Raw genomic sequence first — 217,500 nt, forward strand, 5'->3', positions numbered from 1 at the left:
ATATATATATATATATATATATATATATATATATACATATATATATATCTATCCATCCATCCATTTTCTACCGCTTATTCCCTTTGGGGTTGCGGGGGGTGCTGGTGCCTATCTCAGCTACAATCGGGTGGAAGGCGGTGTACACCCTGGACTATGTATATATATATATGTATATATATATATACAGTATATATGTGTGTGTGTGTGTGTGGGAAAAATCCCAAGACTACTTCATCTCTACAGAACTGTTTCATGAGGAGTTCCCTCAATCGTCAGAAGATTTCATAAATATATATATCAATTAATCAGGGCTTCACGGTGGCAGAGGGGTTAGTGCGTCTGCCTCACAATACGAAGGTCCTGCAGTCCTGGGTTCAAATCCAGGCTCGGGATCTTTCTGTGTGGAGTTTGCATGTTCTCCCCGTGAATGCGTGGGTTCCCTCCGGGTACTCCGGCTTCCTCCCACTTCCAAAGACATGCACCTGGGGATAGGTTGATTGGCAACACTAAATTGGCCCTAGTGTGTGAATGTGAGTGTGAGTGTTGTCTGTCTATCTGTGTTGGCCCTGCGATGAGGTAGCGACTTGTCCAGGGTGTACGCCGCCTTCCGCCCGATTGTAGCTGAGATAGGCGCCAGCGCCCCCCGCGACCCCGAAAGGGAATAAGCGGTAGAAAATGGATGGATGGATATATCAATCAATCAATCAATCAATCAATCAATCAATGTTTACTTATATAGCCCTAAATCACTAGTGTCTCAAAGGGCTACACAAACCACAACACAAACAACTACGACATCCTCGGTAGGCCCACATGTTTATATATCTATGTTTATATATATATATGTGTGTATATATACTGTATATATATGTTTGTGTGTGTGTATACATATATGTGTATATATGTATATATATAATCTTCATATATATACAGTATATAGATATATATATATATATATATATATATATATATATATATATATATATATATATATATACACAGTATATGATCATGTTATGAACAAGTATTACACTGTTATTGTTTTGCATCCCCTGTCATCCTAGTACCCCCACTCTCCCTAATGGCGTGTGGGACAAAGGAGTTTTTGAGTCTATTATCATTTATATGTATATAATATATATTGTTGATATCGCACTGTGCCGATGATGTCATGTTATTGATTGGTAAATGTATTTTTAGACGATACGATTTTCCTGAGCGGCTTGGAGACACGAAGTGACAAGCGGTAGACAATGGATTAGAAAGGATAGATTAAAATAATGTATGAAAATGGAAAAAAATTAGGAAAAATATATATTTTTTGTTTTAATATGGTTTCTGTAGGACAAACATGACAAACCTTCCTCTTTGTTAGAAATCCTACTGTTTGCATTAACCATGTTTCACTGATGAGAGTATTTGACGCGTGCCATTTTGTCCTACTAATTTCGAAGGTCCTTGAACGCACCATAGTTTGTTTACATGTACAACTTTCCTTGATGCCACTCTTTCTTTGTCCCTATTTGTCCATCATACGTCTTATGCTGTGCGTGAATGCACAAAGGTGAGCTTTGTTGATGTTATTGACTTGTGTGCAAGTGCTAGTCAGGCATATTTGGTCACCGCATGACTGCAATCTAATCGATGCTAACATGCTATTTATGCTGGCTGTATGTACATAATGCATCATTATGCCTCATATTTTAGGGATATTTGAGGTTATTTTATTTGTAGTTTCCATTTTCTTCAACTTGGACACACACATCTTTACCTTTGGCCATTCTAAGCCAGTAATTTGCAGGAGTTATCACACCCTCTGAAAAGTCTCTGTTTTAGTCATGATTTCCAGTGTTGTAAAAATGTGGGGAATAAATATTACATTTCAGCATTTCTGTCAAAGAAGATTTGCATCAGCCTACAACACATAGTCATTTTGATAGTAGGCTAATATAGTTAATATAGACATCATGTGTTGCCTTCATTATAACACTCATATAAGACTTTTAAAGTCATTTTGACAGTAGGCTAATATAGTTGATATAGACACTTACATCATGTGTTGTCTTTATTATAACACTTATATAAGACTTTTAAAGTCAGTTTGACAGTGGGCTAATATAACTACTATAGACACATCATGTGTTGTCTTAATTGTAACACTTATATAAGACTTTTAAAGTCATTTTGATAGTAGGCTAATATAACTAATATAGACACTTACATCATGTATTGTCTTCATTATAACACATATAAGTCTTTTAAAGTCATTTTGACAGTTGGCTAATATAATTACTATAGACACTTATATCATGTGTTGTCTTCATTATAACTCTTGTATAAGGCTTTACATTTTTTATAGCTCCAGACAGATTTTGTTTTTGTATTTTTGGTCCAGTATGGCTCTTTCAACATTTTGGGTTTCCGACCCCTGCTATAGAAGAAAAAACACAGCAATTTTATTTAGGCCCTAGCGGTGCTCTGCATTGCCCCTACAGGGTTTGCTCTACTTCTCGGGCCCTAATTAAAAAACTAAAAAACACAAATTATATTAAAAGTGCAAACCTAGCATTTAGCGCCAACTGGAGAAGCTAGCGTAGTAGTCAACAATTTTTCATGATCAAACAATCTGGACTCAAACTTTAGTCTCAGAAGTCTTTTGTGCACAAAAAAACTGCTTCATAATGTCTAAGAGTCCTGTTATGATTTAATCAAAGAGTTGACCCCATGATGCAGAGACGGGAGGCGAGGTTGAATTACAAAATTTAAACAATTTAATGAGTCCAAAAAGTTAAACCAAAGGCGATGGGGCAGAAGTGCACACCATGAAAAAACGTAACAAAAGTGGGTCCCTCAGTGGTCGGCAGGGGAGATGGCCAGGACGCACTGAGCTAAAGCAAAGGGTCCAACGCAAAAGTCCTCTTTACCTCAGGGGGGCTAGGGAGCAAACACAAGAGGTGAGGAATTATAAGAATAAGGAGAAACAACGTATCAGGCAAGACGAAGAGGATCAAGCATGTGCACGTGGGAGGGGCAGGAGACAATAACTGGCATGGACCAGCTGGCGGTGACGAGCTTAAATACTACCGGGAAGCGATTAGTTGCAGGTGTGCCTCGCTGGGGACTAATAGACTGAAGAAAAAACTGACGCAAAAAAATAGAGAAGACAGGGAAATGACAAAAACACAACAAGTCCTTTCAAGCTGTGCTCAAACAGAAAGGTAACTTTAAAAAAAACAGAAGGTAGAAAAGTTTAGTACGGTGTCTAAATCTTGTATGACGTAAGACGTATTTTTGGGCAAATGATGCAAGCTTGAAGGTGTTGTGCTGTGCTGTGCCGTGACGGCGCTAACGAGCAGCCGGGTTACATTCTTCCAAGAACAGATGTTTACCTTTCTTGGAAGTTCCAGCCAACGGGTGGGCATGCTTATGAGTGAACTTCCAAGATGTGTGTGTATGTGTGTGTGTGTGCGTGTGTGTGTGTGTGTGTGTGTGTGTGTTTGCGCGCGCGGGTGTGTGTGTTCTCTTCTCATATTCCGGCCGTGCTGTGGGAGGCTGACGGTGACTTAGATGTTCTGATTCACGAATGTGAGCAAACTCAGCTCCCTCACTTTTTTGTGTGTATTAAAGTAGATTAAAAAAAAATTTTTTTTTTACTTCTTATCTTTTAATAGAGAAGGACTTTAGACGAGAGCTCGACGGCACGCTGAGCCACAGCTACGTGAGGCCGGCGTTTGGTGTTCAACCCTGGCTCGCAGGTCCAAAGGTAAGCCGCCGTGGCCTTTTGGTGTTGCTTCAGCTTGAATGAGGGGATTCTTTAATCGGTTATTGGAGCCATTGTTGACATGTGAGTTAGTGTCATTTTTCTCCTCATTGCTGGGTTACCATGGAGTCAACACCATGCAGAATAGTTTTTTTTTAAAACAGGCGCATTAGGTCTGTGACTTATAGGCCTACTGAAATGAGATTTTCTTATTTAAACGGGGACAGCAGGTCCATTCTATGTGTCATACTTGATCATTTCGCGATATTGCCATATTTTTGCTGAGAGGATTTAGTAGAGAACATCCACAATAAAGTTCGCAACTTTCGGTCGCTAACAGAAAAGCCCTGTCGCAGACGATGACGTCACATGTTGATGGCTCCTCACATATTCACGTTGTTTTTAATGGGAGCCTCCAACAAAAACAGCTATTTGGACCGAGAAAAAGACAATTTCCCCATTAATTTGAGCAAGGATGAAAAATTCGTTTTTGAGGATATTGATAGCGACGGATTAGGAAAAAAAAAAAAGTTTAAAAAAAAACGTGATTGCATTGGGACGGATTCGGATGTTTTCAGACACATTTACTAGGATAATTCTGGAATATCCCTTATCTTTCTATTGTGTAGCTAGTGTTTTAGTGAATTTAACAGTACCTGATAGTCGGAGGTGTGTGTCCACGGGTGTCTTGACGCCAGTGTCTCAGGGAAGTCGACGGCAGCTTTATGGACGGCGCATGCTCAGCTGATCTCCGGTAAGAAGCGACTTTTTACCACAATTTTCTCACCGAAACCTGCTGGTTGACATTCGGTAGGGAACCATGTTCGCTTGACCGCGCTCTGATCCATAGTAAAGTTTCACCTCCAGGAATTTTAAACAAGGAATCACCGTGTGTTTGTGTGGCTAAAGGCTAAAGCTTCCCAACTCCATCTTTCTACTTTGACTCCTCCATTATTAATTGAACAAATTGCAAAAGATTCAGCAACACAGATGTCCAAAATACTGTGTAATTATGCCGTTAAAGCAGACGACTTTTAGCTGTGTGTGTGTGCAGCGCTCATATTTCATAACAGCTCGTGGCGTTACGCGTACACGTCATCATTACGCGACGTTTTCAAGAAGAAACTCCCGGGAAATTTAAAATTGCAATTTAGTAAACTAAAAAGGCCGTATTGGCATGTGTTGCAATGTTAATATTTCATCATTGATATATAAACTATCAGACTGCGTGGTCGGTAGTAGTGGGTTTCAGTAGGCCTTTATGTAACTTTTCGGATCACTTGTACTAGTCAAAGTAGTTTTAATGCCATATACTTTTTACTTGTGCTCTTATTTGTAGTATTTTTGTGAAGAACAAATGATGCTATTATTTATTTACATCATCATTGTATTTATTTAGAATACACTGATTGCTGCTTGCAAAGACCAATTCATTTTGCTCTTTCGAGAGACCTTGTCACGCCCCCGCATGTCAGCAGATGGCGTGATCCCAGGACGCAGAGACAGAAAGCGGCGTACAGGCTAAAGAATATATTCTCTGCTTATAGATAAAAAAATAGCAAAAATAAAAACTAGTGCAAGGTACGTAGCAGCAGTATATAGTACATGCACACTGGCAAAAGGGCAGACAGGAAATGGAAACGAAAAATGAAGGCACTGGCCAGGAAATAATACAGAATACAGGAGGCAAACAGTAAAGTCCAAACTGTCAAGTGGGATCATGACAGACTTTTTCCGGTCTGCACTGTCACATGACTCTGTTTCAGCAATACAATGTGAAAAGCACAATTGAAGCTTGACTCCATTTTACCAATTAAACGGAGCCTGGCAGGGAGTGACATGACCGTGCTCGTACGAGGCACTGAAAAAAGTGAGGCGACATCAGATGAGGCAGCACAACTCTTCAATGTTTACTTGCAGACTTGGAAAAATAATATTTATATCACGCGCTGTCATCTGTGTCAGTGGAAATGTTCACATTTCTGCCAACAAAAATTCCACTTCCAATGAGAGAAAACACGTTGCAGAAAGTTGCAGTTGTTTATTGATTTTTAAGGCGTCCCTATTTTTCTCCCTTAAACAAGACCCCCTCAAAATAGAAACAAACAATAAGATGGAAAATAAATACAAATTGAATTAAATAAAAAGGAATACATCAGTCAAATAAGCATCTTTGTAGTAGTGTCTCTCTGTCAAACACACACACACACACACGCACACACACCAACTGGACATGTAGTGAAGTGAAGTGAATTATATTTATATAGCGCTTTTCTCAAGTGACTCAAAGCGCTTTACATAGTGACACCCAACATCTAAGTTACATTTAAACCAGTGTGGGTGGCACTGGGAGCAGGTGGGTAAAGTGTCTTGCCCAAGGACACAACGACAGTAACTGGGATGGCACAAGCGAGAATCGAACCTGCAACCCTCAAGTTGCTGGCACGGCCACTCTACCAACCGAGCTATGCCGCCTGTAGTGCAACTACTATTAAAAATATTGCTACAAAATAAATCATGGGTTATTCATACTCAGTGGCCTAGTGGTTAGAATGTCCGCCCTGAGATCGGTAGGTTCGGAGTTCAACCCCCGGCCGAGTCATACCAAAGACTATAAAAAAATGTGACCCATTACCTCCCTGCTTGGCACTCAGCATCAAGGGTTGGAATTGGGGCTTAAATCATCATAAATGATTTCTGGGCGTGGCACCGCTGCTGCCCACTGCTCCCCTCACTTCCCTGGGAGTGATCAAGGGGAGGGGTCAAATTCAGTAGACAAATTTTACCACACCGAGTACCAATCATTGGTACTTTAACTTAACTTAAGTAATTATGTGGATTTACAAATATAAAAATGTTAACTGACTCATATTACTCCACCCAAACTATGGCTGGCGAGCCAGATTCGGTCCGATAGCATCCAAAATATGGCCCGCGGTAGTCCCAAGTAAAAAAATAAAAATCTATCCTTTCTTGCCCATCCATCAATCCATTTTCTACCGCTTGTTACTTTCGGGGTCTCCTATCCTCCTATCATATTTATAGGTATACATATATGGATATGTGTGTGTGTGTGTGTGTGTGTGTGTGTGTGTGTGTGTGTGTGTGTGTGTGTAAATGTATGTAAATATATATAGATATATATATATATGTGTGTGAGTATATATATGGGTATATATGTATGTATATATATATACATATATATACATACATATATAAAGTGTGTGTATGTATGTATATATATATATATATATATATATATATATGTGTATACTTATATAAAGTATGTATGTATATATAAAGTATGTATGTATATATATACATGTGTGTATGTATATATATATATATTTTTTGTGTCTATATATATATATATATATATATATATATATATATATATATATATATATATTTTGTGTCTATATATATATATATATATATATATATATATATATATATATGTATGTATGTATGTATGTATGTATGTATGTGTATATATATATATATATATATATATATATATATATATATATATATATATATATATATATATATATATATATATATATATATATATATATATATATATGATAGATAGCCCGGCCCCTGGCCAAATTTATTTTAACCCAATGCGGCCCCCGGGTCAAAAAGTTTGGGGACCCCTGCTCTAAAGTAACCGTACGCTTAAATTTTTTTTATCGTGTCCATCAGGAAGAAAGCTTTTCCTTCATGGAAGGAAAAACTTCCTAGTTACTGCCTTTGTGTCCTTGGGCAAGACACTTTACCCACCTGCTCCCAGTGCCACCCACACTGATTTAAATTAGATATTGGGTGTCACTATGTAAAGCGCTTTGAGTCACTTCAGAAAAGCGCTATATAAATATAATTCACTTCACTTGACTTCATGACGCCATGGAAAAGCTGGAACTTTGAGTGCCTCTTTTCTCAAAAAGTAGAGCAAACAAATACAATAAATTATTTATTTTCTATTTTTTTGTCCTTATAAACAGGCTCTAAGGATACATACCGTTATTAAATGGTCAGTTTTGCATGTTAGGGGAATCTGTGCTAATGTGCTGCAAAGTTTCCAACTCGTTTCTGATCATCTGGCTCTGGGTAGTCGTTCATAGGTCATATTTGCATCCAGAGAACGATTTCTTTTACGGCTCCACAGTCCATCCCCAATGTGTACTCTATGGCTGCTGGTCGTCCCTCTCAATTCTAGTGACCCACTTGGCAGCGGTATGGGCCCCCGGGTTGGATTCCTACCCAGCTGAGGCCAGCAAGCGTCGTGCGGCGCCTGCCAACCATCACCACCATCACCAGCACTGCTGCAAACACTGCTGCAAACATTCCTTTCTGCAGCCCGGGGAGGGGAAAAGGTGAAACAAAGAGTCTTTTTGTCCTAAAAAGTGGAGTGGAAGGTTTCAGTTTAGCAAATTAGGGTCATAGATTTTTTTCAATTTCTTACACAAACGAGTGAATGTTTTGGTTTGGAGGATCTTTGTGTGAAGCTTGTTTCTTGGATCTAATGATTACCATTTTGATCTAAAATTCCCATACAACTGAGATTGTTAACCACAAAAACACAGACTGTTGGATCTGCTCATATACTAGAGAAGCAACCTAGTGTGCTAGGTGTCCAGGGGTTTGAACTCACGCCCTGAGATCGGTCATGAGTTCAAACCCCGGCCGAGTCATACCAAAGACTATAAAAAAAAACGGTACCCATTGCCTGCCTGCTTGGCACTCAGCATCAAGGGTTGGAATTGGGGGTTAAATCACCATAAATGATTCCCGGGCGCGGCACCGCTGCTGCTCACTGCTCCCCTCACTTCCCAGGGGGTGATCAAGGGGATGGGTCAAATGCAGAGGACGAATCATTGGTACTTTAACTGTAACTTTAATGTCTAGCTTAATTGCTAAAATGAGCATAAGATACATTAACCATCTTTCCACATGAATACACAACTATAAACAAAGTTAAGCATGTTCTGGACCAAAAATCACTCAATATTATTCACTGCTCACTAGTGTTATCGTGCAGAAATAAGGGGAAATAACAACCAAAATACACTTCATTCATTAGCTGTGTTGCAAAAGAGGTTGGTTGCAGGGTATCCACGGGGTCTTAAAAATGTATTTTTTTTCACTGTATTTTTCACTTATTATGTTTTATTCCAACTGATATATATTTTGTAACATGCTAAGTTATTAAGTGTACTTATTTCCCATATTTCTGCACAATAACTCAGATACGGTGACACTGGCGAGCAGTAGAGAATATGTTTATTCAGTGTATATTCTTTATGAGATTTCCAGTTCATTTTCTCATCTATTATTACACCCAAAAAACTTGGTTTCTTTTACTCCTACAATGTCTACTCCAGGGGTGTCAAATTCATTCTAGATCGGGGGGCCACATGGAGAAAAATCTACTCCCCAGTGGGTTGGACTGGTAAAATCACGGCATGTTAACTTAAAAATAAAGACAACTTCAGATTGTTTTCTTTGTTTAAAAATAGAACAAGCACATTCTGAAAATGTATAAATCATAATGTTGTTGGAGAGGTTTTTTTTTACGCTTACATGTTTCGGTTTATAGTATTCTATCTTTCTTTATCGTTATTCATATCCATCCATTTTCTATTTATGAATAAATTATGTGATAATGTTCATGAGTAACTCATTGGTGTTCATTTTCAATCTATCAATATAATTTTTTTTCATCAAAATCAAATTACAGTATGTTATTTATGTAGTTTGATCATTTTCCTCGACTAACATTATGTTTATTTTGTACATATGTAGCATCATCTACAACATGGGTGTCAAACTCTTGCCCGTGGGCCAAATTTGGCCTGCCGTGTAATTTCCTTTGGCCTTTGAGGCAATATCAAATTAACATTAGAGCTGGCCCGCCGGTATTATACAGCGGCGGTGGCACTGTAACACCGCATTCACCGCTAATACTCATACTTGCCAACCCTCCCGGGAGACCCCCAAATTTCAGTGCCCCACCCAAAATCTCCAGGGGGCAACCATTTTCCCAAATCCCCACCGGACAACAATATTGGGGGCGTGCCTCAAAATCACTGCCTTTTGCGTCCTCTACAACCTTTCGTCACGTCCGCTTTTCCTACATAATATATGCGGCTTTTACACAAACACACACACAGGTGAATGCAAGGCATGGTTGGTAAACAGCCATACAGGTCACACTGAGGGTGGTCGTATAAACAATTTTAAGACTTTTAGAAATATGTGCCACACTGTGAAACCACACCAAACAGTAATGAAAAACACATTCCGGGAGAACATCCGCAAAATAACACAACATAAACACAACAGAAAAAATACAGAGAACCCCTTGCTGCACTAAATCTTCCGGGACGCTACAATATACACCCCCCGCTACAACCAAACCCCGCCCACCTCAGCTCAAAGCCTGAGCCCCGACAATAATGAACTAGCATCCAAGAAAAGATGCCAGGTATCTGGCTTGGGCACATCAGATTAGATCAGTGTGTTGCAAACTGAGGAGTAAAAAGGCCTGAATGGTTCATTTATTCATTGTTATTTTATTTTCAAAATTATTAGCCAGTGGAAAAAGTTCATGTTGATATTTACCTCACATGGCTGCAAATAGAAAATAGGCATTACATTTTTTATTTACATTTTAATATGCCATTGATGTTTTTTCGTTTGTTTTTTGAAAGTTGGTTGTGCACTATTAAGTTATATCAGTGTTGCTTGTTCCGTATTCATTGTTAAGGCGAATCAGTGTAGCAAACTGAGCAAAAATTAACATTTTATTCATGCACTTTCTCTTGCTACTTCAAGGCTTGAATGTTTGATTCATTCATTATTTTATTTTCAAATGTATTATTAGCCTGTGGGAAAAGTTTATTTTGATAGTCACCTCAGGAGGCTACAAATAGAAAAGAGGCATTCAATTTTTATTTAAATATCATTTGATATGCCATTGATATTTTATTATTATTATTATTTAAAATTGGATTTTGCAATGCACTATACAGTGATATAAGCCTTGCTTGTTCAAAATAAATGCAAAACTTATTTGTGTCCCTATTAAAAGGTTAATTTGTTCAACCTTGGCCCGCGGCTTTGTTCAGTTTTAAATTTTGGCCCACTCGGTATTTGAGTTTGACACCCCTGATCTACAAAGATACAAATAATTGCTATTGCGACATCCAGTGGACACATTTAGAAACAGCTGTTTCTTTCATTGAAAAATTTCAGGTAAATTTTTATACTTAGCAAACTCACCTCGCAAGCTGGATAAAACCTGTTTGCGGGCCTGATCCAGCCCTCGGACCGTACGTTTGACACCCCTTGTTTACTCGGTTTATTTGTATTTGACTTTATCTTCTACTGTTACCGAATTGCATTATTTTAGTCTTACTGAGATTCAAGAATATTCTGTTTTTGTCAAACCATCTTTTTAACTTGTTCATTGATCCATCCATCCATTTTTCTACCGCTTGTCTCTTTTGGGGTCGCTGGGGCCTATCTTAGCTACAATCGGGCGGAAGGCGGGGTACACCCTGGACAAGTCGCAATTGTTCATTTATTCTGTTATTATTATTCCAGGGCATTTTTACATGTCATCAATGTTGTTTTATATAGCCCTAGATCACAAGTTTCTCAAAGGGTTGCACAAAGTGCAGATCGGTTCAGATCCCAGATAAGGGCAAGGAAAAACTCACAACCCAGTGGGTTGTCAATGTGAATGACTATGAGAAACCTTGGAGAGGACCCCCCTCCCCAACATAAAGTGATTCCTGATATGTTGTACTGTGTTTCATCCTCAGTGGCATCACTTCCAGGGGACACTTGCTGCCGCTTAGGAGGAACTTTGGTCTATTTTTGCACCGTCGCTACGGCGCAGTGCCAGCTTCAGGCGTGGCAAGAGCTGCGGCGGCTCCACCTCGCGCTGACTCATATCCTCGGAGATTAGCTGGCCTACATCTTGGCGGTGCTGTGTAGCGATCATCTCAGTTCGGTTCAGTCCGTGCCACAGTTGCAAAGCATGGGAAAGCCTTCACTGGACCCGCCTGTGCTGATGGGGACTTCCTGTGCGAGGGCTTCAAGTTGTCAGGGCGGTGTGGGTGGCGTTGCTGGTCGGAGCGGGTGCCGTGTTGCCCGTGGAACAGTGACTAAGTTAGCAAGAGGAGTAGGAGGAAAGTAGGTCATTGGGCCAGCAGGTCAGTGAAGCACAGTTGACGTCACAGTTACACAACCTCTGCTCTGCTGGTTACAAAACGCTCGCTCTGCAGCTTCTGATTGCACAGATTGCTTGTAAATTGCTGCTCTTTTATGCACAAAGTCAGATCAAAAAGAATCTTGTTTGGGTCAGAAGTGGAAAGAGTCACATGCAGCGAATATATCAATGACTGCATACATATCCGAAAGTTGCCCAGTCATCATGACATTTGGTGAATTTTAGGCATAAGTGGTATGTCTAAGGCAGGGGTCACCAACGCGGAGCCCGCGGGCACCAGGTCACTCGTCAGGACCAGGTGAGTCGCCCGCTGGCCTGTTCTAAAAATAGCTCAAATAGGAGCACTTACCAGTGAGCTGCCTCTATTTTTTTAAATGTTATTTATTCACTAGCAAGCTGGTCTCGCTTTGCTCGACATTTTTAATTCTAAGAGAGACAAAACTCAAATAGAATTTGAAAATCCAAGAAAATATTTTAAAGACTTGGTCTTCACTTGTTTAAATAAATTCATTTATTTTTTTACTTTGCTTCTTATAACTTTCAGAAAGACAACTTTAGAGAAAAAAATACTACCTTAAAAATCATTTTAGGACTTTTAAACACATATACCTTTTTACCTTTTAAATTCCTTCCTCTTCTTTCCTGACAATTTTAAGCAATGGTTAGGTATTTGTTTTTTATTATTGTAAAGAATAATAAATACATTTTCATTTAGTTCTTCATTTTAGCTTCTGTTTTTTCGACGAAGAATATTTGTGAAATATTTCTTCAAACTTATTATGATTAAAAAAATATATATATATTCAAGCAAGTCTAGAAAATCTGTAGAATCAAATTTAAATCTTATTTCAAAGTATTTTGAATTTCTTTTAAAATGTTGGTTCTGGAAAATCTAGAAGAAATAATGATTCGTCTTTTTTAGAAATATAGCTTGGTCCAATGTGTTATATATTCTAACAAAGTGCTGATTGGATTTGAACCTATTTAAAACATGTCGACAAAGTTCTAAAATTAATCTTAATCAGGAAAAATTACTGATGATGTTCCATAAATTATATTTTAAATTTTTTCAAAAAGATTCGAATAAGCTAGTTTATCTCTTCATTTTTTTCGGTTGAATTTTGAATTTTAAAGAGTCAAAATTAAAGATAAACTTTGTTTCAAAATTTAATTTTAATTTTTTTTCGTGTTTTCTCCTTTTTTAAACCGTTCAATTAAGTATTTTTTTCATCATTTGTTCTCTACAAAAAATTTCTGTAAAAGGAAAAAAATGTATGGCGGAATGACAGACAGAAATAGCCATTTATTTTTAGATATATAGCTTTATTTATTAAAGGTAAATTGAGCAAATTGGCTATTTTTGGCAATTTATTTAAGTGCGTATCAAACTGGTAGCCCTTCGCATTAATCGGTACCCAAGAAGTAGCTCTTGGTTTCAAAAAGGTTGGTGACCACTGGTCTAAGGTCTTTAAAAGTCCAATATATTAGTATTTTTCCGACAATTTTGAAAAAGTCTAAGCGGTCCCAGTGCAGTGTACGAATGTTTCCCATTTTGCAACACTCTCCACCCCTGTCTACAACAGAGTGTGGGGCTCCAAGAAGCTCACTTTTGTCCAATCCAATCCACTTTATTTGTATAGCACATTTAAACAACAAAAATGTTTCCAAAGTGCTGCACAACATTTTCACAATATTATCCTTAGCTCCACCAATGACTGAATAAAAACAAACAAAAAAATATTTAAAACAATATAAGAACAATATAAAAATAAATATGATTAAAAACTATTTAAAAAGGGTAAAACCAATTAAAACAATAAATATAAATTAGCTGCAGCTGTTGCATATACTGTAATGTTGTACATGGTAATTGGGATTTGTTACATATTGTATAAATTATATAGGGGTGGCCGCGGGGTTGACTAGTTGACAGTCCGGACAAGCCGCGCATCATCGGCGCACATCTGCCCGAATGCCTGGCCTATAGAACCGGACCATTATCCGATTAAGTGTTTTATCATAACCCATGGGACCAAAATGTGCTGCCTATTTTAATTTGCCTGAAGGAAATCAATAAAGTACTATCTATCTATCTATACTGTATATATAATATGTAAGTATTGCATATGTTGTATTTTATATCACTACTATGGTACATTTTTAGTCTTCTTTATACCTTTTGTTTTTGCCCTCTTTTTGTGTCCTTGTGTGCATTATCCTTTCCATTCTTTTTAACTGAGCTGCTGTTTGGAACAATTTCCCTTGTGGATCAATAAATTTTGTCTAAATCTAAAAAGACACTTTTCAAAATAGGGTACTTTTTAACAGGGCATCAAAACCACTTTGTGAAGTGGGTATGAAAAGAGTAACAACCGGCGGATTTTCTGGCGACCACACAGGTACTGACTGTAAGTGGTTCACAAAATAAATGGGTCAAATATTTAGGCTTAAGACCCAGCGGGCTTCCTCTTTTAAATTGGTCAGTCGTTTGTGGGCCGGCCCACCTGCACATGGAGAGTAATAATATACAGTGGGGCAAAAAAGTATTTAGTCAGCCACTGATTGTGCAAGTTCTCCCACTTAAAATGAAGACAGAGGTCTGTAATTTTCATCATAGGTACACTTCAACTGTGAGAGACAGATGTGAAAAAAAAATCCAGGAATTCACATTGTAGGAATTTTAAAGAAGTTATTTGTAAATTATGGTGGAAAATAAGTATTTGGTCAACCATTCAAAGCTCTCACTGATGGAAGGAGGTTTTGGCTCAAAATCTCACGATACATGGCCCCATTCATTCTTTCTTTAACACGGATCAATCGTCCTGTCCCCTTAGCAGAAAAACAGCCCCGAAGCATAATGTTTCCACCCCCATGCTTCACAGTAGATATGGTGTTCTTGGGATGCAACTCAGTATTCTTCTTCCTCCAAACACGACGAGTTGAGTTTATACCAAAAAGTTGTATTTAGGTTTCATCTGACCATATGACAATCTCCCAATCCTCTGCTGTATCATCCATGTATCCATTTTGGTATAAACTCAACTCGTCGTGTTTGGAGGAAGAAGAATACTGAGTTGCATCCCAAGAACACCACACCTACTGTGAAGCATGGGGGTGGAAACATAATGCTTTGGTGCTGTTTTTCTGCTAAGGGGACAGGACGATTGATCCGTGTTAAGGAAAGAATGAATGGGGCCAGTCAAAATGAAAGGAAACTGTACAGTAGTACCTCAACTTACAAGTTAAATTGGTTCTATAATGAAGCCTTTAACTCAAAACGTGTGTCTCAAATCTATGTCTCCCATTGAAATTAATTTAATCGGTGGCTGCCCCCTTAAAACAGCACCATTTTAACATGCAACATGCCTTTTAAAAGAAAAACTAACTTTTGCCAAAAAAATATTGTATAAAAACAATACGATACAGTAGTTTTGTGAAGTAATTGGGGGGCTAAAATACCCCAATTCACATTCAAATTTCTTTTGATTCTTATTCAATTAATACTTTTTGAGAATTGATTTTATGTATTTTAGATTTTCCTTTTTTCTTAACTATTGTATTTTTTGTCCATCCATCCATCCATCTTCTTCCGCTTATCCGAGGTCGGGTCGCGGGGGCAGCAGCCTAAGCAGGGAACCCCAGACTTCCCTCTCCCCAGCCACTTCGTCTAGCTCTTCCCGGGGGATCCCGAGGCGTTCCCAGGCCAGCCGGGAGACATAGTCTTCCCAATGTGTCCTGGGTCTTCCCCGTGGCCTCCTACCGGTTGGACGTGCCCTAAGCACCTCCCTCGGGAGGCGTTCGGGTGGCATCCTGACCAGATGCCCGAACCACCTCATCTGGCTCCTCTCGATGTGGAGGAGCAGCGGCTTTACTTTGAGTTCCTCCCGGATGACAGAGCTTCTCACTCTATCTCTAAGGGAGAGACCCGCCACACGGCGGAGGAAACTCATTTCGGCCGCTTGTACCCGTGATCTCATCCTTTCGGTCATGACCCAAAGCTCATGACCATAGGTGAGGATGGGAACGTAGATCGACCGGTAAATTGAGAGCTTTGCTTTCTGGCTCAGCTCCTTCTTCACCACAACAGATCGGTACAACGTCCGCATTACTGAAGACGCCGCACCGATCCGCCTGTCGATCTCACGATCCACTCTTCCCTCACTCGTGAACAAGACTCCTAGGTACTTGAACTCCTCCACTTGGGGCAGGGTCTCCTCCCCAACCCGGAGATGGCACTCCACCCTTTTCCGGGAGAGAACCATGGACTCGGACTTGGAGGTGCTGATTCTCATTCCGGCCGCTTCACACTCGGCTGCGAACCGATCCAGTGAGAGCTGAAGATCCCGGCCAGATGAAGCCAACAGGACCACATCGTCTGCAAAAAGCAGAGACTTAATCCCGCGGCCACCAAACCGGAACCCCTCAATGCCTTGACTGCGCCTAGAAATTCTGTCCATAAAAGTTATGAACAGAATCGGTGACAAAGGTCAACCTTGGCGGAGTCCAACCCTCACTGGAAACGTGTCCGACTTACTGCCAGCAATGCGGACCAAGCTCTGACACTGATCATACAGGGATCGGACTGCCATAATAAGACAGTCCGATACCCAATACTCTCTGAGCACTCCCCACAGAACTTCCCAAGGGACACGGTCGAATGCCTTCTCCAAGTCCACAAAGCACATGTAGATTGGTTGGGCAAACTCCCATGCACCCTCAAGAACCCTGCCGAGAGTATAGAGCTGGTCCACAGTTCCACGACCAGGACGAAAACCACACTGTTCCTCCTGAATCCGAGGTTCGACTATCCGGCGTAGCCTCCTCTCCAGTACACCTGAATAAACCTTACCGGGAAGGCTGAGGAGTGTGATCCCACGATAGTTGGAACACACCCTCCGGTCCCCCTTCTTAAAGAGAGGGACCACCACCCCGGTCTGCCAATCCAGAGGTACCGCCCCCGATGTCCACGTGATGCTGCAGAGTCTTGTCAACCAAGACAGCCCCACAGCATCCAGAGCCTTAAGGAACTCCGGGCGGATCTCATCCACCCCGGGGCCTTGCCACCGAGGAGCTTTTTAACTACCTCAGCAACCTCAGCCCCAGAAATAGGAGAGTCCACCACAGATTCCCCAGGCACTGCTTCCTCATAGGAAGACGTGTTGGTGGGATTGAGGAGGTCTTCAAAGTATTCCTTCCACCTATCCACAACATCCGCAGTTGAGGTCAGCAGAACACCATCCGCACCATACACGGTGTTGACAGTGCACTGCTTCCCCTTCCTGAGGCGCCGTATGGTGGTCCAGAATCGCTTCGAAGCCTTCCGGAAGTCATTTTCCATGGCTTCCCCAAACTCTTCCCATGTCCGAATTTTGGCCTCTGTGACCGCTGAAGCTGCACACCGCTTGGCCTGTCGGTACCTGTCCACTGCCTCTGGAGTCCAATGAGCCAAAAGAACCCGATAGGACTCCTTCTTCAGCTTGACGGCATCCCTCACCGCTGGTGTCCACCAGCGGGTTCTAGGATTACCGCCACGACAAGCACCAACTACCTTGCGGCCACAGCTCCGATCAGCCGCCTCGACAATAGAGGTGCGGAACATGGTCCACTCGGACTTAATGTCCAGCACCTCCCTCGTGGCATGTTCAAAGTTCCTCCGGAGGTGGGAATTGAAACTTTCTCTGACAGGAGACTCTGCCAGATGTTCCCAGCAGACCCTCAGAATGCGTTTGGGCCTGCCAGGTCTGTCCGGCATCCTCCCCCACCATCGCAGCCAACTCACCACCAGGTGGTGATCGGTAGAAAGCTCCGCCCCTCTCTTTACCCGAGTGTCCAAAACATGAGGCCGCAAATCCGATGACACAACTACAAAGTCGATCATGGAACTGCGGCCTAGGGTGTCCTGGTGCCAAGTGCACATATGGACACCCTTATGTTTGAACATGGTGTTTGTTATTTTTTGTATTTATTTTTATTTTATTTATTTGTATGTATTTGTATTTATTTGTATATATTTTTATTCATTCATTTTTATTTTATTTTATTTATTTATATATTTTAGATTTTCATTTTTTCTTTATAATTGCATTTTTTTGTTTGTTTTATTTTTATTTTTTTATTTTTTTTTATTTTTTTTTATTTTTTCATTTTTATTTATTTGTACTAATTTTTTATTTATTTTTATTTTATTTTATTTGTATATTTGCATGTTTTCACAATTGCTTTATTATAGATGTCTGTGTCTAAGTATTGGGTTGGAGTTGGGGTTGCTAAAATGTTTTTATTTGATTGATTAAAATTTGTGTTTTTGTAATTATATATATTTCTTAATATATATATAATATGATATATTTAATATATTTATTTTTGTAACTTTTAATTTAATCCAGGCTAACATATGAGTCATGTGTCAGCAGCCAAGAGGAGCCTTTGTAACCTGTAACCTGTTTTGAAAAGGTTTTATTATAATTTAGAGTATCTACCAAATTATATATTATAAGACTCGTGTTGAGCCAATTCTGAATCTGAAAGACTCCCACCTCTAAATGTTCAGCATTTACCTTGGAGAGTGGACTTCTGTTGTATTTCCTTCCAACTGCCAAACACACCATCACCATGGCATCATATTTTCATGAATACATTTTCATTGTTTTGATATTATTTTAACATCCTTGGCGGGCCTTAGACTCATTCTGCTTCAGCAGTTGGCAACACACTCGGTCATGTTTTTGAGGCGGTTTAGCTCGGTCGGTAGAGTGGCCGTGCCAGCAACTTGAGGGTTGCAGGTTCGATTCCCGCTTCTGCCAACCTAGTCACTGCCGTTGTGTCCTTGGGCAAGACACTTTACCCACCTGCTTCCAGTGCCACCCACACTGGTTTGAATGTAACTTAGATATTGGGCTTCACTATGTAAAGCGATTTGAGTCACTTGAGAAAAAGCGCTATATAAATATAATTCACTGATGATTTCTTTCTTTAATACAATGAATTTCCATTTTTCCAGTACTGTCATTCACACTCACTTTCTTCCTTCCCATGGTTGGAAAGGCAAAGTTATGTCGATCTTGAGCTAAAGGCTATCTACCCATCTTCTTCCGCTTATCCGAGGTCGGGTCGCAGGGGCAGCAGCCTAAGCAGGGAAGCCCAGATTTCCCTCTCCCCAGCCACTTCGTCCAGCTCTTCCCGGGGATCCTAAGGCATTCCCAGGCCAGCCAGGAGACATAGTCTTCCCAACGTGTCCTGGATCTTCCCTGTGGCCTCCTACCGGTTGGATGTGCCCTAAACACCACCCTTGGGAGGCGTTCGGGTGGCATCCATAAAAGTTTCAATCAAAAAAAAAACAAATGTTTTGGTGGGATCTTACAGGGTTTATTGTGGCATTCGTTACGCCATCGAATTTTAGGGATGCGTGTAGTGTTGTCCTGATACCAACATTTTTCTACCGGTACCAAAATGTATTTCGATACGTTTCTACATAAAGGGGACCACAAAAAAATGGCATCATTATTAAAATATATATATTTTTTTAATCCCAATGCGGTCCCCCAGTCAAAAAAATTGGACATTCTCGATTAATGAACAACATCATCATTTTTATCTAAATAAAAACCTATAAAGTATTAAATTTATTCATCCATCTTCTTCTGCCTATCCAAAGTCGGGTCGCGGGGGCAGCAGCCCAAGCAAAGAAGACCAGGCTTCCCTCTCCGCAGCTACTTCGTCCAGCTCTCGCGTCCAAATATTCTTTTTTTTGTAAAATACAAAATTGACTAAATGTAGAAATACATGCTTTTTTTTTTTAAAAGTGCCACTTTTTTGCCAAAAGTGCCACACACAAAAAAGTGCCAATTAAATTAAATTATGCTGTTGGTGATCTGTACTAGGGATGTCCTGATCCAGGTTTTTCCACTTCCGATCCGGTAACGATATTGTTTTTGCACTTCCGATCCGATACCGGCCGATACTGGCCGATACTGGCCGATCCAAGCATGTATTAAAGTTTAAAGTTATTTAGCCTACTTAGTTGTCAGATTTATGTTGAGAAGGGTTTTAGTACTCTTGATAACAACTAGCCAGCTGAATTAGGTGAGTTTGAATACTACACAATGGTTGGTATTCAAGGATAAACACAAAATAGAAAAAAATTATACATGACAAACAGAAATGGTATCATTAAACAGTAAAAAAGTGAACAGTATAAAGTGCAAATAATGCTGTAAACATTATTTAAAAAAGCAAAACACAAACAACCTGAGTGGGATAAAATGTCTATAACTCAGCATCAATGCCAGCTCTTGAACAAGTATAAACTCCATCCATCCATCCATCCATCCATCCATCCATCCATCCATCCATCTTCTTCCGCTTATCCGAGGTCGGGTCGCGGGGGCAACAGCCTAAGCAGGGAATCCCAGACTTCCCTCTCCCCAGCCACTTCGTCTAGCTCTTCCCGGGGGATCCCGAGGCGTTCCCAGGCCAGTCGGGAGACATAGTCTTCCCAACGTGTCCTGGGTCTTCCCCGTGGCCTCCTACCGGTTGGACGTGCCCTAAACACCTCCCTAGGGAGGCGTTCGGGTGGCATCCTGACCAGATGCCCGAACCACCTCATCTGGCTCCTCTCGATGTGAAGGAGCAGCGGCTTTACTTTGAGTTCCTCCCGGATGGCAGTGCTTTTTACCCTATCGCTAAGGGAGAGCCCCTCCACCCGGCGGAGGAAACTCATTTCGGCCGCTTGTACCCGTGATCTTATCCTTTCGGTCATGACCCAAAGCTCATGACCATAGGTGAGGATGGGAACGTAGATCGACCGGTAAATTGAGAGCTTTGCCTTCCGGCTCAGCTCCTTCTTCACCACAACGGATCGGTACAACGTCCGCATTACTGAAGACGCCGCACCAATCCGCCTGTCGATCTCATGATCCACTCTTCCCCCACTCGTGAACAAGACTCCTAGGTACTTGAACTCCTTCACTTGGGGCAGGGTCTCCTCCCCAACCCGGAGATGGCATTCCACCCTTTTCCGGGCGAGAACCATGGACTCGGACTTGGAGGTGCTGATTCTCGTTCCGGTCGCTTCACACTCGGCTGAGAACCGATCCAGTGAGAGCTGAAGATCCTTGTCAGATGAAGCCATCAGGACCACATCATCTGCAAAAAGCAGAGACCTAATCCTGCGGTCACCAAACCGGAACCCCTCAACGCCTTGACTGCGCCTAGAAATTCTGTCCATAAAAGTTACGAACGGAATCGGTGACAAAGGACAGCGTTGGCGGAGTCCAACCCTCACTGGAAATGTGTTCGACTTACTGCCGGCAATGCAGACCAAGCTCTGGCACTGATCGTACAGGGAGCGGACCGCCACAATAAGACAGTCCGATACCCCATACTCTCTGAGCACTCCCCACAGGACTTCCCGAGGGACACGGTCGAATGCCTTCTCCAAGTCCACGAAGCACATGTAGACTGGTTGGGCAAACTCCCATGCACCCTCAAGAACCCTGCCGAGAGTATAGAGCTGGTCCACAGTTCCACGACCAGGACGAAAACCACACTGTTCTTCCTGAATCCGAGGTTCGACTATCCGGCGTAGCCTCCTCTCCAGTACACCTGAATAAACCTTACCGAGAAGGCTGAGGAGTGTGATCCCACGATAGTTGGAACACACCCTCCGGTCCCCTTCTTAAAGTATAAACTTTAAAAATAAAAATAAAAAACTATCTACACACTCCTTTCAATTGTTTGCCCCAATCAGGTGGGGCAAACAATTGAAGTCCGAGCATAATGGGGAGATTCTTTCTAACAAAGACGAGCACTTCAAGATGCTCAGGTGTCAGCCTGCTCCTGTGTTCATCAATGATGAGTGAGGCTGTGCTAAAAAGCCTCTCGCTTTCAAGAGTCATTAAAATGTCTTACAACTTTACCACCACGCTTGACTTTATTGTGGCATGTTTTGCACTCCACCTCTTCATCTTTTTCGTTTTGTAGGGTAAAATAATCCCACACAGTTTACATTTTTACCGGTAACTTTTAATTCACATGGCCGTTTTAATGGTTAGAACACAGACCTGTGGATGTGTTGAAGGTTTGCTGGAAAAGGTGGAACGGAAATTAGGGAGCGGCAGAAAAGTGGAATGTATTATTTAAATCGGTGGGTTGGAAAACACGGACCGGATTTAAAAAATAAAAAAAGGATCTGGATCAGCATTTTCCCACGCCTTGCCGATACGTATTTTTTGGCAAATATCGGCAGCCGATCCGATCCAAATATCGGATCGGGACAAACCTAATCTGTACTGTACTTGCTTGCAGACATGGTATCTGTAAAAGTGTGAAATTGAATTTTATCATCAATAAACACCATTTTGGTGAATTTTTTTTTTTGTCTTGCAGGGATGACAACAGCATTTTTGTGTTAATGGACGAAGATGACAAGGACAAAGCAAAACGGTGAGAAAAGTATTTATTTGACACGTGGTTGTATTGAATCTTTTTTACGAAGATGACATGTTTGCGTGGTCTAGTGTGTTGCGCAACAAGTCCGAGAAGAAGCGGCGAGATCACTTCAACATCCTCATCAAAGAGCTGGGCACCATGTTGCCAGGCAACACGCGCAAGATGGACAAGTCCACTATTTTGCAGGAGAGCATCAACTTCCTGCAAAAACACAAAGGTAGAGCGAAGCAGCCGAGCTGTTGCGCACTCACAACTCATTTTTGACATCTTTGCCGTCATCAGAAGTCGCTGCCCAGTCCGGGTCGACGGAGATCCGGCAGGATTGGAAGCCGGCGTTTCTTAGCAATGAGGAGTTTACTCAGCTGATGTTAGAGGTTCGGTTTTTGTAGATGCCGTTAAACTTGTGACTAAACTTGATCATCTGCTGGCGTTCTCTCCCAGGCCTTAGACGGGTTCTTCCTGGCGATCACGACGGACGGGAACATCATCTACGCCTCTGAGAGCGTCACGTCGCTGCTGGAGCACCTTCCTGTGAGTCCCTTTTAGAAATAAAAGTTGTTAGCAGCAGCTGTGAAAAGACACGGCCGCGTGTTTCAGTCGGATCTGGTGGATCAGAACCTGCTGAACTTCCTGCCCCGGAGGGAACATTCAGACGTCTACAAGGTGCTGTCATCTCATGTCCAGGAGGGGGAGACACTGACCCCCGACTTTCTGAAGAGTAAGTCCTTGTCCACACTTTTACTGCGAGATCGTGCAAGTGGCGTATAGTTTCTCAAATTAACACCATAATGTTCAGTGAGTGACCTACATAATGTATAATATATTGTCACTTTGTCGTACAAATTATTATTTTCTTTTCGTATTACATTTTGTGAGTTTTTTTTAGGTTTTTATTGTATCCAAAACATAATTATGGGCCTGCTGGAATGCAAGCAACCCATATTTTTATTGCTCATATATATATTTTTTAATTATAGTTCTTCCATCTTATTCTACCGCGAATAACACTAATGAACCCCCACATATGTTATACTGTAGGAAACGTCTCGTTCACGCCAATGTGTATACTCTAAATTAGGAACTTTTATTTATTTATTTTTTTTATTTTTTAAATTGACATACAGCATCAAACATTTCTATCCATTACATCATATTCACATACATCATGTAGCTGTTTTGTTTTTATCCCAATCATACCGCCCCCCCCCAAAAAAACAGCAAAAAACCAAACAAAAAAAACTAAACCAAAAAAAACAAAGTAGTATTTACAAGTACATCAAAATAACAAAAAATAAATAATAATACATTGATAATAAAAATAAACAGAAATAAAATAAAATAAATATAAACAGATACAAATATATACAGTATATATATATATATATATATATATATATATATATATATATATATATATATATATATATATATATATATATATATATATATATATATATACATATATATACATACATACATACATATACACATATAGGGAGTAATCTTTTTTTTTTTTTTATCTTTTTTTTTTTTTAATCCAGTGCACTAATTCGAAAAATTTAAATCAGGTTTATGGGGCGTGACATAATTGACCCAGTTTTCCCAGTATGAAGTAAATTTCTCCAAAAATTGGGAACATTTTGTGTTACCATTGTAAAGCTATTCACAATTTTTTTTTTTTTAAATAAGCCAATTAGATGGGTACATTAATTTTATTGGACCGGATTGCTCTGAGACAAACGCCAAAAAGACCAGATTAGATGGACCAGTGGTAAAAATGGATGGATGGATGGATCTTAGCATGGAAGCATGCTAACATTAAAGTGCTAGCTTTTGGAGCTAATTTTGCAACCGTTTAACCTAGAGTCATATACCTTGGTATGTGACCGCTGTTAACTGTCAGTGTGCTAACGTTAGCATGCCAGCAAGCTAACTTAAGCATGCTAACCGTTTCATCTAATTTTGCACTTTTTGCTCTTATTTCCACAGGCATACACCTTATCATGTTACTTGAAATGGGAGACATGCTAAATGCTGTCGTTAGCACACATACTAAGTGTTGGCATTTTAATGAATGCATGTTTACGTTTTAGGCTAGCTCTGTAGCTATTTTTGTACAGTTACACCTAAAACTCACAGTTTAGGACAATAGAAGAGTGGCCGTGCGCAACCCGAGGGTCCCTGGTTCAATCCCCACCGAGTACCAACCTCGTCGCGTCCGTTGTGTTCTGAGCAAGACACTTCACCCTTGCTCCTGATGGGTGCTGGTTAGCGCATTGCATGGCGGCTCTCTCCATCAGTGTGTGAATGTGTGTGTGAAAGGGTAAATGTGGAAGTAGTGTCAAAGCGCTTTGAGTACCTTGAAGGTAGAAAAGCGCTATACAAGTACAACCCATTAAACATTTATCATTTAAATGTCCCTCAATTTTCGAGTTTTTTAATGCTGTTACTATTAAAAATAGAGATTTGAAATCAAAATATTTGTACAAATTAATATAAAATATGACATTACTGCCCAATAAAAAGCACACATTTCCACATTTTCTAATTATTATTTATTTTTTCCAAAACATCAAGAAAAATTATTTCAAGTTGTTTTTCAGATGAAAAAAACAACAACCTCTAAACATTTGGTGATTGAACAGCAGAAATGTATTATGTTAAAGATATTAACATAATGACCATTTAAGACATGTATATTTACATTTTATTTTGTATTTCTATCTAAGACATAAACAAAAAAGTAAGTATTAGTTTATTTTCCGATTCAAAAAAATAAAATAAAAAATGTGTGACGGGAAATCAATTATTTATTACAATATTATTTTATAAGTCATTGCTGCACAATAAAAAGCATTTATCTCTACATTTAGTCAATGTTTGTATTTTACAAAAATATTTCGGCACGAGAGTTAGACGAAGTAGCTGGGGAGACGGAAGCCAGGGCTTTTTTGCTTGGGCTGCCGCCCCCGCGACCCGACTTTGGATAAACATAAGAAGATGGATGGATAAATTGAATATTTTATAAGTTTCTATTTAGATAAAAATTATGCTGATTTTTATGTTTTGTTTAATTGTGATTTGTTTCTATAATGTAGTATTTTAACAAACAGTTTTTTTAACAAAAAAAAAATCTTAAAATGTGTAGGTATGCAACATATTGTTTAATTCTCATGATTTAATTCCATCCATCCATCCATTTTCTACCGCTTATTCCCTTTCGGGGTCGCGGGGGGCGCTGGCGCCTATCTCAGCTACAATCGGGCGGAAGGCGGGGTACACCCTGGACAAGTCGCCACCTCATCGCAGGGCCAACACAGATAGACAGACAACATTCACACTCACATTCACACACTAGGGCCAATTTAGTGTCGCCAATCAACCTATCCCCAGGTGCATGTCTTTGGAAGTGGGAGGAAGCCAGAGTACCCGGAGGGAACCCACGCATTCACGGGGAGAACATGCAAACTCCACACAGAAAGATCCCGAGCCTGGATTTGAACCCAGGACTGCAGGACCTTCATATTGTGGGGCAGACGCACTAACCCCTCTGCCACCGTGAAGCCCATGATTTAATTGTGTTATATTTAATTATACCGGTATATCTAATACTATTAAAAATGCAACTAAATACAGACAAGGCCCCGCCCCCCTCAATAAATGTATTTTGTCTAATTGATACCAGGTACAGTTAAATGTATCATAATGGTATGTTTTGTGCCGGAGCTTAAACAAATCCTTAATTTTTTCCACCACCACACGCAGCAAAAAAACAGCTGGAGTTCTGTTGCCACATGCTCAGAGGGACGATGGACCACAAAGAGTCACCCGTGTATGAATACGTCAAATTCATTGGAAACTTCAAGTCCCTCAACAATGGCAAGTACTGGAGAAACGCAGGGCCATAGTTATTACAATTTACTATTTGGAATTCTAACTTGCCTCTTTGTATTGTTTTTATCCTGCCATTTTCAACCCTTCAGTGCCTGATTGCGCCCACCATGGATTCACAGAGATCGTCATTCAGCGATCGCTCCACTCGGCCTTTACGGAGCAAATGTGTCTCGTTGCAACTGTGAGACTTGCCAAACCCAAATTCATTAAGGTGAGCGACACGCTTCAATATTTCAGTCAAATATGTTGGGATTAGGTCGAAAGTCCTATGACTGTACTTTTCACTCGAGTAACAAAAATTACAGTATTTGATGGTATTGATTGTTTTTGCTTATTTTTTCTCCACAGGAGATGTGCACTGTAGAGGAGCCTGATGAAGAATTTACCTCCAGACACAGTTTAGAATGGAAGTTCCTCTTTTTAGACCACAGGTAGGCTTGTAAAATTGTATTGTATTAGATCAGGGGTCGCCAACCCAAAATGTTGAAAGAACCATATTGGACCAAATTTACAAAAACAAATCCGTCTGGAGCCGCAAAAAATTAAAATCCATATTACATACAGATAGTGTCATGAGATATAAATTGAATTATGAGAACTTAAAGGAAACTAAATGAGCTCAAATATAACTACAAATGATGCAATACGTACATACAGGTAGCCTAAATAGCATGTTAGAATCGATTAGCTTGCAGTCATGCAGTGACCAAATATGTCTGATTAGCACACTCCACAATAAGTCAATAACATCAACAAAACTCACCTTTGTGCATTCATGCACAACGTTACAGGTTTGGTGGACAAAATAAGACGTCTTAGAAAGTCGGAGAAAGTTATGCATGTAGGGTGAGTTCAAGGACCGACAAAATTAGTAGGAAAAAACGGCGCTCGCCAAATACTCGAGTCAGTGAAGAATGTTTAATATAAACAGCCTGCTTTATAGCAATTAGGGAGGTTTGTGTCATGTGTGTCCTCCTACAGAAACTAAATTAAAACAAAAAATATGTTATTTTTCCCCTCATCATTTCTAGTTTTCATATATTTTTGAAAAAGCTCCAGAAAGCCACTAGGGCGGCGCTAAAGAGCCGCATGCGGCGTTTTCGGAGCCGCGGGTTGCCGACCCCTGTATTAGATGGATGGATGGATGGATGGATGGACAGATAGATAGATAGATAGATAGTACTTAACTGATTCCTTCAGGAGAGTTCCCTCAGTAAATAAATTAAATACAACTAAATTAAATTTAATTACATTTATTCAAATTTAATTAAATGTAATTGAATCAAATTAAATTACATTTTATTAAATTTTATTTATTTTAATTCAATTTATTCAATCTAATCAAAATTTTTTCCATTGTATTTTATTTTATTTTACTTTATTTTTCTAATATGATTGATTTTAATTAAGATTTTTGTCATTTATTATGATTTGATTTGAAGTGTCAACAATCCGACAATCCCGATAAGACTCGTCACTATTTGTTGCTTCCAGAGCTCCGCCCATTATTGGCTACCTGCCGTTTGAGGTCCTGGGCACATCAGGTTATGACTACTACCATGTGGACGACCTGGACACGTTGGCCAAATGTCACGAGCACCGTGAGCGCCACACCTCCGTTAATAACTGTGTCGGTGTGGTGTGATGATTTATTTCATCATTTCCCCCATATGTTTTTTTTTTGTCTGCAGTGATGCAGTACGGAAAAGGAAAATCCTGCTACTACCGATTCCTCACAAAAGGGCAGCAGTGGATTTGGCTCCAGACGCACTATTTCATCACCTACCACCAGTGGAACTCCCGACCTGAGTTTGTTGTCTGCACGCACACTGTGGTCAGGTACAAGACCCGTATGTCTTATTACTGTAAATAATCTAATTATGTTATATTATAATTATGTTTTATTTAACGTTAAGTGAAAAAAGGCTACGTCATAAAACCTGTATTAACTGTACAGGCAATGTGAATTGTAAACATAATTAGGCGTCATAGAAGTGTAAAAAGAAGTTAACCACAGTTAGGAGTAGGGATGGTTATTAAAATTGGTACCAATGTCGATCTTATCGGGTACAAAATAATGTAAAATCCAACAATAACATATTTCCATATCTATGTTGCACATAACTCTAAATCGGCATAAGCACTTGGCAGGGAAACAAGCACTCAAAGTGGACTCTTCCAAAATAGTGGGGGTTTGCGGCGTAATGTTACCCATGTCATAGGCTTTATCAGTATCATCAAGTGTCACGCTGCAAACCCCGTTTCGAAAAGTTGTGCACTGCAGAACGTGCTCACTGTAACCATTAATCCTGACTTCCTCATTCTGATAAATAAAAAAGTCTGCACGTATTGTTTCATTTATTTTTGTTTTGCAGGTTAAAGTGTTTTTATATGCTGTGCTTCTAAGTTATATTTGCTGATCAATTTTAATGTATTATTATTTAGTGTGTTTGTATAATTTTAGTTATATAAATAATAATAATAGTTCAAAAAAGGGTTTATTGTTTATACAAGCGGTAGAAAATGGATGAGTGGATGGATAAAATTGATCAGCAAAGTTAACTGAGAAGCACAACATATACAACACTTTAAAGTCTTACTGAAATGAGATGTTCTTATTTAAACGGGGATAGCAGGTCCATTCTATGTGTCATACTTGATCATTTCGCGATATTGCCATATTTTTGCTGAAAGGATTTAGTAGAGAACATCGACGATAAAGTTTGCAACTTTGTTCCTCACATCCTCACATTGTTTACAATCATAGCCACCAGCAGCGAGAGTGATTCAGACCGAGAAAGCGACGATTTGCTCATTAATTTGAGCCAGGATGAAAGATTCGTGGATGAGGAAAGCAAGAGTGAAGGACTAGAAGAAAAAAAAAAACGAAGGGCAGTGGGAGCGATTCAGATGTTATTAGACACATTTACTAGGATAATTCTGGAAAATCCCTAATCTTCTTATTGTGTTACTAGTGTATTAGTGAGATTATATGGTCGTACTTGAAAGTCGGAGGGGTGTGGCCAGAGGTGTGGTGACCGCCAGTGTCTCTGAGGGAAGCCACGTTTCTTGACGAGGCAAGGCAGCTGGGCTGAGATTTTTTTCCCCCCCTCCTCCATGGTGTAAGCATCAGAGGGTCGGGGGCGGCCGGTGGGAGGAGGCAAGAGAGTACGCAGCTGCAGGAGGAAACGACGCAAGCTCTCATGTCTATGGTGAGAGATGACTTATTACCACCATTTTCTCACCGAAACCTGCCGGTTGACATGTGGTAGGGAACCATGTTCGCTTGACCGCTCTGTTCCATAGTAAAGCTTCACCGTCATCTTTCGGGAATGGAAACAAGGAAACACCGGCTGTGTTTGTGTTGCTAAAGGCGGCCACAATACACCGCTTCCCATCTACATCTTTCTTCTTTGACGTCTCCATTATTAATTGAACAAATTGCAAAAGATTCAGCAACAAAGATGTCCAGAATACTGTGTAATTATGCGATTAAAGCAGACGACTCATAGCTGGGATCGGTGCTGGATCAAAATGTCCGCTACAATCCGAGCCGTCACGCGCACGCGTCATCATTCCGCCCCGTTTTCAACAGGATACTTCTCGCGAAATTTAAAATTGCATTTTAGTAAACTAAACCGGCCGTATTGGCATGTGTTGCTATGTTAATATTTCATCATTGATATATAAACTATCAGACTGCATGGTCGGTAGTAGTGGGTTTCAGTAGGCCTTTAAATGCTTCTACTTCATCAAAACTACAACTAAGACACACGTTACAATGGAACAGCAGGTTTGTATTAATTACAATACTTAAAGTACGAACACTTTTGTTGGGCTCAACAAAAGACAAAAATGGCACATTCAGCTGGAAGGAATAGACTACTTCCTGACTATGGCAACACACCGAGGACAAACTGAATTTAATGCATACTTGCAAGTCAGAGTCTGATATGTAGGAGTACAGTTATTATTTTAATGTCAGTGTTAAATTGAATAAGTAGATATTCTTATTAAACAATTAACATTTATTGATACATGAACACACACAAAAGTACTGAAAATGTTTACCATTGAGTACGGGTATTGATTCCGTCCCACCAGGACTGGTACCAGATGTGAAAGGTACCCATCCCTAGTTACTATGGATACAGTTTTTGAAGTCTCAAATGCATTACGCACAGTTGTACTTGTCGTTAAAGTGTAAAAAGAAGTTAACCACACAGAGAACGTTGAAGGTTCCTGTCAGCTTCAAACACTGATGACATCTATTAAACAAGACAAAAGGCAAAGAATCAAACAGAGACATAATTAAATTTTGACTCAGATCTGAGGAGAGACATAGCCACTGTACACTTTGTACAGTCCTCAACCACGCTCTGCCCCAAGATTGTACTCATCCTTCTTTATTTGCCCCCCCCCCCCCCTCCCACAGCTGCTTCCTCAGGGAAGTGGGTCGTAAATAGCGTAGCCTTCAGTTCCCGAACAGTTCAAAAGAGTTCCATAAAATCGTTCAAAGAGAGTCACATCAAATACTTCAAAGAGAGTCCCATAAAATAGTTGAGAGTTCATAAAAATACTTCAAAAATAGTTCTTCTGGAAGTTGGGCAGATCCTGCCATCTGTCCGCTTCGAAGTCCGAGTGGAGTTTTAGGAGCATTCTTCTTGGACGGTTTCAGCCTTTTGTCTTCTTGTCCGGAACACAGTGTATACAAAGTTTTTGGTGATAATTTAGAAATAATTATTTTAACAGTTCCATTGTGTGTCGTTCTTTCATAAGCTACAGCGACGTGAGAGCAGAACAGCGGCGACAGCTGGGACTCAAAGTGCCGACGCCTGAGATGACGCCAGACAAGGTAAGATTTTTTTTTTTTTAAAAGTAGAGGTGCTTCGTGTGATGTCACAAAGTCAGGTCGACGAACGCTTCCGTCCTTCTTTGCATCCTAGAAGTCGCACGCCTGCAGCTCAGCGCCGCCACCGGACGCGTACAACCTGAAGGAGGCGCCGGAGCACTTCCTCCACAGCAGGACGCCTTCGCCGTCGTCCCGCTGTTCGCGTAAATCCTCTCACACGGCAATGTCGGACCCCTGTAAGGACCACTCCCTCACGCGGGGTGAGATGAGCACGCCAGGTCGCCAGTCTGGGTCCGAGGTGGCATCGCGGAGATCATCAGCTGGCAGTCAGGTTGGTGTTACCGCGGGCAAAACATTGGAGTTAGAACACATCATCAAGGCTCAATTCTGGTGAAGTTTTATGTCATCAATTCACGCAAAATCAACAGTTGGCCCCGTGGAGTACGTAGGCATACTTGCCAACCTTGAGACCTCCGATTTCGGGAGGTGGGGGGTGGGGAGCGTGGTCGGGGGTGGGGCGGAGGTGTGTTTGGGGGTGTGTTTGGGGCGGGGGTATGGTTAAGAGGGGAGGAGTATAATTCACCAACCTGAGTATTTCATATATATTTCATATATATATGTAAATATATATATGTATGAAATACTTGACTTTCAGTGAATTTTAGCTATATATATTCATTTTATATATATATATATATATATATATATATAAATAAATAAAATAAATAGTTGAATTTCCGACGGCACCTATCAAATACACAGTAATAAAAACACAGTTGTTCTACTAACTGTACTGTGCTTGCTGGTTACTAAAAAAAACCCAACAACAACACTTACCTTTCACTATTTAAGTAACCTTTGTTCTGCGAGCGATCTCCGAATCCGGGAACATATCCTTCACGGATTTGTTGTAGACATCCGCATATGAGAACAAGATGTTGCTTCCAGCTATCAGCATAGCCATCTTTGTCTCAGCATAAGTTACACCATCGGGTCTCCATTTTGCGAGGTGGCCCATAATACTGGGTTGTGAACGATGCTGCGCTGCGGACGCTTTGTGCTTCGCTAACCGTTCATGACTGAGTATATCCGTTCGGCCGCCGTGTTCAATGGAGAAGTCTGTTCTACAAAATTTACAGGCAACATACCCCTTCCCTTTCGAACTCTCCTGGATAAACTGAAATTCTTGTTTCCAATCGTTCTGGAACTTGCAAGCGTATTTTTTCATTTTGCTCGTTGACGGTGTAATATATTGGGTTGGAGTCAATAACCAGGCGACGTGATGAAGTTATGTCTCTTTACTGTGGGTTTCAGAACAGACTCCCTAATGCATGTTCCTTGACTGCACTTAAATGTAGAATAAATGTAGAATATATTTACATTGTATTCTATTCCATGTAAAGTAGATGGCAGTATTGTCCTGTTTAAGAGGGTCACAACATTGCTAGGTCAGGTTCTCATGGAGCTGGAGGGGGCGTGGCCTCCAGCTCCGCCTGAATTTCGGGAGATTTTCGGGGGAAAATTTGTCCCGGGAGGTTTTCGGGAGAGGCGCTGAATTTCAAGAGTCTCCCGGAAAATCCGGGAGGGTTGGCAAGTATGTACGGAGGGGTCGTCTACAGTTACTAGAAATACAGTAAACCCCGGCCTACTCGAGCCTCAACATGCTCCGTTTCTTTTTCCTCTGCTTTAAATTGTAAATGTTAAATGTATTTATACCACTTTATTACTTTTTGATACGATACCGATGTTGGAGCCTTGGCCAATACCGATACTGAGCCGTTACGATATTGGCTGGGGCGATATAACTCGGTTGGTAGAATGGCCGGGCCAGCAACTTGAGGTTTCCAGGTTCAATCCCCGCTTCCGTTGTGTCCTTGGGCAAGACACTTTACCCACCTGCTCCCAGTGCCTCCCACACTGGTTTAAATGTAACTTGGATATTGGGTTTCACTATGTAAAAGTGCTTTGAGTCACTAGAGAAAAGCGCTATATAAATATAATTCACTTGCCTTCACTTCATCAGTAAATACTTTTAGTATTTTGGCATGTGGAATGTTTTAAAAGTCTTGTTCAAGCGAAATTAGTCAAACAGAGAACAATGGTAGGTATGAAAAACACTAACCTATTTATTATCCATTGTCTGGAAGGGACTTATGTTGTCTGTAAGTTAAAGTGGAGTGGTTATTGTTTTTGCGGCACCGAGGGGTCACACTAGTTCATGGCGAATGAATGCGGACACATTTATTACTTTTGAATACAACTTTATATGTGTAAGTAATATGCAAGTATAATTTTTGATACTTCTTTATATTGACAAATGTGCTGTTTTGGACTTCATCCATCCATCCATTTTCTACCGTATGCTCCTTTCGGGGTCACGGGGGGCGGGTGCTGGAGCCTATCTCAGCTGCATTCAGACGGAAGGCGGGGTACACCTGTCAGGCTTTCCCCTGACAGTTTGTCTAAGTTTTAGTTTTTTTCCTCTGCATTTGTCTGTTTCCTCTGTGTTTATTTTGTCAGCTTCCTGTCTTGTTCCCTGAGTGCTGTGTTCCTCCTCAGCTGCGGCTGATTGGCACCTGGCCACACCTATTGCCAATCAGCCCGCACATAATTGTACCTGCTTTGTCTTGTGTCAGTGGCTGCATCATTGTATTGTCTTGTCGATGTCACATCTAGTCGCTCTTGTGATGTGTTATCGCTCCTGTCGTGTCGTACCCTGTCTTAGCAGCGTATCGGTAAGCTATATTCAGTTGATGTTTGTAGCTTACTGTTTTTTGTTTTCTGCTTTCGTTTTATTTTTCATTATACAACTACGACTTCTGTTTGCCAGTTCGCTACCCGCTAGCTTCCACGCTAACCTCCTGTTCGTTATTTTCTAGCTCCCAGGCTAGCTCCTTTTGTTTGATTATCCGCCTCGTGCGCGCTTTGTGTTTGTACCCTTTTGGTTTTGTTTTTGTCTTAGTATTTAATTAAATCATGTTTTCTCATTCCATGCCTGCCTCCATCTTTGCATCTTGGGGTTCGTCACCAAATAACTCTGACAACACCGTGGACAAGTCGCCACCTCTTTGCAGGTTTTGGACTGCAGTATTGTTTCATTAGGAACATTTAATGACATTTGTGATATTGTGTGCCTAGTTGTTGTGTAGCTGCTTGCATCAGTGATTTTAGATGCGAGGTGTTATAATCCGCTGGTATCGGACTGACATCCACCCCGAGTAAATACATTCTGTATATATTCCGAATGCAGCTGAGATAGGCTTTAGCTACCCCAGAAGGGACAAGCGGTAGGAAATGGATGGATGGATTTTTTTCTTCTTCTGTCACTTAAATGAAAATGGCTTTGATGGCTACAATCGGGCAGAAGGCGGTTTACACCCTGGACAAGTCGCTACCTCATCACAGGGCCAACACAGATAGACAGACAACATTCACACTCACATTCACACACTAGGGCCAACTTAGTGTTGCCAATCAACCTATCCCCAGGTGCATGTCTTTGGAATGTAGCTGAGATAGGCACCAGCGCCCCCCGCAACCCCAAAGGGAATAAGCGGTAAAAGATGGATGGATGGATGGATGGGTTTGATGGCTCGAAGTGGGGTGTGCTGCAGCTATAAATCCAGCAGAGGGCGCCATTTCACAGGTCAATATATGTGATGTTTGCCAGCAGCAAGATGCTTGGGGAAAAATGTTGTGAAAAAATATTTATATATTTTTTTATAAATAAGTGATGTTGGGCAACTGTTCACTAATGTGTAAAACTGACTTTAAAAACGGTAAAAGGCTTTTTTTTTTTTTTTTACTTTAGTAAAAATAGGCTTTTTTTTTTAGGGGTTTTGTCTTAACCTCTTAAGGCCCAAGCTATTTTTTTACATGCTTTTTTAAAATTTATTTCTCTGTGCTATTTGGGCTTATTGGACCCTAATTAGAATAAAAACTAAGAATCGTCTTTTGATATGATGTACTCAGTCCATAAGCACACAAACGTGTACTTCATGTTTAGTGACACGCTAATTATTTTTTTGGGCTTCACGGTGGCAGAGGGGTTAGTGCGTCTGCCTCACAATACGAAGTTCCTGCAGTCCTGGGTTCAAATCCAGGCTTGGGATCTTTCTGTGTGGAGTTTGCATGTTCTCCCCGTGAATGCGTGGGTTCCCTCCGGGTACTCCGGCTTCCTCCCACTTCCAAAGACATGCACCTGGGGATAGGTTGATTGGCAACACTAAATTGGCCCTAGTGTGTGAATGTTGTCTGTCTATCTGTGTTGGCCCTGCGATGAGGTGGCGACTTGTCCAGTGTGTACCCTGCCTTCCGCCCGATTGTAGCTGAGATAGGCGCCAGCGCCCCCCGCGACCCCGAAAGGGAATAAGCGGTAGAAAATGGATGGGTAATTATTTTTTTTTACTTTTTTTGCAAAAATTCCATTGTATGTTATACTCTTCTGACACCACTAGATGGCAGTATAAGTGTCCTAATAAGCGGCCATAAGACCCCAATTAGGTAGTGTACACAATTTTGGAAAGAATAGCTAAAAGGTGCCGTCCACACATGTGGCCACTAAGCCTTTAGTGTCACCGCGGTGAGGGATGTCTTGTCTTGTTTTTTTCTGTCTTGTGATTTGCATGTTTTATTCTGAAAAGCAACTCCTCTTGTTTCAAATCACGGGCCCTTCCTCTTGTGTCACCAGTCTGACGTCATCCCTGACCCTTGATTGTTTCCACCTGTTTCCCATTACCCTCATGTTTCACATAAGCCCATGCCTCCCCTTGTTCTGTGCCAGATTGTCTCGAGCTTTCGTGCCTCTCTACGTCCATGTCCATGCCTTGCCTCATCCCACGTCCACTTCCTTGGATCCAGAATTCCCACACTGTAATTTTGAGTTAACTTTTTCTCCTCCTCAGAGCGACTTTTGTTATCCAGCCTTTGTTCAACCGAAGTGGTTAGTTAAGATTTTTTTCTAACAATCTTTCCTTCCTCAAAGTTTTTGAGTGATTTTTCGTTTACCTTTATTAGATTAAGATTAGAGTAGAAATTTTAATAGTCATTGTTTTTCTTCCTCCTGTTGGAGCGTTTTATGTTAAGTTTTCATAGCAGATACGGCGCTAATTATAGTTTGTCTTTATTTTGGCATTTTCCTCCTTTTTAGGAGTGATTTTCGGTTGTTCCCCTTTTTGAACATTTTCCGCTGATCGTGTTTTGTTACTTAAAGATTGTGTATAACTCTAGCTCTGGAGGTTAAAGAGTTGTCAAAATAAAAGCTTTACTAAGAATCCCATCTCTGCATCTTAGTCCATTCCTTAGTCCAAGCCTGACATTTTAGAGGGGAATTACTGTAGTTGCAGCTCTGTTTTTTCTTCATGGGATGTTTAATATGTATTGGATCTGTTTTAGCCTAGAAGCACAACACAGATGTCGTCACAACAGGAACAACAACAAGTTCCAACAAATGCTCAAGTAAGACATATACTGATTATTATTGTGTCTGCAGTTTGCTGTACTGATACTGTGATATCATTCTGAGATGCTCCTGATAAACTGTGTCTCTGCGGGTCAGACTACAAGCACACTAATAACCAAATTGATCAATGAATGCCTATCAAAATTTTAGAAAGACAATTTTTGTTTGTTTGCTTGGGCTCTTCAGGTAGCCGTCCAGCTGGAATCCATGCAGCAGATGAAGACGCAGCTGGAGCAGCGCACACAAGAGATCGAGGCCAACATCCAGCGGCAGCTCGATGAGCTGTGGAGGATCCAGCAAGAGCTGCAGAGGGTCCAGGAGCAGGGTTGGCAGGTAAGGGATGGTCACACATCAACGCATCCATTTTTTTTTTCGAGTTTTTCTATCAATTACATTAGAATGCAAGGTACGCCGGATAGTCGATGTCAGGTTCAAACACTGATGACATCTATTAAACAAGACAAGAAGCAAGGAATCAAACAGAGACAGAATTCAATTTGGACTCAATATTGAGGAGAGTCGCCTCTACACTGTACCCTTGTACAGTATCTCAGCATGCTCTGGTGAAGGATTGTACTCCTCCTTCTTTATTTGACTTTCTCCGACCACATGACCACAGCTGCTTCCAGAAGGAAGTGGGTCGTAAACAGCATTGCCTTTGGTTACAGAACAGTTCAAAAGAAAAGGTCGTAAACACTTCATAGAAAAGGTTGTAAACGAGTTCAAAAAGAGGTTTGTAAATGAGTTCAAAAAGACGTTTGTAAAACAGTTGAAAAAGGGGTCGCCTGGAGGGGACTCCGGTCCTGCCTCCTCCTCGCTTCCGCAGTCCTTGGGAAAGACAATATCTTTCTGTTTGATTCTAATACATTAAAGACACAGGATCACCTGCATCTTGCAGCTCCCCTACACAGTGGAGTTTTACGAGGCTTCTTCTTGGTAGGTTTCAAAGACGGCTTTTGGTCTTCTTGCTGGGAACACTTTTCAACACAAAGTTGAAAACAAGTAAGTGCAAAAGTTGTGTGCTCATAGGAGTGCAACATTAGTGCATAAGTTGTGCGCCCACATATAAGTCCATCCATCCATCCATTTTCTACCGCTTATTCCCTTTCGGGGTCGCGGGGGGTGCTGGCGCCTATCTCAGCTACAACCTGGCGGAAGGCGGGGTACACCCTGGACAAGTCGCCACCTCATCGCAGGGCCAACACAGATAGACAGACAACATTCACACTCACATTCACACACTAGGGCCAATTTAGTGTTGCCAATCAACCTATCCCCAGGTGCATGTCTTTGGAGGTGGGAGGAAGCCGGAGTACCCGGAGGGAACCCACGCATTCACGGGGAGGACATGCAAACTCCACACAGAAAGATCCCGAGCCTGGACTTGAACCCAGGACTGCAGGACCTTCGTATTGTGAGGCAGACGCACTAACCCCTCTGCCACCGTGAAGCCCCAGTGCCTTGACACAACATACTTTTTGAAAACATTTAATCAGTGTTGGGTTCTGACGTTGATTTGACCTTTGAATGTTGGGTATTTCCCAACCAATATTCTACAACTCAAGTACAGCGTTGGATGAACATGCTTTTTGAGAACGTTTCATCAATGTTGGGTTCTGATGTCGATCTGATCATTGAATTTTTGGTCATTTCCCAACCAGTATTCTACAACTCAAATATAACTTAGGAACAACATACTTTTTGAGAAAATTGAATCAATGTTGGGTTCTGACGTTGATTTGACCTTGAATTTTTGGTCCTTTCCCAACCAATTTTCTACAACACAAAAACAACATTGAAACAACATGCTTTTTGACAACATTCAATCAATGTTGGGTTCTGACGTTGATTTGACCTTGGATTTTTGGTCATTTCCCAACCAATATTCTACAACACAACAACAACATTGAATAAACAAACTTTTTGACGTTTCATCAATGTTGGGTTCTGACGTTGATTTGACCGTTGAATGTTGGTCATTTCCCAACCAGTATTCTACAACTCAAATGTAACGTTGGAACAACGTGCTTTTTGACAACGTTTATTCAATGTTGGGTTCTGACATTGATTTGACCATTGAATGTAAGTCATTTCCCAACCAATATTCTACAACACAAAAACAATGTTGAAACAACACACTTTTTGAGAACGTTTAATCAATGTTGGGTTCTGACGTTGATTTGACCATTGAATGTTGGTCATTTCCCAACCAATATTCTACAACTCAAATGTAACGTAGGAAAAACATACTTTTTGAGAACGTTTAATCAGTGTTGGGTTCTGACGTTGATTATTACATATAAGTATGTAAAAAAAAAAAAGTGCACAAGTGCTAAAACTCCTCGCTCTGAGATTTTTAGGATAAGTTAGGAGCTCTTTGAGAGGATTCTCATTATCTTTCATTTTGTTTTGTTTTATTTTGTAGTTTATTGTCAAAATATACGTTCCCATTGTCCACTTAAATATTTCTAAGATATTTTCTTTATTCATAGACAAGGGATTCCCTTCTGGTTTGAATGTAACTTAGATATTGGGTTTCACTATGTAAAGCGCTTTGAGTCACTAGAGAAAAAAGCGCTATATAAATATAATTCACTTCACTTCACTTCTGTGATTGGTCATTTCTATGGACACAGAAATGACGTCACCTAAAACTCCATTTACGGCACATAGTAATGTCGTAATTCAGCTCTGAGTGTGACACTTAAGATTCCGTCCTACACTTCGCTGAAAGTGTGAGTAAGACGTTTGATAACTAACTTTTAAGTGCAGCTTTCAGCGAAGAATTTCTTTACTCATAAGTCAACTCTTAGCAGACTTCTTATGAGTAATTCTAATACGGATATTATTGATAAATACGGCCCCAGGTCTGATCTACATCTACTGTTGTGAGCAAAATTATTCAACCCCCACACAATTTTGGTGTTTTAGCAAGTTGGACATTTATTCCGTATTTTGTTAATAGTCATATCAAATAAAGATGTGTCAAATAGACAAATGCAACTTAAATTGTAACACTGTATTTTACAAAATACCAAAAAAGGACATTTTTCTCAATATCTCATTGACAAAATGATTCAACCCCCTCGTTACATGCATCCTTAGTACTTAGTAGAACACCCTTTAGCAGTAATGACATCCTTCAAACGTGATACATAACCGGACACAAGCTTCTTGCAACCATCTACAGGTATTTTAGCCCATTCCTCTTGGGCAAAGGCCTCCAGTTCATTAAAATTCTTGGGCTTGCGTGCTGCAACTGCCTTCTTCAAGTCCCACCACAGGTTTTCTATAGGATTTAGGTCTGGCGACTGTGAAGGCCACTCCAGAGTCTTCCAGCCCTTCTTCTGCAACCACTCTGATGTTGATTTGGAGGTATGCTTGGGATCGTTGTCCTGTTGGAAGGTCCAACGTCTCCCAAGCCTCAGCTTCGTCACTGACTTCATGACATTTGCAGCTAATATATCCTGGTAGGAAATAGAATTCATAATGCCTTGAACGCGCTGGAGATTCCCGGTACCTGAGGCAGAGAAACAGCCCCAGAGCATGATTGACCCCCCACCATGCTTAACAGTAGGCAAGGTGTTCTTCTCTTTGTAAGCCTTATTTTTTCTCCTCCAGACATAACGTTGATTCATAGGCCCAAAGAGTTCCACTTTTGTCTCAGCACTCCATAGAACAGTTTCCCAAAACCTTTGGGGTTTGTCCAGATGATTTTTGGCATACTGGAGTATATTTTACTTGTGCCTGGTAGTCAGAAGTGGGGTGCGCCTGGGAGTTCTGGCATGGAGGCCTTCATCTCGTAGTGCGCGCCTTAATGTCTGGGACGAAACTTGCGTTCCCCCCTCTAAATGTCCTGTTGTAGTTCCTCAGCTATTACCCGGGGTTTTTTTTAACCACTGAACGCTTCAAATACCGGACAGCAGTTGCACACAGCATCCTCTTTCTACCACGCCCAGGCAGTGTTTCCACTGTGCCTTTAGCTTTAAACTGGCAGGCTTGTCCCTGGCAGTTTTGGTCTATGTCTTAGTTTTTCCTCTGCATTTGTCTTTAGTTCCTGTCAGCACTCTTATTTTGGTTCTGTTTCCTGTTTGTCTCCCTGAGTGCTGTGTAACCCTCAGCTGTGGCTGATTGGCACCTGGCCACACCTGGGATCAATCAGCCAGCCACTATTTAAGACCTGTTTTCTCCTCCAGTCAGGGCTGGATTATTATCGTGTCAATGTCATTTTCTACTTGTCATTCCTACTGGTCGTGTGAATGCAGCGTAGCGGTAAGCTATATTTGGTAGATGTTTTGTAGCTTATTGTTTTTTTTTTCCCTGCTTCCGATTAGTTTGTTCATAGCCCTTAGTTTGTTATATCTGCCCATGTGCGTGCTTTTTGTTTGTACCCTTTTGGTTTTGTTTTTGTCTTAGTATCTTTATTAAATCATGTTTACTTACCAAATACCTGCCTCCTTCTCTACATCTTGGGGTTCGACACCAAATAACCCTGACATAAACTTGCAAACTATGCTCCCAACTGTGTCTCTTGGAATGTGTAATGTCTTTGCTATTTTCTTATATCCATATCCTTTCTTACGAAGAGAAATTACCTCCTCTCTTGACTTCTTTGACCACTCCCTGGACTTCACCATGTTGCAAATACACCATTGACCATCTACAAGAAGCTGAACGTCTCAGTCTTTTTCAATCAGTTTAATTGTTGCTCGTTATGGTTCTAATCACATCTACAAGTGTTTTCAACACCTGATTGAAAAGACCTTATTCAAATTATGTTCGTAAGAGTTATGATCTTCAAGGGGTTGAATAATTTTGTCAATGAGATATTAAGAGAAATGACACTGTTTGGTATGTTACATATAATGTTGTAATTCATGTTGCATTTGTCTATTTAATTAATCTTTATTTGATATGACTATAAACAATATACGGAATAAATGTCCAACTTGCTAAAACACCAACATTGTGTGGGGGTTGAATAATTTTGATCACAACTGTATAAGCTATAGCGAATAAGATTGCAGGTTTTGGGTGGATTTACATGGTTCACTGTGACCAACTCATGGTTCTCCAACTCAAAATGTTTGCTCGCAACTTCGCTCTTATCTCAAAACACCCTCAAGTCGAAGCACTCTTCCTCTGTGACGTCACACAACTGTTTGTCGTGTGTTGTGTGGCAGGTGCTGGTGCAGAAAGCAGCCGCGGGACTGAACGCCAGTACGGCGCAGCAGGGGCCTACGCTCAGCATGCAGGGCCCGGCGGTCTCTGCGGGGCCAATGCAGAGCGCCACCCAACAGCAGAACACGGCACAGGTGAGACACACCTAACGCGCTGCACACAAATAACACATGTTTCGTACTGGCCAAACTTAGCCAGGTGTTTTTTTTTTTTTTTAATGCACTTTGCGTTCAGTCTATGACAGTGGTATTCAACCTTTTTTGAGCCAAGGCACATGTTTTTCGTTGAAAAAATCCGGAGGCACACCTCCAGCAGAAATCATTAAAAAACGAAACTCAGTTGACAGTAAAAAGTCGTTGTGGCAATTGTTGGATATGACTTTAAACCAGGGGTCGGGAACCTTTTTGGCTGAGAGCCATCAAAGCCAAAAATGTTAAAGTGTATTACCGTGAGAGCCATATAATATTTTTTAACACTGAATACAACTAAATGCATGCATGTTTTAAAGGCTAACTGTAATGAGATTTTCTTATTTAAACGGGGATAGCGGGTCCATTCTATGTGTCATACTTGATCATTTTGCGATATTGCCATATTTTTGCTGAAAGGATTTAGTAGAGAACATCGACGATAAAGTTCGCAACTTTTGGTCGCTAATAAAAAAGCCTTGCCTGTGCCGGAAGTAGCAGACGATGTGCGCGTGACGTCACGGGTTGTGGAGCTCCTCACATCTGAACATTGTTTACAATCATGGCCACCAGCAGCGAGAGCGATTCGGGCCGAGAAAGCAACGATTTCCCCATTAATTTGAGCCATGATCAAAGATTCGTGGATGAGGAAAGTGAGCGTGAAGGACTAAAAAAAAAAAAAAACTAGACGGCAGAGCGATTCAGATGTTATTAGACAAATTTACTAGGATAATTCTGGAAAATCCCTTATCTGCTCAGTGTGTTACAAGTGTTTTAGTGAGATTATATGGTCGTACATGTACAACCTGAAAGTCGGAGGGGTGTGGCCACGGGTGTGGTGACCGCCAGTGTCTCCGAGGAAATCCACGTTTCCCGACGAGAAGAAGGCGGCCGGGCTGAGATTATTTTTTTCCCTGCTCCACGGTGGAAGCATCCGACAGTCGGGGGCGGCCGGTGGGAGGAGGCAAGAGAGTCCGCAGCTGCCTCTTTGACAGGTGCAGGAGGAACGACGCAAGCTCTCTGCTCATGTCTACGGTAAGAGCCGACTTATTACCACCATTTTCTCATCAAAACCTGCCATTCGACATTCGGTAGTGAACCATGTTTGCTTGACCCTCTCTTCCACAGTAAAGCTTCACCGTCATCTTTCGGGAATGTAAACAATGAAACACCGGCTGTGTTCGTGTTGCTAAAGGCGGCGGCAATATACCGCTTCCCACCTACAGCTTTCTTCTTTGACGTCTCCATTTTTCGTTGAACAAATTGCAAAAGATTCAGCAACACAGAGTCCAGAATACTGTGGAATTATGCGATGAAAAGAGACGACTTATAGCTGTGAACGGTGCTGGAACAAAATGTCCTCTACAATGCGTGACGTCACGCGCACGCGTCATCATACCGCAAAGTTTTAGCATGATACTGCCGCGGGAAATTTAAAATTGTAATTTAGTAAACTAAAAAGGCCGTATTGGCATGTGTTGCAATGTTAATATTTCATCATTGATATATAAACTATCAGACTGTGTGGTCGGTAGTAGTGGGTTTCAGTAGACCTTTAAGTAAGACCAACATTTTTAGAGTATAATAAGTCTTATTTTTTTTATAACATTTTTATTCTGACGCTAACCATCCATCCATCCATCCATTTTCTACCGGTTATTCCATTTGGGGTCACAGGGGGCACTGGTGCCTATCTCAGCTACAATCGGGCGGAAGGCGGGTACACCCTGGACAAGTCGAGACGCTAACCAATAATAAAAATAAAATACTTCTTGAACACGGATGGATGGATTAAAATGCTTAAGAATGGTTTATATTTAATATATTTTACATTGTATTTTTAGAGAAAAAATACAACCTTAAAAATGATTTTAGGATTTTTAAACACATGTACCTTTTTACCTTTTAAATTATTTCCTCTTCTTTCCTGACAATTTAAATCAATGTTCAAGTATATATATTTTTTTTATTATTGTAAAGAATAATAAATACATTTTATTGAATTCTTCATTTGGGTTTTTTTTTTTTCGATGAATATTTGTGAAATATTTCTTCAAACTTATGACTAAAATAAAAAAAAATATTCTGGCAAATCTAGAAAATCTTTAGAATCAAATTTAAATATTATTTCAAAGTCTTTTGAATTTCTTTTAACATTTTTCTTCTGGAAAATCTAGAAGAAATAATGATTTGTCTTTGTTAGAAATATAGCTTGGTCCAATTTGTTATATATTCTAACAAAGTGCAGAGTGGATTTTAACTTTTTTAAAACATGTCATCAAAATTCTAAAATTATTTTTTAATCAGGAAAAATTAGTAATGATGTTCCATAAATTATTTTATTTTTTCAAAAAGATTCGAATTAGCTAGTTTTTCTCCATTTTTTTCAGTTGAATTTTGAATTTTAAACAGTTGAAATTGAAGATAAACTGTTTCAAAGTTTTATTTTCATTTTTTTTTCCTGTTTTCTCCTCTTTTAAACCATTCAATTAAGTGTTTTTTCTCATAACTTATTCTCTACAAAAAACGTTCCGTAAAAGAAAAAAAAATCGTACGACGGAATGACAGACAGAAATACCCATTTTTTTTACATATATATAGAATTATTTATTAAAGGTAAATTGAGCAAATTGGCTATTTCTGGCAATTTATTTAAGTGTGTATCAAACTGGTAGCCCTTCGCATTAATCAGTACCCAGGAAGTAGCTCTTGGTTTCAAAAAGGTTGGTGACCCCTGTCCTAGAAGAAGAAATACAAGTGGTGTAGGAGTGAAGCGGTACTAGCAAAAAAAAATTCTTCAAAGTTATCAGGTTTGTATTTGAACACTGATATGTGTTCTTCTGCAGCCTCCACAGGGTACGCTGTCGGCTTCGAGTCTCTACAACACCGTGATGATCCAGCAACAAAACCCGGCAAACGTGCAGCAGATTGCGTCAAACGCTCCTGCTATGTTCACGCAGGATGCCCATATTAGGTCTGCATCTTCTTCCTGTTATGGTAAACCCGCCTCGATGCTGGAAATGAGACTCTTAACCATATTTTTTGCAACAGCAAATAACTGCTAGTCTCAAGAAACGGCTGTGGCTGTAGGCAACCTCCTGACGTGTTTATTTTATTGAACCCTAAAAATAGCTTTATTTATGTATTGCGAGTGTCTTTTTGCTATATTTACAGTATGCATCTATTTGATATGCTGGTTTCCCAGCGCTCGGCAGCTGCTCACCAAATGGGTCACGGGACACATGGCGTGCGGCGCCGTCATGGTCCCGTCCACCATGTTCATGGGCCAGGTGGTGACCGCTTTCACTCCGCAACCGGGACGGACGCAGAGCATCAGCATTTCCCATCAGCCACCAGCAGCACCTCAGCAGGAGCAGGTACACAGGAAGTCCGGTCTCACACACTGTTTAAAGGCCTACTGAAAGGAGATTTTCTTATTCAAACGGGGATAGCAGGTCCATTCTGTGTGTCATACTTGATCATTTTGCGATATTGCCATATTTTCGCTGAAAGGATTTAGTAGAGAACATCCACGATAAAGTTTGCAACTTTTGGTCGCTAATAAAAAAGCCTTGCCTGTACCGGAAGTAGCAGATGATGTGCGCGTGACGTCACGGGTTGTGAAGCTCCTCACATCTGAACATTGTTTACAATTATGGCCACCAGCAGCGAGAGCGATTCAGACCGAGGAACCGACGATTTCCCCATTAATTTGAGCGAGGATGACAGATTCGTGGATAAGGAAAGTGAGAGTGAAGGACTAGGAAGAAAAAAAAGATGAGGGCAGTGGGAGCGATTCAGATGTTGTTAGACACATTTACTAGGATAATTCTGGAAAATCCCTTATCTGCCTATTGTGTTACTAGTGTTTTAGTGAGATTATATGGTCGCACCTGAAAGTCGGGGGGGTGTGGTGACCGCCAGTGTCTCCGAGGGAAGCCACGTTTCTCAACGAGGCAAGGCAGCCGGGCTGAGATTGTTTTTTTTTCCCCCTCCTCCACGGTGTAAACATCCGACGGTCGGGGGCGGCCGGTGGGAGGAGGCAAGAGAGTACGCAGCTGCAGGAGGAACGACGCAAGCTCTCCACACATCTCTACGGTAAGAGCCGACTTATTACCACCATTTTCTCACCGAAACCTGCTGGTTGACATGTGGTAGGGAACCATGTTCGCTTGACCGCTCTGTTCCATAGTAAAGTTTCACGATCATCTTTCGGGAACGTAAACAAGGAAACACCGGTTGTGTTTGTGTTGCTAAAGGCGGCCGCAATACACCACTTTTCACCTACATCTTTCTTCTTTGACGTCTCCACTATTAATTGAACAAATTGCAAAAGATTCAGCAACACAGATGTCCAGAATACTGTGTAATTATGCGATTAAAGCAGACTACTTATAGCTGGGATCGGGGTGAATCAAAGTGTCCGCTACAATCCGTGACGTCACGCGTCATCATACCGCGACGTTTTCAACAGGATACTTTGCACCGAAATTTAAAATTGCAATTTAGTAAACTAAAAAGGCCGTATTGGCATGTGTTGCAATGTTAATATTTCATCATTGATATATAAACTATCAGACTGCGTGGTTGGGAGTAGTGGGTTTCAGTAGGCCTTTAAGTTAGCATGTTCAAATAATTCTCACCAAAGCACTTTTACTTTAAGACTAATTTTTTTAAAGCTATGTTTCAACCTCACACACTTTAAAAAAAAAAATTCATTAATGCAAAAAAGTACCTTAATTTGTGGCTTTTTCTTTCCTAATATCTGAAACATGAAAGAAAATATTTTTGCGGGGGAAAAAAAATCACAAAAGGTCAAAAAATTTGTATTTTTTTTTGTGGCGCTTTTTGTCAATTTGTTTTTGTAACATAAAACTCTTTAAAAAAAAAAAAAAAAAAAAAAAGTTTTTTATCAAATATTTTATATGTATTTTTTATAGATAATGAATAAAACATTTTTATAGATTATAAATGTAAAAATAATAGTTCTTACTGTGATTCAATAAATCACAACTTTTTGTTGATGAAGTGAATTATATTTATATAGCGCTTTTCTCTAGTGACTCAAAGCGCTTTACATAGTGAAACCCAATATCTAAGTTACATTTAAACCAGTGTGGGTGGCACCAGGAGCAGGTGGGTAAAGTGTCTTGCCCAAAGACACAACGGCAGTGACTAGGATGGCGGAAGCGGGGATCGAACCCGCTCTACCAACCGAGCTACACCGAGAAAAAACTACGGGCGGTTACCGTATTTCCTTGAATTGCCGCCGGGGCGCTAATTAATTCAAAACCTCTCCTCACCCCTGCTCTTACCAAAAGCATGCGCTAATTATTTTAAAACTTCTTCTCACTCCGGCACTTACCAAAGGCATGCAGTAGAAATTTGAGTGTGATGTAAGCTTGGACCTTAAATCCTACTGAATAGCTCTTAATCTTCTTCCCTTTATGCGATTTCAAATTACCGTTATTGAAATCAGCCTCCTCCATTTTGAAAATGATGACAGGGGAAGTGTCACTTGTGACGTCACGAGTTTGAGCAGGCAGTAATACTAAGCATGCGCTAATTATTTTGGGAAGCAAGTTTGACCCGGCAGTAATATACATATATAGAGAGGCATGTATGCCATTAAACTGCCATCAATAATACAAAATAAAAGTTTGTCTTAACAAATTAAACAATATCGCTTTATACTGAATTTAGAGCAATACGATTTTTTTGGGGGGATGAATGATTATTTTTCTTGTGTCTTAAAAAAAAAAAAAAGTCTCACCTGGTGCTCAAGGCTCTGCAAATGGTCCATGGAGGTCAGCCCGCACAGCTCATCATGCCGGAGGCGTTCCCTTTGCAGCAGGCTGGAGCCTACTCAAGCACGATCAACAACAACCACAACAATCTCTCTTAACATAACACAAACAAACTGCAACAACAGCCCCCCAACACTTTGCCCAATCATTCAGTGTCGCAGCTGCAGTAGCAGTTTACAGCCACCAGAGGGCAGACCGGACACTGCACTAAAAGAGTCGCGTTTGGACTATTCAACGCCAAAAAGGCTGCGATGGCGCCCTCGTGTGGCAGGAAGAAGAGAACGGCAAGAATACAAAGCCGCGCCCCCTCTTTTTGTGCGTTTGCGCTTGTTTACTTTTAACGCAGTTATGCAAAAAATCAGCTTCATCATTGTTAAATATGCTGATTGGAGTCCTTTCGTGGTCCAGATTTACTGTACACATCATGTAAATACATATTGGAGCTATAACTACTATTTTATATTGAGAGGAATGCTCTTTTTCTAGTATTGGAAGACGAAAAAAAAAAACCCGTTTCATTTCCACCGATTGTCTGAAAGCGTGAAAGTTGAGTGAATGACAGCATTTCAACATATTTATGCTCCTGCAGTATTCATAAAATAAATCAGTGTTTACATTGTTCTGTTTTATATATGTAGTGAGGTCACCAAGTCCCAGGGGTCAGATATATATATATATATATATATATATATATATATATATATATATATATATATATATATATATATATATATATATATATATATATATATATATATATATATATATATATATATATATATATATATATATATATATATATATATATATATATATATATATATATATATATATATATATATATATATATAGTTTCAATTCCCACCTCCGGAAGAACTTTGAACATGTCACGAGGGAGGTGCTGGACATTGAGTCCGAGTGGACCATGTTCCGCACCTCTATTGTCGAGGCGGCAGATCGGAGCTGTGGCCGCAAGGTAGTTGGTGCCTGTCGGGGCGGCAATCCTAAAACCCCTTGGTGGACACCAGCGGTGAGGGATGCCGTCAAGCTGAAGAAGGAGTCCTATCGGGTCCTTTTGGCTCATAGGACTCCGGAGGCAGTGGACAGGTACCGACAGGCCAAGCGGTGTGCAGCTTCAGCGGTCGCGGAGGCAAAAACTCGGACATGGGAAGAGTTCGGGGAAGCCATGGAAAACGACTTCCGGACAGCTTCGAAGCGATTCTGGACCACCGTCCGCCGCCTCAGGAAGGGGAAGCAGTGCACTATCAACACCGTGTATGGTGCGGATGGTGTTCTGCTGACCTCGACTGCGGATGTTGTGGATAGGTGGAAGGAATACTTCGAAGACCTCCTCAATCCCACCAACACGTCTTCCTATGAGGAAGCAGTGCCTGGGGAATCTGTGGTGGACTCACCTATTTCTGGGGCTGAGGTCGCTGAGGTAGTTAAAAAGCTCCTCGGTGGCAAGGCCCCAGGGGTGGACGAGATCCGCCCGGAGTTCCTTAAGGCTCTGGATGCTGTGGGGCTGTCTTGGTTGACAAGACTTTGCAGCATCGCGTGGACATCGGGGGCGGTACCTCTGGATTGGCAGACCGGGGTGGTGGTTCCTCTCTTTAAGAAGGGGGACCGGAGGGTGTGTTCCAACTATCGTGGGATCACACTCCTCAGCCTTCCCGGTAAGGTTTATTCAGGTGTACTGGAGAGGAGGCTACGTCGGATAGTCGAACCTCGGATTCAGGAGGAACAGTGTGGTTTTCGTCCTGGTCGTGGAACTGTGGACCAGCTCTATACTCTCGGCAGGGTTCTTGAGGGTGCATGGGAGTTTGCCCAACCAGTCTACATGTGCTTTGTGGACTTGGAGAAGGCATTCGACCGTGTCCCTCGGGAAGTCCTGTGGGGAGTGCTCAGAGAGTATGGGGTATCGGACTGTCTTATTGCGGCGGTCCGTTCCCTGTACGATCAGTGCCAGAGCTTGGTCCGCATTGCTGGCAGTAAGTCGAACACATTTCCAGTGAGGGTTGGACTCCGCCAAGGCTGTCCTTTGTCACCGATTCTGTTCATAACTTTTATGGACAGAATTTCTAGGCGCAGTCAAGGCGTTGAGGGGTTCCGGTTTGGTAACCGCAGGATTAGGTCTCTGCTTTTTGCAGATGATGTGGTCCTGATGGCTTCATCTGACCGGGATCTTCAGCTCTCGCTGGATCGGTTCGCAGCCGAGTGTGAAGCGACCGGAATGAGAATCAGCACCTCCAAGTCCGAGTCCATGGTTCTCGCCCGGAAAAGGGTGGAGTGCCATCTCCGGGTTGGGGAGGAGACCATGCCCCAAGTGGAGGAGTTCAAGTACCTAGGAGTCTTGTTCACGAGTGAGGGAAGAGTGGATCGGGAGATCGACAGGCGGATCGGTGCGGCGTCTTCAGTAATGCGGACGTTGTACCGGTCCGTTGTGGTGAAGAAGGAGCTGAGCCGGAAGGCAAAGCTCTCAATTTACCGGTCGATCTACGTTCCCATCCTCACCTATGGTCATGAGCTTTGGGTCATGACCGAAAGGATAAGATCACGGGTACAAGCGGCCAAAATGAGTTTCCTCCGCCGTGTGGCGGGGCTCTCCCTTAGAGATAGGGTGAGAAGCTCTGCCATCCGGGAGGAACTCAAAGTAAAGCCGCTGCTCCTTCACATCGAGAGGAGCCAGATGAGGTGGTTCGGGCATCTGGTCAGGATGCCACCCGAACGCCTCCCTAGGGAGGTGTTTAGGGCACGTCCAACCGGTAGGAGGCCACGGGGAAGACCCAGGACACGTTGGGAAGACTATGTCTCCCGGCTGGCCTGGGAACGCCTCGGGATCCCCCGGGAAGAGCTAGACGAAGTGGCTGGGGAGAGGGAAGTCTGGGTTTCCCTGCTTAGGCTGTTGCCCCCGCGACCCGACCTCGGATAAGCGGAAGATGATGGATGGATGGATGGATATATATATATATATGACTCCAGTTGTTATATGTATGTTTTATTATGTGGCAAACTTCCATCCATCCATCCTTTTTCTACCGCTTGTCCATTTTGGGGTCGCTGAAACCCAGGGGTCACCACCAGGTCGCCCGTAAGGACCAGATGAGTAGCCCGCTGGCCTGTTCTAAAAATAGCTCAAATAGCAGCACTTACCTGTGAGCTGCCTCTATTTTTTACATTGTATTTATTTACTAGCAAGCTGGTCTCGCTTTGCTCGACATTTTCAATTCTAAGAGAGACAAAACTCAAATAGAATTGAAAAATCCATGTAACTATTTTAAAGACTTGCTCTTTACTTGTTTGAATACATTTATTTTATTTTTTAGTTTGCTTCTCATAACTTTCAGAAAGACAATTTTAGAGAAAAAATACAACCTTAAAAATGATTTTAGGATTTTTACCTTTTAAATTCCTTCCTCTTCTTTCCTGACAATTTAAATCAACGTTCAAGTGAAAAAATAGTTATTGTAAGGAATAACACATTTCATTTTAATTCTTCACTTTAGCTTGTTTTTTCAACTAAAAATATTTGTGAAATATTTCTTCAAATTTATAATTAAAATAAAAAAAAAAATTCTGGCAAATCTAGAAAATCTTTAGAATCAAATTTAAACCTTATTTCAAAGTCTTTTGAATTCATTTTTTAAAAAAATTTCTGGAAAATCTAGAAGAAATAATGATTTGTCTTTGTTAGAAATATAGTTTGGTCCAATTTGTTATATATTCTAACGAAATGCAGATTGGATTTTAACCTATTTAAAATGATGTTCCATAAGTTCTTTTTTAAATTTTTTCAAAAAGATTCGAATTACCTAGTTTTTCTCTTCTTTTTTTTTCAGTTGAATTTTGAATTTTAAAGAGTCGAAATTGAAGATAAACTATGTTACAAAATCACATTTTAATTTTTTTTCCTGTTTTCTCCTCTTTTAAACCATTCAATGAAGTGTTTTTTTTTATCATTTATTCTCTACAAAAAACCTTCCATTAAAGGAAAAAAAAATGTTAGACGGAATGACAGATATAAATACCCATTTTATATATATATATATATATATATATCTCCTCTCTGAGCTGCAACCTTATCGTGGTAGAGGAGTTTGCGTGTCCCAATGATCCTAGGAGCTATGTTGTCCGGGGGCATAAAGCCCCCTGGTAGGGTCTCCCAAGGCAAACAGGTTCTAGGTGAGGGATCAGACAAAGAGCAGCTCGAAGACCTTTATGAAGAAGAAACATCATGGACCCAGATTTCCCTCGCCCGGACGCGGGTCACCGGGGCCCCCCTCTGGAGCCTGGCCCGGAGTTGGGGCACGATGGCGAGCGCCTGGTGGTCGGGCCTGTTCCCATGGGGCCCGGCCGGGCACAGCCCGAAGAGGCAACGTGGGTCCCCCCTCCAATGGGCTCACCGCCCATAGCAGGGGCCATAGAGGTCGGGTGCAATGTGAGCTGGGCGACAGCCGATGGCAGGGCACTTGGCGGTCCGATCCTCGGCTACAGAAGCTAGCTCTTGGGACGTGGAACGTCACCTCACTGGGGGGGAAGGAGCCTGAGCTAGTCCGCGAGGTAGAGAAGTTCCGGCTGGATATAGTCGGACTCACCTCGACGCACAGCAAGGGCTCTGGAACCAGTTCTCTCGAGAGGGACTGGACCCTCTTCCACTCTGGCGTTGCCGGCAGTGAGAGGCGACGGGCTGGGGTGGCAATTCTTGTTTCCCCCCGGCTTAAAGCCTGCACGTTGGAGTTCAACCCAGTGGACGAAAGGGTAGCCTCCCTCCGCCTTCGGGTGGGGGGACGGGTCCTGACTGTTGTTTGTGCTTATGCACCAAACAGCAGTTCAGAGTACCCACCCTTTTTGGGAACACTCGAGGGAGTACTGGAAAGTGCTCCCCCGGGTGATTCCCTTGTCCTACTGGGAGACTTCAACGCTCATGTTGGCAACGACAGTGAAACCTGGAGAGGCGTGATTGGGAAGAATGGCCGCCCGGGTCTGAACCCGAGTGGTGTTTTGTTATTGGACTTTTGTGCTCGTCACAGTTTGTCCATAACAAACACCATGTTCAAACATAAGGGTGTCCATATGTGCACTTGGCACCAGGACACCCTAGGCCGCAGTTCCATGATCGACTTTGTAGTTGTGTCATCGGATTTGCGGCCTCATGTTTTGGACACTCGGATGAAGAGAGGGGCGGAGCTTTCTACCGATCACCACCTGGTGGTGAGTTGGCTGCGATGGTGCGGGAGGATGCCGGACAGACCTGGGAGGCCCAAACGCATTGTGAGGGTCTGCTGGGAACGTCTGGCAAAGTCTCCTGTCAGACAAAGTTTCAATTCCCACCTCCGGAAGAACTTTGAACATGTCACGAGGGAGGTGCTGGACATTAAGTCCGAGTGGACCATGTTCCGCACCTCTATTGTCGAGGCGGCAGATCGGAGCTGTGGCCGCAAGGTAGTTGGTGCCTGTCGGGGCGGCAATCCTAAAACCCCTTAGTGGACACCAGCGGTGAGGGATGCCGTCAAGCTGAAGAAGGAGTCCTATCGGGTCCTTTTGGCTCATAGGACTCCGGAGGCAGTGGACAGGTACCGACAGGCCAAGCGGTGTGCAGCTTCAGCGGTCGCAAAAACTCGGACATGGGAAGAGTTCGGGGAAGCCATGGAAAACGACTTCCGGACGGCTTCGAAGCGATTCTGGACCACCATCCGCCGCCTCAGGAATGGGAAGCAGTGCACTGTCAACACCGTGTATGGTGCGGATGGTGTTCTGCTGACCTCGGCTGCGGATGTTGTGGATAGGTGGAAGGAATACTTCGAAGACCTCCTCAATCCCACCAACACGTCTTCCTATGAGGAAGCAGTGCCTGGGGAATCTGTGGTGGACTCTCCTATTTCTGGGGCTGAGGTCGCTGAGGTAGTTAAAAAGCTCCTCGGTGGCAAGGCCCCAGGGGTGGACGAGATCCGCCCGGAGTTCCTTAAGGCTCTGGATGCTGTGGGGCTGTCTTGGTTGACAAGACTTTGCAGCATCGCGTGGACATCGGGGGCGGTACCTCTGGATTGGCAGACCGGGGTGGTGGTTCCTCTCTTTAAGAAGGGGGACCGGAGGGTGTGTTCCAACTATCGTGGGATCACACTCCTCAGCCTTCCCGGTAAGGTTTATTCGGGTGTACTGGAGAGGAGGCTACGCCGGATAGTCGAACCTCGGATTCAGGAGGAACAGTGTGGTTTTCGTCCTGGTCGTGGAACTGTGGACTAGCTCTATACTCTCGGCAGGGTTCTTGAGGGTGCATGGGAGTTTGCCCAACCAGTCTACATATGCTTTGTGGACTTGGAGAAGGCATTCGACCGTGTCCCTCGGGAAGTCCTGTGGGGAGTGCTCAGAGAGTATGGGGTATCGGACTGTCTTATTGTGGCGGTCCGTTCCCTGTACAATCAGTGCCAGAGCTTGGTCCGCATTGCCGGCAGTAAGTCGAACACATTTCCAGTGAGGGTTGGACTCCGCCAAGGCTGTCCTTTGTCACCGATTCTGTTCATAACTTTTATGGACAGAATTTCTAGGCGCAGTCAAGGCGTTGAAGGGTTCCGGTTTGGTAACCGCAGGATTAGGTCTCTGCTTTTTGCAGATGATGTGGTCCTGATGGCTTCATCTGACCGGGATCTTCAGCTCTCGCTGGATCGGTTCGCAGCCGAGTGTGAAGCGACCGGAATGAGAATCAGCACCTCCAAGTCCGAGTCCATGGTTCTCGCCCGGAAAAGGGTGGAGTGCCATCTCCGGGTTGGGGAGGAGACCCTGCCCCAAGTGGAGGAGTTCAAGTACCTAGGAGTCTTGTTCACGAGTGAGGGAAGAGTGGATCGTAAGATCGACAGGCGGATCGGTGCGGCGTCTTCAGTAATGCGGACGTTGTACCGATCCGTTGTGGTGAAGAAGGAGCTGAGCCGGAAGGCAAAGCTCTCAATTTACCGGTCGATCTACGTTCCCATCCTCACCTATGGTCATGAGCTTTGGGTCATGACCGAAAGGATAAGATCACGGGTACAAGCGGCCGAAATGAGTTTCCTCCGCCGTGTGGCGGGGCTCTCCCTTAGAGATAGAGTGAGAAGCTCTGCCATCCGGGAGGAGCTCAAAGTAAAGCCGCTGCTCCTTCACATCGAGAGGAGCCAGATGAGGTGGTTCGGGCATCTGGTCAGGGTGCCACCCGAACGCCTCCCTAGGGAGGTGTTTAGGGCACGTCCAACCGGTAGGAGGCCACGGGGAAGACCCAGGAAACGTTGGGAAGACTATGTCTCCCGGCTGGCCTGGGAACGCCTCGGGATCCCCCGGGAAGAGCTAGACGAAGTGGCTGGGGAGAGGGAAGTCTGGGTTTCCCTGCTTAGGCTGTTGCCCCCGCGACCCGACCTCGGATAAGCGGAAGATGATGGATGGATGGATGGATATATATATATATATATATATTAAAGGTGAATTGAGCAAATCGGCTATTTCTGACAATTTATTTAAGTGTGTATCAAACTGGTAGCCCTTCACATTAATCAGTACCCAAGAAGTAGCTCTTGGTTTCAAAAAGGTTGGTGACCCCTGCTGAAGCCTATATCAGCTGCATTCAGGCGGAAGGCGGTGTACACCCAGGACAAGTAGCCCTCATCGCAGGGCCAACACAGATAGACAACATTCAGACACTAGAGCCAATTTAGTGTTGCCAATCAACCTATCTGCAGGTGCATGTTTTGGAGGTGGGAGGAAGCCAGAGTACCCGGAACACAGGGAGAACACGCAAACTCCACACAGAAACAACCTGAGCCCGGAAAATACATTAAATGAAATTTAATGATAAATGTTATTTAAATTCAGATATATATATATATATATATATACAATGAAATAATACTATTTACCGTTTTATGTAATTCATCCATCCATCCATTTCCTACCGCTTATTCCCTTTGGGGTCGCTAGTGCCTATCTCAGCTACAATCGGGCGGAAGGCAGTTTACACCCTGGACAAGTCGCCACCTCATCGCAGGGCCAACACAGATATCATACGTAATTCATTCAGTTGCCTTCGGTATTTCTGGTCTAACTCACTGCTGCCATCTGGTGTTCACATATGGTTAAAGTTCTACAGTGTGTAAACGTCAACAAAGTACAGTAATATTTTGAAGTGTTTTAATAGTAATAAGAAAAACAAGTGATTTGGGAATTTTAGTGATTTGATCGTCATTTTTATATCAATATTTAAACAAATATTTTGGGGTGATATAAACTAATGTTTTAATAAATGAACTTGATACCTTACAATTAATGAAATGTAAAAGACAGGAAACATTTTATTAAGCAATTCCACTTAAAGGTCAATGATTTTTTTTATTGCAGGATTGAAGTTTTTTTTTAATTGTGCGCACCATCTCCAACCTTTAGAAAAATATTTCCTTATGATCTCTTTCAACCTCCACTTTCCAAACTTCAATGACACTGAATAAATAGATCATTTTTTAAATTAAAACTGGAGTGAGGTGAGCTTTATGTACACTACAGTAAGTTAGCAAAACAATGCAGAAATATCAACTTACTGTTCTGTTTCCAAAAAAAAGCATAAAATAACAGACATTATTTATAATTTGACTTTGATGAATGAATTAATAGATCACCGAAAAAGCCAAGCATGTTTAAAATGAAGAAAAATAAGGACTGTGTCTAACATGTGGAAAAAGCACTCAGTAACAAAACAAACAAAGTACCTTTCTGGTTGTATCTCAACACTACATTTCCCATGATTCTTTGAGCTCCAAGAGGCCGCAGTCTCCACACTGCAGTCCACAGCAGTTGATAATCTCTCGACAGCGACGAATGCAAACTATGGACAATTATGTACACGCTAAAGAGTCTTTTCAGGACGCCGGCTCTCACAGTCCTCCCTCTGGTTTGATGAAAAGGGCGGAGAAGGCGAAGGCCAAGAACATGATCCCTCCGATGATTGTGACTGTGTCAGGAAAAGACAACAAGACGGGTTACATTCTGGTATAATTTGTTTCCAAGTTTCATGTGTGTTGGATGTGTTCGGTTAATAACTAAGCGGTGGAGCATATTATCATGTTGATGAAAATTAAATTAAATAATCTTTGGAGAATTGGGTATTTTTCAAATCAAATTAAAATAAATAGTAATGTAATTTAATGGTATTGAATATAGTTTAAAAAACATGCTCTTTTTTTAAAATATTTACTTACATTTAATTAATTAGATTTAACTTGAATATTATTGAATAAATGTCATTTCTATTTTAATATGTGGTTTTATTTTTTCAACCTAATAAAAAAGTAAAAAAAAAAAAGTTAAATGTCAGCTTTTAAAAATACCAACAATGAATTAATCTTTTTTTTTTGTTAAGTTAAAATTAAAATATCTGGTTTATTGTAGTTTAAAGTAATTTTAAATACCCCCAAAAATCGTAGTTTTTTTGTGGGCTATTATTTTTACTTCTATTAATTACAACAAATTAAAATCACACGGTACTTCACAATACGATAGAAAAAAAATTGTCTGCTTATGTTTTGCAGCATAATTTTAAGACAAAACAATAGCAGTGTTTTGGTAAATAAATAGAAGTATGAATGCTGTAGTGCATGTATGTGATCCAAGATGGCTGGCAATAAACACAACGTGTCAAAGCGTTAAAATACAAAAAAGAGCAATTCTTTTTTCACACCCCTATCTAAAACTGATAAATTTCTGGTTTAATGTAGGCTTTTAAAATATACATTTTTTTAATTGTTTTTTTTTTCCAAATAAAAACACGTTTGGTTTAAGGTAGGTTATTATTAAATGAAATTATTTCATGAATCCCTGCCTTAACTGGAGGAGTTCAAGTATCTCGGAGTCTTGTTCACAAGTGAGGGAAGAGTGGATCGGTACGGCGTCTTCAGATCTGTTGTGGTGAAGAAGGAGCTGAGCCGGAAGGCAAAGCTCTCAAATTTACAGGTCGATCTACGTTCCCATCCTCACCTATGGTCATGAGCTTTGGGTTATGACCGAAAGGACAAGATCACGGGTACAAGCGGCCAAAATGAGTTTCCTCCGCCGGGTGGCGGGGCTCTCCCTTAGAGATAGGGTGAGATGCTCTGTCATCTGGTTGGAGCTCAAAGTAAAGCCGCTGCTCCTCCACATTGAGAGGAGCCAGATGAGGTGGTTCGGGCATCTGGTCGGGATGCCACCGGAACGCCTCCCTAGAGAGGTGTTTAGGGCACGTCCGACCGGTAGGAGGCCACGGGGAAGACCCAGGATACGTTGGGAAGACTATGTCTCCCAGCTGGCTTGGGAACGCCTCGGGATCCCCCGGGAAGAGCTAGACGAAGTGGCTGGGGAGAGGGAAGTCCGGGCTTCCCTGCTTAGGCTGCTGCCCCCGCGAACCGACCTCAGATAAGCGGAAGAAGATGGATGGATGGAGAATTCAATAAATTAGGTTAATTAAATTGTTCACTGTTTAAAGGCCTACTGAAATGAGATTTTCTTGTTTAAACGGGGATAGCAGGTCCATTCTATGTGTCATATTTGATAATTTCGCGATATTGCCATATTTTTGCTGAAAGGATTTAGTTAAGAACATCGACGATAAAGTTCACAACTTTTGGTCGCTAATAAAAAAGCCTTGCCTGTAACGGAAGTAGCAGATGATGTGCGCGTGACGTCATGGGTTGTAAAGCTCCTCACATCCTCACATTGTTTACAATCATGGCCACCAGCAGCTAGAGCGATTCGGACCGAGAAAGCGACAATTTCCCCATTAATTTGAGCGAGGATGAAAGATTTGTGGATGAGGATAATGAGAGTGAAGGACTAGAAATAAAAAAGGTGAGGGCAGTGAAAGCGATTCAGATGTTATTAGACACATTTGCTAGGATCATTCTGGAAAATCCCTTATCTGCCTATTTTGTTACTAGTGTTTTAGTGAGATTATATGGTACCTGAAAGTTGGAGGGGTGTGGCCATGGGTGTGGTGACCGCCAGTGTCCCTGAGGGAAGACACGCAGCTGCAGCAGGACGCAAACTCCGCTGATGTCTACGTTAAGAGCCGACTTATTACCACAATTTTCTCACCGAAACCTGCCGGTTGACCTGTGGTCGGGATCCATGTTCGCTTGACCGTTCTGATCCATAGTAAAGCTTCACCTTTGGGAATTTTAAAACAAGGAAACACCGGCTGTGTTTGTAATGCTAAGGCAGCTGCAGTCCACCGCTTTCCACCTACATCTTTCTACTTCTAGTTCTCCATTATTAATTCAACAAATTGCAAAAGATTCAGCAACACAGATGTCCAGAATGCTGTGGAATTATGCGATTAAAGCAGACTACTTATAGGTTGGATCAGGCTGGAAAAAAATGTCTGCTACAACCCGAGACGTCACGCGCACGCGTCATCATACGCGTCATCATTCCGCGACGTTTTCAACAGGATACCTCGCGGGAAATTTAAAATTGGCATGTGTTTCAATATTAAGATTTCATCGTTGATATATAAACTATCAGACTGCGTGGTCGGTAGTAGTGGCTTTCAGTAGGCCTTTAATTACTGGTTGATGAATTATAATCTCTAATTGATTCAATAAATCTTATTTTCTGGCTTAACGGGCATTTAATTGTTAATTTGATTACCTGCATCAATATGTTAGTTTTTGGTTCACCTCTTTTTTAAAACACTCCTAAAATTCTCTTTTAATGTGGTCTATTTTCCCAATAAAGTCCAATAACATTTCAGGTTTAACGTAGGTTTTAAAAACAATTCTGGTTAAAACAAAGTGTTTTTAAATGCTGTAATGCAGGGGTCACCAACCTTTTTGAAACCAAGAGCTACTTCTTGGGTACTGATTAATGCGTAGGGCTACCAGTTTGATACACACTTAAATAAATTGCCAGAAATAGCCAATTTGCTCAATTTATCTTTAATAAATAAATCTATACATATATATATTAAAAAAATGGGTATTTCTGTCCGTCATTCGTCGTACATTTTTTTTCCTTTTACTGAAGATTTTTTGTAGAGAATAAATGATGAAAAAACACTTAATTGAATGTTTTAAAAGAGGAAAAAAAGAAAAAAAAATTAAAATTAAATTAAATTTTGAAACATAGTTTATCTTCAATTGCGACTCTTAAAAATTCAAAATTTTACCGAAAAAATAAGAGAAAAACTAGCTAATTCGAATCTTTTTGAAAAAATCAAAAAAAGAATTTATGGAACGTCATTAGTAATTTTTCCTGATTAAGATTAATTTTAGAATTTTGATGACATGTTTTAAATAGGTTGAAATCCAATCTGCACTTTGTTACAATATATAACAAATGGGACCAAGCTATATTTCTAACAAAGACAAATCATTATTTCTTCTAGATTTTCTAAAAAACAAATATTTTTTAAGAAATTCAAAAGACTTTGAAATAAGATTTAAATTTGATTCTAAAGATTTTCTAGATTTGCCGGAATATTTTGGGGGGAATTTTAATCATAATTAGTTTGAAAAAATATTTCACAAATATTCTTTGTCAAAAAAACAGAAGTTAAAATGAAGAATTAAATTAAAATGTATTTATTATTCTTTACAATAAAAAAAATTACTTTACTTGAACATTGATTTAAATTGACAGGAAAGAAGAGGAAGGAATTTAAAAGGTAAAAAAGGTATATGAGTTTAAAAATAATTTTTAATGTTGTAGTTTTTCTCTAAAATCGTCTTTCTGAAAGTTATAAGAAGCAAAGTAAAAAAATAAATACATTTATTTTAAAAAGTGAAGACCAAGTCTTTAAAATATTTTCTTGGATTTTCAAATTCTAATTGAGTTTTGTCTCTCTTAAAATTAAAAATGTCGAGCAAAGAGAGACCAGCTTGCTGGTAAATAAATACAATTTTAAAAACAGAGGCAGCTCACTGGTAAGTGCTGCTATTTGAGCTATTTTTAGAACAGGCCAGCGGGCGACTCATCTGGTCCTTACGGGCTACCTGGTGCCCGCGGGCACCTCGTTGGTGACCCCTGCTGTAATGTTTCTGAATATTGCCTGGGCTTCTACATGTATAGGAGACATGGTGTGTTGCAATGCGGTGGCCTCACCTGTCCTGACAGATATCTTCTGTGCGATCATCCTCCCTCCCACCACAGCCAGGCCGGTGCACATGCAGTGACCCAGCGTGCCTCCGACAGCCACGCCAAACGGATCCTGGTTGGGAATTTTAAAAGCTTTGAAAGCAAACAGAATCAAAGAATGAAACATGGGGTCATGTGACGCACCTCTCGGGCGGCCAGGATGATGGTGGTCAGCTGTGAGCGGTCCCCCCACTCCGCCAGGAAGGTGAGGGTGAGCGCCTGGATGAAGATGGGCGAGATGACGCTGTGCCACCTGGACGGTGGCGGCGAGGTGGCAGCGGCCCCCGCCTCCACGTCTGGATTCCCATTGATGAGCTTGGTGCGCTGAAGCTGGGAGGACAAGATTAGGACATTTAAAAAGGCCGTTAAGAGGACCTTTGCTTTGTCTCCTACCTCTTCGTCCTTCTTCTTGATCTCCGCCTGCACTTCCTCCAGCTCCTCTTGGCCCTCGTCAGGACTCATGCGGAGCCCCTCCCTCAGCATGCGTACGCCGAAGATGGCGAACAGGGCGGTGGACACGTAGTAGGTGTAGATCCTAGGGATGATGGTGGTGGCGTAGCCAAACAACACTGGAGTGGACAAAAACCAGAAGGATGGAATTAGTATTTTTTTCCATTTCAAAAGCCAGTTTCACCCTGGAACAGACTATTTTAGTTTATATTTGACTCACCAGACAGGCAGGTCATGAGTCCCAGGGCCAGCATGGCGCCTGCCAGCACGGTGAGCCGGTTGTAGCGCATTGCCATGATGGCGGCGATGAAGAAAGTCTTATCTCCCAACTCTGACACGATGATGACGGAGATGGAGGCCACGAAGGCGTGGATGAAACCCAGGTTTGCTTTGCCGGAGTCATCGTCTTTCACCACCGGGACCAAATGTTGGGAACTGGAGGCCTTCTGGAAGAACACAAGGAAGTGTTTTTTGTTCCGTGTTCTCTGGGCCACCATTCCACGGTGTGGACAGTTATGGCCGCTCGTTTTATTTAACTGGGGACCAAAAATACAGAGCATCGACGTTCCTGTTTTACGTGATTGATTTTTTATTTCAACTCATGTTTTTTTGCAATAGGTCCTTAAAAACTACAGATTGACCGATGTGATTTTTTAATATTATATTTGGAGCTGATTTTCATTTGCAGTAAAAGTAAGGTAAACATAAATAGTATACATCAGTAAACAGCTGTATATTTAAGTTTTTTTTTTAAGGAAACTTTGGACCAGTAGTGACATACTGTTTTATGCTGTGCTAATGTTGTGGTTCAATTAGCACCGAAAACCATCATGGGATTTCTCAACATCACAAAAACTCGCCATCTACTCATTTTTAAAGCAGTTTCTAAATTGGATACATTTTTAAGTCTCCTCAAGAGCAACCCTGAAATATTGCAAACATTTCATTTTAAAAATTCTGGGCTCCTTGAGACATTTTTCAAGCTGTCTGACATTTTTTCATGCATGTTACAGAAAGTATTCAAGATTCAAGAGATTCAAGATTGTTTTATTGTCATATGCACAGTTAGACAGTTTGCCCGTACAATGAAAATCTTACTTTGCTAGTCCACCCTTCAACAAGTCACACGGTACTTAGCTAAAAAAAAAAAGTAAAAATACAAATGTTATATACAAGGCAAAGTAAGTAACATAACATTATTGCACATTCTGATTGACAGTCAACAGTATAAATATGGAGGTGACCTTGGGTCACAACAGCAGTTAAAAATGTCTTTAGTGAACAGAGGTGAAAAGTGTCTACAGTGATGGTTCACAGTTTGGGAGTGGTCATGGTGGCTGTATTTTGTACAAAAGACAAAAGTAAGACAGGGGTGGGCGTAGCTAGCATTCACAAGCCTGATAGCCTGTGGGTAGAAACTGTCAGTCAGTCTCATAGTCCTGGATTTCAGGGTCCTGTATCGTCTGCCTGATGGTAAGAGGCTCAAAAGACTGTACTGGGGGGGTGTACTGTCATTTATGATGTTGTGTGCTCTCCTGGCGGCCCTGGTAGAGTACATGTCCTGTAGTGAGGGGAAGGCTGCTCCTGATATGTACTGAGCAATTTTAATCACTCGCTGGAGTGCCTTCCTGTCCTTAGCAGTGCAGTTTCCATACCAGACCATGATTGAATTGGTAAGGACACTCAACCGTACTTCTAAAGAAGTTGCAGAGAATTTTGGTATGAGAATGTGTGAGCTGCTGCCTAAAAAGTATCCTATTTTTCAAGGAATTTAAACAAAGTTTGTATTTTTGGCAGATATATATTTTTTCTGCCACGTTAATATCCACTTGTCTCTGTCATGTTGATTGGTTCATGCAACATGAAACTCTGCGCGCTTATTTGATAAGCCTATGTTTCGACTGTTGCGGATGGAGGCCTGTTGAGCAACTCGATCGCCGGGGAAACTAAGAATAGATTAAAGAACCGACAAAAAAACGAATTGTTCAGTAGATTTGAAAGGGGAAAAATCTTATCGATTTCCCATCCATAGCTGTGATGAATTGTACTCAGGGCTCCATTGATCACTACTTTTTGTTGTGGTCTTAACTCAAGAGTAAACATACTCAGAATTGATTGAACTAAATCACATCAGCTGCTCTGGAACTCAACTCTCAGGGCCTGATTTACCAAAGGTTTTGGTGTACTAAAACACGTGCAGACCTGATAGCGCACGCAAAACTGATCTACTAAACGTGTACAAAGTGGACTGCGTCTGTTAAGTGAGCAGAATGAGGCGTGCAATCCATTTTGCGTCTCTGTCTTCATTACTATGCAAAATATATGCGGATAATCAAAACATTCATTAAGAGACAAGTACAATTTATTTAGCATGCGCGATGTGATTTATCGACACTCATTACCCGTTTTGCAAAACAAATTCAATTAATGCGTTTTGGTGTCATTTAATATTTTTAATGAGAATGTGAGTTTACTGTCTCTGTGTTGGCCCTGTGATGAGGTGGCGACTTGTCCAGAGTGTACCCTGCCATCTGCCCACATGCAGCTGGGATAGGCTCCAGCACCCCCATGACCCCATAATGGGTAGAAAATGGATGGATGTTTATTTCACATATAATATATATCAAAATATTTCTTATATGAAAACAACTTTTTAAGTAAGCTCAACATTAATAATAAAAAGACGCATCAAAATGGGCTTTGCGACACTCCCGCCGGCTGAACGGTGTCGAACTTCCACCTGATGGGACAACTTTGACAAGCAAGACTTTTTGCCCGGTGTCATAAGAAAGGTGCAACATTATCTTATGTTTTTAATCCTTATCTAACGACAAATTATGAAGTTAACCTACATGTCTTGTTTCAATTTTTGTAGATGGATGCGTAAAAAGCAACCAAGCAACTAAAAAAAGAATGTAGCATCCTCCTTGTAGTGTGTATTGATGTTAAAGACAATATACACTTCATTACACATATACTTTATCATTATATCGATGATTAAATGCTTTATGATTACCTTAAGCATACAAAATGGTTTCCTTAGCTCGTTAGTGCATGCTGATTTTACAAATGTACACTTCACTGCACATCACCATGTTGCTGAGCACGTAATGATTAATTATTGTTAATTAATACTTGTTGGGTTTCAGCAGCATAGGTGTGCATTCGCTCTTTAATATTATTCCCAGGGTTTTGTGTATGTGCAGGCTGGTTTTAAAAATAATGTACATGTCATTGTATATCTAAAGTCGATCAAAATAAACATAACAGCAGGTGTAATGCCCCCAAGTCAGATATTGCTGCTTTTTTCAGACTTTTGATTGGGCTAAGTGTGCATGACAGCAGTTGTATGAGTTTGTGTGTAGACAGACCGTTTTCAAAGTACGATTGTGTGGATGGAGATTGTTTTAACCCCAAATACGTTTTTTTGAAACTCTCTGTGTACGTGTGGACATGGCCTTAGTTTCCCCCAAATAAATCCAAAATTTAAGGTATAAACTCAGTTTGCTAAACCTCCAACCAGGAAAAACTTTGTCATTGATATTTTGAATGGCGTTTTGGCAATAAACAGCAGCGCAAGCATGACACAATGATGATATTTGACTGTTTTGCTTTTAGCACTAGTTTCTTCAAAATGGCAAGGATATCCTGTTAAATATTTGAATAAGACGGATGTCAACAAAAGTGACAGTAGCTTCCAGCGTATCAGTTAGAAATATTTTCCTCCATGTCAACTCATCTCTATAATGAAAAAAAGGAAAGTTTGTTTTGTTACGAACATGGATGAATGAAAATGTAATTTAGGCTATGTCTACACTAAGCTGGATAACCCCTAAACGAATAATTTAGCCAAAGCCCTGTTTCAGCCACACTAAACCAGCGTTTAAGGTTCCCCTACTCGGATACATTTTTACACGGGTAAGTGCGCCATGTATTTCTTCAATCTCCGGCTCTTAGCTTTGTATGGACTCATTGATCGTTTACAAACTGAGTTCAGAGTGGAAATTCCTTCAACATTTGCTAAAAAGTCTTGTGGACGTACTACCAGTCTGTGGTTGCAAGTTTTCTGTTCTACATCGTACTGTGCTCGGGGGGCAGTACATCTAAGAAGGACAGCTCCAAACTGGAGAAACTGATCAGGCGGGCCGGCGATACGATCGGAATAAAACTGGACTCACTGGTGACGGTGGCAGGGAAGAGGACTGTGGAAAAACTACTGAGCATCATGGATGATGCCAGTCACCCTTTGTATACCATTGTCAGTAGCCAGAGGAGCCTGTTCAGTGTTAGACTGCTTCATCCCAAGTGCAGGACTAAGACTAAAAAACTTCTTTGTCCCACAAGCCGTCAGACTGTACAACTCCTCTCTGGGGGGCAGGAGGGTACTAGGATGACAGGGGAGGCAAAACAATAACAATACTTAAATTAATTGAAACAAAAAAACAGTGCAATACATTTTCATAACATGGTCACTACTTCCTAGTTTCTCTTGTTATAATCCTATTTTTACTGTTATATTTTGATTCTTACTGTTCTTTATTTTCAAGACTATTTACATTGTATGAACACATGTGGCGTTATGTACTTAACAAAAAAAAGGTGAAAGAACTCAAAACATGTTTTATATTTTAGTTTCTTCAAAATAGCCACTCTTTGCTCTGATTACTGCTTTGCACACTCTTGGCATTCTCACGATGAACTTAAAGAGGTAGTCACCTGAAATGGTTTTCACTTCACAGGTGTGCTTGGCCTGTACTGTGTGTGTGTGTGTGTGTGTGCGTGCGTGCGTGTATATATATATATATATATATATATATATATATATATATATATATATATATATATATATATATATATATATATATATATATATATATATATATATATATATATATATATATATATATATATATATCTCCCGGCTGGCCTGGGAACGCCTCGGGATCCCCCGGGAAGAGCTAAACGAAGTGGCTAGGGAGAGGGAAGTCTGGGTTTCCCTGCTTAGGCTGTTGCCCCCGCGACCCGACCTCGGATAAGCGGAAGAAGATGGATGGAAGGACCTAGCATAATATTGTGAGAGTCCAGTTCATAGTGGATCTAACATTATAGTGAGAGTCCAGTCCATAATGAGGCCAGTAGGGGGACCATCCCGAGCGGAGACAGGTCAGCAACTCAGAGACGTCCCCAACCGATGCACAGACAAGCGGTCCACCCCGGGTCCCGGTCAGACGGCAAGAGAACATTTGAATGTCAAGCTCAGATAAGATTGTACTTACCGAAAAACTTTGTCCATTTGTCAAAGGAGAGTCAACGAGATGGCGGACTCCCGTGGATGTGATAAAAAAGGTAGCGAGTGCTTTGCATTACAGAGTCGACGATGGAAGACTAACTACGGAAAACAACGAATGCTTTTGGACTGGTAAAGCAGACTGTATCAGTTATTGTCCGCCAGGTATGTCGCGGACTCAACGTCTAGGTCCAGAGTATATAAAGTCCCCAAAGACGAATGGACAATGAAGGTAAAGGCTAAAGAGTGAGGAGTGTCCTGACCAGATATCCACATCCCTAGATTGATTGTTGTCGAATTTTCTTTGACGCGGTGAGTACTTTTGTGTCTGCCAGTGTCTCTGAGGGAAGCCACGGAGGAGGCAAGAGAGTCGCAGCTGCCTCTTTTTACACGAGGAACGACGCAAGCTCCGCCCATGTCTACGGTAAGAGCCGACTTATTACCACAATTTTCTCACCGAAACCTGCCTGTTGACATGTGGTCGGGAACCATGTTCGCTGGACCGCTCTGTTCCATAGTAAAGCTTCACCTTCACACAGGCTGTGTTTTTGTTGCTAAAGGCAGTTGCAATATACCGCTTCCCACCTACATCGTTCTTCTTTGATGTCTCCATTATTAATTGAACAAATTGCAAAGGATTCCGCAACACAAATGTCCATAATACTGTGGAATTATGCGATGAAAAGAGACGACTCATAGCTGAGAACGGCGCTGGAAAAAAATGTCCTTTACAATGCGTGACGTCACGCGCACGCGTCATCATACCGCAACGTTTTAGCATGATACTTCCGCGCGAAATTTAAATTTGCAATTTAGTAAACTAAACTGGCCGTAATGGCATGTGTTGCAATGTTAAAATTTCATCATTGATATATAAACAGACTGCATGGTTGGTAGTAGTGGGTTTCAGTAGGCCTTTAAGATTTGATTAATTTATGATGGATCAGGTGTGTTTCACTACAATAGGGGCCCACAGCACACTGGATTCCAGTTAATTGAAATACCACAACACTGGATATTGTTCAGATAAGTTACATTTTAATTTAAGAACTTGGACGTAAAACAACACTGGAGGTGACTATGACGTGCGCATTTTCCGCGTATGCATAGTAGGTCGCATTGCGCCGGTTGACGGAGGGGGTCTTAAAGGCCTACTGAAACCCACTACTACCGACCACGCAGTCTGATGGTTTATATATCAATGATGAAATCTTAACATTGCAATACATGCCTATACAGCCGGTTTAGTTTACTAAATTGCAATTTTAAATTTCCCGAGAAGTGTCCTGTTGAAAACATCGCTGAATGATGACGCTTATGTTGACGCGTGCTTGTGACGTTATTGGTTGGAGGGGACATTTTATCCCGGCACCACTCACGGCTAAAAGTCGTCCGATTTAATCGCATAATTACACAGTATTATGGATATCTGTGTTGCTGAATCTTTTGCAATTCCTTTAATTAATAATGTAAATGTCAAAGAAGAAAGATGTAGGTGGGAAGCGGTGTATTGCAGCTGCCTTTAGCAACATAAACACAGCCGGTGTTTCCTTGTTTACATTCCCGAAGGTGAAGCTTTACTATGGAACAGAGCGGTCAAGCGAACATGGTTACCGACCACATGTCAATCGGCAGGTTTCGGTGAGAAAATTGTGGTAATAAGTCGGCTCTTACCGGAGACATGAGCGGAGCTTGCGTCCTTCCTCGTGCACCTGTCAAACAGGCAGCTGCGTGGCTTCCCTCAGAGACACTGGCGGTCACCAAACCCGTGGCCACACCCCTCCGACTTTCAGGTACGACAGTATAATCTCACTACAACACTAGTAACACAATAAGCAGATAGGGGATTTTCCAGAATTATCCTAGTAAATGTGTCTAATAACGTCTGAATCGCTCCTACTGCCCTATCTTTTTTTTCTAGTCCTTCACTCTCACTATCCTCATCCACTAATCTTTCATCCTCGCTCAAATTAATGGGGGAATCGTCGCTTTCTCGGTCTGAATCGCTCTCGCTGCTGGTGGCCATGATTGTAAACAATGTGAGGAGCTCCACAACCCATGACGTCACGCGCACATCGTCTGCTACTTCCGGTACAGGCACGGCTTTTTTTATTGGCGACCAAAAGTTGCTAACTTTATCGTCGATGTTCTCTACTAAATCATTTCAGCCCAAATATGGCAATATCGTGAAATTATCAAATATGACATAGAATGGACCTGCTATCCCCGTTTAAATAAGAAAATCTCATTTCAGTAGGCCTTTAAGAACTTGTTCGTAAAACAACACTGGAGGTGACTGTGACGTGGGGATTTTCCGCGCATGCGTATTAGGTCGCGTTGCGCCGGTTGACGGAAGGGGTCTTAAACGATTATTGTGTGTTTGTGTGTATGGACAAGGATAAAGTTAGGTGGGATTCACCCTGGATAACCTTAGCCGGCTTAGGTTAGCCAAGGGCCTTAACGCGCTTGGCTAACAAGTCGTGTGATGACACGTCTCAGTTAGCATGTAGCAGCTAGCTTAAATGCTACAAGAAGACGCGTCGATAAAAAAACAAAAACGATTCGCACCGATAATTACACGATAAATGTGTGATAATAAGATAGTTATACATACCACTATCGGGGCCGGTTCTTGGACAGGATTTTGCTCCTCCGGAATGGCAGCGGCTCCAACCACAAAAAACAAGACGAGCGGAAGAAAGAAGCTCACGTTTCTCCCGCCGACCCTGAGAGGCATTATTGGTTCTTCTAAGCCAACTATGGAGCACTTTTACCCTCCGGCGAGTCACTTCAAACCGCCGACAGCAGCGAAAAAAGCCGACTTCATGATAACATTCCGTTTATAATGAAATAACTTAACACACACACAAACAAACACGTCGCTAACAGACGGAGGGGGAGAGAGAGAGAGAGAGAGAACTCCATAGGAAGTTGTGCTCCTGCCGCATTGGGGACTGACGGCTGCTCTGATTGGTCAGTGTGACTGTGACGCAGCATAGTAGGTCAGTTAAAACCTCGCTGATTGGACGGGATGGATGCCAATCACTAATTTTTTTAATTGCAAATAACGATAGAAGCAGAGCAAGCGGTTACTTTGGAAGTTCCAGAACTGTTTACAGCATGGGTCACCAACCTTTTTGAAACCAAGAGCTACTTATTGGGTACTGATTAATGCAAAGGGCTACCAGTTTGATACACACTTAAATAAATTGCCAGAAATAGCCAATTTGCTCAATTTACCTTTAATATATACATACATACATATATATATATATATATATATATATATTAATATATATATATATATGTATATATATATATATATATATACATATATATGTATATATATATATATATATATATATATATATATATATATATATATATATATCTCTGTGTTGGCCCTGCGATGAGGTAGCGACTTGTCCAGGGTGTACCCCGCCTTCCGCCCGATTGTAGCTGAGATAGGCGCCAGCGCCCCCCGCGACCCCAAAAGGGAATAAGCGGTAGAAAATGGATGGATGGATGGATATATATATGTGTGTGTATACAGTATATATATGTATATATATATGTATATATATATGTATATATATATGTATATATATATATATATATATATATATATATATATATATATATATATTTGAATGGGTATTTCTGTCCGTCATTCCGTCGTACATTTTTTTTCCTTTTACGGAAAGTTTTTTGTAGAGAATAAATGATGAAAAAAAAACCACTTAATTGAACGGTTTAAAAGAGGAGAAAACAGGAAAAAAATTTAAATTACATTTTGAAACATAGTTTATCTTCAATTTCAACTCTTTAAAATTCAAAATTCACCAAAAGAAAGGAAGAGAAAAACTAACTAATTCGAATCTTTTTGAAAAAATGTAAAAGATAATTTATGGAACATCGTTAGTAGTTTTTCCTGATTATATAAATTTTAGAATTTTGATGACATGTTTTAAATAGGTTAAAATCCAATCTGCACTTTATTAGAAAATATAACAAATTGGACCAAGCTTTGTTTCTAACAAAGATAAATCATTATTTCTTCTAAATTTTCCAGAGCAAAAATTTTAATATGAATTCAAAAGACTTTGAAATAAAATTTAAATTTGATTTTAAATAATTTCTAGATTTGCCAGAATATTTTTTTTTAATTTTAATCATAAGTATAAATATTTCACAAATATTCTTCGTCGAAAAAACAGAAGCTAAAATGAAGAATTAAATTAAAATGTATTTATTATTCTTTACAATAAAAAAAAAAAATACTTGAACATTGATTTAAATTGTCAGGAAAGAAGAGGAAGGAATTTAAAAGGTAAAAAGGTATATATGTTTGAAAATACTAAAATCGTTTTTAAGGTTGTATTTTTTCTCTAAAATTGTCTTTCTGAAAGTAATAAGAAGCAAAGTAAAAAAAAAAAAGAATGTATTTAAACAAGTGAAGACCATGTCTCTAAAATATTTTCTGGGATTTTCAAATTCTATTGGAGTTTTGTCTCTCTTAGAATGAAAAATGTCAAGCAAAGGGAGACCAGCTTGCTAGTAAATAAATAAAAATTAAAAAATAGAGGCAGCTCACTGGTAAGTGCTGCTATTTGAGCCATTTTTAGAACAGGCCAGCGGGCTACTTATGTGGTCCTTACGGGCTACCTGGTGCCAGTGGGCACCGCGTTAGTGACCCCTGGTTTAAAGGGACACTTTATTAGGCACATTATCCGAAGAAATAACAGCATGTTGTATGTATATTAATACATGTATCATCCACATGTATTTGTCATAGTAATAGGAATTTTACCGTAAATTAAGCATTTTGAAGCATAAAACGCCTAAAAATATCAATACTTCAGGGGCCCTGGTTCAAATCCCACCTAGTACCAACCTCGTCACGTCCGTTGTGTCCTGAGCAAGACACTTCACCCTTGCTCCTGATGGGTGCTGGTTGGCGCCTTGCATGGCAGCTCCCTCCATCAGTGTGTGAATGTGTGTGTGAATGGGTAAATGTGGAAGTAGTGTCAAAGCGCTTTGAATACCTTGAAGGTGGAAAAGCGCTATACAAGTACAACCCATTTATCATTTATTTATAAAGGCCTTGCGGATAGAGCAGGGGTGTCCAAACTTTTTCCACTTAGGGCCGCACACTGAAAAATCAAAGCGAGCGGGGGCCATTTTGACATTTTTTTATTTTAAAAACCAATATAATATACGTATAACCAATTTACATTTAGGTTTCCACTCAAGCTTAATCCCGGGGACCCCAAAGGGTTTTGGTCAAAAAAATATTAAAAATGTTTCATTAATCAGTATTATTTTGTTTTATTATTATTCATGTATTAAATCTCCAAATCAACAGTAGGTAAATCTCTCAATATAATAATTGTAAAGATTTAAGTTGTATGCTCTTTTTGTCAAAGAAAACCCTGTTTTTTGATGGAAAAAAACAAAAAATATGCAATACTATCACCCAATATTTGTTTTAAGTGGAAAATTTGAGGTTATATAATAATTGGAGCATTATAAAGGTCAATAACTCAAAACACCATTGATTTTCTTTCATTATTATTTTTTGAGCAATGACACTTAAAAACAAATCACACTAAAATTATCGGGGATCCAAAAGGGTCCTACCCATTAAAGTGTTAAAAAATAAATTATACATTTTTTTACTCTTTACTTTTAACACAATAATCTCGAGATCAAATTCAGATCCATCCGTCAATTATAAGTTTTATTGTTTTTTACGTTTTTTTGTTTGTTCATTTTAGGCCCTTCTTTAAAAACACAGCTCATTTATTTTATATGGCAAACACAAAATATACAACATCTTCCCCCAAAAATATCTTTAAGTGGAAAATTTTACGTGACGTAATTGGAGCCTTGAATAGGTCAATAATTCATAATGACATTGATTTTGATTCATTATTATTTTTCAAAGAAAGAAACAACCTGCATGGCAGCTTTGTGTTATTAGTGTAAACATTGCAACATTTTCTTGTTACATTTCACCCATTTGGCCCTAATTTTTACGTTTGAAAATGTTTTCAATCGTATTTTTTCAATCGTATTTTTAAAATGTGCCGAGGAGCCGTTAAAAAATTACCTGCGGGCCGCACTTTGGACACCCCTGGGTTAGAGTGTCCGCCCTGAGATTGGTAAGTCGTGAGTTCAAACCCCGGCCGAGTTAGACCAAAGACTATAAAAATGGGACCCATTACCTCCCTGCTTGGCACTCAGGATCAAGGGTTGGAATTGGGGGTGTGTGGCACTGAGAGCAGGTGGGTAAAGTGACACAGCGGTAGTGATTAGGACGCAGCGGTAGTGATTATGATGGTGGAAGCAGGTATCGAACCTGGAACCCTCAATTTGCTGGTACATCCACTCCACTAGTGTGTGTGTGACTATCAGTGGTACTTTTTAAATGGCCACTAAATCACCTTGACGTATCCCGAGGCGTTCCCAGGCCAGCCGGAAGACATAGTCTTTCCAACGTGTCTTGGGTCTTCTCCGTGGCCTCCTACCGGTCGGACGTGCCCGAAACACCTCCATAGGGAGGCGTTCGGGTGGCATCCTGACGCCCGAAACATGTTGGATATATAGTACATATTTATTTATTAAATCACAATTTTTGAAATTCAACGATTTGGTGCATTTGCAAACAGCTAAAAGTATGTACAAAGCAAACTATAACCTGCTACCCAAGAATGTACAACAATTCTTCTCAACAAAAGAGACTTAGAGGAAAATCTAATTTAAAACATTTGTATGATAGTACAACACTTAAAACCTTTAGCATATCAGTATGTGGAATTACATTATGGAAATGAAACAAAGCATCGATATGATTCAGTTTAAGGGACTTTTTAAACTACAAGTGTTCACAAAGAACACAGAACAAGAATTATGATGAACATATTGAACCCTTGTTTTATTATTATTGAGACAAAGATTATTTATGTATTTATTTTTGTATGCTTACTATGGTATTTGTTCGCTGTTCTGTTACAGAAGACAAGGACATTGGATAACATGGCTATGGTATGAAAAGGGGTAGGATTAAGCTCTGCTTCTTCCTAATCCTTTTTGGCCGTACTGTAATGAAACAACTGGGTTTGTGTGATGCATTTCATTCTATCGTATGCATGTTTAAAATAAACTAAAACAAAACTTAACTGAACATTATCCGAATAAATAACAGCATGTAGTATGTATATTTATACATGTATTATCCACTGCCCATATATATTTGCGATAGTATTACAAATTTTATCTTAAATTAAGCATTTTGAAGCATGAAAACTTACAAATATCAATACTACAGTAAAAATGGCAGCTAAATGAGACCAAAACCAGAGCAGGCTGTTCAGTATTGATGTGTATTTCTGGTCTTGACAACCTCTTCCAGGCAGAATGGCAACATGGCTGTGCAGCTGGATCAAAGTGGCCTTGTGGTTAGAGTGTCCGCCCTGAGATCGGTAGGTCGTGAGTCATACCAAAGACTATAGAAATGGGACCCATTACCTCCCCTGGTAATGGGTCCAATTTCCACCCATCAAGGGTTGAAATTGGGGGTTAAATCACCAAATTATTCTCGGGCGTGGCCACCGTTGCTGCCCACTGCTCCCCTGTGGAGATGGGTCAAATGCAGTGCATAATTTCACCGCACCTAGTGTGTGTGTGCCAATCATTGGCACTTTAACTTTTTAACTTTTATAAGAGACGTCGGAGATGTTGTACTGAACAAAACGTTGCTTTATTACAAGCGAGTGTCCTTATACGGGACTGCAGTTCCTGGAGGAGGTCAGGTAAAAAATTAAAAAACATCAGTTTTATATTCCTCCTTCAATCAATCAATGTTTATTTATCCAGCCCTAAATCACTAGTGTCTCAAAGGTCTGCACAAACCCCAACGACATCCTCGGTACAGAGCCCACATAAGGGCAAGGAAAAACTCCCACCCAGTGGGACGTCGGTGACAGTGACAATGATGACTATGAGAAACCTTGGAGAGGACCGCATATGTGGGCAAACCCCCCCCTCGGGGACCGAAAGCAATGGATGTTGAGCGGGTCTAATATGATATTGTGAAAGCCCAATCCATAATAGAGAAGTTAAGTCCCTACCTTTAGTCAAAAGTGATTTATGACCCCCCATAAAACAATGATTTATGACCCTCAAGGTCAAAGGTCAATGATTTATGAGGGGTCAAGTTCAAAGGTTAATGATTTATGAGGGGGTCAAGGTTAAAGGTCAAAGTCAAAGGTCAGGTTCAAATGTCAAGGTCAAGTGGGTGTGGCTTACCCGGAAGAGGGTGGAGTTAAGACCTGCGGTGGGAGTGGTTAAACCAGGAAGAGGGTGGAGTTTTAAACAGAAAGAGGGCAGAGTTAAGACCTGCGGTGGGAGTGGTTAAACCAGGAAGAGGGTGGAGTTAAGACCTGACAGGGAACAGAGGAGGGTTCAGTTTTTTTTAAGAAAGCAATGTCATCTGAGCAGCATGTGACCATATATTTGATAGTTTAAATGTTTACGATCGTTTGAAACAACTTCCAGATTTCGATGTATTGATGGCTGGGAATGTTACGTGTGGAGATGTGGACACGCACGCACTTCACACACACACACACACACACACACACACACACACACACACACACACACACACACACACACACACACACACACACACATTCGTACGCACTGTTATTACCATGTTATTAGACATTGTCTTAGTCATTATTTGGAGCTTTATACGTTAGCGTAAAGACTTTGTTCGATTCGGTCATGATTTGTGAAACGCCTGTTTCGATTGATAAAAATAATAAAACTTACATTGACGCTCCGCAAAAAAGTCGAGTGTTTCTAAATCGTATTCAGTTTTCAGCTAAAAGAAAGAAGAGACGGAAGCCCTTTCTCGATATTTTCATCGTTATCTACCGTGGATTGGGAAGTTTTTGGTGGACACGCACACACGCACACACACGCACACACACACACACTTCACACACACACACACACACACACACACACACACACACACACACACACACACACACACACACACACACACACACACACACACACACACACACACACACACACACACACACACACACACACACATTCGTACGCACTGAAACAACTTCCGTACCTCACGAAAACATATTTAAACAGATGGAAAAAACTATCGCAGAACACAGTGTCACGTAGCAACTGGTCTTTACGGTCGTTTGAATCAACAGGTCAGTTTGGGGGACAAAAGGAGGGTTCAGTTTTTACTGACTTCCCATCTGACAGTTTAAATGTTTATGACCGTTTGAATCAACAGGACACGCACGCACACACACACACACGCACGCACACACACACACACACACACATACACACACACACGCACACACACACACACACACACACACACACACACACACCATTACCTCTGCTTTACCATGTTATTAGACATTGGTTTAACTCCATTTAAGCATTTAAACGTTAAAAGCATTGCACTTGTACGACGTTGTAATACTTTTTTTTTACCAGCCGATGACGACGAAGTGAAAGACGATGAACTTTGCTTAAACAGTCTTACAAAGTTGGAAGATGATTATCGAGGTGTGTTTAAACCTTCGAATTATTTAATATTGTGTGTATTCATTATTTTGTTTTATAGAGGATTTGCCGTAAGATCCTAACGCGATCGTTTTAACACAATCGCAGTCTGGTGAGTCAAATGATTCTCATTTTACAAGAAAAAAAACATGCGGTATACAATACATATATACATATATTTACTTACATCTCCGGCTCGCTGGTCTCCCTTAAAGCTGGCGGGTCCGTCAACGGCCGTTCCAGGCAGAGGAGAAGGCTTGATTGTGCCAAAGACTCCAGACATCGAATCCTTGCTCCGAGGGGAAATCATCGAAAACGACGGTGAATGTCCAACAGGCACCCGCTGTAAGTTTTTCTCGTTTTCTGTAAGCTTTTTTAAGATTCTCAGGAGCTTTAAAGAGCTCCTCTCATTCCAATGTCTTTCGCTCAAATGAATTTCGCGCCTAAGGGGAATGGGCGGGGACTGATTCCGGAGGTGGGCGGTTGTTTCCGCCAAGCAACCTTCTGGTTGAAATGGAGTGTGGATCAAGATGGATCCCTACTCTATATTCTTTTATTTAACCCAATGTTTTTTAAATACGTGTATAATGCTTTATATCCTATGTGTTGTGAATTCCATCCTACAATATCTTCCAAGGAACCCAAAGAAATGTTACCACACCTCCCGCTTTATTTATTCTATAGATTGCCTGAACTATTTCATAAACTAAATCTTGTCTTGTTTCTGATGCTATGTTTTTTATGCTCATCAATGCACTGTTGGACTGCGAAGTTAAGTCCCTACCTTTAGTCAAAAGTGATTTATGACCCCCCATAAAACAATGATTTATGACCCTCAAGGTCAAAGGTCAATGATTTATGAGGGGTCAAGTTCAAAGGTTAATGATTTATGAGGGGGTCAAGGTTAAAGGTCAAAGTCAAAGGTCAGGTTCAAATGTCAGGTTCAAATGTCAAGGTCAAGTGGGTGTGGCTTACCCGGAAGAGGGTGGAGTTAAGACCTGCGGTGGGAGTGGTTAAACCAGGAAGAGGGTGGAGTTTTAAACAGAAAGAGGGCAGAGTTAAGACCTGCGGTGGGAGTGGTTAAACCAGGAAGAGGGTGGAGTTAAGACCTGACAGGGAACAGAGGAGGGTTCAGTTTTTTTTAAGAAAGCAATGTCATCTGAGCAGCATGTGACCATATATTTGATAGTTTAAATGTTTACGATCGTTTGAAACAACTTCCAGATTTCGATGTATTGATGGCTGGGAATGTTACGTGTGGAGATGTGGACACGCACGCACTTCACACACACACACACACACACACACACACACACACACACACACACACACACACACACACACACACACACACACATTCGTACGCACTGTTATTACCATGTTATTAGACATTGTCTTAGTCATTATTTGGAGCTTTATACGTTAGCGTAAAGACTTTGTTCGATTCGGTCATGATTTGTGAAACGCCTGTTTCGATTGATAAAAATAATAAAACTTACATTGACGCTCCGCAAAAAAGTCGAGTGTTTCTAAATCGTATTCAGTTTTCAGCTAAAAGAAAGAAGAGACGGAAGCCCTTTCTCGATATTTTCATCGTTATCTACCGTGGATTGGGAAGTTTTTGGTGGACACGCACACACGCACACACACGCACACACACACACACTTCACACACACACACACACACACACACACACACACACACACACACACACACACACACACACACACACACACACACACACACACACACACACACACACACACACACACACACACACACACATTCGTACGCACTGAAACAACTTCCGTACCTCACGAAAACATATTTAAACAGATGGAAAAAACTATCGCAGAACACAGTGTCACGTAGCAACTGGTCTTTACGGTCGTTTGAATCAACAGGTCAGTTTGGGGGACAAAAGGAGGGTTCAGTTTTTACTGACTTCCCATCTGACAGTTTAAATGTTTATGACCGTTTGAATCAACAGGACACGCACGCACACACACACACACGCACGCACACACACACACACACACACATACACACACACACGCACACACACACACACACACACACACACACACACACACCATTACCTCTGCTTTACCATGTTATTAGACATTGGTTTAACTCCATTTAAGCATTTAAACGTTAAAAGCATTGCACTTGTACGACGTTGTAATACTTTTTTTTTACCAGCCGATGACGACGAAGTGAAAGACGATGAACTTTGCTTAAACAGTCTTACAAAGTTGGAAGATGATTATCGAGGTGTGTTTAAACCTTCGAATTATTTAATATTGTGTGTATTCATTATTTTGTTTTATAGAGGATTTGCCGTAAGATCCTAACGCGATCGTTTTAACACAATCGCAGTCTGGTGAGTCAAATGATTCTCATTTTACAAGAAAAAAAACATGCGGTATACAATACATATATACATATATTTACTTACATCTCCGGCTCGCTGGTCTCCCTTAAAGCTGGCGGGTCCGTCAACGGCCGTTCCAGGCAGAGGAGAAGGCTTGATTGTGCCAAAGACTCCAGACATCGAATCCTTGCTCCGAGGGGAAATCATCGAAAACGACGGTGAATGTCCAACAGGCACCCGCTGTAAGTTTTTCTCGTTTTCTGTAAGCTTTTTTAAGATTCTCAGGAGCTTTAAAGAGCTCCTCTCATTCCAATGTCTTTCGCTCAAATGAATTTCGCGCCTAAGGGGAATGGGCGGGGACTGATTCCGGAGGTGGGCGGTTGTTTCCGCCAAGCAACCTTCTGGTTGAAATGGAGTGTGGATCAAGATGGATCCCTACTCTATATTCTTTTATTTAACCCAATGTTTTTTAAATACGTGTATAATGCTTTATATCCTATGTGTTGTGAATTCCATCCTACAATATCTTCCAAGGAACCCAAAGAAATGTTACCACACCTCCCGCTTTATTTATTCTATAGATTGCCTGAACTATTTCATAAACTAAATCTTGTCTTGTTTCTGATGCTATGTTTTTTATGCTCATCAATGCACTGTTGGACTGCGAGCACACAACTACTTTCCTTGCTTTGTTTTCCTCTATCCAGTTAACTGCCATATAAATTGCTACCAATTCCTCCGTAAAAACAGATAGTTTATCACTGATTATTTTATTTAATACTATGTTTCCTTGTGGGATAACTGCTACAGCTCTTACCTTTATTTTTTTTTATATAGTTTTTGATGCATCCGTATATATCATATCTCAATCCATTTTTCTATCCGGTAACTATTTAAATTTCTATTCTTTAGTAATTGCATGTTTTCTTTTGGGTTATCAAACATCCACGGTGGTATTGCAGGCATTGGTACTGTAGGACTAACTTTAATATTGTCAATTTTAACTTTATTACATATGTCTCCTATAATCCACCCAAAACTATTCTTTTTTGTTTTCTCTTTTTCTTGGCAGATTGGTAACACTGGACAAGTCGGATATCCTTGCTTGGATCCTTTTAAAGTTGCCCGATAAACTGCTGAGAGTTGATCTCTCCTCTTGTCCAAAGGTTTTTCGTTCATTTTTACTTGTAATACTGGCACTAGGGTTGATGTAGTAGCTCCACAACATAACCTTAAAGCCTGTGACTGGATCCGGTCTATTTTCCCAAGTCATGTTTTTGAAGCAGATTGGTAAATAATGCATCCGTAATCAATAACAGATGGAATTAAAGTTATAAATATATACATGTATTGTTTTCAACGTTAACCTATCAGCCCCCCAATCATTACCCCTCAAAGACCTCATTATATTTAACACCTTTTTACTTTTTCCCCTATTTTTTTATTTTCCGGAAGGAACACTCCTGAAGGAATAAATAAAGTACTATCTAATCTAATCTAATCAAATCTATTTTGCTGATGTGGGTTGACTAGTTCATATTTTTATCAAACCATATTCCTAAATATTTAAATACTTGTACCTCTTCTATATTTTCACCTTAGAGTTTTTATTTGGAGCTTGTTTGGTACTTTTGTCTTTGTAAAATGTATGACTTTTGTCTTTCCAACAGAGAATCTTAAACCTCAAGCCGTTCCCCAGTCTTGAACATTATTTACCACTTTGTTAGTTTTTTGATTATTTCTTTTGACTCTAAATAATATACTAGTCTTTCATTAATCTTTTTTTTTTTCCATTACTTTTCCCCAAATTTATAATTTCCTGCCTCTTCCGGGTCTTACCCTGACTTGCATATTGGAATTGTTACCGCTAATTTTCCCCTCTGGCGGTCATTCTCCTTCTTCATATATCCTGTCATATCATTTCAAGACCACTTCTTTGACGATGCCACCTAAGTTTTTGATCATTTGATAACCCGCTAGGTCTTTCCCCGGTGACGTATTTTTAACCTTTTTCAAAATTCGAACCATTTCATTCAAAGAAAATGTCATATCCATAGTGTTGGTAAAGCTATTATCGTTGTCTTCCATCATTTCCCCAATATTTAAACTCATTGTTTTTTCTCTCTTTTGTTTTTCCACATTTCTCAAATTATCATTACTGTGCACTTTAACACATTTTTTTTGCTAAAGGTTCTGCTGTTTCTTTACCCGTGACTACATCTTCTTTAATAAATGTGGCACATCATCCTCTTTACCCTTCATTCCTATCTTTACGAATCGTTATATATCCTTTTATTATAAAGTTTAATTTTGGCTTCAGCCCTGTTTCTTGAATACAAATTATACATGGTTTAGTTTTCATATTTTTAATATATCCCTTTAATTCATGTTCGGTTGCTATCAAACTTCTGGCATTCCACCGGACCATTAACAGGGTGTTGGAATGTGGTGACATGACTCCGTCACGTCTACTCTCCGTAGTACAGCTTGCACCCGGTACCAAGATAGTTCTTTCAACAACTTTGATGCTGCTTTGACAATTATTTTGATCTTCTCAGTCTTATTTTTACTTTCATTTTGTATCAAAGCTGAGTTGTGCTCTCTGGTTTATTTTGCAAATGAACCGACAGAACATGATCATGTACAAGACTCGCCTACCCACAATGCACTGCAACCCAACGCTCCTGGTCGGATGTTTTTTTCGGGGTTCATGGAGAGATGCGGTAAAGAGTGGTAGCCAAGACACACGGTCACACACGGTCACACACGGTCACACACGGTCACACACGGTCACACACGGTCACACACGGTCACACTCGGCAATTATTTTGACCTGGGGAGCAGATATAGAGGAAAAAAAATTTGTCTGGGGGGCCGGGATATCTGATTTTCAGGTACAAAAAACTTCACAATGACACAAAATAAACACAACAGTTAAACCTCACACTAAAAACAAGACATTGACTTGTACGTTCAAAAGACAGAATAGAACAAGTCAAGACATGCAATGCCATCTACAAAATGTTATGTAAATGTTAGTCATTACACACGCGGCTATGGTTTTGATGTATTTGTTGCAGACATGTTTACGTCAAGTAACATCACATGGTTCCATTTGCACCTTTCAACAAATCTGAAAAGGAATATTAAGAAGTAAAACTTATATTTAATCCTACCTCTTCTCCGAGCACACGGTGACCGTACATACGGGTCGAAAAATGTTGACCTAATTCAGCATTTCTCAAAGTGTGGGGAATAGAGACATGACAGGTGGGGCGCGAGGAAAGGGAGGAAATTTTTTATTTTTGATTTTTTTTTTACTATGCTTTCATTTTCTATACACACTGTAAATCACTTTGTGATTCTGTCTGTGAAATCCGCCGTATAAATAAATGTAAATTACTTATTTTTCCTGTAGGCTTTAAATTTCTCGGCAGGAGCGAAAGTTTGACAGACATAGCAACAGTAACTTTTGCAGGCAGGTCTAAGAGGAACAAACTTTCGCGCGGATGGGTAGCAGGCTAATGTGCGAACCACAATTACACAAAATGGATACATTTGCAACTCGCACCTCAAAGGTCTGCGGAGAAACAAAAATATGATGGGTCTAATCAACCAAAAAGTCAACCTAAAAGAAAATATGGCGAAGGGTATCTTGCTCTTGGATTCACGGCAGCGGAGGTGGGGGCAGAGGAGAGACCCCTGTGTGTTCTTTGTCTAAAACGGCTAGCAGCAAACAGCATCAGGCCCAACAAAGTAAAGAGACAACTCGAGACCACACATGATGTCCAATAAATTGTTTTGTTGGGGCGATGGGGGTAGGTGGGCCTTGAGTCTAAAGTGGTGATGACAGAAAAAAAAAAAAGTTTGAGAAGCCCTGACCTAATTGTACGGATCTCACTTTAAACGGCAAACCGATCATTTAAATGTTTTCACTTTTGAATATGAAACGAGGAGTAAAATGTACAATGTACAATATTATCAATTATTTCACAAGGACATGTTTTAAGGATATTGTACAGTATCATTAAATCTAAAATGAATGTGATCACTTTCAGGATCATTTTATTTTTAGCCAGTAAACAACTGTTATGTACTTTTGAATCGGGTTTTCAAAAAAAAAAAAAGGGAGGGACAATCAAGGATCAACAATGGCATGACTTTCACTAACTTGCGTGAGGTCAAAAGACAAGAGATTTTAGACCAATGCTGCTTTGGATCTGTTCCTGCTAAACTAGTAAGTGACTTTCAATGCTCAAATCAGAATAATAATACTAATTTTAGCTACTGGAAATTTGTGTGGTAGCAATAAATACCCACCAGCGCGATACTTTGCAGTTCCACACTGACCAACCACGCAACAAACTCAAAAGAACTGTACAAGGAAAAAAACAATGCAGTGACTTCAAACTGCAAATATAAGGTTTGAGTAAAATATGTAGGTTGGTGTGAATGTTGTCCGTCTATCTATGTTGACCCTGCGATGAGATGGCGACTTGTCCAGGGTGTACACCTCCTTCCACCCGATTGTAGCTGAGATAGGCGCCAGCGACCCCCACGTCCCCAAAAGGGAATAAGTGGTAGAAAACGAATGTAGGTTCCTACTGTGGAAAGTTCAGTAATACAGAATCATTGTGGCATTATCGTGTCAGTTGGACGCTATATGCGCTAGTCCTCATGGTAAATGTGGTTTTGCTTTTGGGAAAACGCCATCGCTTTGGTTCACTGGTGCGGCCAATATAAACCAAAACTGAAAATTCTTAAGTGGGGCTTTAAGTAGAGTTTATAAATCTTGTATCTGTGCCACATATAGCCTTATTTCAGTGTCAACAGTCTCCAGCTTACTTGCTACACATGTTTTGGCTCTGCCCATCCCTGTGCAGTTATTGGACCGACATTTTTAATACTTTGTCTGATGTTGTAATTACCTACTAGGCCTTCTTTGCCTTTATTTGTTGTTGTATCTTTATGTTAGCAATTGGGACTTTTTGAATGAAATTGTCTGTGGCTCCATGTTAACGAAGTTGCCTGTACTATTTGACTGATGCATTTTATTGATTGATTTATTAGCAGTAATTGCACAAAGGCATTCTTCTTATTTTAGTTTTCTGACAGCACGTAGGCGTTCGCATCAACTTTCGTCTTTTTAACAAATGGGTAAAGGGGGAATGATGTATGCCGTAAAACTAGTTGGCACATTTAATATTTAATAATAATGAATATTGTAAAATTCTATAATTTTTGTTATTTAAAGGGGAAAACCCGATTCAAAAGTACATAACAGTTGTTTACTGGCTAAAAATAAAATGATCCTGAAAGTGATCACATTCATTTTAGATTTAATGATACTGTACAATATCCTTAAAACATGTCCTTGTGAAATAATTGATAATATTGTACATTGTACATTTTACTCCTCGTTTCATATTCAAAGTGAAAACATTTAAATGATCGGTTTGCCGTTTAAAGTGAGATCCGTACAATTAGGTCAGGGCTTCTCAAACTTTTTTTTTTTTTCTGTCATCACCACTTTAGACTCAAGGCCCACCTACCCCCATCGCCCCAACAAAACAATTTATTGGACATCATGTGTGGTCTCGAGTTGTCTCTTTACTTTGTTGGGCCTGATGCTGTTTGCTGCTAGCCGTTTTAGACAAAGAACACACAGGGGTCTCTCCTCTGCCCCCACCTCCGCTGCCGTGAATCCAAGAGCAAGATACCCTTCGCCATATTTTCTTTTAGGTTGACTTTTTGGTTGATTAGACCCGTCATATTTTTGTTTCTCCGCAGACCTTTGAGGTGCGAGTTGCAAATGTATCCATTTTGTGTAATTGTGGTCCGCACATTAGCCTGCTACCCATCCGCGCGAAAGTTTGTTCCTCTTAGCCCTGCCTGCAAAAGTTACTGTTGCTATGTCTGTCAAACTTTCGCTCCTGCCGAGAAATTTAAAGCCTACAGGAAAAATAAGTAATTTACATTTATTTATACGGCGGATTTCACAGACAGAATCACAAAGTGATTTACAGTGTGTATAGAAAATGAAAGCATAGTAAAAAAAAATCAAAAATAAAAAATGTCCTCCCTTTCCTCGCGCCCCACCTGTCATGTCTCTATTCCCCACACTTTGAGAAATGCTGAATTAGGTCAACATTTTTCGACCCGTATGTACAGTCACCGTGTGCTCGGAGAAGAGGTAGGATTAAATATAAGTTTTACTTCTTAATATTCCTTTTCAGATTTGTTGAAAGGTGCAAATGGAACCATGTGATGTTACTTGACGTAAACATGTCTGTAACAAATACATCAAAACCATAGCCGCGTGTGTAATGACTAACATTTACATAACATTTTGTAGATGGCATTGCATGTCTTGACTTGTTCTATTCTGTCTTTTGAACGTACAAGTCAATGTCTTGATTTTAGTGTGAGGTTTAACTGTTGTGTTTATTTTGTGTCATTGTGAAGTTTTTTGTACCTGAAAATCAGATATCCCGGCCCCCCAGACACATTTTTTCCTCTATATCTGCTCCCCAGGTCAAAATAATTGCCGAGTGTGAACGTGTGTGACCGTGTGTGACCGTGTGTGACCGTGTGTCTTGGCTACCACTCTTTACCGCATCTCTCCATGAACCCCGAAAAAAACATCCGACCAGGAGCGTTGGGCTGCAGTGCATTGTGGGTAGGCGAGTCTTGTACATGATCATGTTCTGTCGGTTCATTTGCAAAATAAACCAGAGAGCACAACTCAGCTTTGATACAAAATGAAAGTAAAAATAAGACTGAGAAGATCAAAATAATTGTCAAAGCAGCATCAAAGTTGTTGAAAGAACTATCTTGGTACCGGGTGCAAGCTGTACTACGGAGAGTAGACGTGACGGAGTCATGTTACCACATTCCAACACCCTGTTAATGGTCCGGTGGAATGCCAGAAGTTTGATAGCAACCGAACATGAATTAAAGGGATATATTAAAAATATGAAAACTAAACCACGTATAATTTGTATTCAAGAAACAGGGCTGAAGCCAAAATTAAACTTTATAATAAAAGGATATATAACGATTCGTAAAGATAGGAATGAAGGGTAAAGAGGATGATGTGCCACATTTATTAAAGAAGATGTAGTCACGGGTAAAGAAACAGCAGAACCTTTAGCAAAAAAAATGTGTTAAAGTGCACAGTAATGATAATTTGAGAAATGTGGAAAAACAAAAGAGAGAAAAAACAATGAGTTTAAATATTGGGGAAATGATGGAAGACAACGTTAATAGCTTTACCAACACTATGGATATGACATTTTCTTTGAATGAAATGGTTCGAATTTTGAAAAAGGTTAAAAATACGTCACCGGGGAAAGACCTAGCGGGTTATCAAATGATCAAAAACTTAGGTGGCATCGTCAAAGAAGTGGTCTTGAAATGATATGACAGGATATATGAAGAAGGAGAATGACCGGCAGAGGGGAAAATTAGCGGTAACAATTCCAATATGCAAGTCAGGGTAAGACCCAGAAGAGGCAGGAAATTATAAATTTGGGGAAAAGTAATGGAAAAAAAAAAAAAGATTAATGAAAGACTAGTATATTATTTAGAGTCAAAAGAAATAATCAAAAAACTAACAAAGTGGTAAATAATGTTCAAGACTGGGGAACGGCTTGAGGTTTAAGATTCTCTGTTGGAAAGACAAAAGTCATACATTTTACAAAGACAAAAGTACAAAACAAGCTCCAAATAAAAACTCTAAGGTGAAAATATAGAAGAGGTACAAGTATTTAAATATTTAGGAATATGGTTTGATAAAAATATGAACTAGTCAACCCACATCAGCAAAATAGATTTGATTAGATTAGATTAGATAGTACTTTATTTATTCCTTCAGGAGTGTTCCTTCCGGAAAATAAAAAAATAGGGGAAAAAGTAAAAAGGTGTTAAATATAATGAGGTCTTTGAGGGGTAATGATTGGGGGGCTGATAGGTTAACGTTGAAAACAATACATGTATATATTTATAACTTTAATTCCATCTGTTATTGATTACGGATGCATTATTTACCAATCTGCTTCAAAAACATGACTTGGGAAAATAGACCGGATCCAGTCACAGGCTTTAAGGTTATGTTGTGGAGCTACTACATCAACCCTAGTGCCAGTATTACAAGTAAAAATGAACGAAAAACCTTTGGACAAGAGGAGAGATCAACTCTCAGCAGTTTATCGGGCAACTTTAAAAGGATCCAAGCAAGGATATCCGACTTGTCCAGTGCTACCAATCTGCCAAGAAAAAGAGAAAACAAAAAAGAATAGTTTTGGGTGGATTATAGGAGACATATGTAATAAAGTTAAAATTGACAATATTAAAGTTAGTCCTACAGTACCAATGCCTGCAATACCACCGTGGATGTTTGATAACCCAAAAGAAAACATGCAATTACTAAAGAATAGAAATTTAAATAGTTACCGGATAGAAAAATGGATTGAGATATGATATATACGGATGCATCAAAAACTATATAAAAAAAAATAAAGGTAAGAGCTGTAGCAGTTATCCCACAAGGAAACATAGTATTAAATAAAATAATCAGTGATAAACTATCTGTTTTTACGGGGGAATTGGTAGCAATTTATATGGCAGTTAACTGGATAGAGGAAAACAAAGCAAGGAAAGTAGTTGTGTGCTCGCAGTCCAACAGTGCATTGATGAGCATAAAAAACATAGCATCAGAAACAAGACAAGATTTAGTTTATGAAATAGTTCAGGCAATCTATAGAATAAATAAAGCGGGAGGTGTGGTAACATTTCTTTGGGTTCCTTGGAAGATATTGTAGGATGGAATTCACAACCCATAGGATATAAAGCATTATACACGTATTTAAAAAACATTGGGTTAAATAAAAGAATATAGAGTAGGGATCCATCTTGATCCACACTCCATTTCAACCAGAAGGTTGCTTGGCGGAAACAACCGCCCACCTCCGGAATCAGTCCCCGCCCATTCCCCTTAGGCGCGAAATTCATTTGAGCGAAAGACATTGGAATGAGAGGAGCTCTTTAAAGCTCCTGAGAATCTTAAAAAGCTTACAGAAAACGAGAAAAACTTACAGCGGGTGCCTGTCGGACATTCACCGTCGTTTTCGATGATTTCCCCTCGGAGCAAGGATTCGATGTCTGGAGTCTTTGGCACAATCAAGCCTTCTCCTCTGCCTGGAACGGCCGTTGACGGACCCGCCAGCTTTAAGGGAGACCAGTGAGCAAGAGATGTAAACGGAAAATCTGTAAGTAAATATATGTATATATGTATCGTATACCGCATGTTTTTTTTCTTGTAAAATGAGAATCATTTGACTCACCAGACTGCGATTGTGTTAAAACGATCGCGTTAGGATCTTACGGCAAATCCTCTATGAAACTAAATAATGAATACACATAATATTAAATAATTTGAAGGTTTAAACACACCTCGAAAATCATCTTCCAACTTTGTAAGACCGTTTAAGCAAAGTTCATCGTCTTTCACTTCGTCGTCATCGGCTGTTAAAAAAAAAAAAGGTATTACATCGTCGTACAAGTGTAATGCTTTTAACGTTTAAATGCTTAAATGGAGTTAAACCAATGTCTAATAACATGGTAAAGCAGAGGTAATGGTGTGTGTGTGTGTGTGTGTGTGTGTGTGTGTGTGTGTGCGTGTGTGTGTGTGTGTATGTGTGTGTGTGTGTGTGTGTGTGTGTGTGTGCGTGCGTGTGTGTGTGTGTGCGTGCGTGTCCTGTTGATTCAAACGGTCATAAACATTTAAACTGTCAGATGGGAAGTCAGTAAAAACTGAACCCTCCTTTTGTCCCCCAAACTGACCTGTTGATTCAAACGACCGTAAAGACCAGTTGCTACGTGACACTGTGTTCTGCGATAGTTTTTTCCATCTGTTTAAATATGTTTTCGTGAGGTACGGAAGTTGTTTCAGTGCGTACGAATGTGTGTGTGTGTGTGTGTGTGTGTGTGTGTGTGTGTGTGTGTGTGTGTGTGTGTGTGTGTGTGTGTGTGTGTGTGTGTGTGTGCGTGTGTGTGTGTGTGTGTGTGCGTGTGTGTGTGTGTGAAGTGTGTGTGTGTGTGCGTGTGTGTGCGTGTGTGCGTGTCCACCAAAAACTTCCCAATCCACGATAGATAACGATGAAAATATCGAGAAAGGGCTTCCGTCTCTTCTTTCTTTTAGCTGAAATAAGCAGATATCCCCCATTTCGTATCTGAATACAAATCCAAAAGATCCCTCCCCTTCCAAATCCCATTTCTCACGCAAAGATTCGGTCGGCGGCATCTGAATACGATTTAGAAACACTCGACTTTTTTGCGGAGCGTCAATGTAAGTTTTATTATTTTTATAAATCGAAACAGGCGTTTCACTAATCATGACCGAATCGAACAAAGTCTTTACGCTAACGTATAAAGCTCCACCTCCTCTGCGTGTGTGTGTGTGTGTGTGTGTGTGTGTGAAGTGCGTGCGTGTCCACATCTCCACACGTAACATTCCCAACCATCAATACATCGAAATCTGGAAGTTGTTTCAAACGATCGTAAACATTTAAACTATCAAATATATGGTCACATGCTGCTCAGATGACATTGCTTTCTTAAAAAAACTGATCCCTCCTCTGTTCCCTGTCAGGTCTTAACTCCACCCTCTTCCTGGTTTAACCACTCCCACCGCAGGTCTTAACTCTGCCCTCTTTCTGTTTAAAACTCCACCCTCTTCCTGGTTTAACCACTCCCACCGCAGGTCTTAACTCCACCCTCTTCCGGGTAAGCTACACCCACTTGACCTTGACATTTGAACCTGACCTTTGACTTTGACCTTTAACCTTGACCCCCTCATAAATCATTAACCTTTGAACTTGACCCCTCATAAATCATTGACCTTTGACCTTGAGGGTCATAAATCATTGTTTTATGGGGGGTCATAAATCACTTTTGACTAAAGGTAGGGACTTAACTTCTCTCATAATGGCTCCAACATAACGGTGAGAGTCCAGTCCAAATTGGATCCAATATAGTAGTGAGAGTCTCGTCCATAGTGGAGCCAGCAGGAAACCATCCCAAGCGGAGGCGGATCAGCAACGCAGAGATGTCCCCAACCGATGCATAGGCGAGCGGCCCATCCTGGGTCCCGACTCTGGACAGCCAGTACCACATCAATGAGTCCCCCCCGACAGATGAGAAAAAGAAAAGAAACGGCAGATCAACTGGTCTAAAAAGGGAGTCTGTTTAAAGGCTAGAGTATACAAATGAGTTTTAAGATGAGACTTAAATGCTTCTACTGAGGTAGCATCTCGAACTGTTACCGGGAGGGTATTCCAGAGTACTAGAGCCCGAATGGAAAACGCTCTATACCCCGCAGATTTTTTTGGGCTCTGGGAATCACTAATAGGCCGGAGTCCTTTGAACGCAGGTTTCTTGCCGGGACGTATGGTACAATACAATCAGCAAGATAGGCTGGAGCTAGACCATGTAGTATTTTATACGTAAGTAGTAAACCCTTAAAGTCACATCTTAAGTGCACCGGAAGCCAGTGCAGGTGAGCCAGTATAGGCCTAATATGATCAAACTTCCTTGTTCTTGTCAAAAGTCTAGCAGCCGCATTTTGTACCAACTGTAATCTTTTAATGCTCCTTCCTGTCTCGGGGTGTGTGCTAAGTCAGGACAGCACACCCTGACCATAAAATTAGATTTTTGTGTGTGTAAGTGTCTGGAAAGACAACAGAGGCAGGTCGTATCTTAGATGCTGGCATTAAGCTAAACATGTAGTCTTTTCTCATGGGTAGGGCCATCACCTTTGCAAACCAAGGTCCAATTTTATTGGCTTTTCTTTCGTGAGAACTAATCCAATCCACACACAAATGTCAATACTAAAGGGCCCTATGTTATTATGTCCCCAAACTGAAATACCTACTATTAAAACTGGTGTTTTTCTTTCTCCCAGATGACTATAAGCATTCACCATATGCAAAACATAATTTGAGTTGATTCATTCCCTTTAGTATCATATCCAAATACTGCATGCAGCTTTTCTTTACACTAACTATCATTTATATATTACCTTTTTTCTTTTTGCTCTTGCACCGTTACATATTGTGTTTAAAATGAATCAACTTCCCCCATAAGATTAAAACAGTACACCATATTGATCCATCAGTAACTATTAAATGAAGTGAATTATATTTACATAGCGCTTTTCTCAAGTGACTCAAAGCGCTTTACATAGTGACACCCAATATCTAAGTTACATTTAAACCAGTGTGGGTGGCTCTAGGAGCAGTTGGGTAAAGTGTCTTGCCCAAGGACACAACGGCAATGACTGAGATGGCGGAAGCGGGAATCGAACCTGCAACCCTCAAGTTGCTGGCACGGCCACTCTACCAACCGAGCTATGCCGCCCCAATTGCAGGCATGTTTGTCTGTTCATTTTTTTTTAAATCTAAAAACAAGTATCGAAAAGCATAAACTAATGTTTTCCACGTAAAAATAGAAGGATGCAGGAATTGTTTTGACCCTTCAAGCACTTCAAAGAAATACAATCAAATTTGATAAACAAAAACAATTCAATTTAGGTCACGATATGTAAAGCAGAAAAAATAGCTTAGTATTATCCATAACAAAGGAAATTGTGTAGTACAGTATGATACAGTAGCTTAATAGTATTTTTTCCATTACATATACTTTTTTTTTTTATTTCAGTGGAGCCCTATTCCTCGTTTATAATATGGCAATGCAGGTTGTGTTACACATATTTGTGTTTCTATCATGCTGCGTACCAAGAAGAAACGAGTTGGGGGTCATTGAAGAGCCCCAGGTCGCACTTTAGACCTCTGCTTTACAGGGTACTCGTTGAAATACGCATTCAATTAAAAAAAAGACACACTTCCAACAGTACATGAAACATCATTTTACTTCACATCAAAAACGGTATAAAAGCTTTTCTTTGCTTTGGGTAGGACTCGTACTTGCTGACGTAGAGATCGTGACAAAGCAGTGCTGCCAGCGCCTGGTTGAAGAGCACGTACAGGACCACCAGCCACCAGGTGAGAGACCGGCCTCCCAAAACTAAACTCATGGAAACGTAGATGAGCAACTCTGCTAAGTAATGAGGGCAGGACACCAGTTCAAAGCAGCCTCCCTTTGGCACCCTGTGACCCAGCGTCTCCACCTTTCCTGCAGGCAAGAGTAAAAGACATTAACTTATTCAGCAATGTGCTAACCCACGTTTTGTAATACTCAATCTTAAAGCCTAAATCTGTGGAAGAGTCATGCACATAACTAAAGGAGTACAAGGTCTTGGCAGTTTCATATTTTAGGCCACCAGCAACTTGGATCCATGTCAAGTGTCTGCTGGTTGCTGGCAAATTGCTAACATTCCACTCATCTATAAAATGCCAGTGGTTCACCACATTAAAAAAAACTAATCATAGTATAATTGGGGACACTTGACATTAATAATAGACACTTCGAGGCCAAATCTAGTGAGAGCCAAAACAAAGGTAGTAATACTCGGTTTAACATGATTATTGTTGTCGTTTTTAGTGCATTGTCAGAGCTTTTTTTTAATATAGACAATCATCTTAAACCAGGGCTAGGGAACCTATGGCTCCAGAGCCAGATGCGGCTCTTTTGATGACTGAGTCTGGCTCTTAGATAAATCTTAGCTGACATTGCTTTACACCAGGGGTGCCCACACTTTTTCTGCAGGCGAGCTACTTTTCAATTGACCAACTCGAGGGGATCTACCTCATTTATATATATCATTTATATTTATTTATTTATGAAAGAGACATTTTTGTAAACAAGTTAAATGTGTTTAATGATAATACAAGCATGTGTAACACATATAGATGTCTTTCTTTCACGAAGACAAGAATATAAGTTGGTGTATTACCTGATTCTGATGACTTGCATTGATTGGAATCAGACAGTAATGATGATAACGCCCACATTTTCAAATGGAGGAGAAAAAAAGTTGTCCTTTCCGTACAATACCACATGAAAGTGGTTGGTTTTTGGCATCTAATTCATCCAGCTTCCATACACTTTACAAGAAAAACATTGGCGGCAAATTCCGTAGCTTGCTTGATTGACATTCACGGCACCCGAGGGGTCTTGTGAGATGACGCTGGTTGCTGCCAGTTCATTATTATGAAAAAATAACAGAGAGGAAGGCGAGAAACACTTTTTATTTCAACAGACTTCCGCGCCGTCCCTTCCGTCAAAACTCTAAAGGCCGACTGCACATTTCCTATCTTCACAATAAAAGCCCTGCTTCATGCTGCCTGCGCTAACAAAATAATAGTCTCGGAAAGCTGGCGTGCACAAGTGATGTGCACGCCAGCTTTCTGAGGGATCGCTTGTGCACGCCAGTTTTCCTAGACTCTGTATTTAGTTAGCGCAGGCAGCATGAAGCAGGGCTTTTATTGTGAAGATAGGAAATGTGCAATCGGCCTTTAGAGTTTTGACGGAAGGTACGGCGCGAGAGTCTGTTGATATAAAAAAGTGTTTCTCGCCTTCCTCTCGGTCATATCTTAATAATAATGATCTTGCAGCAGCCAGCGTCATCTCACAAGACCCTCCGGTACCATGAATGTCATTTAAGTGACGTCTTGGGGAAGATTGATGATCACTAATTTTTAGGTCTATTTTTTTAAAAAGCCTGGCTCGAGATCGACCAACACACCCCCCGCGGTCGACTGGTAGCTCGCGATCGACGTAATGGGCACCCCTGCTTTACACGATAAGTAATTAATAATTCCGCCGGTAATCACAGTGTTAAAAATAACGTTCAAATTAAAAAAAATTCTCATGCATTTTTGTCCAACCATCCATTTTCTATCGCACCTGTTCAAGAAGTCGCTTTAATTGTAAGAAGTATCATATTTATTATTGGTTAGCTTTAGAATAACAATGTTATTATCTTGGGAACTGCGTGGCGAAGTTGGGACAGTGGCTGTGCCAGCAATCTGAGGGTTACTGGTTCAATCCCCACCTTCTACCATCTTAGTCAAATCCGTTGTGTTCTTGAGCAAGACACTTCACCCTTGCTCCTGATGGGTCCTGGTTAGCGCCTTACATGGCAGCTCCCGCCATCAGTGTGTGAATGTGTGTGTGAATGGGTGAATGTGGAAATACTGTCAAAGCGCTTTGGGCTCCTTAAAAAGGGGTAGAAAAGCGCGATACAAGTACAACCATTACCATTTTTAAAAAGAACAAGAGACTTATTATACTGTAAAAATGTTGGTCTCAAAAATGCACGCATTTAGTTGTATTCAGTGTTAAAAAAAGATTATATGGCTCTCACGGAAATGCATTGTCAAATATTTGGCTTTCATGGCTCTCTCAGCCAAAAAGGTTCCCGACCCCTGTCTTAAACAGTGGTTCTCAACCTTTTTTCAGTGATGTACCCCCTGTGAACATGTTTTTAATCCAAGTACCCCCCTAATCAGAGCAAAGCATTTTTGGTTGAAAAAAAGAGATAAAGAAGTAAAATACAGCACTTTGTCATCAGTTTCGGATTTATTAAATTGTATAACAGCGCAAAATATTGCTCATTGGTAGTGGTCTTTCTTGAACTATTTGGAAAAAAAGAAATACAAATAACTGAAAAACTTGTTGAAAAATAAACAAGTGATTAAATTATAACGATTTCTACACATAGAAGTAATCATCGACTTAAAGTGCCCTCTTTGGGGATTGTAATAGAGATCCATCTGGATTCATGAACTTAATTTTAAACATTTCTTCACAAAAAAATGTATCTTTAAAATCAATATTTACGGAACATGTCCACAAAAAATGTAGCTGTCAACACTGAATATTGCATTGCTGTATTTCTTTTCACAGTTTATGAACTTACATTCATATTTTGTTGAAGTATTATTCAATAAATATATTTATAAAGGATTTTTGAATTGTTGCTATTTTTAGAATATTTTTTTAAAATCTCACGTACCCCTTGGCATACCTTCAAGTACCCCCAGGGGTACACGTACCCCCATTTGAGAACCACTGATCTAAAACACAGGTGTCAAACTCAAGGCCCGGGGGCCATATCTGACCCGCCACCTCATTTTATGTGGCCCCCAAAGGACTGGAATTACCATGCATCTATTTGTTTCTAAATTTAGTCAACTTTCTATTTTGACAGAGAAAAATACTCGTACTATATGTAATTTCTTATATTTGAAACTTTATCTAAAATTACAACAAATATTATATTATCGCACATTCCAAACATCAAAATAAGTACTTCAATATCTGCTTGACTTATGAATTTGAAGCAACTTATCTACCAAATTGTACAATGTAAAAATAAATTTTCGGTAAAAACTGGTAGCTCAGTTGCTATAATTTCAACGCAAAAACACAAAAGAAAACAATTTGTGATATTGATTTTCCATTTACAGTAATACACCGTAAAAACGACAGCAGATTTGACAGTAAAACAGTGGTACTGTTTTGCCGTTTACATATACGGTATAGATTGTAAATTTTATGGTAAAATTTCAGCAGATAAACTTTACTATAAAATCTACATATTTTTCTTACAGTGTACGTAAAAATATATAACAATAAACAAGTGTGTATTGAAGCAATTTAAAATGTATATATATTATACCACTGTTACAAGTGGCCCCTTAGGGCAGCCATAACCGTGATGTGGCCCCCAATGAAAACGAGTGTGATGTAATTCACACAATTTTTGTGGACCAAAAAAAAAAAATCTAAACTCAGAATGCTTGTTCTTGTACTTTTGTGGGATTTTTTTTTCAATTCATATTCTAACAATGGGTGTTAACGGAAGAAGGAATACAATTGTAGGATACCATGAATTGATTAAACAAGTTGAAAAACTTATTCGGGTGTTACCATTTAGTGGTCGATTGTACGGAATATGTACTGTACTATGCAATCTACTAATAAAAGTTTCAATCAATCAATCAATCAATCAAAAAACATAAAGTAGGTAGAATCGCATTCAATAAAGTGAGTTACTGTAAGCCTGACCATTTCATTGTTTACATATCTGATCAGCATTAGAAGTGAACATAGTTTAACACTTGTACTAGTTAGAAATGTTAAAATGTGTCTAAAAAAAGATCTAACGATAGCGCTAGTTTGACCCTAAAACTTAAATTTTTAAAATGTTGTAGAAGTAAAAATACAAATTAGAGGCAGACCAGCATCTTAGACCCTGGAATCATCTACATGTGAGAGACGTTGGTCAGGATGAGCTCTTATTTCATAAATGTCACCACATACATGAATTGATTAACGTGGACCCCGACTTAAACAAGTTGAAAAACTTATTCGGGTGTTACCATTTAGTGGTCAATTGTACGGAATATGTACTGTACTGTGTAATCTACTAATAAAAGTATCAATCAATCAATCAATCAATCAATCAATCAATCAATCAATCAATCAATCAATCAAATATCATCTAATGTGGCCTCGCCATTTCATTTTTTGTGGTCCGCTGCATTTTTTTAAGTGGTCCGCCACTGAATTTTAATTAGCCACCCATGTTTTTTATGTGGCCCTCCACATATTTTTTATGTGGGGGGCCACATATTTTAGGAGGCCTGCCACGTCATTTATGTGTTCTGCCGCATCATTTAACGTGACCCGCGACATTATTTTTATTTGGCCCGCAACATAATTTTGTGTGGTCTGCCAATTCATTTTAAGTCTTGTAAGTGGCACGCCATCCCATTTACGTAGTCAGCCACATTGTTTTATTTGGCCTGTGAAAGACTAGAAATTATACATTACCTTCTGGCTATTTGATAGAAAAATGCACTGCATGCAATTGCAAATGTTCTTCACTTTATTATTACCTGCTCTTGCAACGAGGCGTTCCAAGCATTTTTGCTTGGCTATCAAAAACAAAACTTAAATATCTGCTCGTTGCTTGGACTTACGATTTCAAAGCAAGTTATCCCTCAATAAAAATTAAAATTTGCCAATGTTAATTGTATGATGAGGCTATTATACATTTATATTCATATATTATGTTGTCAACAAATGCAGTATTATTTGAATGGCAAGTTGGTCACTTTAATCATTGATTTGTTGTTCAACGTTTCTTCCAATCCCTCGTAGTTACCAGCGCGCAGTGCATTTTGTGTCGAGTTTTAAGGTGGTGAAAAAAACATTGTCTCTTACTGACCAGTCTCTCCTAATGAGACTTGGTTTCTTGCGTGTTAAAAGACTGACTGTATGAGCTAGTGGTTCCAGCCCCGCTCCTCTGTGCGCATGGCACAGGACGGAGGCACACACAGTTTTCAGCGTGCACAGAGTGATCAGTGACACTTCCGCGTCAATCACTTGTCAATTTCATTATGGTTTAAGTTTATTTCGAACATGAATGTTGTCTGTCTATCTGTGTTTGTTATGATCCGCTCCCCGGATCATATTTTTATTTAGATTTTTGAGTCTTTTTGTGTTTTCTGTTTGTTTTGGACTCATTCGGTTCCGGTTTGTGCGCCTCTCTGTTTGTTTCCATGGTTGCTCATTGTTTTCACCTGCCGTTTGTTTCCGGACGCACACCTGTTTTTGTGATTACTGTCATTATTTAGCCTGCCTTCTCCCGTCAGTCTGTCTTGCTTCCTGATTTGTCTTTGCACAACAAGTGACGACTTTGGTTCCTGGTTCTGCTTATGCTAGCTTCCATGCTAAGCCCCTTTTGTTTTTCTAGCTCCCATGCTAGCTCTTTAAGTTTTGTCAAAGTCTGATTTATATTTTAAATAAATAATTTCCTGCCTGCACGCTGTGTCCAAAGCCCGTCTGCATACTTGGGAGAACGAAACTCGCATCACGATGCGACCGACTCGTCACAGTGTTGGTCCTCCGATAAGAGGCGTCTTGTCCACGGTCAACGCTCCCTCTAAGGTACGCGCCTGTGCAATTGCACACTGCGCACGGCAAATCTAGGCCGCACACAAAATCGAATAAAAAGATAAGCGCATAACAGTGTGCACGTCTGCCGTCGCTCACATGTGCGCTACTGAATGCTCAAGGAGTTTTGGCGTTTGCTCACACATATGAAAAATTGGAGAGAAAATTGTCCATGGTGTACACCGCCTTCCGCCCGATTGTAGCTGAGATAGGCTCCAGCACCCCCCGCGACCACAAAGGGAATAAGCGGTAGAAAAAAAGGATGGATGGATATTATTCACTCCTACAAGCGGCCCTCCGAGGGCTTTTTTAAATAACATAATATTTGACACCCCACCTGAATTGGATCTCCGGAGTTTGTGCAGATGTACCTAATGTTGTGGAGAAGACACAAGCCGCTCACCTGACTTCCCAGTGCGAAGTCTAGCCAGAAGGACCATGGTCTGATGCTGCAGCACAGAAGCCAGAATAAAAAGAACAATTCCTGCAACGGGAAACCACTCCAACTGGAATACGAAAGTTCTGTTCCCTTAAAAACCAGAACAACCTACATGAGTCTCATGCAGAGCAACAATCAGGGCATTAATTACAGATGAATAATAATGGATTATTTTCTAGACACTCAAAACACATTACAGTGAGAACTGAGAACCCATAATTCAGTCACTCCACATTCACACGTTGATTGTGGTAAGCTACAAACATTCATTCACATCCATACACATGTGTGAGCTGCATTGGGAGCAAGGTGGGTGAAGTCTCTTGTCCAAGGACACAAAGGCACTGACTATGATGGCAGAACCTGGATTTCTACCATGAGCCCTTAAGCTTAAAAGGCTCTAACCTTTCGTTAGACGGTCCGAGCAGACCACGGTCAGCCCCAGCAGGACGTAGTAGCCTAGTCCGAAGACGTACTGTGCCACATGGATGACGCCATCAGAGAAGACGCTGACGTAGAGACACTCCAGAAGTCTCCTGAGGGAATGGAACCACAGCAGCATCTGCACCAGGACTGTGCCAGGTTGAAGAGCTGTGCAAAATGGCGAGACGATCAATATTGTTGTCAATAGAAACTACTAAATGCAAATAAGAGCCTAAACAAACACAGCAAATAAGCTGATTTGAAGACATTAGGAACAAATCTAAGTATCTGAACATAGTTGCATTTGTTTTGCGACAAAACTGAATTACACTCGCATAAACATTTTATTTTAATTTGATAAAATCCATTCATATTAATACAATTTATCATAAATATTGTTTTCTTCTGTATCGTTTCCTTTTTACATTTCAATCGCACACAACTGAGATACGTTTGAAATATACATAATGACAATAATGTCACGCCCACGGTGACATGACGGCGTTTTAAAGTTTTTGTTTTGTCCGGTAGGAGTGTCCGAGCGGTGTGGTGAACCAAGACAACTTTAAGAACATCTACTCCCAGTTCTCCCCTCAGGGAGGTGAGTCTCTTCCACTCTCATGTCTTCCTATTTGGAAACCATTTTCTACCAAAAATAATCTAACTACCGTATTTTTCGGACTAAAAGGCGCACTTAAAATCCTTTCGTTTTCTCAAAACTCGACAGTGCGCCTTATAACCCGATATGCCTGATGTACGGAATAATTTTGGTTGACCGACCTCAAAGCTATTTCATTTGGTACATGGTGAAATGATAGTTGTGAGCGGTAGATGGCATTCACACATAAGAGATACGTGTAGACTGCAATATGATGGCAGTCACACACAAGAGATACGTGTAGACTGCAATATGACGGCAGTCACACATAAGAGGTAAGTGTAGACTGCAATATGATGGCAGTCACATATAAGCGATACATGTAATCTGCAATATGATGGCAGTCACAAAAAAGAGATACGTGTAAACTGCAATTTGACGGCGGTAAACAACACCAACATTTTCTATCTTCCATTGAAAATATAGAACATTACACGCAGCACTCAAAAATACGGTAAGTCTTTCATTATTATCTACATTCTGTTCTACATGGTAGTGTGCTGGGGGGGCAGTACATCTAAGAAGGACAGCTCCAGACTTGAGAAACTGATCAGGCGGGCCGGTTCTACAATCGGAATGAAACTGGACTCACTGGTGACGGTGGCAGAGAAGAGGACTGTGGACAAACTAGTGAGCATCCTGGATGATGCCAGTCACCCTCTGCATAGCGTTATCAGTAGCCAGAGGAGCCTGTTCAGTGCTAGACTGCTTCATCCCAAGTGCAGGACTAATAGACTCAAGAACTCCTTTGTCCCACACGCCATTAGACTGTACAACTCCTCTCTGGGACAGGGGACGGGGGGTATTAGGATGACAGGGGATGCAAAACATTAACAGTGCAATACGTTTTCATAACATGGTCACTACTGCCTACTTTGTCTTGTTATATTCTTATTTTACTGTTGTTATTCCCATTGTTTTTATTCTTTTTGTAATATTTCTCTATTTTGTTTCCTTTTAAACCCCCATTATTTACTTTTTTATTTATTTATTTATTTTTTAAATTAATCTCAACTCTGTACACTGCTGCTGGAATTTTAATTTTCCTGAAGGAACTCTCCTGAAGGAATCAATAAAGTACTATCTATCTATCTATCTATCTATCTATCTATCTATCTATCTATCTATCTATCTATCTATCCATCTATCTATCTATCTACACTACATTACATGCTGTATGCCTTAGTGGTCCTCAAATACCTGCTCTTTTGCCCTGTGTGAGAAAGGAGCCCAATTGTTTTTTTCCATTATCTTAAGAATAAAAAAAAGTCTCTTTCATTAATTACCCCTATTATGTTTTTTTAATACCCGACAGAGCATATATTTGAGTTTTTCTGAGCATTCGCTCCCTACTTCTAATGCTAACCGCAAGAGCAAACAGCTGCAGTCGATACTACGTCTCCTCTGAGACACAGCATCAGACATAAAGTTAATGACAGAGTTAGTGAAATCCCCTTTTGTGCGTAATTAACCACATTTGCATGGCTGTCGCTACTAGTCTGATGTGTCCTAAACAAAATACAAAAATTACTCAAAGCCTTGTCCAACGCTTTACTGACGTTGGTCATGTTTAATTAAGGTAGAGTGAGCATACCGTAGCGTTCTGTATTTTTGAGTGGTCAGCTTGAAGCGTCCCTCTGTCTCCGACTACCTCGTCGTCATGTGACTGTTATGATTTTGCTGATTAGTTTCGATGACACACCTTATCTTGACTCCAATTGGCCAGTCCGTAATGTTTTGCACTAACCATAGCCAAATGTGACTCATCACACGAACACCAACCCAATAATCATGGATTTTCTCAATATGTATGGATGTTTTTATTTGTCCATGTTGTTGTATTTTCTCCATATTTTTTGGGCCTGGATTAGCAGTCTATTTTCTCTCTTTGTAGCGTGTAACTTTGATGTAAGATACCTAGCTACATGGGTCTAAAAGTGGATCGATAGATGGTACTTTATTGCACTAATACACCCCCATACCATCACAGATGCTGGCTTTTGAACTTTGCGCCTATAACAATCCGGATGGTTATTTTCCTCTTTGTTCCGGAGAACACCACGTCCACAGTTTCCAAATATAATTTGAAATGTGGACTCGTCAGACCACTGAACACTTTTCCACTTTGCATCAGTCCATCTTAGATGAGCTCGGGCCCAACGAAGCCAGCGGCGTTCCTTGGTGTTGTTGATAAACGGGTTTTGTTTTGCATAGCAGAGTTTTAACTTGCACTTACAGATGTAGCAACCAACTGTAGTTACTGACAGTGGTTTTATGAAGAGTTCCTGAGCCCACATGGTGATATCCTTTACACACTGATGTCAGTTTTTGATATAGTACCGCCTGAGGGATCAAAGGTCCGTAAAATAATTGCTTACTTGCAGTGATTTCTCCAAATTCTCTTAACCTTTTGATGATTGTATGGACCGTAGATGGTAAAATCCCTAAATTCCTTACAATAGCTCGTTGAGAAATGTTGTTCTAAAACTGTTCGACAATTTGCTTACAAAGTGGTGACCCTCGCCCCATCCTCGTTTGTGAATGACTTAGCATTTCATGGAAGCTGTTTTTATACCCAATCATGGCACCCACATGTTCCCAATTAGCCTGTACACCATTGGGATGTTCCAAATAAGTGTTTGATGAGCATTCCTCAACTTTATCAGTATTTATTGCCACCTTTCCCAAGTTGCAAAAAAACATGTTTATCAGTATTAACATCAAATATGTTGTCGTTGTAGCATATTCAACTGAATATGGGTTGAAAATGATTTGCAAATCATTGTATTCCGTTTATATTTACATCTAACACAATTTCCAAACTCATATGGAAACGGGGTTTGTACTTCTGTATCTCTTTTTTTCAACCAAAAATGCTTTGCTCTGATTAGGGGGTACTTGAATTAAAAAATTTTTTCACAGGGAGTACATCACTGAAAAAAGGTTGAGAACCACTGCACCATATGGTAGTGTACCTAGCATTAGGATATAGAGCATTGGTGTCAAACTCTGGCCCGCGGGTCAAATCTGGCCCGCCGTGTAATTTAATTTGGCCCTTAAGGCAATATTAAATTAACATTAGAATTGGCCCGTCGGTATTATACAGCGGCGGTGCTGCTGTAAGACCGCATTCACCGCTAATACTCACACTTGCCAACCCTCCCGATTTTCCCGGGAGACTCCCAAAGTTCAGTGCCCCTCCTGAAAATCTACCATGGCAACCGAATTTCTCCCGATTCCCACTTGGACAACAACACTGGGCGCGTGCCTCAAAGGCACTGCCTTTAGCGTCCTCTACAACCTGTCGTCACATCCGCTTTTCCTACATACAAACAGCGTGCCGGCCAAGTCACATAATATATGTGGCTTGCTTGCACACTTACACACACACACACACACACACACACACACACACACACACACACACACACACACACACACACACACACACACACACACACACACACACACACACACACACACACACACAAAAGTGAATACAAGCATACTTGGTAAACAGCCATACAGGTCACACTAAGGGTGGCCGTATAAACTTTAACAGAGTTTGCAAATATGCGCCAAACTGTGAACCCACACCAAACAAGAATGACAAACACATCTCGGGAGAACATCCGCACCGTAACTCAACATAAACAGAACAGAAAAAATACCCAGAACCCCTTGCAGCACTAACAGCCCCCGTTACCCTCTCCCCACTTCAACCCCGCCCACTTCATTGTTATTTTATTTTCAAATATTTTAGCCTGTGGAAAAAGTTAATGTTGATATTTACCTCAGAAGGCTGCAAATAGAAAAGAGGCATTACATGTTTTATTTAAATTGTATTTAACATACCATTGATGTTTTTTCGTTTGTTTTGTGAAAGTTGATTTTGCACTATTAAGTTATATAAGTGTTGCTTGTTCCATATTCAGTGTTAAAGCAAATCAGTGTAGCAAATGAGACATAATTAACGTTTTATTCACACACTTTCTCTTGCTCCTTCAAGGCTTGAATATTTGATTCATTCATTATTGTTATTTTATTTCCAAATTTATTATTAGCCTGTGGAAAATGTTCGTTTTGATATTTGCCTCAGAAGGCCGAAAATACAAAAGAGGCATTCAATGTTTATTTAAATTGTATTTGATATGCCATTGATCTTTTTTAATTATTATTATTATCATTTGAAACTTGATTTTGCATATCACTATATATATAAGCCTTGCTTGTTCAATATTTAATGCAAAACTTGTTTGGGTCTCTATTAAAAGGTTCATTTGTTCAACTTTGGCCCGCAGCTTTGTTCAATTTTAAATTTTGGCCCGCTCTGTATTTGAGTTTGACACCCCTGTTATAGAGTACATATAAAAAGGATGATCTAGCTAATTACCTTCATTTTCTGTGTCTGTAGACCCAGACAGAATATGTATTAAGCTTGTGAGCCACATTGGACATAATTGTTGTCGTAAAGTGATGTTCAGGCTGACAGACAACAGAAGACCATTCCAAACGAGGGAGGTTGCGTAAAAATGCCAGAACCACCTGTGGGAAAGGATACAACCATCTAAATTAGCATATGCATGCATTTTAATAAGGATTTTAATTTTTTGTGCAAATAATTACCTCTTCGGCACGTCAAACACACACAACCAGTCGTCGCGTTTGAAATTCTGTTTAGTCTTTCCATATCGGATCAGATCCTGGAAAAACATGTAAGGACGACATGTTTTGTATTTTGGGGGCAACCGTTTTAAGATTACGTGAGCTCCAAGAGCCACAAAGAAAGAAAAAGATAAAAGTAACCAGACAAAATCTACGAGGCGTAAACCGACACGGCTCCAAGTCATGTTTTCAATGGTAGTGTTGTGTGCAACACCGGAAACGGTCCGTTGGAGAACCGGTCGTAGTAAGTTCCGGCGTTGCAATGGGGCACGCTTGTTCCAGGTGGAAATAATTGAGCAAGATTTTGCGACTCATTTTTATTTAATTCAACGGTGATAAAACATCAACAAGGTAATGTTTCATTCTCTTAGAGTTTAAAAATGCAAATCACATGGGGCAGCAGTGGAACCGAGCTGTTTAAACGACATACCACAAAACATTAACAAGAAGTAAAGTATGTCTAATTTTTTTCGAAGGCTTAAAGGCCTGCTGAAATGAGATTTTCTTATTTAAACGGGGATATCAGGTCCATTCCATGTGTCATACTTGATCATTTCGCGATATTGCCATATTTTTGCTGAAAGGATTTAGTAGAGAACATCGACAATAAAGTTCACAACTTTTGGTCGCTAATAAAAAAAGCCTTGTCTGTACCGGAAGTAGCAGACGATGTGCGCGTGACGTGACGGGTTGTAGGGCTCCTCACATCCTCACATTATTTATAATCATAGCCTCCAGCAGCAAGATCAATTCGGACCGAGAAAGCGACGATTTCCGCATTAATTTGAGCGAGGATGAAAGATTCGTGGATGAGGAAAGTTAGAGTGAAGCAATAAAAAAAAAATAAAAAGCAACGGCTCCGGGCGGCGGCTGTGGGAGCGTTTCCGATGTAATTAGACACATTTACTAGGATGATTCTGGAGAATCCCTTATCTGCTTATTGTGTTAATAGTATTTTAGTGAGATTATGCTGTCATACCTGAAAGTCGGATGGCTGCGGTGAACACCAGTCTGAGAGAAGCCGAGGAGCCAAGATCACAGCTGCCTTTTTGACAGCTACAGGAGGAGGTCCAATAATCAACTCAAGTCTCCGGTAAGAGCCGACTTAATATCACAATTTTCCCATCCCAAAACTTGCTGTTTGACGTAGAGAAACATGTTCGCTTGACAGCTCTGTGTTAAAGCTTCACAACAAACAAAGAAACACCGGCTGTGTTTCGGTGCTAAAGGCAGCTGCAATCCACCGCTTTCCACCAACAGCATTCTTCTTTATAGTCTCCATTATTAATTGAAGAAATTGCAAAAGATTCAGCAACACAGATGTCCAAATTACTGTGTAATTATGCGATGAAAAGAGACTACTTTTAGCCGTAAGTGGTGCTGGGCTAATATGTCCGCTACAACCCGAGACGTCACAAACACGCGTCATCATTCCGCGACGTTTTCAACAACAAACTCCGCAGGAAATTTAAAATTGTAATTTAGTAAACTAAAACGGCCGTATTTGCATGTGTTGCAATGTTGAGATTTCATCATTGATATATAAACTATCAGACTGCGTGGTCGGTAGTAGTGGGTTTCAGTAGGCCTTTAATCGTGTCACACCGTTTCTTTTTTCAGTTACCTAGTACCTGATTAATTGATTGATTGATTTATTGACACTTTTATTAGTAGATTGCACAGTACAGTATACATATTCCGTACAATTGACCACTAAAAGGTAACACCGGAATACATTTTTCAACTTGTTTTAATCGAGTTCCACATGAATCAATTTATGGTACCTAACAGGAAGTTGGAGTGACTTCAACATAAAAGCGGTCAAATTCTCTATTAATGGGAAACTACGTGAGGGTTAAGCTAAATTGTTGAGTTTATTGTAAAACATATATATTTGGTTGTAAAAATACATAGTTTTTCACAGAGCTAAACGAGCCATTTTTGTGTAAGTGTCCATTATACTTTACTTTGAAAGCAATATCAAACTACAACATGTTTAAAGATGGCGGTGAACTTTATCTTAAAGGCCTACTGAAATGAGATTTTCTTATTTAAACGGGGATAGCAGGTCCATTCTATGTGTCATACTTGATCATTTTGCGATATTGCCATATTTTGGCTGAAAGGATTTAGTAGAGAACATCCACGATAAAGTTTGCAACTTTTGGTTGCTAATAAAAAAGCCTAGCCTGTACCCGAAGTAGCAGACGATGTGCGCGTGACGTCACTGGTTGTAGGTCTCCTCACATCCTCACATTGTTTACAATCATGGCCACCAGCAGCTAGAGCGATTCGGACCGAGAAAGCGACAATTTCCCTTTTAATTTGAGCGAGGATGAAAGATTCGTGGATGAGGATTGTGAGAGTGAAGGACTAGAAGAAAATAAAAAAAAGACGAGTGCAGTGGGAGCGATTCAGATGTTATTAGACACTTTGCTAGGATAATTCTGGAAAATCCCTTATCTGCTTATTGTGTTACTAGTGTTTTAGTGAGATTATATAGTCATACCTGAAAGTCGGAGGGGTGTGGTGACCGCCAGTGTCTCTGAGGGAAGCCACGGAGGATCCAAGAGAGTCGCAGCTGCCTCTTTGACAGCTGCAGGAGGAACGACACAAGCTCCGCTCATGTCTACGGTAAGAGCGGACTTTTTACCACCATTTTCTCACCGAAACCTGCTGGTTGACATGTGGTAGAGAACCATGTTAGCTTGACCGCTCTGTTCCATATTAAAGCTTCACCGTCATCTTTAGGGAATGTAAACAAAGAAACACCGTCTGTGTTTGTTTCGCTACAGCCGACCGCAATACACCGCTTTACACCAACATCTTTCTTCTTTGTAGTCCACCCATCCATTTTCTACTGCTTATTCCCTTTTGGGGTTGCGGGGGGCGCTGGCGCTACAATTGGGCGGAAGGCGGGGTACACCCTGGACAAGTCGCCACCTCATCGCAGGGCCAACACAGATAGACAAACAACATTCACACTCACATTCACACACTAGGGCCAATTTAGTGTTGCCAATCAACCTATCCCCAGGTGCATGTCTTTGGAAGTGGTAGGAAGCCGGAGTACCCGGAGGGAACCCACGCATTCACGGGAATGACATGCAAACTCCACACAGAAAGATCCAGAGCCTGGATTTGAACCCAGGACTGCAGGACCTTCGTATTGTGAGGCAGACGCACTAACCCCTCTGCCACCGTGAAGCCCCCTTATTAATTGAACAAATTGCAAAAGATTCAGCAACACAGATTTCCAGAATACTGTGTAATTATGTGATTAAAGCAGACTTCTTATAGCTTGGATCAGGCTGGAAGAACATGTCCGCTACAACCGGTGACATGTTCATGCGCGTCATCATTCCGCGACGTTTTCAACACGATACTTTGTGGGAAATTTAAAATTGCAATTTAGTAAACTAACCCGGCCGTATTGGCATGTGTTGCAATGTTAATATTTCATCATTGATATATAAACTATCAGACTGCGTGGTCCGTAGTAGTGGGTTTCAGTAGGCCTTTAATGGTGATTGTTGATTGAAAAAAATACATGTTTTATAAACCTTTATTTATAATATGCGTTTCTTTCTGCTGAGCTCGCCGAGTCACTGTCACAAAAATGTGTCAACTTTTAAACCACTGCATGCCAGCAAGGCCTTTGAGGTGATAGATTCCAGGATGCATCTTAAGAGGAATGCCAGCATCCTGTCCGTCTGTCTGAGGAAGTGTGGACTGCTTCCTGCTTCCTGGTATGTCTTTTTCTCTTTGTGCCAGGCAGAGTTATACTGTAGCTATGGAGATCTAGACCAGGGGGTCCCCAAACTTTTTTCACTGAGGTCAACATACTGAAAAATCAAAGCATGAAGGGGCCATTTTTAAATTTAAAATTTTCAAAAGCATTACAGTGTATATATACAGTGATGTGGCAAGCTACAAATCCAGTCGTGAAATGTCCTCGCTCCTAAATATTAAAGAGACAATTGTTGGCTTTCTTATAAGAAAATGGAAGAGTTTGGGAACAACAGCAACTCAGCCACATACAAGCCAAATGTTTTATTTAACAAGTATATTCAATATTGTTGACCTCTACACAGTTTGAACAGTAACACTGTGTTTGAATATAGAAGAATAAAACACAGTATTTTAAAGGCCTACTGAAACCCACTACTACTGACCACGCAGTCTGATAGTTTATATATCAATGATGAAATATTAACATTGCAACACATAGTTTACTAAATTGCAATTTGAAATTTTGCGCGAGGTATCCTGTTGAAAACGTTGCGGTATGATGACACGTATGATGATGCGTGCGCGTGACGTCACGGACCAGCTATAAGTCGTCTGCTTTAATCGCATAATTCCACAGTATTCTGGACATCTGTGTTGCTGAATCTTTTGCAATTTGTTAAATTAATAATGGAGACGTCAAAGAACAAAGATGTAGGTGGGAAGCGGTGTATTGCGGCCGCCTTTAGCCACACAAACACAGCCGATGTTTCCTTGTTTACATTCCCGAAAGCTGACAGTGAAGCTTTACTATGGAACAGAGCGGTCAAGCGAACATGGTTCTCTACCACTTGTCAACCGGCAGATTTTGGTGAGAAAATGGTGGGATCAAGTCGGCTCTTACCGTAGTTACGAGCGGAGACCTTGCGTCGTGCCTCGCCTCCTGCAGGTGCGGACTCTCTTACCTCCTCCCAAAGGCCGCCCCCGACTGTCGGATGCTTACACCGTGGAGGAGGGGAAAAAAGAAAAAATCTCAGCCCGACTGCCTTGCCTCGTCGAGAAACGTGGCTTCCATCGAAGACACTGGCGGTCACCACACCCCTCCGACTTTCAGGTACGACCATATAATCTCACTAAAACACTAGTAACACAATAAGCAGATAGGGGATTTTCCAGAATCATCCCAGTAAATGTGTCTAATAACATCTGAATCGCTCCCACTGCCCTTGCCTTTTTTTTTCTTTCTAGTCCTTCACTCTCACTATCCTCATCCACAAATCTTTCATCCTCGCTCAAATTAATGGGGAAATCGTCGCTTTCTCGGTCCGAATCGCTCTAGCTGCTGGTGGCCATGATTGTAAACAATGTGAGGATGTGAGGACATCCACAACCCATAAAGTTACGCGCACATCGTCTGCTACTTCCGGTACAGGCAAGGCTTTTTTATTAGCGACCAAAAGTTGCAAACTTTATCGTCGATGTTCTCTACTAAATCCTTTCAGCAAAAATATGGCAATATCGCGAAATGATCAAGTATGACACATAGAATGGACCTGCTATCCCCGTTTGAATAAGAACATCTTATTTCAGTAGGCTTTTAATCAAATGATTATTTGATGTACAACCAGATGGAGCCCACGTACCACCAGTGGTACACATACCACAGTTTGAGAATCACTAGTTTAGGGTGAAATATTTATGTACCTTTCTGTTGGTTCCACATTCGTGGTCAACTTGATTCCTTAACTCGGGGGTCTGCAACCCGCGGCTTTAGCGCCACCCTGGTGGCTCCCTGGAGAGTTTTCAAAAATGTATGAAAATGAAAAAAGGTAGGGGAAAAACATATTTTTTGTTTTAATATGGTATCTGTAAGAGGACAAACATGACACAAACGTTCCTAATAATGAGAAATCCCACTGTTTAACTCAATCAACAACATTTTATTCTACTAATTACTGGAGTCCTTGAACTCACCGTAGTTTGTTTACATGTACAACTTTCTCCAACGCTGCCACAGAAAGACGTGTATTTTGCCACGCCTTCTTTGTCTCATTTTGTCCACCAAACGTTTTATACTGTGCGTGAATGCATAAAGGTGAGCTTTGTTGATGTTATTGACTTGCTGGAGTGCTAATCTGGCATACTTGCTAATCAATGTATTTTGGCTAGCTGTATCTCATGACACATCTGTATGTAATATTGGCTGCATTTCTTTTAGTTCTTTGTGTGCCATGTTGTTCCAGACCACAGCAAATGTTACACAGCTTGCAAAGATTGTAAGAAAATCCATTAGAAGCCTTCCATTTTTTTTTACCTTGGACACACACATTTATACCTTTTGCCATTCTGAGCCAGCCAATTCCGGGAGTTATCTCACCCCCTGAGAAGCCTCCGTTTTACAAATGTTTTCTAATGTTGTAGAAATGTGTAGAATAAATATTAAATGTCAACATTTCTGTCAACAAAGATTTGCATGAGCATGCGACAATTAGTCATTTTGATAGTAGGGTAATATAGACACTCATGTGTTGCCTTCATTATAACACTTATATAAGACTTTTAATGTCATTTTGATAGTCGGCTTATATAGCTAATTTAGACACTTACATCATGTGTTGCCTTCATTATAACACTTATATAAGACTTTCAATGCCATTTTGATAGTAGGCTAATATAGATCATTTAGACACATCATGTGTTTCCTTCATTATAACATTAATATAAGTGTTAGAATTGTGTTATATTTTTTTCCAAGATGGCGCCGCTGTAGTGGCTGCTGTTGGCAGGAGCTCTGTGCGCTTGTGTTCCAGATGTGTGAGTGTGTGTGTGCGTGTGTGTGTGTGTGTGTGTGTGTGTGTGTGTGTGTGTATGTATATATATATGTATATATATATATATATATATATATATATATATATATATATATATATATATATATATATATATATATATATATATATATATATATACGAATGTATGTATGTATGTATGTATGTATATATATGTATGTATATATATATATATATATATATATATATATATATATATATATATATATATATACATATACATACACCCAGCAGACGATGGTGTGGAACACCATAGAGGCCACCACAGTGTATATGTCTCTTTTATTTTTTTATTCATAGCTGTAGCTCTGTTCTTTTAATGTCTTTAATGTTCTTTGTGTTCTTTGATGTTTCCCCCTTACACACAAGTGTACGTGTGCTTTGGCTATGAGTTGTTTTTTCCTTGGCCTCAGTTGGGCCCTGGTTTAGACCGTTTAGTTTTTCTGTTTACCTGTTTCTCACCTTTTTTGTAAGGGGTGCCGGAAGTTGGCAGACCCGTCAGCGATCCTGTTCTGTCTCCCTGTAATGTTTGTCTGATCTTCAATGGGATTGTGCTGAACATTTTAATTTCCCCTCAGGGATTAACAAAGTATTTCTGATTCTGATTATAAGGCTTTTAATTTTTTGCTGCTCCAGACCGATTGTTTTTATTTATTTTTGTTCCACTATGGTTCTTTCAACATTTTGGGTTGCAGACCCTTGGCTTAACCGAAGCTAATTATTCAGGTTTAATAATATTCCCTTTGAGCTAAATATGAATCCATGAGTGAAAGAGTGCAGTCCAGTGTTGGTCCAGCCTCCAGCCAGCAAGTGGATGGTGTCCACTCACCCCAGGATGCTCCTCCCCCCTTCAGGCTGTCCAGCTCTGGTGTTCCTCTCTGCCCTCAGAATCTTTAGATCTGGTTCCATGGGGAACCACTTCACACGCTACTGAGCGCTGCCCACTGGCGTTCCACATCGACGGAATTAAAAGAAAAGTGGAATTGATGGATCAGTGCTGAGCCTTTGGGAGTCTTCTTACCTTAATCAATTTTTTTGAATGCATTTTTGATGTTTCTGTCCGTGGAATGATGGTTCTGGTGGTGTTTGTGGTTCCCCTGCTTGTTGTTGGACTGGAAGTTGTCGCTGGTAGGAGACAACTTTTACCTATCATTCTTTGCACGTGATGACCTTGTGCCATCCTCACTTGGGATGCTGACCTTATTTAGTGTTTGACATGTTGAGCCGATGTGTACAAAACATATTTGTCGTTCAGCTGTTACAATACGCTTCTTTTGTGTTTTTGCACAACTTAGTTTTTTTCCACTTAATGTCTGATCCAGTGGGAGGAGGGAGTAGGGGAGGGGGGCATGCCTGTATCCTCCGAAACAGGAACCCCACCTAGGCCGCGCTATTCAGCCTGACCCGGCCCATCTTTTCCCGGCTTCCTGTTTTGACACAGCGCCCGCCATTTTGCTGCCGCTCTGGGAACATTTGGCAAGCCCAAAAACATGGCGCTAAAAGCAAAACATTTTCAGATATTTTTGGACAATTGTATCCTTCCAAATAGGGATGGGGGCTTTGGCCTATAATGCGATATAAATTGCATACTTTGGTGATAACGATATATACACGATACAATATTTGGTTTGTAAATGATAATACAATCGAGTTACAAAGGCTCTTAATTGGTTTCTGACGTATTCAGTACAATATTGTGCCCTATTATTTTATTCATCTTCTATTGTTTTGGATGATACTAGAAATGTGGGTATCAATCCAAAACCAAGTAGTTACAGAGGCAGTATTGGTCACAGCAATACTGGTACTGAAATTTAAACATTTCAAGATTATTGAATGATTACATTTTTGATGACAATTATATTTTGACAAAAGGATGACAATGTAACAATATCTATTGCATATTTAAATCATTTAGTACTACTGGCTGTGATTGAAATATTTTGGTTTTTGCCCTCAAAGCCCTGCTGTGCTCTGGGACCTATTTCCTGAGTTTGTAAACAATAATAAAAATGACAAAAGTTGGTAATAAAAACGATTAATTTATCCACTGTACTACCGACCATATACTGATACTTTACTCATTATCGTTTCTATCGATATTTGTATTAATCCGCCCATCACACCACATTGGAGAGAACTAGTGTAACAAGTTACATGTAGAAAAGCTACGTAGCCTAAATACATTTTCCAGTAGCTTCACTACTTTTTGAACGAGTAGCGATTCCTGTAGCTTAGCTATTTTTAGACCCAAGGAACTCGGTAGCTCACATCAAAGCTACAAGCTACAAAGAGAGAAAAATAACTTTGAATCAAGGCCAAACATTTATTTAAGGGAGAATACAATGACCTGGATGAATGAGAACATCCATACATACGGAGGAAATCCATGACGATGAGTTGGTGTTCCTATGATGAGTCACAATTGGCTTAGGTTAGGACGAATCAGAAACTGGCCAATCAGAGGCTAGATAAGATTATAACAGACATGCACTCAGGTCACATGACGACGAGGAGATCGGAGACATAGAGACGCTTCAAGCTGACTACTCAGAAAAATAAAATGGAAGAGGAATTATCTCCTGCAGATTAGATTTTCCCTTTATAGTCCATCCATCCATTTTCTACCGCTTATTCCCTTTGGGGTCGCGGAGGGCGCTGGTGCCTATCTCGGCTACAATCGGGCGGAAGGCGGTGTACGACCTGGACAAGTCTCCACCTCATCGCAGTCCCATTATAGTAATGAACAAAACAATGCGTGTCCTTAGCCATATTTAGACAAATGTATTCGTTTAGAGAAAACAATGTCAAAAACCTTAGTTTTTAGTTGTTTACTCTGTAAACCAAAGTCATACCACAAATCCAACACACATTTAAGAACATACATTAAGGTGTATTGAGTTCATGAAAGGTTTTACTGCACATAACCGTTACCAACTGTTCCTAAACAACACAAAAGTCATTGTTTTTGTTTTTTGTCGAAATATAGATAATGCTGTTTTTTTTTTTTTTTTACTGTAGGGATTGAAAAAGAATAACATTATAGGAGTGAGCCAAAGAAAAGGCAATTTAAAATAAAATAAAAAATACAGGAGTGCGGGGACCACTGGATGTAGTTGTAGGGTTGTAGTTAAATGACAGATACTGTAGTTAATATTAATGGACCCTGTTTAGTTCCCTTTGTAGACTCTCAGTTACATTACCATTGACATTATACATGTAGGCCCATAGATATAAATGCTGTTAAATGGGTGTCTATAGTATTGTACATGTATGTATATGTGTATGTGTATGTATATAAATGTGTGTGTGTATAAAATGTGAATGTGCATATATGTGTATATACATACTAAAATACCCTGAAGAGCAAGGAAAACTGCAAAACAGGCGTGTAGGGATGATATAGCCTCTTGTGTATTTTCCTGAGCTAACGTATATTCCGCGCTACCCCGGTATTGAGCACTGTAAAACGGATAAACCGCAGAAACCTCGACTATATATAAATGATAAATAAATAAATGGGTTGTACTTGTATAGCGCTTTTCTACCTTCAAGGTACTCAAAGCGCTTTGACACTACTTCCACATTTACCCATTCACACACTGATGGAGGAGGGAGCTGCCATGCAAGGCGCCAACCAGCACCCATCAGGAGCAAGGGCGTAGTGTCTTGCTCAGGACACAACGGACGTGACGAAGTTGGTACTAGGTGGGATTCGAACCAGGGACCCTCGGGTTGCGCACAGCCACTCTCCCACTGCGCCACGCCGTCCCCATACATATGTAGCTTTGCTATGTAGCTTGTAGTGGAGATTGCTACAATTCTCTGAGGATAGCTTCCCTTGTAGCTTAGCTCCATTTAATCGGGAGTAACTTGTAGCTTTGCTTACTACATTTTCAAATAATCTTGCCCATTACTGGTGGTTAGCATATCGTCCTGCAGTGTGTAGTGTAGTATTTGAGCTATTCCTAGTCCTCCAGTGATAATATTACCTGTAAAAAAAACTTATACTGTGGAGGGACATTAGCGGCTAGCAACGATACTACAGTACATGTCTGTTTGCTTGTTTATGAATAGTTGATTTATATAGGCTAGTAAGGTAAAGTGTTGTACTTGACAAGTTTCGGCTACTTTGCTTCTGCAGCCTTCATCAGAGGTGTCACGTGATGAAGGCTGCAGAAGCAAGGTAGCCGAAACTTGTCAGGTACAACACTTTACCTTACTAGCCTATATAAATCAACCATTTATAAATACAAGTCAGTAGGCTAAATGAACCTCTTCAACATGTTTGCTTGTTGCTGTCAAATTTGCACGACACAGCTAAAATGTGTCATCAAATTGCATGATCAGGATATAACGTTAGTATTAAAAGCTTAACTCTTCCAAATTGGGATTATTTATATCATATATTGTGCAACCCTACTTCCGAGTTTGAGGAAGGCACTTTTCTGCTTTTGGACGAAGCCCATCAAATACCCGAGCCACAAAATTAGCGACCTCTGACATGTCAAAATGAATGTTTTGTGTAGTTTTTTAATCATTTTGAGTCTTTGCAGTAATGCTTTAGCACTTTCTTCCCTTTAAAGCCACAGAGCTGCGCTTCATGCCCGACCCGCCGACGCTGAACATCCACGGCGTCCACAGGATTAACAAATCCGACAACCTGGAACTTACATGCAGGCACGTATATACACCATTGGGAATTTTGACCTTACCAAAGATCACCCTCTAACTGTTTCGCCACTCCGACAGAGGTCGTCAGTACCTTGGGTGGTCCACCCCTCCTACTAGCGCTCACTTGTCCACCAGCGACTGCAGCGGGTCGGGACTCTTCTGCACCACTTTGCGGATCTCCAACGCCACCGTCAACGAGACTGGGCAGTACCAGTGCTCCTACCGGGACCTCCAAGTGGAGGATGGCAAGACTTCAGTGGCGGTTTACGTGTTTGTTCAGGGTATAGATGGAGGAGATGTTGATGATATATTATACATAGGAACAGCATGGTGAATGGTAAATAAACACAGTAGACTAAAGCATGAATTTTCTCCCGGTTTCAGACTACAAGACACCATTTGTTCCTTCGGAGAAGGAATACGAGGTGGTGGTCATCCGTGAAGGCGAGCGAGTGGTCATTCCGTGTCGAGGATCTTTGGAGAATCTCAACGTGACGCTTCACACTGTAAGAAACATGGATTTGAACTATTTTGTTCTTTAGGTCAGTGTGGCGCTAAAACACACACTCGACGTACAAACGGCGTTTTGATCTACGTTACCAGTTACACACATTGCCGATACATAAAAAGAATTTAATGACTTTTTGTCAAGTAATTTTATAAAACGTACATGTTTTTTTAAAGTTATCACAGTAAATAGGGATATTCCTGACTGCTTATTCCAGTGGTTCTTAACCTCGGTTCGATCAAACTCTAGGGCAGTGGTCGGGAACCTTTTTTGTTGAGAGAGCCATACAAGCCAAGTATTTTAAAAAGTATTTCCTTTAGAGCCATATAATATTTTTTTTAAGACTGAATACAACTAAATGCATGCATTTTTAAGTAAGACCAATATTTTTACAGTATAAATAAGTCTCTTATTCCTTTTAATAACATTGTTATTCTGAAGCTAACCAACAATAAATAAAATACTTCTTACCATTAATGCGACTTCTTGAACAGGTGCGGTAGAAACCGGATGGATGGATTAAAGTGCACGAGAATGTTTTATATTTTGAAGGTTATTTTTAACACTGTTATTACCAGCGAAATTACTCACTTCTTACCGTGTTAAGCAATGTCAGCTAAGATTTATCTGAGAGCCAGGTGCAGTCATCAAAAGAGCCACATCTGGCTCTAGAGCCATAGGTTCCCTAGCCCTGCTCTAGGGGTTCGGTGAGTCGGCCTCAGGGGTTCGGCGGAGCCTCCACCGCGGAGGTCAAGACACACCCGACTAATTGTGTAAACAAAAACTTCTCCCTATCTGCATATTATGGATGCCCCCAAACAATGTTCCCTCTAATTTTCCATCTGATTTGCATTTGTGTGATTTTTTTGTGAGTTCATGCACTGTGTTAGTTTTGTTCTTCGAACAAGATAATGTTCATGCACGGTTCATTTTGTCCACCAGTAAAAAAAAAACCTAACTTTGTCTTGAATTTGAAAAAAACAACAACATTTTGGGGGCGATGCGGTTGGGAGTGCGGCCGTGCCAGCAACCTGAGGGTTCCTGGTTCGATCACCACCTTCTACCAACCTCGTCACATCCGTGTGTTATTGAGCAAGACACTTTACCCTTGCTCCTGATGGGTCGCGGTTAGCGCCTTGCATGGCAGCTCCCGCCATTAGTGTGTGAATATGTGTGTGAATGGGTGAAAGTGGAAATAGTGTCAAACAGCTTTGAGTACCTTGAAGGTAGAAAAGCGCTATACAAGTATAACCCATTTACCATTTACAGTGGGGCAAAAAAGTATTTAGTCAGCCACCAATTGTGCAAGTTCTCCCACTTAAAATGATGACAGAGGTCTGTAATTTTCATCATAGGTACACTTCAACTGTGAGAGACAAAATGTGAAAAAAAATCCAGGAATTCACACCAAAAAGTTCTATTTTGGTTTCATCTGACCACATGACATTCTCCCAAACCTCTGCTGTATCATCCATGTATCCATTTTGGTATAAACTCAACTTGTCGTGTTTGGAGGAAGAAGAATACTGAGTTGCATCCCAAGAGCACCATACCTACTGTGAAGCATGGGGTTTGAAACATCATGCTTTGGGGCTGTTTTTCTGCTAAGGGGACAGGACGATCGATCCGTGTTACGGAAAGAATGAATGGGGCCATGTATTGTGAGATTTTGAGCCAAAACCTCCTTCCATCAATGAGAGCTTTGAATGATTGCCCAAAACCTCCTTCCATCAATGAGAGCTTTGAATGGTTGCCCAAATACTTATTTTCCACCATAATTTACAAATAAATTATCTAAAATTCCTACAATGTGAATTCCTAGATTTTTTTCTCATTTAGTCTCTCACAGTTGAAGTGTACCTATGATGAAAATTACAGACTTCTGTCATCATTTTAAGTTGGAGAACTTGCACAATTGGTGGCTGACTAGATACTTTTTTGCCCCACTGTATTTTTAAGGGTTTGCTGAATGCGTATATGAAACTTTTGGGGTTCGGTACCTCCAACAAGGTTAAGAACCACTGGCCTTATTCATTGTAAATCTTATCGATCTTTGTTGTTGTTGTTGTTGTTTTTATCTAATGGATTTTATTGTTTTGATTTCGTACGGTGTCCTTGAGTGCCCAGAAAGGCGCCTCATAAGTAAAATGTATTGTTATTATTTATGGAAAAGAAAACATTTAATTGGGAGATATACGCTTTACTTGATGGTAACATACTATACATCAGGGGGCTTTACCTTTTTCAGGTCAAGGACCCCCAAATTGATGGACAGAAGGAGCGGGGATCCCCACTCATATATAATGTCCCTAAAATAATGTTTGTATTTTACATTAAATGTACCTGGATATTTTGCAATACTACCAATATTCAAATAATAATACTGTGCCGCTATTAGTTTGCTGGCAACTATCGCTCTAATCGCCAGCTAGCAACTAGCATGCTAATTGCTAGCTGACAAGTAGTGCGCTAATCAGTAACTGACAAGTAACACCCTAATCACTAGCTGGCACTTTTTTGTTAATTGCTAGTTGAAAACAAGAGTGTTAATCGCTAGCTGACAACTAAGGTGTTAATTGCAAACTGACAACTACAGTGCTAATAGTTAGTTGGCAACTAGATCGCTAATCGCTAGCGGACACTGGTTTGTTAATACCTAGTTGAAAGCTAGTTTTGCAATCGCTAGCTAACAACGAGCGTGCTATTCACTAGCTGGAAACGATGAGGCTAACGATGAGGGCTCTCATCCTTAGCTGGCAACTACAATGCTAATCGCTAGCTGGAAACTACAGCACAAATTGCTAGTTATCTTAAAGGGGAACATTATCACCAGACCTACGCAAGCGTCAATATATACCTTGATGGTGCAGAAAAAAGACCATCCATTTTTTTAACTGATTTCCGAACTCTTAATGGGTGAATTTTGGCGAATTAAACGCCTTTCTGTTTATCGCGCTGGAAGCGATGACGTCAGAATGTGACGTCGCCGAGGTAACACACCCGCCCTTTTCATTTTCAACACATTACAAACACCGGGTCTCAGCTCTGTTATTTTCCGTTTTTTTGACTATTTTTTGGAATCTTGGAGACATCATGCCTCGACGGTGTGTTGTCGGAGGGTGTAACAACATTAACAGGGAGGGATTCAAGTTACACCACTGGCCCGAAGATGCCAAAGTGTCTGCCGCCAGACCCCCATTGAATGTGCTGGAGTTTCTCCACATTTTACCGGCGGTGCTAAAGCAGACATGGCACAGAGATGTATAGATAACCTGCAAATGCATTTGCAACGCTAGTCAACGAAATCACAAAGGTGAGTTTTGTTGATGTTGACTGCCAGCTAATCGATGCTAACATGCTACGCTAATCGATGCTAACATGCTATTTACCGGCGGTGCTAAAGCAGACATGGTACAGAGATGTATGGATAACCTGCAGATGCATTTGGAACTATATTACGTTTCATTCCACCCACATTTAATGCGAAAAAAACAGTTACCAATCGACGGATTTAAATTGCTCCAATGTCAAAAGATGCGAAAGTCCTGATCGTTTGGTCCGCACATTTTACCGGCGATGCTAACGCAGCTATTCGGCCATGCTATGGCTATGAATAGCATCAATAGCTATTCGCTCAATAGCTTCAGTTTCTTCTTCAATATTTTCATACTCCAACCAGCTGTTTAAATACATGCGTAATCTGTTGAATCGCTTAAGTCGCTGAAATCCGAGTTTGAATCCGAGCTAATGACACTATATCTTGCTGTGGTATTCCCATTGTTTGTTTACATTGGCAGCACTGTGTGACGTCACAGGGAAATGGCCAGTGTCTTCGCAGAGAGCGAAAATAAGGCACTTTAAAGCTTTATTTAGGGATATTCCGAGACCGGTAAAATTTTGAAAAAAACTTCAAAAAATACAACAAGCCACTGAGAACTGATTTTTATTGTTTTTAACCCTTTTGAAATTGTGATAATGTTCCCCTTTAAATGCTAACCTGAGTATAATAATATAAGCATTCATTTATGTTATATGTTTTTATTTTTTCACGTTCGACTATATGACAATGTGTTGACTCAATGTGCATGTGTATTTTGTGTGGAAGAATTTCAAGGACATCTGCAGTACCTCTGTGGAGTCCTGACCTCTGCTGTACATATCAAGGCATAATAGTAACGAAAAGTGAATAATTGATTGTATTTTTAATAAATCACATAATTGAGAGATACTGGACTTTAAAAAACAACTACAATACCAGTAACAATTTATAGTACGTGTACAGCAAAAATTATACAACACGGTGGTTAAGAACGCAAAACACACTTTTTTCTCCGCAATAATTGCAAACAATAAAAATAAACCGAGAGTCCTTTTTGCAACAATTAACCATTTGTCTAACCCTGATTTTAATACTATACCTCGCACACCTACGGACTCCCTTTGTGAGCAGTTTGCAGACCAAGCATCTTTTTACTTTAATATAATTTCTATAATGGCCTTTTCTTTCACAAAATTCACAAAAAACTGTATCAAACCAAAATAATTACAAAATTGGGGCTTCCGTGTTTTTCAATGAAAAGCAATCCAAATTTAACATTAAAATTTTGATAAAGTAAAACATAGATTAAGTAAAATGTAAATGATGTGACTTAAAATACAATTACATTACTTTGTTAACATTATGTTTAGGTGGAAAAGTTATGATTGCATGTTAAGTTTCTCCATCCGACTCTGCACTTCCATCATTCCATGGACACAACATTTTGCTGTGGCTATAGGAAAAAAAAGCACAGAGCGTCATAATTTATGTTAGAGACCGGGAACCATATTTGGACACCAAAAACAAGGCATTCGAAGCAAAATATGCCATTATTTATATGATCTTGTCTTGTCTGCCTCTCTCCAAACTCTGCAAATCCCCTTCTCTGTCAGAAGTATCCAGACAAAGAATTTCAGCCTGACGGCAAAGATACCCTGTGGGACGCCAGGACCGGTTTCACCATCCCCAGTCACCTAATCAGCTACGCCGGCGTGGTGTCCTGCCAGACTCGAATTGAGAACGAGACCTTCAAGTCCCCGTTGTACATCGTCGCGGTCGTCGGTGAGTGAGTTGAGGGTAAAAAGGAAAATAACAAAAAAACGCAGAGGTTCGGACCGAAGAACAATGCCTGCGTCTTCCCCTCCCTCTTCCGCAGGATACAAGATCTATGACCTCACCCTGACCCCCACTCGAGTCAGGCTCTGTGTTGGAGAGCGGTTGATGCTGAGTTGTACTGCGCACACTGAACTCAACGTCGGCATTGCATTCAACTGGACGCACACCGGTCTAGCCTTGGACAGTACCACCGATACCCACACACAATTGGTAGTTATCTATATCTATCTATATGTTTGTCTGGCTAGACCAGGTGTCTCTAAGTTGCAAGCCAGGGGCCATTTGCGGCCCACAGCTTGTAGTGTGAGAGAAAAAATGAAAGACAACCCACTTTATAACATGATAAAGAATGTTTAAGGCTACTGTAATCCCTTGTTTATCGCTGTTAATTGGTTCTGGATATGACCGTGAACGTCGGAATCATTAATTATACATCAAATTTTTTCATAGCGTTTAAAAAAACAGTTTGTGACTTTTTAAATACATTTTTCAACATTATCAGAGCCCTCTATATATGAAATAACATCCTTTAGTGACTTTTACACTCTTTTAATGCATTATAGCAATGCTTTCTGAGGCTGAGCCAATCAGTGGTCACGATATCAATCAATCAATCAATCAATGTTTATTTATATAGCCCTAAATTACAAGTGCCTCAAAGGGGTGCACAAACCACGACGACATCCTCGGTATGGCCCACGTAAGGGCAAGGAAAAACTCACCTCAGTGGGACGTGGACCATGATGACTATGAGAAACCTTGGAGAGGACCACATGTGGGCAACCCCTCCACCCCCCAGCAATGGATGTACTCTGATTGGTTTGGTCTCCTTTCGTGGACAAGACTAAATTTTGTCTTGATATTTGTAGATTATTAAGTTATTTATATGCATAAAAATGCATAATTTACAACAAACTCATTGTATAATGTACTTTAAAAAAAATATAAAAATACGCCCCCAAAATCCACAATATGGTGAAGCCGCAATGTGACGGGAACAACTCTAAACTAATAAGAAAAATAAAGGTTACGAGAAAAAAAATTGTAATATCTTTGATAATTACCTCTATGCTACTTAACCTACAGTAGACTGATATATTCAATCCATCTGTCCACTTTAAAATTGTGTCCTTTTTATGTTTTTCTCCGAAGGCCCCAGAGAGCGTTTCAGGGTCCGCCCACACCACAGCTCACAAGAAGAAGCTGTGGAACTCGCTGGAGTTGTCCAACACGCTCATCGTGGACAACGTGACGGTGGAGCACTCTGGAAAATACGTCTGCACTGCCTCTAGTGGACAGATGGATATAAGCGCATCGTCTTTCCTCGTCGTTTACGGTACCTTGCCGTTTTAAAAACACAACAATAGACCTGAAAAGGTTTCTGAGTTTGTGACAATTCCTGTAATATATTTTTGATTTCTGCAGAGAAGCCTTTCATTGAAATGAAGGAGCCATGGACGAAGGTTTGGGAAGTCAATGTGGGGGATCAGTCTTCCACAGTCATACCTGTCAAGTATTCGGCATACCCTGAACCCAGCTTTAAATGGTAATCCTTGTTTATATACTTTACTGACACTTAACATTTTAGCGGGCAGTTTATTTTATTTTGTCAGGGGAGAAAATCATAGAAATGTATGCTGAAATATACTTTAGAGTAGTCGGGGGCTGATCCACTAAGGTTTGCGTGTACTAAAACGCGTGCAAACGTGATAGCGCACAGGATTGTGTTTCTCCAATGAGCAAATTGGCGAGCACATTCCATTTAGCGTGTCTGTTCATGAATATTCATAATATATGCTGATTATAAGAACACGCTTTAGTAGGAGGAGGAGATATAAATATAATCCTTTAGCACTCGCATTGAGATTTATCACACCTAAAAGTGTTCTCCAGCTGCTGATTTGGGTTTATATTTAGCATGTCTAAAATGTGCGTGCAAACTGGCACATTTAGGCACAAATGGCCTTGGTCAGAAGGAGAAGAGGGTCTTCTGTAATCATAGCTTTGTCAGAAATGACAAAATATGAGACATAACTGTGCATACATTTCATATTGGAGCTGATGAATGACAAACGAACACTAAAACCATGTGTGCTGGTGTTTTTTTTTAAATAGCGTTCGTTTTTTGTATATTGGTGACGTAACATTAATATATCTCCTATATGATAAAACATCTTACAACATTAATTTTCTTGCCTCTTGCTGTGGATCACAAAATCTAATTTTCTTTCGGGAATCGATGAAATAATATCTAATCTAATCTAATATAATTGCGGGTGTTGTGGCAAAAACACCAGGCTTGCAGTCTTCTAGAGTTCACCTTTGGGGTGCTGAAAATAGGTTCTGTTGTCTAGTTCTTCTTTCTCTCATGGCTCTTGGTGAAGGCAGTCACAGTCCATCCCTATCCGTATTTGCCCTGCTTGCCTCTGTCTGTGGGCTTCACGGTGGCAGAAGGGTTAGTGCGTCTGCCTCACAATACAAAGGTCCTGAGTAGTCAGTGTTCAATCCTGGGCTCGGGATCTTTCTGTGTGGAGTTTGCATGTTTTCCTGTGAATGCGTGGGTTCCCTCCGGGTACTCCGGCTTCCTCCCACTTCCAAAGACATGCACCTGGGGATAGGTTGATTGGCAACACTAAATTGGCCCTAGTGTGTGAATGTCAGTGTGAGTGTTGTCTGTCTATCTGTGTTGGCCCTGCGATGAGGTGGCGACTTGTCCAGGGTGTACACCGCCTTCTGCCCGATTGTAGCTGAGATTGGCACCAGCGCCCCCCGCGACCCCAAAGGGAATAAGCGGTAGAAAATGGATGGAAGGGCCTCTGTCTGTTCCTGTCTTGTCTAAATTTTAAGAGCGTCTCTTTCGGCGCATATCTCTGAAATCTAAACATCTAAACATGGAATTGATCAACTGGAATTTCAACTCAATTGAAAAGGTCTTCTTGATGAGGAGCAGAAGTTTTGGGGAACCTGCCTGTCCTGATGGAAAGTTTGCTGCTGGGTACATGAGGGACTTGTGGGAAAAATGGTGGGTCCTTTGCTTTCCGTCAAGGACGTAGAATATATCTATTTGTAACTCTGATCATAGGGCATCTGCTGATTGTGCTGAGCCTTCCTTTGGTGTAACAACGAATTTGTGAGACGATAGCTGCAGTTCAAAGGGCCTAAAAGCGTCTTGTCGCGATGGACGGTATGGGTAGGGCTGTGGGAGCACAGACTGTGGCGATATCGGAATTAAATCACAAACTCAATAACATTGTGGGGAGGCATTCTGGAATGCAAAAATTGATCAACTTGAGAGCCAGAATGGACGATTAAGATCAGACAAACCATTATAATGTGTCTGGCCGTCTAGAAAACAACAATAATTATCTACAATTCGACTCTCTGCAAATGGCCTTGTCGAGGCCATGCCGTAAACATGCCAGCGAGGAAAGCACAGTGATAGCTGCTCGGAATTCCTCCCTCCTTCAACAACACCTGAGAAGTGGAGCTCTGTTCATCATGCCTGCAGAGCTACTCCAGGCCTATAGACATTACACACACATACCATGGACTGCCATACATAAATATGCACACATACCCCCACCCCCACCCCCACTCCACCTCTTTGCCAACGCTTAACCCTTTGAGGTGCAACGGATGGCTGGAGCAGCGCCAGAAGGGTATCAGCTCCCCACCGTTTAAGAGGCACTGTAAGTGGCGACCCATCAGCGTTCCTGTTCCGTCAACATGTAGAATGTATGTCTGCTCTTCAACGGGTCTCTGCTGAAAATGTAATTTTGTTGTACTTTTTAAGTGCAATGACAATATATTTCTGTCCTATCCTGTGCTATCCTATCCTAGATTGCGATTACATATTGCAGAACGGGTAGTACAGATTATAATGGTGTGCTTCATGTTCAACAACATTGCAAAATAGCACCGGTTGGAGCAAGATAACATGAATGTGGAGGGAAATGAGTGTCTCCATATATAGTTCATGCAAAATCCTCCAACTTTTGCACTTTTTATCAATTGCACACACAATCTTAGTACATCACCTGCAAAACGCCCACTAATTGTACACTCATTGTTATCATTTTCTCACGCTATTGGCATATCAGGCCCTCAGTGTACAGTTTGTGTAGCAGTATAAATGTACTATTCATTTCAAATAGGGAGTCAACACAGCCATTGTTGGCTAAACATGGTAACACACATTTGTACTGTAGCAAGATCATCTTGTCTTATGTCTTTCCAGGTTGAAAAATAGCCTGCCGCTGAAGGATGACTACAGGATCAAGCAGAGAAGCGATGCCCTCATTTTCCGTGGAGTCACGGAAACCGACGCGGGAAACTATACCATGGTCCTGACCAACAAAATCACCAAAGAGGAGCACAAGAGATCTTTCCAGCTTCTGGTCAATGGCAAGTAGTTCTCTTCTTTAATGACTTTCTGTATCGTGGTAAGCGGTGCTCATTCTGATTCCTTCTTCAGTTCCTCCTTCTATCATTGAGAAGGAGGTGGCGGTGGACACGGATGTGTACCTGTATGCAAGCAGCCCGACGCTCAGGTGCACCGCCCGGGGCTTCCCTACACCAGCACACATCCAGTGGCAGTGGATGTCCAAAGACGACTGTCCCGAGGCCTTCGTGTGAGTAACGGCTGCTCTTTGTTAACAGGTTGTTTGTTTGGCATAGGCTCTTTGTGATGTTGACAAAACAAGGGAAGAGACAATGAGGGACACCGGTTTGCGGATATAACGCGTCCCTTTTTAGGACATGGAGTGTTATCACTGAGTCAGAACAGTTTGCTATAAGATACAAATTGTTACACAACAGCCTCCTTTGGTATTCAGTCCTTCTGCTTATCTTCTGTCCGCACATCCCGCAACATCCTTTTGTCAGTCTTGCACCGTGTTTCCTGTTGTTGCTGGTTTTACTCTTTTTTTTTTTTGTCTTGTTGCGTCTCCTGTCCCTGTTTAGCTGAATTACCCCGCTTTAGCTCAAAAATTAAACACAGAAAAACCACAACAAAAGAGGAAAGCACATGGTCATCAGGGAAATTTGGGAATTTTAAAACATTTTTATTTTTTTTATTTCAGTTTATTGAGCAGGATTACTCCACACCTCTACACCGTTGAGGTGGGGCATCAGGGAAGAATCCTTCGCATTTTTTAGTGAGGATCTAGAGCAGTGGTCCCCAACCAGTCGATTGGTACCGGGCCGCAGAATAATTTTTTACTATTTTATTTTATTTTTTCAAATTTTTTTTTTTAATCAACATAAAAACACAAGATACACTTACAATTATTGCACCAACTCAAAAAAACTCCCTTTTTCATGACATGCCAGGTCGCGGGACAAATTATCAAGCGTTGACCGGTCCGTAGCTACAAAAATGTTGGGGACCACTGATCTAGAGCTGTCTCAAACTCGTTTTAGTTCAGGGGCCGCATGGAGGAAAATCTATTCCCACCTTGCCTGGTTAAATCGTGGCATAATAACTTAAAAATAAAGACAACTTCAGATTGATTTGTTTGTTTTACTTTGGCCAAAAATAGAACATGCACATTGTGTAAATGTACACATTACAAATAATCCTCTTTGCAAAACACTTTAAGTTAGTTAACATTTTTGAGGAAAAAAAATGTTGCAGTTTCAAAAAGACCAGGAAGAACACAATGTGGCTTAGACTTTGTCTCAGTATATTTTTACAAAGCAATTAAACTGTAAGAACTTTTGTTTAGTTGGCGGTTCACCATGAAAAACGTGTTTGGAAAAGCAATTGAGTGTTTCCTCAAACCGCCGCATTGGGGACATCCACAACTGCCACAACACATTCATTTATCATCATTCAAATATTACACTTATGATATAAACAAAACAATGATCAAAATGACACCATAGCTGAAATCAATGTAACATAACTACAAACTTAACCAATGTTAATATGTTAGATTTAAGCATAAAATAAAATAGAACAAACAACAAATGTAGGAAAATAAATTTTTACAATGGAGTTCACTGTGGGCATCGCGACGTCAACCAATTGTGAGCGCTGCATGGAACTCTGATAAATAAGATGATGGTCATGTTGACTTAAATTTTTGCATCTTATCTTTTTGTTATGTTATCCGTCAAGTGGATAGTTTACAATGGAAGAAGGTATTATGCGTTGTTTGTGCTGCCATTCACAATAGGAGCAACTCATCGTTTGTACTTGCGCTGATTGGAGTACCGGCTGCCAATAAAGTGGGGCGCTTAAAGTCAGCTGACGCATCATCTTTGACCAGTGTCATGTGTGACCTGGGTTAAACTTGAATTGCGATTGAAACATCCATTAGACACATTGCAAAGCAGTTTCTTTCATTAAAAAATTGCAGCTCATTTTTATACAAACTTCGCGGACCTAATACGATGCACAGGCCTTACATTTGACACCCTTGATCTAGATAAATGTAATTTCACTGGTACAGGCCACTTGCATTGGGGACCGGCTGGTAAAGAATTTCTGTTCTTTTTAATGAACATTGAGGAACAGTATCATTTGTGTTTTAAAGTTAGATGGATATATTTGTAATTTTTTGGCCTTGGGGGAGGTCTCCGCTATACTTAGGGCCATCTGCACAAATGGTTTCAATGTCCTTCACCATTTTTTCTGGTCAATTAGACCTGGGCTGCCGAAGGCTGAGATGCCGTTACTGCATTGTAAAGCTTGGCGGGACATCAACAACGGCACTGGACACAACCCTGTGGAGCGGATCTCCACTGACGTCGATCACGACCACAAGGTAAACCCTTCAACAATGACGTCAGCAACATTACCCAGCACTCATTTTTTAAATTTTCCACAGAAAATTGTGAGCTCTTTAAAACTCCAGAAAGCTGAGGTCCACGCTCTTTACCGATGCATGGTGGCCAACAAAATTGGAGAAGATTCACGTGTCATTTTTTTCCACGTGACACGTGAGTATGCTCGTCGTATGATAACTAAATGTGTTAGTTATCAGTATAATAATACATCATGTTGGATGTAGACAACATACAAACTGTTAGTCATCAGTATAATAATACATCATGTTGGATGTAGACAACATACAAACTGTTAGTCATCAGTTATAATAATACATCATGTTGGATGTAGACAACATACAAACTAACTGTTTGTTATCAGTTATAATAATACATCATGTTGGATGTAGACAACATACAAACTAACTGTGTTTGTTATCAGTTATAATAATACATCATGTTGGATGTAGACAACATACAAACTAACTGTGTTTGTTATCAGTTATAATAATACATCATGTTGGATGTAGACAACATACAAACTAACTGTGTTGCGAATCAGTTATAATAAAACATGTTGGATGTAGGCAACATACAAACTAACTGTGTTTGTTATCATTTATAATAATACATCATGTTGGATGTAGACAACATACAAACTAACTGTGTTGCGAATCAGTTATAATAAAACATGTTGGATGTAGGCAACATACAAACTAACTGTGTTTGTTATCAGTTATAATAATACATTAAGTTGGATGTAGACAACATACAAACTGTTAGTCATCAGTTATAATAATACATCATGTTGGATGTAGACAACATACAAACTAACTGTGTTTGTTATCAGTTATAATAATACATCATGTTGGATGTAGACAACATACAAACTAACTGTGTTGCGAATCAATTATAATAAAACATCATGTTGGATGTAGGCAACACACAAACTAACTGTGTTTGTTACCAGTTATAATAATACATCATGTTGGATGTAGACAACATACAAACTAACTGTGTTGCTAATCAGTTATAATAATACATCATGTTGGATGTAGGCAACATACAAACTAACTGTGTGACAATAGGTTATCAATCAGGATGGCGCGGTAGGGGAGTGGCCATGCGTAACCCAAGGGTCCCTGGTTCAATCCCCACTTAGTACCAACCTCGTCACATCCGTTGTGTCCTGAGCAAGACACTTCACCCTTGCTCCTGATGGGTGCTGGTTAGCGCCTTGCATGGCAGCTCCCTCCATCAGTGTGTGAATGTGTGTGTGAATGGGTAAATGTGGAAGTAGTGTCAAAACACTTTGAGTACCTTGAAGGTTGAAAAGCGCTGTACAAGTACAACCCATTTTATTTTATTTATTTAATTATAATAATACATCATGTAGGATGTAGACAACATGCTGACAACTAATACTCTCATTGTGATGTTTACGTTGCGCACTCGCAGGAGGCCTCGAGCTTAGCGTGTACCCATCCAACGACCCTTTGGAGGAAGACCGCGTGGTCCTACGCTGCAAGGCGGACAAGTTGGTGTACAGCAACCTGACCTGGTTCCGCGTCGCCAACCAGTCCGAGTCGGCACGCGCGCCGTCGGTGCAGCCGTGCCGCTCGGTGCCACTGCAGCGGATGCCACTGTCGCCCGCCACGCAGTCCGATGAGCGCGGCGCCAACCTGACTTTGGAGCTGCTGCTGCCCAACGCCTCGCGCCAGGATGAGGGCATGTACGCCTGCCAGGTGGAAAACATCAAGACCAAGGAGAGAACCTGCCTGCTGCGTCATCTGTCTCTCAGAGGTGGAACATTTACGTCCTATAATAATCTGGCATCATTTTGATTAATTTCATGACTATGTCTCAGATTTTAGTGACCATATTACTTAAAATAAGTGGTCTAAAATAGAGGTATTCAAAGTGCTTGTTTTGTATTGGTTCTTGGCATATTCCAATATTATTATTGATATATATATTAGATATTACACAACAGTCGTCCCTTGTTTATCGTGATTAATTTGCTACAGACCCTGCCGAGGTAAATGAATTGCAGCAAAGTAGGAATCATTTTTTATAAATCAAATATTTTCATAGTTATAGCATCAAAAGCTGTTTATGCCCTTCTAAATCCCTTTTTTTTTTTTTTAATATTATCAAAGTCCTGTAGACATGATAAAACATGCCTACTCAAAACAACGCACACTCGTTTTACCCAATATAGTAGCACCGACTCTCCTCTTTTACTCATAAGAAATAAATAATACATACTGACAAAGCTTCGAACAATGGGAGACCGGGCTTTCTGCTCCGTTGCTCCCAGTCTGTGGAACGCTCTCCCTGACCACCTGAGGGCACCTCAGACTGTGGATGCCTTTAAAAAAGGCTTAAAAAACCCATCTTTTTAAAAAAAGCCTTTCTATAGATATGCATGCTGGTTGTAGCTATTGGGCTGTTTCTAGTTTCATATTTTATTTATTTTTATTATTACTATTTTTTACACTGTGGCTCTTTGAGGTTGTTTGCTCAACGTAAAGTGCTTTTTACAAATAAAATCTATTATTATTATTATTATTATTATTATTACTGTTAAGTAATATAGACTTATACGGACGTGCATATATAGTTGTTAACCACAACCACTGACCTGTGAAAAATAAGGCAACTTGTTCAATAATGATGATGCAATACAGTACAGTATCTTAGATTTATTATTTTAAGTTCATTCTGCAATTTCTATGCCATTAATATTTAATTTTTTGACTAATAATAGGCCGTAGTCAAATCTAAAAAAATTTAATAAAATTGTAGCATATTTTGAAAAAAACATGATAGAGTGAAGCCGCAAAATTGAAAGCACAAAGTGGGACGACTGTGATTGATGTTAAGAACCCCGTGTAGTAAAATGGCATCATTAGTTGTACTTTAAAAAATATTTACATTTTAAAATATGTACAATTGTACATTTGATGTGATTCATTAATTTTATTTTCTTGATTTATGATAATAATACACTGTATAATTATATTGTAGGTAATAGCTATTTCAGTGCTGCTTGTTGACACAAGATAAAATGTATTGGAATTGGGGGTTAAATCACCAAAAATGATTCCCGGGCGCAGCACCGCTGCTGCCCACTGCTCCCCTCACCTCCCAGGGGGTGAACAAGGGGCCTAGTGGTTAGAGTGTCCGCCCTGAGATCGGTAGGTCGTGAGTTCAACCCCTGGCCGAGTCATACCAAAGACTATAAAAATGGCACCCATTACCTCCCTGCTTGGCACTCGGCATCAAGGGGTTGCAATTGGGGTTTAAATCACCAAAAATGATTCCAGGGGCCAGCACCGCTGCTGCCCACTGCTCCCCTCACCTCCCAGGGGTTGATCAAGGGTGATGGGTCAGATGCAGAGAATAATTTCGCCACACCTAGTGTGTGTGTGTGATAATCATTGATACTTTAACTTTAATGTGTCATACAAAAGTAGCATGTAAAGATTTACCGTAGTATTCCGATTAATGTCATATTTGAATTTGAATTATTCATGAATAATCACAGGTTAATACTTGCTTTTAATTAACTTAAAAAAGACCCCAATATTTTGACACAAATGCAATTTTATTGTCAGAATGTCAAACATTTTTTTAAAGTTTTACTTGAATGCACAATTTTATTTGTTCAAAACTTGCTAACAGTTTTATATTATCAAGTCCAGCCAGAGGGTATTTTGAAGTGAAATTTGCCATTCAGATTCTCCTTCTGCACTGCCTTACATGTAGCCATCTGTGGCTAAAGTAAAGGAGCATGCGCTGTCAAAAATAATAATACAAAAAAAAAATAAAAAAAATAATAATCTGTGTATACATGATTAATGTAAAATTTTTTTGTGGTTAATCACATATGTTTTAACTTGTTATTTTTGACAGTCCTATTTTATCCATATCTTTTAGGTCTTGAGGCCCCAAGGATCCTCAATAACTTTACAGACCAAAAAGTCAATGTAAGCGCCACCGTCATGCTCCTGTGTGACGCAGCCGGGACGCCGGACCCGACGGTGGTGTGGACCAAAAACAACCAAACGGTGGTGGAGGGCTCCGGTAGGACATACTCTGCTAAGTCTGTTCAGTTGTTTTGTGGCTTTAGACGTCTCGACGTATTCCAGGTGTGATCCTGAGCCGTAGCAGTCACGTGCTGACCATCCAGCGAGTGAAGAAGGAGGACGCCGGCTTGTACAGCTGCTCTGCTTGTAACAGACGCGGATGTGACAGCTCTCAGGCCTTCTTGACAACTGAAGGTGAGTCTGGAGATGAACAAGAGCTAGAACCTTCACTGCAGATGCCCAACATCTGTGTGGTATGGAATGTCATTTCTCTCCCCCATGGCACCTCCATTCTTGCTTGGTTAGTTGGTAGGAGTGGCCAAGAAAGACAATTTTAGTGCAGATCCAGATAAAAGTTCAGGTTTGGGTCAACTTGAAGCAAAAACTGTGTTGTAATTTCGCATAACCACCATCTAAAGGACTGGAGTAGAGAACAATATCTAATTGGGATGTGAATCTTTGGGCGCCTAACAATTCAATCCGATTCGGATTCCTGGGTTGATAATTCAATTCAACAGGATTCTTGATTCAAATCGATTTTTATAATGTATTGTAATAATTATGATGAAAGTTTTTTTAAACAGGTCGTAAGTTAAACAAATGTATTCTGGTTGCATGGAAATGGCTTGATAACATATTTTTAAAATGTGTTCTTATTCAAAAAATTACATAAATGAATTAAAAATAACAAAATATGAAAAAAAAATTATACTTATACATTTTTTATCGATCTTTGAAAATTATGAATACAATTAGAGACGGGATGAGTAAAAATCGCAATATTTTTTGTGCACCTACCAAAAAAAAAAATGAAGTTGGTCATGGTCTGGGATAGGCCTGGGCGATATGACCTAAAAATAAAATCCCCGATTTTTTTCACAAAAAATTAGACTTACGATTTTTGCTGATTTTTTCCCGTAATTTTTAGAGAAACCATTATGACCACAAATAACAGAAATACTGTAATTCAAAACAAGTTTTTTCTTTTATTTAATCAAAAACTAGTAGTTTGAAATGACACTGCATACACTGCATCTTACTGTACCATACTTACTAAAAAATCAGATTTGTGTAATGTTGTTCTTTTTAGACCAGATATACATTTTATTTTATATGGAATAATTTTCAAATAATTCAATTAAGAACTCCCCTTGGAAAGCAATTCTTCCGCTTAAATTGAATACTTTTGTTAAACAAAAGTGTAGCATTGCACATTTTTGAATGCAAAATTCAAACTCTTTCTTGAATAACATACTTTTGTAAATAAAAATTTAGTATTATGCATTGTATCCAAATAATGAAATAAAACATTGAGAAGACTATTGTTTGTTTCAGTAAGTAGTTAAAATAAACGCAGGCTTTTTTATTTGCACATCTTAATGGTGTGCAGAGCAACTGCTTTAGTAGGTTTTTCTGTTGTATCTACGCGGTTATGTGGTAGTTGCTAGGTCCTGCCATGCGCGTAACAGCTTACTTACGGAACAAATTAATATATTGCATACACTAATGTAAAGCATATCACCTCGGAACTCCAAAACTATTATCAGCTCAGTTTTGACCAAAATTGAGTTACTGGGTTTTGCCTTTGGACAGGAGATTATCATGCTGCTCATATGTGTTTGCAGCTATTTCGATAACATCAGTGCGTTGAATCATTGGATCGCAATACAAGATGTACACTGACTACTCTAAAGCAGTGATTCTCAAACTAGTGGTTTGCAGACTTCATTTAGTGGTATGACAAATAATCACCTGATTAAAGTACAGTAAGAGTACTTTAATTTTCTGTACTACAGTGTTTTTTCCCCCTGTATCCAGTGGCCAAAAATATTAACACACAGCTGACAGATGATAGAGAATGTTTTTGTGGTTATATTTGACCTCAAGGCCTTGCAAAACTTTGACACATTCTGATTTGTTTTATTTTATATCAAAGATTTTGCAACAACTTCCTCATGACAGGAAGCTGGCTCTGCTGGGAGTTTCTAAATCCAAGACAATGGAAGTACAGGGAGGAGGGGGGGACCAAAACAAAACAAAACAAAAGGTCCAGTGCGGGTCTACGTGACGGTGTTTTTGCCAGCAGAATGGAGGCCCAGAAATACCTGTGTTGAGCATTTTTTATGACTGCATGAAATATTTCTGTACATGTTTTTTTCCTTACTGTTTTCAACACTTGTTTAAATAATTGTGTTTTTTTTTTCAGGTGCAGAGGAAAAGACCAATGTGGAGCTGATCGTTCCAATCGGCTCGGTGGTCATTGCCATGTTTTTCTGGCTGCTGATCGTCTTTGTCATCCGCGGGAGGAAAAGGGTAAGAACTCCCTGGTCGTTGTTCCCTTCTGGGCCGCACACGTTGGTGCGCACACTGAATACAGGTCCAGCACACGTACAAAGACCGTGACTGATTGAAAGTGACTGCTCCGGCTTTCATTGGCTCGTCTCTTTTGTGTCCAAGAACAACGGGGTCACTTTCTGCTCCCATAAGTCACGTACACCCACTTTTGTCCATCAATGTCCCACTGCTGCACTGTACAAAAGGGTAAGGAGGGCGGGAGTATGCAAATTAACAACTATGCAAATGTGTCCTCTTTCAGCCAAATGGTGGCGATTTAAAGACAGGCTACCTGTCTATGATCCTGGATTCGGAGGACGTTCCCATGGACGAGCAGTGCGATAGGCTCACCTATGACGCCAACAAATGGGAGTTCCCTCGGGACAGGCTGAAGCTCGGTAAAGCTCGGAAATGATCATATGTAAAGACCCCAAGGTGGCCAAATGGCGCCCGTGGGTTTTTAATGACAACTTTAGCTGTAGGAATTATGTGTATTGCAATATCATATCCCATATGAAATGCATGTGTATTTTTGTAGCACATTGAACAAACAATAGAACTAAAATACACAATAACACATTGACTATAATATAAAAAATATTGAAAGGGAATAAGCGGTAGAAAATGGTTGGATGGATGGATGTAATGAAACAATACGATACACAATAAGATTTAAAAAAAAAAAAAAACTGAGTTGTGATAAAGATTAAAATCACAGCAGCTAAAAAAATATTATTTTTTAAATGTTGAGAAATAAATACATAGGTAAAATATCAAAATGAGAAATAGTTTCTGAAGTGAAGTGAATTATATTTGTATAGCGCTTTTTCTCTAGTGACTCAAAGGGCTTTACATAGTCAAACCCAATATCTAATTTTTACATTTAAACCAGTGAGGGTGGCACTGGGAGCAGGTGGGTAAAGTGTCTTGCTTAAGGACACAACTGTAGTGACTAGGCTGGTGGAAGCGGGGATCGAACCTGCAACCCTCAAGTTGCTGACACGGCCGCTCTACCAACCGAGCTATACCACCCCAAATTAAACTTTTCATTGAAAATAATTTCAATGAAATCCTGAATAATATTGATGGTATTGATTAAGCAAAAAGCTATTCATGAATGAATTTATTTCATTACCTATTTCAATTAAAAAATGAAATATATTTATTGATTTGTTTTACTTATTCCTGATTATATTTATGACATTTTTATTGATTGAGGTTGTGGCTTTTTAATGTTACAAGCAGGTTTTTTGTACCAAAATAACACAAGAGATAATTAAGAATAATTAAAATGTGAAGTCTGCGATAAGGTGGCGACTTGTCCAGGGTGTAAACCGCCTTCCGCCCGATTGTAGCTGAAATAGGCACCAGCGCCCCCTGCAACCCCAAAGGAAATAAGCGGTAGGAAATGGATGGATGGATAAAATGTAAAGTGGTTTATTAAAATGTTCAATAATTATTCATTTGTGGAGAAATAAAATATAGAATATTAGAATTAGATTCAGATTTATTTATTTATCATTCAAATCTTTACATGATCAGGGAGGAATGGAAGAACAATGTTGTTGTGTTTCCAAGCCCCGATAAAAAGGTTGATTAAAAACGCCTTCAGGGAAATAAACTAGGTTTAAAATGTTGTTTTAAAGTTTTGAAAGGTCGGAAATGCTATAAATAAGACAGCACACCAGTAAAAAAGTTATACATAGCCTATGGATGAATGGTTATGGGTATGGTGTCATTTTATTTTGAACATCCATACAATTACAATGTAATTCATCACATAGTTCCAGTTTTTCATTACGACATGTCTGAAAAGGAGTGGGAGGAAGCAGAGCTTATTTAATCCTACCCCGTTTTGTTCCATAGCATTTTTTAACATGTTTTTTTGTACTCAATTTATAACACAACATCCATCCATCCATCCATCCATTTCCTACCGCTTGTCCCTTTTGGGTGACAGGGGGTCGCTGGAGCCTATCTCAGCTGCATAAGGGTGGAAGGCGTTGTACACCCTGGACAAGTCGCCACCTCATCGCAGTGTAACACAACAGTGAATAGATAAATAAATGAGCAAATTAACGTAAAACCTTAATAAAAATACTAATATTATTAATACAACTGTTTTTATGACATTTATATTGTTTAATTATTGACATTTCGTGTTTATGTTTATTGGACATTTTTTTAATCACATACGTATTGTTTATAAGTAAATTAAATAAATATAACGTCAATTAATTAATATAAGAATATTACCTTATTAGGGCCAGGGTTTCATACAGGATTGCTTGGGGTTGATGATGTCATCATATAATTTGCATAATTGGCTATTATGCATGCATATATAATTTTTATTAAAACATTTTATTTTGTAAAATGTTTGTAGTTTGAACCAAGTAACTCCTAATAATTATGTTTGGACATTTTACTGTTGCTTCTTTTAATGAATGTATTTTTAATGATCACAAGCAAAACGAAGCTGCCGTTGAGAAATGGGGCTTGTGTCTTTTGAGAAGAAGTTACATGCTTTCAAGTTAGCGTCTCAGAGTGTCCCATAACACTCGCTTTTTTGAAAAACAAAATCTAAAGGGGTCAGAATACTCGCTAAATGTTGCTTAATTGGCAACACCCTGCGTGTTACGATATCATTTACTTTATGGAGCTGTAACAACAAGATACATTTAACACAGTCCTATTATATTTGTATTTATGAGGTCGCGCCAAATCAATTAGTGGCAGTCCAAATGTACCTTTAGCGGGCTAGCACAAATAAATGAAGGTATGGGAAACACATTTTATTCACATTTCAGTGGAATGCTTTTAGATAAAACCATGCTAACCTCAACTTTTGATTTGTCTGACTTTCCAGCAATCTTAAATGCAACATAAGTTAAAAAAAAGAAAGAAAAAAAGACCAAAATATTCTTTTTCAAAGGCGATCCTCTGGGACGAGGGGCGTTCGGCCAAGTCGTAGAAGCGGCTGCCTTTGGTATCGAGAAAGCCGCCACCTGCACCACCGTGGCGGTCAAGATGCTGAAAGGTGAAGTATCAGCTCTCCTCCACCTACGTCTCCACACATGAGGTACTGTACATGAAGGTGTTGTTCTCCAATTATGTGATAGAGGGAGCCACGTCCAGCGAGTACCGAGCCTTGATGTCAGAATTGAAGATTCTCATCCACATTGGACATCATCTTAATGTGGTCAATTTGCTGGGAGCCTGCACCAAGCCTGGAGGTACACCATCGCGCCCACTGCCTTCAAGTATCAAAGTAGCACAGACCTTGGGCCAAATACGGCCCGCAGGGCCACATGGGCCCCATTAAGATTTTCCATCCGGCCCGCCGGACGTTATACATAATTTTTTTAGACCTTTAACTTAGACTTAGACAAACTTTAATGATCCACAAGGGAAATTGTTCAACACAGTAGCTCAGTTACAATGATGGAAAGTGTAAGGATGGAAATGACAATGCAGGTCTAAATAGACTAGATATAGCAATATAAAATATAACATATCTGCGAATATATACAATATATACTTAATATGTGTACAGCATGTTATATATATACAGATATATTATGTCAATAACATATATACAATATATACCAATTACCATGTACAATATTAATAATAATAATAATAATAATAATGGATTAGATTTATATCGCGCTTTTCTATTGTTATATACTCAAAGCGCTCACAGAGAAGTGGGAACCCATCATTCATTCACACCTGGTGGTGGTAAGCTACATCAGTAGCCACAGCTGCCCTGGGGTAGACTGATATTACAGTATATGTGGCAGCCCAAGCATAAAATAGAGAGTAGATCCAGCAGAAAATAGAATATAGACATTAAAAACAAAGAGAAGTAGCTGACATAGAGGGTGTCAGGTAATGGACGGATATCATCTATTGTTGCATGGGGAGTGATTACACAGCTGGATGGAGTGCGGAATGAAGGAGTTCTTGAATTGCACAGTGCGGGAAGGAAGCTGAAGGAGACTGTTGGAGTATGAACTCCGCTGTCCCTCAATTGTCTGGTGGAGTGGGTGGGCAGGATTGTCCATTATGGCCAGTAGTTTGTCCAGTGTCCTCCTGTCCCTCACTGACACAAACGCCTCCAACTGCGAGCCAATAGTTTGGCCGGCTTTCCGGATCAGTTTATCAATCCGGTTTGAGTCCCTTTTGCTGGTGCTGCTCCCCCAACAAACCACTGCAAAGTGCAGGGCACTGGCCACAACAGACTGATAAAAGATCTCCAACAGTTTGCTGCACACATTAAAGGACCTAAGCCTCCTCAGGAAAAAGAGTCTGCTCATTCCCTTCTTGTAAACAGCTTTGCAGTTGTCCTTCCATTCCAATCTGCTGTTCAAATGAACTCCCAGGTACTTATACTGCCCCACTACTGCCACCTCCCGGCCCTGGATCTTGATGGGCTCCACCGGGGTCATACTCTTCCTGAAGTCGATGACCAGCTCCTTGGTCTTGTCCACATTAAGGACCAGATGGTTCGCCTGAGACCACTCCTCAAAGTCAGCGATCAGTGTCATGTACTCCAATTCCTTTCCCTCTCTGACACACCCGACCACAGCAGAGTTGTCAGAGTATTTCTGCAGGTGGAAGTCTGAGGTGTACAGGGTGGACAGGAAAGGAGACAGGACAGTCCCCTGTGGAGCACCTACACCACTGACCACAGTATCCAACAGGGAGCTCCCCAGTCGCACAAACTGGGGCCTGTCAGACAAGTAATCAGTGATCCAGGAGACAATGGATGAACTGATACCCATCCTGAGCAACTTGTCACTCATCAGACAAGACATCAAAACTGTCGCCGCCATGACCATGTGCAGTGCTGTTTTTAAATTACCTTAAGTCTTGAACTATAGAAAGTATTTTAACAGTCACAGCAGCTCAGACGAGGAACAAAGCAGAGTGGGCGTGGTTTGTTTTCGGAGTAACCAGCCCGAAACGCATGTGTCAGATGCGGAAGCAAATTTTTACAACAAATTTCTGCATATAAGTGATAATTTATCATATTGTAGGTTGTTTATTAAAATTTGCATTCATATGTTGCTGTTTGTTACAATTTTGTTGTGTTTTTCTTGATTGTAAATGATGTCTATCGAGGAGCTAGTCTGAAAAGTAAAAGAGGAGCGACGTTCATATTTTTGATATTCAGTGCTTTATTGTTCATAGTTAATATTATAAATCCCACTTTCTTTATTTTGTGTACATTTTGGATTTCCCAATCAGTAAAAAACTGTAAAATTCATTTCGTGGTTTTTTTAGGTGGTCTGTCCTAATTTTTTTTAGAATTCTATCAGACATGACTTTTGGTACTAGTGTTCCTGAAAAAAAATGTAAAAGATACACAACTATGGAGGAGCTGGTCTGAGAAGTAAAATAGGAGCGACGTTCATATTGTTAATATTCAGTGTTTTATTGTTTATAGTTAATATTGTAAATCCTACTTTCTTTATTTTAGTGTACATTTTGGGTGTCCCAATCAGTAAAAAAATGTAAAATTCCTTTTGTTTTTTTTGTTTTTTTAGGTGGTCTGTCATAACTTTTTTTAGAATTCTATCAGACATGACTTTTGGTATTAGTGTTTCTGAAAAAAAGGGGACCCAAACACACATACTGTACGGCAGATTTTTACAGCTAAATGTGTATATATTATTTATACACACATACACATTGGCCTCCCAGACACATTTTTTCTCTCAATGTGGCCCTCGAGTCACAATATTTGCCCAGCTCTCAAGTAGCAGCTATGTGGTTTCTCCCTCCAGGTCCCCTCATGGTGATTGTAGAGTACTGCAAACATGGGAACCTCTCCAGCTACCTGAAGAGCAAGCGTGGAGAATACAGTCCATACAAGGTGCGAGCAGTTGAACTCACACAAGGTAGCATAGAAGATGTTCATTCTTCTGTGGTCGGCAGAGAAAGAGAACGGACAGCCGGAGGTGGACATCTGTCGGGGATGATGTCACCGAAGGCGATCTCGGTCTGGGGAAGATCGCCCGGTTGGACATCTGCACGGGAACGGCCGTCTGCTCCAGCAGTGACGCTTCAGGAAACAGTGTCAGTCCTCAGGACGGTATGGAAGGATTTCTTGTTTCTTTGACGTGTTTTTTTTCATCAGTCCTAAAAAGTGTAACGTGGGCTTTCAGAGAGCTCAGACGAGGACCACCTGACCATGGAGGACCTGATCTGCTACAGCTTCCAGGTGGCCAAAGGCATGGAGTTCCTTTCCTCCCGCAAGGTTGACATTTGCAAATTCAAGTTCTCTTGCTCCTCGTGAATCCCGTCCGATAATCTCTTCCGTTTGTCTTTAGTGCATCCACCGAGACCTGGCAGCCAGGAACATTCTGCTTTCCGAGAACAACGTGGTGAAGATCTGCGACTTTGGCCTGGCGAGAGATGTCTACAAAGACCCCGACTACGTTCGCAAGGGAGACGTGAGTTCCTGGTTTGATGGCTCTGGCTTCAAGGTAGAACAAAGCAAGCTGACAAGGTGGTTCTCTCGCTTTAGGCACGTCTACCTTTGAAGTGGATGGCTCCTGAGACCATCTTTGACAGAGTCTACACCACACAAAGCGACGTGTGGTCCTTTGGGGTCCTTCTCTGGGAGATCTTCTCCTTGGGTAACCATGATGATTATTGACTATCATATAACAAACCCTTAAAGGTCAAATCAATACCTCCCAGGACACCGATCGGCATCCGATATGTTGGAATTTTGAATAACTTCCTCATAGGAAACCCTAACAACACAAATATTCTGTTCCGGTGTCATCAAAAACCTGTATTAACTCTTCAGGCAATGTTTTAACTAGGGCTGTCCTGGCACAACCCTGTCACTTCCGGTACGATACTGATATTGGACCTTTGCGTATTGGCTGATCCCAATATTGATATGATATCACAAATCCTATATAATGTCATCCCTTATTTATCGATGTTACTTGGTTCTGAACGTGACATGATAAATTAATCACTACAAAGAAAGAATCATTAATTATAAATTAAGTATTTTCAAAGCTAGAGTATAAAAAAATGTTTACTACGTGCTAATTTTGTTTTTCAACATTGTGAGAGACATTTTGACATAAAATAACACCCTTTAGTTCCTTTTACACTCTTTTAAAGGCCTACTGAAATGAGATTTTCTTATTCAAACGGGGATAGCAGGTCCATTCTATGTGTCATACTTGATCATTTCGCGATATTGCCATATTTTTGCTGAAAGGATTTAGTAGAGAACATCGATGATAAAGTTTGCAACTTTTGGACGCTAATAAAAAAGCCCTGCCTTTACTGGAAGTAGCAGACGATGACGTCACCGGTGTGAGGGCTCCTCAGATCCTCACATTGTTTATAGATTGAGCCTCCAGCAGCAAGAGCTATTCGGATCGAGAAAGCGACAATTTCCCCGTTAATTTGAGCGAGGATGAAAGATTCGTGGATGAGGATATTGATAGTGAAGGACTTGAAAAAAATAAAATAAAGTTTAAAAAAAAGGCGATTGCATTGGGAGCGATTCAGATGTTTTTGGACACATTTACTAGGATAATTCTGGGAAATCCCTTATCTTTGTATTGTGTTGCTCGTATTTTAGTGAGCTAAATAGTACCTGATAGTCGGAGGGGTGTGTCCACGGGTGTGTTGACGCCAGTCTCTGAGGGAAGTCACTGCAGCTGCAGGGACGGCGCAAACTCTGCTGATCTCCAGTAAGAGGCGACTTTTTACCACAATTTTCTCACCGAAACCTGCCGGTTGACAAGTGGTCGGGAACCATGTTCGCTTGACCGCTCTGATCCACAGTAAAGCTTCACCGCCGGGAATTTTAAACAAGGAAACACTGTTTGTTTGTGTGGCTAAAGGCTAAAGCTTCCCACCTCCATCTTTCTGCTTTGACTTCTCCATTATTAATTGAACAAATTGCAAAATATTCAGCAACACAGATGTCCAGAATACTGTGTAATTTCCCGATGAAAAGAGACGACTTTTAGCCGCAAGTGGTGCTGCGCTAATATGTCCCCTCCAACCAATAACGTCACAAACACGCGTCATCATACACGTCATCATTTCGCGTCATCATTCCGTGACGTTTTCAACAGGAAACTCCGCGGGAAATTTAAAATTGTAATTTAGTAAACCAAACCGTATTGGCATGTGTTGCAATGTTAATATTTCATCATTGATATATAAACTATCAGACTGCGTGGTCGGTAATAGTGGCTTTCAGCAGGCCTTTAATCCTATATAGTAATGTTGCCTGAGGCTCAGCCAATCAGTGTACATGATACTGAACATCGTTCTGGGATTGATTTGGTGTCATGTAGTGGCTAATACTACTGTAGTATTCATATTTTTACTGCATTTAGCTATTGTTTTGCTACAAAATGCCCAATTTAGGACCAACAGATTGTAGAATATGCTTAAAAATGTTTTAAATATCCCAACTAAATTTAGCGATGTGTTGAAAGCCGCAATGTTTGAAGCATGATATGGCGAGGGACCACGGTGCTTTTGTAGTGTAGAATGTTAGAAAAGGCTTGATCAAGTGAAATTAGTCAGACAGAAAACAATCGTAGATATTAAAAACACACTAACCCGGTGGTTATCAAACTCTTTTTCACCAAGTACAACCTCAGTAAACACTTGACGCTCCAAGTACCACCATTTAAATGCAGTAGTGTAGTAGGCCTAAGCATTCATTAAAATCAAGGCAGAGGTTTTATTTAACAAGTATAATTACTATTTATAGTCGAACCTCGGATTCAGGAGGAACAGTATGGTTTTCGTCCTGGTCGTGGAACTGTGGACCAGCTCTATACTCTCGGCAGGGATCTTGAGGGTGCGTGGGAGTTTGCCCAACCAGTCTACATGTGCTTTGTGGACTTGGAGAAGGCATTCGACCGTGTCCCTCGGGAAGTCCTGTGGGGAGTGCTCGGAGAGTATGGGGTATCGGACTGTCTTATTGTGGCGCTCCCTGCACGATCAGTGTCAGCGCTTGGTCCGCATTGCCGGCAGTAAGTCGGACTGTTTCCGGTGAGGGTTGGACTCCGCCAAGGCTGCCCTTTGTCACCGATTCTGTTAATAACTTTTATGGATAGAATTTCTAGGCGCAGTCAAGGCGTTGAGGGGTTCCGGTTTGGTGGCCGCGGGATTAGGTCTTTGCTTTTTGCGGATGATGTGGTCCTGATGGCTTCATCTGGCCGGGATCTTCAGCTCTCACTGGATCGGTTCGCAGCGGAGTGTGAAGTGAACGGAATGAGAATCAGCACCTCCAACTCCGAGTCCATGGTTCTCTCCCGGAAAAGGGTGGAATGCCATCTCCGGGTTGGGGAGGAGACCCTGCCCCAAGTGGAGGAGTTCAAGTACCTAGGAGTCTTGTTCACGAGTGGGGGAAGAGTGAATTGTGAAGATCGACAGGCGGATCGGTGCGGCGTCTTCAGTAATGCGGACGTTGTACCGATCCGTTGTGGTGAAGAAGAAGCTGAGCCGGAAGGCAAAGCTCTCAATTTACCGGACGATCTACGTTCCCATCCTCACCTCTGGTCATGAGGGCTTCATCTGGCCGGGATCTTCAGCTCTCACTGGTTCGGTTCGCAGCGGAGTGTGAAGTGACTGGAATGAGAATCAGCACCTCCAAGTCCGAGTCCATGGTTCTCTCCCGGAAAAGGGTGGAGTGCCATCTCCGGGTTAGGGAGGAGACCCTGCCCCAAGTGGAGGAGCTCAAGTACCTCGGAGTCTTTGTTCCCGATCCGTTGTGGTGAAGAAGAAGCTGAGCCGGAAGGCAAAGCTCTCAATTTACCGGACGATCTACGTTCCCATCCTCACCTATGGTCATGAGCTTTGGATCATGACCGAAAGGACAAGATCACAGGTACAAGCGGCCGAAATGAGTTTCCTCACGCATGTGGCGGGGCTCTCCCTTAGAGATAGGGTGAGAAGCTCTGTCATCCAGGAGGAGCTCAAACTAAAGCTGCTGCTCCTCCATATTGAAAGGAGCCAGATGAGGTGGTTCGGGCATCTGGTCAGGATGCCACCCGAACGCCTCCTGAGGGAGCTTTTTAGGGCACGTCCAACCGGAAGAAGTCCACGGGGAAGACCCCGGACACGTTGGGAAGACTATGTCTCCCGCCTCGGGATCCCCCGGGAAAAGCGAGACGAAGTGGCTGGGGAGAGGGAAGTCTGGGCTTCCTTGCTTAGGCTGCTGCCCCCGTGACCTGACCTCGGATAAGCGGAAGAAGATGGATGGACTTACTATTTTTGTTTATATTTATTATTAACTGTAAAGAAGGATTTTTTTTCCTGTATATAAGATCAACTGTAGTGGTAATTTCTTTTTGGCGACACATAATGGCCACAATAATTAAATTACGCTCATGACGCAGTAAGTTGAATTATGCAGACACGTTTGTTACTAGATATTTCCTAAAATGCTTCTGACTTGGAGACCTTTTGTCTATAATAGGGGTGTAACGGTACGTGTATTTGTATTGAACCGTTTCGGTACGGGGGTTTCGGTTCGGAACGCTGCAGTACTGAACGAGTTTGGAAGCAGAAGTCTTCACAAGCTGCTCTGCTTTCTGCCTCTGTTGCTCTGTCTCAACAGCAAGCATTGTCCCGCCCACACAACCATCTGATTGGTTACATACAAAGCCAATCAGCAGTGCGTATTCAGAGCGCTGTAACAGCCAATCAGCAGTGCGTAATCAGACTTCAGAACGATGTTGTCAATGTTTCAGCATCGAGCACAGAGATATCCGTTTAGCAGGGGAGCAGCGCACTCTACCCAAATTTTACCAAACACTTCCCAGTCACAACTATTACTAACATCACTATGAGCCCGTTGACCTTCTAGAAACTTAAACTGCAGCTCAGCTAGCTCACAGTGTAGGCTTGAGGTGAGGGCTAATTAGCTTTTAGCGTAACGTTAGCTCATTTTGCTGTGTGGCGTGTGTGTGTGTGTGTGTGTGTGTGTGTGTGTGTGTGTTTGTGCGTGCGTGCGTGCGTGCGTGAATAGTCTCTCCTATTGCAATTGTACTATTTTTTCAGCTATAGTTACATGAATCATTAGTAATGTAGCAGCCTAGTTTTGAATAGCAGGGTCCCTGCTATCACATGTTGATAAAAATATAACATTTACATAATAAAAGTCAACTACAGGCTTCCCAAATGCTGTAATAAATTAAGCATGATGAGTTGACATTAAACAGTTTTAATGGAAACTGTTTAATGTTGCACTTTTTATTTGTAGAAGAAAGGTTTTGTCATTTTATTTATTCAAAGCAACAACTTGAGGCAGTTTAATGTGGATTAACGTGGGTAGAATTATTATAGTGTTCCCAATGTTAAAAGGATAAAGCCATTGTTTACAATTTTGGTAAATAAATAACCCAAAAAATTATATTTTGTTGTTTTCTTACTGTACTGAAAATGAACCGAACCGTGACCTCTAAACCGAGGTACGCACCGAACCGAAATTTTTCTGTACCGTTACACCCCTAGTCTATAACTATAATTATTTGATAATTGTCTAAATTGATAAATGTTGTGTTTTAGACTGCAATATTGTTCAATTAAGACACTTATTATGTATGTTTAGCTTGTGTGCTATTGTGTGCTTAGCAGCTGTTGTGTAGCTGCAAGCTTCTATTAGCCTACAGTTTGCCTTGGGCACTTATTGGAGGACATTTAGATGTTACGGGGCTGTCGGGTTTTGCACATGTGGGCTCTGTACCGAGGATGTCGTTGTAGTTTGTGCAGCCCTTTGAGACACTTGTGATTTAGGGCTATATAAATAAACATTGATTGATTGATTGACATGTTAACGTGCTGCAGGACTGCTTGTATGGGAGCTTTTAGATGCAAGACGATATTACCTTAGTATCCGATATACGGTACCAATGTCGTATCGACACAGATGGATTTTTAAGTAACATTTTAACATTTCCAAATGTCATGCAACTGTGGAAATAAGTCAGCTGCAGCGTCAAAGTACTAAAATGACATTTGAAAAATCTAATCGCTAATTGACGAGTGTAAAAAGAAGTGAACCGCTGGAAAAATAAAACAATTGTATGCAAGCATGCAGCGGGAGGATTTCAATGTGCCTGTGCGGTATGTCGCTTCACATTATGTTCTTCTTCATTTTGTGAATTTAACCTACTATTGTTGCCGTACATATGAGCAGCCAGGACAGTATGTTTTAATAAAACTGTCAACAGTTGTAAAATTACTTTTAAAAATAATAAAACATTTTAAGTTAAAAGATTGTGACGAGAGTAGAAATATTACTTGAAGGAAGATACAATTTAGGGAAAACAGTAAGACGAGTCACAACTTTTATAATCTTCTTCTTTAATTATTGATATTGACTAGTGTTGCTGTAGCCATGTTGTACTGAGCAGCCAGGACTTTACTGTTTTATTTGTGGCTCTATGGCTATCATCACAGTTTTCCTCTTGAGCATCACTGTACCTTCTCTCGCGGCATTGCAGACAAAAACACACACACACACACACACACACACACTTTCTACTGGAAGTCATCTTCCTGCAACAAAGCTTCCGTCTATTCTCCAGGAGCGTCTCCTTATCCCGGGGTCTGCATCGACGAGTCCTTCTGCAGGAGGCTCAAAGAAGGCACGAGGATGAGACCTCCAGAGTACGCCACCTCTGAGATGTGAGTACCGAGTAAGATATCCGCAGGATTTCAAACCCAAACAATGCAGCCTGTTATAAACCACGGCCGTTGTTAGATACCAGACTATGCTGGACTGCTGGCTGGATCGTCCCACAGACAGACCCACTTTTACTGAACTGGTGGAACATCTGGGAAACCTGCTGCAGGCCAGTGCTCGCCAGGTGAGCTTCAAACTGAAATGATGTCATAACTTAACGAAGAAAGTAGAAGCACTAATATTTTATTCACATTATATAAGTCATGGACCATTTATATAAGATTTTATTATTTTTTACTTAGGCAAGGCACATTTTGTACATCCTTATTCAGTGGCATAAATACACAAGTTAATTTTCTACCTGTCACCATACAACGCTGACATAAAACAGTACAACAAAAATATATTATTTGTAAAGAATAAATCATATTTTTATTGATTGTTGAGCTGCGGCACAGTGGCTAGGAATCACTGCTCCACATGACAGAAGCACTTTACTGTATGTATATATATATATATATATATATATATATATACATATATATATATATATATATATATATATATACATACACACCTTCTATTCTATGACTATTTACATTGCATTGTAAATTGTCACTGAAGGCATTAAAACTATGACACCTGTCAAGTGAAAACCATTTCAGGTGATTTCCCCTTGAAGCTCATGGTAAAGGTTGGCTATTTAGAAGAAACTACAATATAAAATATGTTTTCAGTTATTTCACCTTCTTTTTGTTAAGCGCATAACTCCACATGTGTTCATTCATAGTTTTGATGCCTTCAGTGACAATCTACAATGTATAAATAGTCATGAAAATAAAAAAAAAACATTGAATAAGAAGGTGTGTCCAAAATTTTGGCCTGTAGTGTGTGTGTGTGTGTGTGTATGTATATATATATATATATATGTATGTGTGTATATATATATATATATATATATATGTATGTATGTACGTGTGTATATATGTATATGTATGTATGTGTATATATATATATATATATATATATATATATATATATATATATATATATATATATATATATACATATGTATATATATGTATGTATGTGTATATATATGTATGTGTATATATATATATGTATGTATATATGTATGTATATATATGTATATATATATATATATATATATATATATATATATATAAATAATACATACACACATATTTATATATATATATTTGTAAATATATATGTACATATATATACATATATATATCTATATACATATATATATATAGATATAAATATGTATGTGTGTATATATATATATATATATATATATACACATAACAGAAAAAAATAACTTTTATAAAAATTAAAGTTATGTTACAACAATAACGTTGTCGTAAAATTATGTAAAAAAAATATGTAAAACTTAAAGACAAAAACAGCAGAGAAAGGGAAAGAGGGCAAAAAAAAGGCATTGAAGTTATGAAATGCATGTAAAAGTATGTGGACAAAATGTGTATTATGAAAATAAAGGCATAAAAGCATAAAAGCAAGAAGGGAAAAGGACTGAGAATAGAGTTGTCCTGTTACAAAATGATAATCAAGTAGTACAGTACAGTATAGTATCATAAAAAAAGAAGTAAAAATACAAAAATAAAATAATAAAAATAAGTAAATATGTAATGATACAAGATAAGTTATTTGAGTTATGATAACGTAACTCTTCCAATAATTGTAATATAACCATAAACAAAAAAAAAAACCCTGAATATTCATCCATCCGTTCCATTCTTCTTTCTACCGCTTGTCCTTTTCGAGGTCGCGGGGGGTGCTGGAGCCTATCTGAGCTGCATTCGGGCGGAAGGCGGGGTACACCCTGGACAAGTCGCCACCTCCTCACAGGGCCAACACAGATAGACAGACAACATTCACACACTAGGGCCAATTTAGTGTTGCCAATCAACCTATCCCCAGGTGCATGTCTTTGGAAGTGGGAGGAAGCCTGGAGGGAACCCATGCCCTAAATATTATACTCTCTAATTTTTATTTATGAGAATATCAGTCCAAATATTACGATAATTTAGTCAGGATTTTACAGGTAGATTGGACTAATATGAGAATCGAGTCAAATTGACAAGGAAATATTGGAATATTACAGAAATCACCAAATATTACGAGAATTTAATTGTAATATTTCAAAAATAGTTGGAATCTTACAAGAAACTAGTCGCAATTTTACAAGAAAAAAAGGGTTGAATGATGTAAAATTATGAGGTAAAAAATACTGAGAACAAAAACAAGTTTTAAAAATTATAGACAAAATTAAGAAAATTATATTAAAGAAATTTTAAAGCTATGAGACTAACGTAAAAGTATGAAAAAAACATTTTAAGATAGGATGATTAAAAAAGTGATATCAAAGGAGATTAAAAAAAAAGTCATAAAATGAGGAAAAAAATCATAGAAAATATTGAGAACAATATGAAAAGATGCCAAAGAAATAAGTGAATGTAGGTAAGAACATCACAGCATATCATAACAATCCACAGATTCACATATGCTCCTAGTGGCTGGACCACATGCTTGCTAGGCTGTTAAAGTGTTGTTCACCTGCAGGATGGGAAGGACTACATCCCTCTGACTGCAGGAAATGATGTGACGTCCACTCCAGTGACCTCTGACCCCATGAGGCCTCAGGGTGGAGAGAACCTGAACGCTCAGCCTCACTACGACAACGCCCTGTCTCTAGGGTCAGCGCATTCTGTGCCTCGGGTTCAATTCCTTAGAGGCCTTCCGCTGACATAACGTGGTTTTGTTGCTTGTGCAGGCAGAGCGAAAGGTGCCGACTCAGCATCAAGACGTTTGACGACATCCCTGTGGAGCACAGCAGTTTAGCGGTGAGGGATTTCACTTCTGGCTAATGGGGAATTACCAAAATCATGAAGAGTTCTAAGAAAACCCTACGTTACAAGACAAAAATGTGAATCAAGGTAGAACATTGTAGGGGTAAAGTAAAAATAGGAAACTAAAAAAAAATCTAAAACTGAATGAGAAGTCAAAGACCTAATCAAAACAAAAACACTCTTCCAAGATCATCTATTTGATAAGGGGTTTTGCAGTAGGTTCTTAAAAATAGCAGCGATTTTTATGAATCTACTCCAAAAAACATGTCAAAGATCCTCTATACAACAGGACCGTTCTTCTGTTTTAAGGACCTATAGCAACAATGTTATTCAAAGATCCTATATATGAAGAGGGCTCTGTTGTTTGTTAAGACAGAATCTACAGCAAAACACTAGTTTTTAGACTCGCTCAAATAAACACTCATCAAAGATTGTCTGTACGATATGAGCGCAACGCTGTTTTTAAGGACCAAAAAACGTTAGTCAAAGATCCTCTACATCAAAAATTGTCTGTACAATATGAGCCCCACGCTGTTTTTAAGGACCAAAAAACGTTAGTCAAAGATCCTCTATATGAGGACTGCTCGGTTGTTTGTAAAGACAGGATCTACAGCAAAATTACAAGTCAAAGATCATTTATATAAAAAAGTGATCTGCTGTTGACTTACTCCAAAAAGCCCCTTTCAAAGATCCTTTAATACGACAAGGAGAGATCTAACATTTTAAAAGACTTAAAGAAAACCTCCGGTCAAAGATCCTCTCTATGAGTGCTCTGTTGTTTGTTAAGACAGAATCTACAGCAAAAACACAAATTTTTAGACTTCCTCAGATAAACACTCATCAAAGATTGTCTGTACGATATGAGCGCCACGCTGTTTTTAAGGACCAAAAAACGTCAGTCAAAGATCCTCTATATGAGGACTGCTCTGTTGTTTGTAAAGACAGAATCTACAGCTAAATTACCAGTCAAAGATCATTTGTACAACAAAAGTGATCTGCTTTTGACTTACTCCAAAAAGCCCTTGTCAAAGATCCTTTCATACGACACGGAGAGATCAGACATTTTTAAAGACTTACCCGGAGAGTTCTGTCATTGCTAAGGATTTACTCAAGAGAATAACTACAGTCAAAGATCCTCTCTATAGGGTAAGAGCACTCGGCTGCTATTAGGACTTCCAAAAAAATGCTAGTCAAATATACTCTATAGGACAGTTGAACTCTGTCATTGTTAAGGATTTACTCAAAAAAGAAAAAAAATGGTAGTCAAAGATCCTTTAAATGACAGGAGCGCTCTGCTGCTTTCAGGACTTACTCCAAAAAGTTCTACTCCAAGACCCTGTATAGGACAGGAGAGCTGTGTCGTTTTTAAGACTTACTTTAAAAGAAAAATGTTAGTCAAAGATCCTCTTTTTAGAACAGGAGCGCTCTGCTGCTTTAGGATTTCTCAACATAAAAACACAAGATACACTTACAATTAGTGCACCAACCCAAAAAAACCCTCCCTTTTTCATGACAAAAAAATAAATAAAATTAGATTTAAAAATGATGATAAAATAATCCATCCATCTATTTTCTACCGCTTATTCCCTTGTGGGGTTGCGGGGGGCGCTGGCGCCTATCTCAGCTACAATCGGGCGGAAGGCGGGGTGCACCCTGGACAAGTCGCCACCTCATCGCAGGGCCAACACAGATAGACAGACAACATTCACACTCACATTCACACACTAGGGCCAATTTAGTGTAGCCAATCAACCTATCCCCAGGTGCATGTCTTTGGAAGTGGGAGGAAGCCGGAGTACCCGGAGGGAACCCACGCATTCACGGGGAGAACATGCAAACTCCACACAGAAAGATCCCGAGCCTGGATTTGAACCCAGGACTGCAGGACCTTCGTATTGTGAGGCAGACGCACTAACCCCTCTGCCACCGTGAAGCCCTGATAAAATAATATAAAATAAAAATCTCAAATTATCAAGTCCGCAGCTACAAAAATGTTGGGGACCACTGCTCTATAGGACAGGAGAGCTTTGTCAGTGTTAAAAGATTTACTCAAAAAAAAAAAAAAAAAATTTTGTCAAAGATCCTCTATACAACAGGAGCGCTCTGCTGCTTTTAGGGTGTAGTCTAAAAAAAAAACCCCTCATCAAAGATCTTCTAAATCAGTGGTCCCCAACCACTCGATTGGTACCGGGCCGCAGAATAATTTTTTATAATTTATTTATTTATTGATTTATTTTTTAAATGTATTAATTTTTTATTTTTTATTTTATTAAATCAACATAAAAAACACAAGATACACTTACAATTAGTGCACCAACCGAAAAAACCTCCCTTTTCATGACAAAAAAACACCCTTTTTCATGACAAAGGAAAAAAAATAAAAAATAAAATAAAAAATAAAATAAGATTTTTATTTTGACCGGTCCGCAGCTACAAAAAGGTTGGGGACCACTGCTCTAAATGACAGGAGCGCTCTGCTGCTATTAGACCGTAGTCTAAAAAACCCTAGTCAAAGATCCTCTACCTATTGTATTTTAAAGGAGCTCTTTGTTGTTATTAAGGAGCAAAAACACAGGTCAAAGATCATCTATAAGAGGGGTCACCAACGCGGTGCCCGCGGGCACCAGGTAGCCCGTAAGGACCAGATGAGTAGCCCGCTGGCCTGTTCTAAAAATAGCTCAAATAGCAGCACTTACCAGTGAGCTGCCTCTATTCTTTAAATTGTATTTATTTACTAGCAAGCTGGTCTCGCTTTGCTCGGCATTTTTAATTCTAAGAGAGACAAAACTCAAATAGAATTTGAAAATCCAAGAAAATATTTTAAAGACTTGGTCTGCACTTGTTTGAATAAATTCATTTATTTTTTTACTTTGCTTCTTATAACTTTCAGAAAGACAATTTTAGAGAAAAAATACAACCTAAAAAATGATTTTTAGGATTTTTAAACACATATACCTTTTTACCTTTTAAATACCTTCCTCTTCTTTCCTGACAATTTAAATCTATGTTCAAGTATTTTTTTGTATTTGTTTATTGTAAAGAATAATAAATACTTAGATCTTCATTTTAGCTGCTGTTTTTTCGACGAATAATATTTGTGAAATATTTCTTCAAACTTATTATGATTAATATTCAAAAAAATAATTCTGGCAAATCTACAAAATCTGTAGAATCCAATTTAAATCTTATTTCAAAGTCTTTTGAATTTCTTTTAAAATTTTTGTTCTGGAAAATCTAGCAAAAATAATGATTTGTCTTTTTTAGAAATATAACTTGGTCCAATTGGTTATATATTCTAACAAAGTGCGGATTGGATTTTACCCTATTCAAAACATGTCATCAAAATTTAAAAATTAATCTTAATCAGGAAAAATTACTAATGATGTTCCATAAATTCCTTTTTAAATATTTTCAAAAAGATTCGATTTAGCTAGTTTTTCTCTTCATTTTTTTCGGTTGATTTTTGATTTTTAAAGAGTCGAAATTGAAGATAAACTATGTTTCAAAATTGTATTTTAATTTTTTTCGTGTTTTCTCCTTTTTTAAACCGTTCAATTTAGTGTTTTTTTTCATCATTTATTCTCTATAAGAAACCTTCCGTAAAAGGAAAAAAAAAGTACGACGGAATGACAGACAGAAATACCCATGTTTTTTAATATATATAGATTTATTTATTAAATGTGAATTGAGCAAATTGGCTATTTCTGGCAATTTATTTAAGTGTGTATCAAACTGGGAGCCCTTGGCATTAATCAGTACCCAAGAAGTAGCTCTTGGTTTCAAAAAGGTTGGTGACCCCTGCTCTCTAAAGTCATATTTGCTGTCTTCCTGCAGGAGGCTCACATGGACTGTTCCCCGGATGTCAAAGATCCACAGCTGATCACCACGCCCAACTTGAGGTGAGTGGCAGCACGAACGATGAATTACCGTGACGTCGCCTCATTGTCCGTCACCTTCGACTCTGCCCGCCAGTCAGCTGCTGCGCTGCAAGAGCAAAGAGTCGCTGGCGTCCGAGTCGTCCAATCAGACGAGCGGCTACCAGTCGGGCTACCACTCGGACGACGCCGACGCGCCCGTCTACGCCAACGAGGAGGCCATCATGAAGCACCACATGCTGAAGAAGCCTCCTCCCCCTCCTCCCCCCACTCCTCTCGCCGACAAGTTCAACGGCGAGATCCGCTACAGCACGCCGCCCGTCTGACCTTTGACCCCTCCCCCCCTTCGCTCGTATCTGTACAGTATTATGGAACAATGAGTTGTCAGGCAGTGACGTCACCACGGAGCTTGTAAACGCTATCGTGTTGACACAGCCCGCTGACGGGAGGACACGCCCACTTCCCGAGGCCCGCTCCACCTACTTCCTGTACGGCAGGAAACACATTTTTAGAGACGTGCATCAGCTTTCTTCATCCCCCCCCCCCAGCAGGAAGTTCTCTCTGTCGAAGGTGTGTACAGGTTACTCCTCACAATATGAGCAATAAACAAAGTAGTTTTATAAAACAAACCTCAGGTGTGTCGGGAGAATACTTGGCCACGTTACGCCGTTCACTTCGGTTCGTTGTCGACGTCGGCGTCCATCTGGAGTGGGCGACGAGTGATGAGAGCACTAATTGTGTTTGGTCTGCACCACAAACTCACTGATTGCTGCAACAATGGACTATTTTTCCACTCAAAATAACTACCAAAAAATTTAAACATGCATGGAGTTACAAGAATGATGTCAATTTATGTGATTTGAATCAGTAAAAAGTTACGTGAAAAAAATTGTTGCATTAGAAAAACAAGAGAGGGAAAAAAAAAGTCAAAATATAAAATTTGTATCAATAAAGTACTATTAATCTAATAATACAAGAAAAAAGTTGTAGCTTTGCAAGAAAAAAAGTCGTAATGTTACAAGAATGAAGTCTAAAAGTACCATATACCTCAAAAAAGAATATCATGAGAAATAAGTAGTGGTATTACAGGAAATGACCCAAAAGTTTTATATTACAAAATAAAGGTCGAGAGAAAAGTGTCATAACCTGATGACAACTAAGAAAAAAAAAATGTCTCCCCAAAAAATTATTACAAGTAAAAAGTCACGAAGAGGTAAAAAAGCATAAAGTTACAAAAATGATGTCAAATTACGAAAACAAAACCATCAGTTCACGAGACCAGAGTGGGAAAAATGTGAAAAAAATAAGTTACACGGAAAAAAATAGTTGTTATACATAAAAAGACACATGGGGGGAAATATCCATTCACAGAAGTATAAAATATATTTTTTAATTAAAAAATTTAAAAATGAAAAAAAAAAAAGTATTAATACAAGAACAAAACCGAAAAGTCTATATGTTACGAGAATGAAGTCAAAATGTACTGTACTCCGTCAAAAAGGAATATCATGAGAATAAATAAGTAGCAATACAGGCAACAAAAAGTTGTCGCAAAAAAATGTAGTGAAACGACAAAATATGTAATATTACAAGATAATGGCAGTGATTTCTCTTTAACATTTTGTCACACAAAATAACAACCAAAAATAGTCAAAAAAGTCGTGAAGAGGTATAAAAAAAATGCATTAAGTTACAAGAATAATGTCAGTTTACGTGATTTAATTCAGTAAAAATAATTACCTGACAAAAGAGTAGCATCAGAAAAATAAGGATGTGGGAGAAAACATTCATAAATGATAAATGGGTTGTACTTGTATAGCACTTTTCTACCTTCAAGGTACTCAAAGCGCTTTGACACTACTTCCACATTTACCCATTCACACACACATTCACACACTGATGGAGGGAGCTGCCATGCAAGGCGCCAACCAGCACCCATCAGGAGCAAGGGTGAAGTGTCTTGCTCAGGACACAACGGACGTGACGAGGTTGGTTCTAGGTGGGATTTGAACCAGTGACCCTCGGGTTGCGCGGGGCCACTCTCCCACTGCGCCACGCCGTCCCTTTATAATTTATAAATAAAAATGTATAATTTATAAATAAATTTATAATAAAATTAGTATGAAAAATTACCAAGAAAAGTAATACTAAAACAACAAATTCGCAGAATTGCGAGAAAAAAAGTCTTAATGTTACGAGAATGAAGTCGAAATGTACTGTACTGCTCAAAAAGGAACATCATGAGAATTAAGTAGTAGTATTACAGGAAATAATGTAGTGAAATGACAAAAGAATGTAATATTACAAAATAAAAGTCAAGAGAAAAGTGTCATAACCTGATGACAAATAAGAAAAAAATGTCTCCAAAAAAGTAGTTATTACAAGTAAAAAGTCATGAAGAAGTAAAAAAAAAAAAAGCAGTAAGTTACAAGAATGATGTCGAAATACAAAAGAAACATTTTCATTTCACGAAAACAAAATTGGAAAATTTTGAAAAAAATGTCTCCCCAAAAAAAGGTAGTTATTACAAGAAAAACGTTACAGACGTAAAAAAAAAAAAGCATAAAGTTACAAGAATGATGTCAATTTACGTGATTTAAGTCAGTAAAAAGTTACATGAAAAAATAGTTGCATTAGAAAAATAAGGTAGAAAAAAAACCTGTCAAAAAATATAAAATTTTTAGAAAAAAAATATTCCATCCATCCCATCCATTTTCTACCGCGGGGGGCGCTGGCGAAAAAAAATATTAATAAAATTAATTAATTTTCCTGAAGGAACTCTCCTGAATGAATCAATAAAGTCCTATCTATCTATTTATCTAATAATACAAGAACAAAGTTGTAGTTTTGCGAGAAAAAAGTCATAATGTTACGAGAATGAAGTCGAAACTTACTGTACTCCTCAAAAAGGAATATCATGAGAATTAAGTAGCAGTATGAGAGGAAATAATGTAGTGAAATGACCAAAAAATGTAATATTACAAAATAAAAGGTAGAGAGAAAAGTGTCATAACCTGATGACAACTTCCCATGAAAGTAGTTATTACAAGTAAAAAAATCACGCAGAAGTAAAAAAGCATTAAGTTACAAGAATGATGTCAATTTATGTGATTTAAGTCAGTAAAAAGTTACATGAAAAAATATTTGCATTAGAAAAATAAGGGCCAAAAAAACCTGTCAAAAAATATAACATTTGTATCAATAAAGTACTATACATCTATCTAATCAAACAAAAATTAAGTTGTAGTTTTGCAAAAAAAAAATTGTAATGTTATGAGAATGAATTTGAAACGTGTTGTACTCCTCAAAAAGAAAAAAATGAAAAAGTAAAAAAATGTCTCCCAAAAAAGTCGTTATTATAAGTAAAAAGTCACGTAAGGTAAAAAAAGAAGAAAAAAGCATAAAGTTACAAAAATGATGTCAAAATACAAGAAAAACATTTTCATTTCACGAAACCAAAGTTGGAAAAATTTGAAAAAATAAAAAGAGAAAAAAAAGTTGTGGGAAAAACAATTTCAAAAATGTATTAAATAATAACAAAAACATATTTTTTTATAAAAAAAATTAAAAATGGCAAAAAAAAAGTATTATTACAAGAACAAAGCTGAAAGAAAAGTTGTAATGTTACGAGAATGAAGTCAACATGTACTGTACTCCTCATAAAGGAATATCATGAGAATAAATAAGTAGTACTTCAGGAAAAAAAAAAGGTGTCCCAAAATAATGTAATGAAATGACAAAAAAATAATAATATTACAAGATAAAGGCAGTGACTTCTTTTTTAAAATGTTTTACACAAAATAACTACCAAAAATAGTCGAAAAAGTCGCGAAGAGGTTAAAAAAAATGCATGGAGGTACAAGAATGACGTCAATTTATGTGATTTAAGTCAGTAAAAATTTACATGACAAAAGAGTAGCATTAGAAAAATAAGGACATGGGAGAAAAAATTACTAATAAAATTTGTGGGAAAAAATTACTAATAAAAGTAATATTAAAAGAACAAATTTGTAGATTTGCGAGAAAAAAAGTCTTAATGTTACAAGAATGAAGTCGAAACGTACTGTACTCCTCAAAAAGGAAAATTATAATAATTAAGTAGTAGTATCACAGGAAATAATGTAGTGAAATGACCAAAAAAATGTAGTATTACAAAATAAAGGTAGAGAGAAAAGTGTCATAACCCGATGGCAAATAAGAAAAAAATGTCTCCCAAAAAAAGTAGTTATTACAAGAAAAAAGTCACAGAGGTTAAAAAAAAAAGCATAAAGTTACAAGAATGATGTCAATTTATGTGTCAGTAAAAAGTTACATGAAACAATAGTTGTATTAGAAAAATAAGGGAGAAGAAAAAACTGTCAAAAAATATAAAATGTGTAGAAAAAAATAAAAATAAAAGTCATTCATTTTCCTGAGGGAACTCTCCTGAAGAAATCAATAAAGTATTATCTGTTGGAGCCAAATGTACTTATTTCTTTATATTGTTTTTATTTTGTTTTCCCTAATTGATTGCTGGCCACAGTTTATGCTGAATTTTCCTTTCCGCAGATTGCTCCGCCCACTTCCTTTTGAGAACCGGGAAGTGTTGACAGGGATGGGACTGTTACTATGGTGCGGTTGCCATGGTCACCTCCTTTAATTGGGTTCAGCTGGGAACATTTGAGGGGTGATTGCATGGAGGACAAACAGTCAAGTCTCCTTGCTGTGACAATATGCCATTCAAGGTCCATCCATCCATCCATTTCCTACCGCTTATTTCCTTTTGGGGTCGCTGGTGCCTATCTCAGCTACAATCGGGCGGAAGGTGGTGTACACCCTGGACAAGTCGCAACCTCATTGCAGGGCCCATTCAAGGTCAGCATACATAATTTTCTATAGCACACATGTGGCTCTTTAGCGCCGCCCTAGTGGCTCTCTGGAGCTTTTTCAAAAATGTATGAAAAAGATGAGGGGAAAAAAATATAAGAAATAGATTTTTTGTTTTAATATGGTTTCTGTTGGAGGACAAACATGACACAAACCTCCCTAATTGTTAGAAAGCACACTGTTTATATTAAACATGCTTCACTGATTAAAGTATTTGGTGAGCGCTCTTTTGTCCTACTAATTTTGGCGGTCCTTGAACTCACCGTAGTTTGTTTACATGTATAACTTTCTCTGACTTTCTAAGACGTGTTTTATGCCACTTCTTTTTTTTTATGTTAAAAAAATGAAGTTAAAATGAACAAAACGAAACCAAAGTTGGAAACATTTTAAAAATTAAAAAAAATAAGTTACCAGAAAAAAGGAGTTGTTAGAAGAAAAAAAAAGACTCTTAGAAAAAATAATTTCAAAAATGTAAAAAATAATAGCAAAAATATATTTTTTAATAAAAAAATTTAAAATGACAAATACAATTCTTTATATAAAAACAAAGCCAAAAAGTTATAGTATTATGAGAATGAAGTCAAAATGTACTGTACTCCTCAAAAAGGAATATCATGAGAATAAATAAGTAGTATTACAGGAAACAAAAAGTTGTCGCTAAATAATGTCGTGAATTGACAAAAAACTTTATATTACAAGATAAAGGTCGTCTGGTTGTGAGAAAAATGTCGTAACCTGATGACAACTTAGACAGAAATGTCTCCCAAAAAAGTAGTTATTACGAGTAAAAAGTCATGAAGAGGTAAAAAAAAGCATAAAGTTACAAAAATTATGTCAGATTATGAGAAAATAAAATGATAATTTCACGGGATCAAAGTCAGAAAAATGTGAAAAAAAACAAGTTACACGAAAAAACAAGTCGTGTTAGAAATAAAAAGACACGTTGGAAAGATAATATTAATCAAATAATATAAAATTACTCTGAAAAGCTTTTCAGTTTTCCGAGATTTAGAAAGATGACAAAAGTAATATTAGAGTCGTTGTAGTTTTGAGAAAAAAGTTGTAATGTTACAAGAATTGAGTCAAAATGTACCTCCCAAAAAAGAAATACAGGATCACCTGAATAAAGTAGGAGTATTACACCAGACAAAATGTAAAATGACAAAAATAAATGTGTGATGTTACAAAATAATGTCATGAATAGTATCACAACAAAAAAGTTGGCTGGTTGAGAGGAAAATGTAACGTAATGAAAACTAAACCAAAAATATCTCTGAAAAAATTGTAATCTTACAAGTAATAAAAATGGTAAAAAGGCACAAAGTTACAAGAATGATGTCAAATCACAAGAAAAAAAGTAATCATTGTACCAGACTAAAGTCAGAGTTTTTAATTAATTTTTTTTAAAGGTAACCTGATAAAAGGAGTTGTATTAAAAATAGGAATACACGTAGGAAAAAAATGTCAATATTCAAATAGTATAAAAATCTTCGAAAAAAAGTTTTCACTTCACAAGAAATAGGAAAACAACCAAAAGTCATATCAGAGAAAAGTCGTAATTTTACTAAGTTTTTCTTGTAGTATTATGAAATTCAAGTCAAAATATCCCCCTAGAAAGGAGTATCACGAGAATAAAGTAGTTCACAACACAATGTTACGTCAAAAATAAAGGTTGTGAAAGGATGAACAAATTAATAGTACAACAAAAAAGTTTTAGATTTGCGGAAAAAAAAAAGGTTGTAATATTGAGATAATCAAATTTGAAATCTTCATCAGAAAAAAATACTCATGAATAAACCAAGAAAACAAAATATAATATGACAAAAATAAACAAATGTCATGAAAGGGTGAAAAAAGTAATATTACAACAGAAACAATTATCAGTTTTGTGAGAAAAAAGTTATGTTACAATAATTAAATTAGTCTTGAATAAAGTAAGGAAACAAAATATAACATGACAAAAATAAACAAATGTCGTGAAAAAGCGAACAAATGTATATTACAACAGAAAAAAAATCTCAGTCTTGTGAGAAAAGTTGTAATGTAACAAGAATTAAATTAAAATCTTCCTCAGAATAAAATTAGTCTTGAATAAAGTAAGGAAACAAGATGTAATATGAAAAGAAAATAAGATAATGTCACGAAAAGGCGAAAAAACTAATATTACAACTAAAAAAAAATCTCAGTTTTGTGAGAAAAGTTGTAATGTAACAAGAATTAAATTGAAATCTTTTTTAGAATAAAATTAGTCATGAATAAAGTGAGGAAACAACATATATTATGACAAACATAAACAAATAATGTGAAAAGGCAAAAAAAAAAAAAAATTACAACAAAAAAAAATCTCAGTTTGGTGAGATAAGTTTTAATATTACAAAAATTAAATTGAAATCTTCCTCAGAATTAAGGGAAACAATGTAATATGACAAAAATAAACAAATAATGTCGTGAAAAGGCAAAAAAATCTCAGATTTGTAAAAAAAAGTTGTAATGTTACAAGAATTAAATTGAAATCTTCCTCGAAATAAAATTAGTCATGAATAAAATAAAGGAAACAAAATGTAAAATGACAAAAATAAATGTGTGACGTCACAAAAGAATGTCGTGAAATGAAAGCTGGTTGATTGAGAGAAACATGTCTAGACACTTTAAGACAGAAATATCTCCCCAAAAGTAGTAATATTACATAAAAACAATTAATGATGAACAATTTCGAATAATTTTTATCAAAAATATATTTACAAAAAAGTATAAATATCACGAGAATAAATTAGTAATATTATAAACAACTCGTAATATTATGACACAAAAATATCAAAATTATTAAAAGAAAGATGTTGCGAAAAAAAATTAAAAAATAAAATCTGCTTGTACAAGAAACACGTCTGAGAGAATGAGGTTAATATAACGAGAAATAAGTTGTAGCGTCACAAGAAATAAAGTGCAAACTTAAGTGCAAAAAGCAAATAAAGTCTTAGAAATTCTTAGAAAATATAAATATTGTATTCCAGGAAAATGTATAAAACAATTACAATAATACAGTTGGGATATTGGACATGAATAATTACATTTTGAAAATTACCTTGTGAGATTACGAATAAAAAAAAAGTTGTGACCCAAATTCTCGTACACAATAATTATTACTAGTATCTCAATTCGAACCTGTAATTTCCAATAATAATATTATTTATACACTACCTCCTTCATTGGGGCAGCACAGTAACAGCGCCCTTTGCTGTCTACAAGATGCAACTGCATTACTAATTACTTGATGTATAAACACGCACACAAAATCATAATGATTAAAAAATTTTTTATACAATAATCTATTATTTATTATATTTTGTTAATTGTATGTCAGTGTTGATGAGATAGTTATGAGGGAAGTTGTCATATGCAATGCCTGTAATTGCCACTAGATGGTAGTAACGCGCTAATATACAGCAGTTCGTCAAAAGGCGCAAAAGGTGCAGTGTCACACTACATCCAGCAGATGGTGCTGTTGTTAAACCAAGAAAATTGATTGAATTGATTTGCTTTCAAAATAAAGATTACGTAAATTTGTGTGTGTGTGTGTGTGTATGTGTGTGTGTGTGTGTGTGTGTGTGTGTGTAACTTACTACTACCACTACTACTATTACTATTACTACTACTACTTTGTAACCCAAGAGTTAAGGAGGAAAACACACCGAATATTAACAATATTCCCTCCAGGAATTTGTGTGAATTTGCCTTTGAGTTGCACTTAAAGGTGCACATCTACAGTCTGATAAACACTTATCTTTGGTTCCTGTGAAGATAAAGGAATAAAAACATGTAAAAATAAATAAAAGTCATTACTCAATTTTACTCAGACCTACTTCCTGTTTCTGTCAATAGCGCTAAGCCTTCTGGGTAATGTAGTACAAAACATTTAGGGACACATCGGCGTCTTAACGTCCTGGTTTACTGTATTTATGAATTCATTTAGCCTTTATTTAATTTATTTATCGTTTATTTATGCTCCTAAAGTGCAGGGGTGTATGTGTTGGAACATAAATGTTTAAGGTGGACGCAAAGAATGTCTGTAACTTGCGGACGACACAACAGACCGCGGACAATAAGGAAACTTTTGGTAGTGTTTCTCTCTATGATTAAAGTAATTATCACTATTATTAGTTCTAATGAATTCAAACAGTACAGACTTTTGACAATAAGCTCTGACTGTGCTTTTACTGCCATCTGCACTGCATAAAACGAGTAAAACATCAATGTAGGGTTGTACGGTATACCGGTATTAGATAGTACCACGATACTAATGTATCATATTCGGTACTATACCGCCTCTAAAAAGTATGTGGTCCCCTTTTATTTAGAAAAATACCGAAAAGTACCAAAAATAATCTTAGTACCTCTACCAACATATTGGTATCGTTACAACACTAGTCTACACAAATGTTAATTGTAACGACATCAAGTACAAAACCTGTATCTAGTCGATACAACAATGATTACATCGATATTTTTTAGCATCACAAAATGTTTTTGGGTTTTAAATTTTTTTTTATATTATGTTTATAAACTCAGGAAATATGTCCCTGGACACATGAGGACTTTGAGTATGACCAATGTATGATCCTGTAACTACTTGGTATCGGATTTGTCAGGTTCGTCCCTGACAGTTTGTGTTTGTCTCTTTGTTTCCTGTCAGCGCTTTTATTTTGTTTATTTCCTGTTTTTCTCCCTTAGCGTTGTTTCCCCTAAGCGGCAGCTGATTGGCACCTGGCCACACCTGGTGTCAATCAGCCGGCTGCTATTTGAACCTGTTTTGTCCTCCAGTCAGATGCTGGATTATTGTCACCACTACCTGTCAATGTCAGTAATGCTTGTCATAGAACTTGTAGCTGTTTGCAGCGTGCTGTCTTTTGTTGCTAGTTCCTGTTTCCTGGATCCTGTTTCCCGTTTTCCAGTTTGGCTATTCCTAGTTCCTGGTTTGTGTTTTTTAATTTCTAAAGATTAAAACATGTTTTCCTGCGCGATGCCTGCCGCCTTCTCTGCATCTTTGGGTTCGTCACAAACTCACTCTGACAGGATTGATCCCCAAATTTGTGGTATCATCCAAAACTAATGTAAAGTATCAAACAAAAGAAAAATAAGTGAATATTACATTTGAACAGAAGTGGGGACAGAACATGTTAAAAGAGAAAGTAAGCAGATATTAACAGTAAATTAACAAGTAGATTAATAATTAATTTTCTACCACTTGTCCTTAATAATGTTGACAAAATAATAGACTTAGACTTAGACTTCCTTGTTATTGTCATTCAAATTTGAACTTTACAGTACAAATAAGAACACAATTTCGTTGCATTAGCTCTTGGTAGTGCAGGATAAAAAAAAGCAATAAGGTGCAGATATAAATAAATACATTACTGTACAGATAAATACATTGCACTTTTTCCACCTGTGTCCATGTTTATGGATGTATGTTGTATTGTCTTTTTATTCCAGCGAGTTAATCCATTTTGAGGGTAGTTAATCCATTTTGGGGGGAGTTGAGGGGATACTTTAATTAATTCAAGAGTCTTACGGCCTGAGGGAAGAAGCTGTTACAGAACCTGGAGGTTCTGCTACGGAGGCTGCGGAACCTCTTCCTAGAGTCCAGCAGTGAAAACAGTCCTTGGTGGGGGTGGGAGGAGTCTTTGCAGATTTTCTGAACCCTGGTCAGGCAGCGGCTTTTTGCGATCTCCTGGATAGGAGGAAGAGGAGTCCTGATAATCTTTTCCACCGTCCTCAACACTCTCTGGAGAAAACTTCCAGTCTGAGGCATTGCAGGCTCAAGTCCAGACAGAGATGCTGTTGGTCAGCAGGCTCTCTATAGTGCCTATGTAGAATGTGGTGAGAATGGGGGGAGGGAGCTGTGCTCTTTTCATCCGACGCAAAAAGTGCATGCGCTGCTGAGCTCTTTTTACAAGAGCTCCGGTGTGTAGGGACCAGGTTATATTGTCAGTGATCTGCACCCCCAGGAACTTGGTGCTGCTTATCATCTCCACCGCTGTGCCGTTGATGTAATAGTATGATAAATTACACAATATGTTACTGCATATGTCAGTAGATTAATTAGAAGTCTTTGTTTGTTTCCTTACTAATAAAAGACAAGTTGTCTTATATGTTCACTATTTTATTTAAAGACGAACTTGCAGTAAGAAACATGTTTAATTTACCCTAAGACTTTTTTGTTACAATAAAGCCAACAATGCCATTTTTTGTGGTGCCCTTTATTTTGAAAAGTATCAAAAAGTACCGGAAAGTATCGAAATACATTTTGGTACCAGTACCGGTACCGAAATATTGGTATCGGGCCAACTCTACATCAGTGCGGTATTTGTTTTCCAGTGATTGTTGAAATCCTGTTCCTTTTGAGGTTATAAGCACACTTAAAAAACTGATGACAAATTCATAAGATTGGACGTTGATTCAAGTTAGTGAAAACAAATATGCCTTAAAAATGTTTTCTGGAAAAAAAAACAAAAAAAAAACAACTGGAGCAAATTCATGCATTTTATGCTGCAACAATTGCACAAAAAGAACAAGGGCCTTTGCACTGCCATCATTCAATGATTGGGCCTTAATAATTACCTGTAGGGCTTCTGATGTCTAGAGCAGGGGTGTCAAACGTACGACCCGCGGGATTAGTTAACCTGAAAATTGACCTGAAATTTTTGAATGAAAGAAACTGCTGTTCTAAATGAGACCACTAGATTGTCAGGATTAAATACAAAGTCTCCCTACTAACCCACCAGTCCCTCCATGGAAATGCCCCCATCTACCTCAAAGAACTACTCACCCCTAAATCCTCCACATGACACCTCCTCTCCAAACAGGCTAACCTCCTCCAACCTCTAAGGACAAAGCTACGAACTATGGGAGACCGGGCTTTCCGCTCCGCTGCTCCCATTCGGTGGAATGCTCTCCCTGACCACCTGAGGGTACCACAGACTGTAGATACTTTTAAAAAAAGTTTAAAAACCCTTCTTTTTAAAAAAGCCTTTTTATAGATATATGCATACTAGTTCTAGCTATTAGGCTGTTCTAGTTTTAATATATTTTTATTTTCATTATCTTTTTATTATTATTATTATTATTTTGATACACTGTAGCACTTTGAGATTGTTTGCTCAACGTAAAGGGCTTTTTTTTGTTTTGTTTTTACAAATAACATTTTAGATGTTGCAATAGCAATTTTTTGTATATTTGTGGATGATGCTACATATGCAAAAAATAAACCACATGATGTCATTACATCAGTCGAGGAAAATGATCAAACTACAGAAAATAACATCCTGTACTTTGATTTTGATATAATTTGTTTATCTTGATAGATTGAAAATTAAATCCAACGAGTGGACTGTTGAACATTATCACATTTATTCAGAAAATATAAATAACGACAAATAAATTAATAACCGCAACATGTTAGTGTGGAAAAAAAACCCTAATAACATTACGATTTGTACATTTTCAGAATGATCTTGTTCTAATTTTAAACAAAGAAAACAACCGGAAGTTGTCTTTATTTTCAAGTTATCATGCCGCGATTTTACCAGTCCGGCCCACTCGGGAGTAGATTTTTCTCCATGTGAGTTATACTAAAATGAGTTTGACACCCCTGGTCTAGAGGTTTGACCCTGAAATGGATTACTTCACGTTATTTTCCATTTTTTTATTTTTTGTTTTTATTTTTTTTAAGTACTTTGCAAACATGTTGCCCCTTCAGAAATAATCACTAGACCTTGCCAAGGGCTGCAAAGGTTCAGGTGTGTTACCAAGGTGTAAAGGTCAAGTGTCGGAGGTCCAAACCCCCCCACCAGTGACAGCCCACTGTCCAATCAAATAGATTGAGGAAAGGGATTTTTCCCGGTAAGACATACAAAGGTTTGTCTCGTCATGCACTGGAAAAAGAGAGAAAAAAACCCACCTGTGCTCTTTCCACTCATGTGTTGGATCACATTGCTGACATATGCACAAACAGACAACACCTCCAGTTGACAGAGGTCTTATTAAGCCGTCAGATCGAGACATGCCTCTCAGAGATAACCAACGGTGGAGCTGCCTCCTTCTGTCAGCTCACAAATCAGCACCAAACCCAGGAAAACCTGCATGTGTCTATCACTGCTGGAGGTCTTCATGCAGTTTGGAGGTTATTTTCTTCTGCTAGCATTGCGCCAACAAGTGTGTGTGTGTGTGTGTGTGTGTGTGTGTGTGTGTGTGTGTGTGTGTGTGTGTGTGTTCTTGTATTCCTACCCTTCTTGAGACATCAACAAGGAAAAGTAGCTTCCATATGAACAAGTTAGGACATAAATCATGGTCCCAATACGGAAAAGCATTGCATCTAATAGAAAATGTCTCATTTGTACCCCTGGTGGTGAAGTCTATTACAATTAAGGTGGTCCCAAAAAGGAGGGGTTTTTCAAATTGACTGTGTGTCGGTTTTAAAAGTGCTCCCCCTCTGGTCAACATATGAAATAACAAGTGTGTGTAAGAAGTTGAAGTGTGCCCCCTTTGGCCAAAATGAATTAAATTTTTTTTTATAGAAACATACTGTAATAACTTGAAGTAAATAATGAAAATTAAAAAAGATTACAAACTAAAACTTCCCCCAAAATTAATTAACTAAAAGCAATCTTTTTTTCACAATGTGTGGACTTTTTTCTTATAAAATTGGGAACAATGTCTCATATTCTTTCTGTTTTTGTAATATTGTAATATTTTTTTCGGAAAATTACTCTTTTTAATCTAACATTATTACGATTTATTGTGAAATGGGTGTCATTTGTCGTATAAAATTCTGACTTTTATCACAATATCGTCAATTTTTTCATTGTTTTTGTAAAATAGTGAATTTTTTTTTGTAAATGACTTTTGTCATAATGTTGCCAAGTAAAATTCTGATTATTATTCTAATATTGCCAAAATGTAAAAGTTTTCTTCTAAAATGGTGACTTTTGTCGAGTAAAATCGCAACTCTTTTCATAAAATTGTCAACATTTTAAGTTTTTTTTGTAAAATTGTGACCGTTAGAGTAAAATTCCAACGTTTATCATAATACTGCACAAATGTTCCGTTTTTCTTGTAAAATTTGTGTTGGGTTGAGTAAAATGACAACTTTTATTTGTAATACTGCCAAAATTCTATGTTTTTCTTGAGAAATTGTGACCTTTTTCTTGTGAAATTCCAACTCATTTTTCACAACAAGCATTTTTATATTTACATAGTATGTATAAATTATTAATGTTGTAAACACACATCTTTATATATCTAGAAAGGGTGGTCCTAAAGAGGTAGGCATTTTTCAGAGGTCTCAATAAGGCATTTATTCAGTAATGAGTGTGTGTTTGTTTGTTCTTGTATTTCTACCCTTCTTGAGACATCAACAAGGAAAAGTAGCTTCCATATGAGGACCGGTGAACAAGTTAGGACATAAATCCTGGTTCCAATACGGAAAACCATTGCATCTAATAGAGAATGTCTCATTTGCACCCCTGGTGGTGAAATATATCACATTTAGGGAGGTCCCAAAAAGGAGGGGTTTTTCAAATTGACTGTGTGTCGGTTTTAAATGTGCTCCCCCTCTAGTCAACATATGAAATAACAAGTGTGTGTAAGAAGTTGAAGTGTGCCCCCTTTGGCCAAAATTAATTTAAACAAAAAATGTATATAGAGACAAACTGTAATAACTTGAAGTAAATAATGAAGATTAAAAAAAGATTACAAAATAAAAATTTCCCCCAAAATTTACTAAAAGCATCTTCTTCTCACAATGTGAAGTGAAGTGAATTATATTTATATAGCGCTTTTCTCTAGTGACTCAAAGTGCTTTACATAGTGAAACCCAATATCTAAGTTACATTTAAACCAGTGTGGGTGGCACTGGGAGCAGGTGGGTAAAGTGTCTTGCCCAAGGACACAACGGCAGTGACTAGGATGGCGGAAGCGGGAATTGAACCTGCAACCCTCAAGTTGCTGGCACGGTTGCTCTACCAACCGAGCTATACCGTGTGTCAACTTTTTTCTTATAAAATTGGGAACAATTTCTCATATTCTTTCTGTTTCTGTAATATTGTATTATTTTCTCGTATTATTACAATTTATTGCGAAATGGTGTCAATTGTCAAACAAAATTCTGTCTTTTATCACAATATTGCCAACTTTTTCGTTGTTGTTGTAAAATAGTGAATTTTTTTTAGTCAAATGACTTTTGTCATAATGTTGCCAAGTAAAATTCCGATTATTGTTATAACATTGCCAACATTTAAAAGTTTTCTCCTAAAATTGTGACTTTTGTCAAGTAAAATCGAGACTCTTTTCATAAAATTGTCAACATTTTAAGCTTTTTCTTGTAAAATTGCGGCTGTTATTGAGTAAAATTCCAACTTTTTTCATAATATTTCACAAATGTTCCGTTTTTCTTGTAAAATTTGTATTGCGTTGAGTAAAATGACGACTTTTAGTATACTGCTGCCAAAATTCAAAATTTTTTTTTGTGAAATTGTGACCTTTTTCCTGTGAAATTCCAACAAATTTTTCACAACAAACTTTTTATATTTGCATGGTATGTATATATCATTAATGTTGTGAATACAAATCTTTATATATCTACAAAGGGTGGTCCTAAAGAGGTAGGCCTTTTTCGGAGGTCTCAAGAAGGTAACAAATACAAGAATGTGTGTGTGTGTGTGTGTGTGTTCTTGTATTCCTACCCTTCTTGAGACATCAACAAGGAAAAGTAGCTTCCATATGAGGACCGGTGAACAAGTTAGGACATAAATCATGGTCCCAATACGGAAAGCTATTGCATCTAATAGAGAATGTTTCATTTGCACCCCTGGTGGTGAAATCTATCACAATTAGGGTGGTCCCAAAAAGGAGGGATTTTTCAAATTGACTGTGTGTCGGTTTTAAAAGTGATCCCCCTCTGGTCAACATATGAAATAACAAGTGTGTGTAAAAAGTTGAAGTGTGCCCCCATAGGCCAAAATTAATTTAAAAAAAAAATGTATATAGAAACATACCGTAATTACTTGAAGTAAATAATGAAGATTAAAAAAAGATTACAAACTAAAAATTTCCCCCAAAATTAACTAAAGGCATCTTTTTCTCACAATGTGTCAACTTTTTTCTTATAAAATTGGGAACAATTTCTCATACTGTTTTTGTAATATTGTATTATTTTCTCCTATTATTACAATTTATTGCGAAATGGTGTCAATTGTCAAACAAAATTCAGACTTTTATCACAATAGTGCCAACTTTTTCGTTGTTGTTGTAAAATAGTGAATTTTTTTAGTAAAATGACTTTTGTCATAATGTTGCCAAGTAAAATTCCGAATATTGTTATAATATTGCCAACATTTAAAAGTTTTATTCTAAAATTGTGACTTTTGTCGAGTAAAATTATGACTTCATAATATTGTCAATATTTTAAGCTTTTTCTCGTAAAATTGCGACTGTTATTGAGTAAAATTCCAACTTTTTTCATAATATTTCACAAATGTTCAGTTTTTCTTGTAACATTTTGACTTACGTTGAGTAAAATGACTACTTTTACTATACTGCTGCCAAAATTCAAAACTTTTTTGGTGAAATTGTGACCTTTTTTCCTGTGAAATTCCCGCAAAATTTTCACAACAAGCTTTTTATATTTGCATGGATTTGCATGCATTTTTGTAAAATGACCTTTGTCATAATGTTGCCAAGTAAAATTCCGATGATTATTCTAATATTGCCAAAATGTAAAAGTTTTCTTCTAAAATTGTGACTTTTGTTGAGTAAAATCAAGACTCTTTTCATAAAAGTGTCAACATTTTAATTAAAATTGTGACTGTTACTGAGTAAAATTTCAACTTTTACCACAATATTGCACACGTTTAGTTTTTCTTGTAAAACTTGTATTGCGTTGAGTAAAATGACGACTTTTGTTATAATACTGCCAAAATTGTATGTTTTTCTTGCAAAATTGTGACCTTTTTCTTGTGTAATTCTGACTATGTTTTCTAATTCAACACAAAAATAGCAAAACAAACACAAATATTTTTCCTAAATTAATAGTTTGAAATTGGGAACAATTTCTCACATTCTTTTTGTTTCTGTATTATTGCAATCATTTCCCTTAAAATTATTACTTTATGTAAAAGTATTACTTTTTAATGCGAAATGGCGACATTTTTCATATAAAACTCTGACTTTTATTACAGTTTTTTTTCTAAAATTGTGACTTTTTGTATAAAAATACGACTCTTTTCATAAAATTGTCAACATTTTAAGCTTTCTTGTAAATTTGTGACTGTTATTGAGTAAAATTCCAACTCTTATCATAATATTGCACGAATGTTCAGTTCTTCCATGTAAAATTTTGACTTGCGTTGAGTAAAATCACGACTTTTAAATTACTTCTTGAAATAATAATTATTATTACAATAGTTAAGATGTTAAGATTTTTGCAGATGATGTGGTCCTGATGGCTTCATCTGACCGGGATCTTCAGCTCTCGCTGGATCGGTTCGCAGCCGAGTGTGAAGCGACCGGAATGAGAATCAGTCTGGGTTTCCCTGCTTAGGCTGTTGCCCCCGCGACCCGACCTCGGATAAGCGGAAGATGATGGATGGATGGATAGTTAAGATGTTCACTTTTATTTAAATGTTTTAATTATTGTCATTACTATTCTTATTGATATTATTGTTTTGGATTATTCTTCTAAAATTGTGACTTGTCGAGTAAAATTACGACTTTTTTCATAAAATTGTCCACATTTTAGGCTTTTTCTTGTACAATTGCGACTGTTTTTGAGTAAAATTCCAACTATTATCATAATATTGCACAAATGTTTAGTTCTTCCTTGTAAAATGTTGACTTGCGTTGAGTAAAATGACGACTTTTAAATGATTTCTTGAAATAATAATAATTATTATAATAGTCAAGATGTTAACTTTTATTGAAATGTTTTAATTATAGTCATTACTCTTCTTTTTTATATTATTGTTTTGGATTATTCTTCTAAAATTGTGACTTGTCAAGTAAAATTACGACTTTTTTCATTTTAAGCTTTTTCTTGTAAAATTGCGACTGTTATTGAGTAAAATTCCAACTATTATCATAACATTGCACAAATGTTCAGTTCTTCCTTGTAAAATGTTGACTTGCGTTGAGTAAAATCACGACTTTTAAATAATTTCTTGAAATAATAATTATTATTATAATAGTCAAGATGTTAACTTTTATTGAAATATTTTAATTATAGTCATTACTATTCTTATTGATGTTATTGTTTTGGATTATTCTTCTAAAATTGTGACTTGTCAAGTAAAATTATGACTTTTTTCATAAAATTGTCAACATTTTAAGCTTTTTCTTGTAAAATTGCGACCGTTATTTAGTAAAATTCCAACTGTTATCATAATATTGCACACATTTTCAGTTCTTCCATGTAAAATTTTGACTTGCGTTGATTAAAATCACGACTTTTAAAATATTTCTTGAAATAATAATTATTATTATAATAGTTAAGATTTTAACTTTTATTCACATGTTTTAATCAGAGTCATTACTCTTCTTTTTGATATTATTGTTTTGGATTATTCTTCTAAAATTTTGATTTGTCGAGTAAAATTACAACTTTTTTCATAAAATTGTCAACATTTTAAGCTTTTTCTTGTAAAATTGCGACTGTTATCATAATATTGCACAAATGTTCAGTTCTTCCTTGTAAAATTTTGTCTTGCGTTGAGTAAAATAACGACTTTTAAATTATTTCTTGAAATAATAATTATTATAATAGTCAAGATGTTAACTTTTATTCAAATGTTTTAATCATAGTCATTACTCTTCTTTTTGATATTATTGTTTTGGATTATTCTTCTAAAATTGTGACTTGTTGAGTAAAATTACGACTCTTTTCATAAAATTGTCAACATTTTAAGCTTTTTCTTGTAAAATTGCGACTGTTATTGAGTAAAATTCCAACTGTTATCATAACATTGCACAAATGTTCAGTTCTTCCTTGTAAAATTTTCAGTTGCGTTGAATAAAATGACGACTTTTAAATTATTGCATGAAATAATAATTATTATTATAATAGTCAAGATGTTAACTTTTATTGAAATGTTTTAATTATAGTCATTATTCTTCTTATTGATTTTCTTGTTTTAGATTATTGTTCTAAAATTGTGACTTGTTGAGTAAAATTACGACTCTTTTCATAAAATTGTTAACATTTTAAGCTTTCTTGTAAAATTGCGACTGTTATTGAGTAAAATTCCAACTGTTATCATAATATTGCACAAATGTTGTGAAGTGAATTATATTTATATAGCGCTTTTCTCTAGTGACCCAAAGCGCTTTACATAGTGAAACCCAATATCTAAGTTACATTTAAACCAGTGTGGGTGGCACTGGGAGCAGGTGGGTAAAGTGTCTTGCCCAAGGACACAACGGCAGTGACTAGGATGGTGGAAGCGGGAATCGAACCTGCAACCCTCAAGTTGCTGGCACGGCCACTCTACCAACCGAGCTATACCGCTAAATGTTCAGTTCTTCCTTGTAAAATTTTGACTTGCGTTGAGTAAAACGACGACTTTTAAATTACTTAGAGTAATAAGAATTATAATAGTCATGATGTTAACTTTTATTGAAATGTTTTAATTATAGTCATTGCTATTGTTATTGATATTATTATTTTGGATTATTGTGGAATTTCTTCAGTTTAGTTTTTTTACCGAGCAAACAATATTTTTCCTTTCAGTGTGACCGTAATTATTTACAACAAAATGTAAAAAAAATTGTGCAATTTGTTTAGCTTGAATATATTTGAGTTTAGTTTATTAAGAATCCCTTTTAGTTTACAGCCAAAAAACATCACACAATCACGATTGCAATGCAGTACAACATTATCAATAATACAATTTTGTAATGCAAAAATAGCAACAAAAAAAACAAAAAACAATAACTTGGAGTTTACATGATTCATACCAAAGATGAAAAAGAGCAATATAAAAATATATATTTTTTGCAAAAATTAAACAACCAACCAATGGCCTACAATATATGCAGAGTACCAAAGACAAATAGTCTAAGTGACGAAAAAGTACCATAATGAATAAAAAAGGACATAAAGTACATACTAAATCAAGATAATATTAATATAAAAACAATAACCAGAAACAAGAATGAATTGAAAAGGAAGTCTTTTTGATTTCAAAGAACCAGACGTGGAATTTACCACTAACTTTTATCATGCCGAATTAATTTCACGTTAAAATGACACCCTGATCCTATCAGTCCTTGGCAGACAGTGAAATATTGCTGACCTCTCCTTAAATCCTTTAAAAGTTTCCACACTTGAATTTCTGTCTTTGTTTTCCAAGCAGTTCCTGACTGCAGTTCTTTGAGTGGGCGGAGGCGGATCAGTGAGGCGGATCGCTGTGACCACATCCATCACACAACTTGACACCCGCAAGTCGTCAACATCTTTGACTCACCACAACCGACCAGAACCGTCAGTGATCCACGGTGGTGTTTGCGGCAGGAAGTGGGCGGAACCCGACTGTCCATCACTCAGCGGCCTGAGCTCAACATCAATGACGGATGTTTGTGTCACCTGGTGGGCTTGTAACTTACACTTAGGGCCTTTCCAGACACACCTGGAGCTCTACAATCCAAACCTCTTCTTCTTAGATATCTTGATTTTGATCTCAAAAGGCAGATTGTTTGTTTTTATAGTTTTTTTCTAGGCATTAGGAATGCTTCATGTGCATGGATGGTGGAATACAAAGCTAAAACCGGGCATAATATTGGGAACCTTTAGGCTGGGCTCTTTAGCGCCACCCTGGAGCTTTTTAAAAAATGTATGAAAAAGGAAAATTGTTTTAATATGGTTTCTGTAGGAGGACAAACATGACACAAACCTTCATAATTGTTAGAAATCCCACTGTTTGCATTAAACATGCTTCAGTGATGAATATTCGGAAGTCCTTGAACGCACCGTAGTTTGTTTACAAGTACAACTTTCCTTGATGCTGCCCCAGAAAGACGAGTTTTATGCCACTCCTTCTTTGTCTCTATTTGTCCATCAAACGTTTTATACTGTGCGTGAATGCACAAAGGGGAGCAACGGGCAGCCCAAGTGGCGCATTTTCATACATTTAAAAAAAAAAGGTATGGAAATGGAAAAAGATGAGGAAAACATTTTGTATCTTGTAAATTTGTGACCGTTATTGAGTAAAATTCCAAATTTTTTCATACTATTGCACAAATGTTCCGTTTTTTGTGTAAAACGTGTATTGTGTGGAGGAAAAAAATGGTATTTGTTTATTTTAATATGGTTTCTGTAAGAGGACAAACATGACACAAACCTTCGTAATTGTTGGAAATCCCACTGTTTGCATTAAACATGCTTCAGTAAGGAGTATTCGGCGTGCTCCCTTTTCACCTAATTTCGGAAGTCCTTGAACGCACCGTAGTTTAATTACAAGTACAACTTTCCATGATGCTGCCACAGAAAGACGTGTTTTATGCCACTCCTTCTTTGTCTCTATTTGTCCATCAAACGTTTTATACTGTGCGTGAATGCACAAAGGGGAGCAACGCGCAGTCCAAGTAGTGTATTTTCATAACATTTTTTTAAAAAAAAGTATGGAAATGGAAAAAGATTAGGAAAAAAATTAGTATCTTCTAAATTTGTGACCCTTATTGAGTAAAATTGCAACTTTTATCATAATATTGCACAAATGTTCCGTTTTTCGTGTAAAACGTGTATTGTGTGGAGGAAAAAATGGTATTTGTTTATTTTAATATGGTTTCTGTAAGAGGACAAACATGACTGAGACCTTCCTTATTGTTAGAAATTCCACTGTTTGCATTAAACATGCTTCAGTAGTGAGTATTCGGCTTGCTCCCTTTTCACCTAATTTCGGCATTCCTTCAACGCACCATAGTTTGTTTACATGTACAACTTTCCTTGATGCTGCCCCAGAAAGACGTGTTTTATGCCACTCTTTCTTTGTCTCTATTTGTCCATCAAACGTTTTATACTGTGCGTGACTGCACAAAGGGGAGCAACGGGCAGCCCAAGTGGCGTATTGTCATTACATTTTTGGAAAAATGTATGAAAATGGAAAAAGATGAGGAAATTAACTTTGTATCTTGTAAAATTGTGACCGTTATTGAGTAAAATTTCAACTTTTATCATAATATTTCACAAATGTTCCGTTTTTTGTGTAAAACGTGTATTGTGTGGAGGAAAAAATTGTATTTGTTTATTTTAATATGGTTTCTGTAAAAGGACACACATGACACAAACCTTCCTTATTGTTAGAAATCCCACTGTTTGCATTAAACATGCTTCAGTAATGAGTATTCGGCGTGCTCCCTTTTCACCTAATTTCGGAAGTCCTTGAACGCACCGTAGTTTGTTTACATGCACAACTTTCCTTGATGCTCCCACAGAAAGACGTGTTTTATGCCACTCCTTCTTTGTCTCTATTTGTCCATCGCGCTGCTCTTTAGCGCCGCCCTAGTGGCGCATTTTCATACATTTTTGAAAAAAATTTTATGAAAATGGAAAAAGATAAGGAAAAAATTTAGTATCTTGTAAAATTGCGACCGTTATTGAGTAAAATTCAAACTTTTATCAAAGTATTGCACAAATGTTCCGTTTTTCGTGTAAAACGTGTATTGTGTGGAGGAAAAAATTGTATTTGTTTATTTTAATATGCTTTCTGTAAGAGGACAAACATGGCACAAACCTTCATAATTGTTAGAAATCCCACTGTTTGCATTAAACATGCTTCAGTAATGAGTATTCGGCGTGCTCCCTTTTCACCTAATTTCGGAAGTCCTTGAACGCACCGTAGTTTGTTTACAGGTACAACTTTCTTTGATGCTGCCACGGAAAGATGTGTTTTATGCCACTCTTTCTTTGTCTCTATTTGTCCATCAAACATTTTATACTGTGCGTGAATGCACAAAGGGGAGCAACGCGCAGCCCAAGTGGCGTATTTTCCTAAATTAAAAAAAAAAAAGTATGAAAATGGAAAAAGATTAGGAAAACATTTGGTATCTTGTAAAATTGTGACCGTTACGGGGTAAAATTCCAACTTTTATCAAAATATTGCACAAATGTTCCGTTTTTCTTGTAAAACTTGCATTTTGCTGAGGAAAAAAATTGTATTTGTTCATTTTAATATGGTTTCTTTAAGAGGACAAATATAACACAAACCTTCCTAATCGTTAGAAATCCCACTGTTTGCCTTAAACATGCTTCACTGATGATTATTTGTTGCACTTCATTTTGTCTTAATTTCGGAAGTCCTTGACCGCACCGTAGTTTGTTCACATGTACAACTTTCCTTGAAGCTGCCACAGAAAGACATGTTTTATGCCACTTTTTTTACTCTATTTGTCCATCAAACGTTTTATGCTGTGCTTAAATGCACAAAGGGGCGCAACGCCCAGCCCTAGTGGCGTATTTTCCCACATTTAGTTAATGAGTTCAAATCCAGGTTGGGTCAACATGTAATTTACAAAACTGGCTGGAGGCTTCAAGGTGATACACAGTGTGACTGTGACACTTTGCCCGGGTAATGTTAAAATAATTATTTGATACATTTTTTTCATCCAATTACAATTAAACTATATTATTTTAATCATACCCAGGAGAGGTCATACTGGGTTCAAACCCAGCTCTAGTTGACAGTATTTAGTTCTACCTCATAATACTTTACTGAGCCAGGAGTCCTCGATTACATCCGTGTGTGGACCAAAATCTGATCACCATAAGATTCAGAGTAGCCCAGTGGTTAAGACTGTTGAATTAGAACAAAAAGTACTGGGTTCGAACTGCACTTGGGGTGGTAGTATTTTGTAACAACTCATCATACTTTAGTGCGCCAGGGGTCCTAGATAACATTTGTGTATGGAAAGAAATCTACTCATTACAAGATGAAGGATAGCTCAGTGGTTAAGACTTCTACCTTGTAATGAGAGTTACTAGGATCGAACCCCACTGGAGTCAACAGCATTTTATACCACCTCATCATAGTTTACTGAACCAGGAGTCCTCGATTACATTTGTGTATGGAACACATTCTTGTCTTCACAAGACCCAAGATAGACAAGTGGTTAAGTCTGCTCACTCGTAATGCAAAGTCCTGGGTTTAAACCCTGCTCTGGATGATGATATTTTGTTTTACATCATCATACATTACTGAGTTAGTAGTCCTCGATTACATTTGTGTATGAAAAAACTACATTCTCCACAAGACCCAGGATAGCCCAGTGGTTAAGACTGTTGACTCAGATGGAAGGGTGCTGGTTTTGAATCCTGGTTGGGTTGACATGTAATTTACAAAACTGGATGGAGGCTTCAAGTTGACATATATTGTGACCTAGTCACCTCTCCCATGTAATGTTAAAAATAATTATTAGATAACGTTTTTTTTTTAATCCAATTACAATTGACCTATTTTATTTTTTAATTGTACCCAGGAGAGGTCATTGGTTTACGCTCTTTATTATTACTTTTTACTGCTATTCCCACACACCTCAGGTATTACACTCACTCGCACACACTCATTCATTATCACACACACACACAGGTAACCCCTGAGGTGTCATCATTGATTATTTGACAATTTATTTTTGATTATTATTATCTTTAGTGTTTACTTAATTTTCCAACTATAGGTTAGTCAAACAACTAGCACATAACATTAATCTGTGTGTGGGGGAGAAGAATTAACCAACAGTGTATGTCGTTTTGACGCCATACAGTCAAATTACCTCCATGTATGGGATTTGAAATCAGTACCCCTGTATTAGGAGCCCACAGCGTTGACCATTGAGCTATCCTGGGTCCCATCAAAGTTTGGTTTTCGCTCATATACAAATGTAATCAGTGAACTATGATCGATGCGAAACAAAAAACCCGATCTTCCAAGTTATGGATTTGAACCCAGTAGTGCTGCGCGAGAGGAAACATTCTTAACCATTGAGCTATCCTGGGTGCCATTGTGGTTAAGTTTTCTCTCATATCTATGTAATCAGTGAACCATGATCGATACGAAACAAAAAACAAGAACTTTGAAGTTATTAATTTGAACCCAGTAGTACTGCATGAGAGGAAGCAGTCGTAACCCTTGGGATATCATGGGTCCCATTAAAGTTTGGTTTATGCTATATACAAATGTAATCAGTGAACTATGATCGAAACAAAAAAAAAACAATAGATCTTCCAAGTTATGGTTTTGAACCCAGTAGTACCACATGAGAGGGGGAAGTCTTAACTCTTGAGCTATCCCGGGTAGCAGAAAAGTTTTGTTTCCGCTCATATAGAAATATAATCAGTGAACTATGATCGATACGAAACAAAAAACATGTTCTTCTAAGTTATGGATTTGAACTCACTTGTACTGCAAGAGGAGTAGCAGTCTTAACCATTGAGCTATCCTGGGTCCCATTGAGATATGGTTGTCGCTAATATACAAATGTAATCAGTGAACTATGATCGATACAAAAAAAAAAGCTAAGATCTTCCAAGTTATGGTTTTGAACACAGTTGTACTGCATAGGAGGGAGCAGTACTAACCATTGAGCTAACCTGGGTGCCACTAAATCTTGGTTTTCGCTAATATACAAATGTAATCAGTGAACTATGATAAATACGAAACTAAAAATAAGTACGTCCAAGTTAAGGATTTAAACACAGTAGTACTGCATGAAAGGAGGCAGGCTTAAACATTGAGCCATCTTGGATCCCTTATGGTATTAGTTTTTGCTCATATAGAAATGTAATCAGTGAACTGTGATCAATACGAACAAAAAAACAAGTTCTTCCACGTTAAGGATTTGAACCCAGTTCTGCATGAGAGGCAGCAGGTTTAAACATTTAGCCATCCTGGGTCCCTTTCAGATTTGTTTTTTTGCTCATATACAAATGTAATCAGTGAACTATGATCGATACGAAACAAAAAACAAGATGATCCAAGTTAAGGATTGAACCCAGTAGTACTGTGTCAGAGGAAGCAGACTTAAACATTGAGCTACCCTGGGTATTGTTTACACAAGATTTTGACAGTTATTTGTTCCACCTCAATCGCTCACAGTCCTTTAGGTGAAGGCTAATTAGCTTTTAGCGTAATGTTAGCTCATTCTGCGGTGTGTGTGTGCATGTGTGTGAGTTAAGGACAGCAAACCCTGTCTGTCCGAGGGAAAGACAAGCATTATATATATATATATATATATATATATATATATATATATATATATATATATATATATATATATAGTCTTGATATAATAATGTAACTGCATCATAATGCCTACATGAACTCCATAGTGTTCAGGGATGAATAGTCTCTCCTATTGCTAATATGCTATTTTTTCAGCTATAGTTAAAAGTTAAAGTTAAAGGACCAATGATTATCACATACACACGAGATGTGGCGAAATTATTCTCTGCATTTGACCTATCACCCTTGGTCGCCCCCTGGTGGGTTAGGGAAGCAGTGAGCACCAGCGGTGGCCGCGCCCGGGAATAATTTTTGGTGATTTAACGCACGCCCGAATCCAATCCTTGATGCTACATTGATCATTAGTAATGTAGCAGCCTAGTTTTGAATGGCAGAGTCTCTGCTACCACATGTTGATAAAAATATTACAACCATCCATTTTTTACCGCTTGTCGCTTTTAGGGTCGCGGGGGATGCTGAATCTTATCTCAGCTGCATTCAGGCGAAAGGCGGGTTACACCCTTGACAAGTCGCCACCTCATCACAGGTCCCCAACATAGATAGACAGACAACATTCATTTACTTAATAAAAATCACCTACAGGCTTCCCAAATGCTGTAATAAATTAAGCATGATGAGTTGAGCATATGTCAGCATGTGGCCCCACTTTTAACTCTTTTTTTGAAACGCTTTTTGCAAACGCTTAGTTACAGTAAGTCATTAATTTGACTTAGTCATTATTTTGCCTTAGTAAGCCAATATTTACTAAGTCAATTGATTGATTGATTGAAACTTTTATTAGTAGATTGCACAGTACAGTACTAACTAGGACTGTTTTGTGTTTTGTTTTTACTTTACGGAAAAAACTTCGAGATATATATCGTATATTGCCATTCAGCATACGGAGCGGAAAACACAACCAAAAATTGTAGGCTTCTTCACGAGACGAAGCCGGCCTACTTCACCACAGTCTGTAGTCCTGTAGTTATATTGCCCCCCCAGGTAGCAATGAGTGATTGTGGCGACAGGCGAAATTAACACTGTTACGTACAACCACCCACCCCTTACGTTCCCTTCCCCCTAAAGAGATTAGATTAGATAAGATAGTACTTTATTTATTCCTTCAGGAGAGTTCCTTCAGGAAAATTAAAATTTTCAGCACAATCCCATTCAAGATCATACAAACATTACAAAGAGACAGAACAGGATCGCCGACGGGTCTGCCGGCTTCCACCGCCCCTTCCAAAAAAATAGATACAGGTAAACAAGTCGGGGGAATGGGAGGAAAAAATAGAAGATTAAAATAAAATAAAAAAAAAATAAAAAAAAATGGTCTAAGCCTGGGCCCCTGGAGAAGGGGTCCAGACTGAGGCCAAGGGAAAAAATAAACAAAAAAACAACAACTCATAGCCATAGTACACACATGTAAGAGTGAAACATCAAACATCAAAGAACACAGAGGACACGAAAGACATTAAAGCAGCGGATAAAACCAGTCACTTCTACATACAACTATGAATAAAAACTTAAAGAAACATATACACTGTGGTGGCCTCTGCGGTATTCCATGCCATCGTCCGCTGGGGTGGAGAGAGCATGGCCAGGGACAGGAGCAGACCCAAAAAGCAACCAAGAGAACCGACTCCACTCTCTGCCGCCAACCAACTCTCGGCCAGTGTCCAGTCTGCATGGATGAGCGAGGATACATCCAAGGAGACTGAGGTGTCCGACACCTGTTCACCCAGCCAAGACATCACGAGGCCTCTCAAGTCCCGGCGCTCAGTGCTAGCTCCGCAGCCCTGTCCCCTCATCCCCATCTCCTCCTGTCCCTCCAAACAGACTCCGGTGTGGCAGAGACCCAGCAGCTGGTCTCCATAGCCAAAAGGCTCCCGGGAGGCAGATCAAGAAGTCCACAAAGAAGCACCGCAGAGGTCACGAAAGTGACACCCCTTGTCACACAGTCCCAAAGGGTCCCGGACCAAAAGGCAAAAAAAAAAAAAAAAAAAAAAAAAATAAAAAAAAAAATATATATATATATATATATATATATATATATATATATATATATATATATATATATATATATATATATATATATATATATATATATATATATATATATATATATACATATACATATATATATATATATATATATATATATATATATACATATACATATATATATATATATATACATATACATATACATATACATATATATACATATACATATACATATACATATATATATATATATATATATATATATATATATATACATATATATATATATCCATCCATCCATTTTCTACCGCTTATTCCCTTTCGGGGTCGCGGGGGGCGCTGGCGCCTATCTCAGCTAGCTGAGATATATATATATATACATATATATATATATATATATACATATATATATATATATATATATACACAGGTAATGTTAAAATAATTATTTGATAAAGGTTTTTTTTATCCAATTACAATTGACCTATTTTATTTTTAATTGTACCCAAGAGACGTCATTGGTCTACGCTCTTTATTATTACTTTTTACTGCTATTCCCACCCACCTCAGGAATTACACTCACTCGCACACACTCGTTCATTCTCGTTCATTCTCACACACACACACACCCACAGGTAACCCCTGAGGTGTCATCATTGATTATTTGACAATTTATTTTTGATTATTATTATCTTTAGTGTTTACTTAATTTTTCAACTGTAGGTTAGTCAAACAACTGGCACATAACATTACTCTGTGTGGGGGAGAATAATTAACCCACAGTGTATGTCGTTTTGACACCATACAGTCAAATTACTGATTCAATGTATGGGATTTGAACTCAGAACCCTTGTATTAACAGCCCACTGTGTTGACCACTGAGCTATCCTGGGTCCCTTTAAGGTTTGGTTTTCGCTCATATACAAATGTAATCAGTGAACTATGATCGATGCGAAACAAAAACCCGATCTTCCAAGTTATGGATTTGAACCTAGTAGTGCTGCATGAGAGGAAGCAGTCTTAACCAATAGGATATCCTGGGTCCCATTACAGTTTGGTTTACGCTCATATACAAATGTAATCAGTGAACTATGATCGATACGAAACATAAAACAAGATCTTCCAAGTTATGGATTTAAACCCAGTAATATTGTGTGAGAGGCAGCAGTGTTAACCATTGAGATATACGGGTCCTCGTTAACACAAGAATTTGACAGTTATTTGTTCCACCTCCATCATACTTTACTAAGCCAGGAGACCTCCATTACATTTATGTATGGAACACAAGCCATACTTCACAAGACCCAGGATAGACCAGGGGTTAAGACTGCTGACTTGGAATTAAAGGCGAAACATAAAAAAACAAGAATTTCTTAGTTATGGATTTGAACCCAGTAAGTAGTGCGTGAGCAGCAGCAGTTTTAATCATTGTGTTGTCAGGCTCATTCACTAATGTTATCGTGACATCTGTCGCAGTAAACTACGATTGAGGTGAAGCTAAATTTTTAACCTAAGTTACATATCAAACCAACTGGGATTCAAACCCAGTATCCCTGTATTTGGAGTCCACAGTGTTGACCATTAATGTATCCTGGGTTCCATCAAGATATGATTTTCATTCATATACAAATGCAATCCTTAAACAACAATAGAGGTGGAACAAAAAACAAGACCTTCCAAGTTATGGATTTGAAGCCAGTAATAGAGTGAGAGGAAGCAGTCTAATCCACGCCTTTATCTCGACTCGTCTTGACTGCTGCAATGCCCTATACGTAGGCATTAGCCAGGCCTCCCTCACCCACCTGCAGCTCGTGCAGAACTCTGCTGCTCCTCTGCTAACACAGACCCGCAGGTGTGAGCACATCACCCCTATATTAGCTTCCCTTCACTGGCTCCCTGTGCGCTACCGAATCAATTTTAAACTTCTTCTATTTGTTTCAAATGTCTAAACAACCTCCCTCCAACATATCTTTCAAATATCCTTCAGCCTTACTGCCCCCCCCCCCCCCCCCCGATCCCTAAGATCAGCCGATCAGCTGCTGTTGACGGTCCCTGACACAAGGCTGAAGCTTAGAGGTGAAAGAGCTTTCGCCACTGCTGCTCCCAGGCTCTGGAACGACTTACCTTTGAGTGATAGACAAGCATCCTCTCTTCCTGTTTTTAAATCACTCTTAAAATCTTACTTTTATTCCATGGCCTTTAACCTTCCGTGATCTCCATCCTGCTATGGCAACTACTGTGAACCTGTTTCCATGTTTTTATTTATTTATTTTTTATCCTGCTCTGTTTGTGTTGTGTTGTGTTTGCTTGTTTTTCTTGTGTTATCTTTTAACCTGCCTATTGGACACCACTTTGGCTACCCCTGTGGTAAATTTTAAATGTGCTTTAGAAATAAAGTTGATTTGATTTGATTTAATATTTTGGTGTCATACATCAGCTATATCTGATAACAGCTTCAATATAGAGGCAACTTCATTTCCACTCAACTGGTACTTTAAAGCTGCCCTGCCTTATGAAAGCGCACACTAGTTTTGCTGTTCTCAAGAAGTATATTGCCTGATGGAAACAATTGCCTCGCACAAAAGAGCTTTCAGAAGACCTATGATCACGAATAGTTGACTTACATGAAGCTAGAAATGGTTATAAAAGTTTGTCTTTGTGGAGAAAAGTTGTATGGAGAAAACTCCACAATATCGCTCCTCTACCTAGGCGGAGTCATCCTGTAAAGATGACCGCAAGAGCACGGCGCAGAATGCTCAACGAGGTGAAAAATAATCTGGAGTGTCGACTAAAGACTTACAACAATCTCTGGCACATGCTAACATTCCTGTTGAATGTTCCTGTCGAAAATAAGGAAAACATTAAGCAGGAATGGAGTTCTTGGGAGGATACCACGGACAAAGCCACGTTTGGTGTTTCAGGGCCTAGACAGATTGCTGTCATCGACGGAAAAATGTATTCCCATTTGGGAAAACTGAGGACCATATGTCCGCCAACCGAAACGCAAGAGAGGATGGGTGATGCAACAGGACAATGACCCAAAGTCACCAACAGAATGGCTTAAACAGAAGAAAACACACCTTCTGGAGTGGCTAAGTAAGAGTCCTAACCTCAATCCAATTGAGATGCTGTGCCATGACCTCAAGAGAGCGATTCTCACCAGACATCCCAAGAATGATACACTTTTGTAAAAAAGAATGGTCCAAAATTCCTCATGACCGTTGTGCAGGTCTGATCTGCAACTACAGGAAATGTTTGGTTGAGGTCATTGCTGCCAAAGGAGAATCAACCAGTTGTTAAATCTAAGGATTGACAGACTTTTTCCCACCCTGCACTGTGAACATTTACTTGTTGTGTTCAACATAAATGAAAACATATTCTTGTGTGCAGTAATATTTTAGGCAGACTGTGTTTGTCTATTGGTGTGACTTTGATTAGGCTCAGAGCACGTTTCGTGGCTAAATCATGCAGAAATCCAAATAATCCCTAACGGCTTACAAACTTTTTCTTGCAACTGATCCGATAGGGGTCAAGATTTGCTAAGCTAGTTCTTAGCAAACTGTAGTATGTATACCATTGGTGGTGGGTGGGCTCCATCTAGGAGGTATGACAAAGAAGTCTGTAAATATGTACCGTATGTGGAGTACCATTGTTGATGTGTGTGCATTGTGTGCAGAGGTGGGTAGTAACGCGCTACGTTTACTCCGTTACAACTAATTGAGTAACTTTTGGGATGAATTGTACTTCTAAGAGTACTTTTATGCAACATTCTTTTACTTTTACTTGAGTATACTTATAGAGAAGAAACGCTACTTTTACTCGGCTCCATTTATCTACATTCAGCTCGCTACTCGCTACGGTTTTTTTATCGATCTGTTAATGTTTTTTTTGGTTTGTCACAGACCTTCAAAGTAGGATCTACGCATGCCTGCGTTTCACCAATGACATGCAGTCACTGGTGACGTTGGACCAATCAAACATAGCCAGGCGGTCACATGACCGTCACACGTGGAACCCGACTTAAACAAGTTGAAAAACGTACTGGGGTGTTACCATTTAGTAGTCAATTGTATGGAATATGTACTGTACTGTGCAATATACTGATAAAAGTTTCAATCAATCAATCAAAAGTGTAAAGGAAAAAAGACACTTTTTATTTCAACCGTACTTCCCGTCAAAAGCCTAAAGACTGATTGCACAGTTCCAGTCTTCACAATAAAAGTGCCGCTCCATCGCGCCTCCGGTAACAAAATAAGAGTCTCCAAAAGCCAGCGCAAACAAGCTAGCAAGTTACGGACTTTGCCGCCAATGTATTTCTTGTAAAGTGAATAGAAACGAATATGGAAGCTGGACAAATAAGATGCCAAAAAACCAATGACTTCCATGTGATATTAGACAGAAAGGAGGAACTTTTTTTCTCCTCCATTTGAAAACGTGGACGTTATCAGCACTATACTGTCTGATTCCAATCAATGCAAGCCATTAGAATCATGTAATACACCAACTTACATTCTTGTCTTCATGAAAGATAGGAATCTATATGTTACGTAAAAATGCATGTATATTCATTAAAACACCTTTAACATGTGAACAAAAACGGCAAAATAAATACGTATAAATTATATATATATATATATATATACATATATATATATATATATATATATATATATATATATATATATATATATGGTATGTGTGTGTATGTATATGTACAGTATATATGAGTCATTTATTAAGTAATTGATTAACATTGAAAAACTTATTGGGGTGTTACCATTTAGTGATCATTTGTACGGAATATGTACTGTACTGTGCAATCTACTAATACAAGTTTCAATCAATAAATCAATCAATAAATGCCTACTGAGCCTATGGTGCTGTTAAGTTATTGTGGCTCAATTTACCTTCTTTTTTTTATTGTAATGTATTATTATTTAATATATATTATTGTTTTAGTTGCTTTAGAGACTTTCCTGGCTCTGAATTTGCTCATTGCTATTTTTATGTTTTTGTGCATTATTTGTTGCCGTAATCATTTAACGAACAGGTTACTCATCAGTTACTCAGTACTTGAGTAGTTTTTTCACAACATACTTTTTACTTTTACTCAAGTAAATATTTGGGTGACTACTCCTTACTTTTACTTGAGTAATAAATCTCTAAAGCAACAGTACTCTTACTTGAGTACACTTTCTCGCTACTCTACCCACCTCTGATTGTGTGTAATGTTACATTGGCCAAAAATATTAAATAAATGTAAATAAATGTCAGCGGGAGCTCCTATTTCGCCAATAAATAACCATTCAAAAAGCGCCAACAATACTCCTTTTACATTTTGTGACTTATATATTAAACAAGTATCCGTGATTGTTATTATGAGCGCTAACGCAGACTAACTATTAATAGCGGTGATGTGATCACTACCTATGTTTACTTCAGCAAGTGGTCTGCTGCTTCCTCGCTTCCTTGCTCTTTTGGAGTTTATTGTAGATCCTAAATCATGCATGTCACCTGAAAAGTAAATGACTAAGGATATAATCTGACAAGTTGGGACACTTTGACAGCCATGTAGGACCTGGAACTGACGAGAATGAAATGAAAAGCGCCTGCTCGCCCCGAACCCCTACCTTGTTCCTTTGCGAGGATTATAAATGATAATGATAAATGGGTTATACTTGCATAGCGCTTTTCTACCTTTAAAAGGTACTCAAAGCGTTTTGACACTATTGCCACATTCACACACACTGATGGCGGGAGCTGCCTTACTAGGCGCCAACCAGGACCCATCAGGAGCAAGGGTGAAGTGTCTTGCTCAAGGACACAACGGACATGACTAGGATGGTAGAAGATGGGAATTGAACCAGGAACCCACAGGTTGCTGTCAAAGCCACTCTCCCAACTGCACCACGCCGTCCCCTTGAGTTTATGAGTTATTCTTCATCTAAATGGGAATACATGACCATCCTAGCGGTCGGCATCCTATTGACAGCAGATATTGTACAGTAAGTGATAGAGATGCGTGGTTTGCGGTCTCATCCGCGGAGTCCGCGGATAAACCGCGAGTCGGGCGGGTGACATGACAAAAAAATAGATTTTAAATAGGTTTGGGCGGATGGCGGTTGAACAATTTGGAAATATATGATATACATGGTTCAGAGATCGGTAACTTTTACCGTTCAAAGAGCCATTTTGGAACCGTGGCACAAAGGGAAGAAGACAATAGTTGACATAAACATTCTCAAGTATGTCTGCCGACAGCCACCCAGTTAATAAGTATTAGGGCGTGCGAAGAAGCCTTTGCCTTTGACGCCTTCTACAACATGTACAATTTACTTGCAAGTCCAGCGATATGTTGTGTGTGGCTTCCGCAGCAGCACGCACACGACTGCAAGGAATACTGGGTGATACAGAGTACACTAATGGTTGTTAAATAAACAATTTTAACACTCTTACTAATATGCGCCACGCTGTGAAGCCACACCAAACAAAAATGATAAACACATTTCGGGAGAACATCCTCACAGTAACACAACATAAACGCAACACAACAAATACCCAGAATCCTTTGCATCCATGACAATTCCTGACTATATTATACACCCCACTAGCAGCAAACCCCCCCCACCCCCCGTGCGTCTGTAAGGTGGGCGGGGTTGGGGGGTTCAGGTTCGTGTAATGGATGCAAAGGATTCTGGGTATTTGTTGTGTTGCGTTTATGTTGTGTTACTGTGAGGATGTTCTCCCGAAATGTGTTTGTCATTCTTGTTTGGTGTGGCTTCACAGCGTGGCGCATATTAGTAAGAGTGTTTAAATTGTTTATATCACAACCATTTGTGCACTCTGTATCACCCAGTATGCCCTTTAATCTTGTACGTGTATCTGCAGAAGCTGCATACAGCATATTGCTGGACTGGCAAACGGTTTGTACATGTTGTTGAAGGTGTCAAAGGCAATGGCTTCACAGCACGCCCTTATTCCCGTTATCTGAATGAGCACCATCGGATACTCGTGAGAACGTTGGCGGCTCCCATTACCTTCTTCACTTTGTGACATGGGTCAAACTAGCTCTTTTAGAGGTAAAAGGTCAGCGACTCCGGATTTACAACTATGGGCGGGCGGTTGCGGTTTTGATAAAATATAGGTTTGGGTGGATGGCGGGTGGATGACAACTTTAGTCATGCGGTTGCGGATGATATATTTGCCTATCCGCGCATCTCTAGTAAGTGAGGTTTTATTATGTTTGTTGGCTCTCATGAGGTCTGCAGTGAGCGGAAATCCAGGATGAAGAAAACAAAGCAAACATATTGTAAACGTATGCTTAAAATGATCAACATACGTAAATATTAAATGTTATTATAAATGTACCTGTTACAACATTACTTATATACTTACATCATGTAGGCAGAATTAAATGCTTTTCTTAGGCTCCGTTTGTAATCGGACTTTTGATCGCATTTATGATATTTAGAATGAAAAAAAAAAACAACCTCTATTGTCATGTCTTCCATAATAATAGTGAACGATAGGCAAAATTCCCCCCAAAAAAGTGCAGTTCCCTTTCAACCTACATTATAATGTGCGCATCATGACAGGACGTGCGGTTATCACTAACGACCAATACTGTGCAACGCACAGAAAGTTGGCCATTTTAGACAGTTTTTGGGGCATTTAAAACCTCTTAAGGCTTAGTGGCCACATGCGTGGACAGCACCTTTTAGCTCTTATTTCCAAAATTATGTACACTACTGAATTGGGGTCTTATGGCCGTTTATTTGGACACTTATACTGCCGTCTGGTGGTGTCAGAAGAGTATAACATACAATGAAATTTGGGGAAAAAAAGTGTAAAAATAAGAATTAGCATGTCACTAAACATGAAGTACACGTTTGTGTACTTATGGACTAAGTACATCATATCAAAAGATGATTCTTAGTTTTTATTCTAATTAGGGTCCAATAAGCCCAAATAGTAAAAAAAAAACATGTTAAAAAACAGCTTGGGCCTTAAGAGGCCAAGCCATTTCTAGTTTGTCTTTTTTTTTTCTGTTTAGTTTAATAAAAAACTGCAAACCACAAATGGCCACCAGGCCACACTTTGGACAGCAGTGTCTTCATGGCTATGTAACATGGCAACATGGCCGAATCTGGCATTGTGCGGATGAGCTGCTGTGGTCACCAAACTATGAAAATAATGTTAGGAATCTCATTACAGAGTTCTTGTGTGGTCGGGCCCCTCAGGAGCAGGTGGGGGGGCGAGTACATGCAGTGGCATTTTAGATAAGGGTCACATGGGCAATTTCCCATGGCAGAAAATCTTGGGATTTGGGGGATATGCGGGTCTCAGTCTTCAGGTTAATGAGAAGGTAAGCTAATCAAAATCAATAAATTGCTAAAAAAACAAAACACATTTCATCCTGATGTAGTACGATATTGACTTCATATGTAATTTAATTCCAAACAAATATGTAAAAAACAAAACGAGCAAATAGATGGTTTAGGCTTGATTGGTAGTTGAGGTGTCGACTATGGGGGACGATGACGTGCATTTGATAGGACAGAAAAAAATACAAAAAATGTGTAAGTTTTGTCTTGCCAATGAGGCGGGGGTTCTGTCTTTTACTTTGTCTTACAATGGGCACGAAAAGTATTCAGAGCCCTTTAAATGTTTCACTCTGTTTCCTTGCAGCAATTTGCTAAAATCCAAAATGTATTTCTCATTAATGTACATTCAGCACCCCATCAAATAGCAGCACTTACCAGTGAGCTGCCTCTATTTTTTAAATTGTATTTATTTACTAGCAAGCTGGTCTCGCTTTGCTTGACATTTTTAATTCTAAGAGAGACACAACTCAAATAGAATTTGAAAATCCAAGAAAATATTTTAAAGACTTTGTCTTCACTTGTTTAAATAAATTCATTAATTATTTTACTTTGCTTCTTATAACTTTCAGAAAGACAATTTAAGAGAATAAATACAACCTTAAAAATGATTTTAGGATTTTTAAACACATATACCTTTTTACCTTTGAAATTCCTTCCTTTTCTTTACTGACAATTTAAATCAATGTTCAAGTATTTTTTTTTTATTGGAAAGAATAATAATTACATTTCAATTTAATTATTCATGTTAACTTCTGTTTTTTCGACAAAGAATATTTGCGAAATATTTCTTCAAACTTATTATGAAAAAACTTCAAAAACAATATTCTGGCAGATCTAGAAAATCTGTAGAATCAAATTTTGATATTATTTCAAAGTCTTTTGAATTTCTTTTAAAATTTTTCTTCTGGAAAACCTAGAAGAAATAATAATTTGTCTTTGTTAGAAATATAGCTTGGTCCAATTTGTTATATATTCTAACAAAGTGCAGATTGGATTTTAACCTATTTAAAACATATCATCAAAATTCTAAAATTAATCTTTATCAGCAAAAATTACAAATGATGTTCCATAAATTCTATTTTTTTAATTTTTTTTCAGAAAGATTCGAATTAGCTAGTTTTTCTATTAATTTTTTTCGGTTGAATTTGGAATTTTAAAGAGTCGAAATTGAAGATAAACTATGTTTCAAAATTAAATTTTCCTTTTTTTCGTGTTTTCTCCTCTTTTAAACCCTTCAATTATGTGTTTTTTCATCATTTATTCCCTACAAAAAACCTTCCGTAAAAGGAAAAAAAATGTACGACGGAATGACAGACAGAAATACCCATTTATATATATATATATATATATATATATATATATATATATATATATATATATATATATATATATACAGTATATATATATAGATTTATTTATAAAAAGTAAATTGAGCAAATTGGCTATTTCTGGCAATTTATTTAAGTGTGTATCAAACTGGTAGCCCTTTGCATTAATCAGTACCCAAGAAGTAGCTCTTGGTTTCAAAAAGGTTGGTGACCCCTGATTTAGACCCTTTGCTCAATGCTTTGTTGATACACCTTTGGCAGCAATTACAGGCTCTATGGTTCATTCCTCTTTGCAGCCCCTCTCAAGCTCCATAAGGTTGGGTGGAAAGTGTTGGTTTTCATCCATGATGTCTCTTTACTTGCTGTATTCATCTTTCCCTCAATCCTGTCTAGTCTCCCAGTTCCGGCCGCTGATAACCATCCCCACATCATGATGCTGCCACCACCATGCTTCACTGTAGGGAGGGTATTGGCCCTGGTTTCCTCCAAACATGATGCCTGGCATTCACGCCAAACGCTTCAATCTTTGTCTCACCAGACCAGACAACTTGGTTTTTCATAGTCTTTGAGGTGCATTTTGGCAAAGTTTTTACTAAGAAATGGCTTCCGTCTGGCCTGATTGGTGGATTTCTGCAGAGATGGTTGTCCTTCTGGAAGGATTTTCTCTCTCCACAGAGGAATGATGTAGCTCTGACAGTGACCATTGGGTTCTTGGTCACCTCCTGAGGGAACTCTCCTAAACGAATTGTAGCTGAGATAGGCGCCAGCGCCCCCCGCGACCCCGAAAGGGAATAAGCGGTAGAAAATGGATGGATGGATGGATGGTTGTCCTTCTGGAAGGATTTCCTCTTTCCACAGAGGAATGATGTAACTCTGACAGTGACCATTGGGTTCTTGGTCACCTCCTGAGGGAACTCTCCTAAACAAATTAATAAAGCACTATCCATCTATCTATCTATCTAGACCAGGGGCCGGCAACCCATGCGGCTCTTTAGCGCCGCCCTAGTGGCACTCTGGAGATTTTTCAAAAATGTATGAAAAATGGAAAAAGATGAGGGGAAAAATGTATGAAACATATTTTTTTGGTTTTAATATGGTTTCTGTAAGAGGACAAACAATACACAACCCTCCCTAATTGTTATAAAGCACACAGTTTTTAATAAACATGCTTCACTGGTTCGAGTATTTGGCGAGCGCCGTTTTGTCCTACTAACTTTGGCGGTCCTTGAACTCACCGTAGTATGTTTACATGTGTAACTTTCTCCGACTTTCTAAGATGTGTTTTATGCATCTCATTTTGTCCACCAAACTTTTAACGTTGTGTATGAATGCACAAAGGTAAGTTTTGTTGATGTTATTGACTTGTGTGGAGTGATAATCAGACATATTTGGTCCCTGCATGACTGCAAGCTAATTAATGCTAACATGCTATTTAGGCTAGCTACAGTATATGTATATATTGCTTCATTATGCCTCATTTGTAGCTATATTTGAGCTCATTTGGTTTCCTTTAAGTCCTCTTTATTCAATTTATATCTCATGACAAACTATCTGTAAGTAAAATGGCTTTTATTTTTGTGCGGCTCTAGACATATTTGTTTTTGTATTTTTGGTCCAATATGGCTCTTTCAATATTTTAGGTTGCCGACCCCTGATCTAGACTAAAATGAATGCAGCAATTTACAGAGACATCCTGGTTGAAAACCAATACAGACATACACACACACACATATTATATATATATATATATATATATATATATATATATATATACATACATATATACACACACACACACACACACACACACACACACACACACACACACACACACACACACACACACACACACACACACACACACACACACACACACACACATCTGCAGTCCCTCCCAAAGTTTCTCATCGTTTCCATTGGGTTAAGTTATTTTCTTGTCCGGATGCGGGATCGAATCCAAAGATGTTGTTGTGGTGTGAGAAGCCCTTTGAGGCATTTGTTATTAGGGCGATATGAATAAACTTTCAATGACTGATTGATTTGAACCCAATATAGTAACACCACCTGAGGCTAAGCCAATCCGTGGCCACAATAAAGAACAGCATGCTCTGATTTATTCAGTCTCCTCTGGTGGCCATGACTACTTTAATAGTTACCAGTATATTATTGTAGTGTATTTACCATTTGTTATTTAAAAATGCTTAATGTAGGCCAAAATGTTGTGGAATAGTTCCTAAAAAACACTGTGTTTTGCAATATTTGAAGCAAGATGTGGCGAATATATTTATTATAATGTCAACCTTTTTGTTTGTTTTCATTAAGCTACACTACTATAGTTATACTACATTACTTTTTGCTATTTTATTCCAAAAGTTTTACCTGGGTTTATATGATTACCAATAAAACTCAAGCTTTGGGGCCACACTTGGACCGATGTTGCAACTATGTGAATTACGTTTTCCCATGGTGCTTATCACCTGCCACAACACTTAAAAAAATGCAAGAGGAAATCATTAAAATGGGCCGACATTGTTTAGACATTTGCAGCTGCCGTCAGGACACAAACGAGCGGTGTACGCAATGAGTGTGTGCGTGTTTATATGACAACTAGCCATTATGTGTGTCGCTGCGAAGCAGGAAATGCTGCCTCACTGTTATTGTGAGTCAGATAAAACCTGAATGGAAAGTCCATTCACAATTTTCACATGAGGCCACGCAGCTGCTGTACGGCCAGCAGGGGTCATGAAAACAGGAATGACCGAAAATCACAAATAAATAAATAAATGGAACCAATTGGGCAAAACCAACTTTTCTTACCTTTGAGAACCTGTTTTTGAGATCTGCATAAGTCTTTAAAAATTAGGCATTGCGGAGATATTTATAAAACAATCTTACTTTCTTTCATATTTCCCCCAAAACGAGCTGTTTGGAATTTGCCTGGCTTGAGACATTTCTCCTAACAAATATATCCATATATGGTAAATTTTTACCTGAAAAACTTTGCGCGAGTCCGCCATTTTAGTCGATAAGTTCCTTTTTTTTCCTCTGTCCTCTCGTTGTGAGGCAGACTGGCTCATACATAGACATGCATCCTCCACTGTTGCTATTTTTATTTTTTATTTTTTTTATTCTGTTTTGTTCATTTTAATGATGTTAATAGTAACCCCCGCCCCCGTGACCCTGAGAGGGATAAGTGGTAGAAAATAGATGGATGGATGAAAGAATCACCTAATACAGTGATTCTCAAATTGGGGTATGCGTACCCAAGTTTAAGTTTTCACAAGTTTCACAAGTTTATTCACAATACCGTATAACATTTACAATAGTGGTGAATGTCATCATTTAAAGATGTTGGTATGTGAAAGGGTCCCCCAAATAAGCTAGAAGAAGCTTTTGACAGGGGGTCAAACACTTGCTCTGTGGCATGAATAACAAAAACGTGCACTGTGGCATTAATAACAAAACTTACGTGGCGTGGACAAAATGAACAGCATAGCAAGGCATGAAGCAGATGAGGAATATGGGTGAAGTTTCCAGGCTGAATACTTGGCAACTACAGGTTTAAATAATACCAGTGATCATTACAAACAGGTGTAAGGGCTGAGGACAAGGGCGTGACTTGAGGGCAAGGGCAAAATCAATGAGTTGGCATGGAGATAAGAGAAACAAGGAAGTGCAAAAATAACCAAACATGACAAAAACAAAACATGATGTTATGGGCGTGACACATTATTACCATGTACAAAATCCAGCGTTATCATCTTTGAGAATGCAAAAAGTTTCTTCCAATGCTGGTGTACCTAATGTTGTGGCATGTGTGTGTGTGAGTGTGAATAATTGATTCATGCATGTTGTTGTGCTGGTCAAGTGCAGCTGGACAGGAAGGCAGGAACCTCTCAGGTTATCGCTGCTCTCACAGGACAATCGCGTCATTCCACCCCCGCCTGTTTTCCACCTCAAAGCGGTGTCGCGTGCGTAATGAGGGATTGACAGCAACAAAACACCCGGTCAAAGGTCACCTGTGGCGTAGCAACACTTAGCGCTAATAAAAATCGACAAATCGAGCCTGTGTAAGGACGACAAAGCCTCCTTCGTGGCGTTGTTAGTAATCAACCGTTTGAAAGTTAATTCCAGCGTCCTCTTTATTAAATATTGTCTAATTACAAGCCCATTGAAAATCCCTGCTAATCACCTTCATCAAAGTGGGATTTGTGTCCAGTCTGGAGAGGAGGTCAGCACCCGGCTTAGAAAAAGCCTTTAGGTGAAGACTGGGAAGACTGCGATTTCTCCTTTTTTGTCTTGTTGATGTTGACTTTGGTGGAGTTTTAATATTCGTAGGATTAACCTGAAGGTTGAAGGCAGACTGCCCCAAAGACACACGCTGTTGTTTTAGGGGCCTCTTATTTAAAGATGTCTGAATGCGACATTAAAGGGGAACATTATCACAATTTCAAAAGGGTTAAAAACAATAAAAATCAGTTCCCAGTGGCTTGTTTTATTTTTCAAAGTTTTTTTCTAAATTTTACACCTCCCGGAATATCCCTAAATAAAGCTTTAAAGTGCCTTATTTTCGCTATCTTCGAAACCACTATCCATTTCCCTGGGACGTCATACAGTGCTGCCAATACAAACAACATGGCGGTTACCACAGCAAGATATAGCGATATTAGCTCGGATTCAGACTCGGATTTCAGCGGCTTAAGCGATTCAACAGATTACGCATGTATTGAAACAGATGGTCGGAGTATGGAGGCAGATAGCGAAAACGAAATTGAAGAAGAAATTGAAGCTATTGAGCGAATAGCTATTGACGCTATTCAGCCATAGCGTGGCTGTACCTAATGAAGTGGCCCATAGCATGGCTGCCTTATTAGCATCGCCGGTAAAATGTGCGGACCAAACGATCAGGACTTTCGCATCTTGTGACACTGGAGCAACTTAAATCTGTGGATTGGTAAGTGTTTGTTTCGCATTAAATGTGGGTATCTAGTTTCAAATGTACATACAGCTAGCGTAAATAGCATGTTAGCATCGATTAGCGTAGCATGTTAGCATCGATTAGCTGGCAGTCATGCCGTCACCAAATATGTCTGATTAGCACATAAGTCAACAACATCAACAAAACTCACCTTTGTGATTCGTTGACTTAATCGTTGCAAATGCATCTGCAGGTCATCCATACATCTCTGTGCCATGTCTGTCTTAGAATCGCCGGTAAAATGTGCAGACACTCTGGCAAATTCAATGGGGGTCTGGCGGCAGATTTCTTGCCAGTGGTGCAACTTGAATCCCTCCATGTTAGTGTTGTTACATCCTCCGACAACACACCGACGAAGCATGATGTCTCCAAGGTTCCAAAAAATAGTCAAAAAAACGGAAAATAACAGAGCTGAGACCCAGTGTTTGTAATGTGAAAATGAAAATGGCGGGTGTATTACCTCGGTGACGTCACGTTCTGACGTCATCGCTAAAAGAGTGATAAACAGAAAGAAGTTTAATTTGCTGAAATTCACCCATTTAGAGTTCGGAAATTGGTTAAAAAAATACATGGGCTTTTTTCTGCAACATCAAGGTATATATTGACGCTTGCATAGGTTTGGTGATAATGTTCCCCTTTAAGATGCATATGCACTTGATGTTGGAGTATTATACTATGTAAACAGTATTGTAACGATACCAATATTTTGGTAGCGATACTAAAATTATTTAGATACTTTTCGGTACTTTTCTAAATAAAGGGGACCACCAAAAAAATTACACTATTGGCTTTATTTTAACAAAGAATCTTAGGGTACATTAAAAATATGTTTCTTATTGCAGTTAAAGGGGAATATTATCACCAGACCTATGTAGGCGTCAATATATACCTTGAGGTTGCAGAAAAAAAAACATATGTTTTTTTAACCGATGGGGGACAGCGTGGCGAAGTTGGTAGAGTGGCTGGTAGGGTTCCTGGTTCAATCCCCACCTTCTACCATCGTAGTCACGTCCGTTGTGTCCTTGGGCAAGACACTTCACCCTTGCTCCTGATGGATCCTGGTTAGCGCCTTGCATGGCAGCTCCCGCCATCAGTGTGTGAATGTGTGTGTGGAAATACTGTCAAAGCGCTTTACTTCCGGGGTCATGATTGATACAGACATTTTGTTAACGCTATATTATAAAAATATAATGCTATATTACAAAAATACAGATGTTTTGTTAACACTATATTAAAAAAAAATAAAACATTTATTTTAAAACTACAAACACAAGCTATGGGATGATGTAAGAGGAAACGTGAGGAAACGTGACCCCGGAAGTAAATGCGTCATCCCATAGCTTGTGCTTGTAAATTGTTTCCATCCATCCATTTTCTACCGCTTATTCCCCTTTGGGGTTGCGGGGGACGCTGGCGTCTATCTCAGCTACAATCGGGCGGAAGGCGGTGTACACCTTGGACAAGTCGCCACCTCATCGCAGGGCCAACACAGATAGACTGACAACATTCACACTAACATTCACACACTAGGGCCAATTTAGTGTTGCCAATCAACCTATCCCCAGGTGCATGTCTTTGGAAGTGGGAGGAAGCCGGAGTACCCAGGGGGAACCCACTCATTCACGGGGAGAACATGCAAACTCCACACAGAAAGATCACAAGCCTGGGATTGAACCCAGGACTGCAGGACCTTCGTATTGTGAGGCAGACGCACTAACCCCTCTTCCACCGTGAAGCCCTGTAAATTGTTTTTTTAATTTAATTTTTTATAATATAGCGTTAACAAAACGTCTGTATTTTTATAATATAGTTTTATATTTTTATAATATAGCGTTAACAAAACGTCTGTATTAATCATGACCCGGAAGTAAATGGGGGGGAAGGTTCTTGTAGGGGGGAAGAAATTTGGTGTGACAGCTCCTTAAAAAGGGATAGAAAAGCGCAATACAAGTACAACCCATTTACCATTTCCGAACTCTCAAAGGGTGAATTTGTCGATTTAAAAGCCTTTCAATTGATAGCCTGTCGAGCGATGACCTTTCACCCGTGACGTCACAACATGCCAATCAACCTATCCCCAGGCAGATGTCTTTGGAAGTGGGAGGAAGCCGGAGTACCCGGAGGGAACCCACTCATTCACGGGGAGAACATGCAAACTCCACACAGAAAGATCCCGAGCCTGGATTTGAACCCAGGACTGCACGACCTTCGTATTGTGAGGCAGACGCACTAACCCCTCTGCCACCGTGAAGCCCACATATTGCATCATTATGCCTTATTTGTAGCTATATTTGCATCCAGCCTTTCCCTCCACCCACATTTAATGCCAAACAAACACATACCAATCGTTGGTTAGAAGGCGATCGCCGAATTCGTCCTTGTTTCCTCCCAATAGCTTCAGTTTCTTCTTCAATTTCGTTTTGGCTACCTGACTCCACACTCCAACGATCCGTTTCAATACATGCTTAATGTGTTGAATCGCTTACGGCGCTAAAATCGTAGTCTGAATCCGAGCTAATATCGCTATATCTTTCGGTGCTATCCGCCTTGTTTGTTTCTGTGTGGTCACGTCGGACGTCACAGGATAATAGACGGGTGGATATCACAATGGTTCAAATCAGGCACTTTTAAGTCGTTTTTCAGGTTATTGCGTGATGGGTAAAATTTTGAGAAAAACTTCGAAAAATAAAATAAGCCACTGGGAACTGATTTTTATTGGTTTTAACCCTTCTGAAATTGTGATAATGTTCCCCTTTAAGTCCTTAAATAAAATAGTGAACATGCAAGACAACTTTTCTATTAGTAGTAAATAAACAAACAAAGGCTACTAATTTAGTCTGCTGACATATGCAGTAACATATTGTGCCATTTTCCATTCTATTATTTTGTCAAAATTATTAAGGACAAGTGGTAGAAAATGAATTATTGATCTACTGGTTCATTTACTGTTAATATCTGCTTACTTTCTCTTTTAACATGTTCTATCTACACTTCTGTTAAAATGTAATAATCACTTATTCTTCTGTTGTTTGATACTTTACATACGTTTGGATGATGCCACAATTTTGGGTATCAGGATCATACATTGGTCATATTCAAAGTCCTCATGTGTCTAGGGACATGTTTACTGACTTCATTAAAATATAATGTACATAAAAAAAAACAACGAAAGATGTTGTGATGCAAAAAATAGACGTAATCATAGTAGTATCGACTAGATACATGCCTGTACTTGATATCATTACAGTAGATGTTTGGTGTATATCCACCCATGGCGTTTGTACACATTTTAACGGCGTTGAGCTACGGAGTGTAGTGAAGCATGTTTAGCTATTCCTCGTCCTGCAGGGATGATACTTGTAAGAAACTTACTTTGTCACCATGGAGACCAGGATTAGTGATTCAAAAGTCGCAAAAACCCTAGCTAGCCATGTCTTAAAGCACCTCTTCCTGAGTGTGTTTCAGTGTTATAGCTTCACCTTTATCTTTAGTTTTTAAGCCAAAAAAGTGTCCGTTCTCCCTTTTCTGTCAACACACTGTTTGCTTGTAAGTACTCTGTGGTTGTGCGCTGCCGAACATGCTCCTCTGCTTTTAAAACCAGCAATGTCACGACGACGCGGACACGGGACCGATACGTTTCAGAGGAGATATAGTACCGAAAATGATTCATTAGTATCGCGGTACTATACTAATACCAGTATATCGTACAACTGTAGAAGACATTATATTATAGTACATTTCACCAATTCTAAATAAGTGCCACAATAGTTTAGTAGAAGTGTGTTGTCCAAAAATTTAGGCTTAAGGGGGACCTGGACTTTTTGGGGGGGATTTTGCCTCTTTCACAATCATTATGAGAGACAAGAACAAACATGTCTCTTTTTTTTTTTTAAATGTAAACAAGGAAACACTGGCTGTGTTTGTGTTGCTAAAGGCAGCTGCAATACACCGCTTCCCACCTACATCTTTCTTCTTTGACGTCTCCATTATTAATTGAACAAATTGCAAAAGATTCAGCAACACAGACGTCCAGAATACTGTGTAATTATGCGATTAAAGCAGACAAATTAGCCGTGATTGGTGCTGGAAAAACATGTTCGCTACAACCGGTGACGTCACGCGCACGCGTTATCATACGCGTCATCATTCCGCGCCGTTTTCAACAGGATACTTCGCGGGAAATTTGAAATTGCAATTTAGTAAACTAAACCGGTCGTATTGGCATGTGTTGCAAAGTTAAGACTTCATCATTGATGTATAAACTATCAGACTGCGTGGTCGGTAGTAGTGGGTTTCAGTAGGCCTTTAAAGTGTCTATATTAGCTATACTAGCCTACTTTTAAAATGACTTTAAAAGTCTTATATACAGTAAGTGTTATAATGAAGGCAAAATATGATGTGTCTAAATTAGTTATATTAGCCACTTATCAAAGGCTGACGCAAATCTTTTTTGACAGAAACTTATTTTAATTTTTATTCTACTTATTTTTGCAACATTGGAAATCATTAGTAGAATGGAGGCTTCTCACAGGATGAGATAAGTTCTGGAAATTACTGGATCACAATGGCCAACGGTACAGATGTTTGTGTCCAAGTTAAAAGGAAACTGCAGGATGTCTTCTTCTAATGCAGTGGTCCCCGACCACCGGGCCGCGATTGGTACCGGGCCGCAGAATAATTTTTTATTAATTAAAAAAAAATGAAATAAAATAAAAAAAAAAATTTTTTTTATTTTTATTAAATCAACATAAAAAACACAATATACACTTACAATTAGTCCACCAACCACAAAAACCTCCCTTTTTCATGACAAAAACTTCCCTTTTTCATGACAAAGGAAAAAAAAAAAAAAAAAAAAAAAGGATGCACAGAAAATATCTTTCCAATTTTTGTGTATTTCCAGTATGACTGATCTAATATGTTGAAAGTGCAGAAAACGTGACTCTAGGGACGTACGGAAATCGCCAAAGAAGTTTGAAGCGGAATATTAAAAAATGTCTGACCGAATGAATGAAACACAAATAAGCCTATAAAGTCAACTTGTTTTTCCACTCAACTGGTATTTTAAGATGCACAAAGAGGCGCCAAATTTTGCAGGCGAGTCAGGTATGGCAAACATTTTTTTTCATTTTGGAGCTCCAAAAAAAGCCCCCTCCCACCAGTTTCACTTATAGACATCTTATAGGTAGACGCAGCATTGAGCGCTACTGCCTACTGGCGCTGACGAGACGCGGGGCCGCCATCTTGGAGTGGTGATCCGCTCCACTCAGGGCATTTCATTTGGCAGGAGCAATCAACTGTCAGCGCGTCTAATTCATTTTACCTCACTGAATACCACTGATTTTCACCCGTTTTTTTTTGTCATACGTGTTGTTATGATAAAGGACACATGTTTTGGGTTGTTTTGTTATTCATAATTTGCTTAACAGCCATAGAATATTCTAAATATGCTATCAGTGACCAGACGTCCGAGATCAAAACTGGGAATATAATCCCAGAGAAGGGGGGAAAAAAAGGGTCAGCTATTTTTTAAGTTCAAGAAACAATATGATTAGGTTATATATACACATGCGTACATCCTACATAAACAATGTATGAATAAATTAGATATTTATATATCTTAGGGACCTACTGTATAGACTGTATTTCTGTTGCTGCAGCAGAGTTTATTCTGTCTTGTATTACATTCTTCCCTCAACTGATAATGTTTACAGTGATTGTTTTATATGTCTATTTATGTATGTCGCTTTGGATCAAAGTCCCACACATTTCCCGAAGGTGGGCTACACAAAATTAGGTTGGAAAGCTAGACTAAATTTACACAATCTGGACTGTGGTCCTAACTTTTACCCCTGTTGGCTTTTACAGTCTTCATCTTCATCATCTATTTCAACTTTATGTTATTCAAGTATCAATCAATCAATCAATCAATGTTTATTTATATAGCCCCAAATCACAAATGTCTCAAAGGATTGCACAAATCATTACGACTACAACATCCTCGGAAGAACCCACAAAAGGGCAAGGAAAACTCACACCCAGTGGGCAGGGAGAATTCACATCCATTGGGACGCCAGTGACAATGCTGTCTATGAGAAACCTTGGAGAGGACCTCAGATGTGGGCAACCCCCCCCCCCCCCTCCCCCTCTAGGGGACCGAAAGCAATGGATGTCGAGCGGGTCTAACATGATACTGTGAAAGTTCAATCCATAGTGGCTCCAACACAGCCGCGAGAGTTCAGTTCAAGCGGATCCAAGACAGCAGCGAGAGTCCCGTCCACAGGACACCATCTCAAGCAGAGGCGGATCAGCAGCGTAGAGATGTCCCCAACCGATACAGGCGAGCGGTCCATCCTGGGTCCCGACGATCGGTCCATCCTGGGTCTCGACTCTGGACAGCCAGTACTTCATCCATGGTCATCGGACCGGACCCCCTCCACAAGGGAGGGGGGGACATAGGAGAAAGAAAAGAAGCGGCAGATCAACTGGTCTAAAAAGGAGGTCTATTTAAAGGCTAGCGTATACAGATGAGTTTTAAGGTGAGGTAGCATCTCGAACTGTTACCGGGAGGGCATTCCAGAGTACTGGAGCCCGAACGGAAAACGCTCTATAGCCCGCAGACTTTTTTTGGGCTCTAGGAATCACTAATAAGCCGGAGTCTTTTGAATGCAGATTTCTTGCCGGGACATATGGTACAATACAATCGGCAAGATAGGCTGGAGCTAGACCGTGTAGTATTTTATACGTAATTAGTAAAACCTTAAAGTCACATCTTCAGTGCACAGGAAGCCAGTGCAGGTGAGCCAGTACAGGCGTAATGTGATCAAACTTTCTTGTTCTTGTCAAAAGTCTAGCAGCCGCATTTTGTACCAACTGTAATCTTTTAATGCTAGACATGGGGAGACCCGAAAATAATACGTTACAGTAATCGAGACGAGACGTAACAAACGCATGGATAATGATCTCGGTGTCTTTAGTGGACAAAATGGAGCAAATTTTAGCGATATTACGGAGATGAAAGAAGGCCGTTTTAGTAACGCTTTTAATGTGTGCCTCAAAGGAGAGAGTTCGGTCGAAGATAAGATGGCGGCCGAATTTCTCACGTCACAGCAGCCAATGCTGCATCTACTTATATGTCTATGGTTTCACTTACTGACTCCAAGATATCTGGAGACGTCTAGCATGAAAAAGCCTCAAGAACCCATACCTGAAAAAACAAACAGTAAGTCAGTCATCTTGGTTTCGGTCAGCCATGTTTTTTAGCTAAAAACAGAGGTTGTAATTGACTGAACTCCTCCGAGAGACTTTGACCAAATGAGCCGGGGTTAAAAATGACTGAAAAGAGACATTTGGTTGATGATAAATTGTAAACAAAGTTTTTCTACACCATAAGATGTGGCCGTGGCGTGGCGCCAAACTTTGATCTGATGGTTCGCCAAAAAACACGCACTGTTAAAGGCCTACTGAAACCCACTACTACCCACCACGCAGTCTGATAGTTTATATATCAATGATGAAATATTAACATTGCAACACATGCCAATACGGCCTTTTTAGTTGACTAAATTACAACTTTAAATTTCCTGCGGAGTTTCTTGTTGAAAACGTCGCAGAATGATGACGCGTATGATGACCCGTGCGCGTGACGTCCCGAGTTGGAGGGGACATATTAGCACAGCACCACTAGAGGCTAAAAGTCGTCTCTTTACATCGCGCAATTACACAGTATTCTGGACATCTGTGTTGCTGAATCTTTTGCAATTTGTTCAATTAATAATGGAGGAGTCAAAGTAGAAAGATGGAGGTGGAAAGCTTTAACTTTTACCCACACAAACACACGGTGTTTCCTCGTTTACAATGGATCAGACCACTTGTCAACCGGCAGGTTTCGGTGAGAAAATTGTGGTAAAAAGTCGCCTCTTACCGGAGTTAAGCGGAGCTTCTGTCGTGCTGCTGCTGCCGTGACTAATTCCCTCAGAGACTGGCGTCAACACACCCGTGGACACACCCCTCCGATTAACAGGTACTATTTAACTCACTAAAACACTAGCAACACAATAGAAAGATAAGGGATTTCCCAGAATTATCCTAGTAAATGTGTCTAAAAACATCTGAATCGCTCACAATGCAATCGCAGTTTTTTTTTTAAACTTTAATTTTTTTTTATTTTTTTCTAGTCCTTCGCTATCATTATCCTCACCCACGAGTCTTTCATCCTCGGTCAAATTAATGGGGAAATTGTCGTTTTCTCGGTCCGTATCGCTCTTTTTGTTGGAGGCTCCCACTATAAACAATCGGAAGATGTGAGGAGCCCTCACACCGGTGAAATTATCGTCTGCGACTTCCGGTAAAGGCAAGGCTTTTTTTAGCGACCAAAAGTTGCAAACTTTATCATCGATGTTCTCTACTAAATCCTTTCAGCAAAAATATGGCAATATCGCAAAATGATCAAGTATGACACATAGAATGGACCTGCTATCCCCGTTTGAATAAGAAAATCTCATTTCAGTAGGCCTTTAATAAAATGCTAACTTTAGCATGCGAGCATTCCTGAACATTTTTGGTGGTGGGTCATGCGCAACCCACAGACTCGCGTAAACCCAGAGTAACAACCAGATCTACAATCACCCTCTGGTCTCACAAGTCCACTGTCTTTCGGTCGCCCCCTGGTGGTTGGCTGACTTGGTTGTGAAAGTGCTTGATTTAAAGGCCTACTGAAATTAGATTTTCTTATCTAAACGGGGATAGCAGGTCCATTCTATGTGTCATACTTGATCATTTCGCGATATTGCCATATTTTTGCTGGAAGGATTCAGTAGAGAACATCCACAATAAAGTTCACAACTGCAGAAAAGCCCTGCCTCTACCGGAAGTCGCAGAAGATGACGTCACATGTTGATGGCTCCTCACATATTCACATTGATTTTAATGGGAGCCTCCAACAAACACAGCTATTCGGACCGAGGAAAACGACAATTTCCCCATTAATTTGAGCGAGGATGAAAGATTCGTGTTTGAGGATATTGATAGCGACGGACTGGAAAAAAAACAAAAAAAAACGCAAATGCATTGGGACGGATTCCGATGTTTTTAGACACATTTACTAGGATAATTCTGGGAAATTCCTTATCTTTCTATTGTGTTGCTAGTGTTTTAGTGCGTTTAATAGTACCTGATAGTCGGAGGTGTGTATCCACGGGTGTGTTGACGCCAGTGTCTCAGGGAAGTCGACGGCAGCTTCATGGACGGCCCAAGCTCAGCTTTTTTCCGGTAAGAACTGACTTTTTAACCACAATTTTCTCACCAAAACCTGCTGGTTGACATTTGGTCTGGATTCATGTTCGCTTGACCGCGCTCTGATCCATAGTAAATTTTCACCTCTGGGAATTTTAAACAAGGAATCACCGTGTGTTTGTGTGGCTGAAGGCTAAAGCTTCCCAACTCCATCTTTCTACTGTGACTTCTCCTATATTAAGTGAATTAATTGCAAAAAATTCAGCAACACAGATCTCCGAAAAACTGTATAATTATGCCATTAACGCAGACGACATTTAGCTGTGTGTTTGCGTAGCACTCATACTTCCTAAAAACGCGTGACGTCTTGCGTACACGTCATCATTACACGACGTTTTCAAGACGAAACTCCCGGGAAATTTGAAATTGTAATTAAGTAAACTAAAAAGGCCGTATTGGCATGTGTTGCAATGTTAATATTTCATTATTGATGTATAAACTATCAGACTGCGTGGTGGGTAGTCGTGGGTTTCAGTAGGCCTTTAAAATGTTGATATCGCCGACCATCATCCTCATTTAAATGTAGCAACCAAAAATCGTGATGACAAATAAACTCGATTAGCCCTACCAACATTGGTCGATCACTTCCTTCCTGCTTTCTTAGCTTAGCACGTCTTGCGTTCGATTGTAACAACAGTTGACCTTATTTAGGCTTTGGTTCCAAGCAAAGCCCTTTTGTCCCGCCCTTCAGTGTTACATTTAAAATTGCACTCAAATCCTCGAGCATTAGCACGGCGCCACAAGGCCTTTGAAGGGAAAATCCTTTTTTTTTTTTAAATTTGATGCTTGTCATTAGAGTATAAAGGCGAGTGGCAGACGTGCCGCTGCTTGTGTACGGATCATCAGATCATGTCCGAGGCGGATAAAAATCATATTCACTGTGACGATAAGGTTTCTAAAAGTCAAACTGTGCGCCGATCACGCTCTCCTGACCGTAAAAGTGTTTTCTGGGAGACGATGACCGTCAGCTGTCGGTGTGTAATTGTGTTAGATCGGCGTAAAATTAAGGCAGAAACCCTCCTGTGCTGTAAGAGTGCCTTCTCCTCCTCCTCTTCGTGAGGTTGATGTCACGGCCGAGGAATGTTTCAGGATAGTCCTGGACAAGTTGGATAATTGACTGTAAGTACAATAATGACAGCCATGTGGGCATCGCTTAGCGTGCATGTTGACAGCAGGCTTATTGTCTGGGCATATCAAAAGCAAGAACCCAATTAGTTTGCAAAAGTAGCTGAGGACAAAAAGGTCCCAGTTAAACACCATGTCGACACCTTTAAATCTACAGGCTTTTATGGATTATGGATGCTTCAAGAGCCCCGGCAGTTTTGCAAAGAACCATATTTGGGCAAATAAAGACAAAACATCTGTGAGTTGAAGTTAAAGTACCAATGATTGTCACACACACACACTAGATCAGGGGTGTCAAACTCAAATACAGAGTGGGCCAAAATTTTAAACAGGACAAAGCCGCGGGCCAAGGTTGAACAAATTAACCTTTTGATACGGACCCAAACAAGTTTTGCATTAAATATTGAACAAGCAAGGCTTATATAACTTTATAGTGACATGCAAAATCCAGTTTCAAATAATAATAATAACAATAATTAAAAAACTTTCAATGGCATATCAAATAAAATGTAAATAAAAATGTTATGCCTTTTTTTCTATTTGCAATCTTCTGAGGTAAATATCACATTTTTTCCACAGGCTAATAATGAATTTGAAAATAAAATAACAATAATGAATGAACCAAACATTCAAGCCTTGAAGTAGCAAGAGAAAATGCATGAATAAAATATTAATTATTGGTCAGTTTGCTGGAAGTTTCCCGGAAGAGTTAGTGCTGCGAGGGGTTCTGGGTATTTGTTCTGTTGTGTTACGGTGCAGATGTTCACCCGAAATGTGTTTGTCATTCATGTTTGGTGTGGGTTTACAGTGTGGGGCATATTTGTAACAGTGTTAAAAGTTGTTTATACGGCCACGGTCGGTGTGACCTGTATGGTTGTTGACCAAGTATGTCTTGCATTCACTTGTGCGTGTGTGTGTGTGTGTGTGTAAAAGCCACAAATATTATGTGACACGTTGTTAGTATGGAGGAAAAGCGGACGTGACGACAGGTTGTAGAGAACGCTAAAGGCAGTGCCTTAAATGCACGCCCCCAATATAGTTGTCCAGGTGGAAATCGGTAGAAATTCGGGAGAATGGTTGCCCCGGGAGATTTTCGGGAGGGGCACTGAACTTTGGGAGTCTACCGGGAAAATTAGGAGGGTTGGCAAGTATGAGTATTAGCGGTGAATGCGGTGTTACAGCGGCACCGACGCTGTATAACACCGGCGGGCCAGCTCTAATGCTAAATTGATATTGCCTCAAGGGCCAAATTAAATCACATGGCGGGCCAGATCTGGCCCACGGGCCAGAGTTTGACACCCATGCACTAGATCAAGGGTCGGCAACCTAAAATGTTGAAAGAGCCATATTGGACCGAAATTACAAAAACAAATATGTCTGGAGCCGCAAAAAAATAAAAGCCAAATTACATACAGATAGTGTCATGAGATATAAATTGAATTATGAGGACTTAAAGGAAACTGAATGAGCTCAAATATAGCTACAAATGAGATATAATGATACAATATGTACATACAGCTAGCCTAAATAACATGTTAGCAACGATTAGCTTGCAGTCATGCAGTGACCAAATATGCCTGATTATCCCTCCACACAAGTCAATAACGTCAACAAAACTCACCTTTGTGCTTTCATGCACAACGTTAGGGTTTGGTGGACAAAATGAGACAAAAAAAGAAGTGGCATAAAATATGTCTTAGAAAGTCGGAGAAAGTTGTACATGTAAACAAACTACGGTGAGTTTAAGGACCGCCAAAATGAGTAGGACAAAATGGCGCTGGCCAAATACTCGAATCAGTGAAGCATGTTTGATAAAAACATTGTGCTTTATAACAATTAGGGAGCTTTGTGTATTGTTTGTCCTCCGACAGAAACTATATTAAAACAAAAAAAATGTTTTTCATATTTTATCCCCCTCATATTTTTCCATTTTTCATACATTTTTGAAAAAGCTCCAGAGAGCCACTAGGGTGGCGCTAAAGAGCCGCGGGTTGCCGACCCCCGCACTAGATGTAGTGAAATATGTCCTCTGCATTTGAACCATCCCCTTGCTCATACCCTGGGAGGTGAGCAGCAGTGGTGGCCGCGCCCGGGAATCATTTTTGGTGATTTAACCCTCAATTCCAACCCTTGATGCTGAGTGCCAAGCAGGGAGGTAATGGGTCCCTTTTTTTATAGTCTTTGTTATGACTCGGCCGGGGTTTGAACTTACAACCTAGCGATCTCAGGGCGGACACTGAGTATAATTAGAATTTACATCATGTATATCAATATCATGAAAAGGTTTTCAATAAAAACTAAACTCATGTATCAGCCTTACAACAATATACTATTTTTTTTTAAATTTATAAGTAATGAAGCCTCCAGATGTTCCAAGTTTTTGGAAAAATGCGTCTCAATTTTTTACTTTTATTGCACGATTGGGTTTTTCCTTTGGCCTTTTTTGTGATGTCAACAGTAGCAATGATAATATAGAGGAAACAGGTTATGATAACCATAGAACCACTTAGTCCAGGTGTCGGCAACCCAAGATGGTGAAAGAGCCATATTGGACCAAAAATACAAAAAAAAGTTATCTGTCTGGAGCCGCTAAATTTTTTAAGACTTATATAAGTGTTATAATGAAGGCAACACATGATTTAAGTGTCTGTATTAGCTTAATTAGCCTACTATCAAAATGACTGTTTCACAGGCTTACGCAAATCTTCGTTGACAGAAATGTTGAAATGTAATATTTATTCTACACATTTTTACAACATTAGTAAAATTTCTCAGAGGATGAGAACTCCTGGAAATGACTGTCTTAGAACGGTCAAAGTTATAAGGAAATGGCAGGCTGTCTTCTAATGGATTTATTACAATCTTTGCAAGCTGGCTAAAGTTTGCTGTGGTCTGGAACAACATAGCCCACTAACATGATACAGATAATGTGATGAGAGAAGGAAAACTAAACTAAATACACAGAGGACATAAGTAAAGGAAATAAAAAGCTCAAATATACCTACAAACGAGGCATAATGATACAATATGTACATACAGCTAGCCTAAATAGCATGTTAGTATCAATTAGCTTGCAGTAATGCACTGACAAAATATGCCTGATTAGCACTCCAACACAAGTCAATACCATCAACAGAACTCAACTTTGTGCATTCACACACAGTATAAAACATGTGGTAGACAAAATGAGAGAAAGAAGGAAAAGCATAAAACATGTCTTTCTGTGGCAGCGTTGGAGAAAGTTATACATGTAAACAAACTGTTGAGTCACAGTCCACACAACGGTGAGTTCAAGGACCGTTGAAATTAGTAGGACAAAAGGGCGCTCGCCAAATACTCTAATCAGTGAAGAAACTAAAACCTATTAAGCAGTGGGCTTCCTAACAATTAGGAAGGTTTGTGTCGTGTTTGTCCTCCTACCAGGGGCGCCGAAAAGGGGGGGTGGGGGGTGGGGGGTTAAGGAGACAGATTCTAGGAGCCCATGAAGGAGGGGGGCCCAGAGAGGCCCCTAATGAGGATGAAATTATATGAAATTATGTGTTGGGGCCCTGTAAAGATTCTTTTCATGGGGCCCAAAATCCCTAGTGCCGCCCCTGCCTCCTAGATAAACCATATTAAAACCAAAAACATCTTTCATCCCATTTTTTTTCCATTTCCATACATTTTTGGAAAAAAAAGAGCCGCGGATTGCAAACACCTGACCTGGTCTGACTTAGGAAATGGTTCTGACTGGTCAAGAGCTACAAGGTTAAGAATAAAATAAGTTAATGAAATTATTATACATATGAAGATACATTGAACCCAAAATAAGTTTTGCTTGGTTTTAGTTAGTGTATTTTAACACAGGTTAACGTTTTTTTTTTACACTTGTGTGATTTTAAAAAGGTTTCCTAAAACAAAGTCTGTACATAAATGTTTTATTTTGGTGAGTCTATTACTAAATTTATTAATTTTAGCATCATTTATACCTAATTTACAAATGTATGACAGTTAAGAGTGCTAAAGGCCTACTGAAAGCCACTACTAGCGACCAGGCAGTCTGATAGTTTATATATCAATGATGAAATATTAACATTGCAACACATGCCAATACGGCCTTTTTAGTTTACTAAATTGCAATTTTAAATTTTCCGTAAGTTTCTTGTTGAAAACATCGCGGAATGATGACGTGTATGCTTGACGTCACGGACTGTAAGGAAATATTAGCGCTGCACACACACACACACAGCTAAAAGTAGTCTGCTTTAACCGCATAATTACACAGTATTTTGGACATCTGTGTTGCTGAATCTTTTGCAATTTGTTCAATTAATAATGGAGAAGTCAAAGTAGAAAGATGGAGGTGGGAAGCTTTTGCCTTTAGCCACACAAACACACGGTGATTCCTTGTTTAAAATTCCCAGAGGTGAAGCTTTACTATGAATCAGAGCGGTCAAGCGAACATGGATCCCGACCACATGCCAACCAGCAGTTTTCGGTGAGAAAATTGTGGTAAAAAGTCGCCACTTACCGGAGATCAGCTGACCTTGTGCCGTCGACCTCCATCAGACACTGGCCTCAAGACACCCGTGGATACACACCTCCGACTATCAGGTACTATTAAACTCACTAAAACACTAGCAACACAATAGAAAGATAAGGGATTTCCCAGAATTATCCTAGTAAATGTGTCTAAAAACATCAGAATCTGTTCCAATGCAATCGCGTTTTTTTGTTTTTTTTCTAGTCCGTCGCTATCAATATCCTCAAACACGAATCTTTCATCCTTGCTCAAATTAATGGGGAAATTGTCATTTTCTCAATCCGAATAGCACTTTTTGTTGGAGGCTCCCATTATAAACAATGTGAGGATGTGAGGAGCCATCAACTGGTGATGTCATCAACTGGTGACGTCATCGTCTGCTACTTCCGGTACAGACAAGGCTTTTCTATTAGCGACCAAAAGTTGCAAACTTTATCGTCGATGTTCTCTACTAAATCCTTTCAGCAAAAATATGGCAATATCGCGAAATTATCAAGTATGACACATAGAATGGACCTGCTATCCCCGTTTAAATAAGAAAATCTCATTTCAGTAGGCCTTTAAACTGCTTCTCCAAAATGTCATCTGTGTAGCCTGGAAACAATTAATTTACTTACAAATTGTTTGGGTGAATGGTTTCACTTTATTTCAGATTTATTTAAACCAGTGGTTCTTAACCTTGTTGGAGGTACCGAACCCCATTAGTTTCATATGCATATTCACGGAACCCTTCTTAGTGAAAAATATATATATATTTTTTTTAATTCAAGACAAAGTTATGTGATTTTGGTAACACTTTAGTATGGAGAACATATTGTAAGTAACAAAGACTTAATTTAGAGGTTTTTGGACACTAGGGGAACATGTTTTAAGTAACAAAGACTTAATTTAGAGTTATTTGGTTGGATCTAGCACCAGGGTTAGAGTTATAATAAGGCCATGCCGAATAAGGCATTAATAAGTATTCAATAATAACTAGTTAAGAGCCAATATGTTACTAATTTGCATGCTAATAAGCAACAATAATTAATGGTGAATATGTTCCCCATACTAAAGTGTTACCATGTTTTTTTTACTGGAGCACAAAATGAACCGTGCATTAACATCACCTTGTTCAAAGAACAAAACCAACACAGTGCATAAACTCACAACAAATTACACACTTGCAAATCGGTGTTACTTCTGCTGTTGCCGTATCTGTAATACGCCAATAGGGAGAAGTTTTTATTGAGACGATGAGTCGGGTGTGTTTTGACCTCCGCCGAACCCCTGAGGCCGACTCACCGAACCCCTAGGGTTCGATCGAACCCAGGTTAAGAACCACTGATTTAAAGGCCTACTGAAATGAGATTTTCTTATCTAAACAGGGATAGCAGGTCCATTCTATGTGTCATACTTGATCATTTCGCGATAATGCCATATTTTTGCTGAAAGGATTTAGTAGAGAACATCCACGATAAAGTTTGCAACTGGAGAAAAGCCCTGCCTCTACCGGAAGTCGCAGAAGATGACGTCACATGTTGATGGCTCCTCACATATTCACATTGATTTTAATGGGAGCCTCCAACAAACACAGCTATTCGGACCGAGAAAACGACAATTTCCCCATTAATTTGAGCGAGGATGAAAGATTTGTGTTTTAGGATATTGATAGCGACGGACTAGAAAAAAAACGTGATTGCAATCGTGTTGCATTGAGACAGATTCATATGTTTTTAAAGACATTTACTAGGATAATTCTGGGACATTTCTTATCTTTCTATTGTGTTGCTAGTGTTTTAGTGAGTTTAACAGTACCTGATAGTCGGAAGTGTACGTCCACAGCCGGGTGTTGACGCGCAGTGTCTCGGGGGAGTCGACGGCAGCTGTACGTATGGCACAAGCTCAGCTGATATCCGGTAAGTGGCGACTTTTTAACCACAATTTTCTCACCGAAAACTGCTGGTTGACAAGTGGTCGGGATCCAAGTCCGTTGTGATCCATAGTAAAGTTTCAACTCCGTGAATTTTAAACAAGGAATCACCGTGTGTTTGTGTGGCTAAAGGCTAAAGCTTCCCAACTCCATGTTTCTACTTTGACTTCTCCAATATTAATTGAACAAATTGCAAAGGATTCAGCAACACAGATGTCCAAAATACTGTGTAATTATGCCGTTAAAGGGGAACATTATCACAATTTCAGAAGGGTTAAAAACAATAAAAATCAGTTCCCAGTGGCTTATTTTATTTTTCAAATTTTTTTTCAAAATTTTACCCATCCCGGAATATCCCTAAAAAAAGCTTTAAAGTGCTTGATTTTCGCTATTTGCTTTAGCCACTGTTCATTTCCCTGTGTCGTCACATAGCGATTCCAATACAAACAATGGCGAATAGCACAGCAAGATATAGCGAAATTAGCTCGGATTCAGTCTCGGATTTCAGCGGCTTAAGCGATTCAACAGATTACGCATGTATTGAAACAGATGGTCGGAGTATGGAGGCAGATAGCGAAAACGAAATTGAAGAAGAAACTGAAGCTATTGAGCGAATAGCTATTGACGCTATTCAGCCATCTTTGCGTTAGCATCGCCGGTAAAACGTGCAGACCAACTGATCAGGATTTTCGCATTGACAATGGATCAACTTATATCTGTCGATTGGTAAGTGTTTGTTTCGCATTAAATGTGGGTGGAAGGAAACACTGGGTGTAAATATAGTTTCAAATGTACACACAGGTTGCCTAAATAGCATGTTAGCATCGATTAGCTGGTAGTCATGCCGCAATCAAATATGTCTGATTAGCACATAAGTCAATAACAACAACAACACTCACCTTTGTGATTTCGTTGACTTAATCGTTGGGAATGCATCTGCTTTGAGTGTCGCAGGATATCCAGACATTTTTGCCATCTCTGTGCCATCTCTGTCGTAGCATCGCCGGTAAAAACCAAACGGGGGACTTTTGCATCTCTTCACACTGGAGCAACTTAAATCTGTCGATTGCTAAGTGTTTGTTTGGCATTAAATGTGGATGGAGGGAAAGGCTAGATGTAAATATAGCCACAAATGAGGCATAATGCTGAAATATGTACACACAGCTAGCCTAAATAGCATGTTAGCATCGATTAGCATGCCATGCTAATCGATGCACATTCTACATAAATCAACTTGAATCCGTCCCTGATTGTGTTGTTACACCCTCCGACAACACACCGACGAGGCATGATGTCTCCAAGGTATCGAAAAACAATTGAAAAAACGGAAAATAACAGAGCGGATTTGACTCGGTGCGTCTGATGTGTAGGGAAAAATGGCGTTGAGTACCGATGTGACGTCACGTTTTGACGTCGTCGCTCAGAGAGGCATAAACAGAAAGGCATTAAATTCGTCAAAATTCACCCATTAGAGTTCGGAAATCGGTTTAAAAAAATATATGGTCTTTTTTCTGCAACATCAAGGTATATATTGACGCTTACATAGGTCTGGTGAAGTTCCCCTTTTAAGCAGACAACTTTTAGCTGTGTGTGTGTGCAGCGCCCATATTCATAACAGCCCGTGACGTCACGCGTCACGTCATCATTACGCAACGTTTTCAAGAAAAACTCCCGGGAAATTTAAAATTGTAATTTAGTAAACTAAAAAGGCCGTATTGGCATGTGTTGCAATGTTAATATTTCATCATTGATATATAAACTATCAGACTGCGTGGTCGGTAGTCGTGGGTTTCAGTAGGCCTTTAAACAAGGAATCACCGTGTATTTGTGTGGCTAAAGGCTAAAGCTTCCCAACTCCATCTTTCTACTGTGACTTCTCCAATATTAATTGAACAAATTGCAGAATATTCAGCAACACAGATGTCCTAAATACTGTGTAATTATGCTGTTAAAGCAGACGACTTTTAGCTGTGTGTGTGTGCAGCGCCCATATTCATAACAGCCCGTGACGTCACGCGTACACGTCATCATTACGCAACGTTTTCAAGAAAAAACTCCCGGGAAATTTAAAATTGTAATTTAGTAAACTAAAAAGGCCGTATTGGCATGTGTTGCAATGTTAATATTTCATCATTGATATATAAACTATCAGACTGCGTGGTCGGTAGTAGTGGGTTTCAGTAGGCCTTTAAACTCAGTTTACACTTGTAGAGAGTTAATGTTTCCTAAAATGTTGCTGTATAGCCTGGGAATAAAATATTAAATTGTACATCATTTGGGTGAGGAAAATCTGTTTTGAACTGACATTTTCTAGAACGTAAATATTAATGGTCCGATCACGATAGTGCAACGGGAGACTTGTTTGTTCTCGGGTTGAGCTTATCTTTCGTGATGTTTTTTTTCTGAGAACATTTAGAATAAAGAAACACGGGAAAAAAACTGATAAGTTTCGTACTCAAGTCGACCTTGCTGACATTTCGGCCCCTCGTGACTCCGTCATTGGCACCATATGTGCAGAGGAGTTTGCACTGACTCCAATCCCAGTGTGCAGCGCGTGACTGACTTCTAGACGCTACTTTAAGCACGCATGACTGCTGCAGACACACAAAACAAGTCAGAGGCAGACACGCCTGGAGCACCTTGTCAACATACACACAGCATTCATTAACACGCCCACGAGAGGCCTTGGTTGTGGCCCTCACATGCTCACATTCGAACTCACATCTTCCTTTCACGTCAGACAGGTAAAAGTCAACACACAGCCCTAAAGAAAACATCAATGTTGGATTTAAAAAAAGTGGTTATTAAAGGCCTACGGAAATTAGATTTTCTTATTTAAACGGGGATAGCAGGTCCATTCTGTGTGTCATACTTGATCATTTCGCGATATTGCCATATTTTTGCTGAAAGGATTTAGTAGAGAACATCGACGATAAAGTTCGCAACTTTTGGTCGCTAATAAAAAAGCCTTGCCTGTACCGGAAGTAGCAGACGATGTGCGCGTGACGTCACGGGTTGTAGGGCTCCTCACTTCCTCACATTGTTTATAATTATAGCCCCCAGCGGCAAAGCGATTCGGACCGAGAAAGCGACAATTTCCCCATTAATTTGAGGGGAAGATGAAAGATTTGTGGATGAGGAAAGTTCGAGTGAAGCACTGTGTATCGGCTTGGGACATCCCTGCGCTGCTGATCCGCCTCCGCTTGGGATGGTTTCCTGCTGGCTCCGCTGTGAACGGGACTCTCGCTGCTGTGTTGGATCCGCTTTGAACTGGACTCTCGCGGCTGTGTTGGATCCATTATGGATTGAACTTTCACAGTATCATGTTAGACCCGCTCGACATCCATTGCTTTCGTCCTCTCCAAGGTTCTCATAGTCATCATTGTCCCCGACGTCCCACTGGGTCATCAATGTCACCGACGTCCCACTGGGTGTGAGTTTTCCTTGCCCTTATGTGGGCCTGCCGAGGATGTCGTAGTGGTTTGTGCAGCCCTTTGAGACACTAGTGATTTAGGGCTTTATAAATAAACATTAGGGCTTCACGTTGGCAGAAGGGTTAGTGCGTCTGCCTCACAATACGAAGGTCCTGCAGTCCTGGGTTCAAATCCAGGCTCGGGACCTTTCTGTGTGGAGTTTGCATGTTCTCCCCGTGAATGCGTGGGTTCCCTCCGGGTACTCCGGCTTCCTCCCACTTCCAAAGACATGCACCTGGGGATAAGTTGATTGGCAACACTAAATTGGCCCTAGTGTGTGAATGTGAGTGTGAATTTTGTCTGTCTATCTGTGTTGGCCCTGCGATGAGGTGGCGACTTGTCAGGGTGTACCCCGCCTTCCGCCCGGTTGTAGCTGAGATAGGCGCCAGCGCCCCCCGCGACCCCAAAAAGGGAATAAGCGGTAGGAAATGGATGGATGAATAAGTAAACATTGATTGATTGATAGAAAAAAAAAAAAAAAGGCGACGGCAGTTGGAGCGATTCAGATGTTATTAGACACATTTACTAGGATAATTCTGGAAAATCCCTTATCTGCTTTTCGTGTTAATAGTGTTCTAGTGAGATTATAAAGTCATACCTGAAAGTCGGAGGGCTGCAGTGACCGCCAGTGTCTCTGAGAGAAACCAAGATCACAGCTGCCTTTTTGACAGCTGCTGCAGTAGGACGCCAACTCCACACAAGTCTCCGGTAAGAGCCGACTTAATATCACAATTTTGTCATCCAAAAACTTGCTGGTTGACATAGAGAAACATGTTCGCTAAGGCTTCACAACAAACAAAGAAACACCGGCTGTGTTTCGGTTGCTAAAGACAGCTGCAATCCACCGCTTTCCACTAACAGCATTCTTCTTTATAGTCTCCATTATTAATTGAACAAAATGCAAAAGATTCAGCAACACAGATGTCCAGAATACTGTGTAATTATGCGATGAAAAGAGACGACTTTTAGCCGTAAGTGGTGC

General features: G+C 39.4%; 4 protein-coding genes and 1 long non-coding RNA gene across 17 annotated transcripts; 3 read left to right on the forward strand and 2 right to left on the reverse strand.

The window, feature by feature from the left end:
• Positions 1–3,112: 3,112 nt before the first annotated feature.
• Positions 3,113–91,742, forward strand: clocka (clock circadian regulator a). Of its 9 annotated transcripts, none has more exons than XM_061888630.1 (21): positions 3,113–3,218; positions 3,672–3,763; positions 7,983–8,139; positions 22,389–22,445; positions 22,520–22,668; positions 22,734–22,825; positions 22,893–22,982; positions 23,049–23,169; positions 26,217–26,330; positions 26,435–26,556; positions 26,694–26,776; positions 27,840–27,946; positions 28,037–28,184; positions 31,125–31,200; positions 31,292–31,528; positions 36,592–36,654; positions 36,845–36,991; positions 41,842–41,973; positions 44,874–45,001; positions 45,233–45,404; positions 47,795–48,372. In XM_061888630.1, exons 4-21 carry the CDS (start codon positions 22,414–22,416, stop codon positions 47,930–47,932), a joined length of 2,151 nt encoding a protein of 716 aa, XP_061744614.1. In that variant the 5' UTR covers positions 3,113–3,218; positions 3,672–3,763; positions 7,983–8,139; positions 22,389–22,413; the 3' UTR covers positions 47,933–48,372. The 9 variants fall into 9 exon arrangements, 8 of the variants coding, with proteins under 8 accessions (XP_061744614.1, XP_061744615.1, XP_061744611.1 ...); XM_061888627.1 differs by lacking the exon at positions 3,113–3,218 and adding an exon at positions 3,269–3,585; XM_061888631.1 differs by lacking the exon at positions 7,983–8,139.
• tmem165 (transmembrane protein 165) lies at positions 56,122–69,647 on the reverse strand. 2 transcript variants are annotated; one of them, XM_061888889.1, is made up of 6 exons: positions 69,305–69,647; positions 61,624–61,849; positions 61,347–61,522; positions 61,098–61,283; positions 60,921–61,046; positions 56,122–56,799 (listed from the first exon to the last, which is right to left on the reverse strand). In XM_061888889.1, the coding sequence occupies exons 1-5, from the start codon at positions 69,425–69,427 to the stop codon at positions 60,948–60,950; spliced, it is 810 nt and encodes a 269-aa protein (XP_061744873.1). In that variant the 5' UTR covers positions 69,428–69,647; the 3' UTR covers positions 56,122–56,799; positions 60,921–60,947. The 2 variants fall into 2 exon arrangements, with proteins under 2 accessions (XP_061744873.1, XP_061744872.1); XM_061888888.1 differs by having other exon boundaries at positions 60,921–61,026; positions 69,305–69,645.
• Positions 77,120–80,018, forward strand: LOC133543501 (uncharacterized). Its single transcript, XR_009804394.1, has 3 exons — positions 77,120–78,689; positions 78,793–78,922; positions 79,753–80,018. It is a non-coding gene; the product is annotated as an uncharacterized LOC133543501 (long non-coding RNA).
• Positions 91,586–104,034, reverse strand: srd5a3 (steroid 5 alpha-reductase 3). Its single transcript, XM_061888633.1, has 4 exons — positions 103,751–104,034; positions 103,518–103,669; positions 98,449–98,634; positions 91,586–91,871 (listed from the first exon to the last, which is right to left on the reverse strand). Exons 1-4 carry the CDS (start codon positions 103,972–103,974, stop codon positions 91,612–91,614), a joined length of 822 nt encoding a protein of 273 aa, XP_061744617.1. The 5' UTR covers positions 103,975–104,034; the 3' UTR covers positions 91,586–91,611.
• Positions 97,514–153,998, forward strand: kdr (kinase insert domain receptor (a type III receptor tyrosine kinase)). 4 transcript variants are annotated; one of them, XM_061888619.1, is made up of 31 exons: positions 97,514–97,598; positions 98,998–99,067; positions 114,954–115,047; positions 115,120–115,322; positions 115,426–115,547; positions 120,482–120,650; positions 120,745–120,914; positions 121,857–122,040; positions 122,130–122,250; positions 124,942–125,108; positions 125,179–125,335; positions 127,354–127,474; positions 127,538–127,649; positions 128,934–129,278; positions 131,418–131,564; positions 131,630–131,761; positions 133,773–133,879; positions 134,163–134,298; positions 136,836–136,940; positions 137,023–137,136; positions 139,696–139,784; positions 139,847–140,003; positions 140,077–140,168; positions 140,242–140,364; positions 140,439–140,550; positions 146,503–146,602; positions 146,679–146,784; positions 149,208–149,341; positions 149,419–149,488; positions 153,329–153,393; positions 153,467–153,998. In XM_061888619.1, exons 1-31 carry the CDS (start codon positions 97,527–97,529, stop codon positions 153,693–153,695), a joined length of 4,125 nt encoding a protein of 1,374 aa, XP_061744603.1. In that variant the 5' UTR covers positions 97,514–97,526; the 3' UTR covers positions 153,696–153,998. The 4 variants fall into 4 exon arrangements, with proteins under 4 accessions (XP_061744603.1, XP_061744604.1, XP_061744606.1 ...); XM_061888620.1 differs by having other exon boundaries at positions 120,485–120,650; XM_061888622.1 differs by lacking the exons at positions 97,514–97,598; positions 98,998–99,067 and adding an exon at positions 104,010–104,140.
• Positions 153,999–217,500: the final 63,502 nt, after the last annotated feature.

The sequence above is a fragment of the Nerophis ophidion genome, linkage group LG26 (assembly GCF_033978795.1).
Source record: "Nerophis ophidion isolate RoL-2023_Sa linkage group LG26, RoL_Noph_v1.0, whole genome shotgun sequence".
Taxonomy (NCBI): Eukaryota; Metazoa; Chordata; class Actinopteri; order Syngnathiformes; family Syngnathidae; genus Nerophis; species Nerophis ophidion.

Excerpts from the sequence above, each read along its gene's own strand:
- kdr (XM_061888619.1), top strand. The coding sequence starts at position 97,527 with ATGCGACCGACTCGTCACAGTGTTGGTCCTCCGATAAGAGGCGTCTTG. Across the intron at positions 137,137-139,695 it reads AGCCTGCACCAAGCCTGGAG|GTCCCCTCATGGTGATTGTA; the intron begins GTACACCATCGC and ends TTCTCCCTCCAG. Across the intron at positions 140,551-146,502 it reads CTGGGAGATCTTCTCCTTGG|GAGCGTCTCCTTATCCCGGG; the intron begins GTAACCATGATG and ends TCTATTCTCCAG.
- clocka (XM_061888624.1), top strand. The coding sequence starts at position 12,239 with ATGTCTAAGGCAGGGGTCACCAACGCGGAGCCCGCGGGCACCAGGTCA. Across the intron at positions 26,557-26,693 it reads CCAAACCCAAATTCATTAAG|GAGATGTGCACTGTAGAGGA; the intron begins GTGAGCGACACG and ends TTTTCTCCACAG. Across the intron at positions 27,947-28,036 it reads GGCCAAATGTCACGAGCACC|TGATGCAGTACGGAAAAGGA; the intron begins GTGAGCGCCACA and ends TTTTGTCTGCAG.
- srd5a3 (XM_061888633.1), bottom strand. The coding sequence starts at position 103,974 with ATGACTTGGAGCCGTGTCGGTTTACGCCTCGTAGATTTTGTCTGGTTA. Across the intron at positions 103,670-103,750 it reads GTGTTTGACGTGCCGAAGAG|GTGGTTCTGGCATTTTTACG; the intron begins GTAATTATTTGC and ends CCTTTCCCACAG. Across the intron at positions 91,872-98,448 it reads CTCGGACCGTCTAACGAAAG|GAAAGGTGGAGACGCTGGGT; the intron begins GTTAGAGCCTTT and ends TCTTGCCTGCAG.
- tmem165 (XM_061888888.1), bottom strand. The coding sequence starts at position 69,427 with ATGCCTCTCAGGGTCGGCGGGAGAAACGTGAGCTTCTTTCTTCCGCTC. Across the intron at positions 61,027-61,097 it reads TCATCCTGGCCGCCCGAGAG|GATCCGTTTGGCGTGGCTGT; the intron begins GTGCGTCACATG and ends ATTCCCAACCAG. Across the intron at positions 56,800-60,920 it reads GAAGATATCTGTCAGGACAG|TCACAATCATCGGAGGGATC; the intron begins GTGAGGCCACCG and ends TTCCTGACACAG.